The sequence below is a fragment of the Vulpes vulpes genome, chromosome 9 (assembly GCF_048418805.1).
Source record: "Vulpes vulpes isolate BD-2025 chromosome 9, VulVul3, whole genome shotgun sequence".
In the NCBI taxonomy this organism is placed as follows: Eukaryota; Metazoa; Chordata; class Mammalia; order Carnivora; family Canidae; genus Vulpes; species Vulpes vulpes.
The window spans coordinates 99020485-99302100 of NC_132788.1; the positions used below are offsets into that span (position 1 = coordinate 99020485).

Here is a 281616-nt window from a genome sequence, read left to right on the forward strand (position 1 = left end):
TTAGGACAAGACAGTGGGGCCGTCCAGTTAAGATTAGCATCCTTATAAGAAGATGAGGACAGATAATAATAATAAAAAAAAAGAAGATGAGGACAGAAAGGAGAAGCCATGTGAGGAAATAGCAGGAAAGCGACTGTCTGTACACCCAGATTTGGGCCCTGACAAGACATCAAATGTGCTGACACTTTGATCTGGGACTTCCAGCCTCCATGCTGCAAGAAATAAATATCTATTGTTTCAGCCTCCCAGCCTTTGGTATTCTGTTATAGCAGCCGGAGCAGACTGAGACAAGGAGCTTGCTGCATACCAGGTCACATCATGGCGGGGCCCAGACAGGGCCTGGTGGATGTCATAACACAGTTCCATGAAAGAAGAGGCTTAAAACAACAGAAATGGATTCTCTCACAGTTCTGGAAGTCAGAGGGTGAAATCAAGTTGTCAGTAGAGCTGCACCCCTTCAAAGTCTCTAGGGGAAGATCCTTCCATGACTCTTCCAGGTTCTGGTGCTGGATGTCAATCCTTGGCATTCCTTAGCTCTGTTGTCACATGGTCTTCTCTTTCTTATATCTGAATTCAACTTTTTCTCTTCCTATAAAGACACTAGTGCTATTGGATTAAGGCCCAGCCTGGGTCTCACTCTAACCTGATGACACCTGCCAAGACTCTATCTCTAAATAACATTGGATTTGTAAGTGCTGGAGATTGGGACTTCAACATCCCTTTTAGGATGACACAATTCACTCCATAGGAGCAGATATTTTGTGTGACAAAATAGTAAGTACATATAAAGCCATTCTACTGAGAGTTAAGTTCAGTGGCTATCTTCAAGAGAAGCATTTGAATGAAGATTGGAGTCTTTTTTCAGGGAACATAATTTTCATTTGAAATGTCTGACCAACCGTGATTCAGACTTGGCTGTTTGGTAGACATTTTCTCAAAAATGAACAAAATGAGCCTGTCACTCCAAGGAAAACAACTCAGTTCTGTTGCCAATGATAAAATTCAAGCTTTCAAGGGAAAAAAAAGAATTTTGGAAAACTTGCATCTGTTGCTGTGAGCTTGAGTACTTTCTGATATTCAAAGAAAGGCTTTTCTGATAATACGGGCAATGATTTTAATGGCTGGGACTCTCTGATATTAAAAAATGAAGTGTGACAACCTCTGTATCACCAGTGAACTAATGTTTTCCAAATGACCAATGCATGGTGTTATAATCAACATAGGAGATCCATTCAGAGTGCAAGACAGATGGCTAGCAGCTTTTAATGTAACCAAGTGTCGGGGGTTCATGGTGGCTGCCAAAAAGATATATATTCAGGTCCTAACCCCTAGAAACTGCAAGTGTGATCTCTTTTTAAAAAGATTTTTAAAAAATGTATTCATTTGAGAGCGAAAGAGAGAGAGACAGAGAGAGCACAAGGAGGGGGAAAAACAGAGGAAGAGGGAGAAGCAGACTCCCCACTGAGCTTGGAGCGCGATGTGGGGCTCAAGCCTAGGACTCGGAGATCAGGACCTGAGAAGAAGGCAGACACCCAATCACCTGAGCCACCCAGGTACCCCATGCAAGTGTGATCTTATCTGAAAAAGAGTCTTTGCATATATGATTAAGTTAAGGATCTCAAGATGAGATTGTTCTGGAATGACAAGTGTCCATATAAGAGTCAGAAAAGAAGAAGGCATGAACAGAGAGGAGCAGAAAGCTATGGGACAGGACAGTGAAGGCAAAGATTGGAGTGATGGAACCACCAGAAGGTGGAAGAAGTGAAGAAGGATCCTTCTAGAGAGGTTGGCATGTGCAAATGCCCCAGGGGTGAGAGCACATGCTGTATTCTAGGAATTGCAAATAGTTCTGTGAGACTCAATATTAAATATAGCGAATTTAGATATAAATTACAAGAAATAACAAGATGGATACCCATGTACCCACCACCTAGTAAACTTTTTCTATAAAGGGCCAAATAATACATATTTTCAGCTTTGCAATTCAGACAGATTCTGGCTCTGCTATTCAGCTCTGTCATTGTAACTCGAAAGCAGCCATAGATGATATCAAACAAATGGGCACAAATGTGTGCCAGTAAGACTTTATTTCTGGACATTGAAATTTGCATTTCATGTAATTTTCACATACCGTGAAATAGTCTTTTTTTTCCCCCTCCAGCTATTAAAAAAATGTGAATCCATTCTTAGCTCGAGGGTCATACAAAATCAGGCCACCTTGATCTAGCTGAAGAAATAGAGTATTTCCAATATTTGAAAGCTCCCTGCACCCTTCCTTGTTGTTTGTCTCCCTCTCCCGAGAAAGGGCAGCCTTGACCTTGTATCTTGTGTTCACAATCTCTTAGCTTATATGATAGTTTTACCATATAAATATGTATCCTGAAATAATGTATCATTAGGTTTGTATGTTTTCGGCTTTCATACAAAGGGGAACAATGCTGTAGGTATTCTGATACAACTTGCTTTTTACACTCAACATGTTTTTGAGATTTGTCCATGCTCTGGACAAATGAGATTTGCTCATTTTTACTGCTGCATGGTATTCTGTTATATGTAAAGCAATTTGTTCATCTCCTGTTGATGGACATTTGCCTGTGTTTCTAGTGTTTTTTCATTAAAATTTTCTGGAACATTCTGGAGGAATTTGGGTCAAAGTTGGAGGTGGTCAGACTGATGGGTTAGAAAAGGAACTGCCTCACCCCCCCCCCCCAGCTATTTGTCAGGCAGGCCTCAGTTATAATAAGAAGCAATTGATTGTGGATCAGATGGGTGCACACATGGAGAAACAGGTCTTGGAGGTCCATTCTCCAACTGTAGTTAGGTTTTCCAGTGACTGCTTCTCTGAGAGAGACTGAACCAGAACTGTGCAGGTGAGCCGCTCTGGGATTCCTGATGTTCAGAAACCATGTGAGATAAGAAATGTTTGTGGTTTTAAGTGGCTACAATTTGGGATGTTTCATTACGCAGCAACAGCTAACTGATACAGAACTCAAACCTTTCAGCTCCTTGTCTAGACCATTTAGGATGCCCTGCTTTTCCCAATCTGAGTCTGTCTACCTTATTCCCACAAAGAGTCTTTAATAACTATTTCCTACCGTTTTCAGCAGCAGAGGACACCCTAGAAGACACTAGTGCAACCCACAGAAGGGATGATAAAGGTGAGGTTCTAGACCACAAATCCCAGTGAGGGATTGGCCAGCCAGGACGTGGCGAGCAGCTGCAGATGTATGTCTTCTTAACCAGTCTAGCCAGAGATTCTTTGGGTGTTTTCCTAACATTCTCACATCCCAGCCTATATCCATGCTCTGGTCTCTGTCTGGAACATTTTTCCCAACATCTTTTAATCTTCCCTGTGTATTTTAAGACCCCAGGCAAACCACTCTCCTCCAGGAAGTCCTCATCAACCCTCTATAACCCCTCTGAATCCCCCATGGCATTTCCATCTGTGTCTCAGGGAACTCCTTGAGAGCAAGGCTCGCGCCTTTGCATCTCTGTGACCCTGGGGTATGGCACAGGGACAGGCATACTGAGCATTGGCGAGTGTTTGTTGAATGAATTCATGCCTACTCTGATGTTATAGACTCCATTTTTGTGCCCCACCCCCCAAAATACATATGTTGAAATCCTAACTCCCTACGTGATGGTATTTGGAGGCAGGGCCTTCAGGAGGTGATTAAGGTTAGATTAGACCATGAGAGTAGAGCCCTCGTGTTGGGATTGATGCCCTTATACAAAGAGAGGAAGACACAGGCTCTTGTTCTCTCAGCTCCCCACCATGTGAGGATCCAAGGAGAAAGTGGGTGTCCACAAATGAGGAAGAGAGCCCTCACCTGACACCAGATCTCTCAGCACCTTGAACTTCCCTGCTTCCAGAACTATGAGCAACATCTGTCATTTAGGCCCTCTGGCCTTTGGTAATTTGTTATAGTGGCATGAACGAAGACACTTGTTTATGGTCTGCTTTTACTGAGAAAATGTTGACACTTGGGGGATGGTAAGATGTCTATTTATGGTGTGGCACAGAGTTCGATACAGCTGTTGGCTTTACCTAGTTAACTATATTGTTCATTTCTTCTATGAATTACCAGATTTTTAGAGTTAGAGTTTTAAAAATCATCTAGTCCAGGGGTTGGCAAACTTTTTCTGCAAAGAATCAGAATAGTCAGTATTTTCAGCTGTGGGGGCCAGGCGGTCTCTGTTGTAATGACTCAACTCTGCTGTTGTAGTTCAAGAGAGGCCATTGGCAGTATATAAACAAATGAGGGTGTCTGTGTGCCAATAAAACCGTATTTGTAAGCACAGGCAGTGGGCCAGGTTTGGCCTGTAGGCCATAGTTTACCTACCTTTGACCTAATCCAACATTTTCATTTAACTAGGGAGGGGTTTGCCCAGGGTCACGTGGGAAGTTGGGAGCAAAACCAGAACTTACTCTCAGGCCTGCCAACACCCTATCTTTACGCCTTCACTTTGATCTCTTGATTGGCTTCTATGAGCTCAGTTCAACTCTCATTTCCTGCGCTAATTGAACTGAGACTTTTCCCAGATGCCTCTGGGCAAGTACCAACCAGAAAGGGCAATGTAAATACACTTCTAACCACCTGTGTCTGTGGTAGCTGGATGGTTGCCTTACCTTCCCAGAGGCAGAGACTCTGCTACGATCTTCCCACACATGTATCTCATGCTTCCCTAAAGAGACTCAAAGAGATGAAGTGTAAATGGAAAAGCATAGGTTTTGAAATGAGTTAGAACTGGGTCCTAATTCTGCTTCACTGTGAGCTCTGCGTGACTGCTGGCAGGCTACTTTGCCACTGGGCCTAAAAGTTGTCCTATAACATGGGAGGAACAACCCACGTCAAAGCCAAACCACTTGTAAAATACCTGCTTTTGTGCTTGGCATGTTGTGAGCACTTAATAGGAATTCCTAGGTATGGTCATGGCCGGGATTTGCTTACAACAGAGTGGGCGGCTTCTAGGGTGGTCCCTGTGGATCCCTCACTCCTGGTACTTTTGTATAAGCCCTACCCTTGAGAGTATAGGACTTGGGATTGGCTTTTAATGAACAGAATATGAAAAAAGGGTTAGTATGTGGCTCCTTGGACAATTAAATATACAGTCACCCCATATGATCCAGAAATTTCCACTTCCTGGTATAGATCTCAGTATATATCCAAAAGAATACACAAGGAAACTTTCTAGATGATAGAAGTGTTCCTTATCTTGATGATGGTGGTGATTACATGGGTGCCTACATTTGTCAAAATTGAATAAATGGCATGGGGGGCTGGAGGGAGGGTGAGGATGACGGAATGACACTTTCAAGATTAGGTTGTAGAAATCTATGACCTAGAAATTCTACTCTGAACTGTATAACCCAAAGAACTGAAAACAGGCATTCAAACAAATGTTTATAGCAGCAGTGTCTCAATGGCCAAAAAGTGGAAATAACCCAAATCTCCAACAATGAATAAAAGGATAAACAACATACTGTATATGCATATAATGGAATATTATTCAGCCATAAGAAGGAATGGAGTTCCAACATATGCTACAATGTGGAGGAAACTCAATGACACTATGCTGAGTGAAAGAAGCCAGACACCAAGGTCTATGGTGTGTGATACCATGCATATGAAATATTTACAACACGTAAAATCCAGAGACACAGAAAGCAGATTGTGGTTGCCAGGGACTGGGGCTGGGAGATGGGAAGTGACTGCTATGGGTACAGGATTACTTTTGGGGTGATGGAAATATCTTGGAACCAAGTAGAAGTGATGGTTATACAACATTGTGAATGCACTAAATGCCACTGAATTGTTCACTTCAAAATGGTTAGTTTTATGTGACATAAATTTCACTGTACTTAAAAAAGAAAACCCCTCTATGACTTCTGTTTTGCTAACAGGGAAGAAACTTCTTGTTGGCTACGATAAAGGAAGTTGTCAGGTTGGAAAGGCCCCTGTGGTGGGGAATTAAGGGCAACTTCCTGCTGAAAGCTGGTGAAAAACTGAGACTCTCAATGCAACATGCCATAAGAAACAAAATTCTGCCAACAATCATGTGAGCAGGATCCTTCTCAGGATGAGACCTCTTCACTCTTAGTTAATCCTTACAATGACCCAACATAGAGACGATGCTTGAATTTTAAGATGTAAAGTCACCTGCACCGGGTCACACTTTTAGTGGGCTTACATGAGCCCGAGACCCTGCCCATACCCCCAGCTCTGTGGCCTCCTGCGGTTAAGATCTGTAAGAGGTACAAACAGCCAAGGTGCAGTTTGCTTGGTAAATATTATTTTGATTCCTCCTTCCCTTTCTTTGGTAGGGAGGGCAGAAAGGCATCACTTAATAGTTAAAAGAAGACTTCACAGATTTCTCTCTATGGGGGAAGACTACAATATACCCTGCATTGTTGAGCTGGAATTGGAGGTTTCTAGGCAAACTCATGGCTGATGATGGGCATAGATGACTGAATACAGATATGTGTGTATCATATTCGTACATATATTTCAAAGCTCTGACCTTTGGGATCCAGAGGCTCTGCTTCCTCATCTTTCCTGCTTCAATAACCTTCCTCTCAATAGAAGGCAGAGTCTTCAAGAGATATTTGCACACTCATGGTTACAGCAGCATTTTTCATATTAGCCAAAAGGTAGAAAAAACCCAAGTGTCTATTGATGAGTGGATGAGCAAAAATGTGGCATAGCTATACTGGAATAGTATTTATTCTTAAAAAGGAAGGAAATCCTGACCCAGGCTATAGCATGGATGAACCTGGGAGGCATTATGCTAAACAGAGACAGAGGCAGAGGGAGAATCAGGCTCCCTGCGGGGAAACCGCCACGGGGGCTCCATCCCAGGACCCTGGGATCACAACCTGAGCCGAAGGCAGACGCTCAACCATTGAGCCATCCAGGTGTCACAATGCAACTGTATTTAATGCCACTGAACCATGCATAGAAACATGGTTAAGATGGAAAATTTTATGTTGTGCATTTTACCATAATAATAGTAATAATGATAATGATGATGATGATGATGATAAAAGAACATTTCTTTCAACCCAAGACGGAGGAAGCTACTGAGCATGACTCCTGCAGCTATAATTAGGCTGGACTTGAGAGCCTGGTCTTCAGAGTTCTTACACCTACAGGGGCTGGCAGGGTCAGCCTGTCCCGCCAATCATCCTCCAGCCAGACAGTGGCCTACCCACCTCCTTCCCAAAATAGGCTGGGAGGCTATTTTGGTACAATCTGTTCTCTCATAAAATGAGATCCCAGAACATCCATCGCTGCTTCCAGGAGGAGAGCGGCTTATCACCCACACCCACCAGGTGTTAGATGCGCCTCAACAGAAGTACTCCGGGGAATTACAGATCTGGTCTTGGGAATCAGGCTCCAGGGACTCCTGCTAGTCATCCTGAGAGGAAATTGAGCCTCAGAGAAGGGGAGTTACTCCCCCAACGCCAGGCACCTTGCAGACAAAAAGCCAGGATGTGAACAGGTCTGAGAAGTTTGCAAGTTTTGCAACCTATTCTGTTTTTCCTCTCCTTTTTTTTTTTTTTTTTTTTAAGATTTTATCCATTTATTCATGAGAGACACACACACACAGAGGCAGCCTGCAGGGAGCCTGATATGGGACTCGATCCTAGGACCCTGGGATCATGACCTGAGCCAAAGGCAGACGCTCAACCACGGAGCCACCCAGGTGCCCTGTTCCTCTCTTTTTTAGATGAAGGTGGAATTCTCAGCATACATATCTGGAGGCTTTGGCAAAGACACACAGTTGTGGATTCCCCACCATAATCAAAATACAGCACCGTTCTATCCCCCCACCCTGTTCTGCTGGCCCCTTTGAGGCAGTCTCTCCCCCCACTCCTCAGGCCTGGCAACCATGGATCTGTTTCCTGTCCCTATAATTTTGCTCTTCCTAAAATATCCTCTAATAAGAGCACACAGCTCTCATAGACTCAGCTATAGTCTGAGTCTGGATGCATTTGCTGGGCAAATGCCTCTGAGACACATCCGTGTTGCTGTATCTACAGCTCGTTCCTTTTCATCGCTGAGTACTATTTCTTAGTGTGATGAGACCATGGGATGAGGTTCATCCACTCACCAACTGCTGTACATTTAGGATGCCTCCATTTCTTTGGTGATTTCCCCAAACAGCTGCTTTGAACATTTCTTGCATGAACACCAGTCTCTGTTTCATTCAGAAATGGGATTGCTGGGTTATATGGAAAACAATGTTTCATTTTGAGAGAGACCACCCAGTTGTTTTCTACCAGCACTCTGTGAGCATCCCAGTTGCTCTGAGTCCTTACCAGCACCAGCATTGTTACCTATTCTTATTTTATTTTATTTTTTATTTAAGATTTTATTTATTTATTCATGAGAGACACAGAGAGAGAGAGAGGCAGAGACACAGGCAGAGGGAGAAGCAGGCTCCCTGCAGGGAGCCTGATGTGGGACTCCCTGGGACTCTAGGATCACGCTCTGGGCGGAAGGCAGGCGCTAAGCCTCTGAGCCACCCAGGCGTCCCTCTATTCTTATTTTAAACATTCTAGGCAGTATCATATTAACTTGCTATGGTGGCCCTAACGACAGACTGAGCAGCTTTTTAGTAGAAATTGATTTTCTTGGGGACGCCTGGGTGGCTTAGTGGTTGAGCATCTGCCTTCGGCTCAGCGTGTGACCCAGTGATCCAGGGATCAAGTCCCGCATCAGGCTCCCTACATGGAGCCTGCTTCTCCCTCTGCCTGTGTCTCTGCCTCCTCTCTCTGTGTCTCTTATGAATAAGTAAATAAAATCTTAAAAAAAAAAAAAAAGAAATTTCTTTTCTTTTTTTTTTTTTTAGAAATTTATTTTCTTACAGTTCTGGCAGCTAGGAGTCCAAGATGAAGGCACTGACAGCACAAGTGTTTTCTTCTGAGGCCTCCCATCGCTTGTAGATGGCCATCTTCTCCCTGAGCCCTCAGATTGGCTTTGCTCTGCTCAAGTCTGTGTCCTAATCTCCTCTTCTTATGTGGACCCCAGTCAGACTGCAGTAGGGCCCACCCAAAGAGCTCATTTTCACTTAATCACCTCTTTAAAGACCCCTTCCAAATATGGTTACCTTCTGAAGTATTGGGGATTGGGAGTTCAACCTGTGAATTTTGAGGGGACACAAATCAGCCCCTAACAGATATGCCCGGCATTTTGTTATAGTTTTCACATGTATTTATTTCATGGGATTACATGCCATCCATGTATTCTCTTTGGTGAACTGTCTGTTCAAATCTTTTTTAAAAAAACAGATTTTATTTATTTATTTGAGGGAGATAGGGAGAGAGAGATAGTGAGAGAGGGCACAAGCAGGGAGAGGGACAGACAAGGAGAAGCAGATTCCTTGCTGAGCAGGGAGCCTGAGACATAGGGCCAGATCCCAGGACCTGAGCCAAAGGCTCATGACCTGAGCCAAAGGCTCACCCTTAACTGACTGAGCCACCCAGGCGCCCCTGTTCAAATCTTTTGCATAGTTTTTTATGGAGTTTTTTCTTTCTTAAGTGAAAATTTTTTTTACATTTTTATTGAGATACAATTGACATACAATCAACCATACTTTTTTTTTTTTTTCAAGTAGGCTCCACAACCAACGTGGGGCTTGAACTTACAACCCTGAGGTTACCAGTCCTGTGGTCTACCGACTGAACCAGCCAGGCGTCCCTAAACTGTGCACATTTGAAGTATATAATTTGATAGGTTGTGATGTGCACATAAGACCTGTGAAATCAGTTATCCTTAACTACGATCAGGATAGTTAAGATTTCCATCACCCAGTTTCCATGTGCCTTTTTGGCCACCCCCCCCACCACCACCAGCCCAAGCATCCATTGATCAGCCCATTACCATATATTTATTTGCCTTTTCCCGAATTATATATACAGGGGCTGGAGGAGTATATATCCCTTTTTACGCGGTCTCCCCCACCCTTCAATTGTAATGCAATTGAAGCTCACTCCTGTTGTCACTGCTGGCTCCTTTGGCTAATGGAATCGGTGAGCACAATTCCGCTGGATGGAGCAGTTATTCATCCCCTCACCTTTTGATGGACATTTGTTGTTTCCAGTTTGGGGCTATCACAAAGTGCCTATGCGCATGGGTGTCCATGTCTTTGCAGGGACACATATTTTCATTGCTCTTGGGCGAGTACCTGAGTAGAATAGCTGGGTTATATGATAAATGAACATTTGATTTTTTTTAAAGAAATTGCCACTGTCTTCCAAAGCAACTGCAGCATTTTATTGTCTATTCAAATCATTTGTTTATTTTTATTTGGGCTGTTTATTATTGAGTTTTGAGACTTCTTTATATATTCTGGATACGATTCTTTTTTTTTTTTTTTTTTTTTTTTAAGATTCTATTTATTTGAGAGAGAGAGATCATGAGCTGGGGCAAGGGCAGAGAGAGAGGGAGAAACAGATTCCCTGCTGAGCAGTGAGCCTGGCCTCCATCCCAGGACCCTGGGATCATGACCTGAGCCTAAGGTAGATGCTTACTGACTGAGCCACCCAGTTACCCTGGATACAATTCCTTTATCACATGTGTGATTGCCAAGTTGTTCTCTTAACAGGGCCCTGTATGGACTCTTAACTGCAAACCTTGATTGCCCCATTAATTCACCCATCTATCTACAAAGGGCAGTGATAATCATTATCCCCTGGTCCCCAAGAAGCAAATAGGCTTGGAGAAGGGGAGGCCTCATGATCTGTTGGTGGCACAGTGAATATTTGAACCCCAAACTCAGACTCTACCCACTGGGTCCATCCCTTATTGGTGATTGGGGGCTGTCATGAGCCTCATCTCCCTGCAAACTCTGAGTATCTCTAAGGACACAGAACTCTACTGTGTCCTGAGGCTGAAAGCAGTAATGAAAGAGCCAAGGCAATGTGCTTCTTCCACAACAGATTTATTTGCTGAACCTTCATGCCGAGCCTTGATAAACATGCAAGATGATGAATTCGGAGCCTCACGGCCCATCCGGCTCCCAGGTGTCACCAATCAAGGCACTTTCCCAACAGCTGGACAATACCTGGGACCCTACTGCCCCCGTGCTTATGTTTTTTGCAGCTGTAGGCTGCTGCCCTGAGCACCCCTGTGCGGACGACAGCTCTAAGCTGGCCCCGTCTGGGCCAAAACACTGCCGGAGACTGGCCACACCTAATCTACCCATCCTCAAGGGTGTCCTGATAACAGGCTGAGATGGAGGGGTGATGGTGGTGGGGTGCCACTCAGCTACCATTCCCCTCACTCACCCCGAAGCATGTTCCCAGGGCCCAGCAGCAGCACAAGGCCCCCCATAGAGCAAGCCAACTCCTCTGGGTGATTAAAGGAGCCCTGGAGGCCACTAGCATGGGGGAGGCCCAATGTGTCTAGGGCCCGACAAGTACTCAGAACCCCTTTACAGACCTGGATCTTGGGGCCCCTGCCCAGCCAGCTGCATTTCTTTGGTTTAGGGGTGGCCTGAAGCCAAAGATCAGAACAAGCCTTCCTCACCCTCCGAGCTCTCAAGACTGGCCTAGATGTGTCTACTGAAGGCCTCCTCTGTGCCAGGTAACTTGTTGGGGGCGGGGGGGGGGGATGTTCTCTGATCCACAAACACAAATAGTCTAAAATGCAAAGCCGTTCTGAAGCACGAGGAACATCCATCAAGGCCTCCCCGCCGGACTGCACGGTGCTTAAGAGTTTATAAGGCTGGTTCACATCCAGGCACACACCAGCACTTCCACACAGAGGAGGGCTGGGCATCTCCACTATACAGAAGGGGAATGCAAGGCTCTGAGGGGGCAGCTTGCCCAATGTTGTCCAGGAGGAGTGGGTAAGAAGAGACAGAAGTCACAGCAGCTGCCTCACAGCAGACACTTAGGAATTGTCCATCAAATTCATGAGTCTCAACCTGACTTGAAGTTCTTTCAGAGTCAAGATGTAATTTTAGAGAGGAAATAATAGAACCAAGAATATAACTGCTAGGGTTTCTGGCTGGGGCCACTGCCCGGATGCTGTGGGCCTCCCCTCAAATAAAGCTGTGTTGCTATGGTGGCCTGGCAGAAAGAGAGAGGGACCCCTCCATTCCTACAAATGCCCCTCACCCCCATATCTCACTTAACCCCCCGACATCAGCCCTGGAGGGTGGACTGTCAAATGGCCCCAGTTTGCAGACTGGGAAGTAGAGGCCCGGAGAGGGGAGAGCTGAGTCCAGGATGCCCCCGCACCGGCTCTGAGGGTCTTGGGTCAGGGTTCTCTCCCTGGCATCCCTCAAGGCCTCTGCGCCACCCACTAATCTGCCTTCTTGGTCTTCTTCTTCCTGGAGCCCTCACTCAGCTCCTCTTTGGACTTAGCAGGCAGGGCTGAGTGTGGCGAGCCAGGCCCACCGCCACCATGGGACCCGCCATGGTTGTCATGGTGATGGTCGCCCCCCCAGGAAGTCCCAAACAGCACAGGGCAGATATAGCCTTCCAGGACATCAAACGGGGAGCTGTGGGAGTGAGTGGCCGTCAGGAACACCTGAGGTTGGGTAGCAGAAGGACAGGGAGACAGCAAGACAAAGAGAGATGGAAGCGGAAAGCAAAGTGGGGGGAGGGGAGAGGAGAGAAGAGGGGAGAAAAGGTCAACTACGTCAAGGTCAGAGGTAGCCCAGACCCATCCCTCTGGCTTTATGCACCCCCAGGAGGGTGACCAACTATCCTAGGCTTCCCAGGATGCAAGACTTCTGGTGCTGAAACCCAGACAGTATTGGGCACCTGGGGACAGTTGACCTCCCCCCTCCCCTAAGGGGTCCCCCAACCCTTGGGCTCAGAGAGGAACAATGCTTGGCCTGTGGCTGCTCACTCCCTTCCCCTTTTCAGTGGCCTATGGGTCCCCTCTCAGATCCATGGGGAGGACTGTGCAGTCCCCCAAGGCCCCTCCTGGGTGAGCTAAGCCCAGCTCAAAGCCTCAGGATCAGACCAGGACCATTCCTTGTCTAGCCTGGGTCCGTGGTGTCCTGAGCGTACCTTCCAGGGTCTGGCCCCTCAGCTCTCCATCACCCAAGCATGAGGTCCTGATTGTCCAGACTCTATGCACCCCTGCCCCACTCTCTAGCCTTTGCTCAGGCTGGACCCTCAGAAGGGTCTCCCCTGCTCAGAAGGCCTTATTCTCCTTACCTTGTCCCCACCTGCTGGACGCTTCTCTTATCAGACCTTTCTCCAATGCACAGACCTAGTGCCTTAGGGTTGCCCTTTCTGGGACCTGAAACTGGAAATCTGAGCTCCCAGGCTGGAATCTGTGGGTTGGTATGGGTCAGGGCAGGAGGGCTTACCTTGCAGGACACCATGAACATGGTGAAGATGAAGATAAGGCTGGCTTTGGACACCGGGAGCCAGCGGGTCTGCTGGAGGGTGAAGAGTATGGCTCCGTACAAGCTGGCCTTTGTGGGGCTGGAGGGGGGCAGCCTCTGTTATTGCGGGGTGCCATGTAGCTCAGGTCTTTTTCCCTCTGGCCCAGACCCTCTACTCTGCCTGCCCATTGCCACCCCAGCTTCTCCTGAGTGTGAAGCGGGACGATGTCTGCTTGCCAGGGATAAGGTGGTGTCTCCTTGCACAGTCAAGGGTTAACTTGGCCCAAAGAGAGATATGGCTTTCCCCCCAGTTCCTGGGAGGTATCCGCTAAGCCCTGGACATGCTTTGCCTGATAGGAGCGTCTTTGTTTACTTGGAGACTTTGGGTCATACCAGTTAATAACGACGTGATTTAAGGTGGGGTCTTGGGCCACGTGGCATCAGCTCGACCTCTGGAGGGGCTGGAGACAGGTCAGGCATGCAGGCGGTCAGCTATGTCTGTGTGACCAAACCCCAGTAAAACACCGGACACCAGCACAGTGCCCCCGGAGGTGGGGTCACAACACATGGTTCTTCTTAACCTTCCCTTTCTTTCTTACAGGATAGGTTTTCAATATTTTAACTTGTTATGAAAGAGAGACCCGTGACTTCTGTTTCCAATGTCTGTTGTTCACTGCTGTCCTTAATGATGATAATTCTTCCGGATATTTCCAAAGCACTCACCAGGTGCCAGGGCCAGGGGGTTTATGAGTGTGATTCCACGGAGCCCTCACACTCAGCTGATGAGGCGGAAATAGAATCCAAGAAAGGAAACCACTTGCCTACTCAGTGGCAGGCAACACAACATTCTGGGGGCCCATTTCCTTGTCGGTGAACTGAGGGTGGGAGTTGATTTTTGGCAGGGACAAAATGAGATAATGCTCCTTTTTTTGAAGGGTGGAATGGGAATTTTCATTGGTATATAGGTGAACCTTTAAAAAAATTTCTGTCATATTTTAATGGCTACCACTTTATTTATTGTAGATTGGGAGAAAATTTAACTAGTCCAAACCAATTAGGTTTTTAAAAATCTATAGGCTGGGCAGCCCAGGTGGCTCAGTGGTTTAGCGCTGCCTTCAGCCCAGGGCGTGATCCTGGAGACCCAGGATCGAGTCCCACGTCAGGCTCCCTGCATGGAGCCTGCTTCTCCCTCTGCCTGTGTCTCTGCCTCTCTCTCTCTCTCTCTCTGTGTGTGTCTCTCATGAATAAATAAATAAAATCTTTAAAAATAAATAAATAAAAATAAAAACTCTATAGGCTAAATGTAGCATGGAGCCCTAGGTCGGGTTCTGGATGCTGCCACAAGGTCCTGTCCGCGTAGTCCCAGCCACACTCCCCACCAATGCCCTGTATCCCATGCTCTGTACTCCTCATCCCCACCCATATTCTGTACCCTGACCCTGCGGAACTGGGCAGAATCATTGCTCTTTTCTGACTTGACATTGGCAGAGGTGCTCGCCTCTGTCCAGAGACTCCTCCTTTGCCAGAAAACTCCTACTCACTCTTCAAAACCCAAATCAACCCAAATCAACTCCCTGCTGCTCTGCCTGTCCCTTTCCTCTACGCAGAACCATGACTCCCCTTCTGCTCCATGACCTCTGGAAGCTTCTGAAAGACAGAATCAGGCTTCTAAGTTACCAGGGCATCCAACCCAGGGTCGGGCCCCGGAGGCACCTATATGTACAGGAAGGATGGGGGAGGATAGGATACTCACAAGGACATGTGCAGGATCTCATTGGTCTCTGGCTTCCAGACCCCTCGGAGCAGCTGCTCAAAGTTGGACATGAGGGCGACACCAGAGCCTACAAGACAGGGTGCTCCTGAATGAGCCTGCCACCTCCAGCTCCCCATTCTTCTTGGCTGAGTTCCCAAGGAAGCAGCTTCTCTGCTCCTAGAGTCTTTTCCAGAGGGACACTGAGCCTGGGTGTATGATAATCAGTTGCAGTGGGGAAACTGAGGCTCAGGAGGATTACATGGCATACTTGGAACAAAACCCGCATGAAGGAATTGAGATCATATCCCATCTGCAAGGTATGTTTTGAACAACAGGGTTGTCTGCTCTGATCCTCCTAGTCCAGGACCCTGAGCCGTGCATGAGGCTTTTGGAAGGCTCCCCATACTAGGCTCTCTCCTCCTTAGGGCTCTGAACTTTCAGTCCTTCTCAAGCCATTTGCCCTCTGGGAGGCATGCTATACCCCTAGGAAATTTGGCACAGGCTTCCTGAAGAGCGAATAAGGAGACCCATATGGGACATAATGGCTGAATTCTAAAAGAACCTTTCCATTTACCCCAAATGTACTGGTCAAAGAGGCTTGGACACCTACTCAAGGAATGGCCACACTGAGGTCCCTGGTATGTACCACTGGACCAGTAGTTCATATCTGGAATGATTTTGCCCCCAAGGAGGCATTTGGAAATATCTGGAGACATTTTTGGTTGTTGCAACTGGGGCGAGGCTACTACTGGTGGGTCAAGGCCAGGAATGCTGCTCAACATCCTACAATGCAAAAGACTGCCTCCACCACAGGGCATGATCCAGCCCCATGTGTCAATGGTGCTGAGTACACTGTGGCTCAGTGGAGGGTACTTCTAAGCCCTGGCATTTTGGCAGTATCCACTTTGGTATAAGGGAGCAGGGATGAGGTGCCTAGTGGTATTAGTACCTGCTTGAGCCTCCTTTCCCTGTCTTTCTGTTACTCTTGCTGCACTTCTACAATTATTGTTGGATTGTCTATTTCTCCTTTAACTTCTTTCAGTTTTTGCTTTATATATTTTGGTGCTGTTTTTAGGTGCCTATATGTGTATAATTGTTATATCTTCCCAATGGGTTGACCCATCACTGTAAAGTGCTCCTCTTTATTTTCAGTAACATTTTCGTTTTAAAGTCTATCTTGGTCTGCCTCTTAGCACAGCTAGAGGAGAAGGAAAAGGAGGACTTCAAAGTAGTAGGAATGTGGATGCTGAATTCAGAGGACCTGGAGTCAAACCTAGCTGCACCCCCTTAGCTGTGTGACCATGTGGAAGTCATTTCATTTCCTTCCTCGGTAAATAGGGGGTGATGTTAGACTTCTCCCGAAGCAAAGTCTTAAGAATCAAATGAGATTAAGCTGTGTAAAGGCCTCAACTCAAGTCTGCCCTGAGTCATAAAGTCTTAACTTGGGGTCCATGAACCCACACAGGAAACAGACCTACTTCTTCATTTTCATGTGCCTCACTGAAATACAGCCTTTCCTTCCATTGTGAAGGAAGGCAGTAAGCTGATAAGGATTTGCAAGGCTGTGACTCCAACACCAATGGAATTCATGGATTTTTTTTCCTTTTTCACAATCCCATTGTTGCAGATGGTTTCATAATATCATTTGTGCTCGACAACACTTCAAAAGTTCAGAAATACCTATTTGCTAAATGAATGGTCTCTTACTTAATGCATTGGTAAAGATGTATAAAAGTACTGTATCATATTAAAACTTTTTGGTAACTATTTTATTAAAAAATTTTTGATAACTATTTTAAAATAATGGACCTCTTTTATCATCCTGTATATTTTATCTTATGCGCTTAGAAACATAAAAGGCTTTACTGGGCTCAAAGAGGACCATGGCCCACAAAGGTTAAGGACCACTGTAGTTATAGGGGTGTGGTTTCTTCTCCAGGAGGCATATGGCAACATCTAGAGACATTTCTGGTTGTCACACAGCACCCACACAGGTGGGTGCTACTGACATCTGGTGGGAGGTGGCCAGGGATGCTGTTCAATATGTTACAAAGCACAAGACAGCACCCACCACGAGGATGATCTGACACCAAACATCAATAGTGTCGCAGTTGAGAAAACCTGCTTGAGAGACAGGTGTCATTGTCTCGTTGTCCTATTTATCTCTGACAGTTAAATTCTGGAAGAACCTTCCCACTAATTTTAAAGCTGTTGGCTAATGAGGTTGGACTCCCACAACAGTCCTCTGAGCCTGGAGTAATGTCTGGCCTGACATGTACCACTGAGCAGGGGTTCTCAACGGAGGTGACTTTCCTTATAATCATGGTCCTGTTTACCTTTGACCCAGCCAGTGGCAATCATGACGAACCACCCGTGGTGGTAGTGGTGATGGGCGTGATGGATGCCCACGGCGATCTTCCGGACTCTCACTACCTCCTTCATGGCCACGAATATAAGTTTCACAGGCAGGAAGCAGACACACTTGTAGAAAAGGTCCAGAGGGCAGAAGAAAATCAAGTACCTTTGGGGAGAGAGCATGGAATGTCAGGGGGAAACAGACTGTTGGGGTTCCCTGGGAGATGAGATGGTGCCCAGATCCCCGTCCCCAACTTGCCGGGCTCAGGAGAGAGCTGGGCAGTAGACAGCAGTGCATTCAGGTCCACCGTGGAGGTTGTGTGATGGGTCCTGTTTCCTCCAACCTCCTGCCTCCCACTTCCCAGGTGGCTGGATCACCCCTGCCCCCAACTCTGCTCTCCCACACCCCACCAGCCTGACAGTGCTTACCAGACAGCTGAGGCCAGCAGGACGCTGGAATTGTTGCTGAAGTAGTCGATCAGGGGCTCCCCAAGGAGAAGATCAGCCAAGATGTAACTCCCGAAGCAGTGCAGCATGGCGCACAGCCAGGATGCCATGGGATGGCGTCGGGAAAGCTCGACTGCTCCTGGGGGGCATGGGGGTATCCCCCACTGTCACCAGGGTGCCAAGGGTCTGCTTTGTCCCCATACCCTCTGGTCAGCCCATCCTAATTCAACTGCCTTGCAGCTTGCCCACTTCAGGGGAAGAACTCAGGCTCAGAGAGGGGACAATGATGGTACTGCCAGCTTACATTTAGCAAGCACTTCCAGGTCTCAGACGCTGGGTTTACTTTTATATGAAGGACTCGTTAAATCCTCATTGATAATCACAGCCAAGGGATCACTCTCGTTATCCCTATAAGAGAGGGAGGCGTGGACACAGAGCAATGTACAGATGGGAACACTTCCATGCGGCTTCTCCTGCCTTGGGCTGATGCCAAGATCCCTACAGGCTCATGCCTGCCCTCTTGGTCTCTCCCTCTTTTTAAATTCTTTTATTGTGGTAAAATATACATGAAATGTGCTACTTTAACCATTTTTAAGTGCCCAGCTCAGTGGGCATTAAGCACATTCACATTGTCATGTGACCCTCACCACCATCCATCTCTAGGACTTTTTCATTGTTCTCCACCGAAACTCTGTCCCCATTAAACACTGACTCCCTATTCCCTCCCCCAGCCCCTGGCTCCCACCATCTACTTTGTCTCTGTGAATCTGACTGCTCTAGGGACCTCAGGTGAGTGGAATCACATAGTATTTGTCCATTTGTGTCTGGCTTATTTCACTCAGGATAATGTCAAGGTTCACTCACGCTGTGGCAGGGTGTCGAATTCCTTCTTTTCTAGGGCTAAACAATATTCCATTGTATGGATATTCCACATTTTGTTTATTCACTCATCCATCAATGGACATTGGAGTTTTTCTCACCTTTTGGCTATTGTGAATAATGCTGCTAAGAACATAAGTGTACCAATGTCTGTTTGAGTTCTGGCTTTCATCTCTTTTGGGGATATACCCAGAAGTAGAATTGATGGATCAAATTTTATGTTTAATTTTTTTGAGGAACTGTCATATTGTTTTCCACTGCGGCTGTACTGTTCTGCATTCCTACCAGTGGTTCACAAGGGTTCCAACTTCTCTGCATCCTCCCCAACATTTGTTGTCTTCTGTTACAAGCTAGTGGCATAGAAGGAGCAAAGACACAAAAGCAGAAATGGCCAAGCACAAATGCCACATCCTCTGGGAAGGCTTCCTTGCTCTGCTAGGTCAGTCACTCCTGCCTCTGGGCTCCCATGACCCTGTGGACTTCATCCTATCATGGGTCTCAGTATTTTATTTAATTTTTAACACTAAGAGAAGGTAGATTAGAGATTGCTCAGGGCTGGAGGGAATAGGGGAGATGGGAGGGTGACAGCTAAAGGATACAGATTTGTTTCTGGAGTTGATGGGTACACAATTCTGTGAATATACTAAGAACCAATGAATGGGATACTTTATAATTTTTATTTTTTAAAAATATTTAATTTATATGAGAGAGCAAGAGAGCATAAGCAGGGGGAGTGGTAGAGGGAGATGGAGAAGCAGACTCCCTGCTAAGCAGGGGGCCAGATATGGGGCTTGATCCCAGGACCCTGGGATCATGACCTGAGCCAAAGGCAGATGCTTAACCAGGTGAGCCACCCAGGTGCCCCGAATGGGATGCATTCAGTGGGTGAATTGGGTGGTATGTGAATTATGGCTCAATAAAGCTGTTATAAAATAAGGACAACAGAAAAAAGGTGACTTATTTCAGTTTCTGTAACTGAGGATACACACTCATAAATGATAGTAAACTGAGTCTTTGTATAAACCCAGGGCAACAAAATACAAAAAAGAATGGTCTTGCTTAGCAAAGAGAAATAGGAATCCAATCCATCAAGAAGATGGCTCAGTGCACTGGCCTCCAATTTGGCTGTATATCAGCATTACCTGGGGACCTCACAAACCAGATATCGGAGCTCCATCCCAGAGAATCTCAGTTGGTCAGTCTGGGGTATGGCTGAGCTTATGGACTTTTTAGTGTTCCTGGTGATCTTGATGGGCAGCAATGTTGAACACCACACAGAGATAGAAGAATGAGCTGGCTGATGTCCTGCAGCCCTGATAACCCAAGATCATCTATCTGTAGCTAGGAGGATAGGCTCTCAAGGACAAAGGTTTCCAAACTGTGTTCATAGGAACCCTGGGGCTTGAACTCATGACCCGGAGATCAAGAGTCATACATTGTATTGACTGAGTCAGCCAGGCACCCCCTATCTTTATGTTAATGTGGTCATATCTCCCTATGGCCACACCCCAAGTTGCGCCCTGGGTGTCTCCTGGTGTGACAACTGTGTCATCTAGATTCCTCCCCTCCCTAACTAGTTTCACTTTCCAGAGAATGCCTTTAGGATTAAGTTGTCAGGCACAGCTACTTAGCTCTCAAGGCCAGGGCTGGTACCAATGACTCTCCTTAAGCAATTCACTTGAATCTAATGACAATTCCATTCTGTGTGGGCGTGAGGTGACAAGGTTACATGTGATCTATTAATCAAAAACTAATCAAAAGATATGATCTGTTCAGGTTTGTTTTTTTTTTTTTTTAGATTTATTTATTTATTTTAGAGAGAGTGCATGTACTAGTGGAACTCAGGTGGGGGAAGGGAAGGAGGAGAGGGAGAGAGACTCTCAAGCAGACTCCCTGCTGAGCATGGACCCCCCCCCCATGCAGGACTTGATCTTATGACCCCCGAGATCATACCCTGAGCTGAAATCAAGAGTCGGATGCTTAACTGACTGAGCCACCCAGAGTCCCTGTTTTTTGTTTGAAAATGTCACTTTGGGGGCATCTGGGTGACTCGGTTGGGTATCTGTCTTTAGCTCAGGTCATGATCTTGGAGTCCTGGGATCTGGCCATGGGGCAGGCTCTGCTCAGCAGGGAGTCTGCTTCTTCCCCTCCCTCTATGCTCTCTCTCTCAAATAAATCATCCTTTTTTTGTTTGTTTGTTTTTTTAAAAAGTTACGTTGTTTCTAGAAATTGGATGCCTTTTGTCTCTAAGCTGTCAAATCTGAACACTTAGCCTCTCCATGACATGCACCATGGATGAAGCTACTGACATAAATACCTATACATACTGTTGATTTACTTAACAAATTGATATGATCTTAATCCTTTGGTGAGTATGGAGACCTCATCAGTCTTACCTGCAGCTGCACCCCCAGCGCATGGTGTTGTGACACATAGTAGCTGCCCAAAAAATAGTTGTTAGTGAATGAACTCCTGCCCTCATGGAACTTACATTCTAAATGTGGACAAACACCTCCTAGGCATTGAGGTTGTGTTGGGTACTGTGGGTCGCACTATAACAAAACCTCCCCTGTTTCACGTATTTGTGGAGTTACTATTTTGTCCCAGGCAACTATATGCTTTCACTCTGCCCTTGAGAGCTTTTAACCACACATAATATGAGGATCAATATCCCCACTTGCAGTGAGTTATGTGGGGGGCCAGTGTCCCCCTGCCCAGAATTCACATCTACCAGAACTTTAGAACGTGATCTTATTTGGAACAGAGTCATTGTAAGGTCTTTCATTCCAAGAAACATGAAGCTCACTCCCTTCTGTAAAAGGAGCTGCCTTCTTAGCTTGGTCAACCTCACAGAGAAGTAGGGGTGGTTGGTGGAAATATCTGCCCCTCCTCCAGAGGGGAAAAAGCCCAAGTTTTCCTCTACACACACATTGGGAATTGGGAGGATCTACAGGCATAACCACCTTGGAGGCAATTTGCTAATACTGAGCAAATCTGAGGCTGTGCATTGCTTGTGTCTTAGCAATTCTGTTCCTCGCTACTGACCCAAAAGAACCCAGCAAAGGAGATGTGGAAAGGATTTCACTGCCACATTGTCACAGTGGAAAAGTAAAGTCTCTATCTTTCAGTGATGGGGTGGAGAGTCACACACAGAGTCAGTATTTAAAAGTGAACTGGATCTACATCCAGGCTCAACCGCATGTGTCACTGCTTTCCTATGGGGCTGGATCATTTCCTGCTGCTGTAGGGGCTGTCCTGTGCTCTTGGGATGAAGAGCAGCATCCCTGGCTTCCACCCACTAGATAGCAAGGGCATGTTCCTACCCTGGTTGTGACAGCCGGAACTGCCTCCAGATATTGCCAAATATCCCTGGGGACAAAATCTCTTCTGGAGATAAATCAACATGGATAAATCCTTAGCGGTTATTACGGAGTAATAAGGTTAAGTTGCAAACTGATATATTTACGTATATTTTATGTATATATTTAAAACACAACACACTCTGAGTAGTTCATAGACACGTATATAGTGAGAAAGTGTAATTACAGGCATAAAACAATACACGGGGATTTTAGGGTGGTGGTCACATCTAGAGAGGGAGGAGGGAGAAGGGATGAGGTTGGTTGTGTCTCTCAATCTATTTATTAAAAATCATCTGAAGTGGGGCAAGTGGGTGGCACAGTTGGTTAAGTGATCGAATCTTAGTTTTGGCTCAGGTCATGATCTCAGGGTTGTGGGATCAAACCCTGAGCTGGGCTGCACGTTCGACTTGGAGTCCGCTTGAGATTCTTTCCCTCTCCCTCTGCCCTTCCCCTCAACTTGCATATTCTCTCTCAAATAAATGAGTAAATAAATAAATAAATAAATAAATAAATAAATAAATAACATCTTTTTAAAAAATCTGAAGCAAATCTATGTTCACATCTGTTAAGTCTGTGTGGAGGGGAAAGAGGTGTCTGTGATACATGTTCTGTGTGTATGGAATATTTAATCACCCGAACTAGCAAAAACAAGAGTCACCTGGAAAGCTGGTAAGCAGGAGGGACACGGGGTGCTCATCTGTTTCATCATACCGGGCTCCACAGGCTCCCTCATCAGACCCTAACTACCTGACCCCTCTCTGATGGCCATGATCAGAGGTCCAGGAATAGGAGGTGGGCAGGGGGGAACTGTGCTATATCCTACTGGAAGAACCCAGCAAAACGTTCTGGAAGACTCTCAAAAAATCATGTTCACAAGCAGCACTATTCACAATTGCTAAAGGGTAGAAACAACCCAAGTGTCCACCAACAGATGAATGGATAAACAAAATGTGGTAGACTCACACAATGGAATATTATTTAGTTTTAAAGAGGAATGAAGTCCTAGCATACACTACAACATGGACAAATCTTGAAAACAAGCCAGACACAAAAGGTCACATAGTGTATGATGTCATCTATATTAAATGTCCAGAACAAGTAAATTCATAGAAACAGAAAGCAGATAAGTGGCTGCCAGGGGCCGGGGCCTGGGGGGATGGGGAGTGGCTGCTCATGAGGGTGGGGTTTCCTTTTGTGGTGAGGAAAATGTTCTGAACCTACATATTTCATAGAGGTAGAATCATATAGCCTTTTGCCTCTGGCTCTTTCACTGAGCACAGTATTTTTTTAAAAACATTTTTTTGCTTTAAGTTACATATCTTTTAAGATTTTTAAAAAAGATTATTTATTTATTTATTGAGAGAGAGAGAGACAGAGGCAGAGACACAGGCAGAGGGAGAAGTAGGCTCCATGCAGGGAGTCCAACGTGGGACTTGATCCCAGGTCTCCAGGACCACAGCCCAGGCTGCAGGCAGCGCTAAACCACTGCGCCACCAGGGCTACCTGAGCACAGTATTTTAAGGACAATTTTCATTTTTCTCTGCTGTAAGATAGTCCATCTTAGGAATAGATCACAAGTTATCTATCCATTCTCTTATGCAAAGTACATTTTATAATCAGGAAACATGCCTAATAAGAGTTGTTTGACAGAAAGTCATAAACACAATCCCCTTTCTCTTCGCCACCCCCAATTAACCATGTGACCTTGGACAAATCATTTTTCTTCTGTGTCCTGCTCCTTCTGTCAGGTGTGAACCCCAATCCCTTCTTTTCCTAGCTCCTAACAAGGGCTGGAATTGAACTTTCCCTCTTCAATCTCACCCTGGAGTTACAAGCCCAGAGTGCATCTTCTCCCTGCCCTCGAAGTTGACCTAAGTCTCAGCATTTACAAAGGTCCTACAGTATGAAGCAGAATGTTCTCTTCTCTTCTCTGGGGTGTCTATTTAAAATGCTGCCAGCTGAGAGTTAATCCTTTGGAGCAGCTGGTGGGTCCTGCAAGGGCTGGGTCAGGTGAGGCACCCATGTTTTGCAGAAATGGATACCTCTGCATCTAAAAATAACCCATAGGGGTTGAATTCTTTCCAGGGTCATTCTTGTGCCCTCTGGGACCATCCCAGGGACTGAGGCCAGGGAGCCCGGGGTGGGGGTAGTTTGTGAGAGTAAAGCAGGCTACCGTGTTTGCACCATGGGTGAGTCCTGGTAGAAAAGTCACTGACTCACGTTCGGCTCTGCTGCTAACTCTGGTGTGGCCTTGAGCAAATAAATGGTCTCCACCAGCCTCAGCTTCCTCTGCTTTCAAAAGAAGAACATGAGAGCACCCCCTGCCAAGTTGTATCATCGATGATTCAATGGGGTGTGTATGATTGTCAATATGCTTCTTAGAATTATCAAACCTTTTTATCTCAGCAACTCCAAAAAGAGCAAGGTCAGCCTCCCCATTGCCACAGAGGCCAAGACGGAGGCTGATGGGGAATGAGCCTGCCCTGAAGATCCATAGCAAGGTGATGCTGAGAACCTTCCCTCTAGCTCTTTCCCTTTGCCATACTCCTTCCTGAGTTCTCTTGCTGGGTTTTGGGGCAGCACCAGGAACCAAGAGAATGTGGATTGCAATCCCAGGTTGGCCACTAAAGCACTCCCCTCTCACTGGGGGAAGCTTTTGACTCCTGTCTCTGGGCCTCAACCAGCGTATTTGTGTATCACGAGGGTGCTGTCTAGTGACCCACCATTCCAGTTGGCCTGACCAAGGGGTTTCAGGGATGTGGGACTTTTGGTGCTTGTTCTAATGGAACCTGGGCGAGGTGATCACCCCAGTGCTATTATTCCTTTCAAAGGGCACCAGTGAGACAAAAAGAAATTGCTTAGTGCTTAGCAATTATGCACAAGTGATTCTTAGCATGGAACTGAAATGGAAAGTACCTGTGGGTGGAAATTTTAGCTGATGGATTTCTAAAAATCAGCTCTGCCTTAGGAGGGAGGAGGAAGCCGTGACTGCGTCCCTAGTTCTGGCCTGAGATAGGTACTATAACAGTCCCTCTCTGGGGGTCAGTGTCTTGTCCATGGATGGCAGGGAAGCACTAGAAGGTTCCCAGGGCTCTGCAGTGGCTCTGTGCTATTTAATCTGAGGTCTAAACATGGGAAGTGTGTTTACAGAGCTTCTCAATGACTTGAAGGCAAGTCTTCTCCTGAGCCTTCAAGCTCGGGTGTCTGCCTTGGTTTCTTCCCCTGTAAGAAATGGCAGCCCCTGCCTTGCAAGGCTGGAGGATAGTCAACCCCCCACCCTCAAAAAGCTTACAGTTCATGCAAGATGTTTCAAAACAGGGTTCAAGGAGCTGTCTCCTTAGCCCCACAGTATTTATTTTAGAAGACGTTCAAACTGCAACCAAGATGTCTATTCAGTAGATGAGTAACTATGATGCATATATACTATGGGATATTACTCAGTGATGAAAAGAAATGAATTCTCAAGCCACAAGAAGACATGGAAGAAGCTTAAATGCCTATTACTAAGTGAAAGAGGCCAGTCTGAAAAGGCTACACACTGTATGGTTCCAATTCTATGATATACTGCAAAAGATAAAACTATGGAGACAGTAAAAAGATTGATAGTTGTCAGGGGCTTGGCGGAGGGGGCAGGATGATTATGTGCAGCTTGGGGGATTTTTAGGTTAGTGAAACTACTGTATGATACTGATATGGTGGATACATGTTATATATTTGTCAAAGTCCACAAAATGTACAACACAAAGTAACCCTAATATAAATTCTAGACTTTTGTTGATAATATGTGGTAGTGATAATATAATAATAATGATGTAGGCTCATTGATTATAACAAATGTACCCCTCAGTGCAGAATGTTGATGGTGGGGAGGTCAGAGAGTACATGAAAACTGTACTTTCAGCTTAATTCTGCTGTGGATCTAAGGCTGCTCTAGAAAACAGCCTATTAATTTTTTATTAATTTTTTAAAGGAAAAATGTTATTCTTATTTAAAAATTTTTTAAATTTATTTTTACAATTTTTTTAAAACAAAAAAAAATGTTTGAGCAGCCAATCCATAAACATAGGGAACTGAAAATCACATTTCCAGCTAATCACTTTCCAGCTTCCCTTGAAAAATCACTTCTGGATGTCTGGATCTCACCTGGGGACAGTACCCACCTGGCTGGCTTACTGCTTCCCATATATCACCTGCCTGGCCCTTGAAAGCATTGGAGTTTGAGACTCAGTCTAGATTATTGGTTCTCAACTGGGGGCAGTTACATCTGGGGACGTTTCCAGTTGTCACAACTGGGTGTGCTACCAGCATCTAGTGGGTTGAGCCAGAGATGCTGTGAAATATCCTGAAATGTCTGTAATAGCCTCCACCTACAGAGAACGATCTGGCCCTCACTGTCACTTAGGCAGACGTTGGGCAACACTGGTGTACAGAGTTGATTCTTAGCTGGGGAACTTAAAAAAAATACTGACACTGGTACCGTGCATAGTGCTTCTGATTCAAATGGAGGAGTGCTGTCGGAACAAGAGGATTCTGAAAATTCAGAATCAGAAAATTCAGATTCAGGTGAGTTGAATGTGGAGGCATATTTGAGAACCACTGGTCTGGAAGGTTCTTTGGTTAGGCTGAGGCTTAAAAGTATCCAGGACTATCATTCATTCATTCAATCATGCAGCCGACATCCACTGCTTCCTCTTCTCTTCTTGCAGAGAGCTAGGGGTCCTGGAGCTGAGCCAGACCTGGTCCTCTCTGCCCTGTTAAGGAGCTCCAGGTCTAGGAAGGAGCTCCTGCCTCTTTTCATCCATCACTTCTTAAATGTTATGCAGATTCTGGTTCAGCAGGTCTGGGTGGGGGAGGGCCTGGCATTCTGCATTTCTTAACCAGCTCCCAGGGGCCATAGATGCTGTTCACCTGAGGACCACACTTCGAGCTCTGTCCTCATTCAGGATTCTCATGAAAGCCTGACCCAGAAAATGCCCGCATCCCAGGAAACACATCCTCCCACGGCCTTACAAATAATTGTAAAAAGTGCCTTAGACCCTACTACCGACAAAGCTCTCAATACATCTTCACAATAGCCAGGCAGAAGAGTTCAGGATTATGTTCTGACGAGCCTATTTCATAGGCTAAAGCTCACGGAGGCGCAGTAACCAGCCTGATATTTAGTCAGTGGTAGAGTAAAACATCTGACTCTTAATTCAGAGATTTTTTTCCTAAAAGCCAGCTTGGCTGTCAGCTTCACAGGTGTGCTACCTTTGCAGTTGCCCAAGACCCTGCGTTTGGAAGGGTCCCACATTCAGCTTAGTGCTCTGTTGTCCCCATCTTGAAATTCTGAATTTCTGAGTGAGGGGCCCTGTAGATTCTGTAGCTGGTTCTGCAATCTGGCACAGAGATTCTGGGAAGAAACCTTTATAGAGGCTCAGCAGGAACACCAAACAGGGGGCTAACAGCTAGGTCCAACACTTCCCTTTTCTAAGGGGAAGCAAGTACCCCAGGGAAATTGCAGTGAGTCTTGGGGTCTGGCAGACCTGGGTTTGCGTCCCAAGGCTGTCATCTACCAACTGTGGGACCACAGGTTCGTTGCATATGTAAATTAGCTTAGCCACTATTTCCTATTTCCCCAGGTACAAACAGAGGGGGTTTGAATTGGGCAAGGGTTTCTGAATCTTGACAGCATGCAGTAATCACTGGGGAGGGGAGCTTGAAACATGGGCATGCGGGGCCCTATCCCAGATATTCTGATTCAATTTTTCTGGAGTGGAGATGAGATGGGGGGTTAAGAGCCCCCAGGAGACTGTAATAAGCAGCTAGAGTTAGGAACCACTGAATCTTCCCTACCTTCAGGAACCTTCAGGCTCCAGTACCTCTAGTTCAGATGATTTATTTACTCTGGCAGAAATATCTAGACTCCCTCCCTCCCCTCGCATGCTCCCAGCCAGTGAGGACCTCTTTCCTCTAGACACTTGTGTCCTACATCCTTACAGGGCTCCAGCCCTCTACAGTTACAGATTTCCCAAGGTGTGCTAGGTTCTGTACTTGCCCAAGGGACTGGCCAGAGCCACCAAAAATTCATCTTGGACAAGGAAATGCAGTCCTGTGTTCATGCTAAGACATACAAAGCTTATTTTGCTTTGCAAAGTAACTGATCTGCAGAATAGCTTTTAAAGAATAGGCTCTGGCTTGTGAACGGGCAAAAATAAAATGGAACAAAAATACTTGGCAAGCAGAGTATGATCCTATTTGCATAAAATCGTGCTTTACCATCTCTAAGTACAGGGTTATAAAGGCACAGAAGAGAGGTCTGGAAGGATGGGCAATACCTCAACTGTAATGATCTCTTTTGCGTTTCTCAACTTGATTTTTAAATACACAGAAGCACCCATTTTTATAATCTGAAAAAAAAAAAAAAAAAAAAAAAAAAAAAAAGGTATTCCATTCCGGAGAGGAGAATACAGGGGTAATTTACATCTAAGTGGGAGAAAGGGTCACTAAGTTTCGGGATGACAGATCCCTTTTCTAAAGCTAAATTCTCTAGTCCGTTTCGTTTGCTGGTGTGCTATACTTGTCAAAACGCTGGGAGATGAACAAGAAACATTCAGTGAGCCTTATCTAAAAATAGAACACATTCTAAGGAGGCTATTCACCATTATCTAAAAAAAAAAAACAAAAAAACAAAAAAAAAACCGCTAAAAAAAAAAAAACAACAACCACCACCCAAGAACCAGAGTCTCTTTTTCCTTCTGCGATTCTCCGCGAGGGTCCGGAGCTGGCGGCCGTACGCTAACCCCAAGTCACCCTGCCCTACGGCCGATTCTGCTCAGTAAGTAGAAAGGATCCGCGCCACGGCTGGAAACATTCCCGCCGGGAGCAGGAGACCCAGCTCCGCTCGGCCCGAGGAGGAGGGGAGATCGCCCCAGGGCCGCAGCGGAGCGGGGGCACCGGTGTCACTTTCTGCGAACCGGATTACTGCCCCCAGCACTGCCGGCCCTTATATAGACACTCAACAGCCGCTCGGGCTCTGCGCGCCAAGGGCAAGGAGGGAGGTCACGGCTGCAGGCGGCCAGGACATCGGGACAGGCCAGCAGCGCCGACCCCCGCCTGCGCCCTCACCTCGACCGATGCCGCTTCCTCAAGTCCACGCGACCCTGCCGGGACCCCTGACCTTCTCTCCTAGCCCCCTCCCAGCACCTGTTCCCTCCGCTCGGTGCAGCCGCATTCCCCACCAGCCCTCCCCCACCCCGGCCCCACCATCCCGGGGGCTTCTCTCCTTGCCCTCCCTCAGGTCTTCTCCCTCCTCCTGCCCTCTCCATGCGGAGGATCCGCACGATCCCGGCACCTGCTGCTCCCCGGATCCAGCCCCGGGGGCTGTGCCCCGCCAAGATCGGGGGCTTCCCGCCCCTCGCCACCCGCAGGTTTACCCCCGCCCCGCGATGCCGGCCCCCACGGGCTCCTCGCCCTGGCTCACCTGGCTCATACTTGAGGTAGAGAATGGAGACGATGAAGTAGCTGAGGTCGAAGACGGGGAAGAGCGGCACCCGCGAGAAGCTGAGCGCCAGCTCGCCTAGGCTCAGCGCCGAGAGCAGCTCCATGGCGCCCGCCGGGTCCCACCCCGGCCCCCGGCCCAGTACGTCCCGCAGCCCGCGGCCCGGCGACTGCGCCCCCGCCGCTGGACCCGCCCCCGCCCGCCAGGCACCGCCCCCAACCCGGCCCCCGTGGGAGAGGAGGCGGGTCGCCCCGGGGCGGGTGGTGGGGCCGTCGTGTCCCCAAAAGCCCAGTCGGTGTCCCAGACTCCGTCCCTCGGGCCATCACGACCCTCGTCAGCCCAGCAAGGCAGGGTGTAGGGGTCCCCATGGTGTGATCTGGACAGGCTGGCTGCCCATTGGGGGGTCCTGCCCTCATGGAGCCCACGCAGGAGGGATGGATCAGTCAGGACTCCTTAGGAGCCCTTGGATCGCGACCTGCATCCTCTGTGGGTCCCGGCCAGTTGCGAACCCCATCTTCCCGTGCCCTAGAGGGTCAAGACCCCCGCCCTTTACGGAGCTGTCATGACGCTAGTCCTCTGTGGGGCTCCGTAAGTCATGACCTCCATCCCCCACCGGGATCCCGATTCTCCGAAGGGACAGCTCGGTCGGACCTCCGCCCCCAGTAGCTCCAGCCTAGTGGGGATCCCTGCCTCCCCCCGGGCCCAGGAGGAAGCTCCCCCCGCGGGAATCCTGCCCGGGCAGCCCCCTGCATCAGGACCCATTCATTCCCCAGTGCCGCTCAGCGGTCAGGAGGCCGGGTTCCTCCGGAAGCCGAGCGGGAGACCCCAGCCCAGAAGGAATAGTTACGGCGCTAATTCTCCAGCGCGCCGGGGCCACGCGCCTGCGCGGCACGCCTCCAGCGCGTAACCCAATCCCGCCCCGGATGACCAACGCTCCCGGGTGACGTCACGCTCCCGCCCCGCCCCTTCTTCGCTACCCTCGAGGCCTCCCCAGCGAGCAGGGGCGCTCGTTCTTTCCTAAAGGGGCCTGGGCCTGCGGGGGGCGGGACCCTGCCTGCCTTGGCCTTCGATTGGACCAGTCCTCGCCAGCGCGGCTTCGAGATTGGTCGGCTCTTGCCTTTCTCTCCGCCCCCTCCGGGACTTCCGCTTCCGGTTCTGACGGACGCTTCGGCCGTAACGATGATCGGGGACATCCTGCTGTTCGGGTAATTAGGGAGGCCAGAGGCTGGGGTAAGAAGGGTGAGAGGGACGAGGGGCGGTCCAGGTAACCTCATTCTCCCTTTGCAGGACGCTGCTGATGAACGCAGGGGCGGTGCTCAACTTTAAGCTGTGAGTAGGCCGCTTTGGATCGCGGCTCCACCCAGGGGCCCCGTGGCCCCGCCCCCCGCGAGCGTGAGCCCGCCCCGCGCTGCAGGCCACGCCCCCAGCCCCAGCCAGCCCTCTGGCCACGCCCCCAGCCTGGTCCTCCTGTGACCTTTTGCTCCACGGTGACTTGAAAGCAAGGCTCCAGTTTCTCGGGGATCTCTCTTCCCGCATCCTGGAGAGCCTCTGGCCCTTCCTCTCTCTCTCCCTCAATTTCTTTCTTTTTTTTTTTTAAGATTTTATTTATTTACTCATGAGAGACACAGAGAGAGAGGCAGAGACACAGGCAGAGGGAGAAGCAGGCTCCACGCAGGGAGCCCGACATGGGACTCGATCCCCGGTCTCCAGGATCACGCCCTGGACTGAAGGCAGCGCTAAACCGCTGAGCCATCCGGGCTGCCCTCCCCCCCAATTTCTTAGCCCTATTCTGTACCCACGGACCAACCTCTCGACCCTGGTGGCTGCAGCCCTGTGATTGATGGGTAGTTGATGGCCCAGAAAGGGGCATTGAACCACCCGAGGTCACAGAGCAAGTCAGCTGCAGGGCTAGAGCTGCAATTGAGTGTTTGAGGCCTTCAGGGCTAGGGGACTGAGTGGACTTTATGTCCCACCGAAAGTGGACACTGTCTGTTCCTCTTTGTAGGAAAAAGAAGGACACGCAGGGCTTTGGGGAGGAGTCAAGGGAGCCCAGCACAGGTAAGGCCTCCTTTCTGGACTCTGACATTGGTCCATTGGAGAGAGGACAATTTTTTCTCACCAAGCCCTACCTTAGTTTTCTTTTCAGTTGTGTCTGTGTGTATGTGTGTGCGTTTGTGAGAGGGAGAGAGAGCGAGATGGGCCTAATGATGTGCTGTTCCTTCTGTTCACTTCTATCACCCTCTTCTTTCTCCTATCAGAGCTCCCTGGGTAGCTCCTCTAACTTCTTGCAGTTATAATTTTCTTTTACACATGCTATCATCTGCAGTTGTGATTTTCCTTTACGTATGCTGTATTTGCCCCTCACACTTGATCTTGCTTGCTTTGGCCCATTCCTGTGTCCTTGAGGTGCCTATCCTCCAGCATGAATGAATGAATGAGCAGGTACCTGTTCTTTCAGAGTGCTGCAGACCTGTTCTTTTTAAATTAGGTGCCAACATTAGCTTCCAGATAAATCAGATGTCATGTAAGGATTCAGATGTCTGATTTATCAAGAAAAATCTGAACATCCTAATAGCTCAGGGTTCAAGCAACCTCTTGGCACCCTTGGATCAAGTTGAGAAAAACAGGACCCCAGTGAGGCAGGGTCTGTGGCCTCTACTTCCTCCCAGCCCCAACCCCCTCATCTTTATATCATCTCACCTGTCCTGGAGGCCCTGAAATTTACACTTTCTGCCGAATTTATTCATGTAACTCTTTGAAACCTAGTGGGACCTGCACATGACTCTTGTGTCCATGCATTTATTAATTCACCAAGCATTTACTGAATACTTGCCACATGCTGGCCACTGTGCTGGATGCTGGGGACACGGCAGGGAATAAGACAGATGAAATTCCTGCCTTGTGGGTTATACTACTCTGGGGTGGGACATGCAGTTCCTAAACAAGGAACCAATGGTGATGGAGGTGATGTTAGGTGAGCATAGTGTTGGGATTGCTGCTCCAGCTGCGGTGTGTGGAGGGAAGTCCCCCTGAGGGGGGTGGCATTGCAGCCATGGGTGCCATGATGGAGTGTGTCATGAACGCGATAGGAACCCAAAGGCGCAGTGAATTTGATGACGATCTGACCACTCCCTTTCATTGGGTGCCTAGTTGGTGGTGGCTGCCTTGCCAGGTGCTTCCTGTGGGTGTGTCACTCCACCTCTATCCCTTTTAGATAGGAAACTGAGGTTCAGGGTTGTGGCTTGACTTGCTTGTGGCCATGTAGGAAATCAGTGACTGTGTCGTGCTTCAATCTGGGTTTTTCTGTCCCCAGAGGTGGTCTCAGTCACTAGACCATCCATCCATTCATTCTTTGGTTCATGTGTTTCATTCAGCAGGTGTATATATTGGTTGCCCATTGTGTGGAAGGTATTGTACCAACTCCTGGGGTGGTGGTCTAGAGATCTAAAGTGGAGCTGGGGTGGGTGGGAAAGTAGAAGGACCTGATGGTAGTGAGAATGTCAGTGATCAGGATGGTCACAACAGTGACTTCTCTCTGATCAGGGGCTCTCTGCATGTTCCTTCCAGCCAGTCCTCTGTGCTTGCTGCTGCCACTGTGGAGGATGTGCCTCTCCCTGTGCCTGCCTCACCCCTGATATCGTAGTGGCTACATTTGTTGAGAGCCGTCTGTGTGCTAGGCACCATGATTCCTAGTGGCTTGTCACCTCCATTTACACAGGAGGAGGCTGGTGTATGTTATAGGCTAAGGACTGAGCAAGGTCACCTGTGTGGGAGGGCAGGAAACTCCTGCCGGTGTTTAAGGCTGGAGCTTATGCGCTTCGTCGAAGTTTTCTGACCCTCGCTCCCCGACATAGGTTAGGTTGGAATGCCCCCTCCCCTGCCATTGTATGCTCCCATGGCACCTGGTATGGTGAATAATCAGGTGTGTGATTTCTTGTTTAGCATTTTTCCTGCGTGTGATCTTCTTAGGGCAAGGATACCTATCTTTTTCCTTTGTTCCTCCCTGTGTCCCCTGAGGTTGGCTATTGCCCAGAACAAGTGGCCTTCAATTAGCATCTGTTGATGGCAGGAGAGCCTGTTTTTGTGATGCTGGGCCCAGAGAAGGGCCTCGCAAGCAGTGCCTCTCAGACATCCTGGGGATGGACCTGTGTTTGACATTTGCAGTTTGGGCTGGGCTGCACGTGGCAATCCCAGTGGGTTGAATAATACCGGACTCGTCTAAACTGTTTGCTCATCGTGTATTGGATGGTGCTGCGGTGCCAGGTGGCTGTGTAAATTTCTGAGCTCCTGCCTGGTATTCTGTACTTACTGGGCAGCCCTGGTCTATAGATGATGCTTTGGGTGGCACCCTTGTGGGTTACCCCACCTGGACCCATTTATTTCATTCTGGAGGATTAGAGAGGGAGGATGATTGACTTAAAACCCTGGAGGAAGGTTCTGGAACCCACGCCTCTAGAATCTTAACGTACTAAACTGCCTCCCCTTGGAATGGGTTCTGTTCTGTGGCATTGGGGGGACTAGTGTAAGTCATCATCAAAGCAGAACTCCGCTTTTACTTGCCTGAATTAGTATGCTTTTTCAGTGCCAACACCAAAAACCCAGCCCAAAGTGGTTAAAGAAAATTGAAACCTCCAAGGGTAGAACTGTTTTCAGGCACCACCCAGACTGAGGCCTTAAATCAGCTCTCCTGCATGACCCTCTCCAGCTCTCTCTTTCCTTCTGGGTTGATTTTACTATCAGTCTGGCTTGTGTTGACAAAAGATGACCCTAGAGCAGGGCTTGGCACAATTTTCTTTCTTTTCTTTTTTTTTTTAAGATTTTATTTATTTATGACAGAGAGAGAGAGACGCAGAGAGAAGCAGGCTCCATGCGGGGAGCCCGATGCAGGACTCGATTCTGGGTCTCCAGGATCACGCACTGGCTAAGGCGGCGCTAAACTGCTGAGCCACCTGGGCTGCCCTGGGCACAATTTTCTGTTAAGGTCTCAGATCGTAAACATTTTAGGCTTTGTGGGTCACACATTCTTGGTGCAGCATTTCAACTCTGTTCCTTGAAAGCAGTCATGCGAAAGAGAGGCATACCTTGTTTTATTGTGTTTGTTTCTTTTTTCAAGAAAATATTTTATTTATTTATTCATGAGAGAGACAGACAGAGACATAGGCAGAGGGAGAAGCAGGCCTCCTGCAAGGAGCCCAATGTGGGACTCGATCCTGGATCCCAGGATCACGCCCTGAGCCAAAGGCAGATGCTCAACCGCTGAGCCACCCAGGTGCCCCTTATTGTGTTTCTTTATCATGTTTTGCAGATACTGTAGTTTTACAAACTGAAGGTTTGTGGCCACCCTGTGAGCAGGTCTGTTGGCACAATTTTTCCAATAGCATTTGCCCACTTCGTGTACCCATTTGTCACATTTCGGTAATTCTCGCAATTTTTTCAAACTTTTTCATTATCATTGTATTTGTTATGGTAATCTGTGATCAGTGATTACGACTTGCTGAAAGCTCAGGTTAGCATTTGTTAGCGGTATTTTTGTAATTAACGTATCTACGTTATTTTTTAGACATGATGCTACCACACACTTAATAGACTATAGTGTAGTGTAAACATGTAAACACAACCTTTATATGCACTGGGAAACAAGAAAATTCATTTGACTTGCTTTATTGCAGTGTTCTGGAACTGAACCCACAGTATCTCCGAGGTATACCTGTATAAAAATAAGCAGGCATAGATGTATTTTGATAAAGCTTTATTAGTAGACACTGAAATATGAATTTCATGTAATTTCTGTGTCTCACAAGATACTGTGTTGGTTTTCTTTTTAACCGTTAAAAAGTGTTAAAAACGTTCTTAGCTAATGGGCCATACAAAAGTAGGTGGTAAGGGCAGGCTTTGGCTCACGGGCCATTGTTTGCCAACCTCTGCCCTGAAAGACTGGGCTTACATCTTCCTAGCCCAGAAAGGATGATAGAAAGCAAGTTCCTCTTTCCCAGTAGTTGAGACAAAAGTCCTAGGATTGACTCTTATTGGGCAGACATGCTCCTCCCTGAGGCAGTCAGAGGCTGGGGGCTCTCAGGGGCTGGTTAGTGGCAGCTCCTGCCAAAGGGCCAAGGTTTGGGGAGCAGAGGTGACCCACAGGAAAAGCTATGCTGCCCCCAGAATGTGGGTCAGTGGGATCAGGGCAGGCAGACACTGCAGAAACACACTGCAGCCGTCTCAGCAGAAATGTCAGCAGGGCTTGTAAAAACGCGTTCTGACTTTCCAGGTGACAACATCCGGGAATTCTTACTGAGCCTCAGATACTTCCGAATCTTCATCGCCCTGTGGAATGTCTTCATGATGTTCTGCATGATCGTGTAAGTCCAGCCTACCTGTCCCCTTTGTGTCCCAACCCTCCGTGTTGTTCTCCAGGGTGACCCACTACCTGGTCGTTCTCTGGCCTATCTTCATTTTGGAGTCACGCTTTCTGCTTTCAAAATAAGAACTCTCCGAGCTAGAGAGGGGAGCAGGGTCTGCAAAGGTTAAACCGTGTCACTGTGGTCTAGGCTGGAGCTTTGATTGGAACACGGTGTTCTCTGAGTCCTGGCTGTTCCTGGCACCTAGCAGAGGCTGCCAAGAGATGCCTTCCCTTGAGCCCATGGCCCTGTCCACCTCTTGCCAGCTCTGCTGTGTTTAGCCTATACTTGGTATCTGCCAAGGTGGAAAATGTGGCTTAATGGCCACTGTGCTGCTGGGTCCTGCTTCTACCCTGCCAGTAGCCAGCAGAAGTGTATTTATTCAGACTTTTTAAAATCTGTTTTCATGCCCATTTTCCATTTCCTCATTAGGCTTAAAAAAATCGAATTGGATTGGTTTTCCTTCCACAGTCAGAGCCTTAATTTTAATGCTGCTGATAACGAATTGTGAGACACAGTAGTGTTAAGCAGACTCAGGGGAAAAACAGTAGGAGAATCTGGCAATCACTTGGGCTAATCATGTTGGGCTGGTCCCATTCTTGTCATAAAGAGGAAGAGAATGAAAAGTCAGCTCTCCCGAGTAATTGAGATGCTGAATTTGGGGTTGCTGGGTGATCCTTGTGCCAGCCCAGTGGCTGTTTGAGATGATTCCTGGACTTGGGAGATTTTTTTTTTTTTTAAAGATGTCATTTATTTATTCATGAGACACAGAGAGAGAGACAGAGACATAGGCAGAGGGAGAAGCAGGCTCCATGCAGGGAGCTTGATGTGGGACTCCATCCCTGGACCCGGGATCACACCCTGAGCTTAAGGCAGATGTTCAGTCACTTAGCCACCCAGGTGTCCCAGGACTTAGGGGTTTCACTGGGCTACGGAAAGTGTTTTAGAGCCCAGAATGAGGACCGTGATGTATGCCCAGAGAAGCCCTTTTCGGGAGCTCATATGAGGCCTGCCCGGGTACAAAGAGGGCTTGTGAAGAAATCAGGGAATTTGCACATGATAGGGAGTATCATTAGGATTCACAGGAAGAAGGAAAAAAAAAAAAAAAAAAAGGATTCACAGGAAGTAGGACAGTGTCAGGTGGTGCTCTTCCAGCTTTGGTCTTTCCAGGTTCCCACCTGTGCTTTCCTCCCTTCATTTATTTACAACTATTCAGCGTGGGCTGTGCCTTGGGCTTATAGCTGAGACCAAGATAGGCATAGTTCCTGCCATCAGCGAATGCACAGTATAATAGATGGGACAGGGACAGAAAAATAAATAGGGAAAAAATCACTAATGAGGTGAATGGGAGGTTCTCAATTTAGGAGATGGTCAGGAAGAGGCTCACAGAGAAGTGCTATTTAGATAGAAACCTGGGCAGCCTGGGTGGCTCAGCGGTTTAGCGCTGCCTTCAGCCCAGGCCGTGATCCTGGGGGCCCGGGATTGAGTCCCATGTCAGGCTCCCTGCATGGAGCCTCTTTCTCCCTCTGCCTGTGTCTCTGCCTCTCTCTCTGTCTCTCATGAGTAAATAAATAAAATCTTTCAATCAATTAATCAATCAAAACCTAAAAAACATGTAAAAGCCTTGCCATTTGCAGAGCCAGAGAGGCATGATAGCATGTGCAAAGGTCCTGGGGCCAGAGAAGAACACCGTGTTTTCATCATTCTTTTCTGTCCATCAGCTTCATCATCCTCTCGCCCAGCTAGCTCCCTTTACTGTTCATTTGCTGGCCTGTGACCAAGATGGTCACCTTAGGCTCTGTGACCTCCTAGCTCAGCCCAAGGCTATCTTTGTCTGTAGCCCGGTGTCCTGATTTTGCTTCCTGAGAGCAGAGCCTGATTGACCTAGCTAGGTGTGACTCAGGTCCAGTTAGATTGGGGTTATCCTGATTCCAGCATAATCACTTAGGTCAAGTCAGCAAACCACAGCCCATGGGCCATATCTAGTCTGTTTCCTGTTTTCATGAATGAAGTTTTATTGTCATACAGCCACACCTATTTCTGTGACTGCTTGCACACTACAGCAGAGGGGTTTGAAGCCATGTGACAGAAACTGCTAGGCCTACAAAGCCCAAACTCCTCATCCTGTGGCTTTTTGCCGACCCCTGACCTAGGCCACCTCTTTCAGTAGGGGCCACAAGTGAGGGAAGATCCTCTTCAGAAAAAGGTCTGTCAGGGAGGCAGTGAGTAGCTTTCCCAGGATATTAGAAAACTGGAAATCACCGGGGACACTTAGGTGGCTCAGGAGTTGAGCGCCTGCCTTCAGCCCAGGTCGTGATCCTGGAGTCCTGGGATCCAGTCCTGCATCAGGCTCCCTGCATGGAGCCTGCTTCTCCTTCTGCCTATGTCTCTGTCTCTCTCTCTCTCTGTCTCTCTCTCTCTCTTTCTGTGTCTCTCATGAATAAATAAATGAAATCTTAAAAAAAAAAAAAAACACCTGGAAATCACCTAAATGTCCAAGAACGCGGGAAGAGTCAGGTAACTCAAAAGGATGCCCATCCAAGCAGCTGTCACGGCACTATCACTGATGATGTGCTGAAAGTTCTGTCTACATGGGGGGCAATGTTTTGCAGGCAAAGAAGGCTGCCTGTCACTTATATGCACACTCTGAGCTCAGTTGTGATTTGCATATAGCAAACATTGAATACATGCCTGAAGTCTGTGGAGAAAACCCTTCCAGCCAGGGAGTTGGAAGCATCTACTCCAGGCTGTCCACAGAAATGACTGTGCTCAGATTGGAGAAGAGATTAACAGGGCCTGAGAGGATGGTTCGTGGTTCCCTGCGCCCACTTTTATATTGTTTGAGCTGAGCTACTTTGGAAATTTTTAAAAGTCCTGAAAAACATGAAATTTGGAGAGAAACGTGCCTGAGTGCTTAGGAACTGAGAATATTGATATCTGCAACTTAAGTATGAAATGCATCAAAAATAAGGTAGATAAATGAATAGGTATGCTGTAAAGCAGAATTATTATTTATTTATTTATTTATTTGAATTTATTTATTTGAGAGAATGAGAGCATGGGCCGGAGGAGGAGTAGAGGGAGAAGCGGACTCCCCGCTGAGCAGGGAGCTTGACATGGGACTCGATCCAAGCACCCTGAAATCATGACCCAAGCCAAAGGCAGATATTTAACTGACTGAGCCACCCAGGCACCCCAAGGAAAGTTTTTTTTGTTGCTGTTTTTTAATTCAAGAGAGAGAACCCCAAGCCAACTCCCTGCTGAGCCTGGAGCTTGATGTGCGGCTCCATCTTATGACTCTGAGGTCATGGCCTGAGCCGAAATCAAGTCAGAGGCTCAACTAACTAACCCACCCAGGTGCTCCAGTAAAGCAGTGTTGATTGTAGAATTGAGGTGGTATATATGCGAGTGTTCACTGAACTATTCTTTTAACTCTTCCATATGTTAAAATCTTCATGATAAAATGCTGGGTGGGAAGACAGGGAGAAAAATGAGTGTGTCAAACCACGGAGAATGATTAATAAGTAAAAAGTGGAAGTCGGTCTTTACAGTTCAGAGTTTTGTAGTATATTCATGGGGTTTTGAAACCCCTGGCATAATCCAGTTCTAGACATTTTCATCACCCCAAAGGGAAACCTCAGACCCATTAAGCAGTAACTGCCCGTTCTTCCCTCCAGTTCCTGGTAATCACTTAATCTACTTTCTGTCCTTTTGGATTTGCTAGTTCTGGGTATTTCATGTAAATGGAATTGTAACGATATATGGTCCCTTTTGTGTCTGGCTTCTCTCATGCAGTGTGATGTCTTAAAGGTTCCAGCGTGTTGTAGCGTGTGTCAGCACTGCATTCCTTTCTGTGGCTGAAGAATAGTCCATTGTATGTCTGTGCCACAGCTTGTTTATCCTCTCATCAGTTGATGGATATCTGGGATGTTTCCATTTTTTTGGCTGTTTATGAGCATTGCTGATACAAATACTTGTGTACAAGTTTTAGTGCAAACTTAAGGTTTCAGTTTTCTTTGCTCTATACCCAGGAGTGAAATTGCTGGGTCATATGGTAACTCTGTATTTGTCCTTTTGAGGTTCTGCCAGAGTAGTTTTTAAAAGTAGCTGCAGCAATTTGCCTTCCCACCAGTAGTGTATGATGGTTCCAATTTCCCCCACGTCCTTGCCAACGCTTGTTATTGTCAATATTTTTTTTTTTAAGGATTTTATTTATTTATTCATGAGAGACAGAGAGGCAGAGACACAGGCAGAGGGAGAAGCAGGCTTCATGCAGGGAACCCGATGTGGGACTCAATCCAGGGACCCCAGGATCACGCCCTGGGCTGAAGGCAGGCACTAAACCGCTGAGCCATCCAGGGATCCCCTATTGTCATTATTGTCATTATTTTTGATTAGAGCCATCCTAGTGGATGTGAAGGTTGATTAGCATTTCCCCAATGGCTAATGACATCGAGCCTCTCTTCATGTGTTTATATTGGTCATTTCTATATCTTCTTCGGAAAAATGTCATATAAGTCCTTTGTCCATTTTTAAATTGGGTTATAACTGAGTTATAAGTTTTTTTTTTATATATAGTCTAGAAACCAGTTCCTTACCAGATACATGATTTGCAAGTATTTTCTCCCATTCTCTGGGTTGTCTTTTTTACTTTCTCGATGATGTCCTTTGAAGTGCAAAAATACTTAATTTTAATAAATTCTAATCTATTTCTGTCATTTCATCATTTGTGCTTTTTGTGTTGTAGCTAAAAATCGTTGCCCAAACCAAGGTCATGAAGATACAGGACTAAGTTTTGTTTTAAGAGTTTTATTATTTTGGGGTCCCTGGGTGGCTCAGTGGTTGAGCCTTCAACTCAGGTCGTGATCCTGGGGTCAGGGGATCGAGTCCCACATCGGGCTCCCTACATGGAACCTGCTTCTCCCTCTGCCTATGTGTCTGCCTCTCTCTCTCTCTGTGTCTCTTGAATAAATAAATAAAATCTTTAAAAAAAAGTTTTATACTTTTAATTTTACTCGTTAGGTCTATAATATACTTTGAGGTAATTTTTTACATATGGTGTGAGGTAGGGATCCAACTTCATTCTTTTGATGTGGTGATCCTGTACCATCTGACCATCTGTTGTTCTTTTTTCAAAAGGCCTTTTTATCTTGGAAAGAGTTTAGATTTAAAGAAATGTTTCAAAGATATATATATATATATATATATATATATATATATATGTAGGAACTCTGTTATCTTCACACACACACCCCTCTTCAGGCCTTTCCTATTCAGATTTTCTTCACTGAATAGAGTTAACTGTAATCACCTGTTTACTCAAAAATACTTTTTTTTTTTTTCAATTTATGAAAGTCATCACTGACTTACAGTAATAAAGAATGGGCTAAAATAAAATATTATAGATCCTGATGAAGGAGATACTTTCTTAAATAGCTTTTTTCTTTTTAAAACGTACCATGTTGGGATGCCTGGGTGGCTCAGTCAGTTCAGCCCTGACACTTAATATCAGCTCAGGTCTTGATCTCAGGGTTGTGAGTTCAAGCCCTGTGTTGGTCTCCATGCTGGGTGTGGAGCCTAGTTAAAATAAAATAAAATATACTTTTTGGTAGAGTTAAGTATATTCATGTTGTGTAACAGAAAATTTACTTATAAAATCAATAAACAATATAAAATAATCTTAAAAATAGTGACATAAAATATTTTCTGAAAGTGTTTTCCTAGCTAGAGCTTTCCATCCTTTCCATCCTCATGGCCATTTCTGCCCTCTGACTTTTCCAGGCTGTTTGGCTCCTGAGCCCCAGATACACACCTTCCTGGGAACCAGGAACCAGGAACCACCTTCCCAGATGCTGAATCTCCCTTCCTCCGTTCCTGACGACTTCAAGAATGGTTTTGACCGGAAAACCAGCGAACTTCCCAGAAAGCCCAAGTTCTTGGTGGGTGGAAAAATGTTTGCCAAGCTGCACACGGCTTCCCAGCCACGTCATTGTTTTCTTTTCAAAGATATTTTCACTTTGGTCTCTGCGTTGAAATGCTGTCTACTTAAGGAGTTTTAGGAGGGCTTATGGAAGGGGATGTGATAACATTGCATTCCCCACAGACAAAAGAACGTGTCTTGATTGTTTTTTTAGATTGAAATTCCTCTTCTACCAGCCTTCTACGAGAAACTCATTTCTGGATGTTTCTTGCTTTATTTTTAATAACCATCCTTTTTGGTTCCAGTTATACAGATTTTTCAAAATAATTTTTATCCAGGGATCTGAAACAGAAAGGTTGGCTTTTAAGATTGATGCAGCCTCTTTATTGGACTATGTTTAGGAATAACAAGCGGGTTCATTGTTTCTGGGCCTATGTCCAGATTCCTTTCCTGTCTCAATGGGCTCTGCTCGGCCACTGAGTGTCACTGAGGTCATCCCCAGGACTTAAAGGGTAAAGTATTACTGATTCCCATGGAAGAGAGGTACAGAATAGTTGGCAGGCACAGATGTGGGTTTTAGGAGAAACTTTGCCTTGCCTTAAAGCCCTTCTGTTAAAGTAACTCTTGGGGCCGCTAATTGTATAGTTTCTGGAATGAGAGTGACATACGTGGTAATACTGGGACCCAGTTCTGAAAGCTTGAAACTTGGGGTCTTCTTTTCAAGTGAGTGATTTCAAGATTGAAGAGCAGTGAGCCTCATTCGAGGAAATACAGCATTTTGGACAGAAGCTTCTTTGAAAGGCAGGTCCTTTAGCGCCAAAATGAAAAGCTGGTGGTCGACATCCAGACCCTACAGTGTTTCATTTGTTTGTTGTGGTTTTTGAAATCCTGATTTGTAGGTAAACCTGGTGGGAGGAAGAAGTAAATCTACAGACTTTCAGAACTCAGCATTGAAAATAAAACTCATTTCTAAAAAGGATCTTTTGTTTATACTTTTTTTTTTTTTTTTTTAACCAAGAAGTTAGTTGACTTCCAACTGGAGTTGTTTTGAATTACCCTTTGGGAAACGCTGAGGAATCATTTTGGAGGCTGTCAAAAAAGTGAGAAAAGAGGCACTGTTAGATTTCCCCCTTTTGGATTTTCCTTAAAAAATGTCAGGCCAGAATTGGGCAAATGTGCTTTTAGAAGTACTGAAAGAGCCAATGAGAACAGTAGGGTTTTGCTAGACCAGGGTCAAATCCACTTTTACTGCTGCTTAGCTGACATTATTCTGCTCCAGTGCTCCTATAATTTAATTCCCTTGTCAAACCCTGGCCTACAGTTTGTCAGTATCAGGGAACGTAGCTGTTGAATCGAGCTTCATCTGGGCCTGTGTCCTTGTCAGCAAGAACAGGCGTGCCGAGATCTGGGCTGGTCATCCCTCCAGCTGTGTCAATGGTGCGAGGAAACCGAGGAAACCTCGCTGCCTTATTCAGACTGCTGCTGAGGTTTCAATGAGGGGAGGCATTTGTAGTTATGGGGATGAATCATGCTCTGAGAAGAGAATGCTGTCATTGAGATTTTGTTTCAATAGTTGTATTTTTTCCCAGAGAACTGTTACCTCGTTGTTAAGCTACTGCAAGCAGTGTAGCTTTGGAGGCTGCTGTCCATTTTAAAAGTTGCATCTCCTGGATGTTCATCTTTAGGAAGCTTTTTAAGAACCCTGGTTCACATTGAAGGTTATCAAAGTTTGAGTTTTGGGTGCGTACTGTTGCCCAACATTTAAGTGCTCACGTTCTGGGCCAGTTAGACCTGGGTTCAAGTCCCATCTCTGCTCCTTGCCAGTGGGACCTTGGCTGCTTGCTTCCCCAATCCCTGCCTCAGTTTTCAGTTTCCGAAATGGGTCTGGAAGTCCCATCTGCCAGGGGTCGTTGTAAGGGTCAGCACCTCAGAAGTGGGCCGACTGATTGAGCACCTGGCACCCAGAAAGCAACTCAAAACCTGGGTGTCCTCACTGCCAGCATCTTCTGTACTCTCACCTGCATTCGTGCATGCAGTCTGCACACACACCGTCAAAGGGATGTGACATCGTTTAAAAGCATTAGAAACAGCTTTCCAGCATGGAAAACCTTCTCCTGTCTTCCTGTTTCCTTTCTAGCATTTTCATTACATGTATCGATATTCAGGCATACCTTGGAGATATTGCAGGTTCAGTTCCAGACTGCCCCAATATAGCGAATAATTGCAATAAAGCAAGTTAAATGAGTTTTTTGGCTTCCCGGTGCATATAAAATGTCGACACGTTTATGTTTACACTACACTGTGGCCTCTTAAGTGTGCTGTAGCATCACATCCAAAAAACCAGCGTGCTTACCTCAATTAAAAAATATTTTATTGCCAAAAAATGCTAATTGCTATCTGAGCTTTCCGTGCATTGTAATCAGTGATCATGGATCACCAAAGCAAATACGGTAATGATGAAAAAGTTTGGAATGTTGTGAGAATTAGCGAAATGTGACACGGACACAAAGCGACCAGATGCTGCTGGAAATATGGGGCCAAGAGACCGGTGACAGCAAACCTTCAGGTTGTAGAAAACACAGTGTCTGTGAAGTGCAATGAAGTGAGGTATGCCTGGATACGGCGTGGCTTGATAGGAGATAAGGTGGTGTAGGGTCTACTGTGTTCATTTCAGCGTCATTTCCTTCATATTTTCTGGGCTGCCAGACAGGCTTCATGGTGCTGGGTTTTAATTACCTCACGGTGTCAGTAAATCTCTCTTTGACCTTGGCCCTCTTGCCTGTCCTCTTGTATGTGCTTTGAACTTGTACTTTGCCCACTGTTATAAATGCCATTGTGATTATTATTGTGATCTTTGTTGGCTCCCTTCACTGGTGCTTCTGCAGAACCTAGGGAGGCCACACCATTGTGTTCCACCACTGGAGCTTCAGTGGCTTCTGTTTTGTGTTATGTTCAGGTTTCTTACTTACTACCAATGCATGTTCGTTGTAGACACAATTGTAAAATACAGCCTTCCTCTAAGGAATAAAACCACCGATAATCACCTTCCCCACCTTCCCTCATCACTCAAGGTACACATCCTTCTGGCTCTTTCTCTCTGCATGTGCCTTGGGTATGGTGCACACATTTTTGTTACATAAATTGTATCTTTGTATCTTTAGCCTGCTTTTGTCACCTGAGAATACATTTCTATATTTTTTCCTACAATTACCGTTCTTAATAACTGCAAATAAGTCTTTATAATGACGTGACATAATTGCTTTAACTTGTCCCAGCCAATGGAGACTTACTTGAGTTGTCTCAAGTTTTTATCTATTATAAATAACACTGTGATGACCATCTCAGTATCATCCTGAATGAATTCTGGGGGGTCACCTTTTTTTTTTTTAAGATTTTATTTATTTATTAGAGTGTGTGCATAGCAAAAGGAGAGGGAGAAACAGACTCTCCACTGAGGTTGGAGCCCGATGTGGGGCTTGATCACAGGGCCCCAAGATTGCCACTTGAGCTGAAGTCGGGTGCTTATTGAGCCATCCAGGCACCCCTTAATTGACCCTTAAGGTCACTTTTAAAAAGAGATCTGTCTTGACAGCTTTGGGTTAAGAACTCCAAAGAAAAATGCATCTTGGACGCTTTGCATCTTCCTTGTTCATTTGTTCATACATATGTACCTTCATATATATAAGAACTGGGTTCTAAATCCCCATCAGCTTTGACTGGGAGTGGTATTAGGCTACTTCAGTTGGTTTTAACCTGTTAATAAGGACGCGATTTTTCAGGCTTCATCCAGATAACTTTCTTTGTGCAAGCGACTGCAGTTGATATCACACCAGTTGGCTTTCCACCTTGGTCTTGATTAGGGACCTTAACCACCATCTATGTAATAAATACCCACTGCTACTTGCCCAGGAGCATGTTACATGGAGTCATGGCCAAGTGAGAAGCTGCATGTTGAGAATGAAAACAAGGCCGCAGTTGGCCACACCTTTCCTTTGGGATTCATGTTGGAAACCCCCTTTCGTTTCTTCCACTTTGGCATCTTGAGAGGTGGAACATGTCCTTTCTTTGGTGGGTTTCTCATTGCACTTCACTTTCAGTTGTTCTAGAGCAGAAGTCAGAAACTATGGTTCCCATGCAGAGCCTGGCCAGCCACCTGTTTTTGTAAATAAAGTTTTATTGGCACCCAGCCACACTCCTTCGAATGTGTTGTCTAAGGCTGCTTTAGTTCCTTCTTGATATAATGGCAGAATTGTGACAGAGACCATCTGGCAGATGGAGCTGAAAATACTGTCTTCCTGGCCCATTTATGTGATACATTTGCTGACCTCTGAGCTAGGGGACAATAGAGAATCTCGAGGTGCCCTTTCCCCCCAGAGCCACTCAAGTGGAGTTATCGACATACTTTGTGGTCTAGATTTTATTTTATTTTATTTTTTTATTTTTTTTTAAATTTTATTATTTATGATAGTCACAGAGAAGTCACAGAGAGAGAGAGAGAGAGGCAGAGACACAGGCAGAGGGAGAAGCAGGCTCCATGCACCGGGAGCCCGACGTGGGATTCGATCCCGGGTCTCCAGGATCGCGCCCTGGGCCAAAGGCAGGCGCTAAACCGCTGCGCCACCCAGGGATCCCATGTGGTCTAGATTTTAATAAACACATTTGAATTTGCTGAAAATTGAGCCAGCCATTTTCAAGCGTATGCTTAATAGACCAAAACATAATTTTATTTCTCTTGATAGTTAGGGGAGAGATCTCTTCTGGGCTCCCTGTGATTCTCCCGAGTGAGAGCTCCTCCGCGCCAGCCACACAATGTGATAATGAGATCGGCTCTTCTCTGAAGTGGTTAGATTTGAAAAGCCATCGAGGCTGTCATTAGTGAGGCATTTTCTTTTCATTTCAACTGTTTCATTATCTCCTCCTTAACCACATTTGTGTTTATGAAATATTTGACAAGCCTCCCGATGTTTTCCCATGTTGATGAAAGACGTACGCTGTTTGTGTATAAAGCAAAAGGCCTGGTCTTTTTTAAAGGAAGATATAAATTCTTCTTGGGGGTTTGTTTTCATCATTCTCTTGATTTCCATTATTGCACAGAGAAAAGTACTTGATCCGCTTTGAGCCCCTCTGGCACTTGAGAGTTGCTGGAAATGAGAGTTTGGTAATAGTGAGCATTCCTGCATGAGAAATTGAACAGAGGGGTCTAGAGCAAGTTAGAAATTCAAAGTCCACATTTTTCTTTCTTTTTTTTTTTTTTAAGATTTTATTTATTTATTCATGAGAGAGACAGAGAGGCAGAGATGTAGGCAGAGGGAGAAGCAGGCTTCCCGCAGGGAGCCCGATGTGGGACTCGATCCCAGGATCCTGGGATCACACCCTGAGCTAAATGCAGACACTCAACCACTGAGCCACCCAGGTGCCCCAGTATTGTATTGTATTGTATTGTATTGTATTTCATTTTATTTTATTTTGTTTTATTGTAAAGACATAGGTGGATCCTGTTCATCTGTGTTTAGTTCACATTATTGTTACAGCTGTTAGTGATAAATGTGGGCCACAAGGCATGGAGTATGCTAGGGGGAGTTGTAGAAATTCTTTTAAGGGGAATAGAGCTTTAGTGCATTTAATTAGAGTTTATTCTGTGAATCAGAGGAAAACATGGAAAGGATGGTTATGGTAGAAAGCAAGGTAGAGGTCTGGGCCGGACCCAGGCTCTGTCCCTTACAGAGTGTCATGTGGGGCAGTGAAGTAGCATCTTTGTACCCCCATGTCGTCATCTATGATATGAGGACAGTGAGAGAGAGAGAGCTTTAATGTGTACCTATAACCTGCCTCACACTTGGTGGACACTCAATAAATGGTAGTATTTTCGTTGCTGTCATTTCTTTTGTTAAAAGACCTCCTTGATGGGTTTTGTGAAGCTTAAATGAGATAGTGCCTTAGTCTGCTTGGATCATTATAACCAAATGCCACAGACTGGGAGATTTGGACAACAGACATTTATTTTCTTATGTTTCTGGGGGCTGGGAGTCCAATCAAGGTTCCAGCAGGTCTGGTTCCTAGTGAGGCCTTCCTCTTTGGCTTGCAGACTGCTGCCTTCTTGCTGTGTGCTTGCATGAACTTTCCTTTGTATAGTATTGGATCAAGGGCCCACCCTATGACCTCAGTTAACCCGAGTTACCTCCTTAAAGGCCTTAAATCCATATATGGTCACTTTGGGAATTAAAGCTTTAACATGAATTTTAGGGGACACAGTTCAGTCCATGACATATGGTCAAAGGTTTGCCTGTAGTAGAAATTCAGTAGCTGTGAGTTCGTGTCTTTTGCTAATAATATGTTTCAAGGCATTAAGAACTTCGAAGAACTCCCTATGGCCCAGGAACGCTGACCCTGATGACTGATACAGAGGGATTTGCCTCCTGATGTTCCCTAGTGTAGTATTTGTGTGGAAATGGAGTGATGGCTTCGATCATAGTGTCTCAGGCTTTGGTGTCCTCATGAATCCCTGAGGGGTCTTGGCAAAGTGTGAATTTGACATAACAGGTGGGGGTGGGGGGATGGGGGGAAGGGGACAGGCTGCGGTATTGCATTTCAGTCAGCTCCCAGGTGATGCCCATGTTTCTGATCCCCGGACCACACTTTGATTAACGATGCTGTCTGTTCAGTAGCCACTAGTCCCATGTGGGGCTGTTGTGACCCCAACCCTTGAGTCCCAAGTACATTTCAAGTGCATTTCATGGCAGAAACCTCTAATTGGGCAACACTGCCTCTAAAAAAGAGAGTGTAAAAGGCTTTCTTTGTCAGGGACCTGCAAGAGTTGCCCAGTGGCTGCTGTGACAAATGGCCACACTTCATGGCTTAGAATAACACAGATTGATGACCTTACGGTTCTGGAGGTCAGAAGTCCAAAATGGGTCTCACTGGGCTAAAATCAAGGTGCTGGCAGAGCTGGTTTCTTCTGGAGGCTCTAGAGGATAATCTGTTTCCTTGCTTTTTGCCATTTCTAGAGGCTGTCCACATTCTGAGTCTGCGGCCCTTCCCTCCACCTTCCAAGCCAGCAATGGTTGTTCAGGTCTTTGTCCTGATATCTGATTCTGCTTCTGGTTCCTTCCTCCTCACTTAAGGACCCTTGTGATTACATTGGGCCCACCAACTGGGATCATCCAGAATAATCTATCTTAAGGTCAGCTGATTAGCACCCTTACTTCTGTCTGCAACCTTAATTCTCTCTTGCCATGTATCATCATTTATTTACAGGTTCCAAGGATTAGGACTGGGACATCTTTGGGGGTGGGGTGACGTTATTCGGCCTCACACAGGGCCAGACAGTAAATACTTTTGGCTTTGTGGACCACACAGTCTCTTGCTTAGCTGTGCAACTATGCTGTCATAGCATGAAAACAGCCAGAGGCAGCACACATCTGACCAGGCCTTGCAGGCTGTATGACTTCTTTTTGCATCTTTAACTTTCTTATGGAAAACTATGAACACGCAAAAAGGTAGACCAGTGCTGTGATTTCCTGCGTACCTATCAGGCGGTGGGTTTTGAATCTTATTCTTTGTTGTACTTGACTGATTGTCTGCACCAAACATCTGTTACCCTTGTAGTCAGAAAAGAAGAAACACACACAAAGATGTCAGCATCAGAGCATCTAGGAAACGTGAGGAAAACCACCATCACCACCACATTTTGAGGTTAAAAAGAAAAAGACACAGATAGAGCTTATGGAACATTTATCCTTCTCCGTACTCCTCTTCCACAAGCCTGGAATGGGGCAGAGCTCGAGATGTTCTCAGGGCAAGCGTCAGCTCCTGTTAGATGGGCTATGGGTTAGACCCTTTTCAAGTGGGACATCTGCTTGCTCCTGTTTCCTGAATTCTCTTTGTGATGTTTTACTGAGTGAGAGAAGGAAATCTCATCCAAGTTTGGTGCAATCATCCAGCTCTGAGATTCATTTTAAGACAAATGAACTGTGGAGTTGCAGGGACGATGGGAGGAGGGAACCTTAGCCATGGCGGGCTTTGGGGGTGGGGTGGGGGGCGTTGCAGTTGGGGGACATACAGTTCCCTGGTTTGACCACTTTGCATCAAAATTTTACTCCTTCTTGGGAGTCTGTGGGCCTCAGCAACCTTGGAAAGCACACTGCAGGTTTGGGAGAGGCCAGGAGGAATTTTGATAAATGGCTTGGTCTTGTGCATATGTGTTTGTGTGTGTGTAAGAGGGAGAGAGGCGTATATGGACAAGTACGTGTGACATGTGAGGTATGCATATGGTATGTGTCATGTGAGTTTGTGGCCTGTCAATGTGTGTGATACATGATGTGTGTGTAGCACGCATGTGATGTGTTCTGGGAGTTGTAGTATGTGTGTGGGGGGGCAGGTGTGGTGTGAGATTGTGAGATGAAGGAGGTGTGGAATGCGCCCATGTGCAGTGCATTTTGTGTTACGTGTGCTGCGTGTGATATGTGTGTGAGAGGTGTGTGGGGTGGAGCTGGCATGTGATGTCTGTATTTGTGTGTTACATGCACCATTAGAGATGGGATTGGGTTTTTTTTTTTTTTTTTTTAAGATTATTTATTTGACAGAACACAATTTGGAAGAGCACAAGCAGAGAGAATGTCAGAGGGAGAGGGAGAAGGAGGCTTTCCGTTGAACCCAGAGCCTGGTGTAGGGCTCTCTCCCAGGACCCTGGGATCCTGACCTGAGCTGAAGGCAGATGCTTAGCAGACTGAGCCACCCAGGCCCCCCTAGGGTTCTTTCTTGAACTGCACTTTTTCTCTTACTACATGGACAGAAGTCAAAGTAATCATGCCGAGGCTTTATACACATAACCTTTATGCCTTGGCACAACAAGTGGTGGCCAAAGTATCACTGTCATCCCATGTTTCCTAATGAGGAAATTGAAGTCAGTCCAGGGAATGACTTGCCCAAAGTCCCTGAGGTTATTAGCAGACCTGACATGAAGCGTGGTCCCCTGACCCTTCTCTCTTCCTGCTGCACTCTCACCAGAATACTTTATTTGGGCTCTACCACCTGCTTGCTGGCATGGATTAGGAAAGCACGTGGCTCGTGCCAGCACACAGTAGCTCCTTACCTGTGAGACCTGTCCAGAAGCCTGGGATACCAGAGCCAATTCCAAAGTCAGAACCTCTCTTGCTTTCTAGCAGCATGCTGCATATATGCCACGACCCCCCTGAGGCATCTGCGCTAGCGCTCTCTCATTGAAGAGTAGTATTTCTGTAGCAAAACAGCCTAACATTCACACAGACCTGGCCCAGCAAAGACCAAATAGCCTTGGACAAGCTTTGCCAACCAAATGGGTGTCATGCAAAGTTAAAGAAATTCTTTGGGCTTTTTGAGCAGTGGAGTTTGGGAACAATGGAGAGGGGGTCATGGGCCTGCACTGTGAGTCCCTACCTTGTCCCTTACTTGCCAGTGATTTGGGGACAGGTCATCACTCCTCTTTGTGTGTCAGTTTCTCTGTCTGTGACACCGATGGCTCAGGACCTAGTGTTGCCAGGACTTGACACTCTTCCTCTCTGTGTAGCTTGTAGTGTTTGTAGGAAATACTTTCTAGATCATATAACCTCTCATCATGTTGCTTTCAATGTCAAAGCGCAACACTGAGCTTTTGTTTCTAGGACATTCTGTTGGTCAGTTTGGGACCTTTTACTGTGGCTTCTGTCTGCTCCTGGTTGCTTTTTGACATCATTCCCTTGGTTCTTACTGCTCCTCAGGGAAATGGCTTGTACCTGATTTGGTTCATTGTTTCTCTACTGGCCTTTGCACCCAGAGTTCTGGGGTAGGGTCATCATCTTGTCCAAAATCCAGTCACATGACTTTAGGCCACTCCTCTGAGGAACATGGACCGGGGTACCTGGTTGGATAGTTAGGTGACCAGTGTGATAGGAGGGGAGAAAACCCACTCTTAGGGATGGTGACGAATAAGGCTGACCAGGAACCCGGACAGTGTATAAATGTGGCATGTTCCAGTGGGTGATATGTGTGACGTGCAGTGTGTGGCAAGGGGGCCTCACAAGGACAAGGGCTTACATGAGATGAAGTGGGAGTCCCCTAAGTTTTAAAGCAGAAGACAAGAAGATCAAAACCCTTTGTCATCCAGAGCTGTCTGGAGCATAAAAAAACTACAGCAGATTGGTACTTTATCCTGCGATTCCTTTACTGAGGAAAAAAAGATGATCTTATTTCTGTGGACGCTTCAATAAAATGTTTATCAAAATCATTCACTAGAGAATTAAAACAGTCCCTGATTTTATTTCTTTGCTTAATAAGAGTCACTGCGAGAACATAAAACTGCATTAAGCAAAATGACAGCCTCTACTCCAGCAGTGATTTAGATCACTTTATCAAGTGATTAGATTATTTGAGCACTTCAAAGGCACCATTTTAGCAAGTTTTTTTGGAGGTCTTTTTTAAAAAAAAAGGCAAGAAGAAGAATTTTATGATTACAAACCAAAACCAGACAAAATCGGTTTTACAGTCTCCCAAGCATATTACCTTGTGTGTCCTCTTAAGAATTAAGTGCAAATGAAAGAGATCCATAGGAGTATACCTGTAGCTACCAGAAAAAAAAGCATGGGCATTCACCAAAAAAAAAAAAAAAAGAAAAAAAAAAAAGGCATGGGCAGCAGTGGAAAAGTGGAATCAAAGAGAAAGAGAGTGATCCTTTATTCTCTTTGTGTGTACGTGTGTGTGTTAAGATGATGTGCGCTGTGTTGTTTTTACGTATGATTATTCTTTACCCTGTACTTAGCTGAAGGTCAGCATAATAAAGGAGATAATTAAAGCTTAAAAAGAAAATAAGCTGCCTGGACATGTGTGTGCTGCAGATCGGAGGAGAGAACTGTCAGCAGGCAAGAAGATTGGGACAGGGCACAGGTTCAGGAGAGGACAGAAACAGGAGACACGTGGCCAAAGATAAACAGGCGGAAGGTGCCTGGGAGTTAAGGAGCCATGAGGGCCGGAGGGCATGGTTTGGCATTATTAGAAAGATCCAGCCTGAAATCCCAGCTGCACCGTTTGGGGTGAAGGGGTCATGACTGTGTGTCTCTTCACTGCTGACCTCAGAGTCTTCCTTCCTTGCGTGTCACTTGAGGATTCCATTAGCAACTGTGTCTCTGTTAGCTAGCACTGAGTAACAAATGACCCCAGTACTCAGTGGCTTAAACCCTCTATTATTGAGTCACAGTTCTGTGGGCAGGAAATAGGATGGGGCACAGTGGGGCTGGCTCTGGGCTCTGAGGGTTTCTCAGATCACACGCCTGGCACCTCGCCTAGGGTGTCCCAGCCTGCTAGGATTAGGCATGTGGGCATCAGTGTTGTCTCTCACTGGGAACCTTGTTCTTCACAGAGGCCTTGGGCCACTACCTCTGGTTGAGTCCCTATATTCTGACGTGGCAGCTCCGTGTTCCCAGATCTGCAAAGGTGGATGCCACCCAGCTGCTGCTGCCTCTTTTTCATTTCCTCTCGTGCCTTTTTATGGCTACTATTCCAGCTTATGGACATACATTTCATCAATCTGTTCACCAGTTGATGGACATTTGGTGTTTGTACTTTGCACCTATCAATAGTCCTGCTGGGGACTTAAACCTGTACAAATCTATGAGTGTAGGTTTTGTTTTCTTGGCGAGATTGATAGGGGTGGATTTGCTGGGTTGGGTGTTAACTGCTAGGCCTTCTTAAAGCTTCAACCTGGACCAGGTAGGGCATGGTTCTCCTGCATCCTCTAAAGCAAATTGTAGGCCCCTTCCCCCAGAGTCAAGGGGAGAGGCTGACACAAGGGCCTGACTGCCCAATGGGGTTCATCTTGGTCGTCAGGTAAAGCCCTCAGTGTGCAACCTGACACATGGTAGGTACTCAATGTTATTTTCTTTTTTACTAAGCATAATACAAAACCAGGGCAGTAGGCAAAACATAGACTATTAGGATTTAGATGGACATCCATCATAGGCAAATCCATGTTCAGGATTTTGGAGATTATAGGCACGCTTCAGATTAGCAGAATCCAAATCAGAAGATGATAACTAAAGGCTACTAGAGGTCAGAATAACCCAAGCACTGGATGAGGTGAGGAGGAGGCACTCCATGCTCATTCTAGAAAATGCGAAACTTCAGGGACAAGTATCAGAAGAAAAATCACCTGTTATCCTGCCTGTCAGAGATAACTACTATAAAAATTTTGGCTTCTTTCCTTCCAGTATTTTTTCTGTGCATTGGGTGCATGAAGTATAGATTTAATAAAACCAAAATTAAGATTGTAATGTATATATGGATTATATACTGCATTTTAACATGTAATATGAAGTTGGGAGCATTCCATGTTGTTACTGATGTTGTTACTGATTTCAGTGCCTGAGATTATCTGTCATCTGGCTGTCTAAATCTTTTATTTACGTATTTTTGAAGTATAATGTCCAGCTTTGTGAATTTCTACATGTTGCATACACCCATAAGACAAGACCACTACCCAGGTGGAATTACAGAATCCTGTGGTCCCTTCCTGTCCATAACCTTCCTGTTTGTATGAGTCGACCCCTAATTTATTTACATCCTCACCTTTTACTGAACACTCGGGTTGTTTCCAATCGTTTGCCCTTGTAAATGATGCCGTCAACTTGCCCGTATGCACACATTTGTCTGGATCTGATTGCTTGCTTTGGATACATTTCTAGAAGTTGTGAAATACTGGGGCAAAGGGTATGAACATATGGAAATGATGTCAGTCAAAATGCTGTCAAACATCTTTCTTAGTCCTTCTGTCTCCAGAGTGGCTTTGTCCTCTGTGGTGTTCCGGTCCTGCTCAAACAATATACTGGGCCCCCAACCTATTTCCAGTGCTTGGCTTCAAAACTAGATTCTCAGGAGCAGGCTTTGTGCCTCTTAATATGCCTTTGTGTCCTATCCCCTACTTGAAGACACAGTAAAATTATTTGAAGTTCTCTGGTCTGTCTTTGGAGCCGTTCCTAAAAGCAGTGATATGGGGACTATTCAAAACCAATTGAAATTTTTTTCACTTTTAGAAAAAATAGGACTTGCTGCAAAGCCAAGCAGGACTCTGAAGCCCATCTCTCGGTACTTCTGAGATCATCGAAAAGGTTGAATGAGTTAATATATGAGTGTTTTCAAAAATTTCCCACCAGATGTTAAATTCAGAGTAAACAAATTGGTCAAAGTGGGGTAGTGGTTTGCTCGTATTCATTTTTCCTATTAATCATCAAAGCCCTCACATACTTTATTGGGATAAGTCCAATCACCTCACCTTTGAATTGCCCAACTCCCGAGGGTGTAGGTGTCTAAGGGGGCACAGTTGCCTTTCCTTTCTGAATGAATGAGTCCACCTGGCGAGTCCCTGCCACCATGTGGTGTCACTGTTGAAGACTGGTCCTGAGCAGTTGTGGGAGCTGACCTGCTCACAGCTTCCTTCTTTGATGTCCTTGCCTGTCCATCTGGCTTGAGCCACTGAAGTTCACTGAGGGAGAAGGAGCTGGCTCCCTCACTGCCAAGCTTGGCTAAGGATGCTCTGCACCCAGGCTCCTAAAACCACCTTCCTGCCACTTCCCATGGCAAAAGCCAAGTCATGGACTCAGAGCCTCTTACCTTTTTGTGGGCCACCTCACTAGCAGGTGTGATGCTCCTTTTCAGGGGCATCACAAGCACAAAATATCTTGTCTTCTCAGGATGGGGGCAGGATAGATGTTCTCTGGACCACACTGTTGTAATGGAAGAACCATTACAAGAGGATTTACCTTGAGCCCCACCTTTTTTTTTTTTTTTTTTAAGATTTTATTCATGAGAGAGACAGAGAGAAAGAGGCAGAGACACAGGCAGAGGGAGGAGAAGCAGGCTCCATGCAGGGAGCCCGATATGGGACTCGATCCTGGGACTGCAGGATCACACCCTGGGCTGAAGGCAAGCGTCCCTAGCCCCACCTTTGTGTAACAGAAGTCATTTCAAGTATCTCTTCCTTGAAGCAGGAAGTCTTGCTAGGTGAACTGCAGTATCTGTCCTGGACCTATGAGAAGCTAACATTTTCTTTTTTAAAAGATTTTGTTTATTCATGAGAGATAGGGAAAGAGAGGCAGAGACACAGGCAGAGGGAGAAGCAGGCTCCATGCAGGTAGCCCGATGCAGGACTCGATCCCAGGACTCCAGGATCACGCCCTGGGCCGAAGGCAGATGCTAAACTGCTGAGCCACCCAGGGGTCCCCAAGAAGCTAACATTTTCAAGACTCGCATTGAGTGGTGATCTGATTTTTAACCACTACATCTGTGTTCAATGTGGAATAAAACTATATACATATATATGTGTGTCTGTGCATCCTAATGTGTACAGTATTTAATACTGCATTCATTTGTTAAATATTTATGGAGCCCCTCTATATGCCACATCTGTGGAGCTGAACTGTATACCTATGTCTTGGTGTGTGTTTAGAGTTGGCCATGCAGAACTCAGTCATCTTAATGTTTAAAAAAAGCAGGTAAGTTGAGTGCTTTCCACATTTTTCTTAAATAACATGAGCCATGCAGAACAAATTGCTTCTATGTGATCCTTAATTAAAAAAAAAGATCTTGTACGTCTGAGTTAGAAATTAAAAGAAAGGCAGAACCAGAATATGCTTGGGGGAAGAGCTTGTTGATTTTGCTTATCTTAAGTGAGATAAAGAGTATCTCCAAATGGGCTGGTTTCCAACCTGGACCATGTACACAGATCACCTCATTTCTACGAGGGAGAGGAAATTAAAGGGAAGTATTTTGCCCGTGTTTATTTTCTTCTACAAGTGTGATGTAAAACTTTTCACATGTACAGAAGGAAGCAGCCACAACCACGTGCAGAAACAGCCGTTTTTGCAAATAAAAATGCTTCCCAGAAGCATGACAAATGCAAGACTAACAGGTGTAGCGCAGATCCGAGGCGCGCGTGTGGTTCTCATCAGCTGCCTCTCTCCTGTTTTAAATCTAGGTCTTCCTGTAACAACAACAAAAAAGTTCTCTCGGGAGGCTGCGGCTAATAACCCACTCAGCCTGCCTTCTTGCCCCGTAACAGTATCGGCGCTTCCAGGGAGCGAGCACGGCGCAGTGCAAGAAGGCAGCGAGGTGGGGGTGGGGAAGGAGACTCTACTTAGACTTGACATTGAACAATTCTGGGTTTGACCTAGAACTCTGGGTGACCTTGGGCCTCAGTTTCCTCCCTTGTGAAATGTTTTGTTCAGAGAATGAGAGTTTCCGTTTCTCAGCACCCTCCGCGCCAGCAGGGTTCTCCGCCGGGGCCGCGCTGCCGGCCAGGGGACGTCTGGCGATGACTAGACATTTCTGGTTGACCTGACCGGAGAGCGCTACCGGCGTTGAATGGGTAGAGCCCCAGGATGCGGAGTACCCTAAAATGCGCAGGACGGCCCCTGCGGCCGGGGTCCGCCCACCCACGGCACCGGTGCCCGGGATGAGCAACCCTGGCCGAGACTCGGGTTTGCAACCTCGGGGTCGGTGGGCTCCCTGGGCTGGCCGCGGGGTTTCCCGAGCTGGCGTGACGGCTCCGCCTCCCCCCGGAGGCGCTGGGCGGCCCGTTTCCGTGATCCCAGCACGCCCAGCGCCGCAGACCTCCGCCCTCGGGGGGGGGGGGGCGCCCCCCGATGACCCTGCCGCGCGCGCTATCACAACGTGGACCTGTCGCCCTCGCCCTCGGGGCCGAGGACCCCCGGCTCGGAAAACATGGCAGCCTCCCCCGCCCGCGGCGCCCGTCACCTCCGTCGGTGGGGAAAGCTTTTCTCCCCTATGAGTCCTTCCGCTGCCCCCCTCTGAGGCGGCCGCCCGGGGCGCCCAGGTTCAAGGACTCGGCGCGCTCCGCGCGTTTCCGTCGGAAACCTCAGTTCCCCACGGCCCGGCCGGGGGCGGGGCCTCCAGGCGGCGGCCGTTGCCCCGCCCAACCGCCTCCCAACGGCTCCCTCGGCCGGGCGGTGGGCGGGGCGGGGCGGCGGTCCAGTGCGCCTGCGCGCGCATGCGTGTGGGCCCGGGGCGGGGCTCGCGCGCAGCCCCGCCCAGGCCCGGCGTCTCCGCCCGCCCTATCTCCCAACCTCCTCAGCGTGGCGCCGACGCTGCGTGCGGCGCGGGTTACCCAGAGTGCTCCGCGCGGGGGCAGCTCACTGGAGTTTGGTTCTCGAGGCGGCGGCAGCAGCGGCGGCGGCTCCGGTGGCTCCTCCTCCTCCTCTGGTGGCGGTGGCGCCCCGGGCCCGAGCCCCGGCTCCCCTCTCCGCCACCCCGCGCGCCCCCTCCTCCCCCGGCGCCGCGGGGAACATGAGGCTCCGCTCCCGGAGGCCGGCGAGTGAGTGACCCCCGTCCCCCGCCTCAGCCCGCCCGCCCGCTGGCCCGGCCGCTCCCCCCCGCCTCGCCCAGGCAATGACAGCGGCTCCGGCGTCTCCGCAGCAGATCAGGGACCGGCTGCTGCAGGCCATCGACCCCCAGAGCAACGTAAGTACCCGCTGCGCGGGCCGGGACGGAGGCCGCGTGGGCCCGGGACCCTCCCCCTCCCCAGTGCCCCTCGCCCGCTGGGCTCCGGGGAACCCGCCCGACGCCCACCTACCCCCGAGGGCCGCTGCCATCCCGGTCTCTCGCCCCACGGGCCCGAGCCGGGGGCAGGTCGGGCAGTCTGGCGGCGCTCGGTACGTGAGGCCGAGGCTTCCGTGCGGCCTGGGCGGACGGAGCAGACGGGAGCTGAGGCCAGAGCTTTCCCTTCTTTCTCGCTCCAGCTCTACAACCCCTGCTGCTCTTGACGGAGCTCACCCACCTCGCCCTTCCCCGGGGGCCCGCGACCCCCGGGAAGTCCTCCCGGCGTGGGGGGAGGGGAAGGAGAAAGGCTGTGGAGCAACTGGTGTCCGGGGTATGACTCGGGAGCCTATGCCGCCTGTGTCTCGGCCTTTTGGGTGACCAGGGAAGTCCTCCTTCCCTCTTCTCCCGGCTGGAAGCACCTTCCTGGCTTCAGAGGGAACCCCCAGCCTACTTTGCCCTTAGCCGGTTGCCCAGGGCGCGTGGAGAGTCCCCCCTTGGTTCTGCCGGTGGACATACCTTTGCCCGATCCCTCCTGGGAACGCTGCTGACGGTAGATGATTTCGGGGACGGTGGGATTCTTCCTATTACCTTTCTGGGCCTAAATGCCCATTGCGTCTATAACCGAGCCAGAGCCCCGCTTCTTGGTGTGAATTAGAGGTGATTATTTTCTTTCCTGTTTGTTCAAGAGCCCTCCTTCGTCTATCCCTTCCCCTCACCTGAGTGTTCCAACTTGGTGGTTTGTCACCTAGACGGTCAGGGTTAATTAACCCCAGAGTGTGGCTTTCTCAGACGGAGGTCCACCGAGGCTACTGTTTGCAAAGGGATCTCCTCTGCCCCCCTTCGTGTGTGTAGGGGAAGACTCATAGTGTTCTCATATTTTCTCCAAAGGATTGTTGGCAGTAGGGGTTATTTTCCCCTGTGGCAGGAGCAGGTTGAGCAATAGGAAGATGTTGTGGTATCCAGGTATGAAGCGAGCCCCTGCATTTGCTGGGAGACCAGGAAGTGGCCATTAAGATCACTTTTTAATATGCTGGAGATCGAAGGAAAAAATATTATCTTGGGCTAGGTAACTCAGGTTTCTCTTTCTGTAGGGTTTTTGTTTTTCCTTACATGAGTTTGACTAATTACTCTTAACACTATGTTTTAGGTTGGTATTTTTAGAGTTATTTGCCTTGGCTTGTATAATTTTGGTAAAAATTGAGAAGTTATGATCTTCTTAAGACGCTGGTTTTTGTATCATAAGTAATCCTCTTCAGGCCCCAATAAGATCAACTTGGTGGTAATTGTCTTTAACAAATGTCGTATACATTTTTGTTATGACTTTGGGGGTGGAGTAGGCGCAAGCTATATAAAACCTTCTAGAATTTTTTGCAGTACCTGGTGCTGCTGCAGTTTCCAAGATTGAAATATTAGAGGACAAAACAAGTGACACGAGAAACGTAACCTTGGTGACTTTTTGCATCTTTTATCCAGAGTGTAATTTCTTGAATTCCATGTGCTTGTTTGCCTTCAGGAGAGTCTGAGAGGTTGCTGAGATATTAGCACTGATCCTTAATGCCACCTAGGAGAGCTTTGGGATCAGGAGGCGCTTTGACAGGCGGTCACGATGTTGTAGATTAGGTGGAGCAGTGACCTCAGGGGTTCCAGTGTTCTGTAAGGCTGTAATCTAAAAGGTTCCTAGGGAGAGAGGAGGAAGGAAGGTTAGCCAGAAGAGAGAGAAGAAAACAAATCTCAGTTTTTTTGTATTTTAGTGAGTGCAGAGATGATACATTCATAGAAGCCCATGGTTTTAATGGCATGTAGTTCACATTTCATATGGTTTGTTTTGAGGGACTCTACCGATGGGTGTGCATAGAGTTCTGCTAATAAAAGTGTGGTGAGTGGAATTGGGAAACATGTCTCTGAATATGAGCGATGAGGAAAGTGCCTCTTTAAATGCTGCCATTGCTAGTGACCATCCATGAGCCTCGTCAGAACCTTTTGACAGGAGTGTGGCTTTGAGCAAACTCCACTGAGAAACTGGAGCCGTGGCAGAATAGGTTACCGGCAGAGATGGTGCGACCATAATTTTGCAGTTTCTCTGGATTGACCTGGGCTCAGGTGAGAGTGAGGTAACTAAAAGAAAGCATTGCTGGCGCACAGCTGCTTTTCTCTACCTTGCCCAATTATGAACTCCACTTTGGGATAGTTAGTTGACACATATTTAAGATACTCATGGAAAAAAAAAAATGGGGACAGTGTTGAAGAGCCAACACTAAAATTAAACCTCTTCTGAGAGAAGCGACAAAGAATTGTGTCATATAATGCTTACCTTTATGGGCATGCAATTACGGTTAACAAACTTAGCTTTTGCTTAAAAAATCAATGTCAGGCAGCTGACCTAATACCCACAAGTATCTGAGAAGTTAGTGAAGTAACAAAGTAACTGACCATCTCCTTGACAGATGAGTCCTTAAGAGGAAAGTTGTCTTTATGTTCTCAATTCTAGCCTCTGGAGTATTTGAATTTCTACAACAGCAGGCTCTGAGTTAATAATTTTGTCAACTCAGTAATAAAGCAAATCCTCTATACTCTGTTTCAAAAAGCAACTAACAGTGTTTTCAGAACAACCTAAGCCTTGCTCTCCTTGTGACATATGTCAGCCAGGGTGTTGAAAATCTCTGAAGTGCAGTGTGCGCGTTTGTCCCAGCTTAATCTTGGTGCACAGAGTTGGGGGCTGTATCTTCCTTCTGCCTAGAGATTGGAGTCTGTCCACCTAAACACGGTCTCTTCAGCAGGTGATTAGGTTCTCGTCTGTGTCTGTAGAACACTCGTCATATAGGAGTCTTCCTGACCAGAATGTGGGCTTCAGTGAGTATGGTTTGTTTCTTTTTCTAGAGCAGAAGCATTAGGTACTTTAGAGTCTGGTTAAACTGACTGAACCCTAGAATCCTTCTTGGGCCTGTGAAGCCTGTGTGACTGCTATATGCGCTGAAGTTCAGTCTGCGCTGAATATTCTAATTCAGAACTCTCTAGAACCGTGAAGAACACAGATGTTAGTCCAGCATCTGAGAATAGGTCTGATAGACAGTAGAGTGGGTACTGTATCACCATAACAAGGTGAATAATGACACAAGGCAGGCCTTGCTCAAAGCAGGTGAGCATCTCTGTAATCAGAGCAGAGAGAGGCCAGAGAGGGCACTGGGCGGGGCTGGGGGGGGTGGGAAAGGGACTTGAACTTGCCCAAGGCATCTGTGTAAAGGCCTCCCGGTGGTCAGGCTTTCCAGCAGGAAACTTCGGAAACTCTTTCTCACAGTTATGCAGACATCAGGCGCCAAGGGGAGATGGTCAGAGACCAAGGGGCCTCTACAGAGAGGCACACACACAGTAATTTTCCCACCTAGGAATTTGAAGATTAAGATGTCACTTAGCTTCTCTGGGCTGCAGGGTCCTTGTCTACAAAGTGAGACTGGGAACCATGTATACACCCATAAAGCCCCTTCCAGATCCGGGGTTCAGATTCTAACATGAATTGTTCTAAAAGCTTTTTCTTTTAATGCAAGATGTGTTGTGTGAACTTCTTAAAATAATAAAATTCTGACAGAACTCGACAGAAAGATATATACTTTACCTGACTTTGCAGTATTTCACCAGGGTCTCCTGCTTCCCTCCAGCAGCTTGGTAAGGGAGGTGGAGCAAGTAGCCCATCTCCCCTTCCTGCAGGGCAGAAGCCAACAGCATTATGATAGTAGGTGCTGTTTAGTGGGCGCCTTCTGTGGCCAGGAGAGGACAAGATGTTTTTGTTTCTACTGACTTCATTTGAGGCGACTGCCCTAAGATTAGGGACTTACCCAGAGTTTAAGTGATGGTGCTGTTTCTACTTCTTTTTTTTTTTTTTTTTTTTTTATTCATGAGAGACACACACACAGAGGCAGAGACACAGAGGGAGGTGTGGGCTTCCCCGCAGGGAGCCCGAGGTAGGACTCGATCCCAGGACCCCGGGATCACAACCTGAGCCAAAGGCAGACACTCAACCACTGAGCCGCCCAGGTGCCCCTGAGTGACAGCACTTTTAAACTCACAATGCCACTACACACTGCTCTCAAAGGTGGAAAGATGACTTCAGAAGAGGCCTGAGAGGGCAGTGTTCTGAGCTGGTAAGAAAAGATGTGGGGAGCCTCTTCTGTCCCACATAAGTTTATAGGAGATTACAAATTGGTTTAGATTTACCTGTGATTGATCTAACAGGCTGATGATATTAGCCTGTCCTGGAAACATCTTGAGGTTTCTGTCAGGGACAGAGTCCTAGGCCAGACCATGCTGTGATGTATGGCAACTGCCAACTGATAGGGAGCTTTTCATAAGTCTTGTGTGCCAGCTTGATTTTCTGCTTCAAGATTATAGCACTTATGATATTAGCTTAAAATGCTGTTGATTCTGCAGAAAGGAGGGCTGTTAAAAATTATAAAAGAGAAGACTATTGGTTCTGATTCTCTTCAGCATGTTAAAATCTAAACATGTGGATTCTCTCTGATTACTCTGGTTGCCCAAATGCAGTGGCATTCTCATCTTTGGTCTTTAGATATGGCCAGAATGTATGGAAGAGAACAGTGTGGCATTTTATGACTTTGGGAAACAGGTGGGTAACAAGTGTCACTTTTGAAATCAGTGTAAGTCCTTGTTCTTTCTCTCTCCTTCAGAAGAAGGTGGATTTTACTTTCTTTCTTCAGAGACGTCTCCTAGTGGTCCTCAAAAGTGACTTGAGTTGAAGTTAGAGTACATTGTCCTGGTTGGAAGGTCACAGAGGCCTGGAGGACTGTCCACAGTCAGTTTCGGGGAAGGGGCTTCTGTCTTGATACAGATGTAAAAAGGCTCTCCATGGGCTCCTGGGCTCAAGATATAGCTGCGTGTGGAAGGACATGCACCTCAAGAGTGTGCCTTGGGGTTAGGTGAAGGAGAGGAGCTGTGTTCACCTGCACCTTGGTTTTGGTGTCTAAGTCAGCATCTTCTTAGAGCTCCACTTAAACCAGAACCAGAATTCAGTCCAGTCCCTAGGTGACTGCAGGTCCTGCCCCGGTCCCCACTCTAAATTGCCATCTGGAAGCTGGGGGCTTTGTCTCTTCGTGGAAGTTGTGCCTCCCCCCCCCCGCCCACAGTCCCCCTGCCATGGTGCTGTCCTGAAGAACCCCTCAGCTGGTTGTTGGGATGGGTGACTGAGTTTGTGGTTTGATGAGTGACTGCATAGGCAGTGCATTTTCAACCTGGCCTTTCTAGTGCCCACACTTGGAGCCCCCATCTGAAACTCCTTCTCTTCATTCACTCTCTCAGGGCCTGCATGTAGAACTGAACAAGTATGACATGGCGGGGGGGGGGGGGGGTGATTCTGTGAACTGGAGGATATTTCCTACATAAGGAAGACATAACCAATATTCTGCATGCGGTGTTTAAGAGTGGTCTCTGAATTCCAGGTCTGGGGAGGCCATACACTTAACATCTCAGTTGCCAGCTGATTACACTGTTTATGGCAAAATATGGTAAAACTGAAAAAGGTGGCTCAGCAGTTGAATAAACATTTCTAGCAATTGCTTATGGTGTTGGGATGTGAGATTCAGACCTGTAGGTGCCCAGCTCCTGCCCTAGAGGGACCTGGAACAGGAAGAGAATTTGCAAATGGGCAGTCTGGGGTGGGGTGTGACGTTGAGGGGGCACGGGTAGTCTTACAGGGCTACAGCTCTTAGGTTCAAATGGAAAAGTTCTTTGTGTGTCTTATTCAGATATAGATATAGAGGATATAGATATCCCCTTATTCAAAGAGGATGAAATGACTTCTTTAGAATGCTTTATAATTTGAGTTGAATGAAAAGTTTTAGAGTCAGATGCAGGAAGTCAGTTCTTGGTTGGTCTCTGACCCAAGGGAAACAGAATTTGGAGGGATAGCTGGCAAATTCTCTAACAGTTTGCCTTCTCAGTAGTGGGATGGGAAGGGGGCAAGTATCAGGCTCTGTGAAGGTCCTGGGGTCTGCTTTCAAGTATTTGAAGAGCTGTGTACCCTCGGGTTAGGTTAGCTCTGTGTGGCTTTCCAAGGCAAACCCAGAAGGGGAAGGCAGGAGTTCCTGGGAGGCAGGCCCTGCTGCACTTGGGGGAGCTCTTGCTTATTGCCAGAGCTGGCTCGAGACAATCCAAAACCTCTGTGCCAAGTGGGTTTGCAGACATGCCTGGGCATGTCTCTTTCTGGACCCCCAGACTCCTGCCCAAGAGTTCCTAGAGGTTCTGTGATTGTGTGAGGAGCTCACTAAAAAGGTGAAGGGTCACATCAGGTGATGTGCCACTGCCAGGCAAGTAAGGTTGAAAGCCTTTGAATGCTCCTGGGACCGGAATGAAGTTTTCTGTCTCTACCTGCTGGAGGCTGTAAAATGGACGGCTGTAGCCTACAGAGCACCTACTATGTGCCAGGTATAGAGTGAAGTACTTTGCATCATGGCTTGCTCTCTGAACTAGTCCTGGAGGTTGATGCTCCGTTTTCATTTTAGGGGAGAGCAGAGATTAATGACCTCTCCAGTGTTGCAGAGGATGCTATGGGCCTAAACCTGGTTGCGGGTAGGCTTAAAAGTGGTGGGCTTAATGACAGTCTCATGCCTCCCACATAAGCATTGCCCAGCAGGGAATTTGGACTCCACTGTGTCTTCTGAGGTTTAACCTCATAAATACAAAGTGTTTTTAAATGTTAAGTTTTGTGTTTCCATTTCCTTCACAGTTCCCACAGTCTTTCCCACTTTGAAATCTTCTAGCCTAGTGTTTCCTAATCTTTTTGCCTGTCAGGATCCATTTCTATGATCAGAAATATTCAGGAGCTTCCACATAATGACAGGTGTGCTTTGAGTAGCTGTTTTTGAGAAAATTCAAGGAAAGAACCTACTCCTAATCTAGTCATGCTTTGAAATGACGTCGTGTCTTATCGTCAGAACAACATCTACTTAAATCTCTAAGCTAACCTTACTTGTTTGTGTGTGACACATAGGATGGGACCCTCTGTACCTCACATTTGTGGCCTTCTAGAATCCCTGCTACTCTCCTTTTCCAGGAACTTTACCTGCTTTCATCCCAGACAGTTGCCCTCAGGCCCTCTGCATAACTTAAAAACCCTACATTCCTGCTGATAACAGGTCTTGTTGATTACATTTTCCATGGGCTTGCAAGCTCTTTGGTAGTGGAGCATGAGTTAATCCTCATGTTTCTAGGACTTCCATAGCAGGCCAGTGCTCAGAAGGTTGTTGATCTTCCTGTGAAAAAGGCCAATCTTGGGAGCTGGCTGTCAGTACTTACTGAGCAGGTAGTAGGAGCCACTACTTCTCAGCACTTCTCAATACATTTAATCTGTACAGCAACACAGGGAGGGAGGTACTGTTGCATAAACTGAGGCTCTACAGATGCACAGTTAGAAGGGACCACACTGGGATTGGGAACCACCCCCCCCACCAGTCCCCCCCACCATCAGTCCTCACCCATGTGCTGCCGCCTCCCATGTCACCCGAGAGAGCATAGTAGGTACAAGGTAGCATTCCACTCTCCTGCCCCAAGTCTGGATCCTCATGCTGGGTTTCTGTAGTATGTTTTTCTGCCAGGCTGGGAGGAAAGTTGTACCTGAAATGCTTATGCTTTCTCTTGAACTGACTGAGGAAAAGGCATGAGGCGTTTTTTTTTCCTTTTTGTTTTTTGTCTGGCATTTTTCACCCCAACATAGAAAAGACGACTCTTAATCTTAGATCCCTGCCTCTCTATGGGCCCTGGAGATGCTGTTCAAATGCTGGCTTGGGACCCCTTTGGTCACGTGACAAACCAGACCTTTCCTAGACACCCCTCCCCGCTGGGTTTCATCAAGGCCAGAAAGTGGGTGATGCTTCCTCTAGGCCATACCCTGTGGTGGGTCAGCCTCAGGACTACTGGGGAGATTCTGGTCACCTATTTACTGTGTATAGAGTGATTTCTTAGGTGGCTGGCTGTGGCTGGCCTTGACTCTCTGGTGGTGGCAGGGTGGGGGGCCGAGGCAGTAGTTCTGTGGTTCTTTCTAGAAGATTCATGTATATGTGACTGCAGCTTAGTAGGTGGCCTGGCAGCCTTCTTTGAGGCACTGGTAGCCCCACTGCCCTGCCCATACCTGTACCTTTGGCTCCACCCGCTGCCCTCACCTATGGTCACACTTGGCTCTGGGTAGCCATCTGATCCACTAAGCTGACTGCTTGCACACATGGGGACTGGGTTCTTTTTGTCCTCCCTCCAGTTCCATTAGCTCTCTTGATCCCTCTTGTTGTCAGGTCCCTGGCCCAGCTCAGATTGGAGTATGAGGGGTGGCCATGTTCTATTTCCCCAGCTGACTTCCAAGGTAGCTACCTGCCCTCCTCTTCTTAAGGCCAGCCCTTCTGGAAGCTACTTCAGGTAGATACTTCTCAATTTTATTTACCCCATGCATCTTGCATCTTTGCCAAGCAAGCAGTTGGCACGCTGGCTTTTGAGTGCTGTCTATGGGGGATGAGCGACTATGATGTGTAGTTAAAATAGGAACAGTTTACTCTTTTTGCCAATTGTTTCACTTTATTTCTTTCAAGTGTTCAGTTAGATAGATGCCAGCAGAGCATTTGTCTTCTACTTTTACTAATTTTATTGGCCAGCTACCTCCAGAGGGAGGGTTGTACTTTGCTTATGACAGGAGCTTAAATGCAAAAGGGCTGATTGGCTTGTGCCAGCCAAAGGCTTAAAGGTGATTCTGTTCTCAGGTGAGGACCTGGCTTTGCTCCATCTCTTTTGTAGCATTCCGTTCACACAGTGAGGTGTCTTCCAGCTCCCCCAGTTGGAGATTCACCTTCTTTGATCATCATCCAGAAGGAAGAGAAGGAAATGCTTTTCCACAAGTTTCAGCAGACGTTTCTTGGTGCTTTTCTGGGCTTTGGTAGAATTAGTAGGCTCTGTTGATTGATTTACTCCAGAGTCTGAGCATGGTATTAGTTCCTCCCAGAATAGAGGGGATCCCCCCAAGAAGCATCAGGGTCCTGTTGCTGGGAGGGAGGGGATTGTGGTGTGGGGAATGAGCTGACAATGTACCCTGAGTGCATGCTGGTTTAATCACCTCTTTGACGTGATGATACCATTAAAGAGTTGGGTATTGTGCTGGCCTGGGAGACTTGAGTCCAGACACAAAATGAATGTGACTGAAATGTAAGGTCTGGAGTAAGCAGTGGAGTGGTTTGGATGATATGAGGTCACGGCATGGGGTTCTGAGTACCCACTCCTGGTTGAATCTGCAGACTCTGATTTGCCTGTAGTCACACTTGGGTACTTTGCTGTTACCTTGTGTGTATCTGTGCTGGTGCTGGGTTGCAGCTTCTGACTCCGTTCTGGGCTGAGGAGCACTTCAGTAGTCTAGGAGAACCTGCCACAGTGCTGCTTGATCCCTAGTCCCCATCATTTCTCCTGGTGCTGCATCCAGCCCAGGCATAGGGATGTGCTGCAGTCCAGGAGGCCTCTTGTCGCCATGAGGCAGCACCTAGAAGCAGGCAAGAGCTGAGTTCTCCAGACTTCTCAGAGGCATGGATGGGCACTGGATGGTCTGTTCAGATCTGATTGTCCAGCCCATTTCCTCTTGCCCTTGGTTAACCTGGGTAACCGGAAACTGGTACCTGGACTTCCCGGCCTGGCTTCTTCCCCTTAGGTTAAACTGAGAAGGGTAGGGTCAGGTGATCTTTCACAGCCTTCTCTATTTTTCCCTCCCTTTGTTTTGGGGGAAGGGGCGGCTCTCAGCAAGCACCTAAAGTTGGTGATGTCTGCTCCCCCTTTGCTGGATTCTGGAAGCCTAGCAGTAAGAGAAGTGGTCCACATGTTAGGTTTTAGGCATGGTCATGGGAGGAAAGGTTTGTGAATGGGTATTTCACTTTCACTTCTATTTTAAAGGAGCTTCTCAAGCATTTAAAATTGGTGACAAGGTTGGTGGTTGGTGACAAGGCAATGCCGCCACTGAGTGCAGGAGCTTAACTTCTCACCAAAGGGCAGAAACATCACCCTACCAGGTGTTATATGAACTTGTCCTGCCTTTGCTTGTAATGCCCATCAGACCCATCACTGAGTTAAAGTGGCATTTGTGAGTGTGTGCGTGTGCGTGTGTGTGTGTGTGTCTGTCTGTCTGTCTTGTGGACAGACTTCCACATAGTGGGAAATGTAGCAGCTCCAGAGTTGGACTTCTTGAAAGGTAGGCCATTGAAGAAGAGGGGATTTACTCTCTTGCTTCCAGTTTGAAAACTCCTGGAGAATCACCCTGGCTTGGTTTGGGGGTGAAGGAGGCCTTGTAAGAAAATAGCAGTGCCCACAGGAAGTCAGGGAGGAGCATACAGAAGCAGGGTCTGCGGTTCAGACAAAAAACAATAGGTGTCCCCAGCCTGCTTTCCTTCTACTGTGTGACAGAACAGGAACAGTAAGGACACTGGTCCAGAGTGGGGGTAAGCCTATCTTGGGGTTTCTGGTCAACCTGCCTGTCAGTTCTCCTTAGAGGGGAGTGGGCGCCTGCTTGTCATCACAGGAATGATACTCCTGTTAGGATTACAGTGAATGTGATTTTCTATCTGGTAGGGGGTGGGCTCTTCCAAGTTGAGAAATAGGAAGTGGCCTCATCTGCTTTGTGAGATGAGCTGACCTGGGCACAGGAATGTACTTGTGTTTGTACTCCAGGCTGTCTTCTTGGGTCATCATAACTGTCTTCAGTTCCTTACTATAGGGTTGGTGCTGAGTGCACCTGTGCAGGAGTGAACGAGGCCTGAGGCCTAAAACTGATCAGTGTGCCCTGTTCCCCTTGCACGTTGCTGTGTTGGCTATTCCATTGTCTCCAAACCCTCTGCCTCTGCCATGGTCCCTCCTTATCCCCGAGCATTTTGGCTTTGTCCAGCACTACCCAAGGCCCTGTCTTTAAGGCTTACTCCAGGTACTCTTAGAGCCGTGGTTTCCAGCAGTGCCTGAACCCTGTCTCTCCAGCTGACTGTTGTCCTGAATGTACAGCAGCCCATTCCAGAGTGGAGGCACCTTCTTCCCTCCTGCCTTTGGTATGCTGCCCTGTGGTGGTTGGCGGTGCCACCACTCCGCAGGCTACCTCAGAACTTTCCTGGTGTCCCCCTCCCGTGGCAGCCCTTTTCCTGCAAATTGGGATCTCCTGGGAGGTGTAGTACAGCTGCTTAGCAGCTGGTCTGCCTCCTGCTGTCCTCTCCACACCAGCTGAAGAGTGAATGTCCCAAAACCGGACGTTTCATCCCCTCTTTTGGGGCTGTGTGGCTGACTGGATAATGTGAGTTTTTTAGGTAGCATATAGTGAGTGAAGAAGACAGTCTTTCTCTGGATGAAAAACTTGGGCTTTGTCATTAGGCAAAACCAAGTTGGAATCTTGATTTTCCTCTTCACCTTGCAGCCTTGGATGAGGTCAGGTTTTCAGCCTTCATTTTCTCAAGAGGATATACATATGCTGTTTAGGAAGGCTCTTGAGGATGGGATGTGGCCCCAATCCCAAAGTGCCCTGGGTGCTGACATACATGGCATGGCTTGATAGTGGGCAGCCATGTAGCTGCCAGTTCCTGTCCTTCCCCTCTGATCCATGCCTGTTGGATTCATGACTGGGAACTAGCCAGTCATTGGGTTGTCTCTTCCTGGCCAGTGATCGGTTTGAGAATGGACCTGTGACCCAATCAAAGCCTGTGAAAGTTTTAATACTTTGCTGGGGTAGTAGGGGGGAGACATGAATGGGAGAGGATATGAGCAGTTGCTGCTAGGGTCTCCTACTTGGGGACAGCCTGCCCAGGAGTGAGACCAGCCCAGAGAGTTGAAGGGAGGATTAAGTCACCACGGCATGACTGGCCCAAGGTGAGCCCTGTCCGAACTTTTCAGTTAAGCGAGCCAGTGGCTTCTTTTCTGAATGAGGCCTATTTGAGCTGGCTTTTCTGTTACTTGCAATCAAGAGTCTAGACAGAATCCGTCAACAACAGTATGCTCCAGTCTCTGGCTTAGGCATCCTCTCCCACTGCTCCAGCCGTGCTCCGTTGCTCATCAGGCAGCTCTTGAGCTGCTACTGTACCCACACCTGGATAGCTCTCCCTCCCTTTTTTCCTCCCTCCCTCCTCACTTCTTACCTGCCTCTCTGGGCTCTGGGCCCAGGGCACCTCCCCCAGGAAGGACAGTGCCAGCTATCTCAGGAGCACTGTCTTCTGACTTTTCTGGCATCCTGGTCTGATCTTTCCCACAGCACCTTCAACCTGTCTGACATGCCTTATTGCACCCCCTTCCTCCCACACACGCACATTGATTGTTTTGCTGGTGCATAGTGAGCCCGTTCATTCTATTAGGGTCAGTGACCAGTTTATGAACTGATGTGGGTCCATGTCTGATTTCAAACTATAGACGAACACAAGCAGTGCCTAACTGGGGAGGGTCAAATTGGGTTGAGGATAAGAGTTCAGGTTTGATGGGGCCTGGGCAGGGCAACTGGGATGGCTGGGTCCCTGGAGGACTCTTTGTTCCTATTAGGACTACGTGGCCCTCTCCAGACCTTAGCCTTTTTGGGTCCTCCTGTAGTATGTGAGTTCTCTTGGAACTGTAGTGGCATAGTTAGCACTCGGGCACTGGGCCTGTCCCCATAGTTCTAGGGAGCCTGGGGATCCTGGCAGAGAGTGACAGGACCCAGGGAAGGGGGAGGGCGCTCTAGGTGTCGCCACACTTGTCTAGCATCTTAAGTGGGCAGTGAGCCCTTCAGGCCCAGCCCTGCAGGAGAGCACAGGCTGCCTGCCTCCATCTCATGAGTGAGTCGCCAGGATGACCCCTCCCCACTGCAGGGGGTTCTGAACCCTGAGCACCTACTGTGCTGTGAGAGCAGCAGCTTCAGTCGTTCTTTTGCTTCTGTCTGCATGGCCTTGAGGCAAATCACTTCCTCTTTCTGAGGCTCAGTCTCTTTATTTGTGGCTCGGGGCTATTGGAGCCATCACCTGGTAGTGGTGTCCTGAGAGGCTAAGCATGTCTGGTACAGTGCCCAGCTTCTGTTGAGTCACTGACCATGAGGGAACAGGTACTATCCGTGTGATAGGTGAACAAAAGAGGGAGGGAGGTTGTCCTTGCCGGAGGGCATGCAGAGAGGGGAGAATAATCCTATCAGTGACCAGAGACCTGCAGATGGAGTTCATAAAGGTTATTTTTAAATTTTGAGGCCTTAATAGAAAAAATAGGAGGACCAAAGCAGCAGCTCTTAAGGTGTCCTTGCTCTCTGCTAGGTATTATCCCATTTCTCCTCCCATAGAGGTGGCGGAGGCTTATTAGCAGGTTGAAGTAGCTAGTCACCTGGCCGCTGCGTAGCTGAACTCAGAGCATTTGCTTTCATCATGAGATAACACTGCAAGCCTGCAGAGCGGGAGAGGGGTGTAAGAATCCCTGTGGAGGTCTTTCCTTCCTTCCAGAGCACTGCATGCTGATGGAGATGATCAGTGTGGTGATCATACACACTGTCCAGTGTAGTGGCTCTGAGCCACACATGGATGGCGAGTACCTAATGTGTGGCTGGTAAGACCAAGGAATTGACATCTAAATTTCTATTTAATTTAATGACTACCTGAATTGGACAGCGAATTTCTGGGGCCTCAGATTATTTGTGCTTCGGTTAAGAGCTTGGGTCTGTTATCTTTTTCCACATGGGAAGTGGGGGAGTAGGTTGTACCTGGCCTAGCAGAGAGGTGTAGAATGGGGCTGCTGTCCCTTTCTGGCCACACACTTGTCTCAACCCCTCTCCAGCTAGACAGCTCTGGTTTCTCCAATGTCTCTGAGTCATATCAGCTCCATTCATGAGGTCTTGTCTTAAGGAGAAGAAAGCCCCTTCTCATTTCTTAGGTTTGGGTTGATGAATGCAGTTAACAATCAAATAGAAATCCTTTGAGCCTCTTTCCTTAAAAAGAGAGAGAGAGAGAGGGAGAGAGATGGACAGAAAGATAAAAAGAAAGTACTTAATATGCAGGGGTTTTGGAGTTAGACTCGGGGTTCAAATCTCTACTGCTCCTGTCTCAGATGTTTGTCATGGGACAGTCACATCACATATTTGCTCTCAATCTCAAATTTGATGTCTATAAAATGAGAACAAAACAAGTCTTGCCTTAGTAAAGGGTACATCCTAGACACTGAACCATGTACCCCTCCCCACCTTTCTGGGAATGGGAGCAGGAACGGTTATTCCCCTGGATGAGTTTGTAGATATTTAACTTTGGTTTTCACAGATGCTGTTCTTTCTCAAAGATAGTCTTCCCTTTAGTGTGAGCAGTTACCAGACAACATTGCATAATTTTACACATTTCTAAAAGCTCCCTGGGGGTGGGAAACAGGAAGAAACAGGTTGTAGAATAAAATCTGAGTCTTGTAGAATGCACGATGCACTTCTTTGGAAGAGGTGCTTTGGGTTGGAACTCCCAGTCAGAATTAAAACCTGTCTGAACTTTTCTGAATCCCTTTGTATTGCATTAATAGATGGGAGTGGTCAAAATGTGCATTTGTGAGTGAAATAGCCTTTAGGAAACAGTGTCCTTTCTGAATGGAGAGGGTATTCACAACTAACAGTCTCAAGATCTCAGAGACATTACCAGACAGAGAAATGTTGATGTGGTTAATAATCAGAAAATATACCTTGTACTCAGATGTGTGGGAAGAATGGCATTGGCAGGAAATCAAGACTCGAATCAAAGCTACCCTGTTGCTATTTTACATCTCTGAGTCCTTCTCCCACCCTGCCCACCTCATCCCACACCACCCTGCTGCAGGAACAGGGGATCCAGGAGCTGTTTCATACTTAACTCTTTTGAAAAATTTTTATATAGGGAGAGGCATAGCCACGTTGGTGTCCTTTGATCTAGTCATTGTACTCCTAGGAATCTATTAACAGGTACATGATAATTTTAATGACAATGTTAATAGATACATTCACATAATAATGATTGTTGATGTTATTAATTTAACGGCATGGGAGAAGCTTAGGAAACACGGTGCATGTACAGAGTCAGGTAGCATAGAGCTGTGAAGAACTGACCTTAAAGCTCTCTGGGGGATCCCTGGGTGGCTCAGCGGTTTAGCGCCTGCCTTTGGCTCAGGGCGGGATCCTGGAGACCCGGGATCGAGTCCCACATTGGGCTCCCGGTGCATGGAGACTGCTTCTCCCTCTGCCTGTGTCTCTGCCTCTCTCTCTCTCTCTCTCTCTCTCTCTCTCACTGTGTGCATATCATAAATAAATAAATAAATAAATAAATAAATTAATTAATTAAAAAAAAAAGCTCTCTGGAAAAATGGACAAGTCTTGCCATGATGAAGGAGTATTTTTGTCAGCCAAACACAGCTTACTTAGGAAGGCATAAAAACTAGAGCTTTGGATAAAATGAGAACCACTTGTGTTGGGGCAGTAGGAACACTCTTTGTTTTTGTTTTTCCTATGCTCTATTGTCTTTTTAATTAAACAGTAAAAAAATGAAAATAAAAAGTAGACTGCCTTAGTCTGAAGAGCACTTGAGAACTATTGAGAGCAATCAGATATGGAGTGGGCATGGGGCTGGTGTACTGCAACCAGTGGAGAGGATAGTTATTACTCATGCATATCCAGGAGGTTTAGAGCAATGGCGTGCAATGCTTTGCTCTGGTCAGGGCCACTAGTCCTGTTCTTCATGTAAAATAGTAAATAGTAAATTACACAGCCCTCTTTCTTATCCATTCTCTGTACCAGTTGTTTCGCAGATTGCTTTCTTTGATTTTTGCTGAACTTTTGTATCTGTAGTCAGCTTCTGAGTGTAGTTCTGACATGGATGTCAGTTGATAGTTTTGTTTATTTTTATTATTTTAAGATTTTATTTATTTTCAGGAGAGACACACACACAGAGGCAGAGACATAGGCAGGGGGAGAAACAAGGCTCGCTGCAGGGAGCCCGATGTGGGACTCGATCCCAGACTCAATCCTAGACTTGATCCCTGAGCGTGACACTCAACTACTGAGCCACCCAGGCTGTGTATTTTACTATTTGTAAACTGCAGGCTACCTATCCTGAATATCAGTAAAATGTATAAACCAACCTGTGTATGTATATGAATACTTTTCTTTTTCCCCAGAAAAGCCAATTGCCAAACGTTTACTGGCACACCACGGGGTAAATTAGAGTACATTACTTCAAAGAACCTGAAATAAAGTTTGAAAGAAACAAAAATCCATTTGCATAATTACTGTATTTCTACATTACATACAAATTGAAAAGAAGGAAGAACCTGGATTCATAGATATAGCAACTCTTGTCAATTACTGAATGTTTACTAAAAATTGGCTGTCCCAGTAGTTTTGTTTATGTTAATGCTGAATCAGATAATTTTCAGGTACTGGAAGGATATGTTCTTGTTTGTGCTATTCCCCCTTTTTTTAAAACAATTTTTAACAGATTTTACTTATTTGAGAGAGAGAACGTGCACACAAGGGTGTGCTCAGAGGGGGAAGAAGAGAGGGAGAAACTCCTTGCTGAGCATGGAGCCTGACACGGGGCTCCGTCCCAGGACTCTGAGATCATGATCTGAGCTGAAGGCAGACACTTAACCAACTGAGCCACCCAGGCACCCCTGGTTTGTGCTGTTCCTAATGTAGTGGCTATAGGCATGACACACTTAAATTTAATCTGTATTATTAACATTTTCTCCATCACTTTCTTAAATCTAAACTCCAGGGGTTGGCAAACTTATTTCTGTAAAGGGCCAGATGGTAAATATTTTGAGCCATAGTCTGTCACAACTCTGCCTTTATTTATAGCATAGAAGCAGCCATAGGCAGTATGGGAATGGATGGTTAAACTGCGTTCTGATAAAACTTTATATGGCTATATTCATGTTACTTTAATTTCATTGTGATAAAAAGTATATAAAATGAAAAAAAAATCCTTTATTTACAAAAACAGACATTGGACTAGATATGGCCCAGGAGTGAATGAAACCCTGATTTGTAGTGTTTGCCAATTTCCATGGTGTAAATACTTCCACTGTGGCTGATTTCCAGACACTAACATGATGTCACCACACATGGAGTTGGAAAGAGATGCTTCAGTAGCACATCTTCTCCCTGCAGATAACAGTAATCATAAATAAACTAAAAAAAATCTAGATAATAGTAATGTGGCAAAATAAGTAGGAAGTGATGAGTTGTATTTTATCACCTTTTTTTTCTTTTTAATATTTTATTTACTTATTTGACAGAGAGCTAGAGGGAGAGCACAAGCAAGGGGAACAGCACAGGGAGAGGGAGAAGCAAGCACTCTATTCAGCAGGGAGCCTGATGCAGGGCTCAATCCCAGGCCACTGGGGTCATGACCTGAGCTGAAGGCAGATGCTTAACCAACTGAGCCACCTAGACACCCCATCACCTTTGTTTTCAGTACAACTTGTTATGAGTCTCTATCATTGCATTTTTCACTGTGTTGTGTTTAATAGCTGGTTCCCAAGATTCCTGAAAGTTTCATCCCAGGCTTTCATGAGTTGGTGTGAGCTGGCTCCAGCACAGTCCTGGATAGAGTCCTTCCACCTAGCCAGTGTGGACCCTGGCTGCAGGGCAAAGTTGTCCAGGAAGAGCAGAAGTATTGGTATGTGTGCAAATGGAGATATGGGCTCTAGGCCACAGGCTTTTTGTCCAAGATGGCATCACTTCCTTTTCAACTGGCTGTTGGGGTTGTTCTCTTGGTTCAGAGGCTGTGCTCAGATCCCATCAGGGGCATGTGGTTAGCCAGCTGCCCTGAAGGTAGGGCAGGGCCAAAACTCTGCTCCAGATCCTGTGCCATTCTGGTTCTTTGTGGCCCCTGGGACGGAGGTTCCCATCTCTCCTGGCCCAGCTGTCAGAGGAAGCATTCCTGTAACATGGCACATGATTATAGCTTTTGGTACACTCACATTGTCCTGTTAGCCTGTCTGTTGCCCGCCTTCCCCAACACGTGTGGAAGTCTCACAAGCTCTGTCTGCTTCCTGACTTCCTCTTCACCACGTGCACAATACATTTTTATTTTCCCCGTAAATAGATAGCTGCTGAATGAAAGCTCGTGTCTGTTCTCTGCTGGCTGCAGCAGTTGGCAGTGTGCAGTCCAGATGGGCTTGGGCTCCCACGTCCAAGGTTTTCCTGATGTTAGAGACAGGCATTCCTTCTGAGTGTGTACAGGGTGCCCTCCCCACTGGGAAAAAGCAGCTCCATGTTCTGGCTGCTTTCTCCTCCCAGATCAAGGTATCACTGTTAACCTTACCTGTGGGCCATAAAAGTTGCTCTAGGTTTCAGCATGGCTAATGCTATATTTGTTTCCGCTCCCTCAAAAAAGGAAAGAATGAAACCCAAGCCCAGTGCATCTTGACACTGCCATGTGCTGGTGTGGGCCTTGTTTACAGGGCAAGACAGCTTTGGAGAGTCCAGAGGCTCAGTGGTTTCTCCTCTGCTGGCCAGAGGGGCCCAGCATTCCTGCTTTATGGAGAGTCACACTGCCAGGTCAGTGAGGTAGAAGGACTGGCCCAGCTTGGAAACCTGTGTCATTCCTGGATACAGTGGAAGTGTTTGTACTTTTGGGGACCCAGCCTCAAAGCCATCACATCCCTGGTCTTGTAGGGAGGAGGGAGGTAGCCGCCCCTGAGAAACCAATCCATTGCAGCCTTCAGGTGGGCCCAGGCCTGTAGAGCCCTGCTACATCCACTAAGGATGAAGTAAAGCCTCCTGTGTGCTCTTTCAAGCTGCCTGGTAGGTTAGTGATCTGATACTCATCCCTTTACAAGGAGGTGGAAATGAAGAAGTGTGTGAGTTAGGTGAGTGAGGAAGGAGGAAAGCTGACCCCACTGAATGACAGATTTGCTCAGAGTTGGGTAAGGAGACAAATGTGCAAGGGTGCTTTATTGCTAGGAGCCCCATGCAGCCTTCAGCTGTTGCTTTCGGAGGGGCTTTCATTTGCAGGGTGGGCCCTGTATCTCCATCCTTCCCAGCACTGTGGGAGGTGGGCTAGTGCTCTTTTCCCTGGGCATCTTCCACCTCACTCCTTCCTCTGTCACTGCTTCCGATGTCTCCCTGCCCACCGCTCCGCTGGGCCTCTCGCCTTTCTGTTAGTGCCAACCAGCACCAGCTGGAGACTCTACTCCTAGAGTGCCTCAGCATTTTGGAGGTGCCACCTGTTGGCAGGGTGCCCCGTGCCAGTCCCTCCTGCGGCTGCTCTCGCTGTGTTGGGAGAGATGTGTGGAGATGGACTGCAGGTGGGTGCTGGCAAAGGCCAGTGGAGTTTCCTGTGGAGGCAGGCCCCTGGGTCCCCCCCCCCCCTTTTTTTTTTTTTTTTAATATTTTGCTTATGCGTGAGAGACACACACAGAGAGAGGCAGAGACAGAGGCAGAGGGAGAAGCAAGCTCCATGCAGGGAGCTGGATATGGGACTCCATCCTGGGTCTCCAGGATCGGTCCCTGGGGTGAAGGTGGCGCTAAACCGCTGAGCCACCCGGGCTGCCCTCCCTCTTTTTTACATCCATTTCTTCTTTTTTATTCACTTGGTCATGTGGCCTTCAGACTACATCTCAGTCTGAGGACCCTAGGGCCTCACCCAAGTCCTGCCCATGCTGGTGTCTTAAACTCTGTGTGAGCTGCCTCACTTTGGGCAGGAATCTCGTTTCTGAGTCTCCATTTCTGAATCTGTAAAAATGCACTATGTCAGTGCAGCTCTGGGACTTGTGAGATAATGCCCTTACAGTAGTGGCACAGTGTATAGCCTACAGTAAACATAGGAGGTGGTGGTGTACGTGAGGCCTAGCTATGATTCCTGCCCTGACCCCATAAACAGGGAGACTATATTTCTTATCCTCCATACCAGGACGTTTTTAGAGTGAACAAGGCACTATTAAAAGTTACACTGGGCAACAGGTGTAAATGTGTATTCTGGCAAACCAGGTCTAGGGTCACCTTCCACACCTCACTGTCTCTGTTTGAAAGCTGATGTCCCTATGTGCAGTTCCTGCAAATTCAGAATGTCCCCTCTGCAGAACCAACTCTGGTGAATCACAGCCCTCCAGAATCTTGGCGACCTCCCCAGCCTGCACATCCAGGTGTAGCCTGTCCTCTTGTGCTTTCCTTTGCCCTATCCTCTGCCTAAAATGTTGTGTTTTCTTTCCTTTTCACTAATCTGTTGGTACACAAGCAATAAGTACTTTTTTTTTTTTAATGTGTTTAAGCTACAGCTTTGGCCTCTTTGGCCTCTGTCACTGATGCAGTTTCTTCTGTCACTCTGGAGGGGAACCACTGTCGTGAGTCTAGAGTACGTCTTTGTGTGTAGAGATACATCCTAGAACACCATGCATGGTTTTTAAATAAATGCTGGCACACAAGTCTGTCATTTTGAAGGCAGCTCATTTCCCTCAGCATGTCTTGGCTCTTTGTTACATGTGAGTATAATTCATTCCTTTAACTGCAGCATAATATTCTGATAGTATCTGTTTCATTGTCATGGAACTGGCTTCCAGAGTTAATTAATAAAACAGTGCTATTTGAATATTTGTGTGCATGTTTCCACTGAGTCTATCTACAGTAAAAGTGTAGAGTGCTGGGTTTCACAGTGGCAGATATGGTGGGGCAACTTCTGTGGGTGCCCTCTCCGGGCAGGGCAGGGCAGAGCAGGCAGCTGCCACCACAGGGCCCTGTGAGCACTGCCTGGAGCCTCACTGGGCCGGAGACCTTCCCTGAACCCCTCCCTCCTATTCTCTTTCTCAAAAGTTGGAGTTAGGTGTGAGAGGGCAGGTGCAGGTGGAGCTGGCATTGGCTCCAGGAGGCAGGCCTGGCTGAGCGCAAGGGCATGTCTGTCCCTGACACACAGAAGCTGCTAGTGTTAGGGCCTTGCTATTTTTCCCCGGGGAGACTGCTGAAGTCTGTTGCCTGGATCTTCTGTGGCTCCTGTCAGATGTGACTTAAGCATTCAGAAAAGCCCTCAAGCACTCAGGAGCACATCTGGTTTATCAGTAGCCCAGAGAGGTGATGATTGCAGTGATTCCCGTTGCACAGATTGGGACCCTCAGCTGGCCAGCACTTGACCATGTGCCAGGCAGATTCTCAGACAATCCCATGGGAGGGTGATCCCCCCACCCCCCCCGAGACACAGAAGCTGATGACCTTACAGTAGAAGGCTCTGGGTTCTATGCCCCACCTCTTTGCTCTTTTGGCTGCCCCATCCAGTTGCATATGCAGCGCTTGTCAGCCACAGTGCTGTGTGAGCATCAACAGGATGACAGGGTGTAGGGCAGAAGAGGAGCAGAGGAATGACAGTGGATGAGGTGGATGGGGCGAGCCAGAGGAGAGGACTTGAGGGAGGGCAGTCCAAGCAGAAAGGACCTCCCAGGAGCTCAGGCGTGCTGAGGCTTCTTTCACTAGGGCCCCAAAGCTGTTTTTGAATGGAGTGTGGAAAGGTTGCTGGTGGAGCTGTGGGCGGATTGGGCTGGGAGACGTGGCATTTAGGTATGGCAACCGCTACCCTGGCCCCGGTGGGAGGAGAGAAGCTGTATGCCAGCCTTAGAATCTGTTCAGACATGGTTGAGGGGAGGGGATGGTTGGGGACAGTATCTGGTCCCAGGTGGTGTGTTGGATGTGAGGGAGACCATGTATTCTGCCCACCTTTGTGCACTCAGGGTATGAGGACTGTGAGGAATGAGGTGTGTCCCTTTCAGTCACATTTTAGAGTTTCTGGGGCCAGGCCATGTCTTGGCCCCATTTGTCTCTCATGATTGGTGACAGAGTGGCGCATCTCAGGGTAAGTGAAACAGGATGATCCACAAGCAGTCTGTGCTCAAAACCTTGGGAAGTTAGCAAGCGTCATTGGGACATTGCCACAGTGGTTCCCTTGCATCCAGCTGCAGGGCCTCCCTTCTTGCCCTGTCCCTCTCCTCAGGCAGGCCCTGAGCCCCTGAGTCCTGCCTGGGGCCCCCCCCCCCCCTTATCTCACATCCACCCTATCTTGCCTGTCATCATCTCTGTGGGGCTGGCTAGCATCTGCAGATTTTCTCTCTGCTTCAGCTGTGAGTTCTCCACCAGGTAGCTGGATCCAGCTATTTAAAACTGTAGTTTGATCTGACTGTGTCACTCCTTGCTCTGAGCATGGCGTGGCCCCCCTCTTACTCTTACCTGGTATTCTCTGTAATTGTGCTGCTGTGTGCTCCTGGTCTGGCCTACAGACTGCTGTGCACTCTTCAGGCCTCCTCCAGAGACAGACTCCATCCTGCTCCTTAGAGGCCTCAGAATACTCTGAATATCCCAGAGCCCTGCCTGCTTGCCCAGCCACACTGGGAGTGCCTTCAAGGCCACGCTGTGCTGTATCTGTGTATTTCTGTGAGAGGCAGTGGAGCATGTGGTGAAGAGCCAGGTTTTGGTTGCCAAGCTGCCAGAGCTCCAAACCCAGCTGTGTGACCTCAGACAGAATAAGTGACCTCATTGTGCCTTAACTTCCTTCCTGTAGAAAGGGGCTGACAGAGCCTGACCCCTTTGGACAATAATTTGTAGAGCTATGTGTAAGAATTTCTTTTCTTTTTTCTGTTTATTTTTTTTTTTATTTTTTATTTTTTTAATTTTTTTAAAGATTTTATTTATTTATTCATGATAGTCACAGAGAGAGAGAGAGAGTGAGAGAGAGAGGGAGGCAGAGATACAGGCAGAGGGAGAAGCAGGCTCCATGCAGAGAGCCCGACATGGGACTCGATCCAGGGTCTCCAGGATCGCGCCCTGGGCCAAAGGCAGGCACCAAACTGCTGCGCCACCCAGGGATCCCTGTTTATTTTTTTTATGTGTAGTAAGAATTTCTTTTCTTTTTTTTTTTTAATTAATTAATTTATTTATGATAGAGAGAGAGAGGGGGGTGCAGAGACACAGGCAGAGGGAGAAGCAGGCTCCATGCACCGGGAGCCCGACGTGGGAGTCGATCCCGGGTCTCCAGGATTGCGCCCTGGGCCAAAGGCAGGCGCCAAACCGCTGCGCCACCCAGGGATCCCCCTGTAGTAAGAATTTCTTCATCAAGTAGTGCCTAATTGGCCTTACCGAGGCTCTTTATAGCGCATCTTCCAGGCAGAGCTCCCACAAGGAGCAGCGCCTGCAGGCTTATCACTAGTAATGACAGACTGGGGAGAGGGGTACCCAGGGACCTCCTTATGCTTGGTGGGAAAGCACTATCAGAGTTGCAGTGAAAGGAAGCCTTGGAAGCAAGGAACCTGGGGAGCTGGTCGGGGCTTAGGAGCAGGGCCAAGACTTCCTGACAGGGCCTCTGGGGTCTGGTGGTGTGTGCGTGCGTGCGTGTGTGTGTGTGTGTGTGTGTGTTTGTTTGTTTGTTTCAGAGTCTTGGTCAGGCACTCAGATGCAGGGGCCCCCGTTTAGGTGTTATTGGCAGACGTGCAGTTAAAGGAATACAGGTTAGGGGAGGGGGAAATTGCTGGATTTAACTGAAGAGGATAGGCCAGGCTACCCCTGCACCCTTAAGCTCTGGGTTAAAGAAGATTCTGAGGCCAGATCCAGTTTCAGGAGCAAAGGGCCCTGGTCAATGATCAGCGAAGGGGAGGCAGGGTATATCTGCTGTTCCTTCAGTCAGCCTGGTGGGAACCCAGTGTTAACACCAAGAGGGAGGCAGAAGCAAAGCTGGTGCCCCTATGGCAAGTGGTGGGTAGTGCCCTTTGGTAGAGCTACATATAGGGCCCCAGGGTGTGGGTTTTGTACACATTGCAGTCCTCAGAACACTTATGAGCTGGATGGTGCTGTCCCCTCAAGGCACAGATGAAGCCTGAAACAGCTGACCCTGCCCAATGGCAGAATGCTACAGCAGAGCCCCAGTTCCAGCCCAAGGCTGAAGGAAACAGTGCCAGCAACATGTGGAAGGGCTCTGGGCACATGGACAGATGGACAGTAAGGACTTTGGCCAAGGGACTCAGATGGGCTCAGGACAGTTCTTCAGGTGTGATGGGAACTGCAGCTCAACTCCGTCCCCTCCACTGCATACCCTTGGGGCACCCCAACATCTATGGACCAAGCCAAGCTTGGAGTTCCCAAATCAGTGTCTGGCACAGCAGGCCCCTGCCTACTTCTTTCTCCTGGCCTCACAGTTCCCCTTACCTCCCCCTGTTTTGTGTCTATGGATGCTTGGGGCTCTGCGCACCCCCCTCCCCCCCGTTTTTCCCTCCTGAACCTCATGCTCATGAAGGCCACTCTGCAGTGCCTTCCCTGGAGCCCTGCTTGGTGCACTCACTTGTCTCCACCACCAGAATATGGGTTTCTATGAGCCAGGGCTTGAGAATAATCCCCTACCCTACCCCCACACAGAATCTGGCACATAGCAGGCACTGCACCAGGATCAGATGAATGTCTGCCACCCTCAGAGGGGGCGCCAACCAAAGTCCTAGAGAAACAGGGAGGAGTGAGAAGATCCCCTCGTCAGGAGTTTGGCAGAAGCAAAAATGCAGCAGTGTTTGAGTGGTTCTTCTCTGCCCCCCCCCCCCCTTACTGTGGGGTTCAGGGCCAGAAAAAGTGTTGAGTAGAAGCACGGTCCTGCCCTTCCCTCTAGTTGCTGCTGCAGTCCCATTCTTCTGCTTCCTGCAGGGCCTGGAGATACTTTATGTCATATTTACAGTCTCTTTTTGTGAGATGCGTGGAATCTGTTTTGGAGGAGCAGAGACTCAAGCTCATCTGTGAGTTCCAGAGACCACCAGTAAATAAAGGCTGTGGGCTGGGGGATCGATCAGTATTGCCTGCCATACAGAAGGGCTTTATAGGTTTGTTGGAGGTAAATATATTTTATTTTGATAGCTGTGCATTTATTGTAATGGTACTAGAAAAAATACAACCTGCTTCCCAGAGCCCAGGCATTGCTTAGAAAAAGAGTGAAGTGGGAAAAATGTAAAGGGCAAGCCATCAGGTGGCACTTGGAACCCTGAACTGACTAGCAATCTCTTTTTGAGGCGTCTTCTGCTTCAGGGCGCAAGGGAGCATGGACCCCTTCCAGGGGCTTCTTGGGAATATTTGTGGGGCTCAGGAAGTTTGAGTGGGACCCAGGATTTGGTATCAGTTGTTTTTACAGTTGATGTACTGTATTTTTTTTTTATTACTTTGGATTTGTTTATTGCAGTTGTTAGATTTCTGTTCATCAGTGGTGTCTGTTCTATCTGATATGTTTGTCATCTTAGCACATTTCCCCTCTTACGGTTAGTCTTACTGCTTTTTTACAGGTGATCAACAAAGCTTGGCAGGCCTGATAATGCTAGTGTCAGAAGTGAGGTCATCTTCATCGTTTATCATTTGTGTCGCAGGTGGCCTCGGAGCTGTGGACCTATAGGGTCTCAGGGCATCAGGCTAGGGGCCTTAGCTCTGGAACAGCCCAAGAGACTGGGACTGTTGTCTAGTGCCATGCAGCTTGCACAGTTCAGCTGTCAGAGGGTGTGCAGAGGATGCAGATTGTAGTTGTGACTTCTCAGTGGGTAACAAATTTCACAAATTTTATTTGCTGTGTTGGGAGAGAGAAAAACAGGATTTTAGTGTGAAGACTAGGAGGCAGGCTGGGCCCATTCACCATTGTGTTCCCAGAACCCACATGGGATCTGGATCAGAGAGATAGTTAGTGTTTGGATTGGCCTGGGGCTATGGGACCAGCCTGGGCTCTGGGAGCATCAAGGAGGCAACTTGAAAACAGCCTCCGAAAGTGGCCATGTGGTGACGCTGCAGGACTATGGGACAGCTGATGGTTGAGGCCTCCAGGTAGCCCACGCAGTCAGGGGCACTTCTGTGTGCCAGTAGGAACTGGAGAGGGCAGACTCTGGGAAGGTGGTTTCAGTGTGGTTTCTCCAGGGTTTTCCAGTGTCAGTTTTTGAGAATGAACTTGTCTTAATGCTTGCCTATGCGTGATTGTCTTAATTCATTGCTTCCAGTTTCTAATCTTAAACATATGGATATTAAACAACAGTGGGAAGTTGACTTCTTACTTCCAAAGAAAGAGATTGCCAAAATAGACTTTAAAAAGTAGAAACATTAGAGAATTTGTTATTGCAGGACACAATATATAGGGTAGAAGCACCCGAGCCCTTGGATTTGGAGTCAGGTGGGTGTGAGTTCAGATCTTGGTTTAGCTCGTCTGGCCTTGGGCAAGTCCTTCTACTTTTGTAAGCCTCTGTGTCCTCATCTGTGAAATGAGAATTTTAGTTTTTATTATTTTAAGTTTTAAGATTTTATTTGAGTGCACCTGTGTGGCTCAGCGGTTGAGCATCTGTCTTTGGCTCACATCATGATCCTGGGGTTCTGGGATGGAGTCCTGCATCAGGCTCCCTGCAGGAGCTTGCTTCTCCCTCTGCCTATGTCTCTGCCTCTCTCTGTCTCCCATGAATAAATAAATCAAATCTTAAAAAAAATATTTTTGGAGAGAGAATGAGTGAGAGAGCACAAGCTAGGGGAGGGGCATAGGGAGAAGGAGAAGCAGACTCCTCGGGAGCAACATGATCAGGGAGCAACATGGGGTTCCATCCCAGAACCCTGGGATCCATGACCTGAGCAGAAGGCAGATGCTCTGTGGCCTGAGCCACTCAGACGCCCCTGTGAAATGAGAATTAAACTTGCCTTCGAAGCTGCTCTGAATAGAGATTGTGATCATCAGCCTGTAGTGCTGGGGACATAGACTGGGGTGGCTGGGGTTGTCATCTCAGGCTGTGGCTCACCTACCGTACAGATCCTAAAAGTACCCAGAGCTTCTGGAGAAAGAGCCAGACACTGCCACCATCTAGGTGATGTATGGTGGACATGCTCAAGGGCTCATGCTTGCTCTCTTCATGGGCCTGAGGGTACTTGTTAACTCTAACATTCTCTATCACATGGGCACAAAAGGACCAGCTTCTTGATGCACAGTGTGCAGGATGTAGACCTCACGGTGGGGTTTCCATCCTCTTGTGGGTTTGAGTCTGCATTGCCTCAGGCTGGCCCAGTTCATGGCTAGTTGTTTTCAGGTTTGGGGTTGTAGCATGGTGTGCCACACAAGGGTCACGGGCTGAGAGTTGGGGCCAACAGGAAGGGACAACAAGTCATACCCTGTTCAGAGCCTCACTTTGCCCAAGACACCCAGAGGAGTCTCTAGAAATCCCATCCCAAGTCCTGTTGCCCCATTCTTTTTTGAAGGGGTAGAAGAGAGTGATGTCAAGGTAGGGCTATATCTCCTGTTACTTCTGCTTCAAGCCTCCTGGCCTGCCCAGATTCCCAGGAATGTCCCCAGCCCTGTGCCATCGTGTTCATGTGGGTATGTCATTGCCCTCCTGAGTAGAGTGACAGTCTCATTGATAATGTGCCTGTCTCCCCAACAGCTGGGTGGTGGGAGTCCAGTTCTCTCTGTATGTCTGTGCTGGCAGGTGGCTTCAGTGCCAGACCTGTAGGATCACTTGCACTGGGTCCTCTTTCCTTTGCCTTCTGGCAGTCACATCTGGAGACACACTGCCATACTCTTGCAGAGTTGATGGATAGATGAAATGAGCAGGCTAACAGCCGTGAAGCCTGTGTGCGGTTTTGCCAGGCAGGTGAGGCAGGTGAGCCCACCTCTCTGGGAGGCTTTGCTTTCTTACTCCCCTTGGCAATGGGATCACTGCATTGTGTAAACTGAGAGTCAAAAGTATTTGGGGCAGTATCAGTTGCTAGCAAATTTTAATACCTGGGAGTTATTCCTAAGGCAAAAAGAGAGAGAGAGAGAGAGAGAGAGAGAGAGAAGTTGCGTGTGTGAAGACCTTCACTTCGATATTGGTTGGAATAGGAGAACATGGAAGGATTTGGAATGTCCAGCAGTTGGAGACAGTGAAGGAAATTCATCGATGAAACATTGAGCTGTTAAACATGATTATTATGAAGATTATATGGCAACAGGAGAAAAGAAGGGTTAAATGAAAAGAGAAAATAGCATATATAATACAGTTTCAACTGCGTCATTTTTGGCTTGCTCAGGACAAGTACGGGAAAGTCACCCACAGAAACATTGCCATGGCTCAGGTCAGTGGAATTGCAAGGGGCTCAGGGGAGACAGTGCCACAGAGTTTGGCCTTTGGGGTTGGACTGAGCCATGTCAGTATCTACCTCTTGGGCTGTCGGGAGTTTGGAGAAACACATGACAAAGTTGGGGGCTCAGAAGATGCTTTCAGAGGAGAGGAAAACCAAAGGGGATTAAGAGACTCGGTTTGGAAAGTTATGGAGCCATATGAAGTAGGCATGCTCAGACAAAGCACCTGTCACAGTTGGCTCAGGCCCACCATATCAGGGGGTTACAATGAGAGTGTGAAGAAGGCATACTTAGGGTTTAGTGTGGGTGGGTTTGTTTGGAGGTGCAGTGCCTGCCACAGGGAAGGGAAAAGGGAGCTGGCTAGTGGGCTTCAGGCTCGCCTGCCCCACCCATGCTGTTCCTCCAGGCACACAGGCCTTGCAGGAGCAGGGTCCATCGTGGGGTCGGGGAGTTGGCCAGTGGCCTGTGGACACCCTTTGAGGGTGCCTTTGAGATGTGGAAGAAGAGCTGCCAGGTGTGGGTGGGTGGGGGATCCGTATGTGGCACATGGACTTGCAGTGCAGATTTGGAGTTGCCTGAGGTGGGACTGTCCAGGAATGCCTGAGAAGTGGGGACAGAAGGAAAGGGTGTGGGGCTGGGGCTCAAGGACCACTGGGTGGAAGGAGATGAGGCTGCAGAGGGGCTGCCTGGAAGGACTGCTGTGAGAGATGAGAGGAGGCAGGGCTGACAGCTCCCCAGTTTTTGGTGACAGGTTGCCCGGGCAGAGCCGTTTTGGTACGGTGACAGGTAGAGATCCTTTTTAATGTTACTGTAGGTTATAGTAAAATCTTGCCTTCTGTTTCCTCCTCTAGTTGTACTACAGCATTTTTTCTTGCTGTGGCCGACTGTGTTTGGTTACTCAACTTTACAGTGGGGATGAAAAGGGGAAAAAACAGACTTAAAACACATTAGAAATAGGTTTAAAATATTGAGGAAGTTATGTTAGCAAATGATATGTAGAAGAAAATACAGTGAAAAGTGAAATCCTCTCTGTTCCCAGTGCTGCTTAGCCTTCTTTGCCTGCCTGCATTTAAGACAAGGAAAAGCTGCAGTAGTGCTTCTCCTGGAGCCCAGCTGGGACCCTGCCTTCCTTGAACCTTGGTAAAGGGGACCTTGAGGCTCCCTGCAGGATTTTGTCCTGTGACACTCAGCCACAGGCGGGCTCCTGGTCTCAGGATCAGTTTTGCTGCCACTTTCCTTTCTGTGAGAGACAGGTAATTTGGGGCAAGACAGGGAGTGCCACAGGAGTCCACTCCAGCCCAGTGAGCTGCTGTTGGGCTGTCAGCTTTCTCCCCTTTTAGGCCTCCAGCAGAGAAGGTTGGTAGGAAGCAGTTGCCACCTCCTGGTGGCAAGTAGCCTCGGGAGCTGTGGTGACTCTCCATTGTGCCCTCATCTTCTCCCAGCAACCATCCACTCGTCTGCCATGCCAAGCAGTGCCACCACCTTGCAGATGATGCTGTCACTGCTGTCCCCGAGTTACCACTGTGGCTGTGATGTTTGGTTTCCACGTTCCTTTTATGTCTGGCTTTGCAAAAACCTCACATGGTTTCTCTTCTCCCTCCTTGGAATAATTTCAGGGTTGCCAAGAAGGTAAGTTGGAGAAAATATTTGTGGTTATAGTAACTTCCAGGCCACTGTATTGAAAATGAAAGACTCTCCCCAAAGCCACTGAGTCCTGCTGAGCAAATATATTTGTCTGGAGGAGTAACAAAGTCTGTGCCATCCCAGCCACAGCCTCAGGAGACAGGAACAGCTGGCTTCCTCCTGTTCTTGCCTTGGCTTTCCCTCTGCCTGTCCCCCCTACCCTCCACCCCATCCCCAGACAATGGTGCCTTTTGCCTTGTTCTTCCTAGGGATGCTTGAAGACCACTGAAGAGTCACCTCCCTGTTCCCTTGACCCTCGGGAGGTGGGTGGTCAGCTAGAAATGGGACAAGGTATGTTTAGTTTCTGGACACCAACTTGGAGGCAGCAGATTCTGACTTGCCACAGAGGGAGACCTTTGAGATATTTGCGATATTGGAATAAACATGATACCTATCAACGGAGGAAAGTAAAGTGGGGCCCTCATTCATCTATCCCTTTGTTTATTTGTTCATTCATTCATTTATTCACTCACTTTTCCAGTTCCTGTTATGTGCCAGGCGCTACTCTAGGCACTGAGGAAGCAACAGTAAACAAGACCAAGGTCCCTGCTCTTATGGAGCATACCTGCAGACAACAAGTAGGACAGTACACAACAGGCTGGAATGTTGTGTTGTGTGTGGGGGGAATGAGGGCTAGGAAAGAGAGAGCAGGCATGTGGGCCTCTCTCAGCTCACTCTCCCCTGCCCATCCACCCTCCCAGAAAAACCCAAGGTTAAGATGGTGGGTTGGCCTTACTTTCTGCGGTAGCAGCTGCGGGAGGGGTGCCCGTGAGTTTCACCATGCCTTCCAGGTAGGTTCCTTGGCACCAGGTCCTTGGATCCGTGAGATATTGCTGAGGGTTGTTGAAGTCCTTTCCTATTTGGGGACTTGTGCTTTTCTCCCTGCAGGTCATGGAACCTGGCAGTAGGTAGAGTTTGGATGGGTAGGAATCTGGCAGAGGCAACACCAGCTGGTCAAGTCCTGTGAGGGGTTCAGCTGTGAGTGTGACGTGTGTGAGTTACTTTAGTTGACTTGTGCTTTCAAAACTGAGTTTGGCGATGTTCTTAACAGCCTTTTGAAACATGTATATTCCTCCAAGGCAGGGTATGTAAGTAGTTGACTGGAACGTGGAAAGTTCTTCTCCCCTTATTTAGAGAATGTCACCAATGTTGTAATTGGTCATCAGCCCAGCCCACAGAAGCTACTTGGTCCTTGTTGGAGCTGAAGCAAAATTATTCCAGAAACGCTGGCTTTGTGGTTTGGAAGAGGGGAGATGCATTTTGGGGCAGGAGCTCTGGGAGTGGATGAGGCCTGGGCCCTGGCAGCCCTGGGACATGGTGGAGGGTGCCCAGGTTATAGAGCTGGTGGTGACAGGTTCCACGTGTCATATGGGGTGAGTGGGTAAAGTTTGCTGCTCTTGGGCTCCTGTTTGGAAGGGACATGTGTAGTATGATTTGCTCTTGTCCGCTGAGGGGGACTGCCTGCGCACAGGGCTCTTCAGCCCTGCAGCCTGCATTTGCCATGTGTTGTGGTTTCTGACAATGGGCACCACTGCTGGCTGGTGGCAGCACACCCCTCTCCTCCCCTTAACCTGGCCGTCAACCATCCTTCCATTCTGTGATGGTTCATCTGGACCCTGTCACACCACATCTGGGCAAGGCTTTCCCTGGGGGTTGTCATGAGATGGACAGGGTCCCACAGCTGGGCCCATTGGGCTCTGTGGGGTATGGATGTATGCACAGATTCTGCAGCCCGCCACTGGTGGGGCAGTACAATGACCTGCCTGGCCTGTGGATGTGTGAACTTGAGGATATCACATCCTTGTCCAGATTTAGGTTTGTCCTCAGGATTGGAGGAACCCTGTGCTCTGGAAAACAGGATGCTGCTGCTGGTGGCATTACTGCTGGGGAGTATCTGAATGGGCTGGGCTGGGCACAAGGTGCCAGACAGAACCTTCTGCCTTGGGAAGGGTGGTTCTGTCCACCATCTCTCTGTTTGTGAATTTTCTCACAGGCTTATTCAAATGCATCTCTGATCTGGGAGGTCTGGACTGGAGCCAAGATTGTGCCTGTCCAAGCAGCTCTGGGTGACACTGGTGCTACTGAGCCCCAGGTCACACTTGAAAATAGTAAGGGTCTAGCTCACCTGTCTAGAGGGAAAGTCAGGATTTCAGACAAATTCAGTTACAGGAGGCTAATTCCCATTTGGAGAAAATTATGCAGAGCTAGGAGGGAAAAGAAGCAATTAGATAGATGCATGGAAGGTATTTTCATGTCAGGAGGATGGATACAGGTTATTCCTCACACCACTGTTTTGGGGAAGAACAGATTGTCATTTGCCTAAGATTGATTCATTTCTTTCTTTTTCTTTCTTTCTTTCTTTCTTTCTTTCTTTCTTTCTTTCTTTCTTTCTTTCTTTCTTTCTTTTCTCTCGTTTTCTCTTCCTCTCTTCCTCTCTTTCTTTTTTTCTCTTTTTCTTTTTCCTTTTCTTTCATATGTATGTATGCCTAAGATATTCTGTAGATGTTTGTGGCCACTGGCCTTTCTCTCATTTGAGCATGGGAAATTGGCTCCCTCTCTTGGGTCTCCAGTAAAAGTATGACAAAACTTTGAGGGCAGGATGAGGAAGGCACATGTCCTTAAGTTCAGCCTTTGATGGCTGATGAGCCTTTTTTTTCACAACCTTTGAGACAGTGTTATCCAACTTCAGCCATAGTCTGTCCTCCTGAGGGCTGGGGCCCAGCTCTAAGCCACAGATCACCTGTTCTAAGCCATAGTTCTGATACACAGTCTGTTGGATGTGCAGGTGTTTGCAGGAGCATGTAGAATGTCCTAGAAAGAAAAGCTGATATTTAGTGGTGCCTGCTGGAGCTGTTATATGCAACATTGAGTTTGTTGTTCAATCCTTATATCCCTTGGTTGCCCAGGCATGATAGTCCTCTTCATTTTACTGAGGGGAGAAGGTTCGGCCCCATCCTCCAGCCCCAGGGAGGGCTGAGTCCAGGTTTGGGGGGTCTTAATGCCTCCCCTGCAACAAAGAAGTGTTTCTGCTCTCTGCCTACCACCACCCCTTCTTTTTCTGGGCTCTTGTTACATGTATCATTTGCTTCCACAGTTATTTACAGCTTTACTGAAGTATAATTGACATACAGTAAACTGTGTACATTAAAGGTGTGCAATTTGATATATTTTGACCTATATACATCTGAGAAACCATCCAATCAGGGTAATAACATATCCATCATTTCCAGAGGTTTCTTTTTGCCCCTTTGTAATCTTCCATCCAGCCCACCCTAGTCCCCATGCAACTGCTCATATGCTTTCTGTCACTGTAGAATTTACTTGCCTTTTCTAGATTTTGTGAAATCATGCACTATGTACTATTTTATTTTGGTCTGGCCTTTTTCATTCTGCATATTTATTTTCAGATTCATGCATGTTGTATATATCAATAGCTCATTCTTTTTTGTTGCTGAGTATTAGTTCATTTTATGGGTATACTACAATTCATTTATCTACCCATGTGTTGATGGACTTTTGGGTTAAGAATCTCTGCCTGAAGGACTTCCAAGGTGGTTGTATGATGTTACACTCCCACCAGCAGTGTATGAGAATGCCATTAGCTCCACATCTTGGCCAGCATTTGGTATGGTCAGTCTTTTTCATTTTAGTTATTCTAATAGGTATGTAGTGATATCTTACGGTGATTTTAAGCATTTTTCTAGTGACTAATATTGATGTGCATCTCTTCATGTGTTTATTTGCCACGCATCTCTCTTCTTTGTTGAAAGACTTGAATATTCTTTGTTTTTTTTTTTTTTTTTAAAGATTTTATTTATTTGTTCATGAGAGACAGAGAGAGGAAGAGACACAGGCAGAGGGAGAAGCAGGCTCCATGCAGGGAGCCCGACAATGGGACTCGATCCCCGGTCTCTAGGATCAGGCCCTGGGCTAAAGGCAGTGCTAAACTGAGCCACCCAGGCTGTCCTTGAATATTCATTCAAACCATTTTTCCCTTTTTTTCCCCTTGGGTTCTTTGCCTAATCACGGAGTTGAAAGAGTTTTTTTTTTTTTTTTTTTTTTTAATGTATTCTAGATCCATGTCCATTCTTAGATATATGATTCATTTATACATTTTCTTCCTATCTGTGGCTTGCCTTTTTAAAAAAAAATTTAAGTGTCGTGTTTTAAAGAGCAAAGATTTTCAATTTTGATGAAATCCAATTTATGTTTTCTCTAAATTTTGTGCCTTTTCTGTTGTACTTTTAGTCTTTCCCAAACCCAAGGTCACTAAGATTTTCCTCCTATGTTTTCTTCTTAGATGGTCTATAGTTTTAATTAACTTTTATGTTTATGTTTGTAATCCATTTGGTGTTAATATTTGTATATCTTATAAGGTAGAGATTGAGGATTTTGTTTTTTATTTGTTGTTGTTGTTTGCATATGGCTGTCCAATTATTCTAGCGCTATTTGTTGAAAGATCATTCACTGAATTATCTTAACACTTTTTTGTTAAGGATCAGTTGACCATGAATGGGTCTGTAAATGGACTCTGTTCTATTCCATTGATCTGTTTATCTGTCTTTAATACCACATTGTCTTGATTATAATCTTCTGGTTTTCTTTTTTTCCAAATGTGTTGGCTATTCTAGGTCTTCTGTGTGATTCCATATAGATTTTAAATCAACTTGTCAGTTTCACTCAAAGACCCTGCTGGAATTTTGATTGCAATTGCATGGAAGCTATATAGATCAGTTTGGGGAAGAAATGACATCTTAACACTCTTGACTCTTTCAATCCGTTTACTCAGTATATCTCTCCATTAATTCATCAATTAATTCTTTAATTTTTCTTTAATTTTTCTCAGCCATGTTTTGCACTTTTCAATGTTGCACTTTTTGGTGTTGAACTCGTTCATGTCTTTTGTCAAATGTATTCCTAAGTACTTCATATTTTTTAATTGCTATTATAAATGGAATTGGTTTTTTTGAGATTTCATTTTTCTGAATGTTTGTTGTTTGCATATAAAAATACAGTCAGAAGGGATCCCTGGGTGGCGCAGCGGTTTGGCGCCTGCCTTTGGCCCGGGGCGTGATCCTGGAGACCCGGGATCGAATCCCACGTCGGGCTCCCGGTGCATGGAGCCTGCTTCTCCCTCTGCCTGTGTCTCTGCTTCTCTCTCTCTCACTGTGTGCCTATCATAAATAAATAAAAAAAAAATTAAAAAAAAAAATTAAAAAAAAAAAATAAAAATACAGTCAGATTTGCTATTGAACTTGTATCCTGCCATCTTACTAATAAACTCACTTATTCTGGTAACTTTTTTGTAGATGCTATAAGATTTTCCATATGGACTATTCTGTTATTTGTGAATAAACAGTTTTACTTCTTCTTTCGAATCTTGATGTCTCCCCCTCCCCCACTCTTTTCTTGCTTTATTACATTGGCTAGAATCTCTCCACAAGACTGAATAGAAGTGGTAACCACATATCCTTGTCTTGCACCTGTGAGCCGGGGGACATAGAGTCATTCACCATCAGGTGTGATGTTAGCTCTGGGAATTGTTGAAGCACTTATCGGGCCAAAAAGGTTTCTCTTCTATTCCTAGTCTGCTGAAAGTTTTTTATCAGGAAGAAATGTCCAATTCTGTCAAACCTTTTTTCCATATCTTTTGAAATAAGCTAAGGCCTTTTCATTTTTGGCCTCTTAATATGACAGATTACATTGATTTTCAGATGTTATCTGCCTCCCTCACTTTAATTTCTAGTCTCCCTTACTTTGATAGCTTTTTCTTGGGTTAGGCACGAAGAGTTTCCTTATCCTCATTGTTCCATTGCCCTCCTTCAAGCCAGCTGTCTATTTCTGCCCAGGTTACCAGCATGACTTGTTAATGGCCTATTGCATGGAGTCAGACATGGGCTAACTGCATAGGATTAGCAGCTTAGATCAGTAATGAACCTGTGGCCAGATGTTTAATAGGTGCCCTGGCTTCCATCCTGGGGAAACAGCATAATACCTACTTTAGGGGTCTGTAGTTTCAGAAGAGACCATGGTATGGCAAGAGACAGATGCCCAGCACAGCGCTGGCCAGCAATACCTAGGCAGTGGGTGCTGCCTGCCTGCTTATCCAGTAAGTTTAGAGCTTACTTCTTCTTGAGGACACTGAGCTGTTGAGTGCTTCTTCCCTGGAACCTACAGAACCCTTGTCCTGCTCAGAACTGAACCCTGCCCAGGGCAAGAGTGTATGGACATGTTTCTCTGAGCTTTGAAACATAGTGCATGCTGCGTGTCTCAGAGATAGCCTGGGCTTGTGCAGCCCTCTCTGTGGGACCCTGAGAGTGTCTGTGCCACTGTGGGGGACCCAGGGGCTGACTCACCAATGTCTCCTCCTCTTCAGCCCCAGCAGTTCTCTGGCATCTGTTTCTAGGTCAGGATGGCCTCATCCAGAAAAGCGTACAAGTTGTTAGCTTTACATTTAATTGAATGCTTATGAAGTGAACTCACCTGAGTAACCTGCCACCCAGGGCAAAGAATAGAGCGTTTCCCGAGAAGCTACTCTTGTTCCCTTTCCCAGCAACTCCCCACCCGTTTTCCCTGGCCTTAGTCTTGCCTGCTTGGGAGCTTTCAATCCAATACAGAATGTTTTCTTTTGTGCCTGGCTTTTTTACTGGACACTGTTTTGAGATTTATCTCTGATGTGTGTAGCATAGTTTGTTCATTCTGCGCTGAATGGATCGACCATGATTTAGTCACTCATGATGCCAGTGATGGCCATTCAGGTGGTTTTTAGTTAGGGCTGTTCTGAATATGTTCTCCATGCATGGGTGTTCACGTTTCTGTTGGTATGTGCCTCAGAGTAAAATTGTTGGGTCTCAGGGTATGAATATCTATCCTTATACGATGTTTGACACAGAATGTACAACTCACCTTCCTGTTTCATGAGTGACTCTTTTCTTGGTTCTCTCCATGGCAGACCCTGTTGCAGGAATGCCCGCTGAGAAAAGTCCCTGTGCCCAGTGGTTCCTCTAGCTCCTCATGGAGCCCTTGAGTTGCAGGGCAGCAGGTAGGGGGAGGAGTGGCCTTGGGATTGATCCCTGCCAAGTTGACTTCTTTTTGAGTGCTGATAGGTGTGCCAGGCAGCATCCTGCGTGTCCATGTGTGTCTCTTGTTCCCCTTCCAGGAGCCTGTAGGAAGCCTCTGTCATCCTCCTACTTAGTGGCTGAGGGAACAGCTGAGTGGGCTGAATGGGTGGGTGGGATCAGAGCCATCTACTGATCTCTGGTGCTTTATGCCCTGGAGCACTCAGTATAGAGTTTATGGCCTTAGCCGATGGCCACCACCCTGTGTAGGACAGGCACACCCACCCTTAATTATGTTTGCGGTGAGTTTGCGGATCTTTCAGATTCCTATTTAAAAGGAGACAAGAGTTCCTTGATATTTAACCTGAGACTTGCCAAATGATTTACCCATTGTGGCCCCAACCCAGATTCTGGCAGTTCCTGTTGCTCTTTTCCTGTCCGCTCAGCTCAGAAGGGACATGGTGACCCTGTGGGAGTGCTCAGGAAAAGGAGAGCTACCAGAACCTGCATGTCATTTATATGTCAGTAACACTTTTACTGCTTACGTGGGGCATCCTGGACTTCATTTATGGTATGGTCACTTTTACCCAGCGTCCCATGGCAGCTTCAAGTTCTGGGGCTAGTTCTGGGCTTGAGTCCCTCTGAGAGGGTATGTCTTGGTTCTCTACTGTGTAATCCTTCTCTTCTAAAAGAGCTTGCTGGATGTTGCTGCGGTTCTGGGCTCCTTGCACCCGGGCTCCTGGCAGCTTAACTGAGCCTCAGTCATGGTGTTCCCCCTATTGTGTCTGTCCTTGCCTCTGGCCATCCCTCAGGACTGGGCTATACATGCCTTCCTGCCTTCCTGCATACTCTAGGCCTGCAGTAGTTGTTCAGAAAGCATTTGGTGACTTGTCAAGGGGAATTCTGGAATACCTTTGGCTCCCAGGATCTTTCAGCAGCCCAGGTTGGTAGACTGGTAGCCTGGTACCATGCTGGGCATTGTGCTGCCTGAAGGGATCTTAGAGACCACAGAGCAGACTGTTAGTGAACTTGCAGAGCCCACCTGACCTGGCCCCATAGGCAGAGTCTCTCAAGATGGTGGGCAGAATGCCATTTGGATTCTACAGAAATGATCTGTGGTTTTTCCAACATTCCGCTCAGGCTTCCCTGTTGATGGAGGAGGAGCTGGACTGATTGGTGGTTGGTCTTGCTTAAGTCCGAGTTGGGCAGCATTAGAGGCTAGGTTCAGCTCCACTGTATCTTTGTACAGCTCTATTGCCTGGCCCTTCTCTACCCAGCCCCACCACTGGGTGTTTCATTTGGCAGCACAGGAGCTCACTGTTGTCACCTTGATGTTTTACTTCACAGTCTTTTGGAGGTTGGCCCCTATCAGTTCCTAAAAAGCTGGCTGGTTCTCACTTTGGATTGCTTATATTCTGCATGCATGTGGGTCAAGCATTGTCTGTGCCCCTCTCGTGGGCATTGGGCCCTTCTGTCTCTGTATTTTTACTGCGAGGATGGGAGAGGGAAGTCCTCACCTGACAATGAGTGCTGTCATCAGATGCTCTGCTGGCGAGACCCTTCTGTGAGCGTGTATGGCAGAAAGGAAATGCTCTGCCTGGCTTTCTGACTTGTAGTTGTGTCAGTGCAGGAATGAACCAGTTCACAGATTACATATTGAGAGCTCTTGTGCTCTCAGAGGGGGCTGGATCATAAAGAGAATTGTGTGTGTCCTGTGGACCTGATTCAGAGATCAGGAAAGTTTAAGTACATAGTTTTGTCGGAAAGAGCTACTGAGATAAATAGTAGTAGGGAGAGAGAGACAGTTTGGGTGCTGGGGCTGCAGGGAGAGTGCTACCTCTCCTCCCCTCCCCACATCCCCCTTCCCATCTGGTAGCCTCTTGGTGACCAAGGATGGCAGTTGCTCATGCTGCTCATGTATGCTGATGAGGAGCTCCAGCTGCTGCCCTGGCCTTCTTCTTCCTGCGCTATGCTGTTCATGGGCACTGCTCTGCCTGGTCCCTGGTTGGCCCAGGCTGGGGTTGGTTTCTATCCCCTGGGCTGACTTGCAGCTGCAATTACATGCTCCAACCGGCTGCGGGTGTTCTGTGGGCTGTGTGATGGTCAGGGCCATGCAGGCAGTAGCTATGTTCCAGCTGTGGACTCTCCTGGGGAGCATATGGGCCCCTCTGATGAGGAAGTGCTTTTTTTGTAAGTAGTGAGCTTGGCGGCTACAGCTGGGACACAGCACCGCTGCCCGCTTCCCCCGGCCCAGCCATGTCATTCTTCTTCTAAGAAGCCATGAATGAAAGAGACTTTACCCTGTGGGTGTTAGGCTCCCACTGGGGTCCTGGAAGAGAACAGTACCTTGACCAGGCGAAGTGCAGATGACCTGAGGGAGGTTCCTCTTGCTCCTGCCTGGCTGTGGAACCAGGCAGAGCAAGGCCAGGAGGATGCACCTTCCAGAGCCAAGAGGGAGGGTCATGCCACACTGATGCCTTTTCCTTACTCGGGGAGATGGGGTGGGACATGCGCTGTGTTCAGCCAGGATCTCTGGGGGATGTAGGTGTTGCCACCTCTTACACCAACTTGTAGCGGAGGCAGTTTGAACCACAGAAAGAATGGCACCCACCTGGGATGTGTGTGCAATTCATCAGAAGCAGGAAGACTTATGCTGTGTGCCATTGCCGAGGCCTACAGTGCTCTTGTTGTCTACTAAGTGACCTGCTGCTTAGGGTGCACTGGGTGGGCTGAAGCCCCTGTTGTGGGTAAGTGTATGGATCTCCCTGGCTCTAGGCTGCCTTGGAGGGAAGGCAGAGGCAGCCCAGAGATCTGCTAGGCACAAAGCCAGTGGCTCTGTGTGGCTTCAAGGAACTCTGTAACCTGTGTGTTTACCTGCTGTGGCAGGTCAGGGAGAAAATATGTGGGCGAGATGCCGACACCACCAGCCTGGTGGCATCTTGGTGCCCTCCCTCATCCCACCTAGTAAAGCACCAGCGGGGCTGTCTGTGATAGGCAGAGCATATGCCTGGCTAATATAAGACTATACTCTGCCACCTTCTGGCTGAGTAGTGAGCCCTGGATCTCCATTACCTTTCCAGACCCTCAGTTGCCTTATCTGTAAAGTGGGATTGCAAGGATGAAAAGCTAGAGAGCTTAGCTCCTGGAGGAACCCAACAAATGGTGGTCCTCTGAGAATCAGGCTGAGGTGGGCCGCTCACAGCTCACTAATCGTGGGCCCCATCAGTGCTCAGACCTCAAGGAGCACAAGGTTTCCTCTTTGCCACCATGGCTGCACACATCCAGCTTAATTTCTAAGAGAATGGGGGTTTGGGGCAGGACGGAAACCCTTGATGCATGGAGAAAAGAAGGGTGAGCAACAGGCCTCCCAGACTCTGAAGCTCAGTGTCTCGGTTCCTTGTTTCACATGACTTTGGAAATCCCCCATGGGGTGGTAATTACTCAGGGTCTGGGGTTTACCTACATAGCCCCTGAAATAGGGGAGGAGGAGGCTGGTCAATGGCAGGTTCACCCCACTGCACGGTCCCAGCTCTGCACACGAATCCAGGATCAGACCAATGATCTGATTCACAGAGCAACTTTCAGACATGTGATGAGGGCCAGTTAAAATATTTTTTCCAGTGGGGTTTTGTTTTAAAGATGATTCCATGTACCTTGTTACAGGCAGGTTTCTGAAACCAATCTGGTTGGCGTCCTGGACTCTGGAGGAGCCAGTGATGACACTGGGTTTCAGAGAGCTGCCACAGGGCAGCATTGGCTGGCTGTCCCTTCCCTCTTCACTCTTTACCATGTTTCCACCTTCTCTGGTCACCCGACCTGACCTGGGCCCCACTGTAAGATGTCCCCAGACTTTGCCCTTCCCCTAGCTTCTGACCTCATGTATGTGTGAACACACACATGCTAGCCTCTGCAGATGGGCAAGTACTTTAGTGTGGCTTGGGGCTTGCAGTCTTGTCAGAAGCCTAAGGTGCTGACTCCTCCTTCCCTGGCCTTAGCAGTCTGGCAGCCCAGCCACAGAACCTGCTCTCTCTCTGGGTGTAGCCATCCCCAGCTCTCTGGAGAGCCCCTCAAGAAGCTGTGTGGCCCATGTCTGGTTGGGTGCCCCCCTGGACCCTGTGGCATCCTCCCTATCTGAGGGCAGGGAGCAGCTTTGGAAGCATGAAGAATCAGACATGCCCGGTTTCCAGTTCTCTGTGGGCTCTTTGCAGGGAGTCGTGGACCTGCCTTGGAGAAAAGACCCCAGACCTTGTTCCACACCAGGGATGCAGGCAGTCTTTACAGAGTCTGTTGAGTAGCAGCTCAGTTGCCTGCAGGGGGCTTAGTGAGAATGTCCAAAGGTCCCACCAGATAGAATATGCCCTGTAGTTTGACTCAGAGGTAGTGGGGGCTGAAAGCAGGCTCACCGTGGAGGGAGACGGCATCCCACCAGCCCTGGCCTCACTCCCCACACAGGTACCAGATGAGACAGCGAGAAGCTACCATGTGCAATTGGAAAACAGGTATTTGCTCACTTCACTTCCATGCGTTGGTGTGTCTGCCAACTGCCGTCTCATTCCATATCCAGTAACCCCTCCCATCCACATGTGAGGAAATGGGTGAATTTTGTAGCCATTTAGATTTGTGGCTAATTTCAAACATAAAAGTAGAATAATGTAACTGTGCCCTGGCTTCAGTAAAAATCAGTTTACAGCCAATCAGCATCACTTCATCCATTCCCTCTCTGCCACCCACACCCAAGTGCATCATTTCTCCAGTAAACATTCTGAACTGTGTCATTAAAAGCTGGGGGTGAGCAGTGTACCTTTAGCGGTTCCCACAGAGCTCAGCGTGCCATGGAGCACCACGCAGGCTCCTCGCTGCCCCCACTTGGCCCCAAGGGGTGGGGGAACAGGGATGTCACCAGCCTTGGGCACAAAGTGGTAGCATCCTGTGTTCCTTGGCCCAGAATTGTGCCCAGGCTGCTTCTATGGGGTGCTGTCCTCTCCTTTGTGCTGTCACCTGTGTGCATCCAGCCCCCCTTCCTCCTGTGCTCTGTGAGCCAAGCAGCAAATACAACTGGTTAGCCTGGCGGGAGTGGTGACTTAGCATGCTCTGAGGGTCTCCCCAGGAACAAAGGCCTTTCTGCTTCCTCTGTGCCTGCTCTTGGTTCTCATGTGGTGGGAAGACACTCCCTCCCCCAGAAAAGCCCTGGGAACTGGGTTGGTAGTAGGGAGCATGTGTCCCTGGGGTGTCCCGTAGATGTGAGTGAGGATGTGCTTTCTCTCTCCCCATGCCAGAGCTGGGGGGTACCTTGTTTAGGGGTGCCTGTGTATCCAGTGCTGCAGACACTGGCTGATTGAGCTGCCTGTGTGACGCTGACTTTCCTGTCTTACAGAGTATATACATGATTGTGCCCCCATGAACCTCCAGTCTAGGATCTGAAAGCACTCAGTGAGGTAGTTAAGGAATCACTTCCACCAGTAGTCACCTACTGGCTTCCTGCCCTTCCTTTGGAGCAGACCTTGGGGTCTTCTCTGTGTGCGCCCCCCCTCACTGCCCGGCCTGCCCTGCCTGCTTCCTGCACTTCCAGAGTAGCCCTCCTGTTCTGACACTTTACTTGCCCAACTACCATGGGCACAGGGTAGGGCAAAACACTACCAACCTGTGGGCTCCTTGGCTAGGTGATTAATTACTTCCAATGAAGAGGGCGTTCAAATAATAAGTGGGCTAAGATGGTGAGCAGTTCATTCACATGGGAGGTCCTCATTGGTAGAAAGCAGAGGTGATACTTGGCTTTTTTAATTGTTAAGAGTATACAAATTAAGTTGCATCTGCTGAAGGAGCCCTAAGGAGAAAATGAGACTTTGGGCACTCAGACATCCTTCAGTGTGAATCCTGCCCCTTTTGGGAAAGCCCTTTGGCAGGTGGTTTTGAGAAGTGTTTTTGTTTTTGTTTTTGTTTTTGTTTTTTGAGAACAAATATCAAGGGATAGCCAGAGGAGGAAAGGGCCACCAATGCACCAGGCTATTCCTGACAGCAAGAGGTTTGCACATGGCGCTGGGACTCTGGCCTGCAGAAGCGCCCAAAGCCCCACTTGAGGGCAGTGCCCAGGAGCTGCCCAGAGGCTTCTTCCTCATACAGGAATGGAACAGTATCTGTGCTGTGATTATGAATGGTGAGTATATTTTCCTACAGACAGGTGCCAGGAAGGACCCAGAATGGGGCAAAGACAAATGGTCTTTTGGTATCAGGGCAGCAGTTTAGCTCCCACAGTGGCTAAAGTTGAGAGGCAGGTTGTGTAGGAGCCAGCTCACTTCCCCACCGTCTCTTCTTCCTCCTGGCATCCTGGCTCATGCCACTGTCTTCACACTGGTCCTCCCTCCCCTCTCCAGGGTTTTGGTGCCATGTCACCATCTCCTTAGGTGCTAGGACCTCTGCTGTCTACCCTGGGAGGCCCCACTCAGGTGCTGACCTCTCCATATGTATGCCTGGTGTGCCTTACACTTCACACTGACCTCCCAGGCCTGAGGGCCCTGTGCTGAGCTTTGCAGGCCTGGAACCGGTTAGGAGCTTCCCAGTGGCCACATCTCATCCCGTCTCTGCTAATCATAGGGCCCTCTCATCAAGAGTGAGAGGTCTGCCACTCCTATGTGGGTGAGTGGGTGGGTTGGTAAGGCTGGTTCAATAGTCTTCCATCTTGGCATGCCCAGCCGAGGCAGAGACATGGGTTGGCTGGGGTGACACTGCTTACTGGGTCTGAGGCCCAAGCCTGGCCAGGCACTGCACAGACTCCTGCCTGTTGGGTGTGGTGAGCGTCAGGGCTCGGGGCCAGACTCCTTGTAGCATTATCTGGGTCTGCTTCCTGGTCCTCAGGGGACTGACTGCACTTGGAATGCCCAGGTGGCACCTCCCACACAGTGCTCAGTGCCCTCACCATCATGACTTTGGGGTGGGGCAGAGCCAGAGGAATGAGCCCCCAGGATGGTCCTGAACTTCTAGGCAGCCAGGGCAGAAAGAGGTGGGCGGGGGTAGCATCTTCCACAAGGTTGAGAGCTGGAGAGCCTGCTCAAAGCCAAACTCTGACATGCACCTAAGTGTAGGAGCTGCTCAGCAATGTCAGTATGGCCTGTAGACTTCACCCTGTCCCACTCCTGCACAGCTTCCAAGAGGGGCTCCAGCTGCATGAGCCCTATGGTACCTGCTTGCTTCCAGCCTCCCGAGTTGCCCAGGTGTTGTGCCTCCCCCCTCTTATCTGGCAGCAGGACAGTGTCTGCCTCAAGGACAAGGACAGTCTGTGCTGCCGAGCTTGCTCTCCAGGGACTGTGGTTCAGGAATATGTGGGGACCCAGGGCTCTAAATATATCAGGGTGAGGTCACTGCGGTGGAGATAGGCCATGTGGCAAGCCCAAGACCCCATTGGGGCTGGAATCCCAGGGCTGGGGACAGGAAGTGGGTGGCCTCGCTGTCCCTGTGGTACTGGCCTCCTCACTACCCAGTCTCCTCTTTCGTTGAATCCCTGTCCCTGGCACGTCAAGGATATGTAAAGGATAGAATGTGTCTCCTCTCAGACCTATTCCCTCAGTGCAACTTGGAGTAGGTTTTTGGGGCCCCCTGGCAAAGGGGCAGCTGTGTGAGAGCTGTCAGGCAGAGTCAAGGCAACTGTTGTTGCTCTGTGGTTACTGCAATTTACAAGCAGAAAAGACACATGGAACCTGAGGTGGCAGTTGGAGGTGACAGCTGCCTTCAGCTGGAAATAAGGCAGATAAGCTGGGAATACACATGACCAGCAAGGTACCAGCCATCAAGGATGTCTACATCCTAGTCCCTGGAACCTGGGCATCTGGTACCTTACATGGCAGAAGGGACTATGCACGTGTGACTAAGGGTATAGACCTGGATTGTCTGGGTGGGCCCAGCCTAATCAAATCATTAGAACTGGAGACTCTTTCCTGGCCGGGCCAGGGATACAGTATGAGGACTTAGCCCTGTTACTGACTTGGGAGCTGAACTGAGGTGCCATGAGCTGGGGAACGCAGTGCCCTCCAGAAGCTGGAAATGGCCCTCAGATGATAGCCAGCAAGAAAAGGGGCCCCTCAATCCTACGGCTAGGAGGAGTAATTCTATCAACACTTGAAGGAATAGGAAACGGCCCTTGAGAGCTTCCCAGAGAAGGTGGCTTGCCTACACCTGGATCTCAGCCCAGGGGGACCTGAACCACACACCTGAACCACGCCCTCCACAACCTGACATGATACATGCATGGTATTTCAGCCACTCAGTTTGTGATCCTGTATGATCATTTTGGCAGCAACAGGAAACTGTACCCAACAGTACAGCACAGTGCTGGCGAGCATGCAAGAACTAGGCTTCCCCACCTTCCTCTCCTACAGTGGACATGGAGTGGGAGCAGCCTCCCCAGCAGCTAATTACAATCATTGATGACCTTGGTGCCAACAACCCCTCAAGCAGCTTGTGTTAGCCCTCTAGTAAAGGTGGAGATTGTAGCTTTGTCTGTAGCAGTAAGTGAGAAAGGAGGGATACAGCACTGTTCAAGTGCCCCTGCCCCCAGCTGGAAGGAAGAGCAAAGCCGGGTCTGTGATGCTGGGGGTTTCGCATGTTAGAAGAAGCAAGGCATGGAATCATACTTTGCCTTTTTTTTTTTTAAATGTGCAGTAAGTGTATACACAAGCTTCTGTATGCAAGGAGTGTTTTTGGAAAAGATACAAGGAAACACTGCAGTGGCTGGCTAGGAGATGTACCTTTCCTTGTGCCCTTTTGCGTGCCTGCGTAGCTCAGTTCTAGTGTGTGTGGGTGTGTGATGTGCTTACTGTGTGATCTTGTGGGGGAGGGGGGCTTCCCCCTACTCTGTGGGCTCCCCTGTCCCGCCAGCCCACTGAAACCAGCAGCTGCTGAGCAGGAGCTCTTTATCTCTTCTGGAGTCAAGCCCTTCACTGGGCATGCTTTGTCAGCACGTGCTCCCAGGCTGAGGTTTGCTTCTTGTAGTAAACAGAAGTTCTGAATCGTGAAGCCTAGTTTGTCAGTATTTTTTCTTAGACAGTGACTGCTTTAGAGGTCCTAAGAAATCTTTGTCTACCCCAAGGTTGCAAAGATACTTTCCTGTGTCTCCTAGAAGACTTAAGAGTTTTTGCATTCATATTTAGGTCTGTGATTGATTTTAGGAGCTAATATATACATATTATATATAATTTTTAAGAAAGCTCTATGCCCAACATGGGGTTTAAACTCACACATGCTCTACTGACTGAGCCAAGTTCGTGACTGATTTTAAATTAATTTTTGAGCATGCTCTGATGTTTGGTGTAAACAGAATCATGCAGTCTGTGTTTTCTGTGACTCTGCCCTCTGTGATCTGAGCTTCGTATTGTTGGTGCACTGAGGCTACTGTTGGCTTACTTCTGTTGCTCTTGAATTTTTCATTCTGTTACTTTGACTCTTGGAAGGCACTGGTGTTGCGTGACCTACACCTTTGTATGCCGTCTCCTATCTGTAAAATGTGATGATAACGGGGCCTTCTCCTTAGGGTTGTCGCAGCTCCAGAGTGGTGCTGTATGGACACACATGGTATGAGGGTAGGGCCTGGCCCACAGCAGGCAGCATACAAGTGATGGGATGGCTTGGTCAGAAGGTCTGCACACGTGAGACTACCAAAGGCCATTGCTCCCCAGACTTGGCTGCGCCCCAGAACTACCGGGTATTGTCAGATGCCACTTCTGCTGGTTGGCCAGCATGTCTGTAGGGCAACCGCTCCTGGCTTCCATCCCTAATGCCTGTGAGAGCTGAGCACTGGGGATGCCATCTTCTGTTTTGCCCAGTGCCTGTTACTGTCTGCTGGCCTGAGGTTTCTGTGTTCCAGATACAGATCCTCAGGGCTGAGTGGTATCTGTCTTCTCCAAGTTTGTGACTTTGTGGTGACTTTGGATGAACTCTAAAGATCTGGTTAATATAGCCAGATTGATTGGATTACTGTGTGCAGGCATTCATTCCTCAGGAGATACTGCAGATTAGGCTTCAGACCCCCAAAATAAAGTGATGGCCCCAGTAAACCAAGGCAAATGAAGTTTTTTGTTTCCCAGTGCATATAAAAGTGGTGTTTACACTATACCATAGTCTGCTAAGTGTAGAATAGTAGTAAGTCTAAAAAAAACAAGGTATATACCTTAACTAAAATACTTTATTACTGGGGGCGCCTAGGTGGTGCAGTTAAGCGTCCAACTCTTGATTTCAGCTGAGGTCATGCTCTGAGTCATGAGATCAAGCCCTGAGTTGGGTTCCACACTGGTTGTGGAGCCTACTTAGGATTCTTTCTCTCCCTTTCCCTCCCCTAATTTCTAAAACAAAAAACAACCCCCCGCCCCCAGCTTAATTACTAAAAAAAATACTAACCATTATCTCATTTTTAGCAAATCGTAATCTTTTTGCTGACGGAGTGTCCTGCCTCTGTGGTGATGGCTGCTGACCGATCGAGGTGGTAGTCGCTGACGGCTGGGGTAGCTGCACCAGTTTCTTAAAATCAAGACAATGAAGTTTGATGCATTGATAGGTCTCTTCCTTTCATGCCCAATTTCTCTGTAGCATGCGATGCTGTTTGATAGCATTTTACCCGCAGTAGGACTTTTTAAAAAATAAATAAATTAATTAATTAATTTATTTATTTATTTATGAGAGAGACAGAGAGAGAGGCGCGCAGGGACACAGGCAGAGGGAGAAGCAGGCTCCCGACGTGGGACTCGATCCTGGGTCCCCAGGATCAGGCCCTGGGCTGAAGACAGCACTAAATTGCCGAGCCACCTAGGCTGCCCAGTAGGACTTCTTTCAAAATTGGACTTAGTCCTCTCAAATACTACTACTGCTTTATCAACCCAGCTTCTATATTCTAAATCCTTTGTCATTTCAACAATCTTCATAGCAGCTTCACCAGGAGTAGGTTCCATCTCAAGAAACCATGTTTTGTTAATCCATTAGAAGTAACTCCTCATCTGTTCAAGTTTTAGCATGAAATTGGAGCAATCCAGTCCCATACTCACGTTTCACTTCTGATTCTAGCTCTCTTGCTGTTTGCATCACACCTGTGGTTACTTCCTCTATGGAAGTCTTAAACCTTCAAAGTCATCCATGAGGGTTGGAATCCACTCCTTCAGATTCCTGTTCATGTTGATATTTTGGCTTCTTCCCATGAGTCACAGATGTTCTTAATAGCATCTAGAATGGTATACCCTTTCCAGAAGTTTTTCAATTTACTTTGTCCAGATCCATCAGAGGAATCACTATCTATGGCAGCTATAGCCTTATAAAACATACTTCTTAAATAATGAGACTTGAAAGTTGAAATTACTCCTTGATCCATGGACTGCAGAATGGGTGTTGTGTCAGCAGGCATGAGAACATTAATTTCATTGTTCGTCGCCATCAAAGCTCTTGGGTACCATGTACATTGTCAATAAGTGGTAGTATTTTGAAAGGAATCTTTTTTCCTAAACGCGGTATGTATCAAGAGTAGGCTTAAAATAGTCTGTAAACCATGTGGCAAATTGATGTGCTGTCATGAGGCTTTGTTGTTCCATTTCTAGAGCTCATGCAGTCGATTTGGCATAATTCTTTTGGGGCCCTAGGATTTTCCAAATGGTAAATGAGCATCGGCTTCAACTTAGTCACCAGCTGCATGAGCCCCCAATAAGAGTCAGCTTGTCCTTTGAAGCTTTGAAGCCAGACATTGACTTCTCCTCTCTAGCTATGAAAGGCCAGCATCTTTTCCCAATAGAAAGCTGTTTGGTCTACACTGAAAATCTGTTGTTGGATGTAGCCACCTTTATCAATTATCTCAGCTTCTTCTTCTGGATCCCTTGCTTTGGCTTCTACATCAGCACTTTCTGCTTCACCTTGCACTTTTAGGTTACGAAGTTGGCTTTTCCTTAAACCTCATGAACCAACCTCCACTGGCTTCAGACTTTGCTTCTGCAGCTTCCTCACCTCTTCCAGTTTTCAATGAATTGAAGAGAGGTAGAGCCTTGTTCTAGACTAGGCTTTGGCTTAAAGGAATGTTATGGTGTTTGATCTTATATCCAGACTACTCAAACTTGGTCCACATCAGCAGTAAGGCAATTTTGCTTTCTTATCTTCTGCTTGTTCACTGGAATAGCATTTTAATTTCCCTCAAGAACTTTCTTTGCCTTCACAGCTTGGCTAACTGTTTGGCACAAGAGGCCTTTCTTGGTTTGGGGCTTGGGGCAGGCCTTCCTCTAAGTGTACTCATTTCTAGCCTTTTAAAATTATTATTAAAAGGTTTTATTTATTTGAGAGAGACAGGGGTAGCGAGAGAGAGCACAAGTGGGGAGGAGAGGGAGAAGCAGACTCTCTGTAGAGGAGGGAGCCTGATGTGGGGCTCAGTCCCAGTATCATGACCTGAGCCAAAGGCAGACGCTTAACAGACTGAGCCACCCAGATGCCCCCCATTTCTAGCTTTTGATTTAAAGTGAGAGATGTGTGACTCTTCGTCACTTGAACACTTTGAGGCCATTTTGTAGGCTTATGGGTTGGCCTAATTTCAATATTGTTGTGTGTCAGGGAATAGGGAGACCCAAGGAGAGGAGACAGAGGAATGGCTGGGCAGCGGAGCAGTCAGAACACACACAGTATGAATCAAGTTTGCCATCTTGTATGGGTGCAGTTTGTGGCACCCCAAAACAATCACCAATAGTAACATCAAGAATCACTGATCACACAGATCACTATAACAAATATAACAATGGAAAAATCTGAAATATGATCAGAATTACTAAAATGTGACACAGAGACACAAAGTGAGCAAATGCTGTTGGAAAAATGCCACCAACAGACTTGCTCAATGCAGTGTTGCTACAGACCTTCATTTGGTAAAAAACACAGTATCTGTGAAGTGTATTAAAGCTACGAACAACAAAAGGAAGTATGCCTTTATTGTTCTTTTAAACTTGGGTGTTTTATTTGATAAATCCTCAGCAACCCCCCCCCCCCCCATGAGATGGTAGAGTAGAACACCTCTGCCATATCAAGAGCAGATCTTACTTCATGAATGTCATGGGTTTCAGCCATGTGACAACCACTTGGGCAGGCAGGCATGTCCATGGACGGGCTCATGAGCACTGGGTACCTTGTTGGCTCTGGGAGCAGGTAGGAGGAGGAGGCTGCATGGGGTGAGAACTCTGGTGTTGCTGACTCCACTGGCCCTTGGGGAGAGAGGCCAGAATGGGCTAGAACAGGGAGAAGGGCAGAGGTTTGACAAGTGGCTCTTGTTTTACAGATCCGGAACATGGTGGCGGTGCTGGAAGTCATCTCCAGCCTGGAGAAATACCCCATTACCAAAGAGGCACTGGAGGTGAGTGTCCCCAGGACCCAATATTGGGAGCAGGGTGGGCAGAGCTTGGCCTCCCCCAGCCCAATTCCTTCGTGGCTTCTTGGAGCCTTGTGCTCTCACTGGCCAGATGAGGACTTAGTAGTGCTGAGTGAGGGGGGTGCATACTCTCCTGGCCTTTGCTGTGCCAGGAGCAACATCTTCCTATAGGTACTGCACGAATCGGGTGGCTTTAGTCCCAGGCCTGGGAGGCATGCCTGAGGGGTTAAGCTCCAGTGAGTAATGCTGGCTCAGGCCCTCCGTTTGCTGTTGCCTTTGCCATAGCGTTTCTCCCAAAGAGCTTCCTTGGCATAGTGTCATTGCACTGGCTTTGATGGTCCACAGCCTCCAGGTCAGAAGCCTGTGGGATGGTGCTTTTTTTTTTTTTAAGATTTTATTTATTTATTCATGAGAGACACAGAGAGAGAGAGAGAGAGAGAGAGAGAGAGAGGGGCAGGCAGAGGGAGAAGCAGGCTCCATGCAGGAAACCTGATGCGGGACTCAAGATCATGCCCTGAGCTGAAGGCAGGTGCCAAACCGCTGAGCCACCCAGGGATCCCGGGATGGTACTTTTGAAGATGCCTCCTGTGGCCCTGAGACCCTAAAGTTTAAGGACTAGATTCAGGAAGTTAGATGTCACAAAGGACCCCAAATCCTTATGGGTTTTGTATCCAGGAACTCTGTGGTTTAAGGGTCAGTGGGATTAATCAAAGACTAGGGGCCCTTCCCACCGTTTCTGGCTCAGCTCCCTTTTCATGGGGGACTTCTTTCCCAAAAACATGTCATTGTCTCTCCGGTTGTAGGAGACTCGACTTGGGAAGCTCATCAACGACGTCCGCAAGAAAACCAAGAACGAGGAGCTCGCCAAGCGGGCCAAAAAGCTGCTGCGGAGCTGGCAGAAGCTCATCGAGCCCGTGCACCAGAATGAGGCGGCGCTGCGAGGGCTGGGGGGCGGCACCGGCTCTGCCAACGGGGGTGCTCATAACTGCAGGCCGGAGGCGGGGGCGGCTGGCACGCCTAAGAGCATCCATGACCTGAAGAACCGCAACGACATCCAGAGGCTGCCTGGGCAGCGGCTGGACAGGCTGGGCAGCCGCAAGCGCCGCGGAGATCAGCGTGACCTCGGCCACCCTGGGCCACCTCCTAAGGTCTCCAAAGCCAGTCATGACTCCCTGGTACCCAATTCGTCCCCTCTCCCCACCAACGGGATCGGTGGGAGCCCCGAGGGCTTCCCTGGTACCCTGGACGGCAGTGGGCACTCGGGCCCTGAGGGCGGCCGCCTGGAGCACGGCGAGAGCGACAAGCACAGCAGCAAGATTCCGGTCAATGCCGTGCGGCCGCACACCAGCTCCCCGGGCCTAGGCAAGCCACCCGGCCCCTGCTTGCAGACAAAGGCTGCAGTGCTGCAGCAGCTGGACCGGGTGGATGAGACTCCAGGCCCTCCCCATCCCAAGGGGCCGCCTCGCTGCTCTTTCAGTCCCCGGAACTCACGGCACGAGGGCTCTTTTGCCCGGCAGCGGAGCCCATACACACCCAAGGGCTCCATGGCCAGCCCCTCTCCACGGCCCCAGTCGCTTGATGCCACACAGGTGCCATCACCGATTCCACTGGCCCAGCCGTCCACACCACCTGTGAGGCGGCTCGAGCTGCTACCCAGTGCAGAGAGCCCGGTGCGCTGGCTGGAGCAGCCCGAGGGCCACCAGCGGCTGGCAGGGCAGGGTTGCAAGGTGGGGCTGCCCCCAGCTGAGCCCATCCTTCCCCGGGCGGGCTTTTCTCCGGACTCCTCCAAGGCAGACAGCGATGCTGCCTCATCTGGTGGCTCGGACAGCAAAAAGAAGAAGAGGTACCGGCCTCGTGACTACACAGTGAACTTGGATGGGCAGGTGGCTGAGGCGGGTGTCAAGCCTGTTCGGTTAAAAGAGCGGAAGCTCACCTTTGACCCCATGACCAGACAGATCAAACCTCTGACCCAGAAAGAGCCAGTGCGGGCTGACAGCCCTGTGCACACAGAGCAGCCCAGGACAGAGCTGGACAAGCCCGAGGCCAAGGCCAGCCTCCAGAGCCCTTTTGAACAGACGAACTGGAAGGAGCTGTCGCGCAATGAGATCATCCAGTCCTACCTGAGCCGGCAGAGCAGCCTGCTCTCATCGTCCGGCGCACAGACCCCTGGGGCTCACCACTTCATGTCTGAGTACCTGAAGCAGGAGGAGAGCACCAGGCGTGGGGCCAGGAAGCCGCATGTGCTGGTGCCTCACAGCGCGCCCACGGACCTCCCAGGCCTGAATCGAGAGGTTACACAGGACGATCTGGACAGAATCCAGGCCCACCAGTGGCCGGGGGTGAACGGGTGTCAGGACACACAGGGTAACTGGTATGACTGGACGCAGTGCATATTGCTCGACCCGCATGGCGACGACGGGCGGTTGAACATTCTGCCTTATGTCTGCTTGGACTGACCAGCCTGTCGGCCTCTAAGTGCATTCCCACCTTGCAGTTAGCATGGCAGGCGGGCAGCCGGGGCCTGGCTGCCTCCAGTGGTTGGGAATCCGGGGAGTCCGGCCCGGGGCGGGAGGGAGGGGGCGGGAGTCTCGAGGTCTCTCCGTGCTCTTTCCTCAAAATTCTCCTTCTTTTGTGAAATGCTGCTACCAGTTTACTAACAAAATTGCAAAGGAAGGACCGTGTGTGGAAGGAAGGCCGGCAAAGTGAGTTCAGAACTCTATAGCAAACCAGCTATAAAAAGCGTTAGTTCCCCACCCCGGAAGAGGTGTGGACACTTCCCAGCACCTGTGAGCTGGGACCTCAGTTGCAGGCAGGCACAGAAAACCTAGGGGAGAGGTTACCTTTAAACACAGCAACAGAAGCACGCATCTCATCTATTTGCATTTTCCTTTTTTAAATTTGGCCCTGAGTGTCTGAGGCAGTGGGTGGACCTACACCATGGCCTCTGTTTGCACCCCACCTGGCCAGTGCTTCAGTCCTGACACGAGAAGCTTGTCAGCTGCAGCAAGCTGCTGGCAGCAGTTGGGCCAGCTGGCCAGCCAATACGACCTACACTCCATGGGCATCCACACATTTTCATCTGGTTTCGGTTCAAACCCCGTTTTGAAAAAAATGCTGCAAAAATTTAAGTTTCCTAGGAGTTTATTTTATCCCCCTCTTCCATCTGACCATCAGCCAAATAATTTTCCTCTTTCTCCTTTTTCAGTTTCCCCTTCCTGCACATATCTCAAGAATTTCACCTTTCTAGAGTCCCCTCCCAAAAAAATACAAAAGTAACCGCGGGTGCTACTGGTGTGTATGCTGTATTGTTGGGCAAGAGGAGACCTGTCTGTACGCTGGAAACACTCATAACCATTCCTTTAGATTCGTTTGCCTTATGGTTATTTGTCATAAAAGCGATTTGCAAAAACAAGGAGCCTTAGTGAATGTACAGTACCTAGACTTCTGTGTTCTCAGGACACAGAAGGGAGCAACTTTGCTATTTGGTCCAGTAAGTGGACACCTTGTGATATAAATGTGGAAATAAAAAAAAAAAAAAACCATTTGCACAAACCAGTCTCAGAATCGTTACTAATCTGGTCCTTTACAGTCAAATCAACCTTTCTGGATTTGCTAAGACTGGGACCTCGTGTCCGAGGTTTGGGCTGCATAGCCAGACTGCAGGGAGGTGGACAGGGCAGGGTGGCCAAGCCTGCCCTATTATTCTTCTGCATGAAAACTGATCTCTGCCGGCCTTTCCCTCATTCGGGTCCAGGTTGCCTCTCCCACCTCAGGGGTCACCTGTTAGCTTTGATTGACAGAGACTGAAAGTCCATATGAAGGAATGTTACCCTGTCTCCCTCTGGACCTCACCTGCCCCAGAGAAAGAAGCCCTCCAAGGAAGTTCCACGTCCCAGGTCTCGGTAACCTTGTTTTACCCCACAAAATATCAGGCTCTTACAGGGTATGGTCCAGAGCTATTTCTGGCAGTGTACCCCTTGGCTCTGCCGCAAGGCTGCTAGGTCCCCATGAAGGCCTGGGACTGTCTTAGTAACTGGCAGGTGCTATATTTTAAAAATAACTTTCCTGCCTTGACTATAAAGGTGATAATATTTCCTTCTCCCTCCATCCCTCAAACCATAAGCTAAGAATTTGGTTTTCAAACTTTCACTCCAGAATAGGTCATGTTGGATGTACTACTTTATTTCACAGATGAGGAAGCAGCTGCCCCTTAGGTACAGTCCCCTAGAGCAAACCAAGGGGTCCAGGAGCAGTGAGTCAACACAGAACCACAATTTCAGAAGCAGCAGGAATATCTGACCTGTCTTGAGTGCAGGGACCCACCCACCCTTAGATCAGGGCAGTGGATGAAGTGGCTTTGAGGACAGGCTGAGGTTGAACTCTGGACCTGCCATCTATCAGTTTGTGTGGCCCTAACTATCACTTCACTCCTGTACACATGTCTATCTGGAAGATGAAAGTGCTTACCGGGGAGCTGTTAGGATAAGTTAAAAGAGTTTGGGGGGGGGGGTGTCAGGGGGCGCATGTCAGTAGAACCCTTTGTGCTATGGAGTAACTACTTTCCTAAGTTACTGTGCCTGTAATGTGGGCCAGCCCTGCTGCTGTGAGTGTCTCCAATAAGTGACTTACTCTGTGACAAAGGGTCATAAGCATAGCTGGAAGACCCTAGGGTACAGTCTGGCATCTTAGGAGCACCTCCTTTTCTCAGACCTGGACTTTAGGACAGGTCCCTGCTCTCTGCCCCCACCTGCAGGGTCCATGTCTGTGTCTGAATATCCAGATAAACATGCTGCCTGCTTTTGAGAACACAAAGTTAAGATTTTCCTTTTTCACATTTTGGACATCAGTGGGTTGCCACTTTCTAATTTACCAAGTAAGGACACTGTAAAGGGGCATTAAACCTCTACCCCCACCCCTACCCCCCAAAAAAAGTTGTCGTACATAATTTTTGGAACAAATAGTCCTTTCGTATAAGACTCTCTTGCTGAAAACACCATGTTTTCCTCCACTGGGGTCCGGGGCTGCTCGGCCCTGCCCTTGGTCATCAAGCACTCCTCCCTCCTGCAGAGAGCTCCAGAGACCGGTGCTGGAGCAGGCTACCATGGCCACGGCTCCCCAGTTGGCCAAGTCGCCTCCCTTCTCTGGGCTTCGGTCTGTCCGTCCGTGAAATGGAGATGGTAATACCTACCGCAGAGCACACGTCGCAGTGGTGGTTCCCAGAACGCACTCCCGGAGACCGGGCGCTCCGGGCTTGCCCTTCTGTTGAAGTCGGCCACGGAAGTCGCTCCCCTGTTTTTGCAGAAAAGAAATGAGCCTATGGGAAGCTTTCCACAATTTGGTTTCTTTTCCAGAAAGGGCTGATCCTTCTTCCTTGGTGTCCCCGCTGCGCGCTCGTCAGGAATCTGGTTGGAGGGCGCCGACGTAGCGCGGGCATCGAGGTTTGACCCCGAGCTCAATGGCCCGCTCGCACGCCTGCACACTCAGGGGGAGCCGGGGCTCCAGGGTCTCCTGGGCCAACCCACCGCCGGCTCAACCCGGCTAGGATCGGATCCATGTCCCCACCTTCCGCTTCCGCGACAGGCGCCGCCCCCGCCGGAAGCCCACCAGAGGGGCGGGGCCTGCGCCCGCTACGTGGTGGCCGGCGCGTCGGCCGGCGCGAGGCGGTGACGCGAGGCAGCGGCGGCCAATGGGGAGCGGCGTTGGCCGGCGCGCCCGCCCCTCCCCGGCCCCGCCCCCGCCCGGCGTCGGGCCGTCGGACAGGCGGGAAGAGGTGGCCGCTCGGGCAGGATGGCGGCGGCGGCGGCGGTGGGCGCGGGCGCGGGGGGCCCGGGAGCGGCGGGCGGCGGCGGCGGCGGGGCGCGCGAGGGCGCGCGGGTGGCGGCGCTGTGCCTCCTGTGGTACGCGCTGAGCGCGGGCGGTAACGTGGTCAACAAGGTGATCCTCAGCGCCTTCCCGTTCCCCGTGACCGTGTCGCTGTGCCACATCCTGGCGCTGTGCGCGGGGCTCCCGCCGCTGCTGCGCGCCTGGCGCGTGCCCCCCGCGCCGCCCGTCTCGGGCCCCGGGCCCGGCCCACATCCGTCTCCCGGCCCGCTGCTGCCGCCGCGCTTCTACCCGCGCTACGTGCTGCCGCTCGCCTTCGGCAAATACTTCGCGTCCGTGTCAGCGCACGTCAGCATTTGGAAGGTGCCAGTGTCCTACGCGCACACCGGTGGGTGCCGCGGCCGGCCCGGGGGGCGGCGGCCGGGACGCGCCCCCGGGATCTCGGCGCTTGGCTAGGAGTGCGCTGGCCGGGCTGTGGCCCGACGACGGCCTGAGAGAGAAGTCCGCTTGTGTCAGGAAGGCTGAGAGCCAGCAAGGCTTTTCGCAGGGGAGGGACTCGCACAAGGGTTTTGGGGAAGGAAGTGGCCGAGGAGAGACCTGGGAGCTGAGCAGGGCAAATCACAATCCCACAGCCCCTCCCCAGGTAGGCTGGCGGGGGTTGGAAGAGCTGCCAAGCCCTCCCGTTGCACTCGTGGAGTTGGGGCAGGGTCCCAGGGTGGGTTCTGGGACTGGGGCGGCTCCCTGAGAGCCCCTTGCCTCTCTTTGCAGTCAAGGCCACCATGCCCATCTGGGTGGTTCTCCTGTCCCGGATCATCATGAAGGAGAAGCAGAGCACCAAGGTAACCCAGGAGGGTTCTGGGCAGGTGGGGGCCCCAAGGGCTTCCTGGCTGGTGCCCAGCTGGTGACGTGGTCCAGGCTCCTGGCTTCCCCTCAAATCAGGAAGTCAGCTTGGAGGCTTCTGGTGGCCCTTTACTGCAAATGTTCTGTAATTGCTTTGGAGGCAGTGATGTACGTCCCTGAGTTACCTCTGCTCTGTGGTCTCGGGGATGCCCCTCTTGGGTCCAGCTTCCCTTATGTCTTGATTCCCGACGTGTGGTTGCTGGTAGGCAATGACTTGGTCCCATCATGGCCAGCCATCACATGCCCCTCCAGGGGGACCAGGGATAGAACATCTGACGCCTTTTTGAAACTCTGATGAAGTCTCCCTTCTTGGCAAGTGACAGTAGTCAGGTTAGGGACTTATGGGGTCAGAAGTGAGATGCCAGTCAAAATAGTCTGATTTGGGCAAAATCCAGCAATGTCTTCGAAATAAAAACAACCAGGAATTGTGAGTGTCTGGGAAGGGAAGTGAAAGCAACATGCAGAGCCTAGGACTGCCTAAGGAGGATGCTTTGGGCACAATCCAGAGTCTGTTCAAGATGCCAAGCCAGGGTATTTCCTGGCTTGGGGCGAGAGAAGCTGTGGCTTCAGCCAGAGACAGCCTTGTTCCTTAAGTGGAAGTGGGACTCCTGTTGTCCCAGCTGGAATCCATTTCATGCTGGACAGAGCACTTCTTTTCTAGATGGTTGGTTTCTGGCATCCAGTATTTTATGTAACCCAGAGTGGCTGTGCCCTGGATTGGCTTATGGAAATTGGGCCACCTCTGGTTGATTTTTTGGTTCAGCCCAGCTTTCTCTCTGCAAGGACCCGGGTGTGCTCTGTAGCCTGCCCCCAGGGTGATGTCAGGTGTGACTTTTTTCCCCAGGTCGGAGTTGCCCGGGAGGTGTGCAGCTTCATCACTCGGTATCACATCATGTTTATCAGGTTTCCATGTTGTACAGGACATTGTACCCAGCTTGGGCAAGGAGCCAGCACCTTACCCAGTGAGGAGGGACTGAGGAATGGCCTAGGCAAAGACTAATGATAAAGGCAATATGTATGGACCCAGCCTAGGAGACAGATAAGGCAGGTTATTGTCATTCTTGATCACATGGGAAGAAATGGGATGTAAAGGGGTGAGTCAAGTGCCTGAGGCCCACAGCCAATAGTAGCTGAGCCGGAATTCAGGCCCCATAGTCCAGAGCCTTTGCTCTATCCTCCAGGGATGGAGAAGAAACCCACATCCCTCCCTCCGAAAATTTCTGCAGTGCTTCAGTGTCCTTTGTAGGAGGAGGGTGAGCTGGGAGTCAGAAAAACTAGATATCAAAAATGGATCCCATTTCCCTGGAAGTTTGGAGCCATTTAGCCACCAGAGCTCAGAACAATTACATACACTAGGCCTTGGAAAGCCTGGACCTTCTAGAAAGCCTCATGCCACAGCACTCTTTCTTCACTCAGCCAGCACTTATTGGATGCCTGCTATGCGTTGGGCATCAGGACAGAGCAGTGAACAAGGACTTGCCCTAAAAGAGCACAAGGATGCTGATGGGCCCTTTCAGTGGGCGGAGAAAGCCCCAGGCACCCGGGAACCTGACAGGGTCTTGCGGGGAGCGGGGAGGTGCGCTGGGGAAAGTTCTCCTGGTCTGTGAACTGAGACCTGAGGGGGAAGGAGGTCTCTAGACAGAAAAGGTGTAGAGGGAGTGTCCCAGCCAAGGGTAACTGCTGCATGTTGGAAAAGACTAAAATCAGAGATACCTGGCCAGCCTTTGGAGGATTGGGGTTTTACACCTTGGTATGTTGGCAGTGGCAGCTGGTTAGAGCTGGTAGGGCCAGCCCCAGTTCTTGATAGAAGTGATGATATAGAGATTGGAACTGCACACAGTGACACAGCCCTGGCCCAGGTACTCTGCCCCGTATACCTCTCCTCGCCCCTCCAGCATCACTGCCATAGCTAATGCTGATGCCCAGGGGGTAGGTGGAGTCCCTTTGCTGAGGGAGGGGAGAGCAGCTGAGGCTTTCCTCCAGGCATCTGTATTGGGCAGCCTAGCTCAACTCTGGCCATCAGCCCTTCCTGCCCTCCTCCTGCAGGTATACTTGTCACTCATCCCCATCATCAGCGGCGTTCTGCTGGCCACCGTCACCGAGTTGTCATTCGACATGTGGGGGCTCATCAGTGCCCTTGCTGCCACACTGTGCTTCTCGCTTCAGAATATTTTCTCCAAAAAGGTATTTGGGCACCATCTGGGATATGCCTGATGATTTGGGGGTGGTACAGGTAAAAAAGTGGTCAAGTAGGGATTTCTGTGGTGTTGGAACAAGAAAAAAATCCTGTTGCCCTTCTACTGGTTTTGTATTTGTTTCATTTTTTCTTGAAGAGTTTGTTACCTATAATAAAATTAGCATATGCTCAATGTGAAAACAATAGAAAAGCCCCCCCTGCCCTGCCAAAACTCAGAAAACTTAGTGGGTGCTGGAGATGAGTAATCAGTAAAGAACTGCCCCCTGTCTGGGGGGTTTCCACTCTGAGAAAAAGTCACAGTACTGTTCCTGAAGAGAACTATTAATGCTAGGGGGCTTTTCTGTACAGTTTTTAGAATTGCAATATTATAGATTCATTTCAAATTTTTGCTTTGCTCATTTATTATAACATTCTCCCATATCATTAAAAAATATTGCTATAAATCCTGTAATATACTCTTTTCTGGCACCACAGTTCATGTAGTCAATTTCCCTACTGCAAATGCAGGCTATTTCCAACTCTTCATCATAAGTAACACAGTAATGAACATCTCTGTGCATAACATTATTCTGTCTGCAAGTTATTTCCTTACAAAGGCTTACCATTCTTGGGTCAGAGTATATGAGATATTTATGGCTCCTGGTATACTTTGCCTGGTTGTATTCTAGAACCACTGTATGCCAATTTAGACATAAACCAGCAAGATTTCAGAGTGCGTGTTTCACTGCAGCTTCACCAGTACTGAGTGTTGTTGGGTTTTTGTTTTGTTTTGTTTTCCTATTTCTCAGTCCTTCATATTTGTTTGGGGGCATTTTTGTCTCATTGCAGGTGCACTCATAGGTTTGGTGGTCAAGGTCAGATGTCAGGGGCTAATGTACAGTCACTGTGTTTGGGACCTGGGTAACCGGAGCCCTTCTTGCCACTTAGAGTTTCATTTGGCTTTTTTTTTTTTTAAGTTTTATTTATTTATTTTATGATAGACATAGAGAGAGAGAGGCAGAGACACAGGAGGAGGGAGAAGCAGGCTCCATGCCGGGAGCCTGACTTGGGACTCGATCCCGGGACTCCAGGATCACGCCCTGGGCCAAAGGCAGGCGCTAAACCGCTGAGCCACCCAGGGATCCCCTCATTTGGCTTTTTTTTTTTTTTTAATTTGGCTTTTTAAAATGTTTTTCTCTCTTTAGGTTTTGAGAGATTCACGGATCCACCATCTCCGGTTGCTGAACATCTTGGGCTGTCATGCTGTCTTCTTTATGATTCCCACGTGGGTTCTGGTGGACCTTTCAGCTTTCCTGGTCAGCAGTGACCTGGTGAGTTGGCCAGTGCAGTGAACAACACCCTTTTCTTGAATAGTTCCAGAGTAGTTGCTTTGTTGACATTTGGGGCCCCTGACAGCCAGCCCTCTTAACATTCAGCTTTGTCATGACTCATTTTTTTGTGTAGTCGAGGAAGTTGGCTTCCTTTGCATTTCCTCCTCCAGCGGGCTAGATCTCAGGTGTCAACAGCTGCTGCATTTGAGCCAGTGGCATCAGGAAGAAAAAAGTGCCAGCATGGGCTACTCTCTTGTCTCGACAGCCTGGTTCAGATCTCTGACTTGTTAAAACTACACTTGCATTGCTGGATTCCTTTGTCAGTGTCATTTCTGTCCATATTCCCATGTACTGTGGAGGCACCCATAGCTCTCTGAGCACAGTAAAGAGAATCTGCCCACCACCTGCAGGGCCAGCCTCCAGACAATGCACTAGACACGCAGGTGACAGTGATAAGGAAAAGGTGGGCATGGTTTTTCCAAGCGTGTGTTAGAGGAGCAAATGTGTATTAGGACTTAATGACGTGTGATGAGGTTCTTGACATTGGTCTTTATTTTTATTTATTTATTTATTTATTTATTTATTTATTTATTTATTTATTTATTTATTTTATGATAGTCATAGAGAGAGAGAGAGAGGCAGAGACACAGGCGGAGGGAGAAGCAGGCTCCATGCACCGGGAGCCTGATGTGGGATTCGATCCCGGGTCTCCAGGATCGCGCCCTGGGCCAAAGGCAGGCGCCAAACCGCTGCGTCACCCAGGGATCCCCTTGACATTGGTCTTTAATCTTTATCGTTACCTGTAGACATAGTGCCCATTATCTTCAGTCTCTAGCTGAGGAGACTGGCTCTATTCTAACTTCCTGTCCATATTGATTAGCTGTAATTTTTCTGCAAAGAGCATTCCATCATCGACCAGGAATAGTTGTTACCTTGAAGTACACAAATGGTCAGTGCTTCTCCTTTTTTTTTCAATTAGCAATTTTCAGAGAAGAGTTCTAGCTTACTGCAAATGTTAACCAGTGAGTTGGCAGGGGGGTAGGGTTGGGGTAGTGAAGGAAGGGCCTTCTTTTTTTTTTTTTCAATATCATTGTGGACTCCTATGTCAGTTGCACACTTCCTCTTCATAATCAGATTATCCTGTCCAGGGCAACGGAGTCCTTCCCATGGGCTCTCTGTCCTTCCGACAGCACAGGTCAGCCTTCAGCAGCTTTTGGGCCCAGCAGAATGTATGTTTTTCTCCTCTTGCACGTCTCCTGTCCCTGGCCTGCAGTCAGCCACTCCTTCAGGAACCTGGGTTGCTTGTAATAGAGAGTATGGTTTAGAGACACAGTCTGAGTGCTGTGTGTGCTCACCACCGTGAGGTTGTCTTTGCTTTTGAGTCTTTGCAGTGACAAGTTAGGAAGGTCCTCTTGGGGCAGAGGGGAGGGTTCATACCAACTTACTGCAATTCTGATTTAACATTATGGAATTTATAAGTGCTGTGATTTTTAAATTTATATCTTTTCTGGTACACTTGGTTCCTTGCAATGTTTGTTCTTTGCTTATCGCACCCCAGTTATTCATGTATGAGACTCTACTACACACACATTATCGCTGCAGAGCGAGAATCCCCACAGAACAACTGCAGGTAGAATACTGAGAGAAGTTTAAGCTTTCTTTGCTGCTCTGTTTGTCCGTAGGACACGTTCCATTAAAGATGTACAATTGGAATGCTGTGTTCTTTTTTATTTTTTATTTTTTTTAATTTTGGAGAGAGCAGAAGCAGGAAGAGGGGCAGGGAGAGAGGGAGAATCCCAAGTAGACTCTACACTGAACACACAACCTGACATGGAGCACAGTCCCGGGACCCTGAGATCATGACCTAAGCTGAAACCCAGAGTCAGATGCTTAACTGTGCCCCCAAGGCGCCTATGGAATGTTGTGTTCTAAGAGCAACAGAAGTAATTTTTACAATGTGCTTGTATCATTAGCTTGCCCAGTTGGGTTCATCTGCTTCCATTTGTTTTCCATTTTTAGGCATTGCTTTTCTTTTTCCACACTGAATTTGTCAGACTTTTGTATTTCCAAAGCCAGATGATATGAGAAAGTTTATTCCAAATCTGATTTCAGTCCGTCACCTCCCCCCCATTCTTGTCCTTCCCCCACAGGTTGTTAGTTATTTTTATGCAGTTGGTTTACCTTTTCAGTGTTGCTTTTGACAAATATAAGCAAATCTGTATACCTACCTTTCTCCTCCTTACACAGAAAGTGACTTTATAGATAGAAAAGAGCACCTTGCTATTTTCACTCAATGATATGTTCTGGGGAATCACTTACTACTGACATATTTAGGTCTTTCTCATTCTTTTTATTGGCTGCAAAATATTGCTGATAGGTTTGGTGTCAATTCTCTTATTCTGGCCTATGTTACAACTCTTTGGTGTCTATATGAATACATGCATACAAATATGTACTTACAGGTTTTGCTCTGGTTACTTTGTTTTTATTTGTGTTCAGGGACTTTTAGTTTTATTCTAGTGATTACCTTTTTTGGAATACCTTTAATTACCTGTTTCTTTTTTTCTTTTCTTTTTTTTTTTTTCTTAAGATTTTAATTTATTCATGAGAGACACAGAGAGAGAGGCAGGGCCCCTTTGGGGAGCCTGATGCAGGACTTGATCCCAGGATCCCAGGATCATGACCTGAGCCAAAGACACTCAACCACTGAGCCACCCAGGCATCCCCTGTTTCCCTTCTTGAGGCCATATGTATTTTTTACCTTGATGGGGTACCTTGTATGCTCTAGTAGTTGCTCTAGCAGCACACAGTATTTGATAGTGCTGCAGTCTGAAGGCAGTGTTCCCACCTATCTGGGCTCCTCCTCTCTGCCCTATGTCTCCCATAGATGTCAGGTGATTTAGTTCTGTCCCAGTCCTGTGGTTTATAGTGGTAGGAAGAAGGATCAGATTGGAGAACATGCCCTGGAGTCTGCCACTTACCACATTACCAAGAACCAAAGGCTACAATGGGTAGTTCCTGCATATGGGCAGCCCCACTGCTGACAGCCTGGCTGAAGCCAGGTGGGGATCACCAGACTCTGAAGCAGGCTGCCCCATTGTAAAGTTTGGACAGGATGAATGAAGCAGCTGTTTGAGAACTGGAAAGTAAAGGGCAGTGGACAGGCTGGGGTTGAAGACCAGATTTCAGTCTACTGCTTAGTCAGCAGTCAGTTTGCCTCTCTTTTGCCACCTGTATCTATAGCCTGGGCTTGAGGCAGCCCAAAATGCAGAAGTAGGCACTGGGTAAGAACAGAGCAAGAAGCCCTCTCCTTCTGGATCATGGAATGGGAAAGGGGATTCCTGATGCTCAGAGGGAAATTCCCTGCTGGGGATTTCTATTATTTTTGTTTTTTGGTTCTCTTGGGTCTCAGGCCCCTGCCAATCCGTGGTGGTAGTGGCAGCAGAGTCCCACACGAGGGCAACCACCCTCTGCAGTCAGAGTAGGATTAACTGTCATTGTGTAAATTTTTCTCTTTTTATCTGCCCACTGCTTGGTCCCAAGTGGAGGTGCAGTTGCCAAAAAAAACAAAGCAGAGTGAGGTCATTAAGCCCCAGCTCTCTGATTAGAGGACTGAAAAGGGGAACCCTAGGAAATAACAAGTACCAAGGAGTTCATGGAGAGGGAAGAACTTGGGAAAGTGACCTCATAAAATACCATGAAATCCTAGGCTCACCCCTGAGCTGCACATGTAAGGATCTGATCCTAATAGCATAGCAAAGACTCAGAAACTGAACTATGGGATAGACTACTGCCCCGATCCCAGCCTGACCACTCGGTAGTGCACACTCAGGATGGAGCCACATACCACTGGAAAGGCTTTGAAAACAGACTCACATTAGAACCACAGCCCACAGAAGGCTGGTCAAGCTTGTAGCCTAAATCCAACCAAATCTGCTAAAACAAAATATCAACATTCCGTATAGGATTTAAATAAGACTTATGGTCTTATAATATTCTAAATGTCCATGGTATAATCCAAAATTACTTGGCATATGAAGAACCACGAAATTTTAAGTCTTATAGGAAAAGATAGTTAACAGATGCCAACACTTACATGACACAGATGTTGGAATTATTGAACAAAGACTTTACCTTTTTAAAAGATTTTATTTATTCATTTGAGAGAGAGCAGGAGCAGTGGGGAGGGGCAGACGAAGAGGGAGAAGCAGGCTCCCTGCTGAGCAGATTGCCCAGGACCCTGAGATCAAGACCTGAGCCAAAGGCAGATGCTTAACCAACTGAGCCACCCAGGTAGGTGCCCCTTGAGCAAAGACTTCAAAGCAACGATTATAATCATGTCCCAGGAAGTAAGGGTAAATACTCCTGAAACAAATGGGAAGAATGGAAGATAGGAGAAACAAATGAAAATTTTGGAAATTTAGAAACAGCAACTTAAAAACTCACCAGATGGACTCAATAGTAGAATGGAGATGACGGAGGAAAGAGTCAATAACTTGAAAATAGATAAAGAAAAATTATCCTCTGTGACCCACAGAGAGAAAAAATATTAAAACACAAACAAGCAAAAAATCTAGACGTAGCCAGAGAAAAATGTGCAGTAATTATGGAACAGCAATTTGAGTGACTGGATTTCTCATTAGAAACCATGAACACCAGGAGCACCTGGGTGGTGCAGTTGGTTGGGTGGCCAACTCTTGGCCTCAGCTCAGGTCGTGATCTCACCTGAACTCACGTGATCTCAGGGTCCTGGGATTGAGCCCTGTGTTGGGCTCTGCACTCAGCGGGGAGTCCATTTCAGGATTCTCCCTCCCTCTGTTTCTCCCCCTGCCCCTTGCCACCTTTGCACACTCTCGCTCTCTTTCTCTCTCTCTCTCTGCAATAAATGAATAAATCTTTAAAAGGAAAGAAAGAGGGCAGCTCGGGTGGCTCAGCGGTTTAGCACTGCCTTCAGCCTAGGGCGTGATCCTGGAGACCTGGGATCGAGTCCCACATCAGGCTCCCTGCTTGGAGCCTGCTTCTCCCTCTGCCTGTGTCTCTGCCTCTCTCTCTCTCTCTCTCTCATGAATAAATAAATAAAATCTTAAAAAAAAAAAAAAAAAAGGAAAGAAAGAAATCATGAATACCAGAAAGAGGTGAAATAACATTTTTAGAATACTGAAACTATCAACACATAATTTTATATCTAGCAAATATAGAATCTCCAGAACCAATAGAACTATAAAAAATTAGCAAGAATAAAGAACTGAATAATATCGTCAACCAGCTGGATATCTATTTCATTGACATTTATAGACCATCCTACCAACAATAAGCATAATAGTCATTCTTTTCAGGTATTCATGGAACATTCACCAAGATAGACCATATTCTGTGCCATAAAAACAAAGTTTAATAAAAGATCTGAAAACATACTAAGAGTATTCTCTGACCACAGTAACTGAGAGGTAATAGGAAAATCTCCAAACATTTAGAAATTAAACAACATATTTCTAAATAATCCATGGGCCAAAGAGGAAGCCTCAAAGGAAATAGAAAATATTTTCGACTGAAGCAAAACTGACAGAAGAAAAAAAGATGACATCACAAATATCAGGAATGGGGGGGGGGGTATCACTATAGACCTCGCAGATACTAAAGTAGTAAGAATAATACTGACAACTCTATATACATAAATTCATCAACATAGATGAAAAGACCAATTCTTCATAAACCGTAAACTACAAAAACTCACCCACCCAAGATGAAATAGATAATCTAAATAGTCCCATAGCTATTAAGGAAATTGAATTCATAGTTTAAAACCTTCTAATAGAAATCATTAGGTCCAGATGATTTCACTGGCAGATTCTACCAAACACTTAAGGAAAAATAAATACCAATTCTATACAGTCTCCTCTAGAAAACAGAAGACAAGCGAACACTTTGGGACATATAACAAAACCAGTATGGTTGCATCGTGGACAATTATGCAAAAGTTGTTAACAAAATACTAGCAATATATAAAAAACATCACTATGACAAAATGGGATTTAAATTAAGAATGCAAGACATTCAATATTTGAAAATGTAATCTATAACAGTCTAACAAAGAAAAATCGCATTCATATCAACTGACAAGGAAAGGCATTTGACAAAATCCAACACCATTCATGAAAAAAACAAAGTCAACAAACTGGAAATAGAAGGAAGCTCCCTCAGCCTGATCAAAGGTATTCCTGCTAAAAACAGGAATAAGTTCAGGATGTTCACTCTCAACATGCCTATTCCACATCATACTTGACATCCTGGCCAGTGCCATAGGACAAGAAAAAGAAATGAAATAGATTTGAAATGAAATAAAATTCTAACCAACAAGATCTTACTTTTATTTTTTTTAAGATTTTATTTATTTATTCATGAAAGACACAGAGAGAGAGGCAGAGACACAGGCAGAGGGAGAAGCAGGCTCCATGCTGGGAGCCCGATGCCAGACTCGATCCTGCGACTCCAGGATCACGCCCTGGGCCAAAGGCAGGTGCTCAACCACTGAGCCGCCTGGGTGTCCCACAAGATCTTATTCTTAATTATAAATAATTGCTTGAATTTTAACTTGAAAATTTTTCCCCTTGGAAAAGGTGATGATGAAAAAAAATTGAGGTACATTAATCTATACAGGCATACCTTGTTTTATTGTGCTTAGCTTTATCACACTTCACAGATAATACATTTCTTACAAATTGAAGGTCTGTGTCAACCCTGCATCAGGGAAGTCTATTGGTGCCATTTTCCAAACAGCATTTGCTCACTGTGTGTCTGTGTTTCATTTTAGTAATACTTGTAATCTGTCAAACTTTTAAATTATTATATTTGTTATGGCGATCTGTGATCAGTGATTATGACTCACTGAAAGCTCAGATGATGGTTAGCATTTAAGTATTAAAGTTTTGTACATTTCAGGCACGCACACTTTTTTTTAAAGATTATTTATTTATTTATTCATGACAGACAGACAGAGAGAGAGGGGCAGAGACACAGGCAGAGGAAGAAGCAGGCTCCATGCAGGGAGCCCAGCGTGGGACTCTCGATCGGGGTCTCTAGGATCATGCCCCGGGCTGAAGGCGGCGCTAAATCGCCGAGCCACCGGGGCTGCCCAGGCTCACATATTTTTTAAGACCAGATGCTATTGTGCATTTAATAGACAGTGGTGTAGTGTAAACATAACCCATACATGCACTGAGAAAAAAATTCACTTGACTTGCTTTATTGCAATATTTCCTTTATTGCAGTGGTCTGGGACCAAACCTGCAATATCACCAAGGTCTGCCTTATATCTGTGTGTGTGTGTGTGTGTGTGTGTGTGTGTGTGTGTGTAGATAGACAGATAGATACTACTTTTTTTTTAACACAGAAAAGCTGATTGGGAAATTTACTTAGATAAAAGAACTACAGTAGTCAAAATTAGTCTGGGAAAGAATAAACTAGGAGGAATCATCTTACTTTATTTTAAGACTTTGTATAAAGGAACATACTGGTGAAGGCAAAGAGACATGAATCAGTGGAGCAGAATAGTGTGAAACTAAACACACAAATTTGAGTAATTGACTTTTGATAGAGAATAAAAGGGAAAAGTGAAGTCTCTGTAACAAATGGTGTTGGAACAATTAGACATCAATGTGTAAAAATCTCAGCCTTGACTTAGACTTCACACATTATACAAAAGTTAACTCATAACTCATAATGCATTCTACACTTAAATGTAAGAGCAAAAATGATAGGGGCTCTTGGGTGGCTCAGTAGGTTGAGCGTCCCAACTCTGGATCTCAGCTCAGGTCTTGATCTCAGGGTGGTAAGTTCAAGACTCACATTGGGCCCCACACTGGTGTGGAGGTGTGTCTGGTGTGTCTTAAGAAAAAAGACAAACTAAAATGATAACCTTTAGGGAAGAAAACCAGAGAAAAAACTTCATGACTTGGAATTAGTTCTTAGACATTACACCAAAAGTGAAGTCCATATAGAAAAAATTGGTAAATTGAGTTTCATCAAAATTTAAAACTTTTGCTCTGTGAGGACACTTTTTTTTTTAAAGATTTTATTTATTCATGATAGACATAGAGAGAGAGAGAGAGAGGCAGAAGCAGGCTCCATGCGGGGAGCCTGATGTGGGACTCCATCCCGGGACTCCAGGATCATGCCCTGGGCCAAAGGCAGGTGCTAAACCGCTGAGCCACCCAGGGATCCCCAAGACACTATTAAATGAAGGGAAAGACAGGTTACCAACTGGGAGAAAATGCTTGCAAACAATAGAGGCCTTGTGTTCTGAATACATAAAGAACCCTTAAAACTCGAGAGTTAAGAAAACAACTTGCTTAAAAATAGGCAAAAGATTTGAACAGACTGTTTCCCATTGAGGATGTCAAGATGGCATATAAATAGGCAGGTAAGGTAAGTTCAACATCATTAGTCACTAGAGAGAAACAAAAGCATGATAAGATACCATTTCATACCTATTAAAATAGCTACAATAAAAAAAAATACTACGTCAAGGATACAGCATAGCTAGAATTCTTATGTATTGTTGGAGGGAACACAAAATGGTACAACCAACCTAGAAAACATTTGGGAGTTTCTTCTGAAGTTAAACAACACTCACCATATGACCCAGCAATCTCACTTCTGTGTTAATTTTTTTTTAAATATTTTATTTATTCACGGGAGAGGCAGAGACATAGGCAGAGGGAGATGCAGGCTCCATGCAGAGAGCCCGATGTGGGATTCAATCCCGGGACTCCGGGATCACGCCCTGAGCCAAAGGCAGACGCTCAACCGCTGAGCCACCCAGGCATCCCATGTGTGTTAATTTTAGAGAAATGAAACTCAGGTTCCCACAAAAGCCTGCACACAAATGTTCATAGCAGCTCTACTCATGACCTCATGACCACCAAAAATTGGACACAACCCAAGTATCCTTTAACAAGTGAGTGGACTAAAAAAACCCAGAACTTTGGTACATTCATAAAATGAAACATTACTTGGCAATAAAAAACATCACCAACTTTTCCTTAGGACAACTTGGATGGATGGCAGCGGCATTGCTGAGTGAAGCCTGTCTGAGAAGTTTCCATTCTGTATCATTCCACCTATAGGACAAACTCTAAAAGACAAACCTAGGAGCACCTGGGTGGCTCAGTTGGTTAAGCGTTTCTTGATCTCAGCTCAGTTCTTGGTCTCTGGGTCAGGAGTTCAGGCTTCATGCTGGGCTCCACACTGGGCGTGGAACCTACTTAAAATTAAAAAAAAAAAACAAACAAAAAAACGACAAATCTAGAGTGAAGGAGAACAGTAGTTGCCTGGATTAGGGGAGGGGATTCATACAAAGAAGTCTAGGAGAGTGTTTTGGGGTGATGGAGCGGTTCTGAATCCTGATTGTGGTGTTGGCTACATGTTGGTGCAGGTGTTAAAACACATGGAACTGTGCACTGTGAGGAAGACACATTTGACTTTATTGCATGTCAGCTGACTTCATTGTAAGTAAATTTTTTTAAAAAGCTGGATTTGCTGAGTTTTTTTCCTGAAAGGTATCTATGCAAGCTGGCTGGCTTGTAAAAATAGCTCCTGAGTCCCTATTGGTGACCTCAGGGAAGGACTCCTGAAAGAACACGCCAGCTCACCACAAAAGCATGCTGGTGGGCTTACATGCCTTACAGAGGCTGTTATACCAACTAGAGGCAAAAGTCGGGGTGACCTTGAGCAGGTCATCTAAGTGTATCCTGCTCTCCTTTGAGAGGACCTCATGATCCCTCCCTCTCAAAGGGTGGTGGAGATGAAATCAGGCAGCCATTCGAAGACTTTCAGCTCCCATCCTGGCAGGGCCACTAAATGCCACCATTCCTGGGGGACCCAGCTGTGTCCTGTGACCAGTGCCAATGCAGCCTGAGAATTGGGATGCAGAGAGCAGGTGCTGCCAAGCAGCTGTGGCTTTGCTCCTTTGAGCCACACTGGGTGTTGAGACTGCTGTATGCTCAGATGTCCATGTCCAGAGTACTGTCTCCTGAGGTCATTCCACTGTCCTGGCAGCTCTGCCCTGAAACAGCCTCTTGGTTCCCTCTGGTTCCCCAGGACTGGTACCGAGGTGGGCCTGGGGGAGGTGGGGAGGCATGGGAGTGTGGCTGCAGCCCTGAATAGATGTCCATAAATGTTCAGTGCTGGGCATCCCCAGCCCTCTGGCCAGGGCAGCAGCCACCTGATTGTTGCCTGCTGCCTGTTCTGGGATCAGCCCAGACTCTCGAAGGTGGGGCAGAGAGTGGGTGGTTCTGTGGTCCAGATGTCTGCTAGTTGTGGGTTCTTAGCTTCTCGGCCCCCTTAATCAGAGTGCCTCATTCTGGTGAGGGTCAGATGGTTACCAAATTTCTGATAACTTGTTTTTGGCTTGGGGTTGTTTTAAAGCACTTTCACAGCGTGATCCCTTTGATCTTCACAGCAGCAGCATTGTGTGGGCTCACAAGGATCAGTCTCTTCTGTTGCACAGAGGAAGAGAGTGTGACTTAAAGGGTCAAGTGGACTGGGTAGGGAATCTCCCAAGGACAGGGCAGACCCAGGGCTTCTGGCTCCTAGCCTGGGGTTCTTGTATTGCTAGGTTCTTTGCTTTCTCCAGGGCTGCCTTCCCAGGGCCTCCCCATCCTATAGAATGCATTGTGTCTGCTACAGTCTGAATGTTTGTGTTCCCTCTGCCCAAATTTCTGTTGAAACCCTCTCCCCCCGCCCCCCCCCCCCCCCCCCCCCCCCCCGCCAAGATGATGGTATTAGGAGGTGGGGCACCTGGGTGGCTCAGTGGTTGAGTGTCTGCCTCTGGCTCAGGTCATGATCCTGGGGTCCTGGGATCAAGTCTCGCATCAGGCTCCCTGCCGGGATCGTGCTTCTCTTTCTGCCTGTGTCTCTGCTTCTCTCTCTCTGTCTCATGAATGAATAAATAGAATCTTTTTTAAAAAGGGGGGGGTCCTTTGGGAGGCCCTATCGGTGGAGCCCTTGTATAAGAAGACTGGTGTCCTTATAAAATGAGACCCCAGCGAGCTCTCTCACTCCTCCCACCACATGAGGGCACATTGAGCAGACCCTCTATGAACCGGGAAGCTCACACCAGACACTGGGTCTCCTTGATCTTGGATTTCCCAGCTTCCAGAACTGTGAGAAATAAATATCTATTGTTATAAGCATCCCCCACCCCAGTCTGTGGTATTTTGTTATAGCAGTTTGATTGGACTGAGACAGTGTCCAGTAAGATCTTGCTCTGGTAATCGCAGGGCTCCCACTGTTCACTGTCAGGGACGAGGGAAGCTTCAATTCCCATCATGCTCTACACCCTTTGGGCACCTGGCTTGGTGTCTTGGGAGCCTCTCCATCCTCAGTAGGAATGAAACTAATTATTTGTCGTTGTGTTGTGCATGCAGAGTGTCCTGTCAGAGGTGCATATGAAGCACATGTTACTACATACCACACAACTGGGTCTGCTGCCCGCCAACACTGACCCTAGTTGGCCACTCTGCGTCCCTCCCCCCACTTCTGCCAGGACCAACATATGACCCCAGTGCTGTTCTTGCTTCCTATCTCTATAGACCTATGTGTCCCAGTGGCCCTGGACGCTCCTGCTCCTGGCTGTCAGTGGCTTCTGTAACTTTGCCCAGAATGTCATCGCCTTCAGCATCCTCAACCTCATCAGCCCTCTGAGCTACTCTGTCGCCAATGCCACCAAGAGAATCATGGTCATCACAGTGTCCCTGATCATGCTGCAAAACCCAGTCACCAGCACCAACGTCCTGGGCATGATGACAGCTATCCTGGGGGTCTTTCTATACAACAAAGTGAGTCTGGGGTGGGGGCCCCCCTTGATGCCTAGGGAGGCACCAAAAGTTGGTGGAGGGGGAAGGAAAGGGACCTTACCAGGAGCTAAGAGGCTGGGGCTCTGGCTTCAGCCCTGCCACTGACTGGTTTATGGTGGTGTGGCCCTACCTGGCTCGGTCTTCCTTTCCCCATGTAGATGATTCTAGGTCTGTGCAACTCCAGCCGTGGCTCTTGGGTCTACAGAGGCTTTGTCAGGGATTTCATTGTCTCCTCGAGAAGGCCCTGTTTAGTCCAGTGTAAAAACCTGGATGGCTAAGAGGGAGGGCCGGCCATGCCTGAGGCCTGCTTGGGTCAGTGCTTCACTGAGCTGTGAAGGGCTGCTTAGATGCCACTTGCTCCCTTCTGTCCTGTGAGCGTGCCCTAGGGAAGGAGCCAACTGTCTCATTGCTCTCTTGACCTTGCAGACCAAGTACGATGCCAATCAGCAAGCCCGGAAGCACCTCCTCCCTGTCACAACAGGGGACCTGAGCAGTAAGGAGCATCATCGGAACCCCCTGGAAAAACCCCACAATGGCATCCTCTTCCCCCAGCATGGGGACTATCAGTATGGCCGCAACAACATCTTAACAGACCACTTCCAGTACAGCCGGCAGAGCTACCCAAACTCCTACAGTTTGAACCGTTATGACGTGTAGAGTCTAGAGGGCAGGGCGGTACCATTGTGTGACTCCTCCCCCCACTCCCTAGCAGTACCAGAAACTTCTGACAACCAGTGAATGTACAACCCAGCCAAGGGGACGGTGCATAACCATCAGCAGACCCTGGGCTTCCCTGCCCCCTGGGGGTAGCAGGACGCTGCCCCGCAGGAAGGACCACTGCCCTCAAGCTCCAGTGTTCCAAGCCCTTTCTTCCTGGAGTCTATCATCTGAGGGCTGTGTTGGTATGGAGATCTTAGCCAGGTTTTTAACCTTTCTTTGTGGACTTATTCCCCGAGTCATGTATTTGAGAGTTCTTGTTCTGCTTTCCAGATAATATTTCCAAATAACTCTCCGGAAGGGCAAGATCGCTGTGGATACAGACCTCCAAGCAGGCAAGAGGGTTTCCTGGGGGCCAAGGAAAGGATGTAAGGAAAAGTGCTTGAGAGCAACAAACTAGCCGCTTCCATTCTGCTGCTCAGATAGCTGAAGGGCTGAGGCAGGCATTGAGCAGAGGAGTGCCAGAGTTTATTAAAAGCATCTCCAGAAACAAAGACAGACCCAGTTTCCGGTCTACCCCATAGCTGTTTGCAGCTACTGGCAAATGTCCCAAAGAGAAAAAAAGCTGCAATTAAGCCTTGAATACCTGAAGCCTAATTCTTTGACCTGCACATCAGAGCCGGTGTTGTGTCCAGATCCAGAGGGAGGGCAGCTGCGTCTCCTGTGCACTCACTTCCCTTGCCAGAGCAGGGTATCTCTCCTCTCTGGGGATAGGGAGGAGGAAGTGACTGCGGGGCTGTCAGAAGGAGCATTAGGAAATCATGTCAGTGTTTCAAACTCTATTTCTGTAATACTTGTTGTGTCTTTTCTGATGAGTCTTCCACCACTGCTGTGAGGACTTAGTAGGATATTTGGTGGGGAGATGTTAATTTCATGAGGATCTTGCATTTTTCTAGGGAATATTTTGTAGTTGTGTATATTTATGCCTTGGTTCCCTGTGGCGGGGGTGGGGGGACGCATGAGGGAGGACTGGCTTATGGACTGAAAACCCTTGTTCTTAAATGTTTAAAAACAAGAAAAGCTCCTACTGGCGATGCCTGTCTTGATACATTTCAGCATTAGTAGGAGGTGATGAAGTGTTTACAAGCTCCTCTCTAATGGCCCTAGCTGCTGAAAGCGGAATGAATCAAGAACATCATCTCAGTAGTTTGTGTAACAGACAAGACCACGGCACTTTTGATTCCATGCCCTGATCTGGCAGTGTTTGTATTAGGATCTGAATCATGTCCTGGTGAAGGGGAGAAGGGGCAAGCATCAAGCTACGATTTGGGTTTGGCTAAATCACAGATCAGGAAAATGATATGGCCCCAGCAGATAGCTTGTGTGCCGAGATTCAGGTGAGGCTCTCCGTCTCTCCCAGCATCACAAGAGGACCCTGCCCTCAGAGAGGACTTCTGGCTTGACTGGTGGGTCTTTGGTGATGTCTGCCTTCCTCCTTCAGCACTGTGCCTAACTTGTCGAATAGGCACCTGGGAGCAAGCAGCAGATGGGATAGTGGGTCACCCTTTACCTCCTGGGGAGAGACATCTTCCTGTCAGAGGAGGTACCATAGCATATGATTGACTCTTGGTTTGGTTATTTTGTCAGCTTATGAACAGGCTGTTCCTGGAGAGGTCACCTGGTCCCCTTCTGGCTTGAGTTTATCCACCACCGGCCTCAGGTCCCCGTGTTGTTCATTTGCTTTATTATTATTTTGGCCCCAAGTTTTGAGACAGTTGCTGTGTAAAACTGGAAGGAGAAATCCTGAAGGTATTTGAAAAGAGCTTGCTGAGTGCTTCCACCAGAGGCACTACGGTCTATAGCTGAACTTTTCTCACTGGGGAATATAGCAACAAATGGGGAGAATTTTGCAGCACAAAGATATTATAGTGGTTGTCTTTATGATGAAAATAACAGACTCCTTGAACAGATAACCAAACTCCAAAAATCAACTACATGTCTTTTCAGGTTTAATGAAATTCCTGATGTTGCTAAAATCTGTATATTCATTTGTTTTCCTTTTCCCATGCAAGATCTGCTAGTGAGGGAAAATGACTCGTTTTATTACGGTTTATAAATTAATAAATGGGGTATTTAATTCTGTACATAAATCTACAGCCAAGTACATACACTGGAATGAATGAGACAATCATATTAGACCAAATCATCAGATCAAAAAACAAAGACATACTTTTTGAGACTTGAAGGTTCAGAGCTGACACTGACCTCCTGAAGGCCAGCTTTCTAGCCACTTTGGCCCTGGCCCACCAACCCCACCCCACTCCCACATGCACATTCGCAGCTCTGTTCCCCTCACCCTCCTCCCTGCTGGGGTTTGTGGTAGCAAATTTGTCTACCCATCCATGGTATGGTCTTGCCTGAGACACTAACTAAACCCAACTCCTTCATTTTACAGAAGGGGAAGCTTAGGATCAGAGGGCATTTTTGAATAGTGTTCATTCACTATTTTGAGACTCCGTGTGGACTTTTTGAGCACCTTATTTTAAGTCATTCGTTCTAGGGAAATCAAACCCTTTTTACAAAGGAGAGAAGCCAAATATGTTGAAGTGAAGAAGCCCTTGGGATTTCTGAATTTTGCTGTGTATTTGGCATACACCATAGAACAGGCCCTTTATTATTGCTGGGACATAACCAGACCTGGATACCTTAAGGCCTCACAGCCTTAAAGGGATAAAATATTAAATTATTAAAGGAACTGAAAATTGTGAATTCTTTTTTCAGTTGTCACCTGTTTTCAAGACTTAAATGCTATAAACTTCTGTGGGAATGATACTGTGTCTATATTCATTGATGGCATTTACCAAAAATAAAAGATGGTCTCCAGGGAATCACGATTGGTCTTAATTTGTCAGGGTCTTTCTGAGTGACCCTGTCTTCAGTGTGCCCACCAACAAAACATGAGATAGGAAGAACAAACCAACTCGATTCTCCCATCAGAGTAAACTGCAACCTTCCCCCTGCCCAAGCCAAAAATTAAGACATCTGATCTGTAAATTTATGAGATGGTAGAATAAAATTAGAATCACAGCTTGGCAACTAACATGCCTTTATTGAACAGAACACAGAAAACCCAAGGTGTGGCAGCTGTGCATATGAAGCATATTTCAGAGGAGTAATAGCTAGTACTGAGGACCTACTACGTGCCTAACACACTGGTGGATTTTTCACACAATCCTTATAAGCCCTTTGTGTTAAGCTTTATTAACCTTATTTTCAGACGAAAACGAGGCTCAAAGAGTTGTCACTTGTACTCACACAGTCAGTCGGCCTCCAGGGCCTGTTTCCCCCCCCACATTACTCAGAAACCAGTTCCCAACAGAATTTTCTTCAGTTAAAGGGTAGGAGTTTCTGCTAAAACCACTGCCCACATCCTTTCAGTTCATAATCCTTTCGTTCAGTGATTTACTGAACACTTAATATGTATAGGAAACTGAGACAGATACAAGCCTCAGAACACACTTGACTTAATTTATAGACCTATTTAACTAAGTAAGTGGTATATAAGCGCTACACTAGATTGGAGGTATGTGAAAAATGCTAAGCAAAGTACAGGGAAATTAATTTGAGGGGAGCAGAATGGAAATGTTTTGACTTGCACTTAACGATTCTCAGGATATTTCATTTGCGTATTTTGTATTACATACATCTCATTTAACCATCAGCACCCAAGTAAATATTAGCCCCATTTCAGAGGGAAGTGGAAACAAAAGTTGTGCTTGGCCCAGGGAACAAGCCTGGAATCCAGGAGTGTATGACTCCAAGCCAGGGCCCTTTGCCCTGCAGAGCAGCCAAAATAAAGTGAGCTGTTTTGTTTTTCCTCACCTTTGTCATATATTCCTAAGAGGAGCTGGTGCCATCCAAGGTGTAGCCTTTCACTGCAGTGGTCTGGCCCACACTGCCACAGTAAGACCTTGAAGGAGCCATCCAGTCTGAGCCACCTAGTGGCTTTGTAGCCTGCCACTGCAGCACCAACAAGTCAGGGCCTGTTCCTGCAGAGACTAGTTCGTGCTGCATGTGGCCCCATGGTCCAGACACTAGTCTGAACTCCTACCTGGGCGTGTGCTCTCCAAGGATGGAAATACTCCAGTTTGTCTCCCCAGGGCAACTCCTCTGTGACCAGAGGCTTGCTTGGTGATGCGATCAGGCCCGAGGAATGCTGCTGCCTACTCCAGGACAGAACAGGACTTTCTCTGTTCCCACGTCATTCTTCCTGCCATGCCTTCAGCTGGTTGACCACAGGCAGTTCAGTTACTGCAGGAAACAAGGTGACAGTCACACCCAAGCTTTGCCTTAACTGAGATACAGGTCTGAATGGGCCTGGAGTTCCTTAGTCATCCACTACTTTTTTTTAAATAACAACTTCTATTGCCTATGTATTTAAGTTTGAAAAAAACTGTTAAAGCTAAAAGATATCTACACTCTACAGACATCAGAAAGAATGAGATAGATCTATGTATAGCGAGAACAATTTCCAAAATAATGATCTATAAATGTGCTTGTGAGTACATAGTTTATTTCTGAAAGGACAGAAGACTGGACACAGCAGTTGCCTCTGGAGAGGATATATGCATATTTTTTTTTAATAATCTGCTTCAAAAAATGTGCCAGAAACATTTCCCCATCTTATTAAATACTCTCTCTTGATTTTGTGTGTCTGTGTACATGATATTGTAGGATTCTATAAAGGGATGTGCTGTAATTAACCAACCCCTATTACTGCACATTTAAACACCATTTTATGAGATAACATTATTGTGCATAGTGTAGCCCATACTTCTGATTTGGGATAAATTCCTCAAGGCATGTTTGAGATCAAAGTACACATGGCTTTAAACTTCTTTCACTTTGCTTCTTAGGTAAGTCCCTTCAGCAAGTTCATCTCACCCAGAAGTGTGCGTTTTACTTGTTCCCTTAAGACCTATGTTTCCAGGTTCTTGGAAACCATCTGTGCAGCTGTCTCTACTTTTGGCAACTCTGCTTTCTTCGGACTGGTGGATTTTAATTTGGCCCATGAAATGAGCTTGGGTGAGGCTACATGATGCTTCAATGGTCAGTGTCAGATAAACAGCCCTTTACACATTAAGAGATAAATGTATAAAAGTGGTCACAGGGCTACAATCTTTTGCAGGAACAGCTGAGCATTATCAGTATTAAATGTGTACATCCTACATTAAGACACTTTTAATACTGGCCTAAAAATGGAACTAACCCCAGAAACTCCATAGAGTCTAGCTTCAATGAATTACTGTACATCCAAACCACACTGTCCTATGCAGTCATTAAAAATGACCATACAGATTCTTAACCTGTTTTGGCTCTCAGATGCTATTAGAAATCCGAAAAATGTTTATCTGTTTATCTTAATGAAAATACATATAGCTACAGAGATATAGCTATCTCTGAATTCCACCCAAGGCAGATCACAAATTAAAACCCTGATGTAGTTCTTTACTGGCATGAAAAAATACCCACACTATCCAAATTACTGAGCTTCTTACTAAACAGACCAATCCCGTACGTTCCCTTTGCCTGGAGTATTCATGTAGCTTGCTCCTGATTAGGATCTCAGTACAAACCTCACCACCCAGAAGCAAGCCCCACTCTCCTTCCTTATCAAAAATCCTGCTCTTTTTCTTAATAACGTTGTAATGATGTATTTGTTTACTGATTTATGCCTCTTAGACTACACACTCAGGAGAGCAGAGTTCAGGCCCAAATTCCATCCAGCCTCTTCTTTTGTGAACCAGGAGTAGTCTTTACTAGTGAACATTTGCAAAATCAATTAGTGGCAGGAAAAACCTACTTAGAACCGCAGAAAAGCGCATTCCATTCTCCTCCTTAGTAGATCCATATTTTAAAAACTTACTATATTTTGAAGGCCACCAATAAAAAAATATCAGGGCTGTTTCTCTCTTTGGTTATGGAGGTACCTACATGATATCTCAGTTTTGCCTCTTGGCCCACACGACCTAAATATTTGCTCTCTGGTCCTTTATAGAATATATTTGGCAATTCCTGGCCTAGACCACGATCTCGCATACCGGAGGCAATCCCTAACCGTCTAAATGATACATTTGTAACAAAAAAAAAAGAAATGTATCTAAAACATGCACATTTATTTGCGTAGGAAAAAAAGGGGGGGCGGGGAGGTACAATCAAGTGTTAATTAACAAGGGCAATCTCCAGAAGGTCGGATTACCGGGACGTCCAGTCTACGCCAACGTCTACTGCTGCTGGTCACCGTCTCTTCCCCAACCATCGGCACACGTTCACTTCGTCATCATTTGAGAAGCAAGGTAACTGCATCTTTGAGGAAGGCGCCGGGCACCCGCAGGACGTGGACGCTCCTTCCGCGCCGCTCCAATGACTGCCCGGAAGCCGGGCGAGCCCCAAGGGGCCGCAGGGCGAGGCCGGCGCGGGTGGGGAGGTCCCCCGCCCCAGAGTCTTCCTTACCAAAGCACTGCGTCGAACGGGAGGGTCCTGTGAACCTCAACGAACCCGGTTCCATCCCCGCCACACCCGTCTCTTCCCGGTTCTGCTTCCCGGCGTCGCGGCCCGGGGGCCTCCCAGACGCACCTCACCTCGTAGTCTTCTCTCCGCAGCCCCGCGGGGAGGAACCGCCCACAGCCCCGGTCCAGCGGAGAACGCGGCCTTCCGGGCCCTCCGGCTGCGACGCAGACACGGGAGGACGCCACGGCCGTGGCTAACGGTAGTCTGCGTCGTTCCAGCCGTTCCGGGGCGTAGCGCGACAGCGGCCCAGTCCGCGCAAGCGCGGGAAAGCCCCTGCGCGTGCGTATCGCTAGGCCCCACCGCGCGCCCGACCTCGCGCGGCTCCTTCCCGCCCGCCTTCTGCCCTCACTTCCGCGGTTTCCCGGCGACGGCCGTAAGTGAAGGGCGGAAGCAGCCTGCGAGACCAGCCGTAAACGGCTCCCTCGCGCCACTTCCGGCCGGCTTCCGCAGACGGGGCTGGTGGGCGATCGTGAGGCGCCGGAGGACGTTCCCTGCGGCCGGAGCCATGGAGATGCCGCTGCCGCCCGACGGTGAGGCCCAGCCTGGGCTCGGGGACCATTTCTCTCTCCTTGGAACCCCTTCTTGGCCCGCCCGGCCTTCCGGGGTTTCCGGGCCTAGGAGGGGGCGGGGCTCGGCCTCCCGGGCTCGCCTGCGGCCTCTCCCGCGGGTCCCCGCATCCCCGGCGCGCGTGTGGCCCCTATCGGGACCCGTACAAGGGCGGCCCCTCCGGAGCCCAGCCCTAGGGACCCCGGCCCGGCGGACGGGGGCTGGGACGCCAGGGACCCCGGATTTGGGCGGTCCTCGCTGACGCCCCGCGTGGCCTTTTCTTCGTCTTCCAGACCAGGAGCTTCGAAATGTCATCGACAAACTGGCCCAGTTCGTGGCTCGCAACGGGCCCGAGTTTGAGAAGATGACGATGGAGAAGCAGAAGGACAACCCGAAATTCTCGTTTCTGTTCGGAGGCGAGTTCTACAGTTACTACAAGTGCAAGCTGGCGCTGGAGCAGCAGCAGCGTGAGTTCTCTCCAGCTCTCAGGCCGCCCCTTGGAGCCATTCCTTTCTCTGACTCCAGTTCGGGCTCTGCCGTAAACCGCCTTTTGGGCCGCATGCTCGGACTTGGAAAATGGGGCAGCTGGGCCTTCATGATCCCTTCCGCTGTTCCCAGGGCCTTGCACCGAGCGGCTGCTGGGTCCGAGTGTAATACGGAGCGAGGTTATCTACCCTCCTCCTGGGCTCCGCATCAGGGATTTCCCTATTGTTTTTGCAGATGGGATGGCTTAGGTTAGCAAAGGTAGAGCAGCTGTTTCAATGATTTCTAGGGTGGAAGTGATAGAAGCTGGACCGGGACCTTCTTGGCATGCATTGTCCAGCACTCTCTTCGAGCTGTCTGTGGGTCTAACGAGATTATTGTGCATTTCAGGTGTTTACAGTCCAGATCCAAAAGACTTGCTCTTTGGTTTAGTTTTTGGCTGTTCTTTATATCATTGTTCACTGAGCTGGTATCGGGATTCCAGCCCTGCCCTTAAGGAGTTTAAGGTGGGTTTAGGGATCACAGCTGGCCTTTGAATGATGAATAGGCACCAGGTGGTAACGTCCCTTAGGGCAGAGCCCACATCTGTCTTGTTCCATACCGCATTTCTAGGTATATTGTTTGAAGGAGTAGGGGGCTGCCAAGTAGATGGGCATTGACAGGTGAATTGTTTCCTAGACTACAAGCTCCCTGAGGTCAGCCAGACCTTGTTTGGGTCATTGTTGTTCCATGCTACGTGGTACTTAGATGTTCAATAAAAAGTTTGTGAGAAACAGCAAGGTGTGGTGGCTTGAATAAATACAGTGTGTTTAGGGAGCATTAAGAGAAATCATGAGAGGCCCAGCATGGCTGGAGCATGGAACGTGTGGAACGTGTGTAGAGGAGGGAAGGGTTTGATCTGGAGTGGTAAATGCCAGGAGTGAAGTTCAGATTTTCTCCCTCAGTCTAGGGGTTCATCTGGTGCCCAGTTAAGTTTGAGATGGGGATGGGGGAAATTTGCCTAAAATTGTAGGCAAATTGTTGTATGCACTTAAGTGTTTTTTGGAGCAACCATTCCTTAGCCCCAGCACATCGTTTTGAAAAGTGCTCCTGTAGGCAGTGGAAACTCAGAAGAGTTTGAAAGAAGGGAGAGTGAGTCGGGTTTGTGTGGCCTATGTAGAGGACAGGCTGGAGGGAGCATGAGTGGAGCCTGGGACCAGGGAGGTCTGCAGGTGAACGAACAAGGCAGTTGATGGTAAAATCTAAATTAGATCAGCGGTTGAGTCAGAGGGAGTGGGCATGGGGGCAGGTGGGATTTAAGGGGTAGAATCCGTGAACTGGGGCACCAGTTGGATATTGATGAGGGTGGCATAACCGGGCAGAGGAGATCAGTGCTTTAGCTCATGTGACCATGAGTTGAGATGCTTTTTTTCCCTGCAAGGGGAGCCCGTTCCCTCCCTGGAGGGTCAGAAATCAGGAGCTTGGTACTATAATGAGGGGAAGGATGGGGTGCTTTTAACAGGAGAAGATGGGGGCTCAGGAAATACCTTCTGCAGGTAACAATGTCTCAGCTAAGGTTAAAGAATGTGTCAGTTAGCCTGATGGAAACACAGGAGAGGAAAGTCTTCAGGTAGGGGAAGGAGCCTTGGGAGTGGCTGGGAGTGGAAGGGGCAATAGCTCAGAGTGTTTTAAATCCAGAGAAAGAGAGACGGTTGGAGTGGACAGAGGCCAGGGTGCAGAGGAGGGAGGGCTGGCTGGCCAAGGACTTAGGAATTTTCTTGGAAGCTTCTGGGGAGGTCTTGGAGGATTTCAGGACTGTTGTAGAGCAGGCTTAACTCCTGTGTACCTGGCCCTTCACCTTGGTAGTTTGAGAAGACTGACCTTCAACACTGTTCTAGACTGGCACTTCACAAACTGGTAAAGGACTAGCTTTTTTCATTTTGTAAAACTTCCAACCGATTGTGGATAGTACACTTTTGCAAAATACAATAACGTGTGATCTGTGAAACATCGAGTTGCTAAAACTGTGACAGAATGATTCCTTGGCATTTCTTCTATACTTGTCTGGTCCGGGTTGCACCCAGGGCTGGCCCTCAGATCACACAGGAACACTCTGGCTGTGCTGTTGAGAAGTACAGGGGGCAGGACCAGAAACAGGGAGATCAGTTCCAAGGGTGATGCAGGTGACAGCAGAGCCACAACAGTGACGGCAGGGACACAGGCTGGAGCCTGACTTGACTACACGAGGTGACTTGTTAATGCAAGGTGCAAGGGAGAAAGAAGTGCCCAGACCTCCTGGGCTTCAGGTGTGGGCATAACCTTGCCAACCTTGGGGGCTGGGAGGGGCCGTGGGGAGGTAGAGCATGTGGCAGGAGGACACATGGGCCTGTTTGAGGTGTCTTTGAAAGCCAATGGGCTGTTTGGTCCATAATCAGATCTATAGCAGGAGGAATCCATGATGGCAATTGTAGAGGTAGGAGTGGTTGCTTGCAGCCCCGGAGTCCCTATGTCCTGCTGCTCTGTGGGCTGGCCCAGAGGAGAGGGCATAACCAGGCATCCCTGCATTCAGGGGTCTGGCAGAGAAAGACCCAGGGGCCTTGGGGCGGCCACACAAGCCAAGTGAGACAAGTACTAGAGACAGGGCTTGCAGGGCTAGGGAAGGATGTCCACAGCAACCCGGGGTGGAAGGAGGGGAAGGGGGGGAGTGCAGGGCTAGACTGCCATGGGGCAAGGTAAATGGAAGCTGAAGAATTGAAGATGAGTCTCAGGTATAAAATGGTTGCCAGAGGGGCATGGAACAAAGGGAGAGATTTTAAAGATGGATAAGGAGGTGGTGGGTGGGGGATATGGATGAACGGACATACCCCTGGTGAGGGCTCTTTGTCTGCCAGCAGCCATGGTCTGGGTTCAGTATAGGCTCAGGCCTGGGGGAGGGACAGACGGGAAGGGGCTGGGTCTCCACATAAAGGCCATTGGGCAAGGCCAGATGGTCGGCTGGAAGAGGGGCAAGGTGACGTCATGCAGCAAAGGGTCCAGGGCTGAGGTCCTGTGAGTGGAGAGCAGGGTGGGCCTGGCAGGCAGGTCAGGAGGGCCCAAGTGCAGAGTGAGGGGGCTGCAGTCTAGCACGGGAGTCCTCTTCTGGGTGACAAGTATAGGGAGGGGCGGTCTCTGGCTTGGAGCTGCCCAAGAGGCAGCTAAGGGGACCCTCAGCCCTGGCCACCTCTTCACAGGGGCCACCTTTCCTTCTCTCCCACCAGTCATCTGCAAGCAGCAGGCCCCAGAGCTGGAGCCGGCCGCAGCCCTGCCGCCCCTGCCACAGCCCCCGCTGGCCCCTGCAGCACCGATCCCACCGGCCCAGGGAGCCCCATCCATGGACGAGCTCATCCAGCAGAGCCAGTGGAACTTGCAGCAGCAGGAGCAGCACCTGTTAGCCCTCAGACAGGTGTGGGACCTCCTCCTCCTCCTCCTCCTCCTCCTCTCCCTTCTTCCCCACCTTCCCTCTGCATCACTACATGTCAGCACTGAGGGCAGGCCTGCCACCACCTGGGATGTGTTCAGCTCGACCCCTGATGGTAGACACAGGTTGCTTCTTGTTTGGTGAAATCATCCCACAAGCTCTTCGACCCACGGTCTCCCTTTGTGCTGGGATGGACACCCACAGGTCGGGCTGTACGTTAAAAACTGTGTAACAGTGAATGCCAGGTAGCCTCTGGTGCCACTGGCTCCAGGTCCTACTAGCTAGATTGCCCCAGGCTGTCATGGGAAAGGAACCTTTTTCTCCTGATTTGTCATTGTCTGATTTTTTGGTTGAGTACAACAGGACGAATTGTCAGAAAAACAAGGCAAATTAAAACAAAGACCTCTAAAACACCAACCCCGTTTTTATTAACTAGATAAAAGATGTAAAATTACTGTCATTTTGCTGAAAACAAAAGCTCTAGAATGCTCCTCAGTTTCCGCACAGAGATAGACGGTCAGGAACTGGGTGGCCCGGCTCGACCAGCCCTGAGCTGATGGCCCACGCCTGCAGCAGCTCTGGGCCTCAGTTGCTTTCCATTGCGCAGATCAAGAGTGCGAGGCCCTGCATCCCATTTTAATTCCTGTTTCCCTGACTGCTCGTGCACTTGTTCTCCTTTCCCTAGACTGGCGACAGTTTGCACGTCCTCTCTGTGCTGTCGTCTGGCCACACCCATCATTCTGTTTTTATTCTGTTTTCATTGAACTGACTTGCTGAGGTTTCTCGTTTTTCTGGGTGTTCATTTTTTCCATCTGTCGCCTTGGGGCAGTCGTCGTCTCATGCTCCGTCCTATCTTGCTTTATTATCCTCTACCTCCGCTGCCTGCTGTGATCACAGCCGTGACTATGACTGTCCCAGATGCCTGGCTGAGGCTTTGGGTGTGATCTCCTGGTGAACTACCAGACAGGCTAGTCCTAGGCTGAGGTCTCTTCCCTCACGCAGTCTCCCTCCTGCTCGGCCTCCCAGGAACAGGTGACCGCAGCTGTGGCCCATGCTGTGGAGCAGCAGATGCAGAAGCTCTTGGAGGAGACCCAGTTGGACATGAATGAGTTTGACAACCTGCTGCAACCCATCATCGACACATGTACCAAAGATGCCATCTCGGTGAGGGCAGGTGGGGGCAGGGGGAGGTGCTCCCAGGACCCGGTGCTCCTGATGAGGGGGGCGCCCGCTGCAGCCTGCCTAGGCTGGGACTGCTCTAGGGAAGCCCCGTCTGTCCCTCCCCTTCCCTCTTGACCACCGTGGGCAGGACAGCACATGGGCAAGGTGTGCTCCCACCTGAGCGGGAGCTGGCAGGCAGGCAGGCAGCCTCGGTGTGCCGCTGGCCCCTGGGACGCCACACCCTTGGGGTGTGCCCTCAGCCTCCCGGGTCCTGCACACACTGTGGCCCCAGGGAGCCAGTCCCTGCTCACCATCAGCCTGGCTGTTTCAGGCCGGGAAGAACTGGATGTTTAGCAATGCCAAGTCCCCCCCTCACTGTGAGCTGATGGCGGGCCACCTCCGGAACCGCATCACAGCCGACGGGGCGCACTTTGAGCTGCGGCTGCACCTCATCTACCTGATCAACGATGTCCTGCACCACTGGTGAGGGCCCCGCCAGGCTCTGCCTCTCCTCTCACTCCTCGCCCTCTGCTGGGCTGCTCTTCTGCACTCAGTAGCTTGGCCTGGCCTGTCCTGGGATGTGGGGTTCACTTGTCCAAGACCACAGAGGAGGGTTGGTCTGAGCCATGAGCCCTCCTTTGGGAGGACATGCCCCCCCACCCACCCTCGCATCTTGGCCCCTTCCTGGACCCTGCACCCGGGCCTCCATCCGTCCCTTCACTCCTCCTCCTTGGGGCTGCCAGCTTCTGGGTGTCTCTGCGCCCATCTGTATCGGCTGCCGGCTTCTCTTTATGATCTACACGCAGACACAGCCCAGTCACCTGACTGCTTCCGGCCCTCCCCGCTCCCCCGTGGGCTCCCGTTCTCCCCTCTGTCCCACCCTGCTGAGACCAGCCTTCCTGAGGCCAGACCAGTGTGTGTTTCCACATAGCCTTTTAGGTACCTTATGATAAAGGTTCACTTAAAAAAAAAAAACACACCTGGGCCAGAGCAGGTCTGGCAGGGGGCCGGCAGAAGCACATGTCGCTGGCGAAGCTAGTGCTTAGCCATCTAGACTGGCTGCCAAGTTTGGCTTTGAGCTTGGCCTGCCCGAAGGGGATGGCTCCCCCGAGAGCAGCAGGAAGTGACTCTGCCTTTTCCCTGCCCTTTTCTCCATCTTGCCCCATCTCCTGCTACGCACAGGTGCAGCCTGGGTCCTCACCCTCTGCTCTCTGTTTCCCTGTGTCACATAGGTGGCTCCCTTGTCACTTGGCTGCTCCTCACCCTGCCCCTCCCTTATTTTTCTGCTGTTGGGAAATAGCTGCTCCGAACCTTCTCTGCTCTCCTGCTGCCACCAGCCACTCTACTGACCAGGGCAGCTCTGCAGAGACCCAGCCCCGTTTCTGGCATTTGTCCAGCCACACTCCTCTTGCTCGGCTCTGTGCAGAAGCCCAGTGCCGCTCACCCTGTGCTCGGCCCCTCCTCTCCCCGTCCTGGTTCCCAGCCTTGCACTCACTGCTGTCTCTGAGCACCCTCTGGTGGACTTGGTGCTGGGAGGGCTTCAGGCTACTCACCCTCTGCCTCCCTCCTGTCAGAGGCAGCACATCTGCTGTCGGGCTCTGCCGGCTTACTGCACGGCCATGGGGGCCACTGCACCCCCTTACACACACAGCCACCCCGGGAGGATGTGAGAGCAGGCTGCCTCACGTCCCTAGACACCTGGCTTGCCCCACACACTCCCCTACCTCCTGAAAGGCGGGGATTGAGCTGTGGTTTCATTGTGCATAGGGGGTGACAGGGCTGAGTGAGGCCACATGGACAGCTGGGGCTCCTCAGGCCTTGGGTCTGTGCGTCCTTGTGCGACCCCGGGAGGGAAGGGTTATTTTACGGATCAGAAGACCAGGGTGACAGCCCTTTCTCTGAAGGTCCCCAGGCTGTTCTTTCCCTTCTCCCACTGCTATCTACCTGTCACTTGGGCCCAGGCGCCAGCACAGGTCTTGTGGGGAGCCCAGCCCTCGTCCCAGCCGGGTTGGGGGCCCGTGTCCCGAGAAGGCAGAGGGTGCTGTGGCTGGAGCCGCAATGGTAACGGGCGCGTGGCCGGGTCCCGCCCCAGGGCCCTGACGCGCGGAAGGTCTCTCCCTCACAGCCAGCGCAAGCAGGCCAGGGAGCTGCTGGCCGCCCTGCAGAAAGTCGTGGTGCCCATCTATTGCACCAGCTTCTTGGCCGTGGAGGAGGACAAGCAGCAAAAGATCGCACGGGTACATGGGGCAGCCAGGAGACACGGAGGGCAGAGTGGGGGTGGGGATTGCTGGTTTTCCTTCTGACACGGCCTCTCCCTCCTCCCCACCCAGCTCCTGCAGCTCTGGGAGAAAAACGGCTACTTCGACGACTCCATCATCCAGCAGCTGCAGAGCCCAGCCCTGGGGCTCGGCCAGTACCAGGTGAGTACCTTCCCCACCCACACAACACCGAGAAGGTGGGGGGCTATCCCCAGAGAGTGGGGCAGTTGCATCCCAACACATTCCCAGAAGTCAGGTGGCCCACAGCCCCTGCCTGGGCTGGCACCTGCCGGTGGGGTGGTGGAAGCCAGGTAGCATTTTGCACATGGGACTCCCACACGTGTCTCTGGAATGATGGTGAGCAGCCGGAGGCTAGGGTCTGAGCAGCAGCCTGTGGGTGGGGCTCCTGCTCTCTCCACAGTGACCAGCGAGCCCCTTCCAGGTGAGCCCGCCTGACTATTTTCCTGGTGCTCTTGTGGTCGGGTGGCCCTATTCAGGCCCTGCTCATGGCAGTGGCTTTGGCCTGTCTGCCCTGGTCCTTTGGGCTTGCTTCTGCATGATGGAAGCATAAAGCAGCCTGGACGTCACCTAGGCTGTCATGGCCACATTGTGCATTAGTCACGTCCTCTGTGTGCATTTGTCTTCTCTCTGGGGAGGCATCTGCTCAGATGATGGTGGCACAGGGCAGAGAGGGAGGGCCAGCCAGGTCTCCTTGGTCACTTCTGCTGTGACACCGGCCTGGCTGCCCCGTCTACAGCTGCTGGAATAAAGGCAGAGCTCACACCCCCTCTTCTCAGGCCGGAAGCTGTGGTTTTGGAAAAGAGGAGGTTGAATTTCAGAAGCTGTGCTGCCCATTTCCTCTGCGACAGCCTGGAGGCTGCCCGCACAGGGGGGGAAGCTTTCATACTCCCACAAAGGCATATGAGGAACGTGCATGTCCAGTTGTGAATTTTTTTCTCTTTTTTTCATTGTTAGAGCAGGCTTATCACACCCTATCACAGGGGCGTTAGCTGTTCCCGTCCCTCCCGAAGCTGGTGGCTGCAGCTCATGTTTACTCAGCCACCCTAGTCACTTTATGTGGTGTTTCACTGGGTTGTCCCCCCAAATCCTTGAAGGGAGGTCCTGTTATTGTTTTACAGAGGAGGAAACGGAGGCTCAGGGAGGTTGTGACTTGCTCAGAACCCTATAGCAAGTGAGCACCATGGCCCATGCCTGCGGCCTAGACCATTTGTCTGAGTCGTATCTCTGATAGTCGTGTGATAGGACAGGGCATGGCTTCGCTGCTCCTTCCTGTTGTTAGGGAATCACACACCTCACTGCAGCCAGCGCTCTGGTCACTGGTTTTGGCAAGATTTACACACTCTGTGCTTGTCAAGACCATGTTAATTGTTTTACATGACAGTCACGTGGCCACCTGCTCCGGGCTCTTGCGCCTCAGCACCTGAGGCCCTGTCCTGAATTCCCGGGGCTTTCCTGGCCCTGTCCCTGAGCTCTGCCTGAAGGGATGGGCCCTGAAGTGATCCCCAGGCTTCCATCCTGAGTGCCAGCTGCTCCCCCCTCTTTCTGCCAGGCTACGCTCATCAACGAGTATTCCTCGGTGGTCCAGCCAGTGCAGCTGGCCTTCCAGCAGCAGATCCAGACCCTTAAGACTCAGCACGAGGAGTTTGTCAACAGCCTGGCCCAGCAGCAGCAACAACAGCAGCAGCAACAACAACAAATTCAAATGCCACAAATGGAGACCGAGGTCAAGGCCACCCCACCGCCGCCCGCCCCGCCTCCGGCCCCCACGCCCACCCCTGCCATCCCGCCAACCACCCAGCCTGGTATGGGGGCTCCTTCGGCACCCCTTCCATGGGGTGGGGTGGTCTAAGAAGGCAGCTTCGTTCCCCAGAGAAGGGCTCTGGTTCTGTGGACCAGATCCTAAGGCCGGATTCTGACCTGTTTGCAAACACCAGGCCCAGGGATTTCACAGGTAGATGCAACCAAACCCTTACAGCTTGGGTGATTGCTGTACAGACTATCCCAGAGAAGACAGAGAGGAAAGCTGCCCAAATCATTTTTCAAGACCAGGGTAACTTATACCAGATAGACAAAGAGAAAGTTTCATGGATATCAGGCAGTGTCACTTACGAACAAAGATGCAGAAATATGCCACACCTGAAATCCAGCAAAGTATTTAAAAACAAAACAAAACAAACAAACAAACAAAAAAACACCATGATAAGATAGGATTTGTCCCAGGAATGTGTAAGGATGGTTTAGCACTTAGAAGTTGCATGAAACAACAGATGAGGCGGGGAAGAAACAATCTTTCAAGTAAATGCAGAAAGGGTTTTTAAGTACAATTCTGTAAGTGATTTTGAGTGAACTAGAACAGGTGCAGCAGGGTAAGGTAAGATCTTTATCGTAAAGGTTTCAAAGGAGGGAGTGTGCCCCGTGTCAGGTCAGCCTCCCCATTGTCACTTGCTTCCTGGGGGCCATCAGTTTCAGGCAGGCTCACGCAGCAAGGGTTTCCCGAGAAGTAAAGGCCCAGTCTGGGTGGTTTTCTGCTGTTGCTAAACATCGTTTCACTCAGCGTCCATGGACATTTGCTTCACTGACCACCTTCCTGTCTGGCACTAGATGACAGCAAGCCTCCCATCCAAATGCCCGGCTCCTCTGAGTATGATGCCTCAGGAGGAGTCCAGGATCCTGCTGCCGCTGGCCCCCGGGGCCCTGGGCCCCACGATCAGATCCCACCTAACAAGCCCCCATGGTTTGACCAGCCTCATCCTGTTGCTCCTTGGGGCCAACAGCAGGTATTTTCCCAAACTTGGGTGGGCCGTCTCCTGTGTGGGTCAGCAGGCTGGTGGTGGCTCGCTGGGGAAGCAGATTTTTGCAGCGGGGCCTGGGGTGGGCAGGTGGTGGGGACCAACCTGCCTCATCTTCCTGAGGGTGGAGGGGTGGGGGCAGTCTCCAGTCAGGACTTCATGCCCATCCCTGCTGCTGGCCATCCAGGCCTCTTAGGAATATAGGTCACTGTCTGAGAGAGTCACGTGGTCAAGTACAGGAAGATGAGGGATTTCCCTCCCCTTTCTAACTGGTTAAACATTGGTTAGCTAGCGTGGTGCCAACATTTTGTCACCCTGGAAAGAACATCGTGCTTGCATAAAGAAAGGGAAGGTCAGACATGTAAGGCTGGCACTGCTTTCTGGGGCAGAGATGCTGGTCACTCCCTCTGGTTCTTTGGGGTCAGAAACTTCTAGACCAGGGCAAGGGTCATCTGACTCAGCTTAGTATGACTGGGGAACCTTGGAAACATCCACTTGCCTCTGGCCACTGGATCTAATCTGACGGAGCCTTTGGGCAGAGCTTGGGCCATTCCTGGACATCCACCTTTCCCTTGATGGGGCCTAGTGGTTGCAGCCCTGCCAGGTGACTGTGGAGAGGATGGGAGGGAGGCAGCTCCAGACCGACAAGTGGGGCTTGTGGCTTTGAGTCACCTCCCCCACCAACCTCAGCTTCAGGAGAAGAGATTTAATTTCACAAAAGACTGGGCATTCCTGTGAAGATAGCTCCTTCCTCTGCTAATTATGAGCCATGTACTGTTGAGCATTTTATGGCTATCGTCTGTGGGGTATGGGTTTACTCATACTCATACCTGTTGTGTAGGTGTGGAAATGGGCCCTTGGTATCTCCAGGATCATTCTCCTTTCTGGGGACTAGTGGGATGGGCTCCTGACGATAAGGGTCCCCTCCCTGAGGGTCTGCCCCGGGGACAGAGGTACACTTGGCCTGGCCTGCCCATTTGATATCTTACACATTTTGAAGTAACTCCCACATTTAAAAAACATATATATATATATTATTTATTTTTTGGTAGACATTTCCTGCTTTGGGCCCTTGAGAGCAGACCCCGAGACAGGATTTGAGGGCTGGTAGTATGGGAGGTACCCAGAAGACCATGTAGGGCAGAAGGGAAGTGACAGGGAAGGGGCAGTCGTCAGAACAGGCTTCTGCTGTGTGTCCCTGGGGCCTAGACCCTCCCTGCACTCTGCAGGCTCTGGGGGATACACCTCTGCCCCATCTGCCAGCTTCTGTGTCCGGTAGCCGTGCTGGGAACGCACAGATCCCCAGCACTTGGGGCCTGCCCAGCCTCGATGTGGGCACAGGAAATTCAGCTGAGAGGCAAGTGCCCTATCGGAGCATCTGAGCCCAGGGGTAGCCTCCGCTGCACCGGGTCAGGGCCAGGTCGCCTCCATGGTTGGAAACTAACTCTGCGGATGTGTGGCTGGTGCTGGCCAGAGGTGGTCATGTCTGCTCTTTGCCTTGCAGCCTCCCGAGCAGCCCCCCTACCCACACCATCAGGGTGGGCCGCCCCACTGCCCACCCTGGAACAACAGCCACGAGGGCATGTGGGGCGAGCAGCGTGGGGACCCTGGCTGGAATGGCCAGCGCGACGCACCCTGGAACAGCCAGCCAGACCCCAACTGGAACAGCCAGTTCGAGGGCCCCTGGAACAGCCAGCACGAGCAGCCGCCGTGGGGTGGAGGCCAGCGCGAGCCCCCCTTCCGCATGCAGCGGCCGCCACACTTCCGAGGGCCCTTCCCGCCCCACCAGCAGCACCCGCAGTTCAACCAGCCGCCGCACCCCCACAACTTCAACCGCTTCCCGCCCCGCTTCATGCAGGATGACTTCCCTCCGCGGCACCCCTTCGAGCGGCCACCCTATCCTCACCGCTTCGACTATCCCCAGGGGGACTTCCCTGCCGGTGAGTGCCAGGGCGCCCTCTGCGGGGACTGCCCCCATCCCAAAACACTTCCCTTTCCTGCCCTGAGATGGTCACAGCAGCTGCTTGCGGGGGGGCACCTGACGGGCTACCCTCCTAGTGGGCTGATGGTGCTGCTTGACGTCATTGCTGCGGGACCTGGCAGGTCCCCCAGAGTCGAGGTGACAAGCAGAAAGGGTCACGGGATAGTGTGGAAGCCCAGTCTCAGCCCTTGGGAAGGTGGGGAGACAGACTGGCGGCCCTGGTCCCAGCATGTAGCCCACGCCAGCCTGGCCTAGAGTGAAGTCCTGTTGCCGCTTCCAGGGTTCCTCCAACCCTGCGAGTTGGGCACTGTGTCTGTCTGGCTGCAGAGGAGGAGGGACGAGAGCCTGATGGAAGGAGGGTCACTCACGAGCCCCGCAGTAGACGGGGCCGGCCAGGGCAGGGCGTGCAGGACCCATGGCGCCTGTGGGCCCTCCCCACTTCCTTGTCTTCGCTTTTTTCACCAGCTTTTCTCTTTTATTGGCTTGTTTCAAAGAATCTTTAGATTTTTTTTTTCTTCTTAAAAAAAAAAAAAAACCAAAAACTTATTTCTACTCTGCTGCTGCTTCTATTTTTACTTGAAAATCTATTCTTGGCTATAAATCCAGCCAAGACCACCAAGCACATTTACCGTCAGTACACATTTCCTTGGGGTGGCTTCCCCGGTAGGGCTGCTTCCTCCCAGCTCGAGGGGCTGGATGTCGGGCGGGGGGGTGGTGTGGGGGGCCTTCTCTTCATCTTCACGCCATCCTCCCCCTGTGCATATCTGTGTCCTGTGCTCCTTACCAGGACGCCAGTGGTGTTGGGGTGGGGCCTGCCTTCGGGGTTTCCCTTCAAGCCAGTCACCTTGTCCAGTGCCCTGTCTCCAAATATAGTCCTGTCCATTCGGCCCATAATGCTGTTTTAATGTTTTATGATTTCCCTTGTGGGTGCAGGACAGGTTCCCCCCCCCCCCCCCGGAACCTGGCTCCTTGCCATCTAGTGCCATCACCCTGGGCAGCGGGAAGCAGCTGGAGAGGAGGTGCCAGGCAGGGCTGCCCAGAAGCAGGTGCTGGTGTCTCTGGCACTCACTGAAGCCTCTCCGCGGGCTCAGGTCCCCTTGCAGATCAAGACTGCGTCATCGGCAGCACCCAGCTCACAGCTCTCCAGTAGGCCTGAGAGAACTTTCTGTTTTACAGAGATGGGACCCCCTCACCACCACCCTGGCCACCGCATGCCTCATCCTGGGATCAACGAGCACCCACCCTGGGGTGGGCCCCAGCACCCCGACTTCGGCCCTCCTCCTCACGGCTTCAACGGGCAGCCCCCCCACATGCGGCGACAGGGCCCTCCCCACATCAACCATGATGACCCCAGCCTGGTTCCCAACGTGCCCTACTTCGATCTGCCTGCCGGGCTGATGGCTCCCCTTGTGAAGGTAACATCACCATGGGAAGCCTCCTAGTGTGCCGCTTCCAGGGCCTCCACGTGAGATGCTCCTTCCTCTGCCCGGTGAACGTGACTGACTATTCATTGCAAACGTGCCCTGGCCAGTGCCTCTCCCTCCACTTGAATTCCTGAGGCCCATGGTCCCCTCTGCTCCTTCCACGTATCCCCCCTGGTGTTGGACATTCTGTGGCCACCCGGAGTGAGCCGTGCCAGGCTGGGTGTGAAGTGTGGGTTCCCTCGATCCTGGCCCTGGGCAGCCACCTTGTCCAACAGCTGACTGGGAAGGGATTTCTCAGAAGGGGCGGCCTCTGAGGAAGGCTTGCAGGGAGCATGAGGAGGGCAGTGCTGGGGGCCAGGGGAGGAGCTTGAGAGACTTGCTGACGGAGGAGTCGCTTCCCATCCCCTCTGAGGCCCTGTCAGACCGGAAGTTGAGAAGGGCCATAGTCCTCGGGCTGCAGGCAGCAAGGGGTTCTTTGGGTGGGGCTGAGGCTGTTCTGACCCGGGAGGGGCCCCAGGGTAGGGAGCACAGGGCAGAAGTCTGCAGGTGGTGGCATCTGGGATCCACTGGGATCCACATTGCATCTGAATGAACCCAGGGGTCTTTCCTATCAGTCCTACTTGGAGAACATGTTTTCTGGAGAGAAAACTTCAGGCCCTCACTGGCCCCAGAGAAGTTCTCCACCACCTTACTTAGGAATCGGATCATTGGTGTGGCTGCAGCCCTAATGGGTCCCCCAGGAATCGGGAGGAGGAGCTCTGATGCCCAGGGTAACCCTGATACTGCACCAGGGCCCTATGTCCTCTGACCTGCTCCCCCTGTCGCTGTAGCACCCCGGGTGGGCCTGAGGGGGCCTCTGGCAGGGCATGCATGACAACTGTTCTCCACTGCAGCTGGAAGACCATGAGTACAAGCCTCTGGACCCGAAAGACATCCGCCTCCCGCCCCCCATGCCACCCAGTGAGAGGTTGCTGGCCGCTGTAGAGGCCTTTTACAGCCCCCCGTCCCATGACAGGCCCAGGAACAGGTATGGCGCTTGGAGGGACTGGCAGTGGGGGGATGGGCAGGCCTCTGTCCCGTCTCTTAACCTGACTTCCCCTCAGATTGCTTCATGAGACTCTTAAATGACCGTGCCTTCTACCCAGGGTGGTGTGAGGCCCCGGTGAGGAAATGGGGTGTCCTGTGAAACGCTAGGCCGAGTCAGGGTCCCTCTCTCTACTGGCCATGGGTAACATGTGTCACACTGACAGTGGCCCTCACCGCAGGGCCTCTTGTTGAGCCGTTTAGTGCAAGTTGTAATCTCGGGTGGGGTGTTTCAGGGACGGCTGGCAGCTGGGTGCAGGCAGCCCCTCTCCTGACCCCCCTCCCACGGACTTATCTCCAGTCTCGCTAAAGCCACCTCCTGCCCTGTGCTGGGTCACAGGCCTGTCCATCTGGGAGTCAGAGCTCCTTGTCCCCGGTTAGGAAGATCACAGGCAAGAAGAGCCACCTGGGTTACTTCGGGAAACATCAGTGTGGAAAGGCACAGGAACCAGGCATGCGGCCTGGCCTCTCTGCTTCCCAGTGGGCCGCCCGACCTCAGCCTGCTTCCTCGTGCGGGGAAGGGCAGCCCGTCGTGCTGGGCCCTGCTCAGCCTCCGAGTGGGTGAGGGATGGAAGGGCCACATGCCGGGACGCGTGTCTGGCAGGTCAACTCCTGCTGACTTGCGTGAGTTCCCTGCGGGAGGAGGCTGCAGAATCACGCAGGGGACGCCCGTGTCTTACAGCGAAGGCTGGGAGCAGAATGGTCTCTATGAGTTCTTTCGAGCAAAAATGCGGGCACGGCGGAGGAAGGGCCAGGAGAAGCGCAACAGGTGAGCGTGGAGGTGCCTGCATGCAGCCATCCTGGGTTCCCAGCTAGTGCGTCCTGGCCTGTGCCCGTCACATGCTGCAGCAGACCCACCTTGGAGTCACACTCAGGGCCATCCTGTCGTCCCTCCAGGGCAGTGGGGGGTCAGCTCGGCCTCCGTGTAGGTTGGGGGGTGGGTTTTCCCACAAGGCCCAAAGCACTGGGGAGCACGCCCCTCTGTGGGCAGCACATCCGGGACCAGCTGCTCACCTGGCCTCTCCCTGCAGTGGGCCCTCGCGGTCTCGGAGCCGGTCCAAAAGCCGAGGGCGCTCTTCCTCCCGCTCCAACTCGAGGTCGTCCAAGTCGTCGGGCTCGTACTCCAGGTCCCGATCACGCTCCTGCTCCCGTTCCTACTCCCGTTCCCGCTCCAGGTAAGCTGGTGTGCCCCAAGGCCCCCATCCCCCACCCCCTACCAGCACCCATGCCTACCACCTGCTGACCCGGCTGTCCTTTCCTCTCTCAGGAGCCGCAGCCGTTCCCGCTCCTCCCGAAGCCGCTCCCGCTCCCGCTCGCGCTCCCGCTCCAAGTCCTACTCCCCCGGAAGGAGACGTCGGTCACGCTCCAGGAGTCCCACCCCGCCGTAAGATATCTGTCTTAACTGTCCAGTGATCGCCGGTAGCTCCGGAACCCTCTGATGCTTTGCTGTGAATGTTGAAACCTGTCGCTAGAAGATGTGCTCACGGTGGCCCGTGCTGAGGCGGTGCCTCAGGGACCCTGAGTTCTAGCACAGTGACAGTGGCACCTCCTCATCTCACACCACGCTCTTAACCTTTTTACGGTAGAGTTGTAACACCTGACGTAGCGGCTGGGCTGTGACCGGTCCTGGGGTTCCGCGTGGCCTGCCCTGGCTGCACGGTGTGGGGCTGGGGCCTCCTTGGGGAGCTCCCCTCCCTGGCTGGCGAAGATGACCGAGAAGAAGGCTAGAGCCCCGGGCTGTGTGTGTGACCCTCTAACACTGGTGAATGTTCACATACGCCACATGCTGTAATATTCTAAGCGTTTTCATTCCAATAAATGTCTCGACTCTTTTTTTAAAAAACGTAACCTGTCTTAATTTTAGTTCCTCGGCTGGTCTGGGTTCTAATTCAGCACCTCCTATACCTGATTCAAGGCTCGGGGAAGAAAACAAAGGACATCAGATGCTGGTGAAAATGGGTAAGGCTCCTGGGAAGAACCATCAACCACTTTGGGCTTTTGGGGCTGGGGAGCCAGGGAAGGTTCCAGCTCGTGGCCAGAACTGGAAAGGCCGAGCCGAGCCTGTAGAGTTGTCGCTGGGCGCTGTCTCTCACCACAACAGTTTGACGTTTGTAAGCCACACACGTGCGTGTCGTTTGACTCTGCACGTGAGGTCTGGTTTAACTTCGTGGATAAATGTGCCGGATTTTGACTTTTGTGCATTGTAACCACCCTCCCCCCTTTCTTCCTAAGGCTGGAGTGGATCTGGTGGCCTCGGTGTGAAAGAGCAAGGGATCCAGGACCCCATCAAGGGGGGGGACGTCCGAGACAAGTGGGACCAGTACAAGGGTGTGGGCGTGGCCCTGGACGATCCGTACGAGAACTACCGCCGGAACAAGAGCTACTCCTTCATCGCCCGCATGAAGGCCAGGGACGAGTGCAAGTAGGCACTCCGTGGGCAGGAGCCACTCCTCGGCCACCGCGTCGGGCCGTGGGACCTTCTGGCTTCTTGGCAGTGACAGACAGTAGGGACACCTCGGTTCTCACAGTCTCCACCTCCGGGGAGCGACAGAAGAGAAGGAAGACCACAGCATGCCTAGTGAGGAGTGCCATGCGCCACCGCATTGGAGGCCCCGGGCCCTGCCTGCAAACCAGCTCTAAAGTAGAAGCAAGAACCCACCAGAAGGTGCCCCCGGCCAGCACGGCCACGAGCTTACTTCCCCTGACAGAAGTGAGACACGAGACCCTCCACCTCCACCCCTGGATGAGAATCCCTGCCACCCGAAGGCACGGCTGTTGCGCACCCCCGCAGGCCGCTCTGAGCCCTTGCTTAGACCGGTAGGAGCGTGTGGAGCACAGGCCCTGGGCGAGCGCCCCGGCAGCTCAGCCAGGCACTGGTGACAAACAGAAAAACAGACCCTTTCTGGTTGGCAGAGTGAGACAGGGCCTTCGTTTTTACTCCAGATGTTTAGTTTGAGAGAAGGGAATGTTGATCTCAGAGGATCCCAGGGAGAAGTTGCAACCTGATTCCTCTAAGACCTGCCAGCCCGTAGTTCAGTTACTTTAGTTGAGTTGAAATTTTTTTCCCCAAATGTTAGCCGTTGGCTGTCCCTGCAGAAACGGGTTCTAAAGAAACTGATCTGAGGCATCTTCAGGTCACGGAGCGACGCCCTCCAAGAGCCCGCACCCTTAGCGTCTCTGCCTGTTTTTCACTTAGAGGAACCCGACACCAGCGCTCACGTGGACGGCCCGCACAGACCGGGGTGTGGAGGGCGCCCCCGGCTCTCCCTCGGCCAGCCCAGCACCCAGGGAGGCCAGGCCAGGAGGGCAGATGCCGCCGGGGCCTGCGTGGGGACTGGCCGCGCCTGGCGTCTGTGGGCAGCTCATGTGGCGCCGTCTCTTTGTACAGAAACATTTTTGAAAAATTCTTTTCAATAAGATGCAAAGTCCTCTCCAACTTTTCGACCTGATGTGATAAAATATTTGATTTTGTTCTAGATTTCCTGTAGCTGTGAATTGTTCAAACGTGTCTGATTCAGGATAAAACGTAAACACGTGCTGTTAACGATTTCTTGTGGATTTTACTGTTTTGCCTTCAAATAAAAACTTTTTTTAAAGACCTCTTTCTCCGTGTGTTGGAGTTAGAAGTGTGTTCAGGCAGGGTCCGGAAGAGGCGTGTCCCGGCGTCCCACATGTCCCTGGTGTGGACACCTGGCGCTGGCTCCGCGGAGCAGATGGGGCTTCTCGCCCTCCCGTCTGCCTCAGCTCATCAGGAAGCCAGCACCTGGCCCCCATGGCTGCTGCGCAGGGCTCCACAGGCAGCCGTCCTACGTCCTGCTGTGGCTGGTGACAGCGCCACCCGGGGTTCCGTTTCCGCTGGTTTGTGTGTCCCCTCGGGCGGGGCGCCGGGCACACCAAGGAGGTGGGGGCTGGGGGAGAACCACTCAGCTCCGAAAGGCTGGACCCGGGATGCCACTCAAGGGAGTCTTGGGTGCCGCCTGCTCCTGCCACCATCACCTGGGAAACAACACGTGTCAGAGCCGGTGTGCCCGGCCAGCGTGTTAGCTCAAACCCACAAATCCCGCCTCACCTCGTGGTACTCAGCTCCTTCTTCACCTCCTCCAAGGCGTCCTCCATGGACAGCGGGGCAGGCCTATGCCGCCTGAGGTACTGTGGGGCACAGGACAGACATGTCACCCTGCAGCCTCGGTCTACCGAGGCCGCGGGCTTTAGAGGCAGCGCCTGTCCCCACTGGTCCCGGACAGGCGGACAGAAAATGGCGTTGACAGTGCTGTGGAAATGCAATGAACGCAGCCTGCGAGGGGCGAGCCCTGACTGGGCCTGAAAGGGAGGAAGGACGGTGGCTGGGAGTGGGGCTATGGGTTCCCTCAGAGCATGGAGCCTAGGTGCCACTCCCAGCACATGGGCCCCGAGCAGGCTGTGCCGAGCCATGGCGGGCTGCAGGCAGGTGGCAGCTCCAGCCCTCCAGCTGTAGCCCATCAACCGAAGTAAAAGGATGCTGCAGGGGCTGCAGGGGTGCATGGACAGTCCAGAATGGGGGAAACCGCCGAACAAACCACCTGCTTCCTTGAACAAAAAGTGCAAGGAAGCATCGGGGGGAGGGGGGGTTGCGGGAGCAGGGGAACCTGCAGGGCACGGGCTCTCACGGTGGGTCCCGGGTGCCCACAGGTGCCCCGGCTCTGACGCTGTCCAGAGCCGAGGGCCACAGCTCTGACCAGGAGTCTAAAAAGACCCTAGATGATCTTGGCGTGTGAATCTTGGGTTCTGATGAAAAAGCAACAAAATGCAACTTTCATAAGACAAGGGAAAATCTAAAACTGGATATTAATCCCATTGGGCTTTGGTACTATAATGGTAACGTGACCATATTTTTCAAAAGTCCTTTGTTTTGAGAACCATATACTGAAGTATTTATAGGTACGAGGACAGCACCATGCAGAGCAGCTCATCTAGCATGATGCCATCTCTATAAAGAAACAACACTAAAAACATTTGGGACGTCTGGGTGCTCAGCGGTTGAGCGTCAGCCTTTGGCTCAGGGCGTGATCCTAGGGTCCTGGGATCGAATCCCACATTGGGCTTCCTGTGGGGGACCCTGCTTCTCCCTCTGCCTATGTCTCTGCCTCTCTCTGTGTGTCTCTCATGAATAAATAAATCTTTTTTAAAAAATGAAAATTAAAAAAATAAAACATATATTACAACCCAATAGGTATAATGTTCTCTTTATTTTTTTTTAAGAGCAGGAAAGGAAGCCTGATGTGGGACTTGATCTTGGACCCTGGGATCACGCCCTGAGCCAAAGGCAGATGCTCAACTGCTGAGCCACCCAGGCATCCCATAATGTATATTTAGAATATACAGTAACATGCAATGTTGTACATTTTATATACAATGTAGTTCATGTTTTACACGGGGAAGACCTAAAGAACCTCAAGGTGGTAACAATCACCTCTGACTTCAGGGGGGCTTTATAAATCCCCTATCTCTAACATTTTTATGAAAAGAACGGATTGTTTATAATCAGACAAAAAGGGCAGCCTGGGTGGCTCAGCTTTTTAGCGCCGCCTGCAGCCCAGGGCGTGATCCTGGAGACCCTGGATCGAGTCCCGTGTCAGGCTCCGTGAATGGAGCCTGCTTCTTCCTCTGCCTGTCTCTGCCTCTCTCTCTCTCTGTGTCTCTATGAATGAATAAATAAAATCTTTAAAAAAATAATAATCAGACAAAAATTAGATTTGGGGAGAAAGAAGTGAGTGTGCCATTCTCTGCGTTTCAGCTGACTGAGGAGGAAGCCCGCGGGCAGAGCTTGGGAAGGGTCTGCCTCTGCTCCGAGGACAGAGAAGGGCTCCTTTGGGGGGACCGCAGGTGACTTGGGTGTACAGTGGCCCCGAGGCCCCCTCCGAGGCACAGAGGCTCCCGCCCTCCCCCCGGGGAAGGGGTGTGCGCCGTAGTCACCTGCTTGGTTTCCTCCAGGGTGTGGTAGTGGAACGAGTCCTGATCCAGGGACTGCACGAGGGAGCCGTGCAGGTGGCGGCTGGCCTCCAGGAACTGCTGCGTCAGGCTCAGCTGCTGCTTCAGCATGTCGTGGAGCGCCAACACGGCCGGGCTGTAAGCTGTCAGGGCTGCACCGGCGCTGGTCACTTGGGCGCACCCCCTTCCCCGTGACCCCCAGGGCAGGGGGAGGTCAGCCGCTTTGGGCCCGTGTGCTCAGCAGCGCCACCATGCGGCCACCAGAGGGACCAGAGCGCCCGGCCGTCCCTGCCGATGGCTTGCGAGGGACTCTCAGGAGCTGCATACGTGGGAGGCCAGCGGCCAGGCAGGCCCGCGGGTCTTAACCAAAGTCTTAACCAAACGTCCAACCCGCGGGAACAACCCCAGTAAAGTGGCACCACGAGGGCCGCACCCGCACCATGGGCACCTTCTCGGTGCCGCTCACCCGGCACTTAAAAATGGCTAAAGGGGTAAATGTTATGTGTTTGGAAACACAAAACTAAAGTAATTAAAAGTAAAAATACAATTAAAAATAAGAGTTTTAATTAAATTCAAAATTCATCGGAAACCGGAAGTTATGTGCCCGCGTTGGAAAGCTCACTGGGAGGCCTCATGACACCCGGGGCCACTCCCTGGGGTAAGAGGAAGCTAAACGGGAGAGTTGTTTGCAGGTTGTTTGCAGGGAGGAAACACTCCCGTTGTACCGCTGTTTTAGTAGCTTTGGCTTTAAAAAAACCGAAGAGGGGAAAAACACAACCGGTACTGGACGGACTCTAGTCTGTGTCCCTCAAGCCGCCAGGGGCCCCACAGGGACCTAATGCAGCCTGGGCTCCTGATGGTGGCTGCTGGGGCCTCCCCCGCCGCAGGCCGGGCCGCCTGGGACCCCGCCACTCCCCGCACTCGCCAAGGTGCCAAGGCCCGTGGCTGCCACTCAGGACCGGCTGAGGAAAGACTCTATGTATTCGGGACACAACGGCTCAGAGGGGAACCCACAGCAACAGCCCCGCTGGCGCAGAGGGGCGGAGGGGCAGACGGGTGCTGCCCGTGACTTCCCTGTGTTATCTGACATGGGTGTCCTTTGGCAACACGGACTGAAGGTTCTAGGATCCCAGGAACCATGGCAGTTGCCCATGACTGCAACAATGTCACCAACAGATTCCCCGAATCCAGCACTAATGTGGGGCCCGCCCCTCCCACGGTGAGCGCGGATCTGGAGCTAAGCTGCCTCCACTTCGCCGCCAGGCCCCGCCGGGCTGGGCTCTTACCTTCTATCGAGTCCGCACTGACGACATGACTGGCAACGGGCACAGGATCCACGTAGGCACCTCCCAGGGCTGGCCCGATGGCTGCCACGCCGGCCCCTGTCCCAGGGACAGAGGGAAGGGGATGAGTGGGCAGGAGGCGGAGGGACGCCGCTCACCAGCGGATGGATGTGAAACAGGCTCCACAAGTCTGATCTTTTCTCCTCCCAACAGGACAGCCACCCTTCTTGCTCGGTTAACCTCTACCCCTGTACAATTTCCCCAGGCCTGCCTCCATCTTTCTGGTAGATTCTCCAGGTACAAGTCAGTTGAGCTGGCTCAAGCAGTCACTGCAGTCACACTGGCAGGTAACCCAGACATCACGCTCTCCCCACCCTTGGCCTTCCTTCCACAGGGTCACATGCAGGCTTCAGACTGTTCCCCGGACTCAGATAAGCCCGTTTATTTAGGCTGTTTTCCTCTCCTCTCAATGTCAGGCCTGGTCCAGGAAAACAGCATCAGCTGCACTTTACAAAAGCTCCCTTTAAATTCCAAAATAATGGGGATCCCTGGGTGGCTCGGCGGTTTAGCACCTGCCTTTGGCCCAGGGTGTAATCCTGGAGTCCCGGGATCAAGTCTCGCGTCAGGCTCCCTGCATGGAGCCTGCTTCTCCCTCTGCCTGTGTCTCTGCCTCTCTCTCTCTCTCTCTCTCTCTCTCTCTCATGAATAAATAAATAAAATTTTAAAAATAAATTCCAAAATAAGACAGAAATGCACACATTTGTCCGCATTTGACAACCGCTATGCTGTCGGGCAGCAGGAGGCTGTGGAGAGGAAAACAGGTTTCTGAGTCACAGACCGGGCTTCCAGTACCCTTGAACACCTTCCAGCGATGTGACTCGGTGCATCTGACTTTCCTCCCCGAGAATCGAGAGAATGGGCATGCCCTACACTGGGGTGTAGCCCAGGCTGATCTATGGCTAAGCCCCCCCAAATCAAAATGTACACAGGTGAGAGTTCCACCCCCTTGCACAATCCAGAAAAAAGCTCTGGTGACACCGTGGGTGTCCATCTAGATGAGAAGAGAATGAAGAATGTTTAAAAGAAAGGGACCTTTCCATTCAGATGGGTCAAGACTGAAGCTAGGGATAAGAGAAATGTCTGGAAGTCATGCTTCGGCGTGAAGAGAAACGTCCCCTGCACCATGGGAGGGAACCCACCAAACACACTGAGTTCAGACAACCAGCTAGACTGGCTACCCAGCTGCCCTGGAAGCCCCCGTGCAGGGACTCCCAAGCCACCTGAAGACACACCGTCCCAGAAGGTGGTTCTGCTCTCAGTGCTGTCCCCAGGCTCACCTAGGCAGTGCCAATGTTTGGGGCTGGGTCACTGTCTGGTGGGGCCATTCTGGGCACCGCAGGACCCTGAGGAGCATCCCTGGCCTCTACCCACTCCATTGTCACCCAGTAGCAACATCCACAACTGGCACCAACCTTGAAGTCCCCTGGGGACAGGATCATACCATGAGAAGCACCTCCTGGGTCACTGATCCTGAAACCTTTCAGGATGTTTCAGAGCTCCGCAGGCAGCGGCAAACCGCCAGGGCAGCTGCCCCTCATCCTTGGAAGAGGAAATGGGGCCCTGAGGCCCGCCAGCTGGGTACTGATGACGACCTGAAGCTCTCCACCGTGCTGCCAGGATGCCCACGGCACACACCTAGAGCCCGTGCCTCCCTCCTGGGGCCCGCATGCTCACCCTCTGCCCACTGGTAGGTGAAGGCGGGATCGAGGGTCTGCACGGCCATCTCCCTCACCACAACTCTGGTAACGTCCCTGACCTGCTTTTTCCAAGGCTTGACGGTCGGCAGGGGAAGGTCTGTGTGCAGGCTTGCAGAGAATTCTGACGAAGTGTCCAGCATCCTGTCGGGAGACTCCTCAGGATGGGCCGTCGACTCGGATGCCGTTGGATCTGGGGATGTTTCAAAATCTTCCGAGTAAGCCGAGCTCACTGTGCTCGCCATGGGCTCTTGGGACGTCGGCCTCGGGCTAGGAGCACCGTCAGGCCTGGCGGAGGCGGCGGATGGCTCAGTCACGCACTCTGAGACCTCACTGCCAGTGGGGGGACCCCCTGCCTGGGGGCGTTGGCTGAAGGCCTTTTCCAGCTGGCCTTCTTTCTAAAACGAAGAATGAGAGAGGTAACTGGAAAGTGGCTTTACGTGATCAATATGCTCAAAATACCCCTGCACTGGAATGGGGTACAGGGTACCCAGGCGGTCCAGCAGGTAAGGGTCTACACTGGTCGTTCAGCGGCTTTGGGCGGGCCCAGTGTGGGGAGCAGAACTCGTTAAATGCTTCGGCTCGGGGCTGCTGCACTTTAACACTGATGGGGTGAGCACGTGCTGGTGGCCTGTGGATGAGTCTGCTAAAATGTCAGCACGTATCATGACAACGCGCATTCGGTAGGGAGGAGGTTACTAACTCAACAAGAATCACAGCCAGGCCCCGGGATGGGTACAGGTCATGGGGTGTCGCTACAGGGTGGTTTAGTGGGAGCTGCTTCAGTGGTCTGCTACACGGAGTAGCTTTATCCTGTTATCACCTACATCAGGGTCCCCGACCCAGGGGACTCTTGGCATTTAAAACCCAAACATTTGGGCAGCCCGGGTGGCGCAGCGGTTTAGCGCCTGCCTTCGGCCCAGGGTGTGATCCTGGGGTCCCGGGATCGAATCCCACGTCGGGCTCCCTGCATGGAGCCTGTTTCTCCCTCTGCCTGTGTCTCTGCCTCTCTCTCTCTCTCTGTCTTATGGATAAATAAATAAAATCTTAAAAAAAAAAAAAACCCAAACATTCTTTGCAGTGGGGCCATCCTGTGCATCGCAGACCACTGAGCAGCATCCCCGGCCACCACCCATGAGATACCACGAGCAGCCTCCACCCCGTCATGATAACCAAGTGTGTTCTCCAAACACCGCATGTCCCCTGGGGGCTAAGGACCGAGGGCCCGAATGAAGCACAACAGCCACGAGCCTTTCCACATAACCTGCAGGGAGAGGGAGGCGGGCTGTACTCACTTTCTGTTCCAAGTCTGAGTTCTCGCTGACAGCTGGAGCCAGGTCATCAAGGGACAACAGATTGATTCTAAAATCTGTAATCAAAAACGTAACACGGCAACGTTTACTCATTTATTTACCCCAACGTGTTTACCATTACGTGCAAGGCACCAGGTGAAGGCGAAGGACAGAAACACAGGAAGCGTGCGGGTCTGTCCTTAATGAGCCAGCGCATGGATCTACACGCTTTTTGTCTAAGTGTTTTCCACTTTGTATCCTAGACCGTCTCACAGTTACTCAACCTGGTCCTTGTGGTGCCAGAGCCACCATGGGCCATGTGTAAACAAATGGATGTGGCCGTGTTCCAATAAAACTTTATTCATAAAAACAGACCCTGGGCCAGATGAGTCAATGATGGCAATGCAGCGAAGGATGCGTGGTGACAAGCGTGCTCACGGTACAGGGGGTGGGAGTGGGGGGACAACTCATCAGACACAGGGCTAGACCCAAAGGGTCCTAGGTTCCCACTGAAAGCAAGGCAAGAGCACAGGAGGCTAAACTGAACCAGCACCGGGCACGTCAAATGGCCAGGCGCCAGCGCCTGAACACGTGGGTGCTGAGACTTGGGAGTCCGGAATCCCCTGTGGAGTTCTGGTGTTCCACACAGATTACTTTCTTTCTTTCTTTTAAAGATTTTATTTATTTATTCATGAGACACAGAGAGAGTGAGACAGGCAGAGACATAGGCAGAGGGAGAAGCAGGCTCCATGCAGGGAGCCAGATGTGGGACTTGATTTCTGTGGACCCAACAGATGAACCCGCGCCTCCAGGCAGGCGGGCAGGAACCACTGGACCAACATGAACAGGTGCAGCCCAGGCCCTGAAGCGCACTCGGGTGGCGGGGGCAGGGTGGGCACAGGAGGGAGCAGGGCCCTCTGTCAGCAGAGCTAGAGGTGAGAGGGCGAGGTCCCCCTGCCTGCCCCTGCCACCTGCCCGTCCTAAGCCCTAGAATGAATCCCCCTCATCACCCAGTCCGGGGGGCTCACCCCTCCCCTGAGCTCCCGGACTCTCACAGTCACCACAGTTCATAGGGCCAGCAGGTCCAAAGATGAATCCCTGGAAAGGCCTCTGAACCAAAAGGCGTCCCAGCTGGCCCAGAGCAAAGGCACTAGGGTGATCTGGGACTCGAGCACTCGGGAACAGGCCTGGCACTGGCTGAGGAACAATGTTATCGTCACGCCGGCCATCCCTTACACGCTGCCAACCTGCGGAGGACCAGCCGAGGTGCTTCACATGCACTAGCTCACTAGCGTGGCTCGGTCCCCACTGCGCAGATGAGGAAGGACGTCCACCCCAGAAGGTCCCCCTCTCACAAGAGCCCAAACTCAGATTGTGTTTGCCACTCCCAACTGCCTCCCCCTCCCAGAGGCTACCTCTGGACATGGGGGGGCAGGGGCTGGCCACCAGGAGAGGCCCCTCCAGGCCGGCAGGGAGGACAGAGAGGCAGCGGGACTGGCAGTAGGGACAAATGGCAGAAGGGCAGGAAGGTGGGTCTGTAGCCTGCCACGCCAGCCTACACCCACCTTCCCATCCACATGCTGAGCGAGGTGACGTGGGACCAGGGGGACAAGGACACCCACTTACCAGCCCCTTGGCCCCCAGGATCAGAGCCCCAGTGAGTGAGGTGCCATGTGGCATCCAGTAGATGGCAGCCACTAAGGGGGCCCACAGAGGCTTCTCACATGGGCAGCCGAGCCCATCCCCCTGCGATCCCTGATCCCATCAAGGGCCCCTGGAAGGGGCCACCTTTGTTGGCAACACCCCACACACACACCTCAGCAGATCTGCTGCTGCCCTACCAGGGCCTGCACACCCACAAGAGTCTATGACAGTGTTCAGGACACGCCACCCCGAAACCTTGGCATACTGATTAGCCCAGGCTGAAAGAACCTGAGCAACGGCAGGTGCTGTGAGTATTCTCGGCCCTTCTCACACGAAGCAGTTCCAAAGACCCTCGTGTGAGAAGGGCCCTCCCTCTAATGTAGGCGAGGAGCCTCCTCTTTCTGAGATGGACAGACGCCCGGAGGCATCCCAGCAGGCCTCACTGGGTTTGCCTATTGACCACCCTCAGCTCCTTCCCTTTTGTGCAATCACGTTTTCCCACGACTTTCCACTCCCCATCAAGCCTAGCAGAAAAGTGCTCACATACAACTGATTCTTCGGGTCTTCGTTTCCTTAGGAAGGCTCCTATGTCATGTGAGACTTAGATTGGATGTTTATTTAATATTTATTTAACATCTGTATGCTTTTCTCCGGTTAATCTATCTTTTGTTGCAAAGACAAGGAAAAAGTGATTTTTCCTCCCCTACCACTGAGTCACGGAGTTTGGGTCACCCAGCACACGGGCGGCAGGGTGCTCACGGGCCTGTTTGCCATCATCCTCCTGCCAACACGACACTAGGCGAGTGCCAGTGCCCAGTGGACCGTCAAGACACAGTCTAACTTGGATCTCATGATGAAGCGCCCAGACAGAAGACAGAAGTGTTGGCTGCACATTTTTTCCTGTTTTTTAAATATGTGTAATTTTTTTTAAGACTTGTTTATTCATGAGAGATAAAGAGAGAGAGGCAGAGACAAAGGCAGAGGGAGAAGCAGGCTCCTCTGGGAGTCTGATGCTGGACTCAATCCCAGGACCCTGGGTCCAAAGGCAGATGCTCAACTGCTGAGCCACCCAGGTGCCCCTAAATATGTGTAATATTAAGATAAAAATAATGTTGGTGTGCCTGGATGGCACAGTCGATTGAGCGTCCAACTCTTGGTTCAGCTCAGGTCATGATCTCAGGGTTGTGGGATCGAGCCCCGCGTGGGGCTCTGCGCTCAGCAGGGTGTCTGCTTGGGATTCACTCTCCCTCTGTCCCTCCCCCTGTTCATGCTTGGGCTCACTCCTTTCTCTCTCTCTCAAATAAACAAAAATTTTAAAAAGATAAAAACAATGTTGAATAATGTTGAAATGATAAAAATGTCTAGTTGTGACTGGTTAGATTTACTTCCTTTTCTGAATTTAAAAATTGAGGCAAATTTGTCTTTCACCAAAAGGAACACTGAGTTGGCTCTAGGACTTTGTTTTCGGGTTATCGTTCTATAATTGGTCAAGGTCACTGGATGAAGACATTAAAGATAGAACAAAATTCTGACTTGACCCCTCCTCCAGGAAAGGTCAGGAAGCAGAGGGTGTAGCGTGAGCCATGCACTCCTCATGGCAATACCCAGGGATCCTCCCTCCCAGAGCCCCTCCAGGTGGTCTCGCCCTTCCTGCCCAGGGTGACTGCGTGGCACGGGGCTGCAGGTTACCGTTCAGGCTGTCATCGGCAGTTTCTGAGGGCGACTCATCATGAGGCCCAGCCTCACTCCTTCCGGGAGAGGAGAGCTTGCCAAGCCGCGTTGAGGCTGACTGTGGAGAGGTGCCAGTGGCGCGAAGCGACGCTGTGCGGGCGGCTGTATCCTCTGAAGTGTGAGTCCGTGGGGAGCGAGCTCTTGAGCGCGTGCTGCGAAGGGTCCTGTCTGTGGACTGTGAGGCTGGCACACGTGATATCCGAAAGGACTTTGGGCTGGAAAGTTCCTCACTGGGTAGTGAAAGGATTCTTGGCTGAGTTAGGATCTGATCCTACTTTGGCGGAAATAAATGAAATTAATTACCAAACAGGTAACAATGAAGTCCTTTTTTTTTTTTTTAAGATTTTATTTATTTACTCATGAGAGACACAGAGAGAGAGAGAGGCAGAGACACAGGCAGAGGGAGAAGCAGGCTCCATGCAGGGAGCCCGACGTGGGACTAGATCCTGGGTCTCCAGGATCACACCCTGGGCCGAAGGTGGCGCTAAACCACTGAGCCACCCGAGCTGCCCGACAATGAAGTCCTTATCACTGAATGACGTGGCCGGGTCAAGGCATGAGGCCAAGGAGCAGCCATCAAATAGTTCTCTTTTTCTCCTAATTTCTGGAAATCAAGCTACAACATTTAGACCAGAAATACTCCACAAATAATCAGAAATATCGCTTGGCTTTCAAATATTCTTTTTAATTACACCTTTTCTAAATTAAGGGCCCTGTGGGGCATCTGGGGTGGCCGAGTCGGTTAAGCAACTGCCTTCAACTCAGGTCATGATCTCAGGGTCCTGGGATCGAGCCCCACATCGGGGATTCCTGCTCAGTGGAGAGTCTGCTTCTCCCTCTGACCCTCCCCCATCTCATGCTCTCTTTCTCCCTCTCTCAAATAAATAAAATCTTTTAAACAATAAATAAAATAAGTGAATGAATGAAGTCCCCTGAGTACATGATCCATGACAGCTGGGACCTTCAACAGAATCAGTATGTACTTGCGGATTTTTTTCCCCCTTAAAATGCAGCCTTCCCATCACTTCACACCCACAAAGATGCCTCAAGTCACCAGTGTTAGCTCTGACCACAAGTGCTGGTGAGGATGCAGGGAAAGGAGAACTCCCGTGCACTGCCAGTGGGAACGCGAAATGGAGCAGCTGCTGTGGCAAACTGCGTGGTGTTGCTTCAGTATGTTACACGTGGAATTCCTATAGGGCTCAGTAATTCCACTCATACGGATAGACCCCAAAGAACTGAAAACAGGGACTCAGATATGTGTACACACGCGTTCGTAACAGCACTATTCACAAATAGCCAAAAGGTAGAAAAGATCCAGGTGCCCATCAACGGATGGTGCATGAAGAGGATGTAGTATATTCACACAATGGAGTGTTACTCAGCCATAAAGAGGAATGAAGCCCTGACAAATGCAAAAATGTGGATGAACCTCAAAAACATTATGCTGGGGATCCCTGGGTGGCTCAGCGGTTAAGCGCCTGCCTTTGGTCCAGGGCGTGATCTTGGAGGCCCGGGATCGAGTCTCAGGTTGGGCTCCCTGCATGGGGCCTGCTTCTCCCTCTACCTGTGTCTCTGCCTCTTTCTCTGTGTGTCTCTCATGAATAAATAAATTAAACCTTTAAAAAAAAAAAGAAAAAAAAAACATTATGCTGAGTAAAAGCAGCCAGTCACAGAAGGCCACATACTGGATGATTCCATGTACATGAAACATCCCCAACAGGCAAATCCAGAGACATAAAGCCGATTAGAAGTTGCCAGGGGCTGGGGGAGGGGAAAACAAGGAGTGATTATTTAACAGGTCACCTTTGGGGCTGATGGAAATGTTCTGGAACCAGACAGAGGGTGGTGGTTGCACAGCATCATGAATGAACTAGATGGCGCTGAATTGTTCGTCTTAAAAATGTTAATTTTGGGGATCCCTGGGTGGCTCAGCGGTTTTGCGCCTGCCTTTGGCCCAGGGTGCGATTCTGGGGTTCCGGGATCAAGTCCCGCGTCGGGCTCCCAGCATGGAGCCTGCTTCTCCCTCTGCCTGTGTCTCTGCCTCTCTCTCTCTCTCTCTGTCTATCATAAATAAATAAAAATAAATCTTTAAAAAAAATGTTAATTTTACGTTTTGTGAATTTCATCTCAACTGTAAAGGAATGGAAGTGCAGCTACAGCACGTTTCCCGGGTGGTGCCACCGACAAGCAGGTGTGGACCACCACTGGTGAGCAGTCACACAAAGTGCTGACCCGAGGTGTACACACTTCCTCCAGATATTGCAAACTGCCTAATATGTCCCGAATCCCGTCACCCACAGAGCAGACCCCAAACCAGGTAGCCGTGATTGGCTGGAGCCCAACCGCTCCTCAGTAGTTCTTGGGAGACAGCCGTGGTCGAGTCTCTAGCACCGTGGCATAAAGAGCAGAGGCAACGCTTTGTTAAATATAAGTACCCATGGGGCACCTGGGTGGCTCAGTTGGTTAGGCATCCGACTCTTGATTTCAGGTCATCTCAGGGTCGGGAGATCGAGGCCCACATCGGGCTCTGCACTGGGCATGGAGCCTGCTTAAGATTCGCTCTCTCTCCCTCTCCTCTCCTCCCCTTGCTCATGCTCTCTCTTTCTCTAAAATAAATACATAAAATCTTGAAAAAACAAATAAAAAAGTACATGCAGGGGAACCTGGGTGGCCTAGCTAGTTAAGCCTCCGACTCTTGGTTTCGGCTCACGTCATGATCTCTGGGTCGTGGGATCCGGCCCTGTGTCGGGCTCCACACTCAGGAGGGAGTCTGCTTGAATATTCTCTTTCCCTCTCTGTCTGCCCCTCCCCTATCAAATAAATAAGTAAATCTTAGGAAAAAAAAAAAAAAAGAAGAAAAGAAAAAGTGCATATGCAAACCTTACCGGGAGTACTTTAGTCTGTTCTTTCTCATGGACTTTGGGGCTGATGAAACGCTGATTCGTGTAAGTTTCTTTTTCTCTAGAAGATTCTATCAAGCTTCCCAGCAACTTTTTCATTTCCTCCTCATCGCTGTCTGGAGAATCTAGTTTTCTGGTAGGTTTTTTCTCTTTGGGTGTTTGAAATTTCCTCTCTTTTCCAAAATGTGCCTCAGGGATGATACTTTCAATGCGTGGTTCCCTCCTCTTTAGAAATCTACTGCCCTTCCTAGTCCGAGTGCTGCTCTCAGCCACAGGAATTTCCTGGGCTTGTTTCTGGGAGGTTTTATCCAGGCTGGGTGGAGAAAGTTTGGCTGTACTCCTGGGAAGGACCATGTCTGCACTCCTTGGAAGACTGTCCTCAGAGGTCTTCAGGTCAGATTCCGTGTCAGACAAATCCATCTGCGCCTTCCGATTCATGATCTTGGTTTCTATTTGAGCCAGCTTCGTGAGTGCAGCGCTGGCCCTGAGCTTCGAGGCAGCGGTCGGGGGTCTGCCCGAGGACAGGCTGCGCCAACCCTCGACAACAGCCTTGTCTTTCAGGAGTGAGTGTCCTACACCCATGGTTTGGTTTCCTTTTAGAAACCTGCTATGACCAGGAGCTATTTTGGTAAGACTTCTACTGATTTTCAAGTTTCTGATTTCTTCCATTTTTGAATCTTCTAAGGAAATGTCACTAAAATCACCAAAAATGTTGTGCATGGGATGGCTGGCTCTTCTTATGTAAGCCATTCTAGGGAGTAAAGAGAGAAAACTTAGAGTAAGAATACCTGGTGTTTGAGGCACCTGTGTGGCTCAGTCGGTTGAGTGTCTGTCTGCCTTTGGCTCAGGTCATAGTCCCGGAATCTCAGGATCGAGCCCCCACATCGGACTCCCTACTCAGCAGGGAGAATCTGTTTCTCTTTCTGCCCCTCCTCACCCTACTTGTGCTCTCTCTCTCAAATAAATAAATAAAATCTTTTTTAAAAAAAGAATACCTGATGTTTATATCGTGCCTTCACATCTCTCAATGCCTCCCATTTGAGAGATCAAATTCTTCGCAGGCTGGCTAGAGCCTTCCCTTCAAGCCCCACAATGACAGTGAAAATGTCAACACCCAAGAACACCTGGGTGGCTCAGTAGTTGAGTGGCTGTCTTTGGCTCAGGGCATGATCCCAGGGTCCTGGGATCGAGTCCCGCACTGGGTCTTTGCAGGGAGCCTGCTTCTCCCTCTGCATCTGTCTCTGCCTCTCTGTGTCTCTCATGAGTGAATAAATAAAATTTTAAAAAAGAAAAAGAAAATGTCAACACCTAGTACCACCAACTGAATTATGGCTCTATGTCAGGTCTTCAATGAGACATGTTAAACATTAAACAGAAGAGCCAGTGCTTCTCAGGCTCCAGTGGTGTGCCCACACTCTGCTCAAACTGCATTATATCATTTAAGTTTCATGCTACCCTGAGTCAGTGACCCTATCTCCCTTTAACAGAGGAGGTGAAGGAAATGAAAGGTTAAATAGTCCCTAAATAAAAGGTTAATAATTGAAAAAAAATTAAAAATAAAAATAAAAATAAAAATAAAATAAAAGGTTAATAAAACCCCGAAAGGTTAGGTCATTGGTCAAGGTCACCAGTCGAGGTCACCTGGCTAGTGAGCAGTAGAGCCAAATTCAAAGCTCAAGTCTTATTCCAAAGGTCCCCTTTCCCACCATGCTTTACTGCCTGCCCAGTTACACCATCACCACTCCAAGAGTCCTGCTCCCGACTCACTCCCCAAATCAGGGCTCTTCCTTTATCCAAGTGTCCTCAGCTCTCTCACAAACAACATCCAAGTGTCCTCAGCTCTCTCACAAACAACCGCTTGAATACAATCTGTATATTTAAGGAGGCCCCCCAGAAAACCGTACGTCACTTTAATTGTGAAAACCACTGCTCTGGAAGGGTGCAGGGGCTACAGACACAGCACCTCCACCCCCTCACCACCAAATACCAGCTGCATGTTGTGTGCACGTGCTTGTGTATGTTCTTTGGGGGAGAGGGGTCAGTGCTCTCATCATATTCTGAATTTCCATGAGCCCCTAAAAGAATAAAAACAACCCACTACGAGATTTACAAAGGTTTCCAAAAAGTTTAAAATCTTCAGATGGAAAAATCTGGCACGAGCGAGGGTGCATTTGCTGCAACCCCTTTCGTAAGGAACACGGTGGCTGCAATGAAAGTGGGAGATGCAGAGACCCTGTGACCTGGCAATTCCACATCTGGGAATTTACCTACAGTTATACTCGAAAATGCATACAGGGGTGAGTGTTCAAGGAGTGTCATGGCAGCATTGTTTGTACTCGTCAAAAATCTGAACCCATCCACAGAGACCTGGTGCAGTCCAGAAGAGCACATGCATGAGGGAATACGATGTAGCCATTAAAAAGAACGAGGGAGAGCTGTTTGCATAATAACATGTGAGGCAGAAAAGACAAGATGTACCAACCATTGCTTGTTTCCGTACTATTCGAGTGTTTTAGCAAGGCCATGCATTATTTTACTTATTTTTTTTAATTCACTGTGAGACCTGAAAAAGCCATTTTTTTCCCATCCCTGTCCACTTGGAAAACAAGCTTACTGGGATTGCCTGATTAAATACAGGACCCCCAGCGATGTGAATTTATTTTATTTTATTTTTTAAAAATATTTTATTTATTTATTCATGAGACACAGAGAGAGAGGCAGGGACACAGGCAGAGAGAGAAGCAGGCTCCATGCAGGGAGCCCGATGTGGGACTCGATCCAGGGACTCCAGGATCACACTGTGAGCCAAAGGCAGGCGCTCAACCACTGAGCCACCTGGGTGTCCCGTGATGTGAATTTACGATAAATAGTAAATAAGTTTTAAAATATAAGTATGACCCCAATTCTTTTTAAGTAGGCTCCATGCCCAGCAGCAGAGCCCAATGTGGGCATGAACTCACAACTCTGAGACTGAGACCTAAGCCGATCAAGAGTTGGATGCTTAATCGATTGAGCCACCCAGGCATCCCTGGCCCGGGCATTTTTAAACTAAAAACTAGTCTGTTCCAAACACTTTCAGACTAAAAAAATTATTTGCTATTTATCAGAAATTCAAACTCAACTGGGTGCCCCACATTTTTATTTGTTAAATCTGGCAATCCTATGTCTTCTGAACCTTTCAAAGCTGAACTCAAATGTTTTGTGCAAGGAAAAGTATCTAACCCAGCACTAAGCTTCTGTATAAGAGTGAATTATTTTGGGCAGCCCGGGTGACTCAGTGGTTTAACGCCACCTTCACCCAGGGCCTGATCCTGGAGACCCAAGATCGAGTCCCACGTCGGGCTCCCTGAATGGAGCCTGCTTCTCCCTCTCCCTCTGCCTGTGTCTCTGCCTCTCTCTCTCTCTCTGTGCCTTTCATGAATAAATAAACAAAAATCTTTAAAAAAAAAAAGAGTGAATTATTTTTCTCTCCCTCTGTTTCTCTGCGTGGTGTGCTTGCCTGCTTATCCTCATCTTAATCACTTGGGTATTAAGGTCTGCCCAGGGTACTAACAATGCTTAACACAGGCCTGACCCCAGGGGTCAGTGAATACAAAACCATACCCGACAGAAACAGTGCAGAATTCCTAGTCTGAGTGATACTGGGCAAGTTACTTGACCACTCTGTGCTTCAGCTTGCTCATCTGTAAAAGGGTGGTAGTAACTATCACCCTCACGGAATTCCTATGTTCATTGTAGGGCATGGAATAAATAGTAAGATTTACAAAGTAACGTTTAGAATACCTGCATTAACTGAGCTTTGAGCTGGAACCACCCAGTAAAGGGGAAGTGGAGACCACTGGCACATCGACAGCTACCTTTATTAATATTTTTGTAACTGAGGCTCAGGAGAGGACTTGGTCCCCGCCATCCTGTGGGTCAGAGGGAAAGCCTGATCACCAGGCCGGGTTTCCCCCGCATCTAGTTCTTCTGAAAGTTCCCCTAGGTTTAAAAATAAATCAATAATGGTTAAAATGGCAAATTTTGCATTTGGTCCATTTTACCTCAACTAAAACAGATACATTTTTAAAACACCCAATTAAAAAATAAACCAATGGGCAAATGATATGAACAGATACTGAACAAAACAAACAAACATACGAATGGCCAACAAACACATGCAAAAGACATTCAACGTCACTAGCCACTGGGCAAACGCAAATGGAAAACCACCAGGTCTCCCTTCACAGCCACTGGAATGCCTATAATCCAAACTACAGAGAGCAAACGTGGGTGAGGATGTGAAGAAATTGGCTCATAAACTGTCACGGGGGATTGGAAAACGGTACCCAGGCCAATTTGGAGAACGGTCGGCCGGTTCCCAAGATGATGGAGATGTACGCCAATATTCCTAACAGCACTGGTAGTAGACAGGAAGTGGAAACAGCGCAAAGGTCCATTAACTAGTGAATGGAGGAGGGCTGAGGTCCATCCATACGAAACACCAGGCAGCAACAAAAGAGAACAAATGCGCGCGCACACACACACACACACACACACACACACCAGCATCCGTGCGTCTCACACGACACATCATGCTAAGGGAGAGGAGGAGATGCAAAAAAGAAAAAAAGAGAGAGAGAGAGAGCACACAAGGATCCCAAGCAGAGAAGGCAGATCTGTAGGGCCGCAGGGCACCGCGGGGGTCGCGCGGGGTGGGGGCGAGCAGGGACCGCAAAGGGCCAGGAGGGAGGGACACCCGCCGGGCGGCGGTAAAGCCCAACAGCCGGCTCGCGGCGACGGCCGCACCACTCGGCCAACTTACTCAACACGAGTACCTGAGTTATATGCTTAAGCGGCGTAAATTGCACGGTACGCCAACGAATCCTCAATAAAGTTGCAAAAAATAAATACAGCCAACTTTGGAAACCCCGGCGCCCCTCCGACCATCGGGCTCCTGCCCAGCTCCCGGAGCTCCCACCCCCGACCACGCTGCCAGGCGGGCCGCGAGGGGAAACAGGCGCGAGGCGCCGGGCCGCCCTGCAACCTCCCTCCCGGCCCAGCTGCAGGACGCTCCCCTTCTCCCGCAACTCCTCTCCCGATTCTGGGCGCCAAGCCTCGAGCAGCCCAGCCAACCCTTCCAACCTCCTCCCACGACGTCCATCCGCAGAGGCCGCCGCCGGGTTTCCGGCCACTCTGGCCAGATGGGACTGTTGCCCCGGGCAACAGCGCCAGGGCGGAAGAGACTACATATCCCGGCGCGCGCTGCGCTCTGAGGCTCAATGGGCGCCACCACTCCGCCCCCAGGTCATAATCGCGGTGCATCATGGGAGTTGTAGTACCGGGGCCGACCCGACGTGCACTGCGCGCTGGGGGGCCAATGCTTGCCTCAGATCACAATCGCGAGGCGTGACGGGAGTTGTAGTTCTGGGACGGCCCGGCACGCCTGGGAGACAGCTGGGAGCAAAGGGGCGGTTACGAGAAGAAGTGCCACGTGCCTTCCATGGCTTTGGTTCACGTTCCGCTTTGGGCGGTCTGCATGCTGCGGGTGGCCCTGGCCACCGTCTACTTCCAAGAGGAATTTCTAGACGGAGGTGAAGAGGCGACCCCCTTGGTGGTGGAGTGGGGGTGTAAGCTCACCAGCCCATAGCCCGAGTCCCCACTGGCTCCGATCCACCACCGCGAGGTCCGTGGTGGCGAATCCTTGAAGCTTCGAAGCTTCGAAGGTTCGAAGCCTCGAGCCTCCTTCTCCCCAACCCCCCCCCCCCAACACATACACCCTCCCTGACTCCAATAAGGAGCCTCAGCCCTAACCGGTGTTGTTTTCCCCCATAGAGCACTGGAGGAACCGATGGGTGCAGTCCACCAATGACTCTAAAATTGGTCATTTTAGACTCTCGTCCGGGAAATTTTATGGTCATAAAGAAAAAGATAAAGGTCAGTGCAGGAATGGTGAGAAAATCGAGCTAAGTGCACACACACACACACCACCACCACCACCACTATACCAACCTTTCAAGGTAGGTGTGGCACACTCCTAACACCTCTTACAGCCCGTTCACCACTGGGGACACTAAGGCTTGCATAGGGTCTGGCATTACTTTTCCTCTTTCCTTTCTTTACTTGCCCAACATCAGTTCATTGTATACCAATTGGTCGCATGAGTTTAGAGACCCCAGGTCTTTGACCTGCAAAGGTCAAAGGGGATACTTCTCATTTTTGTTTTCACTTTATGAAGAATAAAATTGTGGTTAAAAGGTGCATAGGTCTTATGGGTACAGAAAGGTTTATATATGTACACTCGGCTCAAGATAGGGAACATTTTCAGAAGTCCCCCTTGTGCACACACCCCCGTCTCCCCAAGTCATCCCGGTGCCAAGGATGACTTCTGTCGTCTTCTCATTCCTGATGGTAAAAGGTGGATAAAGCGCAACTCATTTGCCACCTACTCGCACAGAGCTGGTGAGATAAGAATGATGTTTACATTTTTTTAATTGTTGGAGGAAAGTCAAAAGGGGGATAGTATTTTATGACATGCAGAAATTACATAAAATTCAATAAATATATGAAATGTCAGGGTCCATAAACAAAGTTTTAATGGAACACAGCCATGGCCATTTGTTTACATAGAGCTATGGGTTTTTTTCCTGCCCCAAGGCAGCAAGTTGGGGCAGAGACCATATGGCCCACAAAGTCTAAAATATTTGTTCTCTGACTTTACAAAAAAGGTTTGCAGACCCCTGATTTAGATGGAAAGTTTCACTTTTCACCAACCTCCCACTCAGCCTCTACCTTGGCTATTACTCCAGGGTTGTCTTGATGGCAGCTTCCGGTTTTCTGTTGAATGTACATTGTTTTCTAAGTTACATGTTGACCAAAGAGTTGGTCAAAATTCACCCCATAGTACAAAAATGGAGTGAAATTAACAGATTGTTCCATCAAGCTTGTCCAAGGATGGGGTTTCCACTTAGTCATTTGGGGTTTTCCCTCACAATGTTTTTTCTTCTTCCAATCTGGAATCCCGAGATTCTGTGTTTCATTCACTCCAGCACACATCTACTAAGAGAGCACAAGGGCAAGACACTGGGGATACAAATTAATTTGGCCCCTTTCATTGTAGTCTCCCAGGGCCATTACACAGAAGTGGTAGATGGAAAGATGAATAGAATTTACTCCGACAGAGATGGGAAGTGGTGAGAGATGTTGGGGATGGTTGAGGAGGGTGGTGAGAGAGAGGAAAGTGGTGAATCTTGGCCTTAGGAATTGCCTAGATGGTAAGGTGGTAGAGAAGGGGGTGAACCTATGAATTATATGAGAAAGGAAGAATGGAAGGGGGAGAATGAGAGAGAGATGAGTGTAATAGTGGGTAGTCAGCTATGAGTTCAGGCTTGGACATATTGATAGAAAATGAAAATACCAAGTGCATTTATGATGGATCTCAACATTGGCAGGTATGGGGGCAGGAATGTGGAGCAAGGAAGACTAGATTCTAGTAAGACTGGCTCTATTTTCAAGTCTATCTTCTACTCCAGTTAAAATAAGGATTTGGTACAGAGCCTGGTGGCTACTGAAAAAAGGAGGGTTTAGTCTTGAAGTGAACACCTTAACTTATAAAATATGAGATGATTCATGTGACAACAGGGTGGTATCTTTGTAAAAAGAGGGCAGCTACAGGCCAGTGCATTCCGTGCAGTGAAGTACATTTTTGCAGGTCAGCATTCTGTCCTCCATTCACTGTGGTATATCCGAAGCAACTATTTCAAGATGCAATTTAAAGAAAAGATGTAGGATGCTCTGTTTCTTAATTGAGTTGCTACATAAGCCTTAATGTATATTCCCTCCCTTTGGAAGATGAATTGAAACAAAATTCACTTCTTATCCATAATTAGGTTGCATATTTATCATTTAAAGCTGAAGTGTTTTGGTAATTTGAGACATGACAGTGGTATACCAAGCAAAAAAACAACTGTGTGTGGAAAGTTCTGTGGCAGCAGAGAGGCTGTTAGTGGTATGTCCATCATGTTTTATTGTAAAAATGTGTTTTTAGGCTCTGAATTGACATAAATTATTATTATTGGGGATGGGAGGACCACCATTTAATTCCCTGAGCACAGTGAGGGGGTCCCTGGGTGGCTCAGAGGTTTGGCGCCTGCCTTTGGCCCAGGTGCGATCCTGGAGTCCCGGGATCGAGTCCCACGTCGGGCTCCTGGCATGGAGCCTGCTTCTCCCTCCTCTTGTGTCTCTGCCTCTCTCTCTCTCTCTATGTCTATCATAAGTAAATAAATAAATATTAAAAAAAAGAACTGAGCACAGTGTCATTCCTAATGTTTCATGAGTATTTTTTGTTTAAAGGTCTGCAAACCACTCAAAATGGCCGATTCTATGCCATCTCTGCACGATTCAAACCATTTAGCAATAAAGGGAAGACTCTGGTCATTCAGTATACGGTGAAACATGAGCAGAAGATGGACTGTGGAGGAGGCTACATTAAGCTCTTCCCTGCAGATGTGGATCAGAAGAACCTTAATGGAAAATCCCAGTACTATATTATGTTTGGTGAGTTTAGATAGTACAAAACCACCATTTCTGGTGACTTTGAATCCTTCCACTTCATAGAATCCTCAGACTAAGACTTTACCAAAGTAGTAGTATCGGATATATCCAACCAAAGTTTTTTTTTTTTTTTTAATTTTTATTTATTTATGATAGTCACAGAGAGAGAGAGAGAGAGAGAGAGAGGCAGAGACACAGGCAGAGGGAGAAGCAGGCTCCATATACCGGGAGCCCGATGTGGGATTCGATCCTGGGTCTCCAGGATCGCGCCCCGGGCCAAAGGCAGGCGCCAAACCGCTGCGCCACCCAGGGATCCCCAACCAAAGGTTTTTAAACTAATATAAAAAGACACCTGTGCCATTCTCTTGTACTTTCTTTAAAATATATATATTATATATATATAAAATATATATATTTATATATAAAATATATATATTTATGTATTAGAGAGAGAGTGAGTGGGGGAGAGGGGCAAAGGGAGAGAGGGAATCCTGAAGCAGACTCCCTGTTGAGTGCAGAGCTGGATATGTAACTCGGTCCCAGGATGTGTAACCCTAAGACCATGATCTGAGCCAAAATCAGGAGTTGGCCACTTAACCAACTGAGCCATCCAGGTGCCCCCTATTGTACTTTAAGAAAGTTACTCAACATTAATGTAGCCTCAAGTATTGGAATATATCAGGAGTCAGCAGACCTTGGCCATGGGCCACATCAGCTCACAGCCTGTGTTTGTTATGCCCCATGAGCTGATAATGGTTTTAACATTTTTAATCATTGAAAAAAAATTGAAAGAAAGATAATATTTTTGACACATTTGAAAATGATAGGAAGGCCAAAATGTTTCCTGTCTAGCCCCTGCTGAGCTCTGGAATGCTTTAAATATCTCCTGATAACAGGAGTAATTGATTAAAAGTTGTGCTAGAATTGGGACAGGATCATGTTGGGCCACGGGAACTAGACATAACTGAAGGATGTGGATTCAAAAAGCTTTCAGAATGAAGAGGATTTGGGAAAATGGAATAGGAAGCACCAGGAATCCATCTTCCCACCTAGACAACTATTGTAACAACAGAATCTGATGTAACTGTTTTGGAACTCTGACGTCTGTGGAAGGATTGCATCTTCCAGGGGAAGAATGGAAAGGTTAGTTTTAGTCAGTTAGCTCTTAGCACAGTAAATATGTAACCTCCATTTCAAGTCACTCAGCAGGCAGCTGTGCATGTGCTCCTGGAGCAGTGTACACACAGCTTACAGAGAGGGTGGACAAAAAGGACCCTGTCCTCCAAATATCAAATCTGAGTTCTGATTGCTGATTGCTGCTTCTGATCACAGATGTGCAGACAAAGAGGTGAACAGCAGAGTTTTGTGTGTTATTGAAGTTAAAATGGTATAAATTCAAATTAGAGCATTATAACTTTAGGATGTTAAATGTAATCCCCATGGTGACCACAAAGAAAATATCCATAGAATATACACAAAAGGAAATTAAAAAGGAATTAAACGTTTCCCTGAAAAAAAAAATCAAGTAAAAGCAAAAGACAGCAATGCAGAAATGAAGAACAAAAAGCGGTATGGCGTATAGAAAATAGAGTGACAGGTGAGTCCCTTCTTAGCAGTAATTGCTTTAAATGTAAATGGATTAAACACTCCAGTCAAAAGACAAAGATTGGCAGAACGGATAAAAACACATGATCCACTATATGCTAATCTACAAAAGACTTATATGAGATCCAAAGACACGTGTTGAAAGTGAAAGGAAGTGAAAGGATATTCCAGGCAAATAGCACCCAAAGGAGAGCAGGGTGGTTATACTAATATCAGACAAAATCGACTTTAAAGAAATCAAAAAGGCTATAAGAGACAAAGGACATTATATATTAGTAAAAAGGTCAATATAGCAAGAAGATGCAACAATTATAAACATTTACACATCTAATGAACATCATAAACATGAAACAAAGAATGGTAAAATTGAAGGGAGAAGTGGATAGGGATGATAAATATTAGAGCAGAGATAAATGAAATCATGAATAGAAAAATAACAGAGGAAACCAATAAAAATCATAAAAATCAAAGTTGATTCTCCAAAAAGATCAACAAAATTGACAAAACCTTTAGCTAAATGGGCAAAGAAGACTCAAATTACTGAGACCAGGAATGGGATATTACTTCCAATTTTACAGAAATAAAGAGAATTATAAGACAGTGCTAGGAACAGTTGTACACTCCAAAATTGGATAACCTTGATGAAATAGACAAATTCCTAGAAACACAAACCCCGCCAAGACTCAATCATGAATACACAGAAAATCTGAAGAGAGCTATAAATAGTAAAGAGAGCAGTAAGCGGAACTCTCCAAAGAAAAGTCCTAAATCTGTTGATCTCTCACAAATTCTACCAGATATTTACAGAAGAACCAATACCAATCCTTTTCAAACTTTACCAAAAAAAATGAAGAGGAAGGAACGTGTATTTCCTGACTCATCCTATGAGCTAGCATTATCCTGACACCAAAGCCAGATGCTACAAGAAAACTACAGAACAATGTCTTTGTGAATATTGATGCAAAAATCCTCTACAAAGTGCTAGCAAGAAGAATTCAGCAGCATGTTAAAAAGGATTGTACCCCATGACCAAGTAGTATTTCTTCCTTGTCTGCAAGGATGATTTGAAATATGAAAATCTGGGGCACCTGGGTGGCTCAATGGTTGAGTGTCTGCCTTTGGCTCAGGGTGTGATCACAGGATCGAGGACCCTGCTTCTCTCTCTGCCTATGTCTCTCCCTCTCTCTCTGTGTCTCTCATGAATAAATGAATAAAATCTTAAAAAAAAGAAATATGAAAATCAGTCAATATTATATGATACATCAACAAAATGAAAGAAAAACACATAATCATCATAAATAATCAGAAAAGGCATTTGAAAAATTTAAAATTTTTACCATTTCAAAAACAGCTGACACACTAGGAACAGCAAGAAACTACTTCAACATAATAAAAGCTATCTATGAAAAACTCACAGCAAACCTACTCAGTGGTGAAAGACAAAGCTTTTTCTGTAAGATCAGGAACAAAGGAAGGATGCCCATTCTCACCACTTCTATTCAACATAGTACTGGAAGTCCTAGCCAGACCAATTAGGCAAGAAAAATAAATAAAAGTCATCCAAATTGGAAAGGAAGAAATAAAATTATCTCTATTTGCAAATGACATCTTATACATAGAGGACCATAGGGATTGCACACAAAAAACTATTAGAACTAATGAATGAATTTACTGAAGTAGCAGGATACAAAGTCAACACACACACACATACAAAAAAAAAAAAACAGTTGCATTTCCTGTATATGAACAATGAACAATCTGAAAGGGAAATTGCAAACACAATTCCATTTATAATAGCATCCAAGAGAGTAAAATACTTAGGAATTGAGATGAAAGACTTGTACTGTGATAACTACAAAGTATTGCTGAAGGAAATTAAAGAAGATGTAAATGAAAGGAAACATATCCCATGTTCATGGATTGGAAGACTTAATAATGTTAAGATGTTAACATTAGCCAAAGCAATCTACAGATTCTAAAGCAATATACAGATTCAATCTAATTCCTATTAAAATTCCAGTGACTTTTTTTTTTTGCAGAAATGGAAATACCCATTCTAAAATTCATATGAAATCTCAAGGGAGTCTGAATAGCCAAAATAATCTCAAAAAGGAAGACCAAGGGGCACCTGGATGGCTCAGGTTGGGTGTCTGACTCTTAATTTCAGCTCTGGTCATGATCTCTGGGTCCTGGGATTGAGCCCCGTGTTGGGCTCTGCACTTGGCAAGGAGTCTGCTTCGGGATTCTCCCCCTCCCTTGCCCTCTGCCCCTCCCCCCACTTACACATACACACGCATTCTCTCTCTCTTTCTCTCTCAAATGAATCTTAAAAAAAAAAAAAAAGATGAAAGCTGGAGGACTCAAGTGTCCATCAGTGGATGAATGGATGAACAAATGTAGTGTAGTGTCCATACAAGGGATTATCTTTCACCTTCATAAAGGAGACAAATACTGACACCTGTTACAACATGAATGAAACTTGACGACATTATTCTAAGTGAAATAAGCCAGACACAAACAGACAAATACTACACAACTGTACTTATTTTAGATCCGTGGAGTAGTCAAATTTACAGACATCGAACATAGCATGGTGGTTGCCAGGAGCTGGGGGTCGGGGGGAATGAGAAGTTAGTTTTATGGGTATAGAGTTTCAGTTTTATAAGGTGAAAAGAGTCAGGGGATGGATGTTGGTGATGGTTGTGCAACAGTGTGAATGTATTTGATACAACCAAAGGTACACTTTAAAATGGTTAAGGTGGTAAATGTTATGAGTATTTTACCACAATTTAAAAAGTGAAAAAAAATCTTTTAAGAATGGAGATGTAGTTTTAAAATATCCATTGGCAATTTAAATTTGAGGAATTGTTTTTTTTTTTTAATTCTTTTCTCTCATGATATGGATGTCTTGAAGAAATTTCCTCTGAATTTATCATGATCAGCATCAGGTTTCGGATACCTATTATGCTGTACTTGTGTTTGTATACACCGCTGGTCATAGTGTTATACAGAAGCAGACAGAATAGATATTAGATTATTTATTGGACTTAGATACAATCCTACCCTGTCTTGGAGGGTGAGGTGACTTGTCCAAGGCCACCGCATTACGTAGGTGTAGAGTTTCCGCCAACTGCATAGTTCCCTGCATAGTGAGCCCTGCTCACTTCTCTCTACTCTCCCTTGCCTCCCTTTTACTCTTGAATTTAAAATGTGGAATGGAAAAGGTCTTTATTTTGATTAAAAAGGAAATTAAAATGACTTGGTTTGGGTTGTTATTATTCTCTTAAAATAGGATGACAGATATATCTGGCAAAAAAAAAAAATATATATATATATATATATATATATATTACCTGTTGAACCAGAGATGATTTCACAAATATTTGATTTAGTTAGGTTTGGTGAACAAAATCACCAAATATGAGCCAGAATCCCCATCTTTTAAATATACATAGCATATTTGCTGCATCTGAATTGTGAAACCGCATACTTTGGAGGGAAAAAAAAGTGAATTACCTGTATTATATTTGCTCTTGACTCAGTTACATTTAACTTAAACCCACCGTGTCACTGTTAGAACACTTCCCTGTGATGCCTCAGCTCTCCCCCTTGGTAGGAGAGCAGCTTGCTGAGGCTTGTGATGGGGAAGAGAGTATATTTTATGGGGCCATTGCCATGGGCCTTACAAATGCAATCTTAGATTACGTTTAAAATCCTAGGAGGAGCACCTGGGTGGCTCAGTGGTTGAGCGGCTCCCTTTGGCTTATGTCGAGATTCCTGGGTCCTGGGATGGAGTCCTATATCAGGGTCCCCACAGGGAGCCTTGCCTCTCTGTGCCTCTCATGAATAAATAAATAAAACCTTAAAAAAAAAAAAAAACCTAGGAAACTGGTAACACAGCTCTATTTTGCAAATAACAAAAGAAAAAACTGAGGCTCACAAAGATTAAACTTTCTTGCCCAAAGGCAGGTCAGCCTGTTTAGAGCCCTTCTGTCTGCCCCATTTCCTCATAAAAATACATGATGTGCATAAATATTTGATGATCGCTGTTAACAAAAAATGTCCAGATTTTCTGGTCATGTCTGGACATGTTGTGAAGCTTAATTTAATATTTAAAGCATGTAGGTGCTTAGAAATAGGGAAATTCTGACCAATATTGCAGGAAAAATTTCATAGTTTAATCCCCAGGTAGTAGACTTTCATACAAATAGTTCACATACCATAGCTTTTGTTTTAAAAATTGAACTGGAATGTTTTCCAGTGATAAGAAAAAAAAAAAGGAAATTACATAAACAAGCATCCTCTGAGAGTTCTGGGAGGTAGACATGGTGTTCTTTGTCGGTCCCTCAGGATGCTACTTCCAAGTTCAATGTCACATCCACTCTGGCAAATTGATAATATCCTTTAAGTAATTATGTGCAGCCTGGATCTCTCTAATTCGGAAGGTTCATCACTGCAAGTTCTAGAAAAAAAATCGCAGTCATCTGCCTGTGTTTACACAGCCTTACAGAATCCCCAGGGGCCAGTGCTGGCACGGGTCAGTTGTGGTGGAATTTGATTTGAAACAGAAAGACACTCGGATGCTCTAGTACATTCCTATTGCTTAAAGTCAATAAAGCAGCGGCGGGGTAATTCCAAACATCCTCGGGAGGTCTGACAAATTTTCCAGATCCCTCTTGCAAACCTTGTTTTGTATATTCAGAAATCCTTAATCTGAATGTGTGTGTGTGTGTGTGTGTGTGTGTGTGTGTGTGTGTGTGTGTTTGGAGGGGTGGGGGTGGTCTTGGGACAAAATAATAACAAATAGTGAGCTTTGCCATATTAAATGCTTTACACACATTAGTCCATTTAATTGGCAAAATAGCTTTGGAAGATTAACATCCCCATTTTAGAAAACAGGACACAGGCATCGGGAGCTGGATAGTTGCAAATATGTCTCAGCACAGTGAATGAGAGCTGGAATCCAAGCCAGCTAGTCTGGCTCTGAAGCCCTCACCCGGGCACAGGACACCGCTCAGAGCTTTGGAACCAGCCCAAGCCTCAGGCAGCATGTCAGGGATGCTTCCTAGACTGTTAAATGTTTTTCTTACTCATGTGCTGCCTTACGCTTGAGTCCAAAGTAGCTGCAGTGACCTGAGAAGTAACCTGAATGGAGAAGGGAGTCACTGTATCCACGACAAAGTCTGATTATTCCTGCACACGTAAGCTTCCGTCCTGGGATGTTACTCCAGGGGAACGGTTGGAGGTTTCCTGTGGTGATGCATTAGAGAAGGAAATTGAGAGCAGCTCGTATTTTTTTTTTTTTTTTGTAGGACCCGATATTTGTGGATTTGATATCAGGAAAGTTCATGTTATTTTACATTTCAAGAATCAGTATCACTCAAACAAGAAATCAATCAGGTGTAAGGTAAGCGCTCTCACAGTCAAATCTGTAATTGTGTTAGCTCTTAATGATAACATAATTTAGAGAAAATAGTTTTGATCTTAAAATAATTTGAATTGAACCAGGGATGGATCTTAGCAACACGCCCCTTGCCTCTGGTTTCCAGTTTAGCAGGCTCTTTAGAGACGCATATATACTTTGGTGGCTTGTTTTCTGAAGTTTGTGCCCATCAGGAGGGCAGACTCACTTTTTACTGTGAGCGGTATTATGATTTGCCTTGTAAGGGTTACAACAGTATAGTCTCATTTTGGCTCTATCCATCCTCACTAAGGAATGAAATATTCAGGATGGGAAAAAAATGTCCTGGAGAAATTAATCTTCAAAATACCAAAGCATTTACAAATGGGAGTGTTTCAAAAATGAGAGCATACTTTCTTACCTTCTACCCATGGATCCTGTGAAAATAACACTTTATGCCTTGAGGCCAGCCAGGGCTTCTCCAAAGAGGCAGCTTGCATCAGGTCCTGGGCGCTGGGCCCATGGAAGGGAAATACACTTCCTGATGCACCCTCTCTACTTGACTGTGGCCGCCAGGAAGCAGGGACCTGTCCCCGGGGGCACTCCCAGTGCTCAGAGCTCCTACATGGGAGGCCTCCATGGATCTGGGCAATTCTGGGCAGGAGGCCAAAGTGCAATTCCAGAGCATGTTGACAGCATGAAGGGGAAGTATCCATAACCACCCTTTATTCAGTCCTGACCCAAGCTGGGGGTGTGAGGGGAGGTGAGTCTCCATCAGCAGCATGGTTCTTCTTGGGGTTCCACCCACTGACTTCATGGCTACAAAAGATCATTGGGTCCCCTCTACACGGGAAGGCCTGACATCCCTCCTGTAGGTGTGAGGGAGGGCTCAAAATCCAAGTCTTTCTCCCCTGTCTTAGCATGTACATTTTGCAACTGATTCCCAAGAAATTGTCTAGTTGCGCATCAGGTGTTTGGGAGGAAGCAAGGGTGATACCATGGAGGCTGTGCAGTCCGGCCTGGACCACGCTGGGGAGGTTAGAGCTTGATCAGCTCAGGTCAGCCAACCAATAGCCCTCACCACCCAGAAGGGCACCCTCAGGCTGATGACACTCTCAGATGTGTGCTATTTCTGCAACCTGTTAGAAAAATAAAATACTTCTATTGAAGGAGCACTGACAGCAGGGAGTCTTCCCAAGTAAGGAGCAGCTATCTCCGGGGAGGGGCTTCTTTTCATTCTGTGACGGGGGTCTCTTTTCATTCTGTGATGCCATGAAGGAATGGCTGAGAACCTCCCCTGCAGGTCAGCCCTCAAGGGTCTTCAAGGAGAGGGTCAGATCTGCATGTTAGAAAAATACCTCAGGTGTTCTGGGGACAAGGGGCGGAGAAACATGGTGATCAGTAGGCAGAGAGAAATGTGAGATTGTTAGGCCAAGGCTTCAGTGGGATGCAGAACAGGGGAACGTTTTGACAGATAATTCAGGGGTGGGACCCAGAGGACTTCACAATGTTTGCAATGTGAGTACTGGGGATGTGGACATTAAGTCTCAGCAGCATTGCTGCTAATCAGCCGGAAAAGCAAAGGCCAGTAAGGGGGCCAGGGCACACTTGGGATTTGTGTCTAGAACTGTTGGTTGTGAAATCCTGGCAGGCATCCCGGTAGAGGTGTCCAGTAAGTTGTTGGAAACTGTGGTCTGAAGCTCAGGCCAATGGTTGAGATTAAAGATCCTGGCTTGGAGCCGTTGTATATGTGCAGGGGTGGATGTTCTCTCTCAGGAGGCTCTGCACCTGTGGATTTCTGTGGTTAAGTCCTGGAAGGTCCTAACAACCCGGACAATGAGGCCAAAGTCTAAATTAGGAAAGGTGCGTGGAGACCAAGACGGGCAGGGATCAGGGAGTGAGCGTTGGAAGAAGTGTGTACTCAGCTGTCACAGCGAACTACAGAGGTTGAGAGGGACACAGAACAGACAGAGCCATTTGGCCATGGCGTGGACAGCAGTGGCCTATCCCACAAGGCAGAGCAGAGACGTACTGCAGGAACTTTGACCTTTGGCTCTTAGCAGAGGGAGGATAATCCTGACAAAACCTTTAAGATGCTGAGGCCATGGCTTCCAAACCTGAGCAGCATCAGCATCTCTGGAGGGTCTGTGAAAGAGACTGGAGGGTCCGCCCAGGGGCAGATACAGCAGGTCATGCTGACCTGGTGACGGACATTCCCCAGGCATCCCCAGTGACCCCCATGCTGTCCCAGCCCCACTTCGAGAACTGGCTGCTGCTGGAGCATGATGCAGGAGTCCCCTCTGCTGCTGAACGCTTCCCTTGGGTCTGGTCTGGGGCTTTACGACCAAGACAGGCACTGGGCCTGCCCTCGCAGAGCTTAAATTGTTGGACAGCTCAGAGCATTAGAAAGTTCTTCCTTGTATTGAGAAATCGACTGGGCTTCATTTGGTATCTTTCAGAGTACCGAACAGGAAGTTGTTTTCCACATAACTTGTCATAAATCAGAGCAGTGGTCCCTTGGCGTATGCCCACCACCCTGTCGTAACCACCTGTGGGGGGTCTAGCTAGGTAGGAGCCATCATCTACACCAAAGGGGATCATCCACTCAAGTCTGCTTGGCAGTGAGGAAGTTTGGTACAAAGGGGTGATTTCTTCTGTAGGACGCATTTTTTAAAGTCAAGTCAACCCTGTCCCTAGAACCACTCTCCTTGCTATTTGTAACAAGCCTTTGAAGACTTAAACCACATACGTAGACCTGCCCTGAAATGCCAAGATCTCATCGTTATCCTTTCTCCCCTTAAAACATGCAGGTTGATGGTTTTACACATCTCTATGCTCTGATTTTAAGACCCGACCTCACTTATGAAGTGAAGATTGATGGTCAGTCAATTGAATCCGGTGGCATCGAGTATGACTGGAACTTAACATCACTTAAGAAGATGGAGAAGACCTCTGCAGAGTCCAAGGATTGGGAGCAAGTTGAAGATGGCAAATCCCAGGTGTGGATTTTTCCCAAAAAATTCTAGAGAGTGTGCCAGTGAGGTTTGTAAGTACTCAGGTCCTGTGGGATTGTTGTGATGCTAGTAATCAATCATGATGTCAACATTATCACAAAATGTCTTCTCTGGGGGCACCTGGGTGGCTCAGTCAGTTAAGCATCCAACTCTTGATTTCAGCTCAGGTCATGAGCTCATGTTTGTGAGATGGAGCCTCATGTTGGGCTCTACGCTAGGCATGGAGCCTGCTTAAGATTCTCTCTCTCTCTCTCTCTCTCAAAAAAAAAAAAAAAAAAGATTCTCTCTCTCTCTCTCTCTCTCTGCTCCTCTACCCTGGCTCCCAGCTCACACTCTTTCTCTGTTAAAAAAATAATTAGAACTTTTAAAAATCGATCTTTCTAAAAAAAAGTGTCTTCCCCAGAGCATCTGCTGCTGATCACAAAGCTTCACCCAGTGATGTAGAATAGTTTTATAATATTTGAGATGAAAGCAAGTAAATTTTATTTTTTTAACCATTTATTTCTAAAAAGAAAAAGGAAAATGCATCAGCAACCTTTATAAAAATGATTTTTTTATAATTTTGAATTTGAACAAAGTATTTTTTGAGCATCACACTTGTCACTGACAACCAAGAATCCATTACCATAATGGCTACGCATTTGTTTCCTAGGGCTACCGTAACAAAGTACCATGAAGTAGGTGGCTTAAAATGGCAGAAGTGTATTTTCTAACGGTTCTTGAAGGCAGAAGGCAGAAATCTGGGGGTCAGCAGGGTCACACTCCTTCTAAAGGATCCAGGGGATAATCTGTCCTTGTTTCTTCCAGCTTCTGTTGGCTCCAGGAGTTTCTTGGCTGGTAGACATCATTCCCTGCCTCTGCCTCCTCATGGCCTTCTCTTCTTGTGTTCTTTCTGTCTCTTATAAAGATGTTTGCCCTTGGGTTTAGAACCCACTGGATAATCCATAATGACCTGCCTTGAGATCCTTTTCTCATTATAAGCTCGCATTCCAAGATTCTAGATTTAGGATGTGGACAAACCATTCCTGGGAACCACCGCTCAACCCACTGCGAGCTACCTTCTGTCTTGTTTTGTTTTTGTTTTCAGTTTGTGTTTATTGTTGCAACATTTTATTTTGAACATCAAACACCACACCAAACCCATGAGCCATTTATCTTAAGACAATTGTCTTTGCCATAACTAAAAGTACTGGACTATTTTTTTTTTTTTTTTTTAAGATTTAAGAGTGATAGCGAGAGCCGGAGAGAGATAGCATAAGAGGAAGAGGGAGAGAGAATATGAGGCAGACTCCCATGCTGAGTGCAGAGCGTGACACACGGCTCCATCTCACCACCCTGAGATCACGACCTGAGCCAAAACCAAGAGTCAGTCACTTAACAGACTGTGCCACCCAGGCACCACTGGACTGTGTTTACAATTAATTTCGGCAACTTAAAACTGATCGGTGGCACTGTTGACGATCAAATATGCCATCGTGGACAATGTAATCTGTAAAGCAAAAGAGCAAAGTTTCTCCCTCCCTTGCTTACCGTCAAAACAGACCAAAATAGTAGTTTTCACCTGGAAAGAGCACTTACTTTATTTTTTTAAAAGATTTTATTTATTCATGAGAGAGACACACACACACACAGATATAGGCAGAGGGAGAAGCAGGCTCCCTGTGGGGAGCTGATGAGGGACTCGATCCCAGGACCCTGGGATCACAACCTGAGCCAAAGGCAGATGCTCAACCACTGAGCCACTCAGATGCCCCAAGAGCATTTATTTATTTATTTATTTATTTATTTATTTATTTATTTATTTATTTTTTAAGAGCACTTACTTTAAACAAGGCAGAGAATGGCAAAGGAACTGAACCTGCAGCCCTCTGGGTGTGCAGAAGACAAGGTCTTGGGATGAAAGTCCTGGATGCCTGAGTGCCAGCTAGCAGGGCTATGTGTCTCAGGGCCGAACGTCCGCAAGCGGGATCCCTGGTGGAGCCTAATCAACCTTTCAAAAGCTGGCCTCCAGACTGGCTGTGTTTCGTCCATATGTTTGGTTCCGTGTGAGTTCCTCAACAAATTAGTTCACGATGACATTATGATTTAATTGCCCGCAATCATAAGGAGCCAGCGACTCAGATTGAATTGTAACCGTTTCCTGGTCCCAGCACAAGAGTGGTTCATCTGTTTCCAGTTGGGGTAGGGGCCAAAAGCAGTAGGGGAGGTGACCAAATCCTGGGTACCAATCATTGAGAAGTATTACATATCATGGAAAAGCCACAGTCTAAATGCAAAATGTTACTGTTTTTCAGTTATTCTAAAAGAGAAAGTATCTTTATATACAACTTTTATGTGTTTATGTCATGTGAATATTAATCCATAGCACCTTTTCTTCATCCATTTATTCAAATATTTGTTCAGTACCTACTAAGCCACATATATACATAGAGATGTGTATGTGTTATATACATGTGTGTATATATGTGTATTACACGTGTGTATGTGTACATGTACCACACATGTGTATTATATATGTGTATACAGATGTGTTCATGTGTATCATATGCCTGCATATGTGCATATATGTGTACATATGTATCTATATGTGTATAGTGTGACTGTTAATGTATATATAGAGAAGGTCTATATAACATAACTGCTTTTCTCCTGCTACCCCAGATAAGTCTTGGAACATTCCTTGGTGGTCCAGCTTCTCTGGAACATTCCATGTATGAGTGCTATGTAGAAAGACCACCTAACCAGTAGTGACTGTGTGGCCCCTCACTTCTCATTCCTTTTTGGCCCATCTTTTTTTTTTTTTTTTTAGATTTGTTTACTTATTTTAGAGAGAATTTGTGCAAGTGGGAGGGAGGGGAAGAGAGAGAGAGGGAGACAAGCAGATTCTGTGCTGAGCAGGGAGCCCGGCACAGGGCTCAATCCCAGGACCCTGAGATCATGACCTGAGCTGAAGCCAGGAGTCAGCCATTTAACTGACTGAGCCACACAGGCGCCCCTTGTCCCCTCATTTTAATTTCAGCCACTATTTTGAGTTTCGCCCACTGTTGTTCCTCTCACCAGCGTGGGAACGGTAGTGTAATCATGCCAAGGCTTATGGGAAAAATCCTGGCAGTGTGTGGCCCCCTGAGACCCTTGGTGGGACTGGGAACTGAACACTTGGCCCTTTAACCACCAAATTGATTGCGATCAGTGCCATGGACCCGCTCCTGACTCTTGGTAGGCAAGAATTTCTTTTCTCAAATCTGGGAATCAATTTTTTTTCTTACACACATTTAAGGACTGGGAGAAGCATTTTCTGGACGCCAGTGCAAGCAAGCCAAGTGACTGGAATAGTGAGCTGGATGGGGACTGGCAGGCACCCATGCTACAGAAGCCTCCATACCAGGTACATGGCACCTTCTCCCTGGGATGACCCTCCCCGGCCTTGGCCTGCGTCCTTTGGGGCCACCACTTAGAGTTTGTTGTTGCAGGACGGCCTGAAACCAGAGGGTATAGACAAAGACATTTGGCTCCACCAGAAGATGAAAAATACCAACTATTTGACGGAATATGACCTCTCCGAATTTGAGAACATTGGTGCCATTGGACTGGAGCTTTGGCAGGTCATGTGTGTTTTTTTTTTAAAGATTTATTTATTTATTCATTCATGAGAGAGACAGACCGAGGCAGAGACATAGGCAGAGGGAGAAGCAGGCTCCCTGAGGAGTCTGACGCGGGACTCGATCCCAGGACCCCGGGAACACGACTTGAGCCAAAGGCAGATGTTCAACCAATGAGCCAACCAGGTACCCCTGATCATGTGGTTTTAAGTTTGCTGTAGTTTGAGAACTCTGAGCATCGGCCTAAACTCCTTCATTCATATAGCTGGTACTGTGTGCCTGGCGCCCATACCTGGATCTGAGACATACAGTGCAGACAAAACAGACATCCTTTCTGCCCTCTGGGCACTTCCTAGCTGCCTCCCTGCCCCCTGGGAATTCGTCACTCTTCTGTTTGGGTGGTGCTGCCGCTGCTGGCCATGGCCTACTTTGCCCAGTAAGGTTGTCGGGCAGCAGTTGGCAACCATCGTGGAATGCTCGGGTCACTTGGGTGCTCTTCCAAGTCTCCATGCCCAGGTAGCACTGAGGACCAGTTAAATCAGCATGCCCAGGGGTAAGGACAGGCATCAGGAGTTTCTAAAATGTTGTTGGCCATCCCAATATGCAGCTAAGTTTTTTTTTTTAAGATTTTATTTATTTATTTATTTATTTATTTATTTATTTATTTGAGAGAGAGAGAGAAGCATGAACAGGAGGAGGAGGCAGAAGGAGAGGGAGAAGCAGGCTCCCAGCTGAGCAGAGAGCTGCCCGTGGGGCTTGATCCCAGGACTCTGGGATCGTGACCTGAGCTGAAGGTAGATGCTTAACCAACTGAGGCAACCAGTGCCCCAATATGCAGCTAAGTTTCAGAACCAGTACCTGAGAGGGAACAGGACGTTTTAGAAATGGGTTTAAGCAGGTGCTACTGTCAAGGGTCAATCACTGTGACAGCACTGAGCCAAATACAACTGTTTCTTGGTGGAACGCTGCCATATTCCTCCCATCAGTAAGGAAGGCCTCATTTTCATCCACAGGTGAGATCAGGAACCATCTTCGATAACTTCCTAATCACAGATGATGAAGAATATGCTGAGAATTTTGGCAAGGCTACTTGGGGGGAGACAAAGGTACAGTGCACACAATGAACTTTTTGTTCATTATTCATTTATGTCTGTACTTGAGTCTAACATACAGGAAAGGGCTTGATGACTTTTCAATAGTGAACATCCCACCCAGATCAAGATATAGAACATTAGCTGGGTTCCGGGAACCTCCTTGCATCCCCTCCCAACTACCACCCATCCCCAAAGGAACTACCACCACACAACCATTTGACTTCCTTTTGAAATTTGTATAAATGGAGCCATCTGATATTTACTCATCTGGGCAGTGGTGTGAGATTCATATTGTCAAATATGGCAGTAGCTCAGTTTTAGCATGTGAATATTCCAGAAGGTAGGTACCCATTCTCTGTTGATGTGGCTCTGGATTGCTTCCAGCTTGTGGCCTCATGAATAAAGCCATTACCATCATTCATGTGTATGCCCAGGAGAGGACAGGCTGGGTCACAAAATCCCACGCAGCCAAACAGTTTTCAAGGTGTCATCCTATTTTCTGCTTCCTTGTGCGGTAGGGGAGAGTCTCAGTTTACCCACATCTTTGGCTATTGCTTGGTACTATTGTTAGTTGTTGACGAGTCAGATTTCTGAAGTATAATTTACATACTGCAAGACACTTTTTTTTAGTGGAGAGGCCTGTGAGTTTTGGCAAATGAATCCAGTTGTGAAACTACCACCACCAATCTAGATGCAGAAGAGTGTCATCACCCTTAAACTCTCCTTGGGCCCTTTGTAGCCAGACCCTCTCCCACTCCAGGCCCCCTCTGATCTGGTATCTGCCCCTATTGTCTCACCTTTTCAAGAGTGTCCTTAAATGGATGGACCTAGCATGCGGTCTTTTTTGAGCCTACTTCTCAAACGTAATGTGTCTGGGATCCGTCCATGTTGTTGGGGTAGCAGTCAGTAGTTAGTTTCTTTGTATTGCCGAGGGGTTTTTATCTGTTCACCAGCTGGCAGACAATTGGGTTGTTTCCAGTCTTTGACAGATGAAGGAAGCTCTAATAAATATTTGCTTACATTTTGTGTGTGTGTGTGTGTATGTGTGTGCTTTTAGTTCTTTGGGATAAATAGCCAGGAAGAGCTGAGTCCGACAATAGATATTTAACCCCATAAGAAACTGCCAGGCTGTTCCCAGGGGCGCTGTGCTGTTTCCCATCCTCACCGGTGCTGGGGAGTGGGAGTGTCTCTAGGTAGGTAGTAGTAGCTCCAGTTTTCGCTTTAGTTGTGTTACCCTGATGACAAATGAAGGTTGGCACTGTTTTATGGCTTTTGTGGCCATTCAGACATCCTCTTTTGTGAAATGCCTGTGTTTTACTTATTGTTTTAATTGAAGCACAGTTGGCGTACAATATTATATTAGTTTCGGGTGTACAACATAGTGATTCAACATGTATATACATTATGAAATGCTTGCCACCATAACTCGCTACCATCTGTCACCATACAAAGTTATTACAATATCATTGACTATATCCTCTATGCTCCACATGACATCCCCATGACTGACTTATTTTACAACTGGAACTTTATACCTTTCGACCCCCCTTCGCCCATTTCACTCACCTCCTAACCCTGCCTCTGGCAACCATCAATGTGTTCTCTGTTTCTGTAAGTTCATTTTTAAAAAACAATCCATATAAATGAGATCATATGGCATTTGTTTTTCTTTGTCTTACTTATTTCACTTAGCATAATGCTCTCATGGTGTTGCAAATGGCAAGATCTCATTCTTTTTTTATAGCTGAGTAATATTCTACTGTGTGTGTATGTAGACACACATGTACACATACATATTTATCACATTTTCTTCATCTGTCGATGGATAGTTGGGTAGCTCTCGTGTCTTGGCTATTGCAAATAACACTGCCATAAACATGGGGGTGCAGATGTCTTTTTGAGATAGTATTTTCATGTTCTTCAGATAAATAGCCAGAAGTAGAATTACTGGCTTATATGGTATTGCTATTTTTAAATTTGGAGAGGGCGTCATATTGTTTTCTGTAGTGATTGTACCAATATACATTCTCACCAACAGTGTAGGAGGGAACCCTCTTCCCTACATCCTTGGCCAACACTGCTTATGTAGTATTTTCTTTTTGGTACTAGCCACTCTAACAGGTATGAGTTGATAACCCATTGTGGTTTTAATATGCCTTTCCCTGGGATGCTTGGGTGGCTCAGCGGTTTAGCGCCTGCCTTCAGCCCAGGGTGTGATCCTACAGTCCCAGGATCAAGTCCCACATTGGGCTCCCTGCATGGAGCCTGCTTCTCCCTCTACCTATGTCTCTGTCTCTCTCTCTCTCTGTGTCTCTCATGAATAAATAAAAATCTTTTACAAAAATAATATGTCTTTCCCTGACGATGAGTGCTGTTGAGCATCTTTTCCTGTGCCTGTCAGCCTTCTGTATGTATTTTTTGGAAAATGTCCGTTCAGATCCTCTGCCCATTTTTTAATCAGACTTTTTTTTGCTATTAAGTTGTATAAGTTCTTATACCTTGGGTATTAATCCCTTATCAGATATGACTTGCAACTATTTTTCTCCCATTCAGTAGGTTACCTTTTCATTTTGTTGATGGTGAGCCATTTTATTCTCAAATCTGATTTCTGCTGCAAAGCTTTACTAAAGTTCTTCAAGAACAACTGTGGAAACCTTCTTGATGTGCCTGTACCCCTAGCCCTTCTGTTGGTCCCATGTGCCTGAACTTTTTCACTTAGGCTCAGAGGACTCCTTCATTGCCTATCCACTGCTCAGCGTATTGAAGGATGGGGGCCCAGATACTCTGGGAATAGAAAGAAGTGGAGGGGGGTGTATTTATTCCCTGTGACTCTTGCAACAGATTACCACAAACTGGTTGGCTTGAAACAACACAAATGTATCACCTCACAGTTCTGGAAGCCAGAAGTCCAAAATCCAGTATCACTGGGCTAAAATCAAGGCCTTAGCAGGGCAACGCTCCCACCAAAGGCTCTAGGGGAGCATCCTTCTTTCGGTTCTTGCAGCCGCTGGTGGCTCCTGATGCTCCTTGGTTTGTGGCCATGTGGCTCTAATTTCTGCCTCTGTCTTCACATTGGTCTGTTCCTCTTGTATCTTTGTATGTATCAAGTCTCTCTCTGCCTGTATCCCATGAGGACACTGGTGATGGAAGTTAGGGTTTGGGATAATCTTCCCATCTCAACATGCTTAACCTAATCATATTTGCAAAGACCCCTTTCCCAGAGAAGGTCTAGGGATTAGGGCCTGGCATCCTCAGGGTAGGGGGGTGCAGTTCATCCAAGCTGCCCCGGGGCAGTGTGGAGGCTTGCAAGAAGGCAGAGGCAGGCTGAATGTGGACACCCAATCCACTCCCTGGAAACATAACCCCCAGCAGCTAATGTCTCATGTCTCTGTTTCTTTCTCCAAGGGCCCCGAAAGGGAGATGGATGCCATACAGGCCAAGGAGGAAGTGAAGAAGGCCCGTGAGGAAGATGAGCAGGACTTGCTGATGGGCAGGTTTGGTGGGCAAGAAAACATTTTCCAGAGATTTCATAAGAGGGATGAACTTTAGTCATTCCCACCTCAGATAAAGATGACTGGTAAAACCTTGCTTTTACTTTAATCGACATGTAAAAGTGCAAATGTCAACATATGTGGTAATTTGTCCAGTTTTCTTTGAAAACGTTCCTATGCTTCTCAGTGGGGTTGGCCTGGTGTTCCGTCAGCCTCAGCCCTGCGTACCAAGATGTTGTCTCTCGACAAACCTGAGTGCTAGGAGTCAGAGGCCGGTAAGGGTCTGGCCAAAGATACGATGCTCTTTCCTGAGCCCCTAAAATGTTTTATAAATAAAAGTTGGTAAAACATATTTTTAAAAAGGAAAAATGATGCCTTATTTCTTCAGGCTGCAAATTACCAACAGCATATGCTAACCTTTTCCAATATGAAAACTTTACACGTCATTAGTGTAGAAAGGTTTTGCAGGCTTCACCTGTACACTGGTTATTTTGGAAAACCCGGATGTGTGTGCACAGACCTTTGACGTGCCATACAGAAGCCACTGCTTCTTTTCCCTCTGTGACCCACTTCTGTGGCCTTTTGTTCTCTGTAAGACAGAGGAATGAAATTCATTTTCTCAAGTGAAAATAGTAATTACTTCTCACTTCAATTTTTTTGCCTTGATCAAATGATTTGTTTATTATTATTATTATTATTATTATTTTTAAAGATTTTATTTATTCATTCATGGAGACACATAGAAAGAGAGGCAGAGACACAGGCAGAGGGAGAAGCAGGCATCATGCAGACAACCGGACGTGGGACTTGATCCAGGGTCCCCAGGATCACACCCTGGGCTGCAGGCGGCACTAAACCGCTGCGCCACAGGGACCGCCCAGTAATTTGCTTTTTAAAAGTCATGCATGACAGTCTTCTGATTTTTTAAAAAATATTTTATTTATTTATTCATGAAAGACACACACAGAGAGAGAGAAAGAGATAGAGACACAGACGGAGGGAGAAACAGGCCCCATGCAGGGAGCCCGACATGGGACTCCATCCTGGGTCTCCAGGATCACGCCCTGGGCTGAAGGTGGCGCTAAACCGCTGAGCCATCCAGGCCGCCCTAGTCTTCTGACTTGAAGGCAACTTTTTTCATACAGAAATCTGTGTTGGAAGTAATAAAATTTAGGACACTAAATTTGGACACTGGAATTTGGAATCCAGTGATATTACAAATAAGCTGGATACATTGGAAATTATATATGGCACGTTGCTGGATGATCAATGTGGAAAGTCTGCCTATGAAGTGAAATTCTGGCAAGTTTTGTTCTCACTTTGGCTGAAGTTGGCAGACCTTCAAATGTGGACTAAAAAAAAAATTATTTTTAGAGAGAGAGTGCGCATGTGCGCATGCTCACACGCATGCATGTGAGTTGGTGGGGGTTGGGGAGCAGAGGGAATCTCAAGCAAGCCCCCCGCTCAGCACAGAGCCTGATGAGGGGCCTCTCTCACCAACCCTGAGATCATGACCTGAGCCAAAATCAGGAGTTGGATGCCCAACTGAGTGAGCCACCCAGCTTCCCCTAAATGTGGACTTTTTGACTGATGGCTAATGGTTTCTTGGGGGTTGGTTATCACTCTCAGAAATGAAAGACTCACTTCCATGAAGTGCAGGTATGGAATTCAACAGTCTACCTCTTTAATCTCTGAACCAGGTAAGAAGCTACTGAGGAAAGAACTGAGGAAAGAAGCAGAGACAGGTTTAGAGGGAAAATGCTGGAAATAGTTGTATGAAGTTGGGTCAGACCAGCTCAGATCCTGCAGAGCTCATCTCCTGGAGCAGTGCCATCCTGGGGAACTTTTCTGTGAAGATAGAGATGTTCCCCACTTGCACTGGCCAATATGGTGGCCACTGGCCACACGTGTTCCCTTGAAATGTGGCTAGTGGGATTGAGGAATGATTTTTTAAAAAGATTAATAAACACTGTTTTTAGAGTAGTTTTAGGTTCACTGCAAAACTGTGCAGAAAGCACAAAGAGTACCCATATGCTCCCACTCGTACACCACACATCCTCCCCCACTATCAATATCTCACAACATGGTGGTACAGTTGTCACAATCATTACCTCCCAGAGTCCATAGTTTACATTAGGATTCACTCCTGGTGTTGTACATTCTATGGAGAAATGGGTTTTTAACCTTATTTAATTGTAATTAATTCAAATTGCCACTTGGACACACATGGCCACCATGTTGGACAGTGTAGCTCTGGACTCTGACGAGAAAGGTTGCAGGATGGTGGCTCACTGCCCGGTGCAGTGGGTACAGGAGGAAAAGGGAATCACAGGCCGCTAGCTGGGTGGGACTCATAGCATCAAGCTTCTGTTTCCATGCATGGATGATGCAGGAGAGTCTCTGTGGTCATTGCCTCTGTAGATTCTGACACTAAGGCTGGAAGCCTGCATATGACAGACATTTCACAGACACCCTTACCCATTGGTTTCCTGTCATGTTCTGTCACAAAGAAGCAGGAAGGCAGGCAGAGAGGAGAGGCCTTTTTTTTTCTTTTTTCTTTTTTCAGGCTTCTGCCAGCACCTTAGGCAGTGGTGAGAAAAAATAGCAGTGACTTTAGCAATGGCAAAACAGCAGTAGCTGGGTTCCTGCTCAGGGCCCAGTGATGATGGGTTTTGGGTAACACTTTTTTCCCTTTTGACCTTTAGCCCTAGAAGGGCTAGCAGTTTCCTGCAGTTACTAGTCTTTAGGTAACCTTATATTCCTGTTCTGTTTTTCCCACACTTTTACACTCATTCTCCTATATTAAATGGTCCTCTGCCTGAAATATCTAGAATGACATGATGTTTCCTTATGGAACACAGACTGATAAAGGAGTCAAGACAGCTAAAAGCCTCTATTACCACACCTGGACCACTGCTCTGGCTTTTCAGCTGGCCCACCCCATCCATCCATCCATCCATCCATCCATCGGCCTCAGGCCACTTTGCCTGCTGCATCGAGAGTCACCATTCTAGAACACAAATCTGATTGTGTTCAAACCCTCTGGTGGCTTCCCGTTGCTCTTTATACATGGAACGGAAGGGTGAAGGAGCATGCTAAGCTTGAAAACTTGGAACTAAGACTGCAAAACTGTCTCAAGAGAGGATCAGATGACACATGGTCTTATCTCATTGCTATTGGCTCATGGGTGTCTCATTAAGACCAGCAGCAGCTTGACTCCAAAATGGAGGAGGTGGACAGGAACCTGTGCCCCACCCCTGCGATCACATGGCCTCCTGGCTTGCCTGCCTAAGACACGGTTGCCTGGCTAGGTTTACTGTGCGACCATCACAGGAGGCCAGGCAAGGGAGGCCCACCTGCCCTAAGGAAACCTTGTGCCTTAGGCAGCTGTGGTCAGCTGCTTGGCTGCCCTGTTGGTGGAAACTAGCCACAGATGAGTGTATGTCCCTAGGCAATAGAAGACAAAACATCTAAAGCAATAAATGTCCCCTCCAGTATCGGTTCTCCAGGAAACATCAGGCCCAGCTCTGTGCCAGGCACAGTGTGAGACGTGGAGGGGGAACAACAGCAAACACCTATTACCACCCCCTCTTTTCAGAAGGGGGCTGGGGGCTCAGAGAAAGTACTTAGGTGACTTGCCAAGGTCACTGTGCCAGAAAGTGGCAGTTGGGAACGTATCACACACACACCCCCCCATCCTACAACAGGGAGGTTTGGGCACCGCGGGGTTCCTGACCCTCTGCGGGGTGGGCAACAACTCCCCACAAGGCGTTTGGCAGGTGCACCGGGAAGGGGATGAAGGAGAGCACGTCAGACTTAGGCAGTGGGGCGGGCCGCGGGCAAGTGAGCAGGTAAGCTCGGCGCGCGCTGGGGGTCCTGCGCTCCTCCCCGGCCCCGCCCCCTCCCGGCTGGGCTAGGTGCGAACGGCCCCGCCCCGGCCCCGCCCCCGACCCCGCCCCCGACCCCGCCCCTTGATGTTTGGTTGCGCGTGCGCAGCCCCGCTTCGGCCCCGCCCTCGCCCGGCCTCAGCTGCGCGCGCACCGCCCCTCGCCCCCGTGCGCACGCGCGTCCCCGCCCCCGTCTCCCCGGCGCTCGGAGCCCGAGTCCGCGGGAAGATGGCGGCTCCGCTCATCCCGCTCTCCCAGCAGGTACGGGCCGGCGGGAGGGGGTGCAGCGCGAGAGCGCGGGGCGCGAGGCTGGCGCGGCGGACAGGCTGATGCGCGGGGAGACCCAGCCGGGCGGCGGCGGCTCGCGCTGAGGCGCCCCCGCGGAGGGCGGGCGAGTGGGCGGGCGGTCCTGAAGGTGACAGGCCGGCCCAGCCCGCGGCCTCCCGCGCCCTGGCGACCCTCTGCGGGTGGCGTACAGGCGGGGCCGCTGCCTGTGTCTGCACGGCCCGGGCCCTGGCTCGGCCCCGCGCCCGGCCTTCGCCGCAGCTCCCGGGCAGGGCGAGGCGCTGTGGCAGCGGGCTCCCATTCGGGGAGGTGGGCGAGGGGAGTGAGCCTTCCTGCCGGTGCGTCGGCCCCGCGAGTCTTTGTTTCCTGCCGGGTCCCAGCGCCGGGGCGGACGGTGTCCCCGCCGGCGTGGTGGGGCGGAGAGCCCTGCCAGGGCCGCGACCCTCCCGCAGCGCGATCCCGGACTCACCGCCGCTCTTCCTCGGGAGCTGTTTCTGCCACCCTTGAATCGAGAAAGAGGAGATCGCACGTCCCCGAGACCCTCTCCGTGCCGTCAGATGCGCTTGGTGGTCTTACTAAGGGGCAGGAGCAGTGGCGCGACAGATGCGTGCAACCAGGAGCCTTGCGCAGGCAGCCCTGCTCCCTGGGAGGGACGTTCATTCATTTCTCCGTCAGACGTGCTGGGAGTGCAGCCGTCCCCCAGACAGACAAGGTCGCTGCTCTCCCGGAGGTGACACTCTCATGGGAAGTAGAAACTACCTGTGCCCTGCTAATAACAGCCGCCTCTGTTGACGGAATACCCGTGTTGTACCAAGCACCGTACGATAAGCATTTTGTCTGAAGTATATCTAGCACAGAGGTGGGATCAAGAGTGAGGACACGGGGTCATTATCATCTTGTGTTTATTTCTTGGCTCTATCATTTATTTCTCTGAGTTTCCTTGAGCGACACGTTTAGAACTCATTTGGAAAATGGATATATAAGGAGTATTGGGATAACGTGAAGATGAAGCATGTAAAGTGCGTAGTGCAGTGCCAGGCACATCACAGCACACAGTGATACTATATTATCATCATTTAATTCTCTGGCAGATCTGGACATATGGGAATGTAGACCACAGCAGCAGGAATGCTAAACCTTAAGAGAGAGCGGATAGATGTGTTGACATGACCATGACCAGCTGCTGTTCCGAGGAGGAACACATGCACACCTGCTAAATCTAGCAAGAACCAGCCAATTTGTAACACTGTCACTAAATTAAAAGTATTAAAGACCAGTGGTTATTGACTAGCATTCTCATAGCAGACACGAAAGTGCTATGTAAACTAGGTGCTCTGCAGATGTGGGGTATTGTTATTATTGGCCAATTGTTACAGTTGAGGGTATGTGTGTGTGTGTGTGTGGGGGGTACAGGTTCGATTAATGAGAAAGTGCCCCCAGTTTTTTGGGGGAACCTTTTTAGAATTCCTATCACATTTTGACAGTAGCCCTAGTTTGAACTTTAATGAAAATAATGGCTAATGTTTATTGAGTGCTTTAGAGTTTAAGTGCTTCTTAACATGTTGGCACTTATCCACACAACAAGGGGAGGGGAATTCTTATTTTACTGATGAAGGATTAGCTTCGGAGGAGGGCAGTGGTTTGCCCTTGTGGGTTAAGGTAAGAAAACCTGAATCCGGTCATGTGATTCACCTGCTTAGCACCTTTTTTTTTTTTTTTAAATATTTATTCATGAGAGACCCAGAGAGAGAGAGAGAGAGAGAGAGAGAGAGAGGGAGGGAGAGGCAGAGACACAGGCAGAGGGAGAAGCAGGCTCCATGCAGGGAGCCCGATGTAGGACTCGATCCCAGGTCTCCAGGGTCATGCCCTGGGCCGAAGGCAGTGCTAAACCTCTGAGCCACCCGTGCTGCCCTGCTTAGCACCTTTTGGAATAAGATCTCAATTCCTTCTCAGGAAGCCTTGCTGGTCTGGTACCTGCCTGCCCTTTCCTACCTCATGCTTTCCCTGTACCCACACTGCAGCCATACTTGCTGCTTTTCTACTCCTCCTATAGTCCAAGCTTTCTCTGACCTCAGGGTATCCTCACTGGTTGTTCCTTCTTCCTGAAGTTCTCTTCATAGTTTCTTCTCTTGGTGCTTTCAGTGCCTGGCTCTTTTCCTGTCTTTAGGTGGTAGCTCATTCTTCCCAGAGGCCTTTGCTGACCCCTCTGCCATAGCACTAGCAGTGTGTCTCCTCCACACACCCCTCAGCACCAATCATGGTCTACAGATGTCTGTTTCTCCCCCATTAGACCAGGCACCCAGTGAGAGCAGGTACAGTCCTCTTGTTCCTGTGACCAGCACCCAGGAGGTGTCTGGTAAACTCATGAAGCAGGAATCTGAGACTTACACCTATGAGCGCTAGTTACAGGTGGCTTTTCTTCTCCATGTGTGGAATGGGGCTAGGAGTGGGAGTGGAATTGAAAGAGGCCTTGCAAGAGACTGTCAGCCAGGAGCCTGTGACAGCTTAGGTCTCTGACTTCTATATTTTTTTCTTGTTCCTTTATATGTCAAACAAAGGCATGACCAGCTTTTCTTCCTTAGGTAGCTATGCCAACATTTCTCTCTATCTCTTCTTATGTGGAGTTCTGTGCCAGGTGTTCCTGTTGCCCCAGGTGGGAGGTGTAGCCCTTCCATGTGATCCCCAGCTGAGGGATCACACAGGTTCAAGCATGGGTATGATTCCAGGATAGTTTCTGGTGGGTGGCAGTCAGGGAGCCCCCTGGAGCATGAGGCTGTGCTCTGGTTGGACTGAGGTGCCAAGTGCACTTGGAACATGGTTGGCCAGTTGAAGGTGAGTAAAGTGGTTGCCAGCAGGTTTGCAGAGGGAGAAAGGGGTGTTTCTTCTCTGTCCCCAGCACTTTTCCTATTGGCATCTTTCCTGGTCTGCTCCATTATCCCTAGGATCTGTGACACCTCTTTCACTGTATAGTCTCTGAATACAAATCTTTCCCGTTTGAAAAGTGAGGATTCTAGGGTTGATTTCTCCTTCCACTGGCGTCTGGGTGATTTCTACTTCTCCCTGCCTCCGACCACAGCTCCACTGTGCTTCTCTGACCCCAGATATGACCCATGTCCCTTACCCCCTTTGTACCATGTGGTCTCTTAAGCTACTGGGCATCATGCCATCCTTAACCCCAGTGGCCTGTCGTTGGTCATCCTTGAGCCCTACCACACGGGTCACTGGAACCCACCAGTTGGCCTTCATTGTCTTCTGCATCCTTTCTCTCTGCTCCTGTTTTAGGGCCTCCCCACAGAGCATGCCCTTTCCCTACCAAGACCCTTCCAGAGTCTAGCCTCTCTTTTCTCCCTTGCCAACCCCACACCCTACCCCCATTGGTTGTTTGCTGGAATTAGCCACCTTCTTGCCACATCCATAAGTTCACAGGGCTGGGGCTGTCCCCCTTCCTACTTAGCCTCTCCCTCTTAGTTCATTCCGCACAACCACCCCCCCTGCTCCAGCAACTTCCAGCTGCTCCTGTTTCACTCCCCTCAGTATGTCCAGCTCCACTGCTCCTGGTTTAGCATTTCCCACGCCCCCTGTGCCTCCACCTGACCTTGCTGGCTTGCTCTCCCACACTTGCACCATTTCCCCATATACCCTTGCTCTTCCCAGTGCTCCCCCTATGCCCTCCGTGGTGCTGTTGCTCCCTCCTAATGCTGTGACCTCCTGCTGTAGCCTTCCCCACGTTCTGCCCACTGGAGGCCACTCTCGGAGGCCTCCTTGGTGGTGTCTTCCCTCAGTCCCACCCCAATGACAGTTCTCTCTGCTGCACCTTTTGTGGGTCCCTTGTGTGGCCCTCGACCCAAGAAGCACATGGAAAGGGATCCCTGGGTGGCGCAGCGGTTTGGCTCCTGCCTTTGGCCCAGGGCGCGATCCTGGAGACCCAGGATCGAATCCCACATCCGGCTCCTGGTGCATGGAGCCTGCTTCTCCCTCTGCCTGTGTCTCTGCCTCTCTCTCTCTCTCTCTCTCTCTCTGACTATCATAAATAAAAATTAAAAAAAAAATTATATATAAAAAAAAAAGAAGCACATGGAAAGCCTTGGGCTCATTGATGAAGAGAGTGCCCTGTGCAAGGAGTTCCACCCCCCCCACCCAGGTGCCACTGGGGTCCTCCTCCTCTGCCATGTGCTTCCTATGCCCAAGCACTTAAGATACATCATCTTTTTAATGGGTGCCAGGTTCTAGGAGGTTTTTGTTCCCATTTTGCAAACAGAAAACTGAGATCCAAAGGGATTTAGGTAACGGAAGTACCATAGTTGGTGAGTTGACCCCACATCTGTCTGCCTGCAGAGCCCTGCTCTTTCCCTTCTTCCAGGCAGCCTTCTGGGCACCTCGCCCAGAGCAACACCCGGTGAACGTGTCTGCAGTGAATGCCAAGTGCTTGGGACACTTGTTTGTCCTTTCGTTCCTTGTTTTTTTCTCTAAAATAATTGCTAGTCTCTCTGTCTTACTAGAATGCTAATGGTGATGTGTTATAAATTGGTGGGTAGAGAGTAGGTTTTAGAGTAAAGACTGGCCCTGCCCTGGAAGATCCTGAATTCCCTGTCTGTATCTTACTGACCTGCTCTGGCCTGGCATTTGTGAGCTGAGTAGCTCCCAGTTAAGTACGTTTTGCTACCTCAGCCTCAAGTTTGAACTTTATTTTTTTATTTTTTATTTTTTTTAAAGATTTTATTTATTTATTCATGACAGACACACAGAGAGAGGCAGAGACACAGGCAGAGGGAGAAGCAGGCTCCATGCAGGGAGCCCGACGTGGGACTCAATCCCAGGACTCCAGGATCACGGCCTGGGCCGAAGGCAGGCGCTAAACCACTGAGCCACCCAGGGATCCCCCAATTTTGAACTTTAAAGCAACTTAGCTACGCCTACTTCTTTAGCCGATCAGCTGATCTGGGAAGTGAATGTCTTTGATCAGGTGGTACTTGAGAGCTGAGTGTCTACTCTCTGATGCCTCAAGCCACTTCATGTCATTATACTGACAGATGGACACAGCTGCTGTCACCTCCATGAGAGGCACCCTGTCAGCCACTGAGGGGGTGCTCTCAAGCTCTCCCCACACAGACTTCACCTGAATATCTGGCGTCCGCGCAGAAAGCTACTACATGTTCTTTCCCAAAGAGGACTTCCCCTTCCTATTTTCATTTGAGGTCCCTTTAGGGTGTGTGTGTTTTCAGTGTTAGGGTCTCCAGATGTTCTTTCAGTGCCCTCAGTTGTGTAGTGTTTTCAGTTTCTCCACGTGCGAGCTGGCAGTAATTCTATATTATGTGTCTGCCTCCTGACAGTGGAGTGTCAGCACCTTATGTGTGCACTGTTCATTCAGCAGATACATATCAGGCATCTTCTCTTTGCTGGGCACTTCCAGGGCAGTGGGATGTAGCTGTGAACTGGAAGACAGCCCTGTCCCACATAGCTGAGGGTCTCAGGAGCAGGGCACAGGTGGAAGGAAACAAGCAAGTATGTAGTGTGTCCCAGGGTGAAGTGATCTGCACAGTGAGAACTGACTCAGAGTCTATGGTCCATGTGTGAGGTTGGGGAGGCCTCAGGCGCCACAGACTGACCAGGAAAGGCTTTTTGCATTGCTCACTGTATCCTCCCAAGTCACCCTAGTCAGTCTTATTCTCACTTTATAAAAGGGTAAACTGAGGCCCAGAGGCATATGTTACTTGTCAATGGTCACACCTGGCAAGCTTGCACTGATGCAGCTCATCTAATGCAGGCCTGGGGCTCTGTGTTGCATTGTAGGTTCTATTTGTTTGTTTATTTAAGTAGGCTCCATGCCCAGTATGGAACCCAGTGCAGGGCTTGAGCTCATGACCCTGAGATCAAGACCGTAGCTGAGTCGGAGGCTTAATTGACAGAGCCACCCAGGTGCCTCTTATTATTATTATTATTTTAACTGCCAAGCATACAGCAGTGTGAGATCTCATTTGGTTTTAAACTGGTCGTGGGACGCCTGGGTGGCTCAGTGGTTGAGCTCGGCTCAGGGCAGGATCCTGGGATCGAGTCCTGCACCAGGCTTCCCACAGGGAGCTTGTTTCTCCCTCTGCCAGTGTCTGCTTCTCTCTTGTGTCTCAGTGGTTGTGCCACCTAACCTCTAGATACCGTGGAGTCTGATGGAGAGAAGATCATTTGTTTAAATTCTTATTTTGTTTTAATCATATCTCACTGAAAAGTCATGGGAGAAATGGAAAGGCAGCCTTATCGTCTTTACAGGTTTCCCTGCTCAAGTGGGTATTTGTTGCTTCACTGAGACTGATGCAGAAATGAGTGAGCCATGCCTGGCCCATGAGGAGGGTTGGTTTGATCCAGGCCACAGTGGAGGCACAGGCCATGAGTGGTCAGAGCTGGATGAGGGGTGGATAACTTGCTTCCACTTGGAGAAGGGGCATTTGGGTTGGGCTGTGGGGATGCTGGGAAGAGAGGAACGAATGCTTTTTCAGACGGAGGCAGAACAGAATGAGCAGAAGCCAAGACCCTGGGATTCCAGCTCAAAGGGCCAAATGTGAGGCCAGGACTGTGTTCTCTGGGGTCCACAGCCCTCTTTTAACTACAGTGACTTAGAGATTAAAGGAAGAAGGTGGTTTGGTAAATGGGACACAGTCTGTGCTTGGCCTACAGATTGACCTGAGACAAAAGGGACTGACAGGGTATCTGCTTGCTTAGAGAGTGGCCCATGTTGGGGGAGTGGGGAATAGTGGGAAGGAGACCTGCCTGCTGGGTGACCCAGAGGGCTCCTTGGAATGCTCTGCCCGCCATAGTAGGCCCAGCCCTTAGTGTCACAAACTGCTGGAGGGAAGTAGAAGTTGCAGATGACCACAAACAGCCATGTCCTCAGACTTCCGTCTGGCCTTACCTATTGGGTGGGATTGTTGTACTCTTGATGGCAGAATCAATTTACCAATTCTGTTTCAGACCAGCCGATACAAAGTCAGTTCTCCTTTTGTAGACACTGGTTGAGAGCAGGAAAGGATGGTGCCCGGAGGGCTGGTCGTCTGTCACTGTCTGCAGACTGGAATTGGGCTTCTGCCCCATCCAGCCTCCTACTCATCTGCATCCCACTTTCCCAGTTCTGCCCTCCCTGTTTGCTCTGCCCTGCGGCCCCTGGGCCTTTTTAAAAAATATTTATTTGAGAGACAGAGAGCGAGCGAGCAAGCTCACAAGCTGGGAGAGGGACAGAAGGAGAGGGAGAAGCAGGCTCCCCGCTGAGCAGTGAGCTCAATCCCAGGACTCTGGGATCATGACCTGAGCTGAAGGCAGACACTCAACTGACTGACCCACCCAGGTGTCCCAACCCCTGGGTCTTCCTTTCAGTTACTTGTTCGGGTGACATTCCCTCTTGCCTCAGGGCCTTTGCACATGATTTTATGGCCCTTTTCTGAGATATTCTATCCCCCACTTTATTTCTGGGTTAACCTCTGTTCCTCCTCATATCTCAGTTGGCACATCACTTCCTCAGCTAAAGCCTTCCCTGACAGGCTGGCCCAGCTTCTCTGTTGCTGCCTGTGGGGATACTCTGTACTTTTCCACATGCCAGCCTGTAATTTTCTATTGGTGGGATTATTAGATTGATGGTCATTCTCTCCTACCATGTAGACTAGGTCCACAAAGGCCTGTTTTAACTTGTCCCTGTTCCCCAGGTGCTCAGTAATCATCTGTTGAAGGAATGGCAGAGTGATAGGGCAGGTCCACAGTATGTGAGGCAGGTAGGGGCTATGGCAGGATCTTAAGGAGTGAAGTGACTGGTGGCATAGAGAATGGGCAGAGCTGGGTACTAGCTCAGAGACGTTAGTTGTGATGTGGGCATGGAGTGATAAAGAGTAGCCTGGCCTGAGGTGGTTTCCGTAAGAGCAGAAGGGGTTGGTGATCGAAGGAATGTGTGAGATGGTTATTTGCACCAGAGCCTTCTAGGTGTGGGGAGGAAGAAGAGGCAGGTGGGGTGTGTTCAGCCAGCAAAGCAAGGCCAGCTTTCCTGGGTGTTGCCAGGTGGGTAGCTGGGTCAGTTGAGACAAGAGCCATCACCTTGCAGTGGGCCCTCCAGGCTTGATGGGACCCTGCATTTAGGTGCAGTTGAGAAGCAGCCTAGCTCCTGGGGTCACTGTCACATCCCATTTGCTGAGCACCCATCCTATGCTGGTCTGGGACTAAGATAAATAAAACTGAGCCCCCATCCTTTAGATGGCTCAATTGGAGCTGGGTTCCCGGGCACACAGATAGATAGGACCCCAGGTGACAGATACCCTCATGGAGGTCAGGTGGCAGCCTGCAGAAGCGGAATGAATTGCCTCCACTGGGTTGGAAATAAGGAAAGGAGGAAGAGAGGGCCTGGGTCTTCCTTCCTTTTTTTCCTCTTCTGTTCCAGCAGGACTGGAGGAAGCAGATGGGTCCAGCCTTTGAGACTGGCCACTCATCACCCTCTCTGACCCTGTCAGAGCCTCCTTCCCTGACTCTGGTAACCTAGGTGTTGGGGAGAGATTGGGGGTGCAGGTCTTGTACAGAAGTAAGGGAGTGTGGTTGGACACCCACTTTGTGCCCATTCACCACTGACTCCCCGTTAGGGAAGTGTCATTGTCACTGTCTGTGCTCGTTTCTGAACAAGGAAACTGAGAAGGATAGAACTAAAATGACAGGTTCCAGGCCTCCCAGGGAGTTGGGGTGCTTGGATCAGATTGCAGCTCCAAAACCAGTGTTCTCTCCTGTGGACATTGCACCGTGGGCTCCTAGGGGGTGGGCAGGAGCAGCCCTGTCCCTGCTGTGTCCCTAGTCCCTGCAGCAAGCAGGTGATGACTGTTGATTGGCGGCTGCTCGCTCCAAATAGCAGCCAGGAGCAGTCTCTAGCTGCCATTCACAGTAGTTGATGAGTGGAAATGTCTTATCTCCTTGGTGAAGAAGCAGGAACCTACTGCACTGGTGAGGTAAGTCAGGGAGGCCAGCATCCTGATGGCCAGGCCCCCACCTTTCACAGGGCTGCCCATGTCTCTGCACTTCAGCTATGAGAGGGTGTGGGGAGGGTGTTCTCTGATTTACTAATGACAGTAATAATCATACCTGTGGAGCCATAGAAGATGTGTCTCCCTTTTTTTTTTTTTTTTAAAGATTTTATTTATTCTTGAGAGAGAGAGAGAGAGAGAGAGAGAGAGAGAGAGAGAGAGAGGCAAGAGACATAGGCAGAGGGAGAAGCAGGTTCCCTGCAGGAAGCCCGATGCGGGACTCATTCCCTGGACCCAGGATCACGCCCTGAGCCAAAGGCAGATGCTCAACCGCTGAGCCACCCAGGTGCCCTGAAAATTGACTTTTCTTAATCCACAAAGGATGTTTGCCACTTTACTTACCCAGTGGGGAAAGGAAATGATTTTTCGGACTGCTTTTAAAGGGGGAAACATAAACAAAAAAAAAAAAAAAAGAGAAAAGGCCTGTTGATGGTGAGGTCCTCACAGGGAGATTATTAAGCCAGGACTGGAAAGTTGGGGGCATGGATTAGCCCCCTAAATTACTCCCCATCCTAGAAACAGCACTGTTTATGGCTAGAGGTGCCCACATGCAACTGACCTAGGTGTGTGCTATTGAGAACATTTCTCCCATTGGGAGTGTTCTTTGATCAAGACCAGAAGGGTCTCTATGCCCTCAGTGCTGTACCCCTGGATCCACTGTGGACACAATCCATGGAGAAGAGGATTCCATAGGGGATGAGCAGATGTCCACGGTTGCTGAGTGGGTGCAAGTAAGTGCTGCTGTTTCTCTCGCCTACACACCAGCTCAGGGAATCGGCATTTTCTTTCATGCCGAGCTCATTCTGTTGGCATTCGGCCTCTTCATTTAATTCTGTGTTGCCTTTTAGCTACCAAAAATTATCCTTTAATTTACAGCTGCTAAGCACTTAACCTACTGTGTGTGCAATTGCCCACTTCTTTTAAAAAAATAAATAAGACTAAGAGAACTAGTAAAAGACTCTTGGGAGTGGCTCAGCCAACTAGTTGAGTGAGAGTATGAGTACAACATGTACTGCAGCGTATCCAACATTTGGTGAAATATTTTATTATTTTTTGGCAAAGATCATTTGGTGTGGTGTGTTGTAAGGACTGTGATTTGATGCCTGCCAAACACGCCCTGATTAGTAGCCTTGCCTGACTTCCCTTCCCATCCCCATGATTCCTGGTCAATAAAGCTTGCTCCTCTGTCTCAGTGATAGTAGTAAGAAGGGTAGTAATGGACACAGTAGCATCTTGGGGTTTGTAGAGTGCTTTACCTACATGTTCTCATCTGGTACTTGAGGTAGTCCTCAGGGCAGACACTGTATTATTTCCACTTCATGGATGGGAAAACTGAGGCCCCAGGAGGCTTTGTAACTTGTCTTCACTCTGCTGCTAAGTAGTGGAGCTGTGTCTGCTTGAGCATCAACATCTCTGCACCCATCTCACCCACTCCCTCCTGAGGCTCCATCAAAATCTTACCCATTCTGTAAACAAATAGTTTATTTAAAAAAGTCTACCGAAGCTTCACTTACAGTGCCAGCATTGCAAGAGGTAGAATAAATCTGAGACTTCTACCCCACTCCCTACACCCCAGAATTGAAAATGTGGGAAGTAGGGAGCCCCAGTTGTTAACAGTAGCCTTGACAAAAATTGGACATTAAGAAATGTCCCATTTGTAGATCTGAGGCTATGGGAATGTGGAGGAGAGATGCATTTCATTTGGGGGGGAATTTGGGTGGCTTTTTAAAGCAGGGGGTCGGTTTTGGGGCTGGGAGGTAATTGGCCTTGAGCAGCGCCAGCCCCCTCCCCAACCCCCCCCACCCCTGCCTCAGGCACAGGGAATGATTTGTGTCAAGATAAGGAGTGTATGGTGTGCACTACGTAGGGCATCTGCCAGTGCAGGAAGGGAAAGCCAGGATTGAGTGCTGTGTGTGCACAAGTGTGTGCAAGCGTCTCTGGGTGAATGTGTATCAGCATCCAGGTGTATGGGTGTGTGTTGGATGTGGGTAGTGAAATTAGCTCAGCAGGGGCAGGGGATGGCTGAGAGTTTGAACCTTGCGCTCCTCACCAACCACAAAGGGTCTTTTCTGAGCTGGGGAGTGACCAGCTGGGGAGCGACCACCGTGTGAATTCCTCCCCCTGCTCCTGCCAGTGTTTACTCTTCAGTGTTTGTTCCCTGAGCAGATAACTGTGCTCCGCTCCCCTGTGGTAGTGGTGACTGTTTTTTGCTCACAGTGGAATCCAGGAGCCTACTTGGTGCCTGGTGCCTAGAGGATCCAGGCTCTGTAGAAGAGCAGTGGGTGCTGGTTGGCTGCTGATGCCACCCACAGAGAGGAGGGGAGGGGCACGGAGAGCTGCTGACCCAATCTGCCTTGGGGATCCCTGAGTCCTGGGCAGTGTGCCCGCTTAAGAGGTAGTGAAATATCGGGCCAGGACTCAGATATGGTAGAAGATGGTAGAGACGTTGGAACCCCAGGGTGGCTGATCCAGGAAAGGAATTTTGGGAAGATTCAGGGCACACTTGGGAAAAGTTGGGAGCACTGTGGGCCGTGGGCAGTGGGCATTCTCATGGAAGGCAATAGGCCCCCCCCCTGCTGTGTGGGGGCCCTGTCACCCCTGTGAGTCTGTTCAGGGCCTGGTCCACTGTGCAGAGAAAGAATGGATTGGGGGGGGGGGGTGTTCTGTGAGATGCTGGGAAGAGTGATGCCCAGAGAGGGCTCTAGGGAGGCCAGGGTTGCTTTTGATCTTAAGCAGCATTTTTGGAAGAACAGGCTAGAATCTGCCCCATTCTCCACCGGGAGCTTATTGCCTGATCCTTTTCTGTCTTATCCACCTGCCCTCTGTGTGGCTGCACTAAACCCCATACCCCTCCCTACATGCTCAGCCCCTGGTTCCTTCAGGATCCCACTGCCTTGGTGTTTGCCCACCAGTGGGGACTCTTTCCATCTGTGTTGTAGGCCTGTCTACCCCAGTGCTTCAGTGCAGGTGCTCCTTGTCCTGTAGCCCCTCAGGCAGGCTCAGCTGGGGCCGTGGCGGTCTCCCCACCCTCATAGGTGCATGTTTGGTCTGCCAAGCGCCCCCACCACCCCATCTGTTCTCCCAGCACTTGAAAGCCTTCAGTATACATTGTCATGTGTGATGACATTCCCCACCAGAGTAGGAGCACCGCCAGGCACTCTGTAGAGACTGCTTAGAATGAGATTTCCACCTTGATGGCCCTTGAGGACATCCCAGAGTAAAGTATTTAAAGGTGAACAGCCCCCTTTCTCTGTGTTTGTGCACAGTGAGTGGCTGCATTCCTTGGCCTTCCCCTCCTGGGGGCCCACCGAAGTCTGTCCCTGGTGGCTCTTCTGTCACCTACTCCGAGTAGCTAAGTGCTTATTCAGTACACTGGTCGCTAGCACATCTGCTCAGGTCACCATGGGGACCACATTCCGGGCTTTTCAGTGGGTGGGTACAGACTCCGTTACTCACTGGGTCCACCCTTCCCGGCTGGCTAAAATTGTGCTGAATGACTCCCAAGTTCCTGGCGGCCCCCTCTGCCTTGGAGACACCTTGCCCATCCCTGACCCCTGGCTCAGGCCCTGGAGGCTTCGGCTGTACCGTCGTAGACCTCATATCCTGTGGCACCTTGTGATGTAGTCATGCTCTCAACCTTGCAGGCCTGTCTCCTCATCTTGAGCACTGGAGCTCTGTCTCACACCCTTTTGTATCCTTGATTCTTCCTCATAGTATGGCCTTAACGTGTGTGTTGAACACATGAATGAATGAATTTACAAGTTCCAAGGCAGACCACTCTTTCAGGAAGTTGTCTGTGAAGAGTAGGAGGGAGGTTGATAGTCTAGGGTGGAACTGACCTAGGGACACATTTATAGGGATGGGATACATTTTCCCATTGGAGCTGGTGGAAGGAGAGGACAAGGAAGAAAACGGGCCTGTAAACAGCTGGCATTGGAGGAGTGCTTACCCCATGCCAGACTCTGGTAGTGGGCATGCTCATCCTTATTTTCCAAATGAAGAAACTGAGGTACAGAGAGGCTGTTCACTCTCCTCAGAATTGTACAGTACTCTGGTGGTAGGTTGGGACTTGAGTCCACATTTGTCTGGTGGCACCTCTGGTTGACCTCTCTGGTTCTGTTTCCTTTGGTGCTAGGAATGCCAGGCAAAGATGTGTGGGTGTAGACCTTTGGGCCTAAGTCTCCTCCTTGGGCTCCTATAGAGGGCAGCATGTCAAGGTGGGAAGGTTGCCTCAGGTGACCATGGTTTCTCTTTTACTTCCATTTCTGGTAGACAGGGCCAAGGACAGTGGTCTTCTGGGAGCACTGACGCTTTTATATCTTGAGACTGTCTTCCTCCTGATAGTTCCTGGCCTAGAACTCCCTCTGGCTGTCTTGTTTGCCTTGAGGATGCTTCATTGCGTGTCAAAACTTCCAGGCATGGTTCTTCTGTTCTTTGGTTCTCCTCATAGGTGGGGAGGCCTTACTTGCACGCCTTACCCACCCCCCATGACATGTTCCCACCCCAGGCCTTGTGTTCCAAGTGGGTTAGAGGCCCTGCGTGCTGTGCTGAATGGCAGGTACACATCTTCCCCTAGTCCTTCATCATGGTGGTCATTTGGGCCCCCAGAGAGAATCCTGTAGCTTTACATCTCTCCTCTTGTATGTTGTTCTTTCCTTTTCTGTCTTATTTACAAAAGCAGTATGCACTAATGTAGAACACTGACAGACTCAGCCACGGCAGAGAGGGGAGGCAGGGGTAGCCAGTTTACTGGTAGGAACCACTTAGCATATGGCGTCCATCCTGCCACATTCTGGTCCATGTGCATATATGATCGTTATGGGCTTACCAGCCAGGTCATAACTGTGTTTGCTGGTTTGGGCCCTCTCTTTGGACTTAGCAAATACATGACGATCATACCTCACTTGTAAATGTTCTGCCCGGATCCTCACCTGTTTTCAATCTTTGCCATCACCTGGAGTCCTGGCCCTCCAGCAGGGTAAGCTGATACAACCCTCTTGCCTTTCCTCACCTCCTGCATAGTTGATCACTTCCTCAGGGTAGACTCCCAGGGCGAGACCTTACAGTAGCAGAAGAGGGTGTGTGTGTGTGTGTGTGTGTGTGTGTGTGTGTGTGTGTGTGTGTTAAAGAAGTGCTAGTTTTTATTGTTTCACAAAAGTATGACACTGCTGGTGATAAAGCTACTCTTTGTTTCTCATACTTAACACCTGAGATGGCTTGTACTATTAGGATCCTTGACAAAGCAGAAACATATCAAATGTTGGTCTTTAATTATGTAACATTTTATATACCCTCAAAGTAGAGGGAAGAGGTTAATGAACTCCCATGTGCCTAGCACCATTTACAACAAATGCCTTTTTTTTTTTTTAAAACTGGCTCCATGCCCAACATAGGGCTTGAATTCATGACCCTCGGATTGAGTCATATGCTCTACTGAGTGAGCCATCCAGGCACCCCAACAAATGCCATTTTGCAAGTCTCTCTGCAGTTGTCTACTATCCCTTGTCCTCTGCCATATGCATTTTTTTCCACATACATTTTTATTTCTGAAGCTTTTTTTTTTTTTTAGAATTTATTTATTCATGAGAGAGAGAGAGAGAGAGAGGGAGGGAGAGAGAGAGGCAGAGACACAGGCAGAGGGAGAAGCAGGCTCCACACAGGGAGCCCGACCTGGGACTCGATCCCGGGACCCCAGGATCACGCCCTGGGCCAAAGGCAGGTGCTGAACCGCTGAGCCACCCAGGGATCCCCTATTTCTGAGGTTTTTATTTTAAATCTCAGAAATTGAGGTGCCTGGTGGCTCAGTTGGTTTGGCACCTCAACTCTTGATTTCAGCTTGGGTTGTGATCTCAGGATTGTGAAATTAAGCCGTCGTGCTCCTCACTGAGTTGGGAGTCCACTTGAGATTCTCTCTTTCTCTCTCTCTCTCCTTCTCTCCCTTTCTCCCATGCTCTCATTGCTGTCTCTGAAAATATCTTGAAAAAGGAAATCTCAGAAATCATGTTTCAATTTGCATCTCTGACAGAAAGACCACTTTTCATTTCGTAACCATAGTGCCATATCAACACCTTACACATGTAATCATTCTTTAGCATTACCTGATTGATACCAAGTCCATTTGCAGATTTCCCTGATTGTCTCAAAATGTCACCTTATTTTGTTGTGAGGTTTCCTGTCTTTCTCAGTATCTTTTTAAAAATTATTTTGAGGTAATTATAGATTTACATGCAGTTAAAAAAAATGCAGAGAGTAATCCTGTGTATTCTTCACTCAGTTTCCTTCAGTGGTAGCAGCAAATCTGTAGTACACCATCACGGCTGAAACTTTGACATTGCTGCAGTCAGATGCAGACCAATTCCATTCCACACGGAGATCCTTACTCTTGATTCTTTTAGCCACTCCTATGCCTTCCTTAACCTCTGGCATCCACTAATCTGTTCATTTCTAGAATTTCAGCACTTTATCAGTTTTTTAAAAAAGATTTTATGTATTCAAGAGCGAGAGAGACAAGAATAACAACACAGATAGCGAGAGAGAGAGTGAGAGAGAATAAGAGCTAGTAGGAGAGGGGGAAGGGAGTCTGATGTGGGGCTGGATCCCAGGACCCTGAGATCATGACCTGAGCCAAAGGCAGATACTTAACTGACCGAGCCACCCAGGCACCCTAAATTTCAGCATTTTAATGATGTTATATAATAGAATCATACAGGACATAACCTTTGGAAATTGGCCTTTTTTGCTTAGTATAATCCTCTGGAGATCCTTCCAGATTGTTGTGTGTATTAGTTCATTGCTTGGGATTTTTCATTGCCAAGTGGTGCTCCATGGGTGGGGAGGGGGCGTCACAGTTCATTAAACCAATCTCCCATTGAAGGACATCTGGTGTGTTTCCAGTTCGGGGCAATTATGAGTAAAGCTGCGCTAAACATCTCAGTACAGGGTGTTACGTGAACCCAAGTCCTCATTTCTCTGGATGGATGCCCAGGACAATTGCTGGGTCCTGTGACAGTTGCAGGCTTAGTTCTTTTTAAGAAACTGTTAAACTGTTTTCCAGAGTAGCTGTACCTTTTTACCTTCTCACTGTCAATGTGTGAGTGATCGGTTTCTCAGCGTAATCAGTGGTGTCATTGTTATTTTCACCATTCTGATGGCTGTGTGGTGGCATTTCCCTGTGGTTTTGATTAGCATTTCCCTAATGACTAACGTATGCTGACCATCTTTTCATGGGCTTACTGGCCATCTGTATGTCCTCTTGGGTGAAATACCTCTTATACCTCTTCATGTCTTTTGTCCGTGTTCTCATTTGATCATTGGCCTTTTTTTTTTTTTTAAAGTAAACTATACCTAACGTGGGAGTTGAACTCACTACCCCAAGATCAAGTTGCATGCCCTACTGACTGAGCCAGCCAGGCATCACCCCACCCCCCATCATTTGCTTTTGTGCCATTGAGTTTTGAGGGTTCTTTATATATTCTGGATACTGATGTTTTGCGAAATCTGTGATTTGCAAATATTTCTGTGACTTGGCTCGTCATCCTCTTACCAAGGTCTTTCACAGAGCAAACATTTTTAATTTTGATGAGGTCCAATTTATCAATTTTTCCTTTTTTTTTTTTTTAAGGTTTTATTTATTTGGCAGAGAGAGCACAAGTAGTGGGAGTGGCAGGCAAAGGGAGAGGGAAAAGCATGCTCTCGTCCCAGCAGGGAGCCTGATGCAGGTTTTATTTTCCCAGGAACCCAGGATCATGACCTGAGCTAAAGGCAGACACTCAACTGACTGAGCCACCTGGGCACCCCTCAATTTTTCCTTTTATGAGTGAGCCTTTTAGTATCAAGTCTAAGAACTCTGCCCTTGATCCTAAATATTTTCTTCTATGTTTTTTTTTTCTTCTCAAAAGTGTACAGTTTTCCATTTAAGCCTGTGATCCATTTGGAGTTAATTTTTGTAGAAAGTGTGAGACTTAGGTTGAGGCTCATTTTCTTCTGGATGTCCATTTGCTTCACTGCCATGTGCTGCTCAGGCCTCTTTCCTCCTGAATGGCTCTGCACCTCTGTCAGTAGTCAGTTGAGTATACCCGTGTCGGTCTGTTTCTGGGCTTTCCATTCTGTTCCATGGCTCTGCGTGTCTACCCCTTCATCACTGCCACACTACCTTATAGTGAGACTTGAAACCAGGTAGACTGCTTCTCCCACTTTATTTTTCTTCTTCAAAATTGTTTTAGCTATTTTGGTTCTTTTGCTTGTCTCTATATATTTTAGAATAATCTTATTTTTATCTACAAAAAAAATGTTGCTGGAGTTTGGTAGGAATCAAGTGAAGCCTGCATATCAGGGGTGTACACGTTAAGTGTGTGGTGTTGTATGGCCCTCCAGAGAAGACAGTTGGTCATCTTCCCACCCACAGGACCCAAGATGCTTGTTCCCCCTTTGCTGACTCTGCCAACCATAGCAAACGCTGGTGCTTCTGTTTTGCAATGCGGAAATTGAACATTTCCCCCAACTTTGCTGTGTCTTTTCTTTCTGAATCGCCTTTGCCTTCTACTTTGCTCATTTTTAAATTAGGATCTCTTTTTCCTTGTGATTATAAAAGCTCTCTCTCATCAGTGTTGTTCTTTTCTCAGCAATACTTACCTTAACTCTGGTTTAGAAACCTCTGATGGGGCAGTTGGAAAGAGCTCTCAGTCCCTGGGAGGTTAGGGATGCCTCAGTGTTTTTTGATGTTTTTAAATGCTGCTGAGCTAAATCCCAGTTTCCTCAGCTGCAGAATATGACTGTGCACATAGCCAAAGTAATGGCTTTGCAAGCAGTGAGGGCTGCTAATGGTAAGTGGAAGAGAGAAACAAGGACTATTAAGTGTGAACACTTCTTTGGGCTGCATTTAAAAAAAATGATTATTATTTTAAGTTTTATTTATTTAAGTAATCTCCGCACCCAGTGTGGGGCGTGAAGTCACAACTTTGAGATCAAGAATTGCGTGCTCTATCAACTGAGCCAGCCAGGCACCCCGTGGGCTGCAGTTTTGTATCAGCATCTGGTTTCCCAAGTAGAAACTCCGATCTGGATGTTGTTTAGTGTTACCTGCCTAATTCCCACAAAACTTGGCAACCTGGTTGAAAAGCACACTATTTGCATTTCCCTGATGATGCATGATATGGAGCATCTTTTCATGTGTCTGTTGCCATCTGGTTACCTTCTTTGGAGAAATGTCTGTTCATGTCATCTGCCCATTTTTTAAAATTAGATTGTTTTCTTTGATGTTGAGTTGTATAAGTTCTTTATATATTTTAGATACTAACCCTTTATCAGATACATCATTTGCAAATATCTTCTCCCATTCAGTAGGTTGTCTTTCAGTTTTGTTGGTTGTTTCCCTTTGCTGTGTTTCGAAGCCTTTTATTTTGATGATGTCCCAATAGTTTACTTTTTCTTCTATTTCTCTTGCCTAGGGAGACCCATCTAGAAGAATGTTGCTATGACCAGTGTCATAGAAATTATTGCCTGTGTTCTCTTCTATGATTATTATAGTTTTGGGTCTCACATTTAGATCTTTAATCCATTTTGAGTTTATTTTTGTGTATGGTGTAAGAAAGTGGTCCAGTTTAATTTTTCTGCATGTTGCTGTTCAGTTTTCCCAACACCTTTTGTTGAAGAGACTATTTTTTCCCTATTGGATATTTTTTTCCTGCTTTGTTGAAGATTATTAATTGATCATATAATTATAGGTTTATTTTTGGACCTTTATTGTTTCCATTGATCTATCTATCTCTTTTTGTGCCAGCACCATACTGTTTTGGTTGCTACAGTTTTGTAATATAACTTGAAGTCTCAAATTGTGATCTCTCCAGTTTTGTTTTTCTTTTTCAAGATTACTGTGGGTATTCAGGGTCTTTTGTGGTTCCATACAAATTGTAGGATTGTTTGTTCTAGTTCTGTGAAAACTGCTGTATTTTTTTATTTTTTATTTTTAAGATTTATTTATTTACGATAGACACAGGAGGAGGGAGAAGCAGGCTCCATGTCGGGAGCCCGACGCGGGACTTGATCCTGGGACTCCAGGATCGCACCCTGGGCTGAAGGCGGGCGCTAAATTGCTGAGCCACCCAGGGATCTCCTATTTTTTATTTTTTAAAGGATTTTATTTATTTATTCATGAGAGACACACAGGCAGAGGGAGAAGCAGCCTCCATGTAGGGAGCCCAACGTGGGACTCGATCCCGGGTCTCCAGGATCACACCCTGGGCTGAAGGCGGCGCTAAATTGCTGAGCCATCAGGGACGCTCCAAAATGCTGTATTTTGATAGGGAGTGCGTTAAAGTGTACATTGCTTAGGAGTGGTATAGACATTTAAAAAACATTTGTTCTTCCAGTATCACTCATCATCAGGGAAATGCAAAACAAAACCACAGTGAGATATTACCTCACACCAGTCAGAATGGCTAACATCAAAAACACAAACAACAAGTGTTGACGATGATGTGGGGAAAGTGGAATCCTCATTCACTGTTGGTGGGAATGCAAACTAGTGCAGCCACTCTGTAAGACAGTATTAAGATTCCTCAAAAAATTTAAAATAGAACTACCCTGCAATCTAGTAATTGCACTACTGAGTAGTTACCAAAGGACACAAAAACACTAATATGAAGGGATATATGCACCCCTATGTTTATTGCAACATTATTTACAATAGTCAAACTATGGAAAAAGCCCCAAGTGTCTATCGATAGATGAATGGATAAAGAGGAGCTATACACACACACACACACACACACACACACACACACACATATATATATGATGGAATACTACTGAGCCATAAAGAAGAATGAAATCTTGCCATTTGCAACAACTTGGATGGAACTAGAGAGTATTATGCCAAGTGAAGTAAGTCATTCAGAAAAAGAAAAATACCACATAATTTCACTCGGATGTGGAATTTAAGAAATAAAACAAACAACAAAGAGAAAAAAAAGAGACAAACTAAAACCAGACTTTTAACTATAGAGAACAAACCGATGGTTACTAGAGGGGAGGTGGGTGGGCATGGGGGAAACAGACAATGGGGATTAAAGAATACAGTTATCTTGATGAGCACTGAGTAATATATGGAAATATGGAATCACTATATTGTACACCTGAAACTGATATAACACTGTGTGCTGACCACACTTGAATTAAAAAAAAAAAAAAAAAGATACAGCCATTATGGGGTCTTGTTTTCTGGGGGAAATGACAGGCTGCACTGGTTTTCAAATCTGTTTATATACTTGAGTTGAATCTTGTACTCTCACCTCTTGGATTGAATAAAATGCACCATTACATAATCACATGCATGCATTTTTTCCCCAGGCTTCCATGGATGGGAGGCTGTACTGTGACCAGTGCCCAGCTCTGTCATGCCTGGACTATTTTTTCCAGTTGCAAAGTAGGTTAGGGCCAAATGACCTGGGTGCTCCTCTAGCTCTCTCCCTCATTGGCTCTGTCACCTTGGGCAAGGTACCCTCAGTCTCAACACCCATAAATTAGGACCAACAATATACCTGTGCCATAGTGGTGTTGGAAGATTAAATGAGGTGTACTGGATAGGAAACATTGAGTGCTCCATAAATGTGACCCCCTATTTATCAGAGCAAGGAACTAAACTTTTTCTCCAAAAGTCTTAAAATGAGTTTAAGAAATGCCATTTTGAAATGAGCAAGGTTGGCAATCATTGTTTTGTTTTGCATGAAAGCACATCCTTTCTGGGAAGAATGGGAATTCTCCTGATTCCGGGCATAAAGATTTAGGAAGGGTCCTGCTTGTGGACAAAAGTGGGGATCAGATCTGGGTGGACTCAATCCTCAGAGGTTTAGGAATGGCTAGAATCCCGATCATCAGAGGATTTCCCCTCTAAAGTGGTACTGCTGTGTTCTTAATCTCAAGATGCTTTCTCCTGCATTAAAATTGTGTGTGCTCACATGAACTGTCATGTTCAAAGTTCTCCCAGCCAAAGGCTGTGAACTTGTTCTTAGTACACTCCCTTCCCTGTCACCCTGCTTATAAATTACATCGAGGCTGGAGGATAGAGCAAAGAGGCCAAAGGAACTTTTCATGTTATCTCTGAGTATTTTAAGATACCACGAGCACTGAAAGGTCAAATTGAAAATCACAATCGAGCCTCATCAATATTTCAGTCACTGCGAGTTGAAGATGGCCTCTTAGCAGAGTGGGTTGGCGAAGGAGATCGCTGTCCTACTTCCATTTTCAAAGACCTCACCCAGCTCTCTGCAGCCTCTGACACTGAAAAGCCTTGTCCCCTCGCTCTCCCTTTGTGCCTGTGCACCAGGCTTGGCCCTGGGCTAACTTCGGGGTCAGAGAGAGGGGAACAGCTCTGGTGTCCACTCTCAGTGTGCTCTGTCCCAACAGCTGTAACAGTCCCACTGGGAGCCGCTGCCTGCATGGGGGAGCTGGTTGTGATGGAGATCTTTGCCCACAAGCTGGCCACATTGACCACCAGTCACTGGGCGATTCATGATATTAGTGTCTTCAGCGCGGTCTCAGTGGCATATTGGGCAGCTTGCAGACGTGATTCCACTGTCCCCAGGATGAGGCGGGGTAGTGAGAGGAAGTGCCAACTAGTGTTTCCCTCTCTTTCCCTTCTTTTGCTTTTGCAGTAGCTGAAGTATGAGTAATCAGATTGAAGCTTCTAACTGTGGTCATTGTCCCAGCTTAACTGAATTGATTCCCATAGAGAGGAATAGTTGAGGCACACTTTTGTGATTTTCTGTCACTTGAGAATCGTGTGGGATTGAAACCTGGCCATAGACTGTCTGGGGGATGAGCCCTTAGCACAAATGGTTGGACCTTTGGGTCTGGTGCTTCAGTGGCCTTTCCAGACTATTCAGGGTTGTGTTTTTCTTGTGTGTGGATGTAATTGCTCAGAAGCAGTTGGGAAGTTGGGAGATGATTGTTAACTCTGTATGCCCCAAATACTGTAACTCTCTTTTCACTAGAACTACAGTGGCTTGGAAATTTCTTTCTTGTCTACCATGAGATATTAAAAAAAAATCCCACTGGAAATGTATTTCAGACCTGAGCCTCTCTGATTGTTGGTGGGAAGGGAACCTTTGCCATCAAGGTGAGGGCCTCTGGGGCTTATACAGTCCATTCCTGTGAGCCAGTGGCAGGAGATGTGCCGTCTGGCCCTGGCTGCTGTCACCTTGACAAACGGCCTGCCTGACTCGGCTTCCTCTGTGGGCCCTACTCTGAGGAGATGTGCTTTGGGAGTGTGCCAGGGTTTTAAGCCCTAGAGGTCATGCAGGGTGTGATGGCAGGCACCGTAGTCTAAGGTCCAAAGGAGCTGAGTGAGGGTGACAGACTCCCCCAGTGACCGTGTCAGGCAAGTGCACCAGGCAGGAGGAAGCAGCTAGCCACGGAGGTGCTGTAGCTGTGTACTTACCTCTGGGTCCTTCTCCCAGGTGTTGTCTACTTTTCTTTCTCCGCTTCTTGTCACCTGGCCTTCCTCTCCTTTCCATGTTGCTCTGTGTTTAGTTTTCTCTGCTTTTTTAAGTTTTGCCCCTTTTTTGTTTTGACTTTCCCCTTCCCTCTTTCAGGTCTTCATGCTCTTCTATTTTCATTCTGTCTTGGTGGTGTTCTCTGCACTTTCGCTTCTTTATATGCTCGCAGGTGTTGGCATCCCCCAGAGAAGCTGACCGTAATCTTGGCATTATTTTTAACCTGAAGTGAGTCTCTTTATGCCACAGCAGTATGCAAGTGTTAGGCTGGTTCAAATCCAGTGACTATAACTGGAAGAAACCCACCTCCATCAGTTTTATTCATTACAAAAAAATCACAGGACAGCATTCAAAGACTTTTAAAACAAACATGGTATTCCCACCTCTCATTCAGTCCTCGCTTTCCCCATCTCTCTTGTCTTTAATGGTTTCTGTGCCTGTTCTTCTATACGATTAAGCATAATTGGGTATTCTTTACTTTGCTCACTAAGTCGACAGGCTTATGTACTGCTATTTTCCCTTCACATGGCAAAACATCCAAAAGTATAAGCCTTTAGAGCTGACGTTTTAGTGGCTACTTAATTCCTCCCCCAGCTGACATCTCCCCTGGGGGACAGCTCACTAAGGTTGGGAAGAGAGGCTGTGGACAGGTGCAAAGTGTGAGAGTTTGGCCGCCAACCAGGCCAGATCCAGACATGGCTTTAATGAGCCACATAACCCTAGAGTGGGTGGTTCCCTTTTCTAAACTGTGATATCTTGGGGATCTGATGGCTGGAATGTGGAGTGTCTTCTGTGCTGAGCTGAGGACTTTGAACATCTGGCCTGCCACAGTAGGAGTGGTCACTAGCCAGCTGTCTCCCAATAGGAACCAGTCAGTGTGTATCCCTTGGTGGCTGGTGGAGGACGGGATGGGTGGGGATGAGATATGGGGCAGGGAAACCAGTCTGAAGCTTGCCTGTCTAGTGATTCGTGATGACATGCAGAAACTCCTGTTTGGATTCTGGAACCAGAGAACAGTCTCAGTGGATAGGGTGTCTTTTCCCTCTGAGCTCCTGGGTACATTGAAATCCCTTCATTTGGTGACTAGAAGTCATCTCGGCTGCTCCTGCTCCCTGAGTGTCAAGTTGTTTGTATAGGAATTAGGACTTGAGAAAGAGCATTAGCGTTTCCTCTTCCCAGACAGAGTAAGTATGAGATCTTTGTCTAAAAACAAGCTGACCTGGGTGGCTCAGTGGTTGAGTGTCTGCCTTTGGCTCGGGTTGTAATCCCGGGGGTCCTGGGATTGAGTCTCGCATTGGGCTCCTTTTGGGGAGCCTGCTTCTCCCTCTGCCTATGTCTCTGCCTTTCTCTCTCTCTGTCTCTCATGAATAAATAAATAAAATCTTTTTTTTTTTTAAAGATTTATTTATTCATGAGAGACATAGGCAGAGGGAGAAGCAGGCTTCCTGCAGGAAGCCTGATGCGGGACTTAATCCTGGATCCCTTGAGCCATAAGCAGACACTCAACTGCTGAGCCACCCAGGTGTTCCAGTAAATAAAAACTTAAAAATAAATAAATAAAAACAAGCTGCAGTCTGTGTAGGGAGGGCCTTCAAAGTGCCTACATTTTGATTTTCACTATTGTACATTTTGGTAACAGCACTTTGAGGGGATGACACTTTTTTTTTTTAGGGTGGGGCGTGTCCACTTTTTGACCAGTGTCTGTGGTTTTGTTTACAGATTCCCACTGGAAATCCATTATATGAATCTTATTACAAGCAGGTAAGTTTCATTGGTGTCTTTTTGGATTGAATTAGAGAGGACCTATCTTGGCAGGCACAAACCTTAATAGAAGCCCGGTTTAGTCCCTTTCTATCCTCCCAAGTTATCAGCCAGTAGCCAGTGGGCTATGCACTGCTTTATCTGTTGTCCGTTTGCTGAGGTCTTGTCTCAAGAGTTGTCTCCTATTCTAGGTAGACCCGGCATACACAGGGCGAGTTGGGGCGAGTGAAGCTGCGCTTTTTCTAAAGAAGTCTGGACTCTCAGACATTATCCTTGGGAAGGTACGTGAAGATGGATAATGACTTCTCTTCTGAGGCCGCCCTCAGGGCTCCCCTGGCAGGCAAAGACCAGACTTCTCTTCAAGGGGATGTACCTCCTGGGGAGTGGGCTGGTCACTGTGAGCCTGGCAGGCTGTCACTGGTGGATATTCCACTTACTTCTTGGGCAGCAGACAAGAAGCCTGAGTGCTTTGGGGATCTTGACAGCTTATGGGTTTATTTTGGCTTTGGAGCCAAGTGGACCTGGGTATTTTCTAGGTTTTGCCACTGACTAGCTGTGTGCCCATGGGGAGCAGGCAGGTCATTCATCTGTTCCAAATCTGCCTCCTCACCCAGAGCTCGGGAGTGACCATTCCAGCTGACTTGTAAGGCTCAGACACAGAGGCATCAGTTCCTGTTCTGTGAATAAATGGGCAGTGGTTGGCAGTTGTACTTATGAGCACTTTTGTGTTTCCACAGATATGGGATTTGGCCGACCCAGAAGGTAAAGGGTTCTTGGACAAACAGGTATATATATATATATATATATGTGTATATACATACACACCATAAACACAGCAAGTGGAGAGGCTTGAGCCAGAACCCCACAGGCTGGGTCACCTCTGCTCTTCCTTCCTTATTACTGCCGCGGACAAGTATTACTAGACATAAGTGCGGCCATCAGACTATTAAAATTGGAAGGTTTCATTTTGAAATAAAGGTTTTTTGAAAACATTTGGAGGGAGCCATCTTTCGTGGTTAGCAGATCTTTTAATATTTTGTGTGCTTACAAGTGATGAAAATGTTTTCAAAATGTTCTATTTTGAAATAAGACTCATGGAAATTGCAAAAATAGTTCAGAGAGTTCCGGTGTATCCTTCCTCCGCTCCCCACAGCGAGAGCTGCTTACGTCACCATAGTGTGATGCTCAGAGCCTGGAGTGGTACTAAACTAGAGGCCTTGATCAGAGCTGATTAGTTTTACATGCAATTTTTGGTGTTCTTTGGTGTGTATAGTTCTGTGTAATTTTATCAGTTGCACAGATTCATGTAATTACCATCAAAGGATATAGAACTGCCTGGCCCCCAGAAGAATCTCTTGTGTTGCCCCATGGCAGTCACACCCTAACCCCTGGCACCCCACTAGTTCTTTCTCCATCATGACTTTGTCATTTTGAGAATGTTCTGTAAATGGAAGTTTATGGCATTTACAAATGACTTTAAGTGGTCGTATTTTAATTCTGTTCAGTCTTTCCCTAAACTAAATCCCAAGGGAATGTTGTTCCTGTTGTCCTACTGTCCATGATCTGATCCATTGGGAAAGCACTATCAGCTCTTTCTCCCTTCCTTGAGATTTGCACTGTATGTCTGCATGTTGAAAGATTCTGAGCATCCTTGTGGGCAAGAAACCTGTTAACTTTGTCTGATGCAGTTCCTAGAAACTTTCTTACATCCCCTTTTCTGCATATGCCACCTGGGCATTCTGTGGACACCGGTCTGAGAAGGGCTGGTTTAGTGTTTATCTCTTTGAGGAGGTTTTTAAAACTGTACTTGTGTTTATAGCTTTAAAACAGTTCATGTTCTCAGGCTATTTGATCAATTTAAAAGATTAGATGATGCTGCCTGAGTTCACTAAGACTGTGGCATGGCCAGTTCTGGGTTAGGAGGAGGCAAGGAGGAGCAAAGGTCCCTGATGGCCTAGTTCAGGTCCTTTGTCCCTATGTGGGAATGAGGTCCACATTAGGCCACAGAGGGCAGGTGGGAGAGGCTATCTCCAGCAAGCCAGGGGGATCATAGCGAATTGTGCGTATCAGTTCCCTAACAACTATATCTGTCTCAAACCATTTTTTAAAAAGTCAACACATATTTGACTCATCATTTATTTATAATCTTAAACTTTAGTTTGTTACTTACCTAATCTAACATTTTCCTAAATGTTGGGAGCTTGTTATTGCCTAAAATGTATTTATTTGAGGGGTGCCTGGCTGGCTCAGTCAGTAGAGCATGTGACTCTTGATCTCATGGTGGTGAGTTCAAGCCCCACATTGGGCATAAAGCTTACTTAAAAAATAATAAAGTTATAAAAAATACATTTATTTAAAATTTTACAGTGTCCAGAGTGTGGTGGACTAAGTCCACTTGGCAGGCATATTCATTTAAACAGTGCTCCCAGGGGGAAATCTGTTCAGCTTGACCCTCAAGTGACTTTTGCACATTCAGTCTTTCTTGCTGCAGTGAAGAGAAATCCCTCTCTCCTGAAGCCCACGACTGTAGACAGCTCTCCCCCGTTATCGCCAGCCAGCTGGTGTTCACACCTCTCCCTCTTTTGGATTTGCAGGGTTTCTATGTTGCGCTGAGATTAGTGGCCTGTGCACAGAGTGGCCACGAAGTTACCTTGAGCAATCTGAATCTGAACATGCCGCCACCTAAATTCGTAAGTATTGAAATCCTTCAGTTCATGCTCTTCTACTATCATCTATCGAACTGTATTCTCTCTTTCTTTAATAGAGGTGGAATTTATATAACCTAAAATTCACCATTTTTTTTTTTTTTTTTTAAAGATTTTAAAAAAGCTTATTCGTGAGAGACAGAGACATAGGCAGAGGGAGAAGGAGGCTTCCTGTGGGGAGCCTGATGTGGGTCTTGATCCCAGGACCCTGGAATTACAACCTGAGCCAAAGACAGATGCTCAACCATGAGCCACCCAGGGCCCTAAAATTCACCATCTTAAAGTGAACAACTTAGTGACATTTAGTCCACTGACAGTGTTGTACAACCATCACTTATCTCTAGTTCTAGAATATTTTTATCACCCCAAAAGGAAACCTTTTACCCACTGAGTAATCAGTCACTCATGGGTCCCCCTCCTCTGGCCGCTGCTGGCCACTTGTCTCTCTGTGGATCTACCTGTTGTGGGCATTTCTGGAATCCTAGATCTGGCTGCTGTCACTCAGCATAATGTTTCCAGGGATCATCTGCCCTGTAGCAAGTGTTGGTGCTTGGTTCCTTTTCATTGCTGAGTCAGATTGCATTGTTTGGCCCATCCATCCCTCTGTTGGTGGACGTGATAACTTGTGTTCCGGGATTTGTTGGCGTACCTGTCTCTTCAGTTCTCTTGGGTCTCTACCTCGGTGGGTAATTGCTGGGGCATATAGTGATTCTGTGTTTAAGTTTTTGAGATCTTTCCCCATTTTGAAAGCACTTTGAAATGTGTGTCCTTTTTTTTTTTTTAAAGATTTTATTTGAGAGAGAGAGTGAGTGCACAAGCAGGAGTGGGAGGGGCAGAAGGAGAGGGAGAAGCAGATTCCCTCATGAGCAGGGAGCCTGATGTGGGGCTTGATCCCAGGACCCTGAGATCATGACCTGAGCCCAAGGCAGACACCTAACCAACTGAGTCACCCTGAAACGTGTGTCCTTTGCACAGACACATTCTCTGTAGTTGAATTCTGTGCCATCCACAGCAGAGTATTTCTCTTCCTTTACAGCATGACACCAGCAGCCCTCTGATGGTCACGCCGCCATCTGCAGAGGCCCATTGGGCTGTGAGGGTAAGTGACCCCCGGGCAATGCCCCTCATGCATCCGTTTACGTGCAGTTGTATCAGCCATTTGTGGTGCTCAAAACGTTGGATGGGATGATTGTTCTGTTTCAGAGTGAGTCTGCCACAGAATTTAACCAAGACACTCTTTCAGATTAAAATCTTCTGAAATGGCCGTGACATTTTTGGGTGTTGCCCTGCTAAGGCCATTAGCTGAGTTTCAGGCAATGGATTCTTAAAATTTTACAGTTAATATTTTGCATTTTTAGGTCATGTTATGTGGTTTTTGCTGCCTGGGTTGGTGAATCAGGATAGAATGAGCAGTTGTGAGAATTTGCAAGTGTGAAGACATCTAAGATGTCTTTGTAACTCTCCCTCTTATTTCTAGCCAGTTTGGGTGTTGCTATTCATTCCTTTCTGATGCTCTCATTGCTTTTTGAAAAGCTTCTTTCAGTACCTGAGGGGACTGTCTCCATGTTCCATGTCTTTCTAGAAGCAGCAAAAAAAAAGCAAGAGTGGTAACCTCTAATAGGTACAGAATTAGCTCTAAAGGAAATGTGTGTGGGACATGGAGACGGTGCCCTAGAGCCTGAGACCTCCTCACTCCCCACTTGTAAGGGGATTGTAACATTTCCTCACTTTTATTTGGCTTAAATACTAACCTTAATAACAGCCTTGCTATAAAATAAAGATGTCCCTCCACCCCCACCCCACATCAAGTACACTTGTCCTGTTTTTACACAATTTTTCTGTCCTGTCCTTTGAAGGGTTTGGATAAGGGGAGGTTTGTGTAGGCATAGGGCAGAAGGAGGCCTCTTCTGACCCAGGAATTGGGGAAGTGACCTCTGGGAGCAGCTGAGCACTTTGCCAGCAGCAGTCACAGTACCAAAGGATGTTCCTTCTTTGTAGTCTGCAGGGCACCTACTCTGAAAAGGAGCTGCTTTGTTGTGGAAAATAAAGCCAGAATTGCCTTGAGCTGTCCTGGCCCCTTTCCTGCAGGGCTGTGTTGAGGCCTCATGAGAAGGGCTGGCGCCAGAGGAGGTTGTGAGGCCTCGCAAGCACGGGAGGCTGGGCAGGAAAGGTGCCATTACAGGAGTAGACTGTTTTCAAGAGAGATTCAGCTGTTTTGATCAGATAAACATTGACAGAGCTGAAGTGCCAAGTGTTCTCTTCCGTTGGGAGAGCTCCTGGGCTGCTCAAAGCAGTGAAGTATGTGGGCATGATTCCAGACACTCAAGGTGGACACAGGGTGCTTGCCTTCTCAGTGCTCCCAGTGCCTCGCCCATGCAGTGTCTGCTCATGCGCTCCCTTCTGTTTTCTATTTTTCTTTTTAATTGTGGTAAAGTGTAGGTGACATGAAGTTCATGAACATCTTAACCATTTTTTTTTTTTTTTAAAGATTTGTTTATTTGAGAGAGAGAGAGAGAGGGTGCATACATGTGTGAGGGAGGTTAGGGGCAGGGAGAGGGAAAGATAATCCTGAGCAGACTCCATGCTGAGCAGGGAGCCCAATGCAGTACTCTCTCCCAGCACCCTGAGATCATGATCTGAGCCAAAACCCAGTCGGACGCTCAACTGATTGAGCCACCCAGGTGCCCCCACCATCTTGATCATTTTTAAGCATGTAGTTCAGTAGTGTTAGGTACATTCATACTGTTGTGCAGCCATCTTCACTGTTCCTCTCCAGAACTTTCTCATTACTGCAGACTGAAACTCTGTCCCCATTAAACACTGACTCCTCCCCTCCCCACTCCACCTCCTGGCGCCTAGAGGAGAATGTGACTCCTCTGGGGACCTCATAGAAGTGGAATCCTACAGTACCTGTCCTTTGCTGTCTGGCTTATTTCAGTCAGCATAATTTTCTCAGGATTATTCCATGTTGTAGCCTGGATCAGAATCTCCTTTGTTTTTGAGGCTGAAGAATATTCCATTGTGTGGATGCACCACATTTAGGTTATCTGTTCTGTCGATGGATGCTTGTTGAGGGTTTCTTAATGCTCTCAGGGGCTCCAGCTCATGGGCTGAGTGGGTGGTGAGGGCTCTCTATCCCCTGGGTCCAGTCCCTGTGGGTTTCATTTCCGGAGGAGGGCAGACTGCAGGCCCCTGCCCAGACCCACCTCACTGATGGCCCCTTTGACATGTGTGGCCATGTGCTATTAGTCCTGCCCAGGGCTCTCTGTTTACGAGGAGCTTTTATAATTTATTTATTTTTTTTACTGTAAGAGGACTTCCTGTGCTTAAAGTTGATTTTGATAATTGGTTGCTTAAGTCTTGGTTTATTTTTATATTTGGTTCTTGAGCTCTTTTAGTCCTGTAGGTTGATATCCAGATTTAGTTGTTTGTCTTAAAGAATGAAAGCCCATTCACACTATGACCTTTCTTGTCCTAGTGAGCTCCTAGCAGGGAGGTAGGGTGATCTTTGTCTCCCAGGCGGCCCCTATGGTGGAGAGCAAGGCTTAGGGCCAGGTCCTGTCCCTCCATTGACCTTGGTCTCCAGATTCGTAGTTCCAGTGAGCTATTTCCTTTAGGGAAGATGTTTACTCTGGAACTGCCATAAGACCATCCTGTACTTTTAGGCGAGCCCAGGGGTGGGTCCTTGCCTGTTTTCTTTTCTTTTCTTTTTTTTTTAATTTTTATTTATTTATGATAGGCACAAAGTGAGAGAGAGAGAGAGAGGCAGAGACACAGGCAGAGGGAGAAGCAGGCTCCATGCACCGGGAGCCCGACGTGGGACTCGATCCCGGGTCTCCAGGATTGCGCCCTGGGCCAAAGGCAGGCGCTAAACCGCTGCGCCACCCAGGGATCCCTCTTTTCTTTTCTCTTTTCTTTTCTTTTCTCTTTTCTTTTCTTTCTCACAACAGACTCAGAGAGAGAGAGAGAGAGAGAGGCAGAGGGAGAAGCAGGCTCCACGCAGGGAGCCCGACGTGGGATTTGATCCCAGGTCTCCAGGATCACACCCCGGACTGAGGGCAGCGCTAAACCGCTGGGCCACGGGGGCTGCCCTCCTTGCCTGTTTTCATTCAGTTTCGGGTCAGAGCTCATTTTGGACTCTCTCACAGTTTTTTTTTTTTTTTACTTACTCAGGCTATTCTTTTCCAACTAGGTGGAAGAAAAGGCAAAATTCGATGGAATTTTTGAAAGCCTCTTACCCATCAATGGGTTGCTCTCTGGAGATAAAGTCAAGCCAGTCCTCATGAACTCAAAGCTGCCTCTTGATGTCCTGGGCCGGGTGAGTGATTCTCTCGCATCCTACACTGTTGCTGACTGCCGTCTGCCCCATGCATGGTTCCCACGCACGCATATGAGGCTTTACACAAGGCCATGCACCATTGGAGGCTTTGTTAGAGCTGATGTTCATGAAGAACTTGCTATGGTCAAGTTGGCTTAGGGCTTTATGGATGTGGCTCACAGATGCTCCCTGGGCTGTGGGAAGATGCTGGTGTGGGCCCATTACACACTTGGGAAGGCAGCCTCAGAAGTGAACTTGCTGCCTGGAGCCTAGAGACAGGCAGAAATGAGATTTGAACCCACACCCAGGATTTCCACATCTCCGTGTGCTCCTGGGGAGAAGTATGGGAGTATATGTCCAGAACTTTTTTTCTTTTTTTAAAGACTTATTTATTTATTTTAGAGAGATGGGACATGAGGGAGAGGGAGAAAGAATCTCAAGCAGACTCTGCGCCAAGCATGGAGCCCAACACAGGACTCAGTCAGACCTAAGCCCAAACCAAGAGTTGGATGCTCAACTGACTGCACTATCTAGGCACCCCTCTTTTCTCTTTTTAATTACCTTTTTTTTTCTATCTGGGAGCTTAAGTTAAAGGTACTTTAAAATCTGCTGTAAACTTAGAAGAAATTTTACACGTTCTCTTAAAAGAAAGCCCTTAGTTTTCTTCCTATTAAATGCAAGTTCTTTTTAGTTACAGCTTTCTATTCCAGACTGTCTTCCCTCCAATGAGGTTTGCATCATGGCCCCGTGTGTTTGTTCTTTGACAAAGCCCAGTTCCACAAGGCATCTATACTGAGTTCCCTGCTCTTCACCAAGAAGGGATGGGTGTTGTCATCTGTCTGGATTGGATTACAGTGATGTGGCAGGCACAAACCCAGAGCAGGGGACTGAGCATAGTCTCTGTTGCCTTAGGCGACACCTGTAGGTCTAGCTTACGACATTTGGGACAACCTTTGGGAAAGATGCAAATTCTTGTCCCTTGGTTTCTGTTTGAGTATGACTTGTGGACACTGGCCCATTTGAAAGGACCCAAGTAGAACCCATCTTAATACTTTGTTTTGAAGGAAGGCTGCTAAGAAAGGCAATCTCTCAAGTCCCTTTGTTTCCTCTGGGCTGTGGCATGGTATAGGTGGAGATCTGTGATGGGGACCAAGAGTCTTTACAAGGCATGAGTTTTATTTTTTATTTTTTATTTTTTATTTTTTATTTATTTATTTTTTGTTAAAATTTATTTATGATAGTCACACAGAGAGAGAGAGGCAGAGACACAGGCAGAGGGAGAAGCAGGCTCCACGCACCGGGAGCCCGACATGGGATTCGATCCCGGGTCTCCAGGATCGCGCCCTGGGCCCAAGGCAGGCGCCAAACCGCTGCACCACCCAGGGACCCAAGGCATGAGTTTTAATTACAGCAAGATGGGGTGACCCAGTCCTGCTCATTGTGTGCATTCATTTGGCAGTCCTTGCTAAATACCTGACAAATGGATGTAATCATTCTATAGAGCCAAATTACAAACAAGACAGAATGATGGAGGTGAAGGTAGCTTCATTACAAAGGGAGATGTGGCTAGGAAGGGTGTGTTCTGCAGATCTCCTGCCCTGGCTCCAGGTCTTGTGGCATAGGAGTCGCTTCTCATCTGCTGGGCTTTCTCCTTCCCTCCTTTTCTGCACACACCAGCCTTATGTGCACCCATTCAGGCATGTACACATGCATCCATAATCATATCCATGCACCCATCCATGCACTTATCCATATCCATGCACACATGCATTCATAACCATGCACCCATTCACCTGTGCACCTGTCCATCTAGGCATGTGTGCATCCATATTCACGTACCCATTTATCTCTACACCTATCTGTGATATGTGCATCAGTGTACTCGTGCATCCATGCATCTATGCATCTGTCCATTCATCCATGCACTAACCATCCATTCAGCCATTCAGGAAGTTTGGAGTCTGCTCTGGGTCAGGCCTTGTGCTGGGCACTGGGAAGATGAGGATGAAATTAGAAATTAGTCCAAGGGGTCAAAGAGATAAATAATGGTTAAGATTGTGATATTTATTTATTGAGGTCTTACTATATGCCAATCCCATTAGAACACTTTGCATGAATGAAGTCCTTCAGGACTTGCAGCCGCCCTGTTATGAATGGTATCACTTCCATCTTCTAGATGAGGAAAAGTGGGCTTTCAGAGTGGCTAATAAGCCTCCTGGGGTCTCATGGAGAGGGGAATAGGACCTAGGTGGTCCCCAGGGCCCTCATTGTTTCCTGGTGACCCCCTACTGCCCATTGCCTCCCTGATAATTGTGATTCTGCCCAGTGGGGACAGTGGCAGAGAGGAAGCATACAGGGCAGGCAGGGAGGGCTGCCTAGAATAGGCCCTTCAGGGTTGTGTCCTCCAGAGTGAAGAGATGAGTGGCTGATGACAGGATGAGGAGGCCAGGCACATAGTGGCATGAGCAGAGGCATGCTGGGGAGGGCTGGTGTTCTTACCACGTACTTCCTCCCCTGGAGGATGTTGAGCCGTGTCTGGAGACAGTTCTGGTGGTCCCACATGGGGCAGGTGTTGTTGGCATCAGGTAGGTGGAGGCTTGGGATGCTGTTCAACACCATGCAGTGCCAGGTTAGCCCCACCACAGACACTGATAAGGTCCCGAATGGCAGTGGTGCTGAGATGCAGAGGCCCTGGGCAGGGAGAGACGTGGAGTCAGGAAGTCTCATTCTCGTCCAAGTTCCCCCAGGCAAGTGCCATATCTTTGGAAAAGTTACTCTTCCCGAACCCCTGCTTCCTGCATTGAAACCAGAGGCATAAAGCATTCAGCCTGATGCAGAACACCTCCCAAAGGCCATCTATATGCTTGAAGGGACTGCGAGCAATTTGGGCTCCCTAGAGAGTGAAGTGGATGGAGTCCCTGGAAGCTGGGATGTGGTACAAGGACCTGTATAGGCCACAGGAGGTTCCATGTGCCAGTCTAGGGGACAGGCTTAGAGTGCATTCTAGAACAGTCCCCATTGTAACCCTAGGGAAAGGATCGGAGGCAAAGAAGCCAACTGGAGGCTGTGGCCTTTGTGGAGTGTTGGAGAGGCCCAAGTCAAAGATGGTGGCAGGGCTGGGGAGGGGGACTTGCGTGGGAGAAATGTCCCTGGGCTGATGTTGCTCATGATTGACTGAGAGGGTAGCCAGCACATGAAATACCACCATGTTTGGATGCTAAGGGGTCTGCTTGGTTCTAGATACTGGAGCCATACCGTGTTGTCCGAGTCAAACAGGCCTGCTGGTTTGAGTTGGGGCTGACTTGGGTCAGGAAGTTAGTGCTTTGATTGTGCTTTAGAAAAAAAATCTGGCACCTGACCTTTGGCCCAGTATAGAAACTCTTACCTGCCAGCTTCATCTTCAAAGTGTGCGATGGGCCATGCATCCTCAGTGGCACCTGCCTCATCATCCACCAGCGGGAGAGGAGAGGAGACTTGGCCGACCTCAGCTCAGCACAGTGTGAAAGGGGGGGTGGGGACAGTTTGTGTTGGAGCAACACCTGTGCCAAAACCAAACCATCTTTTCTGTCCAAGAATTCCTTGTAAGACGGTAAAAAAAAAACCAAGGTGGACCTGGTTATTATTATGATTGTACATTAGAGAAAATGAACGTAATGTAACGGAAAGGATCTTGGAATTGACAATACTTCCTCAGCTGGTGGTTTTTCAGACAACCCACCGACTGGTTCTTAAATGTATTTTGATTGCCTTGTCGTAGCCCTGGTATGCCCAGAGCACTCGGAATCTGAGTTCTGGCAGGCATGCTTCCTTCCCCAGTAAGCCTTGCTTTCTTTCCCTTGCAGGTCTGGGACCTCAGTGACATCGACAAGGATGGGCACCTGGACAGAGATGAGTTTGCTGTGGTATGGCCCTGCTGTGACTCTCTTTTCCCACCCTACTGAGGAAGGAAATGTATAGTTCATGTGGGATTTCTGGAGTCTTTTTTTTTTTATCTGATTTTTAAAAATCAGATAAAAATTGATATATTTTGGATTTAAAGAAAAGTGGCAGTAATACAGAGAATTCTTTGGAATACCCTTCAGTAAAATTCCCCAGTGGTATTATTTTACCACATTGCTTTATCTGCTTCCTCCTTCCCTCTCTCGCCATACATATGTACGTATACACACACCTAAAATTTTCCTTTGGGCTGTTTTGGAGTAAGTTACAGACACCATACTGGTTTGTCCCAGAATACTTCAGTGTGTATTTCCTAAAACCAGGAAATTCTCTTACATACCCAGCGTCCAATTCAAAATCAGGAAATTAACATAGACAGTGTCTATCTAATAATTATAGTATCTGTTGTGTGTCTTGTCATATAGCTTCCATATTAATATGTCCTTATGTATTGTCTAAGAATATGACTCAGACTGTACCACTTTCCCCAACATTCTTTGCAGCTAAGAAGTTCCAGCCTCCTTTGTTACATTCCACAGTCTCTTTCCTATCCTCTAATCTGGAGCAACAGCTCTATTTATCTCTGTGTCTCATGGGCCTGTGCGCATTTTGAAGAGTGTAGGCCAGCAGTTTGTGGAGTGTCCCTTAGCTTGGGGATATCAACTGTTTCCTCTGACAATCCAGGTCATGCCCTTGTGTGGGGCAGGACTCCACTGAGGTGATGGCTTGTTATTCTTGGGGTCTGTGCCATTGACAGGACCTGTGCTATCTTCTTGCCCCATTGTCGACATGGTGTCCACCTTAATTGTGGTTGGTGGAGGCTGCAGGTTTCTCCCTGCAGAATTACTCTCTTCCTGTGACTCAGTGTCTTGTGGGAGACACTTGGAGACTGGACACTTCATTACTCTTCCACCTCTCACCCACTAGTTCTCATGTCCTCCCAGGACTCTCACCTGATTGAAGATTATGGTGGTTGCCAGACAAGTTTCTAATTCTGGCACTTTTTGCACATTTTTAGTTAGTCTTCTACTATAAGGAATTTGTGTCAGAGTGGACTCATGGCTGTATCCTCTGTTCCACGGTTTATAATCTTTTAGTTGTGTGATTTACTCTGCCCATGTAGAGCTCCTCCCAGCTGCCTCCTTTGTCCTTTGGTCACATTCCATCATTGTCAGAGCACTTGGCTTCCTTTTGGCATGGTGAGATGGCTGATGGCTCCTCCTGTATATTTCCTGCCCCAACCCTGTTTCTCCAGGGAGCCCTGGTTCCATGTAGTGGAGAATGGTGTTAGAAACCAGGATGTGGGCTCTGGGGTGCTCAGTGCTCCTGGGATACCACTGCTTCCAGGACCTCTCAGTAGACAGAGTTGGGAGTAGGTGTACATGTAGATGTACCCAGCAGATGCTCCAAGGCACCACCGTCTATTTTCAGGTCTGCTTATGTCCAACCCTGGTACTCCTGCCCTCTTCTCCTTTTAATGGCAGTGATGTCTGTGTGTTGATCAGGGCTCTTCTGTACTGTAGGCTGCCTTACCATGCACCTACTCCCTTCACACCCTTCCAGCTCCCCACCCCCTTCCTCTTCCGTGGCCTAGCGGCCATGCTCAGGTCCTCACATGCCAGCCCTCCTCACCCTGGGCCTGTGTCATTCTGTCTCTTCTTCTTCCTCCCTTCCCTCCACCTCACATCTTTGACCTTTTCCATTCATGAGATTTATTCACTCACCTTGTTCCCTTGAATCTCAAAGGAGAACAAAGTAGCTTCTTGTAGTTAAGGGCAATATGTTTTAATTTTTTAAAAAAGATTTATTTATTTCTTTATTAGCATGAATGAGTGGGCAAAAGCAGGGGGAGGGGCAGAGGGAGAAGGAGAGCAAGAATCACAAGCAGACTGCAGTGGGACCTCACAACCCTGAGATCACAACCTGAGCTGAAATCAGGGTTGGGTGCTTAACTCACTGAGCCATTCCAGGTATCCCTGTGTGGTTTTTTTTTTTTTTTTTTTAAATTGTGGTAAAATATATAGAACATAAAATTTATCATCATAGCCATTTTTTAAAAAAATTTATTTATTTATTAGAGAGAGCACATGAATGGGGATAGGGGCAGAGGTAGAGGGAGAATCAGACTCCCTGCTAAAGCAGGGAGCCTGACATGGGGCTTGATCCCAGGACCCTGGGATCATGACCTGAGCTGAAGGCCAACACCCAACTGACAGCCGCCTAGGCACCCTGCCATTTTCAAGTGTGTGGTTCAGTGGCATACTTTTATGTAGCTGTGCAGCTGTCACCACCTCCCATCTCCAAGATCCTTCATGCTGCAAAACTGAAACTCTTTCTCCATTGAATATTAGCTTCCCTGTCTTCTAGTCTCTCGTTATTTAGTTTTTATATTTCCAGTGACCACACTTGTCTTAAGGTGCTTGTTTCATTGAACTGCTCTTGGGGTGATTCCCAGGAATGGGATGACTGGCCTAGAGTGAACCTGGGAATGTGCCCCTCTCTGCACGGCCTCAGGAGCCCCAAGTTTCCATTATTGTTTTGTTTGTATCATTTCCCATCATTTCAGCTGAGATTTATGTTGTTCTGTAAATGGGTCTTATAATTGTGTCATTTGGGTTTCTTTTCATCACTTGCTGGGTTTTTAACATTCTGTAGCATTTTTAAGTGATGGTAAATTTTACTTATGTTAGTGATCTGGTCTAAATGCAGATAGCACCTCAAGGAATATTTTTTTTTTTTTTTTCAAGGAATATTTTTAAGTGGGAAGGGTTAGAATTTTGATTTTGTCCTTTTTTTTTTTTGAGAGCGAGGTCTGGGGGAGAAGGAGAGAGAGAATCTTAAGCAGGCTCTATGCCCAGCACAGAGCCAGCACAGAGCCAGACATGGGGCTTGATCTCAGGACCCTGAGGTCATGACCTGAACTGAAATCAATACTGACTGAGCCACCCAAGGACCCTTGGTTTAACAAAGGGTTTTGTTAAGCTTGAAAACAGACTTAAATCTTTGTTTTAGACAAAGTTTCTTTTCTTTGCCTGTCTGAAACAGGAAGTAAGCACAGTTCTCAGTGTATCTTTAGACTTCAAATTCTAGCACTTGGGGAGTCATCAGCCCTGGAGCTGTGTGGTGAAGGGACATGTGTGGAGTCTGGCACGATTGAATTCCTTTTGTGCTTGTGTTGGTCTTATGTGATTAAACACATCCCGGAAAAATGATGCTTTGGAAGAGAATGCATCAGTAAAGGTTTATTTTTTACTTTGTTCCACTTAGAAGTGGCCTCAAAAAGAGCAGTCATTGTCACAGCATACAGTCCCAGAAAAAGCTTCCCTCTCCCTGCCACGGCCTGTGCCTGGCCACCTGAACGTTATTCTCTTTCGCATTCACAGGCGATGCACTTGGTGTACCGAGCCCTTGAGAAGGAGCCTGTGCCCTCTGTCCTGCCCCCATCCCTCATCCCACCTTCTAAGAGGAAGAAGACGGTGTTCCCAGGCGCTGTGCCCGTCTTGCCTGCCAGCCCCCCGCCAAAAGACAGCCTCCGCTCCACGCCTTCCCACGGCAGTGTCAGCAGCCTGAACAGCACGGGAAGCTTGTCTCCCAAGCACAGCATCAAGCAAACACAGGTATGGTGCCCTCTGCATGCGTGGCTGCTTCTTGGAGCAGCCGTGTATACTTGCAGAGTCCCAGCCAGATGTTCCTTGGGAGCAAGTAATTTGTGACTCCAGAAAGGTAACATTTGTGATTGTGTTTTTTCAAACTATATTTATGGTTGGCACCTTAGTACCATAGACTCGCTGACTGTAACAAACATTTATTTCTCCCAGAAAACCTAGAGGCTAGGAAGTCCCAAGATCCAGGCACAGGCAGATTCGGTGTCTGATGAGAGCCTGATTCTGGGTTCACAGATTGAGTTTCCTCGCTGTCTTCAGGTGGTAGAAAGGACGAGGGAGCTCTCTGGGGTTCCCTTATGAGGGGAATGATCATATTCATGGAACTCCACCCTCATGAAGTACTCACCTTCCGAAGGCCTCACTTCCCAATACCATCACATTGGGATTAGGGTTTTAACAGGAATTCTGGGGTGAGAGGCGGGGGTGGGTGGCACAAACATTGAGTTTGTAGCTACAGGGATTTGGAGTTAAGTTTCTCATTCCTTTGCAAACAAATGCCATCCTTCCTCAGACACACTTAGTTTGCTCTACCCTTTGGGCTCTCTATTCCTTCTGCCTCAGGCAGCACCTCTGCTGGGCTGGTGCTTTCCCAGATTGTACCCAGCACTTTGCTTTGCGAGGCCTCTGCTCACAGGGCATCTTATCCAGGGGCTTTGGTGTGATCATAGCCAGTGTGCCCTGGGCTCTTTCCACCCTGCATTCTAGATTTCCCATGCCTGGCCTGTTTTGTTGTTAATTATGTATTATCTGTCTCTTTCTCCTACTCCCCTCCCGCTTAGCTGCATGAGAGCAGAGTTAGTTCTTGGTTGTAATCTCAGTGTCAGAACAACCCGGATACTTTGATGCTCAGTAAAGATGTTGAATATCACAGGAGCAAGGGAGACATCTATGTCTTGTTAAGAAGACAGTGTGGGGGCTCTGACGCCCAGCGGGCAGGATCTTATATTTCAAAAAGACATTTCTTGTTCTGGCAAATGTAGCACACCATAAAGGGGTCTTTTATAAAAAGGTGCCTTTGAGATTATCTAAAACATGCAAGAATGTGACCATGAGTTACATCCTGAGTCATGCCTTGCTTTCTGCCTTATTTGTGGTTTCAAAGGGAAAGCAGTGCAGGTGACATGAAGAGGGCCAGCCAGCACTGCCATGCAAATTCAGATATGAACCATAAAAGTAGAAATGAGAAACCATCTTGGTCTCAGCCTATCAGTAAGTGACACTGTTGGCTAGGAATGGCTGTGGCATTCACTTAGGCCCCACGTTACTTTTGGCGAGCCCCCACAGATACTTCCTCGACTGGAGCAAGTGTCTTTGTGGCTCTTGTTAGGATTGCAAAATGTACTTCACCAACAACCATCAGGAAAATTTTAAAAACTAAGATTTATTACTCACAGGTCCTGCAGAGTGTACATCACACCCAGGGCCACCACAGCAAAGCCAGGGGTAGAGAGAGAGCGAGCTCAGGCATGGGCTCTACCTTTTTGGGGTCGAGGATGGGGGCCTAGGGTTTCTTGGGTTCACTCTTTACTGGTGAATTTAAAACATAAGAGTGGAAATGAAAGCATGGAAAGGGAAAAGTGGTGTCACTCAGGAGGCCATTTATCTAGGACACCCCGGGTTTCCCAGGGAACCATCTTGGGCTGGCCTGGTTCTTTCCCTAGTCGTGTGTGGTTGGTAATGTGTTTACTCAGGATGGCTGTTTTTGAAATGGGTGCCTCAGCAATCAAAAGCATAATGACAGGCATTTAAATTACAATAAAAAATGAATTGTCAGATACTTAATGCTTCAGAAACTCAGGATCAGATGATGATTCTGTTATGCATGACATATTTTTGAAGTTAAACATTCTACTTGGTGTTGGTGGGGAAGGGAGTGGCTCATTTTCAGGAGCTCGCCACACGAGCAAGAGTCCTCTCTGAGAGGGTCAAGGTGGTTTGGTCAGGGGGCTAACATAGCCCCTGTCACTGCCCCAGCTGGGCAGAGGGGCAGAGGTGACAGGGCTTCCCCTCAGGTTGGTGAGTATCTATTAATAAGCCCCATGTCCAGATGGTCCAGTCTGGGCATCATCACCAGCTCAGCAGCTCACCAGCCGTGCCTGGCACATCCTGGGGATGTCGCGGTGACTGTGGGACTGGCCTCTGTGCTTCTTGGAGAGATAGATGATAACCATATCAATAAACCAAGGAAGGTCAGGTAACTATGAAAAGCAGAACAGGGCCTGGCCTGGAAGCACTGGGGCGAGGAGAGGGCTGTGCTCCTACAGATGGGGTCATCTAGAAGGTCACAAAGGAGATGAGATGATACCTGAGCTGACACCTGAATGACAAAAAGTCATCAGAGGACTAGTCTGTGTCAAGACTCTCAAGTGGTAACCTATAGAAACAGGAAGAAGGGTGGGATGGAGTCAGAGAGGGGGCCAAGACTGATAACTTAGACCTGCACAAGCTGTTTTCCAAGACAAGCAGCACCTATGTCTGCAAAATTCTTGCTGAAAGTTCTTACTAAGTACTGCAGGTTAGGTTAGTGGTGACAGGTTTAACTGACAAGGAGGCAAGTGGGGCCAGAGTTGCTAACAGGTGCAGGTTGACCAGCCTTGTAACTCCTGTCCATGGTGATCTGGTGGCTCTCCCCAGACCCTGGGAGCATGCTGCTGATTACAACTAGACTTATGTTACCAGGGTGGGTGGGGGTGGGAAGAAATGGGTGCTTTCCCGCCCCAAGGATGGGGACAGCTGTTAGAATCACAGATGTGAGAGCAAGCAGTTCCGGGGACCCACAGTCACCATGGTGTCCCCTCCCTCACTTCTCTCCCCACCAGGCAGGGGCCACCAGGTACTGTCCTCCTGCAAGCTGTGGGGTGCAGCTCCTTCTAGCTACTAGGCTCTGTTGCTCTTTATTGGGGGGGACCTGTGGCTGCTAAGCCAGCCTTAAACCCAGCCCGTTCTGGGAGACCAGCTCTGAGGAGAAGGCTGTCCCATGTTGGATTTGTAGCCATGTAGGCTTCAGAGTGTTGCTGCTGACATACTCTGAGACCCAGAAATCAGGCAGCAAACTCATTTTGTTTGCAGGTTAACCGTTAGGTTAATCATGGTCAACCATGATTCTTGTCATCCCGGGGTTGTAATAATCTCTTGGGACTTGTGGATCACAGAAACCAGCGTCTCCCTCAACTTATAGCTTGTCTGACCCGCTGTTACAGCCTTCTCAGGTTTCTTGGCATTTGAGGTTTAGCTTACTCTAGTTACTGGGTGTAAAGACAACAAGCCTCTTCTTCATTAGAGATCTTTTACGTGTATTTTTACCTCTACTCTGGGGTAGCTTACAAAAACTCACGTAATGCAACAAGCAAAGTGCAAGTCTCTCTTGTTATCTGAACTGCTGCCTGAGCCCTTGCTGTTTGAATTTGGTCCATAAATTCTGATAAAGCCTTGCTGGACTAAATCATTTTCCCTATCCAGAATCCTGAAATTGAAATAATATGGGTACCATGGTGTCCATTGCTTCCCACCCTTGCTTTCTGGATTCCCAGTGCTCCCGTCAGGATCATGCTGGATTTGGATAGCGAGGGAGACCTGTTCAGAAAAAGCAGATGAGGAAAAACATCCCTAGAAAAAGGAGCAGAGGCACTGTGGATCTTGGTTCAATGAGCATGCTAAAGGTCAGAGGTGATGCGTCCAGAATTAGCAGTTGAAGGGGCCCCGATCTTCCTGAATTAGGAGGTGCGTGGTCCCCGGTAGACCCTTGGTGGCATTTGCCCTCTCATGTATACCTGAGCAGGCAGCATGAGGGGTCACACGTGTAGCAGGGGCCAAGCCCCACAGCTGCCAAAATAGCACTACACGAGGCTTTCAGATTCTCTTACTTCCATCTGCCAGAGCAGTGTCGAGGGTGGTGGGGCCCTTGTAGGTGGATGGCATGCTCGTTCGGGGCCCAGATTCCCCCACCAGCACGCAGGGACCCTGGGTTCCTGCCCATCTAGCAGACACCATTTTCATGTCCGCCTCATTGGTTGCCCATCAGTGCTGGCTGTGTGCCAACACCTCATGGGGAGATTGCAGTGTCACAGAGAACTGAGTCAGGGCAAAGGATGGAATCCGCACAGAATCCCAGATGGTGGGCATCAAGGATACCTCTGGCAGCTGCAGAGCAGTGTCTGCAGGCAGAAGACAAGAGGACCAGAAATCCTGGCATGGGAGTGGGGCTGGCTGGTTGTCAGGAGACTGTCCTTCTAACATGGGCCGTCAGGAGGGTCTTGCCTTGCACACTTGGAGCCCTTCTCTGGAAGGAGGTCATCAGCTTCCCTTCGAGCCCCCTTCACCTGCTGGATCTTTACCTCCATCTAAATATAAGGAGGAGGAGATGCTGCAATGGGCTGGGAGAGGCTCACCTTGGGTCCTGGGTGAGGCTGACTGAGTGGTGTTCACTACTCTCAGCCTCAGTTTCCCCACTCAGAACAGGGCTCCTGTCTGCCCTGTTGGTTCATGGAGCCGTGCTACCCACAAGCACTCAGTAGTCCTCCCATCAGGAATACGTGGAAGTGCTTTAATAGCACATGTTTACGGTGACGAGAAGCTCAAGACCAACTGTTTTGAAACCCTTTCAGCCAACAGTGAGCTGGGTGGTGCCAGTTGCAGATAAGATGCGATTTGACGAGATATTCCTGAAGACCGACCTGGACCTAGATGGCTATGTGAGTGGCCAGGAGGTGAAGGAGATCTTCATGCACTCAGGCCTCACCCAGAACCTTCTAGCACACATATGGTAAGGACGGGTAGCTGGACATCTGTGTGTATGGGCCTCCTGTGGAGAGGCAGTGACTGAGGGTAGCTCCGAGGGCCCCGAGGAAGTGAGGCTGGTGCTGAAGGAAAACAGGCGGCCATCAGAGTGCGGTGGTCAGGGCCACCTCTCCAGCCCCGCAGCAGGCCTCCAGATCTGCCTGGTTGGGTAGGGGCTGGGTGAGGTATAAGCGTGAAGGCCCTTTCCCTGTTCCTAGGCATGGCAGCTCTCTCTCCACCTGTTTGGACCCTTTAGAGAGCTCTAGGGAGATATGCTTGAGTGGCTGGGGCAAGTTCTTGCTGTTGGTTATGCTGGTTCTAGCAGGAGGTGCAGGCCTTTGCCACAGCCAGATGGGGTGCACTCACCTGGCCCTGCCCCTGTATGGGGGCGGTGTGCAGTATAATTCCAGCAGCTCCTGGGAGACCCTGTGGTCAGTGACTTGGCTCCCATCAGGAGGCTGAGCAGTCAACAAGACTCTGGTCCATGCCTCAGGGCCAGTCAGGGCCGTCCTCACCCCCACTTTCCTGCAGGGTAGACCAGAGCAATCTTCACGGTGCTGGGAGGCCTCTTTTTGTAACTGGCCAGTGGGGAAAGTCACTTTCTGACTTTGTCTTCGGGACTTAGCTGGGCTTCACTTGGGAGTCAAGGAGAGAATTTCCATATAATTCTGGAGAGGTGAACCCCTCCAAAGAAGAGCAGTGAAATTTCGCATGTTAGTAGGTTGGGAAAATAACTGTCCTCAGCAGTCATTCATAGATGTCCACATTGTGAGGGGAGTCCCCAACCTGAAAAAACACTCTGTTATCCTTTCTCTTCAGAAGGAATGTATGACGCACAGAGTTAATCATGAAACAGCTTGGGGAGGCTGATGGCTTCTGACAGGTCAGGAGCAATCATTCTCTGGCCCTTCAACTCCAGTGCCCACTTTGAGAAGCCAATGAAATGCATTGTCCACTTTATCACCTTGAAGTGGATATGCATGCGATCAACGGTAGTGATGCAGCACCCTGATCATAGTGTAGGGACATCCTCTCAACCTGTAAGTGGTGCAGCAACAGGGAAATGGCACAGTGAAATCATGAAATATACTTGGATTCAAAGAAGGAATGCAGAAAGCTTTGCGTATAAAGAGCAAAGGGAAGGGGCACCTGGTTGGCTTAATGGTTGAGTGTCTGCCTTCGGCTCAGGTCATGATCCTAGGGTCCTGGGATTGAGTCTGACATCGGGCTCCCCACAGGGAGCCTGCTTCTCCCTCTGCCTGTGTCTCTGCCTCTCTGTGTCTCTCAATAAATAAAATCCCAAAGAAAAAAAAAAAGCAAAGGAAAAAGGCAGAGCTGAGCAAGCTCTAAGCTCTAGAATAACTGCTGGGAAAGTAAAACGACAGTCTCAGTTTGTCTGCAGGTAGCCGGAGCTAGAGAGCCATAACTGAAATCCAGATAACATGCCCGGAGGGCTGGCAGGGGGCGGGGGGTGGGGGGGGGTGGGGGTGGGGGTGGGGTTGTGCGCACAGCCCTGGAGCCAGGGTGTGCACTTGAGCTGTCATGGGTGGAGGCTGGCCAGGCACCTGGCATGCGGGCCTCAGAGCCCATGCTCCTTTAGAGATAGGGAGCAAGAGAAGGGCTAAAAGAAGAGGCCTTGGCCCAGGAGTAGCTGTGGGCTGGGTGTGCGACAGAACTGGCCCTGATGTGCAGAATCCGCACATCTTACCTTCAAACTGCAACAAGAATGAAGATGTTTCTATATTTTTAATTTTCGAGAACATTTTAGAAAAAGATCGTTTATTTCTTTATTTGAGAGAATGCGAGCATAAGCAGAGGGAGTGGCAGAGGGAGAAGCAAACCTCCCTACTGAGCAGGGAGCCTGATGTAGGGCTGGGTCCCCGGACCCTGAGATCTTGACCCCGAGCCGAAGGCAGACACTTAACTAACTGAGCCACCCAGGCGCCCCTGAAGAGGCTTTTAAAGCAGCCTTTATCAGTGATATTCAGTGGGGTCTCTGCCTCCCCTTGGCTCTGTTCATTGGCTGTTTGGGCCTGAGTCTGTTTACCATTCCTGGCGGCTCTCTTCTCCTTTGAGTTAGAGAGTGGCGTCATTGTTCTGCAGTCACTATGAGTAGTGGGAAGTGAGACCCTCTTGAGTGGCCAGAATGAGACAGTTTTGTAGACCTGGAGGTCTTGTCCAACCACTTGAAGCTTTCCTTCCCATAATGGCCAGCTCCTTGGTTACTGGGCTGGTTGCAGAGCTGCTCTCTCCGGCTTTGCAGGAGTTCTGCGTGCTGCTGGTTTATGTGCTGCCTTGCCTGTCAGCCAGGATGCCAGAAGGCCAAGTGAGCAGGGATACCTTAGCAGTGAGGGACTGTCCTGTGCCGCATGGTCAGGTGTGGCTTTCTGGGGCCCATCTCCTCATGACGACAATCCAAAATGCTGCTGCTGTCATCTCCATTAAAAGCCAGCAGCTCAGGCTGCTCACATAACCCAGGCTACAGGGCTATGGCTAAAGACCCAAGGGTGCATAGTCGGGCCCAACATCTGTGTCCGTGAGAACGGCTGCTCCATCCTTGGACCATTGCAGTTCTCCATGTACAGGCCATAGAGAGTTGGTGGCATTTCTGATTATTGCCAGTGAGATCTTCCCAGAGGCCTGCCAACCTTGGCCTGTGAGGTGGGGTTTGGTGGTTCTCCAGCCAGGTGAGGCCCCCCTTCCTGTCCTGACAACCCCCTCCTTAACTAGCCGCGGGGCACGGTGCTTGGGTAGGGGGGTGTCAGGATTGCTGTCGGGATGTTCAGTAGAAAAGAAGTTGCTGCTGTGCCCCATTGTTTGTATTGTCACTGTTCATTTCTTAAAAGGATGGGTTCTGTGATTTGTACTTACCATGCAGGGCCGAATTCTTGTCTCCGATGTGTAATTAGCATCTGCACGTTTCTCCCAGGGCCCTGGCCGATACGAGGCAAACAGGAAAGTTAAGTAAAGACCAATTTGCATTAGCTATGTACTTCATTCAGCAGAAGGTCAGTAAAGGCATCGACCCCCCTCAAGTCCTGTCGCCGGACATGGTCCCGCCCTCTGAGAGAGGCACTCCCATCCCGGTGAGTACTGCTGGCCACAACCCCATCATGTTTGTGTGTTTTCCCGCGGCCTGCCACCAGGTGGCGGTAGTGGCCTGTGTGAGCAGACCAGTGCCCTGCTTTCCTTGCCTGCTTTCACCAGGGGCCCAGGGGTGGGTCTGGGGGGGTGTCTGGGCCACTGGGATAGTGTTCCAGACTGGATGCTGGCCCTTTGGCTACTGTGAATTGGAGATACTATGATTCTATCCTTCATACTAAGACCTACTAGGACTTGCTGGGTGGTAAGATCAGCTTGTCAATTTTTTTTTTTGTCAAACTTTTTTTTAAAGATTTTATTTTTAAGTAATCTCTGAACCCCATGTAGGGCTGGAGATCCAGAGTCACGTGCTCTACCAGTTGAGCCAGCCAAGCACCCCTTAGTTTGTCAATTTTTTTTAAGGCAGGAGGGGCAGAGGGAGAGGGAACAAGAGAATCTTAAGCAGGCTCCATGCTGAGCACTGAGCTCAGTCTCACACCCCCAAGATCATGACCTAAGCCAAAATCAAGAGTTGGATGCTTAGGCGACTGAGCCACCCAGGCACCCCTTAGCTTGTCAATGTTTAATTCTGTATATGAATTTGGTTCCAGGATGGTTCAAGTTGTCTCGGATCCGGGGAGTTTACTGGTGTGAAGGAACTTGATGATATCAGCCAGGAGATTGCTCAGTTACAAAGGTGGTTAAAGCTCCTTCCCCTGTGAACCTGGATCTCACACAGCCCCACCCTAGCTTGGCACCACAAGCACCAGGGGCCTGTGAGGCGTGCAGCAGGTTGACTATCCCAAGTTTGTGCAGCAGAAATGCAGGGCTGCATGTCGCCCCGATTTCCTGAGTTGACTTAACTAAGCTTGAGTGATGGCGTCTGCGGGAGTCCCTGTGGGCTGGGGGGGTCTCAGGCAGGTGTTACTGGGCTGCTCCCCCCAACCTCAGGAAGGCCTTGTTCTCCCTCTGCACATAAGACCACTGAGTCTTAGGTGGCAAATTAATGGCTTAGGACCAAGAGCTAAACTGAGAGAGGTGTCATGTCCAGGTCTCTGGCTCCTCTCTGTCCCTACTGCCTCAGTTTCCTCACCTGTAAACAAGGGCTCTGGATGGGGTGTCTGCACTCTTGGAAGCTGGCATAAAGAAATGCATCCACTTTATATGTCCCTGGGATCCTCTTCGAAACCACAGATAATTCTGGGGGAGGGCAGTGAGCAGAAGGGCTCAAAAAATGCTTTGCTGTCCCTGGGCAAGGTCAGTGAGGGCATGCTGAGCCCTCCTCACCCTGGCCATCGCTCTGACCACTTCCCCCTGCTCCAGAGGCTCGAGTGGTCTCACTGGGAGTGATGCCTCATCATATCCACAGATTCCACACATGCTTGAGGGGAAGGAATGACATAGGGTGCACGGTCACTGGGAGCCAGCTGAGCTGGGTTCTGTGGGTGGGGACGGAATCGGGTGTGGAGAAAATACACGATGGCTGTCGTCATGTTGTCGCTCATCTGCGCTTCCCTGAAATCTTTCAATGCCCAGAGAGAAATACTCCCTGGAACAAGACATCAGAGAAAAGGAAGAGGCAATCAGGCAGAAAAGCAACGAAGTACAGGTAAGCATAGTGCCCACCCTGGGCAGGCAGCTATGACCTGCGCCTCACAGGCCACGCCTGTCTGTGGGTCGGGGCACTTACTGGAAACCCGGGCTTCTGGGGGGCTTCTAGGTGGGATTTTTATGTTTCCTATAACCATAGACAGGGGTGTCTTTTTTTTTTTTTTTCCAATTGAGCTATATAAGTCACATTACATAAAATTTGCCACTTTAAAAGATACAATTAATTCAGTGGGTTTTAGCATATTCAGTATGTTGCTTGGCTGTTCCCTCTGTTTCATTCCAGAACATTTCCATCATCCTGAAAAGAAACCCCATGACCATTGGCCCTCACCCGTCTCCTCCGTGACCTCCCCTTCCAGCCCCTGGCAACTTCTAATCTGCTTTCTTTTTCTATGAATGTGTCTGTTCTGGACATTCAACGTGAGGTCTTTTGTGTCTGGCTTTTTTCACTCAAGTCTCAGTTTTTGAAGTTTAGACAGTAGCTGCTAACCTTTTTCCAGGACAGTCCTGCTTCCTTGAGTGTCTCCTAGCAGGTGGTGGTGACACAGAGACTGGGGGTCTGACTCCTGAGCTCGAACCCAGTTCTCCTTAGCTGTGTGACCTTGGGCAAGTTACTCAACACCTCTGGATCTTGTATGACATTGGTCATGAGTGTTTTACTTTCCTGGGTTGTGGGCCTGGAAAGTGGGGTCTGGCACATGCTCAGCGCTCACTTGGGGCCCTTCTTGCTCTTCTCATAATTTGAGCAGAAGGGATTCTGCATCAGGATCAAATCAGTCAGCACTGGGCAGCAGCATCATCAAAGAGATGTGGGTTCCCACGATGCCTCGGGTCTGAATGGACAGAGAAGGCACTGCCACTGTGAGGATACTAGAGGTGGCTATGGCACCCTGAGAGTGACCCCTAAAAGTGCCACTGGTACTGGTGGTCTCTACTTGAGGCCTTTGAATGTTCTGAGCTCAGACTTGGGCCAGGGAAGAGGAGCACAGCCAAGTAGGCAGGACTCCAGCTCCACCATGTCTCACCTGAGTGACCTGGATGGGTGGCTTCTATCTCCCCAGCTGGCAATGAGGGCCAATGCCTGGGCTGCTCACAGAGCCAAGAGAAGCAACTGTCTGCCATGTGTACTACAGGAGTGGCCGGTTCTTTCTGGTCCACCTCCTAGGGTGTAGACCCGAGTCAGGGGAACTAAGTAGCATCTGACTCATTTGGGCTCCTGAGGTGCTGGGCGGCCCTCCCCTGTACTACCCACAAGGGGACTGGAGGACTCCGGGATACTAGGTGGATAGTACATTTCACCGATCTGTGGGAAATGTCATGGCTATGGTCTGTGGGTGAGGTGGGGTGGATGTGCCTACCCTGCTTCAGGACACCCATTAGTTTGTGCTGTGCAGTGTCCAGACCCTTCTTTCCTTTCCCAGCATCTCACTCTCTGTGAGAAGTGAGCAGTGAGGATGGGGCTGTAGATGGTCTCCTAGAATGTTTTGGATTGAAAAGCAGGGACTGGCCTGCCTCTGGCAGGAGGAGCTTTTTGCTCAAATGAGCTGCTTCAGTTGTAAGAGCACCTTGCAGGTGATGTTACTATTTTTCTGAAAGCCCCCACAGTACTTTCATCCTGTCACTTTATTCTCTCAGGCCTCTGATTTCCATCCATGTCCTAGAATTGATCCCTCAGACACAGAGCCCACTCCTGCTCCTCTGTCACCTGCATCCCCTCATGCTCCATCCTTTTAGCCCTGTGGTGTGGTGTTCCCTCATGCCTGTGCTGGGCCCAGCCCAGGGACAGGATGTGTGGCTGGTTCTCCCTTCCTGTTGTGTCTGGATTGCCATGAACATGCTTTGGTTTGTATTCTGGTCCCTGAGGATCTGGATGCTATGATGTCCTTTAACTACTGAGGAAACCAGTCATCAGGTCTCTGGTGCCTGCTCTGGGTGATTCTGAGGAAGATGTCAGGTCTTTGTGGTGACTTACTCTGACATCTGGAAGTACTGTCCTCTCTGGTCTGCGCTAGGTGCATTCAGGCCAATTGGAACCCTAGATGGTGGGCTCTGATGGCACACACCTGCAGCCTTTGAGGTGCTAGGGTTCTTGTGTGCCCTGATAGCCCCCCAGAGCTGGGGGGGAGGGAGCCCAGCGCCAGCCAGACTGGCCCTTGTTCTGTGGGGGGCCTCATTTGTAAGCAGGCCAGCCCGGGTCTCTGCTGTAGTGCTTAATGGTAGCTTTTTGGTCATAGACAGAACACTGTGTATTTTTTAAAAGTTCCCCTGTGAAAACCAGGTTTGGCTTTGGTTCCTGCCACCTTTCCCCACCTGAGTCTGGCCAGATGATCACTTGCCACACCCGCTAGCACAGTCTTCGGGTTGGGCCCCCTATAGAGTATGGGTCCTTTGTCCTCAGGTCTGTTTATGTTTGGTTTTAGGCAGCCAATGCTTGGCTTCAGCCCCCACTGTCCTGTTCTCATGGAACCCCTTCCCCATCCTCCATTGGGGTCTCTCACTTCCATTTCCATCGCTTTTGTTCTGGTGAACATCTGCAGCATCTTTGCCTGGTTTTTCATTTTATTTTCTTTCTGTGAAAACAGCGTTACTGAGATAGAACTCACACAGTACACAATCCATCCACTTAAAGTGCATAATTCAGTGGTGTTTCATGTGTGCACAGAGTTGTGCAACCATCACCACTATCAGTTCTTCAGCACTTTCATTACTCCAAAAGGGAGCCCCATCCCCATTAGCAGTCCTTGTTCCCCTCCCCAACCCCCCAGCAGCCACTTGTCTACTTTCTGTCTCTGAATTTACCTGATCTGGACATTGCATATAAATGGAATTGTACATTGTGTGGCCTTTGTGTCTGGCTTATTTCACTCTGCCTTGTGTTGTCAAGGTTCACCACATCATAGGATGTCTCAGTGCTTTATTCATTTTTATGGCTGAGTAATACTCTGCGGTATGGCTGGACCACATTTGGTTCCTCTGTTCATCCCTTGATGGATATTTGGGTTTTTCAACTTTTTAGCCATTGCAAATGATATTGCTCTGAACTTTCATGTGCAAGTCATAATGACATATGACTTCACTTCTGTTTTGTCTATTACCTAGGAGTGGAATTGCCAGACCGTATAGTAACTCTATGTTTAACCTTTAGAGGATCTGCTGGACTGTTTTCCAAAGTGGCTGCACCATTTTACTTTTTTTTTTTTTTTTTTTTACCATTTTACATTCTAATCTATAATGCATAGGGGTTCCTGTTTCTCCATATCCTCTCTAACACTTATTTCCTATTTTTTATTTTAGCCTTCCTAGTAGGTATAGAGTGGTATCTCATTGCCCCCAATGCTCTCTCTTTTTTTTTAAGATTTTATTTATTTGAGAGAGAGAGGGAGCATGAGCTGGGGGAGGGGCAGAGGGAGAAGCAGACTCCCCTCGGATCAGGGAGCCTGATGTAAGGCTCAATCCCGGGACCCTGGGATCATGACCTGAACTGAAGGCAGACGCTTAGCTGGAGGAGCCACACAGGTGCCCCACATTTTATCATTTTAGCTCTTATATTTAGATCTTTGATCTGTTTTCAGTTAATTTTTGTGTATGGTGTGAGGTAGGGATCCTACTTCATTCTTTGCATGTGGAGATCCAGTTGTCCCAACATCATTTGTTGAAAAAACTGTTCTTTCTCCACTGAATGGTCTTGGCACCCTTGTTGGATAGCACTTGGCCATCGATGTGTGGCTTTATTTCTGGACTCTCAATTTTACCCCGCTGATCTACCTCCATTTCTGCTTATGTCAGTACCATACTGTCTTAGTGACTGTAGCTTCTTAGAGGCATACCTTATTTTATTGTATTTCACTTGATTGTGCTTTGCAGATACTGCATGGGTTTTTTTGTTTGTTTGTTTTACAAATTGAAGGTTGGTGGCAACCCTGTGTCAAGCAAATTTATCAGCACCATTTTCCCAGTAGCATTTGCTTCCTTTGTGTATCTCTGTCCCATTTTGGTATTTTTTGCAGTCTTTCAGACTTTTTCATTATTGTTATATTTGTTATGGTGATCTGTGATCAGAGATTATGACTCACTGAAAGCTCAGATGATGGGGGGCAATTTTTAGCAATAAAGCATTTTTTAGTTAAGGTGCATATGTTTATTTTTAGACATAATGCTATTGTATACTTAATAGATTGCCGTATAATATTAACATAACTTTTATATGTACTAGGAAACTAAAAAATTCATTTGGCTTGCTTTTTTGTGATATTTGCCTTATTACAATATATCTGGAGTATGTCTGTTGTAAATTTTGGAATTGAAAAGTATGAGTTCTCTAACTTTTTTTCTTCTTTTTCAAGATTGTTTTGACTATTCTGAATCCCTTGCATTTCCTTATGAATTTTGGCATCAGCTTGTCAGATACTGCACAGAAGGCAGCTGGGGATTCTGGTTGGGTTTGATTTGAGTCTGTAGGTTGTCTGGGTTATTTCTGTGTTCTCTTTGCATAAACATCTCCCCCTTTCTGACCTCAGCTCCTATCCTAACCATGGGGGTCTTTGTCCCTGTGGGGCTCTTTGATTCTTCCCTCTTCATTACAGAATGAGGCCAAGATTCCTTGATGTCCCAGGCTGCTGGCCACCTGGTGTCCCAGGCTACCACACTGGGCCTGACCCTCCTACCTGCTTCGTCTCCTCCTCCTCCTTTGTCACTTGTTCTTCCCTCAGATGTGGCAAACCCATGTCCTGGACACCCTACCACCAGTCTCTTCTCTTCCCCAAACTTGTCAGACTGAAAATCAGCTTCTTGAATTAAAGGGCAGGGAGACTGGGGAGCAGAGAATCCAACTTCCCAGAATAACTCAGAGGTGTATTTTGGCTGTCTAGAGAGGAGAGAGCCATGACATTTTTGTCTTCGAGGTAGAGGGGAAACCCTGTGCCTGCTTTGGGTTTTTTTCCTAAAATGGCACCAGCAACGCACAGCCCAGGCCAGCCCTGGGGGTTGGTCTCACCATCCCTATCTTTCTGTACCCCCAAAGGTCCCCTCAAATCTTTCCTCTGCTTTGGTTCCCATGGCCACCATCTCACCTAGGCCCAGGTCCTCTCCTGCTCCCTTCATCAGCCCCCTTGGCTTCCATCTTCTCTGCCCCATCCATTCATTATTTTAAGTTTAATTATAAGACGTTTGATAAGACATTTGCCTGGTTGGAAACCGAAAGGCTAGACACTTCCCGCTGTTTCCTTCGGCCCCTCAGAGATACAGTCCGTTAGCTATCATGAGGCCTTCCAGGAAGGTCATGTGCATGTTTAAGGGAGAGATCTGTGCATATTCTTTCCTTCCTGTTTGCACGAATGCCACAATACAACATAACATGCATTCTGCCTTGTGCGTTATTTGCTTCACATTGTACCTCAGAATATGAGGTACAGCTTCCCTTAGAGTAACCTTTCCCTAGGGTTAGCGAGGCCTGCCTGGTAGAAATTTACATTGCTTACAGGTTTTGCTGCATGTTGTCGCATGTGCCATACATCTCTAAGATGCTTCTCCTAGAGGTCTCATAATTAGATCCAAGGGTACCTGCATGTTTCCCCTTGATAGATGCTGCCAATTTGGAGGAGTGTTAGCAGTAAGAATTGTCATGTCCCAGGCCCATACTTGAACTTCCTGCAATGGCTTCCCTCCCCAGAAGCAAGTGTGGTCTCTTTGGTGTGGCCCTGCTTCCTTTGGCTCAAACTAGAGCCCAACATCCCCTTCCCCACCTTGGGGGCCCCCTTACAGCTCTCCACCGCCAGGTTCCTTTCCTCCTGGCTCTTCACTTGGTTGCTGCCTGCTTGCCCTTTGGGTCCATCCTAAGTGGTGCTTCTCTGGGGGTTCCCTCTGTCCATGCAGATCAGTCCAGTCTCCCTGTGTGCCCCCTGGGTCCACCCAACAGCACCCATGCATTCTTTTGGTTCCATTCCTCCCAGTTTATTTGTGTTTGGGTAATGCCTCTCCTCTCTCCACCCCTGACCACATGTCACTGGACAGCTCTTCTTGCTGGGACCCAACAACATTCCTGGCCCCTGGCCTTTCTTAGGCCATCAGTATGTATTTACCAAGGAACTTAGTGAGAGATCAAGCCACAGCCACCAAGCCAAGATGCACACATTTACAGCAGGTGTGTGCAGGATGCCTGTCGAGCACAGACTGGGGACAGGGGGCGGTTTTATAGGATGTCCTGGGGGCTCCAGCCCAGGCTGAGACCATGTTATCTTGGATGTGCCCCAGTCACCTCAGTCTCAAGTAAATTGATGCAACTCTTCCCTAGGAATTACAAAATGATTTAGACCGGGAAACAAGCAGTTTGCAAGAGCTAGAAGCTCAGAAACAGGACGCCCAAGATCGCCTTGATGAAATGGATCAGCAGAAGGCCAAACTCCGAGACATGCTGAGCGATGTCAGGCAGAAGTGCCAGGATGAGACCCAGATGGTGAGTCTCACACCCAGCACTGCAAGGGGGCTTCCTGTGGGCTTCTTTGAGCTCACAATGACCTTGAAACATAAGGCTGAAATAGTCTCCTGGTTTAATAGAGTTGCTGGACATACAATTTGAGAAAGCAACCAAACATTTGTGGCCTGACCTCAGTCTCTCCCACTGAGCCATATGGTGAATTGCCTTAATCCCTACTAACCTGTGTGTGTGTGGACACCTCACCCTGGCCCCTGACTCACAGCACAGCAGGGCCAGCACACCCCTCTGCCCACTTTGGTGTCTTCACTGCTTGTTACAGACTGGGGGCTGCAGCCTCAGCAGATTGTAAAGCCCTTACGTCCCCTCTGAGACCTTGTACGGGGATGTTTAGTCCCTGGGAAATAGACATTGCCTTTGCTTATCCCTGGTCTCATTTTTCCTTATCCCAGATTGACATTCTGTCAGTTACATGGGCATGAGCATGTTTACCTTGTTTTTCTCTGTTTTGCAAGTGGAGAGAGAGCCCTAGAAGGAAGCCAGGTGTCTGGCCATCAGAATGGTATCTGCCACTGAGTTAGCTCATTCCAGCAATGTGAATTAAGACTTCTCCCTCGGGGAGCCTGGGTGGCTCAGTTGGTTGAGCGTCCAACTCTTGGTTTCGGCTCAGGTCATGATCTTGGGACTGTGAGACCGAGCCCCACATCAGGCTCTGTGCTCAGCTTGGAGTCTACTTATCCCTCTCCGTCTGCTCTCTGCCATCCACCCCTCCCCCCCACCAATTGCATGCATTCTCTCTCTCTCTCTCTCTCTCTCTCTCTCTCAAATAAATTAGATCACAAAAAAAAAAAAAAAAAAAAAAAAGAATTCTCCCTGAATCATATTTTATCTCATTTCAGATTTCCTCATTGAAGACCCAAATCCAGTCTCAGGAATCTGACCTCAAGTCCCAGGAAGATGACCTGAACCGGGCTAAATCTGAGCTGACCCGATTGCAACAGGAAGAAACCCAGCTGGAGCAGAGCATTCAGGCTGGGAAAGTTCAACTGGAAACAATCATCAAGTCCCTGAAATCAACGCAAGACGAAATCAACCAGGTATCTTGCTGAGGGTGGGTCCCTGCCTCTGCTAGTGGTGGCTGGGAGTGGTTGCAAGTGGAGTAGCTGCTGTGAATGGTCACGTTGGTATGTGACCAGCCTGTGTTGGTCTGTACCTGCTCCAAGGCCACTTGTTTCCTTTGGTGTCACCCACTTCATTTACATTAAGTTCTCTTTTTAGAAGCTATTATTCTGGCCTGGAGGGTAAGAACCCAGCAGTGTCCTCCAGCATCATGCTGACTGTGGCCCCAGTGGCAATTTGCTTTGCCTCGCTGTCCTTCCATTTCCCCTCCTGAGTGCATGTCATTTTGGGGGAATGGACAGGATCTGCATGAAGACTTTAATGGCTCCTTTGGAGAGAGTCTTGGGTGCAGAAATACCTTTACCAATGTGGTTCTCAGACAAGCAGGAGGGACAGAGTCCAAGATCTGTTCTAGCACCTCTCTATCCACATGCAATTTGAGGACTGGCACATTGAGGAGGCCCCACTGTATGAAGAGCATCACCCCACGGCGGGTCCTTTTCCAGTTCTTCAAGCTGTCTGGGCACTCCACCCTTCTCCTGCTCTGGTCTGAAGGGCTAAGGCCTGCAGCAGCTGCTCATTAGCAGAGAGAGGGCTCCTTTCCTGCTCCCCTGGATATAATGGCCCCTTGGTGTCCCAGTTACAGAGTGGGGGCGATGCTCACCTTTCGCAATGTCAGAATGGCTAGTCATGCTTCCTCTCTTGACTGGCTTAATTTCTTGCCCTTTTTTTCCAGGTTACAGACAAAAATTGACCACAAACATGTCAGATATTTCATACCTTGCATTGTGTTTCATTCTTAAGTAGTAATAGGTATAGAATTCTCTTAGATTTTTTTTCTCCGAGGAGTTAAGAATTTGTACAGTGTAAATAGGAACCGAGAAATGAGTGTGTGTTAGTAATAATAATGGTGATATTCGCTGGTGCCTATTAACACCCCCCCCCACCAGATATTGCAGGAGGTGTTTTACCCAGCATTTGCGGTGGTACTTTTTGGAGAAGAGCAAATAGAGGTTTGGTCACCAGTCAGAGGTCCCACCGTGTGGATAAGACAAGATACATTTCTGGATCTATCTGACTTTATGGATTGTCTTAATTTCCATGGCCTCACATCCCTCTCTGGGGTAAGGTGGGCAAACAGGATGATAAAAACCCCATAAAGGAAAATGTCAGCTTTTGTCAGGAACAGATTGTGAATCTTGATCTTACCAGTTTCAGTTCGTTAAGAATTGGCAAACGTTTGTTTGAACATGGGCCTCCCTCAGGGGCCAAGGATACCAAAAGGCCTCGTGGGGCAGTGAGAAGGACTTCTTTCTGGTTTACAAGTGGTCTCGATTCTTGTAAACTCTGCGGGTAATTCAGTTACCCACGTGAATCACTTGGGGTCGGGGAAAAAAATGTCTTGCCTGACCCTTTTCCCCTAAACCCCGTGTGATGTCAGCAATCTTTGTTGTGTAGGCAAGAAGCAAGCTTTCCCAGCTGCAAGAAAGCCACCAGGAAGCCCACAGGACCCTGGAGCAGTACGACGAGGCACTCGACGGGGCCCACGGTGCCAGCCTGACCAACTTAGCCGACCTGAGCGAGGGCGTCTCCCTGGCAGAGAGGGGCGGTTTTGGAGCTATGGTAAAGGTTGAATAAACGTATTCCAGTCCTGGAATTAGGGCCACGCTGAGGTCAGAGAGTGCCCTGCCTGCTGGATCCGGCACTTGCCAGCCTTGATTCTATCCAAATGCAGGGTGTTTCTTCTTGCTGCTGCTTTGTGTGTTCCCATGGGCTCTGCAGCCCAGGGTATATGGTTGTATGCCACCCTTGCTTCCGAGACAGAGTGAAGGATGGGCCTGAATCCTCTGTAAAACCAGTTTTTAAAGGCTATTGTCTCTGGTAGGCCAACCACCCAAATTTGGAGGGCTTCCCAGACTTAACAAAAATTGAATCAAGCTCTCACACATTGTGAAGCCCTATACCCTACTAGCTGGGGAGACCAAGTGTCTGTGTGTGTGTGTGTCTATGTGTCTGTGTCCCACAGGGACAATCTTGAAAACCAAATGTATTGCTAAAGGTCAAGAAAAGTGACAGCCGTTTTGAGGCACTCCTGTTTAACCTATGCACTGCCCTCTCTCTCTTGCAATTCTTATGCTGAAAACCTCAGCACTTTCTGACCCTAGGGGCCCCGGTCAAGGCCCAAGGAGCTGTTGGCCACCTACGTTTCTGTGGACTGTAGGGCTGCTGGCATCCAGCCAGTGTTACTTTCTCCTTGGTTTGTCACATTCCCTTGTTCCTGCCAGAGCCTCCTCTCACAGCCCTGAGCCCAGCATTTCCACTTTAGTCTGGCTGATGAGAGCATCTTGCGTCCCTCAGGAACCAGTGGGATGCAGTTGGTCTCTTTGGTTTGGTTGTGCTCTGCTTCCAAAACCTTTCACTGCTCCCCTGCGCTGCTGTCCGGCCCCCGTCCAGGAATCCTCTGAGCCTGCCTTTTCTGCTCCTGACCCTGTTGGCTTCACAGATTCCTTTTCCTTCCTTCCTGTAATAATACAGCTCCTTGCTCTCTCAACTAGACACTTAGCTCTTCCTGTTCACTTCTTGATGTGTTTCTTTCCTCAGTAGCTGAGTACTCAGTCCCGGGAATTTATGGGGGAGCTTACACCTCCTTCTCTGAATAGCTTACAAGATGCTGTTGCTGCTCTCATCTGTGTCCTGTCTCTGGCTCTTGCTGCTTCCTTCTGCTGTTCCCAGATTCCTTTTTCTCGTGGAGTTGTAAACAGGTGAATTCCATACCCACCCCTGGGCCCATGTCAACTTGATTGTCCAAATGTAGACGACCAACATCCACTCTTCGTTAAACGCGTGAGGCAGAATTGCCTGCTTGGCTGTCTGACTGTCTCCTGTCCTGGTGTGTGCATTTCAGCTTCGTGATCCTGCTTTCACTTTTCCCATCTGGCGTTGGTCCCCTTGCACAGCTTTGGGCTTGTCCTGTTTCATCTTAGTTCATGGGACATCTCACTCTCAGACCCTTCTGCAGATTTGAATAAGATCGGTTTCCTTGGAAGAAAAGTTGGCAGCGAAGTGGCAGTTCACAAGTGGCCAGTGATTTCTCTCCTCCCCCCGAAACTCCCAGATTTTTAATCTTTCCTGATTTTCATTCATCTTGTAAGCGGGGCAGAGTTTACATGATAGTCCATTTGTCCTGGAATGTCAACGTCAGATATGTTACATAGAAACTTGCAACTGGTGTCTGAGAGAAAAACTATTATTTATCTTGTTGTACAAATACAGTTTTTAAAGCACTTTTTGGTTTGTTTCCTTTTCTTAATAAATACTTTGAAGAGGGCTTTTTGCTTTACTCTTGAATATTTCAAGACTGCTTCAGAGAGCTGAGTTCTCTTCGAGGTGGGCAAAAGTGAGGGGTTTATTCCCCTGAGAATAGTGTAACCAAAGAGGTGCATCTAGAACTTTCTAAGGCTGGACAGTTCTACTAAAGTTATTAACTTCCACATTAAGCTCATACCACATTATTTGGTCTAAGAGACAGAGAGTTCTTAAAGCCAAATTTTTTTTTTGTCTCTCATCTGATGATGAGAATGCTGGCCTCTTGCCCTTGAAGACAGCACCCAACCAACCTGTCTAGTAGAGAGAAGGTAATAAATCATCCCAGACTTACGCCTCACCAAAACTCATCATGAATGATTAGGTTGTCTTTTACATCCAGCCTCACTGGTGTGTTGGAGTCATACTTTTCTTGACTTTCAAGAGCTGATTATTAAATAGGAATTTTGTAGCCTGATTGTTCAACCTTTGGTAACTTAGATTCAGCCACAGTGGGAGTATTTTCACCATGGGAACTAACAGAAGCTACCAATCAGGCCGCCCCCGCCCAGAGAGCTGGTTCACCAGCACACCACTGCCCAGCCCCCACCTAAAGGGAAGGAAAGTCACAGAAACTCCTTTCAGAGTTATCACATCTGTTTCTTAAGTGCAGAACTTAAAACTGGTTACTGAACTCCATGTTCGAGTTTTACCTCTGCTAAGGAATCTTTAACCCCGGTGCTTGTCTGTTATACTTGTGTCTCCCAAGTGGCACAGGTGGCTCAGTTCTCAATGATAAGTGCTCAGTGGATGGTAGAGTTTACGGCATCTCTGCACCAGGGGAAATCTAATTTTCTGCTCTGAATCTGTGAAATGGAATCACAACCACTGGTGGTTACCTCACATACATGTTGAATCCTACTGGGGTCTCTTTAGACTTCGCCTTTGAAGTGGGAGAGGAGGGTACGTTTGCTGCCTTAGGTAAATAATTGCTCCTGAGTAAGATTGTAGACCTGACTTTCAGTTCAGGGGCTCGTAGCCAGAGCTCCTAGAATCACAGTCTTTCCCCTCTGCCATTGCCCACCATTATTTGGCAGGCTTCCAAGTGATGATTGAAAACATTAAAAATAACAAAAGCCTACCAACTTGTAAATTAATACTATTAAAAACTAAATAGAAGCTTCCAGTCTGAGACCAAGCTGTCATTCCTAAATGCAAACCTATATCCAGGTCATTATCTCTCTCTGTTCTTCTGGAACAGATACATCCCTTCCCCCATGGTACCTTGTGAGACATTGATTTTCCATCTTGGCCTCTCAGCTTCTTTAGATTAGGACTTCTCCCTCATGTTTATCTGTGTCTGAGAGGCCCATCAGATGCTTGCTGGATGCATGCATCATGCACATGTTAGCACCATGATGTCCTTAATGAACCGCATGCTTCCTCCAGATGTGGTGCTTGTGCATATATGTACTTACTTGCCTAGGAACTCTGCTTGGTTTCCCTACCTTGGGAAGCCCTGTGGTTGGAGGCCGCAGATGATCTTTCCCAGGTAAGAAAAATCATTCCATATTCATCAGAGGGCAGGGGTATTGGTTGTCCTTCTGAAGCCCGGGGCTTCCAAATGACCCAGTGCCTCTGACAGCCACTCTGCCTTCCAAAGTCAACCAGTACAGAGGGCTAGGAGCCTTGTCAGGAATCTTCATTTGGCACCTTTGACGTCATTGCCCTGTAACCATGGTCTGTATTTTCATGGAAGCCCTGGCTGTTTAATTATTTGGCTTTGGAATAATGGATGTTTGCTAGCCTCACGGCTGCTGACACATCTGCCAGCTTCAGTGAGGATGTTGTGCTATTTCATATCACAGTGAAACCTTCGTGTTTTCACTGAGGGTGTGTCTTTATTAACCAAAATATACTCACTGTTTCTGAACGAAGTGCATTGTTTCTGTGTAGATGACCCCACTGTCCTACATTTGGGTCATTTTCCACTATAAAAATGTGCTCTTCAAAAGCAAATCTTTTTCTTCTGGTTTAAACACGCTTGTTTGTTTCTAGAAATAAGCCTTTTTTAAAAAAAATGCAAAGTGTTGTATATGCTCTAGTAGTTCTAACTGCAAAAGCAAGTCATTTCCTCCCAAGATGTAAATAGCCAGCATGTTTCTTGGTGTGGAAACAGCATTTTAAAAAATGCCCACATAGGTAGGCATTCTATGAGATAAAGATGATTGAGGGAGTCCACACTTTTGAACAAGGCCCATGCTGTTGTCGTTGGGTGGCTTGCTAGGTTTTCTTTTTGATATTTCCAAAACTACCACTTTTTTCCTCTTCTTTTTTAATATTTTATTTAAATTCAATTTGCTGACATATAGTATAACACCCAGTGCTCATCCCATCAAGTACGTTCCTTAGTGCCCATCATCCAGTTACTCCATCCCCCCACACCCCTCCCCTTCTGCAACCCTTTCTTTGTTTCCCAGAGTCAGGAGTCTCATGGTTTGTCTTCCTCTCTAATTTTCCCCCACTCAGTTTTCTTAGTGATTTTTTTAAAAAAAATTCTAGTTGTGAGAAAATACGCATAGAATTGATCATCTTAATCATGCCTAAGTATATTCACATTGTGCAACTAAGCTCCAGAATGTTTTCATATGCAATAGAGACTTAACTCCCTATTCTGCTCCCCCAGCCCCTGGCACCCACTGTTTTACTTTCTGTCTCTGTGAATTGGTCTCCTCTAGGGACCTCGTATAAAGTGACACTGTCACACAATATTTGTCTTTTCATGACTGGCTTGTTTCACTCAGCATAGTGTCCTTAATAGTCAATAATATTCCCATATATACACACTACATCTGATATATCTGTCCATTGGCAGGTGGATGTTTGAGTTGCTTCCACTCAACTTTTAAATAAACTTATTTTGTGAGAGTGGTGGACTTACAGGAAAACACAAAGGTAGTACAGAAAGTCTCCACATGCCCCACACCCAGCTTCCCCTATCATTAACACCTTGTCCCTGTGAATGAACATATGTCACTGCGAATAAACTAGTGTCGACACGTCATTATGAACTGATGGCCACGGTTCTTCAATGATTTTTTTAATCATTCTCTGTAGGGTCCCACTGCTTGAAGCAGAAATACGCAAGTTGGGTAGGGAATTCTGTACTTTGCTTTAAATTTGAAATAATAAAATTCCTGTCCTGTCTCTTCACAAAATTATAGGATGATCCTTTCAAAAATAAAGCCTTGTTATTTAGCAACAATGCCCAAGAATTACATCCGGATCCTTTCCAGGCCGAAGACCCCTTCAAATCCGACCCATTTAAAGGAGCTGATCCCTTCAAAGGTATCTCGCTTGGTGCCCACTTCATCTTTGGAGGGCTGTTTACTTTATGCCCTTTAGAACTATCTGATGACTCGAATGGTTGCAAGATAGCACCTCCTGGAATGTAGGAGGAAGTGAGTTCTTGGAGCCTCCTGGGCTGCCTGTGTGTTTTGCCTCAGCCGGTTCACTACAAAGCTGAGGCGTGGGCCTGTGGTGGGAAGAGTTGAGCTCCTGCTCCCAACCGAGGTGCCCACGTTCAGGGGCAGCTGGCTCTGCCCTTAACCTCTGTACGCTTTCGTACCTAGCCTCCAGTAGAGGTGGTAAGTTCTCCCTTGCTCTCCTGGCGGGATCAGGAAGGCAATCAGATGTAGTTGCAATAATGAGACTACCCAGTGAAGGACAGATCCCCACTTAAGTCTAAGATTTTTATGGGACATGTTTACCCAGAGCCACACAGGAGTCAGGAATAACTAAGATTTCTAGAAACAAGTATTCCTCAGTGTCTCTGTTTTTTTTCAGAGCAAAGCACTATTTCCAGGAAAGCTACCTGTACATTCCTGAGCTGGGAAGTACTGGGGTGGGGAGAGGGCAGTGGGGGTGCCTTCCCAGTGTCAGATATGGGATCAAAGAAAGCACCACAAGTCCAAGGGAAGAACCGGGCAGCTCCTGAAGCTCATACATGTGGAGCTCATTGTGGCTCCAGGTTGGCTGTAGGTTGAGGACGAAGGCAGCCCCAGGGTCCTATGTTGTCGCACTGCGGGGAAGTGAGAGGGAGATGACATACAAACATAAAGCGTGGGGGGGGGGGGGAAGAGAGGATTGAATTCTGGCTCATTCCACATTTTCCCTGCCTCCACCACATGTTGAGAAGCCAACAATACCTCATTTCATCTTGAATGCCCCAAGTAAGAAAAACTGTCTCAGCCAGTGGCTGCTCCCATGTGGCTCTGCCAAAATCATTCCTGTCGTAGAGCTAAACATTCCTCTCTCCTCTCACCTAGGTGACCCATTCCAGAATGACCCCTTTGCAGAACAACATACAGCTTCAGCAGGTAAAAGCCTTTGTTGGAAAGACCTTTTTTTTTTTTTTTTTTTTTTTTTTGTGGACTCATCCTCAGAGTATTTCCATTCCTAGTTCAAGTTGAGGGAAATGGAAAAGCAGCCTGTCTGCCAGGCCTCCTACGATAGGGCAGCAGGGGAGGTTAGTTTCTGAAGAAGCCTGGCAGTGGCATCACCCTCCCCTTCACGGTTGAATGCCCCTTCTTGCCAAACTCACAGCATGATGAGAAGCAGAACTAGGAAAGTAGCTCCTGGTGGCTAGACGACTTTGCAGACATGCCCATGGCAACTTGGTCCCTTGTACCCATTTGTGTCATCTGTGGTAGCATCAGGGGGCCCCCGTGTAGCACCTGCCCACAGTGGGGCTTCAGTCTATACATGTCAAAGATGGTGGCCCTAGCAGTGGTGGCAGCCCCACGGGAGGATGGCCATCTGCACCACATGAAAGCCTAGTATCTTGTTCCCTCCTGGCAATAGCAGCTTTGCTGCATGTCCATTCACTGTGCCTGCACCCCACATTCCAGGGGAATGAATACACTGGGTGTGGTGTTGCAGTCGTGCTGTTTATTCATCTATTTCTTTATTTTTCTCTCTCTTTTTTTTTTTAATGGAAGCAAAACTCTTATAACACAAAACTCGCCATTTTAAAGTGACAGTTCAGTGGCATTTGATACATGTACAACCATCACCTCTGTGTAGAACTAGAACCTTTCCATCCCCTAAACAGAAGCCTCATCCCCATGAGCAGTCACATCCCTTCCCCCGCCCCTATTCCTGGCAACCACCAATCTGCTTTCTGTCTCTGGATTTATCCATGTTTTTATTAAAATCAGCTTTTTTGGGAGGTATAATTTTTACACAACAAAATTCACCAATTTTAAGTGTATAATTAGATGAGTTTTGGTAAATGTGTGCGGTTGTGTGAGATAGAGAACATCTCCATCATCCTGTAAGGTTCCCTGTACCCCCTACACACCACCCCCAGACCCCCGGCAATCACTGACATGCTTCCTGTCATTATAGTTTCTACTTTTTGTAGAATTTCATATCAATGGCATCAGTCAGCTATGTGTTCTTTTACATTTGGGTTCTTTCACAAAGCCTACTGCGGTTTACTCATGAGGTGTGTTTTTCTCCACTTTCCCAAACACCCTCTAGATCCATTCGGAGGGGATCCTTTCAAAGAAAATGACCCATTCCGTGGCTCTGCGCCTGATGACTTCTTTAAGAAACAGACAAAGAACGACCCGTTTACCTCAGACCCTTTCACGAAAAACCCTTCCTTACCCTCAAAGGTGAGTGATGCTGGGGAGGCGGAGGTGCTAAGTGTACGTGTACAGTGCTCATCCCTGTAGGGCTCGTCCTGTGACTTAAGCTGTCACATTCCATGGACCAGAGAGCCCATGTCAGGATGGCGTGGATCCTGAAAAGCTCTCTTTTCTCTGTTCCTTTCTGGGACTGTCACTTCAGCTCAGGCCCACCGGGTGGCTTCTCTCTTCTGTCACCTGCTCCCACTGCTCTGTCTCTGTACAAAACGAAATAAAACAAAGCATCACATGCTCCCTATGACCGTCCTGCCATCTTCCTGGCAGTGCTGAAAGGATGTGAGGCATTCACATGCCCCCTCTCCATCCCCAGCATCTAGTGTGTTTTGCACGATGTTCAGCCCAACGCGCTGCATTAAATTGGTAGCAGCTGGGATTTAAAAAGCAAAAAAGTGACTCTGATTGAACAGAGAATTCTAGTGTGTAGGTGAGGATGCTGTATAGCCTCCCTTCAAGTTCTAGGCTGCATCTCCCTCTCTGCCCCACACAAGTCCTGGTTTTCCTCTTCTCCATGGACCTATTGGTCTGTTGTACTAGACCCCAAGCTCCTTGAAGGCAAGGATTAATTTGCAGCATTTCTGTTGATAGACCTATTGCAGGATCCCCCTTTCATTTCTGGTACTGATCTATGTGTGCGAACTCTGTTCTTACTCTGTTGACCAATTTTTTTGAGCTTGTCCATGAACTGTTTTTTGGCTGTGTTAATTTCCTCTTCTGTTTGCTTTCATTATTTCCCTCCTATTTATTTTGGGTTAGTACTTGCTCTTCTATTTCCAACATCTTAAGATTCAACCGTAGGTCACTGATTTTAGACCGTCTTTTCTAATATAAATATTTTAAAACTACACATTTCACCCTAAGCACTACTTAGCTACTTTCCACACATTTTGTTGTATCTTTGTTGTCCTTTAGTTTGAGATATTTTTTAATTTCCCTCGTGATTTCTCTGTTGAACCATGGATTATTTATTGTTTCTAGAGATTTGTTCTTTCTTTCACTTATCTTGTAATACTGATTTTTAATTAAGTCTATTGTTAGAGAACATATTTTGTATGTTTGCAGTCCTTTTAAATTTTTTGATACCCGTGTTATGGTTTGTGTTGTAGTCCCTACCAGGTACGGTTGAGAAGAATGTTTATCTGTAGTTGTTGGGTGTCACATCCTATAAATGCCAGTTTTGTCACTGGTTGATAATACTATTCAGATCATTTGTGTCTTTACTGTTTTTGTTTGCTTATTTTGAAAAAAAATTTTTTTTTTTAATTTTTATTTATTTACGATAGTCACAGAGAGATAGAGAGAGAGGCAGAGACACAGGCAGAGGGAGAAGCAGGCTCCATGCACCGGGAGCCCGACGTGGGATTCGATCCCGGGTCTCCAGGATCGCGCCCTGGGCCAAAGGCAGGCGCCAAACCGCTGCGCCACCCAGGGATCCCTGTTTGCTTATTTTGTAGCTCTACCACTCCACTGGTCTCTGAGAGAGGAATGTTAAAGTCTGTGAAATTGTCTGTGTCTCTATTAATTCTATCAAGTTTTGCTTCATATATTTTAAAGCTGTCTCTGTTGCCTACACATTTATACTTCTTGTATCACCCTGATGCAATGACTTTTTAAAAAATTTTTTTTAATGACTTTTTTATTATTATAAAAGCTTCCCTTTTTCCTCTGGCAATACCTCTGTCTTGAGATCGGTTTTATCACATATTGAAATAGCCTGTTCATCCTTTTTATGCTTATTACTCTTTGCCTGCTATATCTTTTTTCATTCATTTACTTTGGTCTCTCTGGGGCTTCATACACAAAGGGTCTTTTATAGGTCTTTTATAGTCCGTGTATAGTTGGGGTTGCTTTTCTCTCCAGTCTGGAAATCTCTGCCTTCAAAATAGAGTGTCCAGCCCACGAACATTTAATGTGATTTTTGATATGGTTAGATTTAAGTCTATCTACTGTTTTATTATTTATTTGCTCTTTATCCCCTATGTTTTGCTCCTCTGTCCCTCTCTGCTTTCTTTTAGATTACTTGAACGTTTTCTAGAATTCCATTTTCTAGTATCTCTTGGCTTCTTTAAGCTCTATGTATTTCTGTTATTTTTTTGGAGGTTGCTTTAGGGATTACCATAATATGCCCTTAACTTTTCGTAGGCTACTTGGAGTTAATATTTTCTTAGTTCACGTTAAACGTGGAGAACTTGCAACCACATAGGCACATTTGTCCACCTCCTCCCCAGCCGGCAGTGTCTCCTCTTATGTTCTAGCTGTCGTATATATAAATATGCCATAAACTCCATAAGACTGTCTTATAAGCTTTGCTTTAACCTGCTATATGTTTATAAAGAAATTTTAAAAAGGAAAGAAGCAGTCTATTTTTACCCATGTTTGCCATTTCTGATGCCCTTCATTCCTTTCTCAAGATCTGATTTTCCCTCGTGGTCCTTTTCCTTAAGCCTGAAGAACTTTCTTTGGCACTTGTTATAATCCAGGTCTACTTTGTTGTCATTTTTGAAGATATTTGTGCTCAATCATCTAGAGGTAGTTTTGTCCCATCCAGCACTTATATGATGTTTTCCCACTGCCTTCTGGCCTCCCTTGTCCTTGCGGAGAAGGCATGAGTCTCTCAGGCAGTCGTTACCCTGTAGGTACCAAGCTGTTTTTTCTCTGGGTGCGTTACTTTACCTCTTTATATCTGCTTTTCAGTAGTTTGGCTGTGAAGCGTATATATGTGGTTTTCTTTGTTTTTGTTTGTTTTGTTTGTATTTAAGCTGTTTGGGGTTTGCTGAGGTTCTTAAATCTGTAAATCAGGTCATTTACCAAACTTGACAATTTTTTGGCCATTATTTCCTTAAACATTTTCTTTTTCTACTATATTCTCTCCTTTCTTTGTGGGATTACAATTACTGGCATATTAGAGGTTTTGCCGATGTTTCCCTCAAGCTCCCTGAAACTCTGTTTTCTCTTCATTCTTTTTTCTGTAGATTGGGTGAGTTGTACTGATCTGTCTTCAACCTCACTTACTTTTTTCTTGATCATTTGTTATTTAGCTGACCTAGTGAAACTTATTGTTGATATTCTCCTTCTTTCAGTTTTTGAATTTCCATTTGTTCCTTTGTATAGTTTCTATTTTTCTGCTAAGACCTCCTATCCATTTCTCTTAAGTGTATTTTCCTTTATCCCATGAGCACAGTTATTGCTGCTTTAAAGTCATCCTCATCAAAGAATTCCAACATCTGGGTCATCTTGGGATTGGTTCTGTTAGTTGTCTTTTCCCTTGAGAATTGGCCACATTTTTCTGGTTCTTGTTATGTTGAATGATTTAGAAATGTATCCTATATATAGTGAGTGCTCTGTTGTGGTGACTGGATACTGTTACATACCTCCAGAGAGCCCACATGGTCTTGTCTCAGCAGGCAATGGACTTGGTAAGGCTCCATTGCAAACTTACTTTCTCTTGCCTCTAACTGTGTACTTGTGACCTTAGCTGTAGGCTGCATCAGGTCTGCTCTCCCGCACACAGTGCTGGGGTCAGCCCTTGTATTTGGCAGGGCTTATCGTGAAATATCAGACTCGTGTTCTCTGCCTCTCCTTTCTGGGTTTCTGTCCCTTTTCCGTGACTGCAGTTGTCCTGGTCTACCATCTTCTGGTCTTTAGGCCAGAAAGATGGTAAATTTTTTGTTGGGGTCTTAGCATCCCGAAGCCCTCAGATTATAGCTGTCCAGATGGAAGACTCAACTTTGTGCTGTTGGCTCTTGCCAAATTTGAATTCTCATCCAGAGTCTTCCTGCTTTCGTTCACTTCCTAAGCCATCAGGTGGTTTCTTGTATTCACTTATTTTTTTGCATTTTGTCCAGAGTTTATAGGTATGATCCACAAAAGGGGTCAGTCTGTTGGGATTTTACTCTGCCCGGGTTTAGTTTAAATCATTTTATCCTCTCCTGGCCAGCCTCAGATTCAGTGAATGCAGATGGCAGGAAATCTGTGGTTGGAGGGATGGCTGGGTGAACGAATGAACTGCTTTTTACTCTTCCCTCTCTCTTTCTACTCAGCTTGACCCCTTCGAATCCAGTGATCCTTTTTCATCCTCCAGTGTCTCCTCAAAAGGATCAGGTGAGACTGGTGGCTTATTTTCCTTCTGACTCTCCCCCAACCAGTGGAAGGAGCCCACCCAATTCATACTTTTGTTGCCGAAGCTGTGTGTCCTCAGAGTTTTATGTCATTAGTCAGTGGCACCCAGATCCTCACCTAAGGTACTTCATCCAGAGCTAGCTCCCCATCCCAGCTGCTTATCTTTCCAGAAAGGAAGGTTGGCAGTAGGAATTAAGAATTAAGTCAGTAATAACACCAGTGTTCCTGGTTACTCTTTACTCATTTCTCCTTACAAATCTTTTGATTTGTACCTTGGGATCTTTTTGTTTGTTTGTTTTTAAGATTTTATTATTCATGAGAGACAGAGAAGCAGAGACATAGGTGGAGGGAGAAGCAGGCTCCCTGTGGGGAACCCAATATGGGACTCAACCCCCAAACCCCCGGGATCATGACCTGAGCCAAAGGCAGGTCAACCACTGAGCCACCCAGGTGCCCCATACCTTTGGATCTTTTTCCTAAAAGAATCCAAGTTTGACTGAGGGTCCTGGCTTGTGCATTAAGGGATGGGGGAGCATTTGGATCCCCCTTGCTTTGGGGAACAGGCTCTGCTTGGTCTTGCTGCCTCACCTAGAAGCTCTTGTTTATTGGTGATAGAGTTTGGGTTAATAGGTTGGTGTGTGGGTTATGCAGACAGATTGTCCCCCAAAAGAGCAAGCTCTGCAAAATCTGCACCCACAGACAACCTCCCCACATACATAGTATAGATGGTGGGTCACTGTGGAAATGCACCTCCCTCCCTGACCTGGGGGAACAGTCAGCTGTGCTTCTGCTGTGCTTACTGTGCTTACTGACCATGAACAATGCTACCTAGAAGTACAGATATGGAGCAAGTTCCTGTGGCTTTGCCCATGGATACCATCATGGCAAGACACTTCTGGCTGAGTTGCACCAGCCATGTGCCAGAGCGGGTTGGGGGCAGGGAGGCCCTGTGGAGGGACTGCATCCAGATGCATAACCCTAGCAAGCAAATGCTGCCTTCTTGGATGTTCCGCGCTGGGGGCTGTTGAATACTGAGAGGTAGCACCTCCCCCTGCCCCTGGAGGTGTGTGCCATGAATGCCTTGTAACCCTGTCTCTCTTGATGCTACTTGCAGGTCCCTTTGGAACCTTAGACCCCTTCGGAAGTGGGTCCTTCAATAGTACTGAGGGCTTTGCTGACTTCAGCCAGATGGCCAAGGTAAAGCCCCTCCCATGGAGCACGTGCACCTCTGCCAGTGTCTTTGTGCCTCTTGTCGTGGTTGTGTCGTGAGCGGCCAGGCGTAATTGTTAGCAACACGTATGTATTTCCCAGCACCGATCAGATGCTGAAACTCATCCTCACGTGAGGTTGTGAGCCAACAGGCAGGGTCTAGAAAAATGCCTGTGGTTGTGATTTGTATCGTATCCCTTCCTCTAAGTGAACTGCCAGGATACTGCATCCCTCCATGCGGCATAAATGTCGAGGGCTCTCCCAGTTCTACCAGTGTCTGTTAGTTGCCTGATCTCAGGGAATAAAGTTATGGCCGCACAGACTCAGAGAAGGTGTTAGGCACAGAGGACTCAGGAGGGTCATGGGTGACAGGCCTGGTGTGCAGGCAGCTGAGGCTGGAACTGGGCGACAGGCTGGCAGGCAGGAGGCAGCAGAGAAAGTGGGTCAGTTATGTAAGTGGGAGCTGCCTGAGAGAACCTGAGAAGGGTTTGGAAAGTGAGAGCTAGGTTCTGTGAACAGAGACATTGATGAAAAGGGAGCTGTTCAAGACAGATGACATTCCTTCAGTTGTCAGGCTGGGCAGGATCTGTGTGGCCACAGGTAGGTGAATATAACTCCTGATGGTGTTGGGGCCCTGTTGTGAGCAGGGGCTACGAGAGATGTAGCTAGAAAGCTAAATCTTTAATGTAGCAGGGAGTCAGTAGATCATGTCCAAAATGGACAGGTAAAGAAATAATAGTAGAAGTCCATGATTACAGACTACCAAGAAACTGGTAAGAAGTCAAAAATACCGGCCTTGGAGAGTGGGAAAGGCAGTGATCTGAGGGTCTACTGGTCTTTGTTACCATTTTTAGTGTCCCTTCCTTTTGAGTAAGAGCATATATTTCTTTGATAAGAATTTAAGGAAAGCAATGTTAGGTGTGTACCATTTTGGCTTCTGTGCCCCATCCCCGGACCTACTTGTGCTCCACTGCTTCTTGGCCACCTCTCTGGCAGGTGAGGGCTTCCTGGAGCACAGCCTGCGGCCACAGAGTCATACTTTCTTCACTCACTCTACCAGTCTTCAGTAACCACCTGCTCCAGCCCAGGTACCATTGGCATGGGGCGGGGGTGGCCACAAGCAGAAAGCAGTCCCCATCCCCTGATTTTACCTCCTATTGGGAAGGCCAAGAAACCAAATGGTGGAGAGGGAGCTGGGGAGGGAGTCTCTGGGGCATGTGGGTGTGGGAGCTGAGCATCTGCAGCAAGGAGTCACTTGCTTCCCGTACCCCACCAGCCCCTGCTGGGCAGCCCCGCCATGCCAGCTCCATGTTCACTCAGCCTGATGGGCAGACACTTGTCTGGGCACCAAGCACTTATGGTGAACCTGTGTGTGATTGTGGCACACGGCTTTTGAGAAACATTTGAGATTCCATTTAGGTTTTCAGAGAAGCACGTGACCGTCCGTTGTTAAGGTAGCAAATCCAGCTTCTGGCCGGAGAGAGAATGTCTGTTTGCCCATCAGCTGTCGCAGGAGGGAGCCCAGAGGTGCTGGTGTAGCTGGCTCTCTCATTCCAGTGCCTGGAGGGAATGAGCCTCCATCCTCCGTAGGGAAGCTGTGACACTGATGGTCGGGATGCTGTCTGGGAAGGCACCAGGGCAGGAACTCTGCTCGAACATTTGTCTGTTGTTTGGTGACTGTTCCACATGCTTCTGCTCTTTGAGTAGAGCTGTGTGTCCTCTGCTTCTGTCCCTGCCCAGCAGGCAGGAAGTCAAACTCCTAAAATCAGAGAACTTGTGCCACACGATGGCAGCAATCCCCAAATGAAGGGGTCTGTATTGTACTCTAAAGCTGTGAGAGCAGGCCCTTCCCATCTCCCTTCAGGAGGCTGAAGCCGGTGGCTGAGCAGGTGAGAGCTACCGGTGCCCAGGGCTGAGATCAGGACAAGGGCACTGACGAGGCCCCCGTTTTGAGAGGTGTGCTGATAGAGGCTGCCTGGGCGGCCAGTCTGGACGGGCTCTGGTCGGGAGGAATGGCCTGCCCTCTCCCTTCCAGGCAGTGTTTGAGTGTCCCGGAGCTGTGGAGACTCCCCGGAGCCAGGTGGTTCAGAGCCTGGCCCTGCCTGTCTTTTCTGCCCATTCTAACCTAACCTTGCATTTTCCCTCTGATGCCGCTGCCGTCTCCCTGTCCGTATGTCCCTTGATCAGGTTGCACACACACGTGCACTTGTGACTTCAGAGCCGGTGGCCCCTTCCTGTTCGCGGCGCCGGGCGGGACAGAGCTGGATGGGGCCATGGAAAATTTGTCTCTGGTGCTCCTTTGTTTGGTTTCCACGCTCCTGTCAGCGCCTGATGCTGTGCCACTTGTCCAGTGGAGCACCAAGCCCTAACCTTATAGGTCTCTGTTTTTCCCTTTGGTTCCCTTTCTGTTTTTCAAGAAAAACATCATGTGTATAAATAAAATGCTGAAGGAAATGAAAGTAAAGTGGCAAGAAGGCTTTTTTTTTTTTTTTTTTTAGCTTCTTGGTTTTATGTTTTTTTGCGTGTGTTTTTTTCATCGCCAGCTTTTGCCCATCTGAGTGGGGTGGCGAGGTGATACACACTGCGCCCTTTCTTAACTCCACCCTAAATTGAGGTATCCTCCTCTGCCTGGCAGTGCTGAGTGAAGTTGACAGCCAGTGAGCTGGTTCCAGCAGATTCCTTTGGGAGATTCTTCAGGCTTGAACACAAAGTTGAGGTCCCACCATACCTGCAGAGATTTTTCTTTTAGACCATGTCAATCTGTCACCTTGCTCTGCAAATTCTGAGCATCTGAGAATAAAAACAAGACTCAGACATAATTATTTAATCCCTGCCCTGTGAGAAAAAAAGCTATCCTTGCAGTCCTTGGCTGGTTTTCAGGGCCTTTCCATTTGTTTCTCCAGTGGTGTTTAAAGCTATCCATTCCCATTTAGGGCTGCTTCCTTAAAAGTTGAGAGTCACTTGCTTTAAACTAGCTCTTTAAACTGTGAACCCCAAACATGTTCCTCTTAGAGCTGCTTTTTATAGTGGCTTTTCTTTTCTTTTCTTTTCTTTTCTTTTTTCTTTCCTTTCCTTTCCTTTCCTTTCCTTTCCTTTCCTTCTCTTCTCTTCTCTTCTCTTCTCTTCTCTTCTCTTCTCTTCTCTTCTCTCTTTTCTTTTCTTTTCTTTTCTTTTCTTTTTCTTTTCTTTTCTTTCTTTCCTTTTTTAAAATTTTATTTTATTTTATTTTCTGAGCACATTTCACACTGTGCCAGCCCAGAGAGCCCCTGCCGGCTCTACTGAAACCTTTCTAAAAATAGCCACTTTCCCTGAAGCTGCAGCCTGAGGAAGAATAAGGCAGGTCCCAGAGTAGGCGTCTTGGGAAACCTGGAGTCCTGAAAAGTGGGATTCGGAAGTGACGTGGGGCTTGGCGGTGTTAGAAGTGCTACTACTTATGGTTGTGTGGGGAGTGGCCACTATGGCTGGAGCCCTGTCCCACTGGAGCGAGCCCACTGACTTCATGGGTTTGAACTCAGAAGGTGGGACAGAGTGTCAGCCTGGCCTGTAGTGCCCTCTGCCAGCCAGGACCATCCTTCCAGGTTGAGGTCCAGGCTGCAGCACGTGGGCTGGCTGGACGCTCAGTGGGTTGTGTCCAGAGGGCTCCAGGCGCCAGTCTGCACGCCTTCCCCAGAGCTGGTGCGTTCCCAACACCCAAGACAAAGATTGGGGTCCATGCAGGGGGCCTTCGGGCCAGTCACACCTCCTCTCTGCTAAGAAATTGGTTTTGATTCCTGCCTGCCCTGGTCTCAGGCTATATGGGAATTGTGGGAGCCCGTGCTCTGTTCCATGAACGGCAGAGGCAGAAACAGAATCCACGTGCCTCCCAGCTCCTTTGCCCACTCCCCTGCCCCTGTTCTTCATTCCCAAACTGCAGACCCTCAACCCCCATTTTAAAGCTAAGCTGTGGCTCAACACTTCCCCTCTACTCCCATGCTACCTTCCTCTGGGTAAAGTCCGTGGATAACTGCAAGCAGCAGGAATAAAAGATCGGTGGTTAATGGGGCGGCTGCAGATTCTTACAGGCATCTAAAGGAATTCCAGTCATGTCTTTATCCTTGGCATGATAATAATTGTGTCATCTTTGCGTCATGTTGTTGTGGTGCCTTGGAGAAATTTATACGTGACTTGATTGTGTTTTTTTTTTTTTTTTGTGGCAGCCCTAGGGTTATGGTGTGTCTTTATGGTCATTTCACAGATGAGGAAGTGGAGGCATGGAGCAGTTAGTAGTGGCAGGGCTGGGACTCCAGATTCTAACCCTGACCACTGTGCTCTGTAGTCTGGCCAGCCAAATGTTCCAGAACCTTGAGCTGCAGGGTTTTCAGAGACTCCTCAACTTTTGTACCCGAGAGGACAAGTGGCCACAGGGCCCAGAAGAGGGAAGCAGCAGCCATGGAGGGAGGCGCCTCCTTACCCTACTGCAGTCTTGCCAATCCCATCTGCCCCTCTTGCTCAGAGCTTCCTGGGGGGCCAGTGTGGTCTTGGCAGGGAAACTAGTCTTCTTCATTTGACCCCTGTCTGCCTCAGGGCTTTCTGTGGCCCCCTGGCCCCTAGGTCTGCTCTGCCTCTTGCTTGCATCTTTGCATGTCTCTCCCACAGGCCTGAGAATGGAGCTCTGCCTAGAAGGAGGCCCCAGACCTACCTCGGGGAGTGGGCTGCCAGCAGCAGAGGGCAGAGCCCAGGAGCCCTGGCCCTGGAGGCAGACAACATGGGTTCTTACCCTGAGTCCGCCACTGAGGTGCTGTATGACTATAGGCTGTGTTGTCTCTCTCTGCCTCAGTTTCCCTGTGTGTAAAATGGAGCGGATTTTTGGGAAGATGAGGTGAGAAGATCAGCACAGAGCCAGCATCTCCTACCTTTGAGGATCCTAGGAGCTGGTAGAGGGGAACCAGGGTGCCCAGTGGGGTGCCCAGCAGCCTTTCCTGCCCACCCCCCCATACTAGACTGGCCACCTCTTTCCCTCTTGAGAGTAATATCTATGGCTGTACCTGAGGCAGAGGTTGCCAAATCAGGGTCCCTGCGACCACATTCTGGAGGAGGGGGAGCTAGGTCCTGTGACCGGATCTCAGAATGGAGACGGAGGGTCTTTCACTATCACCTGAGCTGACCCATCTGTGGCTCGTCCATCTGCTGGTGGAGGTTTGTCGTGCCCAGCACTGTGCTGGTATTCAGGATATGGGGTGGCCACAGAGACAAGTCACAGCCTGCCACAAGCCCAGCCAGCAGATGTGCTGCTCCATCACCTGTGCCCACTCACAGCAGATGCAGACAGGTCGGGGGCATGTGCTTATCCGAGTTCCACTGGGATGTCAGGTGGCACAGTTGGCAGGAAGGGGTATCAGAGATAGCTCTAGGAGCAGCAGTGAGATCTGGTCTGGTCAGTGTCTGAGGGAAAGAGGGGCTTGGGGTGGATGGGATAAACTGAACTTCCCAGCTGGAGACCCTATGTGCGTGGGGCCCAGGAAACCAGGGTGCAAGGGGTTCCAGGGATTGGGGAATTGTCAAGGGGGTGGGGGTAGCTGCAGGGGTGAAATAGAAGAATTGGGTAGTGGGGGGCTGTGAGGAGGGTCCCGTGTGCTTTAACAAATACTCTGGAGGTTACCTGTGGGCCCTGGGGCTGTTAGGTGTATGTACCTACTTGTCCTCTCTACCCACTCACCCACCTGTGCATTTCTCTCCTGCTGGGGTGACATGGCCCGATTTGCATTTGAGATGGGGTTGGGTAGGAGCAGGGGTGGAAGGTCCAGGCTGGAGGAGCCTGACAGGCAGCCAAGGCTGTCCCAACTGGAGTGGGGTTGGGCTCCAACCAAGCCACTGTGTGGGCAGCAGCACCCATGGGCCACGTGGGGGCGAGGAGGTCGTTGCGGCCATTCTGACCCAGTGCCTGGAACTGCCCTTCACTGACCAGAGGTAGCAGCACACAGGCCAGTTACTCAGCCCAGAGATGGCACAGGAAGGGATCTGCAGCCAGTGCAAGGGTGAGGATGGGGCCTCATGAGCAGGAGGCCCAGGGGACCCTGGAGTCAGGAAAGACTTGATATCCCTGTGTGGGTAGAATGGTGTGTGTGTGATAGGGGGCACTGCTCATGTGATATAAGCTGGTTGAGGCAGAGGGTGGCTTGCCTGCTCTGTTGGCTGGCTTGCCCCTCACAGGCCAGAGGACCCTGGCTCCTGAGGGTGGAGGAAAGCAGAGGTCTCGTGAGAGACTTGGGTCCCCTGGGGGCCGTGCCGTGGAACCCAAAGGGTTGGGGGCCTCACCAAGGCTCTCGGTACTTGAGCATTGGCTGAATGGACATCCGTTGCCTCCATTTTAATGATTATTTTTGCCTCTCTTTCATGTCCTCTTTTACAGCCCCCAACTTCTGGTCCTTTCACCTCCTCCTTTGGAGGGGCAGGATTCTCAGATGACCCCTTTAAAAGTAAACAGGACACTCCCGCTCTGCCTCCGAAGAAACCTGCTCCTCCACGGCCTAAACCGCCCAGCGGTCAGTACGCTTTCTTCTCTCACAGCCGCCTGCCCACCGTCCAAGGACGGCATGGGGAGGTGAACCAGGGGCATCTCTATTTACCAGCCCAGAGTGGAGCAGATGCTGGGGGACCCGCACTTGGAGCAAGAGTCTCCCTACTGCTTAGTGGCCTGGGTCCTCACACAGTGCGTGCCTGGGGCACGCCTGCGATCCCACCCACCCTCACCCTGTCCTGGGGCCCTTGGCTCTAGGCTCAGTGTGAGCCTCCATAGGGGGCCTCTAGAAAAGACTGGGCTCAGCCCTTGGGGCGGCAAGGTGTGTAATCAGGATCCAGTGGCCTTTCTGACCTTCCTCCACCCCAAGCTCTTTCCCAAGTTGGCTGAGGCCACCCCCTCAATCTGGTGCTTCCCTACTGGTTAAGGACTCAGAGTGGGGTTGGGAGTGGGGGTCTTCTTTGGCCGTCTGATGCAAGAGGAACCAGATGGCTCTGAGCTCCCTTCTGCTAGGCTCCTGCCCAGTATCTCTCCAGACAGCTCCAAGGAAGGGGCCACCTCTCCTGGCTGTGGCTGGTGCTACCGATCTCTCTTGATCTTGGCCCTGGAGCTCCACTCTTGGGAGAGGGCCCAGGTATCCTCCTGAGGATGCTGAGGACTTTGAGCTTGTGCAGGGGCTGTGTTTTCTATGATGGCCATAGGCCAATAAGTCAGGTTGCCAGACTCAAAAGGAGAAAGCTATTGCTTCAAGTGGCAGTGATCCATTGCAATTTGCCAGCCCCACATCCCCAACCCCACCCCACCCCGACCCCGCTGTTCAATTTTTTCTGGGTGTCTTGGCTACAGGCTGTCTCACCTACGCTGTCCCAGACTGGGGGTGGCCACAGGAGACCTACATGCTCTCTCAAAACCTTGGTCCTGCCTGAGCTAGCTCTGCCCTGCGCTTGACCTGGGGCTCCACTTGGTGGCCCCCATGAAACTCTCTAGTTACAGGTGGTCATTGGTCCCAGGGCCTCCAATCATCCTACATGAGATCTACCTGTTGAAGTCCTCTTTTTAGTAGAGATGAATGGAGGGGAAGTTATTCTTAAGAGGCTGCCTGCCCACTGTGCCCTCTTTGGTGACCCTAAGGGGACACCCCTGACAGTCTCCTAATGGCAGGGCATCGAGCTTCCATGCTCCTCCTGAAAGATGGGAGCCAAGGCGTGCATACACATGCCTGCATACACACGTACACACATGCATGGATTCCTGCTTGCGTGCATACATGTGTGCACATGTGCTGATATACTGCTCATATATGCAGATGTGTGTGTGCACATGTGCACATAGTTCCATGTACCATCACATGTACACATTCTCACAGTGCTTGCTTGCACACAGCATGTATACACACTCTCATGTGAATGCACATGTGCACACCTGCACACACAAGGCCATGCAGTATTTGTCAGTCCTCAAGGAGTTACTCCATGTGCTCGCTAGCAGGTGCAGAGCTTCATGCGTAGGGTTTCTTGGAAACTCTTATTTCAGCCGCCTCCCCTTCCTTGAACAGTGCTGGGTCTGCTTTTGAACTTACCCTTCACTGTCCCCTCTCCCTTGTATTACCCTCTGCAAGCCTCCCCACCTCATTTTGGCTTTTGTTTTTAATGTATCGCGCATGGACTTAGAGAGCAGAGAAGCCATCCCCGTCTTGGGAGGTTTGGGCCTGAACCCTGGAGAGTTTCAGGCTGCTTTGCTCTTGGCTCTGGGTCACTGCTCCCTTGCTCTATCATGGCTGGTGAGGTGCCATGTGCCCCCAATATCCTGTTCACATCCATGGACTCTTAGGAAACACTTGTGGAACTGTTTCATAGCCAGGTCCTAGCAAGACCCACAAGATAGGACAGATACTATGATGCTCTTTTCTCAGAAGAGGAAAGGGAAGTGAGAGAGGTCACATGGGCCACCCGCTATCACATAGCAAAGTGCAGCAAGGCCAGCCCTGGACTCAGTGACCTGCTCCACCTGGACCTCTCCACCCCCCATCTTTTGTAATGAGAATCAAACCATGAGGTTCAGAGTTCTCACAAGTTCTAGAGAATGGTTGATGCATGTGCAGTGTTTATTCTATAAGTGGCCAGGACATACCTGCGTGGAGGTCTAAATGTCTCTCATCTGATTCTCTTACCTAGAAGCAATGGCTGATCAGAAAAACTCTGCGCTGTACACACTGCTGGGTGGTAGGTACAGACCGTGTGGTGATTATCGTTTGACCAGCTTCCAGTGGTGGCTCTGCTGTGATTTCATACTAACCTCTAACAACATGGAAATTGCTGCCCATGCAGATGCACCCATGCGTGTTGACCTTTTAATAAGTTGCATTTGGGGGAAGCGTTTGGTTCTTTTGGGGGTGCAAAGGACGGTGTCTACCCCACACTGCTCCTCTGATGGAATCAAGACCCAGTGACGCACACTGCCCTCTCCATCCTTGTCCATGGTGCACAGAGCAAGGCTGCTGACTCCCCGGAGCAGCCCAGGAGTTAGCTGGTTATTAGCAGGACAGGGCAGCAGTGCTGGAGGAAGTCCTGCTCCAAGCAGTCTTTATGAAAACACAAGGCACAACTCTTGTTTTCTTGGCTGTTTATGATAGGAAGCAGCCAGGCTGATGGCCAAGTTGTGTTGTTTTGTTGTCTTTGTTTTTTAAGAAAACAACGTCCAACAGTTTGACAGGGAATAGATTGTGCTCCTTTGCTCTTCTCACTAACCTGGCCTCCTCTCTCACGGTGAGGCCATGTGGCCAGCATGCCGTAGTGGCTGTTGCCACTTGGAATGCCATATGATCACACTCAGGGGCCTTCATGGCATGTGGAGGGAGCTGCCGCCCTAGCATGGCAGAGTGGGGACAAGGTGAAGTGGGTACCCTGCTCTGGGGGCCCTGCAGCCCTCTTGATGGAGCCTTGATCCTGTGGAGATCTCAAATGGACAGACCAGACTGCCTGGAGAAAATGGTTTCTTTCCGCAGACCAAACACAGCTTCAAACCTGCACTCAGAGAAACCAAGGTGAAGGGACAGCTCTTCCATAGTCTTTAGAACGCTGTCAGGCCTCTGTGCCTGGAGGTCACTCCGATATGTGAGGCCACTAGGATCTAGGAAGGTTACTTGATCAGGTTCAGTCCATGTTTCTGGATGTTGGAGCTAGGGCCTGGGTTTATGTTCTGACTCTGCCACCATCTCCTTGGGGGGCTGTAGGCAAGCGTCTCAACCTCACCAAGCCTTGGTTTCCTTGACGGAATGTAGGACCAGCTCTGGCCTAGCAGGTGACCGTTGGGGTAAAGTGCCTTTCACAGTGATTACCTGTGATGTGATGTGTGTGACATGTATCCTCATCCTGTCCCTACGGTACTGGGACCAGGACACAGGTCCTTCATCCATAAAATCCCCTTTCCAAGGGGCAGACAGGCTAGGGCTGAGGCAGCCATATGCACACAGGGTGTTACCAGGGGACTCTTTTTCCCCACGAGATTGCAGTTTGGCAGAAATCTTTGCAGTTGAAAAAGTCAGAGCAGGGGTACTTGAACTTCAAAGAGGGCTCCAGGGTCCTTCCTCTCTGGCGAAGCTCAGCCATAGTTACTTGTCCAGGACCAAATGCACATTTGGGTCTGAGTCACGAGTGGCTTTGTTTTTTAGGTACCACCTCTTGTATACTGTAGCCTGCAGTTTTCACATTCTGTGCAAGCTGTTTTTGTTTTTAAAAACTTGACCAAGGTTTACATGACAAGCGATAAAGTCACGTAAATGTCCGCCTGTTCAGTCATAGTGGGGCCCCCCACCCGACCTGGGGGCCTCACGGAGGTTCCCTGTGGAAGGAGTCCTGGCATCCCGCATGTGTGACTAGAGCAGCCCACTGCTGGCCGTCTGCTTTCAGTGCTAAACATGGAGTTCTTGGCTTGACCCAAGCTAGAAGGCGTACCCTCGGGCCATTGAGAACCACCCATGGGGGGCACACCCGAAGCTCTAGTGTCCGCAGTGAGTTCTATGCGCTCAGAGCTCTTTTCTAGAAAGGTCTATCAAGGTATTGGGTAACTAGCAGGTGCCTGTTTGGGGGAGAGAGAATTGGTTTCTTCCAGGCAGATGCAAAACAGGCCCCACTCGCAGCCTCCGAAACCTGTCAGTTAAAGCGGGCACTGGCACACCTCCCCCAGGTAAACAGTGGTGTATTTTCTGCAACGGATCAGAGACCGAGATCAGTCAGAACT

The 281616-nt window shown here is 48.4% G+C and overlaps 8 protein-coding genes and 1 long non-coding RNA gene across 43 annotated transcripts in view; 6 read left to right on the top strand and 3 right to left on the bottom strand.

The window, feature by feature from the left end:
* Positions 1-10931: 10931 nt before the first annotated feature.
* TMEM38A (transmembrane protein 38A) lies at positions 10932-29841 on the bottom strand. 2 transcript variants are annotated; one of them, XM_072721301.1, is made up of 7 exons: positions 29612-29774; positions 18213-18316; positions 17891-18047; positions 17443-17627; positions 15107-15194; positions 13336-13453; positions 10932-12542 (listed from the first exon to the last, which is right to left on the bottom strand). In XM_072721301.1, the coding sequence occupies exons 3-7, from the start codon at positions 18016-18018 to the stop codon at positions 12315-12317; spliced, it is 747 nt and encodes a 248-aa protein (XP_072577402.1). In that variant the 5' UTR covers positions 18019-18047; positions 18213-18316; positions 29612-29774; the 3' UTR covers positions 10932-12314. The 2 variants fall into 2 exon arrangements, with proteins under 2 accessions (XP_072577402.1, XP_025845489.1); XM_025989704.2 differs by lacking the exon at positions 18213-18316 and having other exon boundaries at positions 29612-29841.
* Positions 29842-29917: 76 nt separating this feature from the next.
* On the top strand, positions 29918-42923 carry SMIM7 (small integral membrane protein 7). Of its 2 annotated transcripts, XM_025989706.2 has the most exons (5): positions 29918-30834; positions 30917-30958; positions 31635-31687; positions 35895-35985; positions 41806-42923. In XM_025989706.2, the coding sequence occupies exons 1-5, from the start codon at positions 30809-30811 to the stop codon at positions 41819-41821; spliced, it is 228 nt and encodes a 75-aa protein (XP_025845491.1). In that variant the 5' UTR covers positions 29918-30808; the 3' UTR covers positions 41822-42923. The 2 variants fall into 2 exon arrangements, with proteins under 2 accessions (XP_025845491.1, XP_025845490.1); XM_025989705.2 differs by lacking the exon at positions 35895-35985 and having other exon boundaries at positions 30704-30834.
* Positions 42924-58035: 15112 nt separating this feature from the next.
* Positions 58036-112188, top strand: MED26 (mediator complex subunit 26). 2 transcript variants are annotated; one of them, XM_025989707.2, is made up of 3 exons: positions 58036-58423; positions 108547-108621; positions 109440-112188. In XM_025989707.2, exons 1-3 carry the CDS (start codon positions 58352-58354, stop codon positions 111090-111092), a joined length of 1800 nt encoding a protein of 599 aa, XP_025845492.2. In that variant the 5' UTR covers positions 58036-58351; the 3' UTR covers positions 111093-112188. The 2 variants fall into 2 exon arrangements, with proteins under 2 accessions (XP_025845492.2, XP_025845493.2); XM_025989708.2 differs by lacking the exon at positions 58036-58423 and adding an exon at positions 100903-101424.
* Positions 112189-114408: 2220 nt separating this feature from the next.
* SLC35E1 (solute carrier family 35 member E1) lies at positions 114409-134263 on the top strand. The gene is made up of 6 exons (XM_025989791.2): positions 114409-114844; positions 115225-115295; positions 117403-117540; positions 118738-118863; positions 130455-130700; positions 131145-134263. Exons 1-6 carry the CDS (start codon positions 114424-114426, stop codon positions 131373-131375), a joined length of 1233 nt encoding a protein of 410 aa, XP_025845576.2. The 5' UTR covers positions 114409-114423; the 3' UTR covers positions 131376-134263.
* Positions 134264-134464: 201 nt separating this feature from the next.
* Positions 134465-138156, bottom strand: LOC112913130 (uncharacterized). Of its 2 annotated transcripts, none has more exons than XR_011994451.1 (3): positions 138017-138156; positions 137635-137895; positions 134465-135686 (listed from the first exon to the last, which is right to left on the bottom strand). It is a non-coding gene; the product is annotated as an uncharacterized lncRNA (long non-coding RNA). The 2 variants fall into 2 exon arrangements; XR_011994450.1 differs by having other exon boundaries at positions 138012-138150.
* Positions 138044-156725, top strand: CHERP (calcium homeostasis endoplasmic reticulum protein). Of its 2 annotated transcripts, none has more exons than XM_025989710.2 (17): positions 138044-138475; positions 138785-138958; positions 142211-142395; positions 143437-143574; positions 143903-144054; positions 145697-145808; positions 145902-145991; positions 147400-147652; positions 148452-148627; positions 150144-150579; positions 151797-152035; positions 152938-153071; positions 153810-153896; positions 154159-154302; positions 154395-154511; positions 154992-155086; positions 155360-156725. In XM_025989710.2, exons 1-17 carry the CDS (start codon positions 138451-138453, stop codon positions 155551-155553), a joined length of 2751 nt encoding a protein of 916 aa, XP_025845495.2. In that variant the 5' UTR covers positions 138044-138450; the 3' UTR covers positions 155554-156725. The 2 variants fall into 2 exon arrangements, with proteins under 2 accessions (XP_025845495.2, XP_025845494.2); XM_025989709.2 differs by having other exon boundaries at positions 138321-138475; positions 145664-145808.
* On the bottom strand, positions 156027-174954 carry C9H19orf44 (chromosome 9 C19orf44 homolog). 9 transcript variants are annotated; one of them, XM_072721309.1, is made up of 11 exons: positions 174519-174648; positions 174030-174100; positions 173485-173682; positions 169687-170452; positions 166757-167069; positions 163427-163500; positions 162112-162529; positions 160381-160476; positions 159080-159246; positions 157197-157276; positions 156027-157123 (listed from the first exon to the last, which is right to left on the bottom strand). In XM_072721309.1, the coding sequence occupies exons 4-11, from the start codon at positions 170449-170451 to the stop codon at positions 157120-157122; spliced, it is 1917 nt and encodes a 638-aa protein (XP_072577410.1). In that variant the 5' UTR covers position 170452; positions 173485-173682; positions 174030-174100; positions 174519-174648; the 3' UTR covers positions 156027-157119. The 9 variants fall into 9 exon arrangements, with proteins under 9 accessions (XP_072577410.1, XP_072577406.1, XP_072577409.1 ...); XM_072721305.1 differs by lacking the exons at positions 174030-174100; positions 174519-174648 and adding an exon at positions 174826-174954; XM_072721308.1 differs by lacking the exon at positions 174030-174100 and having other exon boundaries at positions 174519-174869.
* Positions 174955-175183: 229 nt separating this feature from the next.
* On the top strand, positions 175184-196806 carry CALR3 (calreticulin 3). Its single transcript, XM_025989855.2, has 9 exons — positions 175184-175274; positions 175516-175617; positions 178033-178236; positions 185151-185245; positions 188050-188238; positions 191531-191638; positions 191724-191855; positions 192866-192958; positions 196352-196806. Exons 1-9 carry the CDS (start codon positions 175184-175186, stop codon positions 196493-196495), a joined length of 1158 nt encoding a protein of 385 aa, XP_025845640.1. The 3' UTR covers positions 196496-196806.
* A 3637-nt stretch (positions 196807-200443) lies between these two features.
* EPS15L1 (epidermal growth factor receptor pathway substrate 15 like 1) overlaps positions 200444-281616 on the top strand; it is a 97000-nt gene continuing 15827 nt past the window's right edge. For 3 of the 22 annotated variants that reach the window (XR_011994452.1, XM_072721313.1, XM_072721315.1), the window contains exons 1-24: positions 200486-200585; positions 224854-224895; positions 225087-225176; positions 225633-225680; positions 227490-227585; positions 228637-228699; positions 231793-231918; positions 235761-235820; positions 239241-239474; positions 244127-244284; positions 247228-247384; positions 247991-248076; positions 248916-248988; positions 255280-255441; positions 256320-256517; positions 257998-258162; positions 263067-263190; positions 264171-264221; positions 265387-265523; positions 269594-269654; positions 270787-270869; positions 271878-271969; positions 277270-277402; positions 279552-279599. Coding sequence is in view for 18 of the 22 variants with exons in the window: in XM_072721313.1 (XP_072577414.1) it covers positions 200553-200585; positions 224854-224895; positions 225087-225176; positions 225633-225680; positions 227490-227585; positions 228637-228699; positions 231793-231918; positions 235761-235820; positions 239241-239474; positions 244127-244284; positions 247228-247384; positions 247991-248076; positions 248916-248988; positions 255280-255441; positions 256320-256517; positions 257998-258162; positions 263067-263190; positions 264171-264221; positions 265387-265523; positions 269594-269654; positions 270787-270869; positions 271878-271969; positions 277270-277402; positions 279552-279599 (2520 nt within the window). In the remaining 4 variants the exon portion in view is untranslated. Of the gene's footprint in view, positions 200586-209955; positions 210376-224853; positions 224896-225086; positions 225177-225632; positions 225681-227489; positions 227586-228636; positions 228700-231792; positions 231919-235760; positions 235821-239240; positions 239475-244126; positions 244285-247227; positions 247385-247990; positions 248077-248915; positions 248989-255279; positions 255442-256319; positions 256518-257997; positions 258163-263066; positions 263191-264170; positions 264222-265386; positions 265524-269593; positions 269655-270786; positions 270870-271877; positions 271970-272300; positions 273341-277269; positions 277403-279551; positions 279600-281616 lie in introns of those variants that run through there. The other 19 variants (XM_072721311.1, XM_072721323.1, XM_072721318.1 and 16 more) reach the window with 14 other exon arrangements.

Bases quoted from the DNA above. Each gene is read 5' to 3' on its own strand.
- TMEM38A (XM_025989704.2), bottom strand. From the start codon at position 29,735: ATGGAGCTGCTCTCGGCGCTGAGCCTAGGCGAGCTGGCGCTCAGCTTC. The intron at 18,048-29,611 runs GTGAGCCAGGGC...CATGCCCCCCAG, and splicing joins CTACCTCAAGTATGAGCCAG to GAGCAGTCGAGCTTTCCCGA. The intron at 17,628-17,890 runs GTAAGCACTGTC...CTCTCCCCAAAG, and splicing joins CTGCTGGCCTCAGCTGTCTG to GTACTTGATTTTCTTCTGCC.
- SMIM7 (XM_025989705.2), top strand. From the start codon at position 30,809: ATGATCGGGGACATCCTGCTGTTCGG. The intron at 30,959-31,634 runs GTGAGTAGGCCG...TCCTCTTTGTAG, and splicing joins GCGGTGCTCAACTTTAAGCT to GAAAAAGAAGGACACGCAGG. The intron at 31,688-41,805 runs GTAAGGCCTCCT...TGACTTTTCCAG, and splicing joins GTCAAGGGAGCCCAGCACAG to GCTGTTTGGCTCCTGAGCCC.
- MED26 (XM_025989707.2), top strand. From the start codon at position 58,352: ATGACAGCGGCTCCGGCGTCTCCGCAGCAGATCAGGGACCGGCTGCTG. The intron at 58,424-108,546 runs GTAAGTACCCGC...CTTGTTTTACAG, and splicing joins CCATCGACCCCCAGAGCAAC to ATCCGGAACATGGTGGCGGT. The intron at 108,622-109,439 runs GTGAGTGTCCCC...CTCCGGTTGTAG, and splicing joins TTACCAAAGAGGCACTGGAG to GAGACTCGACTTGGGAAGCT.
- SLC35E1 (XM_025989791.2), top strand. From the start codon at position 114,424: ATGGCGGCGGCGGCGGCGGTGGGCGCGGGCGCGGGGGGCCCGGGAGCG. The intron at 117,541-118,737 runs GTATTTGGGCAC...TTCTCTCTTTAG, and splicing joins AGAATATTTTCTCCAAAAAG to GTTTTGAGAGATTCACGGAT. The intron at 130,701-131,144 runs GTGAGTCTGGGG...TTGACCTTGCAG, and splicing joins GGGTCTTTCTATACAACAAA to ACCAAGTACGATGCCAATCA.
- CHERP (XM_025989709.2), top strand. From the start codon at position 138,451: ATGGAGATGCCGCTGCCGCCCGACG. The intron at 142,396-143,436 runs GTGTGGGACCTC...TCGGCCTCCCAG, and splicing joins ACCTGTTAGCCCTCAGACAG to GAACAGGTGACCGCAGCTGT. The intron at 154,303-154,394 runs GTAAGCTGGTGT...TTCCTCTCTCAG, and splicing joins TACTCCCGTTCCCGCTCCAG to GAGCCGCAGCCGTTCCCGCT.
- C9H19orf44 (XM_072721303.1), bottom strand. From the start codon at position 170,451: ATGGCTTACATAAGAAGAGCCAGCCATCCCATGCACAACATTTTTGGT. The intron at 163,501-166,756 runs GTAACCTGCAGC...TTTTGATTACAG, and splicing joins TGCCGATGACAGCCTGAACG to ATTTTAGAATCAATCTGTTG. The intron at 162,530-163,426 runs GTGAGTACAGCC...TCTTCGTTTTAG, and splicing joins ACTCAGACTTGGAACAGAAA to AAAGAAGGCCAGCTGGAAAA.
- CALR3 (XM_025989855.2), top strand. From the start codon at position 175,184: ATGGCTTTGGTTCACGTTCCGCTTTGGGCGGTCTGCATGCTGCGGGTG. The intron at 175,275-175,515 runs GTGAAGAGGCGA...TTTCCCCCATAG, and splicing joins AGAGGAATTTCTAGACGGAG to AGCACTGGAGGAACCGATGG. The intron at 188,239-191,530 runs GTGTGGATTTTT...CACACATTTAAG, and splicing joins TTGAAGATGGCAAATCCCAG to GACTGGGAGAAGCATTTTCT.